Source organism: Macaca nemestrina, chromosome 8, assembly GCF_043159975.1.
Source record: "Macaca nemestrina isolate mMacNem1 chromosome 8, mMacNem.hap1, whole genome shotgun sequence".
Lineage (NCBI taxonomy): Eukaryota > Metazoa > Chordata > Mammalia > Primates > Cercopithecidae > Macaca > Macaca nemestrina.
In genome coordinates, this window is record NC_092132.1 from 143,295,153 (window position 1) to 143,583,510 (window position 288,358).

Genomic DNA, 288,358 nt, shown 5'->3' on the forward strand with positions numbered 1-288,358 from the left:
GCTAAATCCAAAGGGAAATTACCAGATTATTGTAGAGAATGTTAAGGTGGCTGAGCATGGTGGCTCACACCTGTAATCCCAGCATTTGAGGAGGCCGAGGTGGGAGCATTGCTTGAGCCCAGGCATCCAAAACTAACCTGGGTGACATAGAGAGACCTCATCTCTACAAAAATTTTAAAAATTAGTCAGGTATAGTGAAGCCCATGTATGGTCTTAGCTATTCAGGTGGCTGAGGTGGGAGGATTGCTTGAGCCCAGGAGGTCGAGGCTGCAGTGAGCACCACTGCACTCCAACCCAGGAGACAGAATGAGACTCTGTCTCAAAACAAAAAACAAACAAAAAGGCTGAGCACAGTGGCTCACGCCTGTAACTCTAGCACTTTGGGAGGCTGAGGCGGGTGGATCGCCTGAGGTAAAGAGTTCGAGACCAGCCTGGCCAACATGGTGAAACGTCATCTCTACTAAAAATACAAAAATTAGCTGGGCATGGTGGCGGGCACCTGTAATCCCACCTATTTGGGAGGCTGAGACAGGAGAATCGCTTGAATCCAGGAGGAGGAGGTTGCAGTGAGCGGAGATCACACCATTGCACACCAACCTGGGCAACAGAGCAAAAACTCCATCTCAAACAAATAAACAAAAATAACAACAAAAAATATATATCCATATATATTGGTTAAGCTATATATACACACACATATATATAGCTTAATAAAACAATTACATGGTTGAAATACAATCATCAGAAAAGATACCTGAATTCAATTAGAACAGTATGTGTCATATCTTTGATGCTCAATGGAATATTAGTAACAAATGAATAAATAAATAGCCACATAGAAAATACAACATAACTTTATACGAATAATAGTATATTGCCATAACTAGATATGTAAAGTCTCCTTGACCCACACATAAACAGTAAGAGGAAAAACCACAAATCAAATCAAAGTTTTTAAAAATGTTTTTTCCTTTCTAATTTTTTTTAGTTAGCTTTGAGTTCAGCTATCAAAACCGAACTTTTTTTTAACTCATTTTCTCTCCTGACAAAACAAAAGCATAAGTAGAAAAATAAAATAAAATTGGGAATATCCTCTACCTACTAGTCTATGTCCTCTTAACGGACCCAAAAAGTGGAACACACATTTGGTTATGGCACCCTGTTGACCTGTTGAAGTGGGGAGTTTGATTTTGTTAATATGACCTTGGGTGAATCCAGGAGTGCTAGAGTTCTTGAACCGGAAGATGTTTAAAAATAAGAAATAGCAACAAATCTTCAAGTTACTTATGCTTGTTAGGTTGAATTGCGGTGTTGCTCTGGGCTGTCTGAGTAGGTGGCTACTTTAGACAGCCTCTACCAAGTGGGTGGACATCCTCGGGAAACTCAATATTATCCTAAATCTCAGGATTGGAGAATATCTTGTATGCCAATGAATAGCCTGCAGGTACTTATAAATAAGTTGTTCAGTGATCTAGGTGCTTGCTTAACTATTATATCAAAGCATAATCTAAACAGGTAACACAGCATTTGGCCAAGTCATTCATAGTGTTTAGTAATTTACCTATAGAGGACTTGGCCCTGGGAAATGGTTGACTCGAACCTATGTGATTTTAGGAATTTAGGACTCTAAGAAGACCATGTGATGATGTATTGGTTTGGCATACGCCATGCCTGTTCTCCTCTGTCACCTCATAACTTCCATTGGCTCAAATCTTGCAGCACATGTGGGTTTAGGGATTTTACAGATACAAGATGGACCATCTTAGTATTTTTGCCCACTTTTGTTCTCTTATGTTACACCTTTCAGGTTGGAAATAGAACAAATGGGATTATTTGCTGGTAACAGTGTTAGATGACTCGGGGAAGAATAGATTACCCCTAGCTCCTATCAATGCACATTTATATACAATTTAAATAAGTGACTTAGTAACGTTCCCTATGCAGCAGATGAAGCCCGTCATTCTTATGCTTATTGTGCAGTCCCTGGAGAGCTTCCATTTCCTAGAGCTGATTAACTGGTTACGGGGCTTTTCCCCACTCTTCTCTCTAGTTTTTTGTTGTTGTTGTTGTTTGTTTGTCTTTAGTAAATGCTCAAAAGCCTAGTGAGACAGACTAACAAGAACCAAATAGAGTTTCTCAGTAGGAGTTTTCTATTAATATACAAAGGGGTTTATCACTAAGCCATGGTTTTGCTCATATCCAAAACATAGAGCCAGCAAAGTCCCCTCTGAAAGAGTCTGCCAGTGGACTCAACCCAAGCACCAGCGAGTGTGCTTGTTATTTACAGAGCATTGATGAAGAAAAGATTCTTTTCCTGCTGATACTATAGTGATGTCCAAACTGAGTAATCAAGGTGCCTTTTAAAAGAAAAAAAAATCATCCTCCTAGTAGTTTAAAGATCCAATGTAAAAACACTAATATTTTATCCCATAAGAAAATTTTTTATTTAAAAGCATTGGTTTGTAAGAAGGAATGTCTTTTTGTTTTTGTTTTTTAACCAGGCCTTCCATATGAACTTGATGAACACTGGTTATGCTTTGAACCTCTTCTATGGTCATCATTACCCTAATGGAATTTAGGAACTTATATTATTTCCTATTCCCATTTCCTAAAGAATTGCAAAAGTTCTTGTTAAGACAGACAGCTGAGGGAAGTGCCTAGGCTTTCCAAAAAAGCCAGCCTTTATGCTACCAGTACATGGGAAAATGTAAAGGAACCCTCCCCAAAAGAGTTTATTCTAGGAAAACAAAGTGAGCAACTCTGAGTGGAACTTTGGTTACAGAAAAGACAAGCTGCTTCCTGGGATGGGGGATTTTACCAAGAAGAAAGAATGAGAGAATACAAATAATGGTTGACCTAAGAATTTGCAATTGAAGTTGAGACAAACCAAGCCACCTTCCCAACTCTCCCACTGCTCAGGAGTGACACCAACATCTTATTAATCTAGTGAAGCTCTAGGAATCGTGAAACTGAGTTGTATTTTGGAGAAAAGGAATCAAAAGTCTCTCTCTCTCTCATTGAAGATATCAAAAAGATCATTTAAAATACATATTATATTTGACTTTATGTTGATCCATTTTCATGCTGCTGATAAAGACATACTTGGGCCTGGGCAATTTACAAAGGAAAGAGGTTTAATGGAGAACTCCAGTTCCAGGTGACTGGGGATGCCTCACCATCATGGTGGAAGGCATGGAGGAGCAAGTCACATTTTACACGCATGGCAGCATGCAAAGAGAGCTTGTGCAGGCAAACTCCTGATTTTAAAGCCATTAGTTCTCGTGAGACTTACTCAGTATCACAAGAACAGCTTGGGAAAAACCCGCCCCGTGATTCAATTACTTCCCGTCAGGTTCCTCCCACAACGCGTGGAAATTATGGGAGTTACAAGGTGAGATTTGGGTGGGGACACAGAACCAAACCATGTCATTCTGCCCCGGCCCCTCCCAAAACTCATGTCTTCACATTTCAAAACCAATCATGCCTTCCCAACAGTCCCACGAAGTCTTAACTCATTTCAGTATTAACTCAAAAGTACAGTCCAAAGTCTTATCCAGATAAGGCAAGTCCCTTCTGCCTATGAGCCTGTAAAATCAAAAGCAAGCTAGTTACTTCCTAGACATAATGGAGGTACAGGAATTGGGTAAATACAACCATTCCAAATGGGAGAAATTGGCCAAAACAAAGTGGCTACAGGCCCCATGAAAGTCCAAAATCCAGTGGGGCAGTCAAATCTTAAAGCTCCAAAATGATCTCCTTTGACTCCATGTCTCACATCCAGCTCATGCTGATGCAAGAGGTGGGTTCCCATGGTCTTGGGCAGCTCTGCCTCTGTGGCTTAGAAGAGTACAGCCTCCCTCCCAGCTGATTCACAGACTGGCATTGAGTGTTTGCAGATTTTTGAGGTACATGGCACAAGCTATCGGTGGATCTACCATCCCGGGGTCTGGAAGAGGGTGGCCCTCTTCTCACAGCTCCACTAGGCAGTGCCCCAGTAGGGACTCTGTGTGGGGGCTCTGACCCCACATCTCCCTTCTGCACTGCCCTAGCAGAGGTTCTCCATGAGAGCCCCACCACCTGGGCATCCAGGCATTTTTGTACATCCTCTGAAATCTAGGAGGAGGTTCCCAAACCTCAGTTCTTGACTTCTGTGCGCTGGCAGGCTCAACACCACGTGGAAGCTGCCAAGGCTTGAGGCTTGCACCCTCTGAAGCCACAGCCTGAGCTCCACATTGCCCCCTTTCAGCCACGGTTGAAGTGGCTGGGACGCAAGGCACTAAGTCCCTAGGCTGCACACAGCATAGGGACCCTGGGCCTGGCACATGAAACCACTTTTTCTGCTAGGCCTCTGGGGCTGTGATGGAATGGGCTGCCGTGAAAACCTCTGACATGCTCTGGGTATATTTTCCCCATTGTCTTGGACATTAACATTCGGCTCCTCATTACTTATGCAAATTTCTGCAGCTGCCTTGAGTTTCTCCTCAGACAATAAGATTTTCTTTTCTTATTGCAGCATTGCAGCATTGTCAGGCTGTGAATTTTCCCAACTTTTATGCTGTTTCCCTTTTAAATCTAAATGCCTTTAACAACACCCAAATCTCCTCTTGAATGCTTTGCTGCTTAGAAATTTCTTCCCCCAGATACTCTAAATCATCACTCTCAAGTTCAAAGTTCCACAATCTCTAGGGCAGAGACAAAATGCCGTCAAGTCTCTTTGCTAAAACATAACAAAAGTCACCTTTGGTCCAGTTCCCAACAAGTTCCTCACCTCCATCTGAGGCCACCTCAGCCTGGATCTTATTGTTCATATCACTATCAGTATTTTTGTCAAAACCATTCAACAAGTCTCTAGGAAGTTCTAAACTTTCCCACATTTTCCTGTCTTCTTCTGAGCCCTCTAAACTGTCCCATCCTCTGCCTGTTACCCACGTCTAAAGTCATTTTCACATTTTCGAGTATCTTTTCAGCAACACCCCACTCTACTGGTAGTAGTTTACTGTATTCGTCTGTTTTCACACTGCTGATAAAGACATACCCGAGAATGGGCAATTTACAAAGGGAAGAGGTTTAATGGATAACTCACAGTTCTACATGACTGGGGATGCCTCACAATCATGGTGAAAGGCAAGGAGGAGCAAGTCACATCTTACATGGATGGCCAGAGAGCTTGTGCAGGTAAACTCCTATTTTATCAGATCTCGTGAGACTTATTCACTATCATGAGAACAGCATGGGAAAGATCCCACCCCCAAGATTCAATTACCTTCCACTGGGTTCTTCCCACAATGCATGGGGATTGTGGGAGCTACAAGATGAGATTTGGGAGGGGATACAGGACCAAACCATATCAGATTTTATTTTCAAACGCATTTTCTTAAAAACAAATACAAGATGCTTTTCAAAGAAATTATTTACACATATTCCAATTGGCATATATATTTTGTTACCATAAAAAGGTAATATACACATATGGTTGTAAACGAAGAAGAAACAGATAGTAGGCTACATGTAAAAATGATAAAGGGCTGCAGCTAATTGAGCTAATGGAGTTCCTTTCCTCATGGGGGCCCAGTGTACAATAGCTGCAGACAGCAGCTTCCTTGGTAGTATATGCAGCCTGTTTCTTGTATGGGCTGCTCTAAGGGACCTTGGAGACAGGCCTTTCAGATGGATGTTCATGTCTCTGACCTTGCACTACTCTCAGTGCAGGCTCCAAATAGGTATTCGAGGTGCCTTTGGAAAGCCCGAGGGTGCCGTGGCCAGGGTTCACATTGGCCAAGTCATCATGCCCATCCGCACCAACCTGCAGAACAAGGAGCATGTGACTTCAAGTTCCCCGGCCACCAGAATATCCACTTCTCAAAGAAGTTGGACTTTACCAAGTTCAATGTGGATGAATTTGAAGACATGATGGGTGAGAAGCAGCTTATCCCAGATAGCTGTGGGATCAAGTACACCCCCAATCCTGATCCTCTGGACAAATGGTGGGCCCTGCACTCATGACGGCTTCTACTGTGCTGCCCTCTCCTAATGCCCACCAATAAATCCTACTTCCTGTCCACCTTAAAAACAAATGATAAAGGGTAGTCACCTCTTGGGAATGAGAATAGGGCTGGTGTGGAAGTGAGTTTTTACTTCTCACTTGACATATTCCAAGTTTGAAAAACTGTTCCAAAGTGGGTATCATTTTTATAATAATTAAATTTCAAAAAATATTTCACTGTGTGCCTAATCTGTGCAAGGGCAGAATGCAGAGGAGGGAGGCATTAGAGCCACATGCAAGGAACACCAGAGTCCCAGTGTGTTGGACTGCAGAAAGCCATTACTTATCATATTTGGCTAATAAATACAGTATGAAGATTACTTGTGATTTGTAATCTCTTAATTACAGATACACACAAAAGACCAGTCATGAATCACCCCAAATTGGAAGCAAGCAAGGTGTCCTTCAGTGTGTGAATGGATAAGCAACTATGGTGCATTTAGATAAGAGAATATTACTCAGTGCTAAAAAGAAATGAGCTATCAGCCATGAAAAGATGTGGAGGGTATTACAGCCATATTACTCAATGAAAGAAGCCAGTCAGCAATGGCTGCAGATATACAATTCCAACTATATGACATTCTGGAAAAGGCAAAACCACGGAGACAGGAAAAAGATCAGCGGTTGCCAGAGGCTGGGGAAGGGGTGAAAGAGTAGGATGAATCGGTGGAGAACAGGGGGATTTTAGCCCAATGGAGCTAGTTCTGTATGAAACTGTAATGATGGATATAGGACTTTATGCATTTATCAAAATCCATAGAACTGTACAATACAAAGAGTGAATTTTAATGTATACGACGGATTCAATTAATAATAATGTATCCATATTGGTTTGTCAATTGTAACAAATGTACTACATTAACAAAATGGTAACAGCCTAACTGTTGGGCAGAGAGAGGATGCATGGGAGCTCTCTGGACTTTCTGCTCAGTTTTTCTGCAAACCTAAAGCTGCCCCCAAAACCTAAAACCCAAATTAAGAACAAAGTTAACGCTGTTTAAACATCATAATAATAAAAGGCTACTAATAACATACTAATGTAGAAAACTAGTATTTCAAAACCAAGTCAGGACTATGATGCTCTCATCCATGTTTCTTTGTTTGTTGTTTTCAAGGTTAGGCGATGCTTTCCTTCGCTGTCCAGTTTGCAGAGCCGTCTTGGAGCTGGTGCGGGTCCTCCCTCTGTCGTCCTGGCTCTTGGGAAGGAACCAGGCGGGCTGCGGACCTGGCGCGCCCTCGTGCGCCCTCAAGTCCTTGGAAAGCGCAGACCTCGTGCGCTCTCCAGCGCCCTGCCAGGGTGCAAGGGCAGGACAGGTACATCCCGCGTGCTGCGGTGGCGATCAGCGCGGACACGGAGCCCGGCTCCACCCGTCCGCCCAGCCCCGGGGTTCTGCCAGAGCGCCGGGCGCAGAGCAAGCGGGTCCGAGCTCCAGCACCTTCGGCAGCTCCCGGCCCCGGGGTACGAACGGCGGCCGTGGCTCACCGGGTGCAGGAGCAGTCGGCCAGGACACTAGAAGAGAAGCCTAGAGCAGGGCGAGTTTGTTTCCCCACCTCCTCTGGCCGGCTCAGGCTCTTAAACCCGCCGTGCAACAGACGCAGGTACCCGCTCAGGACGCTCAGTCAGTGGTGCAGGAAGCCCGGGTCGCGGTGCACCGTGTTTAAAAATAAACACCCACTTCCCTCGGGGCCATTGGTATTTATTCTATTTAGATTACACAGATTGTTTCCATTCCTTGGCGTCTGAAGTATTAAGGCTGAAGTCTGCTTTCCCAGCTATTTGCATGTATTTGTTTAGGGACGGAGTCGCTCTGCAACACGGGCTGCTCCTATGGCAACTGCTGCAAAACAAGATCAGACTTCACCAGGGTCGGGGGAGGAAACCTCCCAAGAAAGCCAGGCACTGGAGTCACGGGTGTGGATGTCCTTTTAGGGCCTAGGAAAGGAGGGTCTGATGAGAAGGCATTGAAGAAAAGCCAGTATGATGACGATGCTTTCATGGTGAAGTTTTGTGCATTTTCTACTAAATATTTTTTAAAGTATGCCCTTCTTTTTGAGTTAGAAGGAAATATTGGCATTCAGAGTTAATGCTTCTTAAAAACAGTTATATGGAAGGGAAAGTATTCCACCTTAGCTCATTTGCATACAGTTGCATTATCCTTGATCTTTGTTTATATATATACGTGTCCAATGAATATACTGTAGGATGTGTATGTAATTATTGTATCATATGTATAGCATAGAATATAATTATATAACTTTTCTTTTGAAACTTTGTGCTTCAGAGAAGACACTTTTTGGGAAACTCCTGCACACTTTATACACTGAAGTTCTTTTTTTTGAGACAGAGTCTCACTCTGTTGCCCAGTTTTAAGTTTCTCTTTTGAGAGGCAGTAAGTGATGATTAGGGAGAATGAATGGACCACAGAGACCGAAATGAACTTGTAAGTGATTCTCTTTGGAATCTGAATGGGCCTGAGAGTCAGACCTTATCTTGGGAAAAAGTCTGTCAGGTGTGGTCACATTCGTCAGGCTCTTTTTCTGAGATAATGAGATTCCAGGGAGGGCATAGAAAGCATTTAGCTTTCCTTTGGTAAGCTTCCTTGGTCAGATAAGGACATTCGAGAAACAGTCCCTGCCCTTGGGGTTTGGGGAGGCACAAGACGAGGTTAGAGGGACCTTCATTCTGAGGCTTATTTCTGAGGCCGCTCAGCTTTCAAAAGCCCTCAGGATGCTCAGGTACCATATTTTGAGGCATGATTTTTCTATACCCCCAACATCATCAAACCACCTCATTTAAGCTTCATGTGATAGCCCATGGTTCCTTTCTAGGTTTTCTTTTCTTTTGTTTTGTTTTGAGACTGAGTCTGGCTATGTCCCCAAGGCCGGAGTGCAGTGGTGCAATCTCAGCTCACTGCAACCTCCACCTCCTGGGTTTAAGAGATTCTCCTGCCTCAGCCTCCCCCGTAACTGGAATTACAGGCACATGCCGTGACGTCCAGCTCATTTTTGTATTTTTAGTAGAGACAGGGTTTTGCCATGTTGGCCAGGCTGGTCTCAAGATATCCACTCACTTCAGCCTCCCAAAATGTTGGGATTACAGGTGTGAGTCACCTCGCTTGGCCTATCTTAAGTTCTTATATTAAATATAGAGTTGATGTTTAGGATTCCTCTGGATCCAGCCTAAAAAGCAAGTCTTTATTTCCTTCTAAAGAAAAGGCTTATAACCCTATCAGACCCAATGCTCACCATTTTTCTCTTTTTTTGGAGACAGGGTCTTGCTATGTTGCCCAGGCTAGACTGCAGTGACTATTCAATACTGGTACCATCAGACCGCACTGCTTGAACTCCTGAACTCAAGGGATCCTCCTGCTTCCCCTATAGCAACAGGCATGCACCAATCATCTTTTCTTTCTTTTCTTTTTTTTTTTTTTTGAGGAGGAGTCTCACACTGTCACCTGTCACACTGCACCTAGAGTGCAATGGCACTATCTTGGCTCACTACAACCTCTGCCTCTCAGGTTCAAGCGATTCTCCTGCCTCAGCCTCCCAAGTAGCTGGGATTACAGGCACCTGCCACCATGCCCGGCTAATTTTTTGTACTTTTAGTAGGGACCAGGTTTCACTATGTTGGCCAGGCTGATCTCGAACTCCTGACCTTGTGATCCACCAACCTTGGCCTCCTAAAGTGCTGTGATTACAGGCGTGAGCCACGGAGCCTGGCCCATGATCACTTTTTATAAACAAAATTTTCAGTACTACCTACTATGCTTAATTTTTTAAAAATAGTCTTTATTTTTAAGAGCAGTTTTAAGTTCACAGCAAAATTGAGTAGAAGGTAGGGACAGAGATTTCCCATACACATAGCTTCCCCTACACATATCTTCCCCTATTTATCAACATCTCCCACCAGAGTGGTACATTGTTGCAATTGATGATGCTACATTGACACATCATTATCACCCGAAATCTGTGATTTACTTATGGTTCACTCTTGTACATATGATGGGTATGACCAATGTCTACTGACATGTATCCACCACTATAGTATCATACTGAGTAGTTTCACTGACCTAAAAACCCTCTGAGATCCATCTCTTCATTCCTCCCTCCCCACCAACCCCTGGCAAACACTGTTCTTTTCACTGTCTCCATAGTTTTACCTTTTCCAGACTGTCATATAGTTGGAATCATACAGTATGGAGCCTTTGCAGATTGGCCTCTTTCACTTAATAATATACATTGTAGGTTTCCTTTCTGCCTTTTCATGGCTTGAGAGCTCATATCTTTTGAGCACTAAAAATTTTCCATTGTCTGGATGTACCATAGTTTTTTCACACATTCACTTACTGAAGGACATCTTGGTCATGTCCACGTTTGGGCAATTATGAATAAAGCTTCTATAAGCATTCACGTGCAGGTTTTTGTGTGGACATAAGTTTTCAACTCATCTGGGTAAATACAAGAGCTATGATTGCTGGATCATATGACAAGAGTATGATTAGGTTTACATTAATAAGAAGCCTCCAAACTGTCTTCCAAATTGTCTGTATCATTTTGCATTTCCACCAACACTGTGGAAGAATTCCAGTTGCTCCACATCCTCACCAGCATTTGGTGTTGTGGTGTTCAAGATTTTGGCTATTCTAATACGTGTGTTGTAATGTCTCATTGCTGTTTTCATTTGCATTTCCCTGATGATATATGATGTGGAGCATCTTTTCATGTATTTGCCATATAACAAATATCCTTAACACTTCTTTAACAATCCTGAAATGCAATTCTTAGCTAATATCATTTACCTACAATATAATTGTTAAAATAGTCAATACAATGCTCTAAGAAATAAAGGACTAAAAGGAAAGTGATTAATAATGACATAATACAGGGACCTCACAAGAGAAGACATGATGAAGTAGACAGATGATTGCCCTTAAATGTAATAGGATCACCATGGAAGTGCCTCGTATTGGCAAGTAAAATATCCCAAATCAGCAATGAGATTCTCTGAAATGGCAAACAGCTTTTAGTAAAGCAAGCAAAACAAAGTATAATCTTCCCTCTTTTCACATTGTAGTTGCATTTGTGGAAATTTACTGTATATTAAAATTACACAAAACACATTTCGTGTTTATATATAAAATGGAGTTGAACTCTAGATGCAGATAATTATACATAGGGTGCTTAGTTTGTTTTTCTTACACAAACATCTGTTGGGATATTCAGAATTTGACAGAACTGTCTCATGCCAACAGTGCCACTCCAATATTGTGAAAAAAAATCCTACTTTAAAAACCACTGTTCTAAAAGATGGAACTTGGTTAAGTGTGGTGGCTCATGCTTGTAATCTCAACACTTTGGGATGCTGAGATGGGAGGATTGCTTGATTGAGCCCAGGAGTTCAAGAGCAGCCTGAGCAACATAGCAAGACCCAGTCTCCACCAAAATTTTTGTAAATTGGCTGGGCATAGGGCATGCGCCTGTACTCCCAGGAGGCTGAGGTGTTACTTACTGGTAGAGGGTCTTGACTGCAAGTTGTCTGGGTTAAAGGCATTTTTGAATGAAGAAGTGGACAAAATGCACAGCAAAGCAAGGACAGAATGAAACAAAGAAAGCTGAGATTTATTGAAAGTAAAGGTACACTTCACAGTGGGAAGCAGTTGGAGCAGCAGCTCAAGAGCCCAGATGCAGACTCTTCTTGGGTTCAAATACCCCCTATAGGTTTCCCATTGGCCACTAGGTGTTCACCTCATGTAAATAGAGTAGTGGCTCACAATCAGTGTGATTGGTTATGGACAGCAACCAATCAGAGGCTGAAGTTACAAAGGTCACACTGGTATGCACACATCGGATTGGTCTCAGACAGCAACCAATCAGACTCTAAAGTGAAATTACAAAGTTGCACTTCTATGCAAACCAAGACTTGGCTGACAATCAGCCTCATTGGTTGCAGATAGCAACCAATCAGAGGCTGAAGTTACAAAGTTACACTCCTATACAAAGGTCTGATTGGTTGCAATCAGAGGTACTTTCAATTTCCCATCTGCCTGAGCAGAAAAGATAGGGGTTTGCAAAGGGAGTAGCCGCTGAGCCTTGTCACTCAGGTGTGGATAGTTAGGGTTCTCCTTTCCAGGACCTATTCTCCTACCTCAGGAAGACTGATTGAGCTAAAGAGCGAGGCTGCTTTGAGCCATGATCACGCCACTGCACTCAAGCCTGGGTGACAGAGCAAGACCCTGTCTAGGAAAAAAAGAAAGAAAGAAAGAAAAGAAAAAGAAATAGAAAAAGATGTAACTCTTTCTCCAACAGGAACATTATGAATTTTATTCACTGACTTGAGATTTGAGTCCAAGAAGGAAGGTGAAGTTGCTGAAAAAACAGACTCACTTAAAAGTCAAAAGCTGAGCCAGGCACGGTGGCTCACACCCGTAATCCCAGCATGTTGGGAGGCCAAAGTAGGTGGATCACGTGAGGTCAGGAGTTCAAGACCAGCCTGGCCAACATGGTGAAACCTCATCTCTACTAAAAATACAAAAATTAGCCAGTCATGGTGGCAGGTGCCTATAATCCCAACTACTCAGAAGGCTGAGAATCGCTTGAACCCGAGAGGTGGAGGTTGCGGTGAGCTGAGATCACACCATTTCACTCCAGCCTGGGTGACAAGAATGAAACTCTGTCTAAAAAAAGAAAAAAGAAAAGTCTAAAGCTGGTGAACTAATCCCAATGAGAAGCTTGGCACTGAAATGATGAGTTTATTCACAGAGAAAAAGAGCAAAGTCTCCAAAAGCTTTTCTAGGCATTTTGTAACTGAGCTGGTCCCAAGCACAGGTGCAGGAGTTCCTAGCTCAGCCACGGGGAATAACACTGCAGGGAATGCATGGCCAGGGATGAGCTGAATGAAATGGGGGGGAATGGGATCCAGTATCCCGTCTCTTCATCTCCAAACAGCTGCCTGCCTGTAGAAACCATTTCAAGCTAGCTTGAGCACAGCGTCCCCTCTGCAGGGCTGCATGCCATTTGCTCGTCCAGCAATCCCGTAACTCATAGGCAGATGCTGTGTGCCGTATACCAAATAGCAAAGTGGAGCTGTGCAGGGTAGGAAAACTGGATCGAGAGGAAAGAGATGAGGCAATCATTCTTGGCTGCACAACAGAATCTCTTGGGAAGACTTGCTGGGCCCATTCCTATGGTATTCTTTTTTTCTTGATAAATGTTAGCAATTTTATTAGTCTTATGTCCTTGCTTTTGTGTACTCTCTGTCCCCAGGGAGATTATTTTTGAGAATTACCCCTAAATTTTCATTGTTTTTTCCCTTCAAATTCAGTGCTTATGAGACACATTATGAAATGGAGAAGCGACTCCACATTTGTTTAATACATTACTTCCTCCACTTAACCTCTTGCTTATTGGAGCTAAAAGCAGACTCTGTAGTCCTTATCTCCTAGTCGCTCTAATCCGCACTCTCCTAACCGGGAATTTACCATCATAGTTTCAATGCAATGGCAGTTTCATTTTCTTTTTCCATCCTAATCCGGTGGTTAGCTTAACTTGCTCTGCAGTGAAATATACCCATGGTATTCTGACTTAATTGACTGAGTGCATGACCCAGGCATCAATAATTTTTAAAAGCTGATAAGGTGATTCTAATGTGCAGTTGGGATGCAGAATACCAATCTGGCAGCTGGAAACAAAAAAGAGTGAACATTTTCCCATTTGGTGCTTCCACAAAGTAATTAAATACATATAAATGCTGGGAAAAAAGAAGGCTAAGTCCCAAGCTATAAACTAGTTATATGATGTTGAGCTGGTTATCTAAGACTCAGTGTCGTCTTTAAAAGGAGGGAAATTATAGCACCAGCCATATACAGGTGTGAAGATTAAATGAGTTAATATGTGTAAATCACTTAGCATGCTGCTTGGCAGTGCCCAATAGACAGACCCAAGGCACAGTGGTTCATGCATGTAGTCCCAGCACTTTGGGAGGCTGAGGCAGTAGGTTCGTTTGAGCCCAGGAGGTTGAGGCTGCAGTGAGCCATGATCGTGCCACTGCATTCCAGCCTGGGAGACAGAGACTGAATCTCAAAAAAAAAAAAAAGGGGGGGTGGGTGCTGGGCACAGTGGTTCATGCCTGTAATCCCAGCATTTTGGGAGGCCGAGGTGTGCGGATCACTGAGGTCAAGAGTTCAAGACCAGCCCAACCAACATGGCAAAACCTCGTCTCTACTAAAAATACAAAAATTAGGCCAGGCGCTGTGGCTCATGCCTGTAATCCCAGCACTTTGGGAGGCCAAGGCGGGTGGATCACAAGGTCAGGAGATCAAGATCATCCTTGCCAACATGGTGAAACCCGTCTCTACTAAAAATACAAAAATTAGCCGTGCGTGGCTGTGCGCACCTGTAGTCCCAGCTACTCAGGACGCTGAGGCAGAAGAATTGCTTGAACCTGGGAGGCAGAGGCTGCAGTGAGCTGAGATCGTGCCACTGCACTCCAGCCTGGGTGACAGAGTGAGACTCTGTCTAAAAAAAAAAAAAAAAATAGCTGGGCTTGGTGGTGCACACCTGTAATCCCAGCTACAAGGGAGGCTGAGGCAGGAGAATTACTTGAACTCAGGAGGTAGAGGTTGCAGTGAGCCAAGATTACACCACTGCATTCCAGTCTAGGAGAGAGAGCAAGACTCCTTCTCAAAAACAAACAAACAAGAAAAGAAGTACCCCAAAATGACTGCTGTTTCATCATTATCCTCATTGTCATTTTGGAGAATAAAAACATTAGAGGTTTATATACAACATATTTGCCACCATAAATAAGTGCAGATTCTGAAATTCAAAGCAAAAAATTTTTAAAAATCATTTTATATTTGCTAAGAGCTTTTCCTTTGAACAGAGACTGGGGGAGGCAGTTTCATAGATTTCAATGTTCATAACTGGATCCGTCCCCAGTCTTTTTTTGGCATTCTCAGCCTTGAACCGCGTCCTGTTAATCTTCCTCCACAAAAGCCCGTACTAGCTTATCCCATGTCTGTAATTTGTGTTGATTTATGCTCTATAAATACTAATTCCAGACTTGTGTAGCCAGCACTTTCTGGCCCCAAGTGCTCCACAAAATGGACTCAGATTGTCTTCTTGTATAATGCACAGTCTACCGGGTTGGTGAAAGGTGATAAAATGATCTGCAGAGCTCAGATGGAAAGAACCGCCTGGGAGAGCCAGGCTCCTAATCACTTAAATCCTTTCCAAACATGGGGAGGGGGTGGTGCAAGGGAGAATGACAGCAGACAAAGCTGGTTGTCATTGTTATGATTAGGCTTTTGCTCTAAGCCTCCAGAGAGTTGTGAGCTGGGGTAAATGATGTGAAGGATTCATTTGGCCTGGATAGAGACAGGCTCAAGGGGCTGCACCAGTAAAAGTGGGATGAACAGCATCTTAGACTCCCTTTCCTCTAAGCCCACTGCAAGCCACAGCCTCCCAAGCAGCCCAATGTGATAAGACAAATCCAAGGAAAAAAGAAGGAATACGCTTCCTCCTGAGAGCTAGATCGTCATGTCTCTAATCCCCCCAAACTGTTTTCCATCGGGAATCTTATTTGTAAGCAACAGAATCCAACTCCAATAACTTTGGAAGGAAGAAATTTAGAAGAAGGCTATTCAGGAGCTCTGGCTCGTGCTGAGCAGATGGGAGAAGCAGGCTCAGAGTCAAAGTTTTAGTGGGAGGCAGGAGCACAGGTCAATCAGTGAGGACACCAGTGCAGTGGGCATCGGACATGACCACAGTGCTCACCCATGGCTGATGCTGGCACGAGATAGTGCTTGCTGCTGCGGGCATCGCTACCTCTGCACTTGGGAACTTGCCAGTGCCCCCCCATCTGCCACCACCCACCTATCCGTGGTTTCTCCACCACCCTGCTGCCTGGGGTGCAGCAACCCCCAAACAGATGCAGCTTTGGGCCAGCCTTATGGAAAAGAAAGCAAATTCCCCGAATGTCTGAACCACAAACAGAGACTTCACCCCCGTGGCAGCGGAAATAAATGCCCTGGCCTCTGACCCCTACAGATCCATGTTCCTGCCCTTAAACCGTGCAGTGAGAGGAGGGCTGGGCTGCCGAACAGGTGGAGAGAAGAATGTGGTGTGTCCCCTAGGGGTTGGTGCTGGGGCTCATATTGTCTCCAGGGTTTCGTGCCTTTCTGTGTGGTTGAGGGCAACATTTCTCAGAAGTATGTGGATACCTGGGATTTTAAGAGGGTATCATGGCAACTGTTTCCCTCTCTAGTTTTAGAGGTGATGGTGACAAATATCTCTTATCTGAGAGCCTTTGAGTACGTACCAACTAATCATGTGGGGCAATTGGTGGGGATCAGGTTCAAAGACGGACACAGTCACTCTATTGAGTTAGCACCAGCTGAGCACAACAGGCCACCATGTTGTCTCTGATGACCATGCAGCATGGCAAGCTGCTTGTTGTCATCCCACATCCATTTTCCCCTTCTTCCTTGGCAAATGGCAAGCCAGCTAAAAATTGTATTTCCCAGTCTCCTCCTCCTCCTCCTCCTCCTTCTCCTCTTCCTTCCTCCCTCCTTCCGCTCCACTCTACCTCGCCTCCCCCTTTGCCTCCCCCTCCCCCCTCCTCTTTCCTCTCATTCTCTTTCTCCCCCTCCTTTTCCTTCTCCTCCTTCTTCTGACAGAGTCTCACTTTGTTACCCAGGCTGGAGTGCAGTGGTGCGATCATGGCTCACTGCAGCCTCAACCTCCTGGGCTTAAATGATCCCTCCACGTCAGCCTCCCAAGCAGCTGAGACTATAGGCACACACCACCACGCCTAGCTAATTGTTAGATTTTTTCGTAGATATATGGTTTTTGCTATGTTGCCCAATGTGGTCTTGAACTCCTGTTCTCAAGTGATCCTCCTACCTCAGGCGTCCAAAGTGCTGTGATTACAGGTATGAGCCATCGTACCCTGCCTACCCTCAGCCTTTTTTACAGCTAGGTGTGGCCATGCAGCTAAGTTTGCATCAGTGAATTGTGAGAGGAAATGATGCATGACATTTTGATTTCCACCGGGCGCAGTGGCTCACGCCTGTAATCCCAACACTTGGGGAGGCTAAATCTGGCGGGTGGATCACTTGAGCTCAGGACTTCAAGACCAGTCTGTCCAACATGGTGAAAACCTGTCTCTACCAAAAATACAATTTTGCCTGCAATTCCAGCTACTAGGGAGGCTGAGGCAGGAGATTCACTTGAACCTGGGAGGTGGAGGTTGCAGTGAGCCGAGATCGCTCCACTGCACTCCAGTCTGGGCAACAGACTGAGACAGAGGGAGACTCCACCCTAAAAAAAAAAAAAAAAAAAAAAAAAAAAAAAAAAAAAAATTTCTTTTTTGGTCTTACTCCCTTAAAACACTCCCCCAAATTTGACCTTTACTTCCCCCCAAATTGTTACAGATTTTCATTTGTTCCCTTTCTTAAATCAGAAAATGGCTATATGTGCTGCTTGGCTTTGATCATGTAGATTAATTCATAGCCCTAGGTCAATTTTTTTTTTCCTCCAGATGGAGTCTTGCTCTGTCACCCAGGCTAGAATGCAGTGGTTCAATCTCAGCTCACTGCAACCTCCACCTCCTGTGTTCAAGAGATTCTCCTGCCTCAGCTTCCCAAGTAGCTGGGATTATAGGCACGCGCTACCACGGCCGGCTAATTTTTGTATTTTTAGTAGAGACGGGGTTTCGCTACGTTGGCCAGGCTGGTCTCCAACTCCTGACCTCAAGTGATCTGCCTGCCTCAGCCTTCCAAAGGGCTGGGATTAAATGCATGAGCCACCATGCCCAGCCCAGGAGCTCTTAATCAGGGTTTTATGAATACTTAAGGAATTTGGGGATATAAGCCACGTGAGTTCATGAACTTAAATTGGGGAAAAAATGTCTTCATTTCAACTTAACTTTAACTGAAATTGAGTGTATTTTTCAATTATGAATACAGGAAAGTAACCACAGTATTAAGAGTACAGGTAACTTTGTGACCAACAGAAATATATTTTTATTTCACATTTCAGTTGAAGATATCTCAAAATATTATTTGTGCTCTTCACTAGTTTGAAATTGTGACACTAGACAATTTGACCCTACTAGATCTTTCTATTTAATGTATTAATAAAGAAGCAAATGTATTGGTAATTCACACATTTGCTTTATATGCATTGTGATGAATATATTTCAATATAATTGGTATCTTTTATAATCCTATGCATTTTATTTTACATCTTTGAAATAATTATTCTGAGGCTAGGCATGATGGCTCTCGCCTGTAATCCAACCACTATGGGAGGCTGAGATGGGAGGATCACTTGAGGCCAGGAGTTTGAGACCAGCCTGGTCAACATAGCAAGATCTCATCTCTATTAAATAATAATAATAATGATAAAAAGAAAAAAATTATTCTGAGATAGAGTCCATAAGCTTCACCAGACTGTCAAAGGGGACCTTGTCACAAAAAACTTAAGAAGCAACATGGTTTCTTTATTCTAGTCGTTCTGTCTTAGGGGATAGCAGAGCAACTGGCTCTCAGAATACATGTGGAACAGATCTCACCCTCAATGAAACCACTCACCTAGAGACTTTAAATAAGAGAGAAATCAACTTTATGATCTTTAAGCCATGCATTTTTCCGGTCTTTTGTTACAGCAGCTTAAAAAATACTCTAACCATACATATAGTTTTAAGTTATTTTATTCTCTTTTTCTTTTTTTTTCTTTTTTTTGAGACAGAGTCTCGCTCTGTCGCCCAGGCTGGAGTGCAGTGGCACGATCTTGGCTCACTGCAAGCTCCGCCTCCCAGGTTCACGCCATTCTCCTGCCTCAGCCTCCTGAGCAGCTGGGACTACACGCGCCCGCCACTGCTCCCGGCTAATTTTTTGTATTTTTAGTAGAGACGGGGTTTCACTGTGTTAGCCAGGATGGTCTCGATCTCCTAACCTCGCGACCGCCTGTCTCGGCCTCCCAAAGTGCTGGGATTACAGGCTTGAGCCACCGCGCCCAGCTATTCTCTTTTTCTTGTTTTAAAATTTATATCAACATCATTCATTAAAGGTAACAAGTATAAAGATGTCAAAATCCAACAACTTGTTGAGGATTATTAAAATGATAATAATTATGCAAATTTATTTCAAGGAGATATTTGCAGTTTGTATGTTGTATTCATCTCAGCAAAAGTATTATGTAGCACAACAAAATACTTCTTGTACTTTAAAAGGTATTGAGAGAAAATATGGTGCCTATTAAATCTAATTTGATTTCTTCTTTATCAAAAGTAAACATTAACACCTGAAATATGTTGTTTGCACAGAAATACCTATATTTGGAAGCTTGAAATATTTCCTCTGAATTGATAACTTAGAAACCAAACATGGAAATTATAGTAAGTCAATTTCATGTTTAATGTGCTAAATGCAATCTGTTTATACAGTAGTATGCAATTTTAAATTTTAAACCAGATTTTAATATATGTTTGATCCTAAGGCTAAATATTATATATACTCTTCTTGAATTAATTTGTTTATAAATCATGCTTTTGTGACTTAATTAATTAATTATTCTGGATGGAGTCTCACTCTGTTAGCTGGAGTGCAGTGGTGCCATCTCGGCTCACTGTAACTTCCACTTCCCGGGTTCAAGTGATCATGCCTCGGCCTCCTGAGTAGCTGGGATTACAGGCGTGTGCCACCATGCCTGGCTAATTTTTGTATTTTTAGTAGAGATAGGGTTTTGCCATGTTGGCCAGGCTGGTATTGAACTCCTGACCTCAAATGATCCACCTGCCTCAGCCTCCCAAAGTGCTGGGATTACAGGTGTGAGCCACGGTGCCCAGCCTGATTTAAATGAATAGTATGTATCAGTTGTTACACGGGAAAAAAATCTAAATGTTTCTATGTATTTTAAATATTCCTACAGATTATATAAAAATGAACTCATATGCTAATTGAAAATACACTTTATACTTGAAATTACTTTATATTGTATGCCTTGCAAAGTTGATAGAATTATTTTTGAAGTTATCTTTTTGCTTCCCTCAGCTATGCTATAAAGGGGCTTTGAGGATCAAATACAGAGCTCGAGAGTAGTGAAAGTACCACCAAGTTGAGAAGGGGAAGACCTTGTATGCAGGATAGGATTAACTTTGCCCACACAGGGGCCTGGCCTTTGCCCTCAGCTCCTGGGAGATAATCTCTAAACCGCTGAAATATCCTGCCTGATAAGAATGTTCACCTGAGGACTTTGGAACAAGCCCATAACCTATGCTAACAATGCAATCGATAACGCAGGCTTTGGGCCACACGGCTCCAGCTCAGCCTCTAGAGGGGCTGCAAACTAACCGTGTCGATGTGACAGAACCCCAGTAAAAACTGTGGACACCGAGGCTCAGGTGAGCGTCCCTGGGTGGTAATTCATGTATATCCTAACACATCACTGCTGAGTTAGTTCTCCACTGGGAAAGAACAACTGGAAGCTTTGCACTTGGAGCTTTCCTGGACTCTTCCCCACATGTCTCTTCCCTCAGTTTATTTATTTATTTAGAGACAGAGTTTCACTCTTGTTGCCCAGGCTGGAGTGCAGTGGCACAATCTTGGCTCACTGTAACCTCTGCCTCCCAGGTTCAAGCAATTCTCCTGCCTCAGCCTCCCAAGTAGCTAGAATTACAAGCAAGTGCCACCACCAGCACATCTGGCTAATTTTTTTGTATGTTGGTAGAGATGAAGTGTCACCATGTTGGCCAGGCTGGTCTCGAACTCCTGACCTCAGGTGATCTGCCCACCTTGGCCTCCCAAAGTGCTGGGATTACAGGCGTGAGCCACCATGCCCGGCCCCCTCAGCTGATTTAAATTTGCATTCTTTCACTGTGATAAGCCACAACTGTGAGTATAACAACTTTCAGTGAGTTCTGTGAGTCCTTCTAACAAATTATCAAATCTGTGGGTGGTCTTGAGGATCCCTGACCCTGCAGTTAGTATCTGAAGTGAAAGTGGTCTTGGGGCCTCCTGAACTTCACACCTGGCTTCTAGTCCTGACTGCCCCTAACTCTAGTTATCAACAAATCTCCATTTGCCTCCAAGCCACAATGTCTGCTGGTTCTCTACCAAACTCCCAACTTTCTCTGCTTTCCTTTGTGTCATTGCCTATGTTCCCTAACTCCAGGGAAAGATGAGCAGGTGGGAGACAGGGAGAAGCCATCCTACTTCTGGCTCCAGTGGCAGCAGTACCAGTGACTGTATACAACAGGGGGCCCGAGAAACATCTGAGGCTCCAGTGGAGACACAGGGTTGGCTTCTGTTCCCCAGCAGTGGGGACATCTCCAGACATTCAGCAGCTCCAGCTCGGGGACTGCTGCAGCTTCTGACCTCTGGGTAATACCCCTCTTCTCTCTCTTGCTCTTCTAGCATACCCTACACCTTTGTCAACATCCCCTGAATTAATTCTCTTTCTGCTTTCAGTTTTCCTGAAAGGACAAGAAGGGAATACAGATTTCCCATCTGTATAAGGGGAATAATAATTATTATCTCTGTTCTCTTTATCATTCAGAACTGTTGTGAGCATCCACTATTAATGGTTGCTTTAAGGTTAATAAAGAATCACCTAATTTCACACTATTAGGATCATGCAAATAGAGGCATTCTCATCACAAAACAAGTATCGAGTAGGGAGGGAATTTCTCTGGAACGTGGAACAAAGACAGAAAATATATTTTAAAATGTTCTTACTGTATTATGATGCATTTAAGCCTTGTAGTCAAATCCCAGCTTTACAATTTATTGTCTGTGTGGCCGTAGGCAAGTTGCTTAAGTTCTCTGTGTTTTATTTCCTCATCTGTAAAATGAAAGTAACCATGGACCTACCTCACTGGACTTCTGTGGGGATTAAATACAATAATTCATACATGACTGAAAGGTTGTATAAGCTATATTCATGGACCATGATAAGAAACCACCACTATTTTCGCCTGTAATCCCAGCACTTTGGGAGGCCGAGACGGGCGGATCACAAGGTCAGGAGATCAAGACCACGGTGAAACCCCGTCTCTACTAAAAATACAAAAAACTAGCCGGGTGAGGTGGCGGCGCCTGTAGTCCCAGCTACTCGGGAGGCTGAGGCAGGAGAACGGCGGGAACCCGGGAGGCGGAGCTTGCAGTGAGCTGAGATGGAGCCACTGCACTCCAGCCTGGGCGACAGAGCAAGACTCCGTCTCAAAAAAAAAGAAAAAGAAAAAGAAAAAAAAAAAAAGAAACCACCACTATTTTGTTTCTCATTGTTTATTTAAAATTTTTTCAGCAGGAGAAAGTCTTTTCCTGCTCCTAAATGTAAAATCAGGTGGTTCTCTAATGCTTCTGACCATCCTTAGGTAATAAAAGTTTCTACAACCACATTAAGTTGCAAAACACACTCTCATTTCTAGATTTAGAATATCACATCCCACGTAATAATAAAAGCTTCCAGTTTTATGGAAAGTTCCCCCTAGCTGGGGTCTTTTGCTAAGGAGCCAGGTTTAGGAGGTATGATTCTCTTCTAGTCACCTTACCCCTGCAATCCCAATTTGATAACCACAGTTTCTCATCAATTGAAGTGGGTTAGGTTGGGTTAGGATAGAAAAGGTTAGGGTGTGGCCAGAAACCTTCTCCTTAAGTCACACTCTTGTAGGCTATGTTCTCACTTTCTGGGTTTGGCAAATGTTTGAAGGTGACTTTTTCATCCTGGTGCTTCAGATTCCACCGTGACCTTCTACTATGCTTCCCATGTTGAGGGCAATGTATTTGCTCCTGGTTGCTTTCCTCTTGCTGTGTGTGTGTATGTCTGTGTGTGTCTGTGTGTGTCTGTGTGTGTGTAGCTATCCGCTATGCATAGAATCTCTGTTGAAGACCCCTGTTCTTCCAGGCGTCTCTTGACCAGAGTTTAGACAGGCTTCAAGCCATCCTCCTCTCCCTCATGGTCCACATGTGAATTTTTTGTCATGACATACTTTGGGAGTGCAAGCTGACCTCAGTGCTGAAGCAACTCTCCTTCAACCTGTTAATGTCTTTTCTAGACTGCCCTTCTCTCTTGCCCTCTAGATTCTCTGGATGCAAGTCAGACTGCAGTCTACTGTGCTTCCACCTTGCAGGGGACACAAACCAAGCTCTAGTTGGTCCTAGTGAGGTCTCTCTTGACCCGACATGAAGAGGAGGCGTCCCTACCGGTTCCCTTTGGTGCACGTGACAAAGGACCCATACAGCACCTCTTTCCAGACACAGTTCCTTCCATTTTTTTCCCTCAATTTCGACTTTTTAATATATAGCCATGTATCACTTAATGATGGGGATACTTCTGAGAAATGTGTTGTTATGTGATCTCATCATTGTGCGAACATCATAGAGTGCACGCACACAAACATAGATGGTCTAGCCTACGACACACCTAGGCCACGTGGGACAGCCTATTGCTCCCAGGCTACGAACCTGCACAGCATGCTATTGCACTGAAAACTGTAAGCGATTGCCATAGTCTTAGTATTTGTATATCTAAGTATATCTGAACATTAAAAAAGGTATAGTACAACTATGATATTATAATATTTTGGGACCATCAACGTATGCGCAGTATATCATTGACTGAAATGTCATTATTCACTGCAGGACTGTATTTCTTTTTTGTTTTTGTTTGTTTGAGACGGAGTCTCGCTCTGTTGCCCAGGCTGGGGTGCAATGGCATGATCTTGGCTCACTGCAGTCTCTGCTGCCCAGGTGCAAGCTGTTCTCCTGCCTCATCCTCCTGAGTAGCTGGGACTACAGGCATGCACCACCAAGCCTGGCTAATTTTTGTATTTTTAGTAGAGATAGGGTTTCACCATGTTGGCCAGGCTAGTCTTGAACTCCTAACCTCAGGTGATCCACCTCCCTCAGCCTCCCAAAGTGCTGGAATTACAGACATGAGCCACTGTGTCCAGGCCAGGACTGTATTTGACTTAGTGGAAGTAGTCCAAAATTACGTAACTAGTTTTTGACTAAATCCTACTTTATAAGCCCTCTGGGGTGGTCTGTGTGAAAACTCACTTTGGTATTTAGTATTTATTATCTATTATCCTCATACCTCAGCCAAACTGGGAAAGAAGGAGCCTCATTTTTACATCTTTTATATGTGAAGAGCACTTAGAACAGTGCTCAATAAATATTAGCCATTGTTAACTATTGTGAACAGAAAACAGAACATGTGGGTAGTTTGAAATAAGCAAGTGGAACCAAAACAAAAGGATCACCCATTATCCTTCTTTCACAAAGAGCTTTAATGAATTTGATATTGTGGGATATCTTTTCTAGCTTATTTTCAGAGTAGAAGAGATTTTCATCTATTTGGAATGGATTAGCTGCCATTCAGCTTAAGCAGAGCAGTAGACTTGTGACCTCTTATTTTCAGGTTCATGATGCTTTGCAACTCTGCCACAGAAAGCAAAGATATGGGTGGCAAGGCTGGGCACAATAGCTCATGCTTGTAATCCCAGCACTTTGTGAGGTCGAGGCAAGTGGATCGCTTAAGGCCAGGAGTTTGAGACCAGCCTGAGCAACGTAGAGAGACCCCCCCATCTCTACAAAACAAACAAAAACAAAACAAAACAAAAACCAGCCAGGTGTGGTGGCTCCTCCCAGCTACTCCAGAGCCTGAGGTGGGAGGATCGCTTGAGCCCAGGAAATAGAGGCTGCAGTGAGCTGTGATTGTGCCACTGCACTCCAGCCTGGGTGACAGAGTGAGATACTGTCTCAAAAATAAAAAAGATATGGATGGCAGCAATTTTGCCCCACGTGGGGCTGCAGTGAGTGTATAGGGCCATGGTGTTTCTTGGGAAGGAGAATGCGGAAATGTTAATATTCAACCCATTTGGAAATACAGCAACTAACATTTCCTTCCACAGGTGTAGTAGGGAAACTGAGTGGTGCTGTCCACATGCTTGGAACCATTCCTCCAAGCCTGACTTTTTACAGCAAAAGGCTTATTTCATTTTACTTTACTTTTTGAGACAGTTTCACTCTGTCGCCCAGGCTGGAATGCAGTGGTGCAATCTCAGCTAACTGCAACCTCTGCCTCCCAGGCTCAATTGATCCTTCTGCCTCAGCCTCCCGAGTAGCTGGGACTACAGGCATGCACCACCATGCCTGGCTAACTTTTGTATTTTCAGTAGGGATGTGGTTTTGTCATATTGGCCAGACTAGTTTCGAACTCCTAACCTCAAGTGATCCACCCATCTCGGTCTCCCAAAGTGCTGGGATTACAAGTGTGAGCCATACTGCCCGGCCGGCTTATTGCTTTTTAAACCTGAAATATTTTCATGGACTGGGAGAGACATAATTTTTGTTGTTGTTATATAAATTCAGTCTCTTTCTTTGCACTTTCTTTTCTATCGAAAGTTGAAAAGTTTGATGGATTTGGAATAGGGAATGTAGTTCTGATTGGACTGGTCAATTCCCAGCTCTTAAAAGCCTGGACTGATACTCACGGATTTCTTGCAGCCTCACTTTCTTATTCCATAAAGTGGGATCCACAGTACCTAACTGCCCTGACAACTCACAGAACTGTTTTTGTTTTGTATTTTGTTTTTAGAGACAGGGTCTTGCTTTGTCACGCATGCTGGAGTGCAGTGTTGTGATCATAGCTCACTGCAGCCTTGACCTCCTGGACTAAAGGGATCCTTCCACCTCAGCCTCCTGGTTAGCTGGGACTACAGGTTCTGCCACCACACCCAGCTAATTGTTTAATTTTTTGTAGAGATGGGGTCTTCCTATGCTGCCCTTGCTGGTCTCAAACTCCTGGCCTCAAGCAATCCTTGCACCTTGGCCCCCAAAGTGCTAGGATTACAAGCATGCCCCACCGTTCACACCCTCACAGAACTGTTTTAAGGATCTGATCAGCAAACGGGTGTTAAAATTGCAATAATATTATTTCTTTATCATGAAAGCACTTAATAAGTATATCATATAACCAGTTTTCCTATTGAGCTTGTGTTTGGATCTGCTAAAAATACATTTTACACTGAGCAGGCTGACAGAGAAAGCAAAACCCCAGAGAGCTTGGTGTTTTCTGACTAATAAAATAATCGACATAATCATATAATGATCAATTGCTGAACACAAGCCTGGCGAGTTCTTTTATGTCAGTAAACAAATTCCAATTTTTTTCAATCGACATATTTTGTAGAATGAAAAATTAATTCAATGTTTTATAACAGTGTGATCACACATTTGTAACTGAAAGTCACATTTCTAGGAGGTTGAATGAGAGCTAAGTTTTTATTTTTATTTATTTATTTTTTGAGACAGCGTCTCACTCTGTCCCCTAGGCTGGAGTGCAGTGGCACAATATCAGCTCACTGCGATCTCTGCATCATGGGCTCAAGTGATTCTCATGCCTCAGCCTCCCAAGTAGCTGGGATTACTGTAGTATGCCACCACACCCGGCTAAATTTAGTAATTTTTTAGTAGAGATGGGGTTTCATCATATTGGCCAGGCTGGTCTCGAACTCCTGGCCTCAAGTGATCCACCTGCCTTGGCCTCCCAAAGTGCTGGGATTACAGGCATTACATCCACCATTCCCAGCCGAGAGCTAAGTTTTTAATAGCTGAGCATCCTCTGAATTATTTTGAGAGGTTATTTCCTCTCAATAAACACAACAAGTCATAGATCCTGCAGAGATTTAAACTGAAATAAGATGGCTGTGCAAGGAGACAACAGGACCACGGAGACTGAGATAAAATGATAGGAATATTGAAATATGCAAGTAAATAACTACACTGAGATTAATTAAAGGTAGATATTTTACTGTGGAGGAAGAGATTACAAATATAAAAGGCTGAGGAAAACCCTGATGTGTGGGATTGAAACTGATGATATCAGCATGAACTTATATTTACATAGAAAAAGATACACAAAGATGGAAATATTTATATAGAGTATGTGTATGTGTGTGTCTTCCATCTCTGTTCATGAGGGGTCTCAGAAGCAATGACCCTACTGTAGCAACAAGTGTATTCTTCACTAGGCCAGGCGCGGTGGCTCATGCCTGTAATCCCAGCATTTTGGGAGGCCGAGGCAGGTGGATCATTTGAGGTCAGGAGTTTGAGACCAGCCTGGCCAACCCAACATGGCGAAACCCCGTCTCTATTAAAAATTTTTTAAAAAATTAGCCAGGAGTGGTGGCACACCCCTGTAATCCCAGCTACTGGGGAGACACAGGCAGGAGAATAGCTTGAACCCAAGAGACGGAGGTTGTAGTGAACCAAGATTGTGCCACTGCACTCCAACCTGGGTGACAGAGTGAGACTCCACCTCAAAAAAAAAAAAAAATTATTCTTCACTAAAAGACCCAGGACTCCTTAGAGAACTGGCAAATTCCTGGGCCAGGACAAGGGAAAGACAGAATGAGCTTGAAACAGTTTGTTGCACAAGAATGTAAGAAAATACTAAAAAAAAAAAAAAAAAAAAAAAAAGGGAACATGTCAAAAGGACATAGGAAGCAGCTTGAAAAAACTCCCTTGGCCAAATCTAGGTTAATCTAAGTGTCATCTCCTCCGCCCCCCACCCCCCAAAAATGATAGAAATGGATTACATTTCCTCAAATAAAATAGGAAGCCATGAGTCCATACTGACATACATACATAGGAAAGCAAATTTCATAGGCATTTGCTTACATAGGAATTACATAGGAAAGCATCTCTTTGTAGTAGAATGTCAACTACAGAAAGAATTATGGAAATAGAAAAATCATCATTTAAGGCTGGGCGCGGTGGCTCACATCTCTAATCCCAGCATTTTGGTAGGCTGAGGCAGGTGGATCACCTGAAGTCAGGAGTTTGAGACCAGCCTGGTCAACATGGTGAAACCCCGTCTCTACTAAAAATACAAAAACTAACTGGGCTTGGTGGCAGATGCCTGTAATCCCAGCTACTCTGGAGTCTGAGACAGGAGAATCACTTGGACCTGGGAGGTGGAGGTTGCAGTGAGCCGAGATTGTGCCATTGCACTCCAGCCTAGACGACAAAGTGAGACTCTGTCTCAAAAACAAACAAACAAACAAAAGTTAAAGTCATTGTTTAATGACTACCACAATGACGGTTGATTCAGACAGGAATGGGTAATGAATGGTCCAGCCTGTGTGCTGGTATTTGATAAGGTACAGATACTCCTCGACTTACTATGGGGTTATGACCTCACAAATCCATCGTAAGTTGAAAATATCATCGTGTTTTAGATACACAGTGCTTCTTCTGATTACAGAATTTAAATATTCTTGAAATTTTCCTTTTCTTAATATCAGTGGTTTTGTCATAAGTCTGAAACTTAGCAGTTTAATCTTGTCCTATTTCCATTAAAATATGGTTAGTCTTAATACCTACTCAGAATCCCTGCAATGTAAGGTACAAATGAAGATTCTGAGGCTACCCAGATCTATAAAGTCAAACCCTGAAATAAGGACCCCAGGAATCTACATTATTATGGAGTTCCTCAGGATTCTTACACACACTAAAAGTTAAGGGCTATTGTCGTATGGTTTCTATAATATTGAGCTTTGTGATTTTGTGAAGAAATGCCTTCAATAAAACCCTACAAAATTCCATCATGAAATCTTCATTTCAAATGTAATAATTTTCAGTTGCTTAGAGTACTTATTCAAGCATTTTTTTAATGGGCCCTTGCATAGCTAAGAATTTTTGTTTACATCACAAATGACAGATACCTTGGTTGACAATCAAATTCTTAGAGTGTAAACTTTTCCCCTCAAAATGTTGTAAATGTTGATCATTGACTTCTGGAATTTAGTATTTCAGATAAATTTGAGGACTACCTAATTTTTGTTTCAAGAGTTCTAGTTTTTGCTGGGTGTGATGACTATGTCTGTAATCCCAGGATTTTGAAAGGCTGAGGCAGGCGGATCACTTGAGGCCAGGGGTTTGAGACCAGCCTGGGTAACATGATGAACCCCCATCTCTAAAAAAATCACAAAAATTAGCCGGGCTTGTGGCACACACCTGCAGTACTGACTACTCCAGAGGCTGAGGCGGGAGGATCGCTTGGGCCTGGGAGGTTAAGGCTGCCGCGAGTTGTGACTGCGCCACTGCACTCTAGCCTGGGTGACAGAGTGGGACCTTATCTCAAAAAAAAAAAAAAAAGAAAAGAAAAGAGAAAAGAAAAAAAGAAAAGAGAGTTCTAGTATTTTTACGCCTGGATAATTCTATAATCTTTTATCATTTTAATTCAAAACTTTGCCATGATGTGCCATTAATCTTGCTTGCTCTCGCACTACGAATGTTTTTTGGGTACAGGCTATTGCCTTCCATTGCATCTTTGATTATTTGCCCCACGAGTACCCTGCCAGGTACCTTCAAGCCTCCTCCCCTTTCTGCAAATTTCCTGAAGTATACCCCTGCCTCCTCTGCCTGGAAACTTCCTCCTCATTATTTTGTCACGGTTTAATAAAGCATACAAGTTTATATTATTGAGAGCAAAGTAGAGGCTTATAATTTTTTGCAAATAATGTTTTTCTCTTCTGTGGTTTCATTAGTGGTAAAATATACATACAAAAAAACTTTTAAGAATATATAAGTAACATATAAGCAAAGTGAGGGGTTATAATTTTTGGCAAATAATGTTTTTCTCTTCTGTGCTTTTATAAATGGTAAAATGTATTATATACACAAAATAACTTTTAACAACATATAAGCAACACACTACTATTAATAAAACACTTTGCACCTGTCATCCCCGCTGAGAAATAGAACTTAGTGCATTAGGAGCCCCCACTGTGTCTCTTTTTTATTGCCTTTTCAAAATCTATTTTTCATGTAGGGATATGCGCCTAGCTATCATATTGTTTAGTTTTGAAAATTAAGATGCAAACACAAACTTAGCTGTATGAGGAGGGCCAGAATCGTCCCTATTTGATGAAGTCTCCCAGGTAATCTGAACGGTCTCTAAGTCATAGCCTGGCTTCATCTTGCTTGATTGCTGATGGGAAACCTTTGGAAATTGGTGGGCAAAGCTGTATGTGTGTCCTAGGAAATGTAGGCGTGTAAGGGCATCAGACAGAACTATGGCGTGGATTACAAAACATCAAGAAGAAATACAGGCCCGGTGCGGTGGCTCACACCTGTAATCCCAGCACTTTGTGAGGCCGAGGTGGGTGGATCACGAGGTCAGGAGATCGAGACCAGCCTGGCCAACATGGTGAAACCCCATCTCTACTAAAAATACAAAAATTAGCTGGGCATGGTGGCAGGCGGCTGTTAATTCCAGCTACTCAGGAGGCTGAGGCAGGAGAATCGCTTGAACCCAGGAGGTGGAGGTTGCAGTGAGCCAAGATCACGTCACTGCATTCCAGCCTGGGCGACAGAGTGAGACTCTGTCTCAAAAAAAAAAAAAAAAAAAGAAAAAAAGAAATATGGTTACACACAGTGAGTTACAGTGTGTTTTCTCTTTCTTAGCTTACCATGTTTTATCTCCAGCTGTTGCTTAGTTCAAAGCACAATACTTCTGTGGGGTGAATGAGTGTCTTCAACTACTATAGCAGCAGGTCTTGGAAGGGAAAGTGGAACTTCATCAAGTTTTCATCAAGACAAAGTAAGCAGCTGGGTGCGGTGGCTTGCGCCTGTAATCCCAAAACTTTCAGAGGCCAAGGTAGGCAGATCACTGGAGGCCAGGAGTTCGAGACCAGCCTGACCAACAGGATGAAACCCCATCTCTACGGAAAATACAAAAAGTAGCCAGGTATGGGTATGCACACCTGTAATCCCAGCTACACAGGAGGCTGAGGCACAAGGATCACTTGAACCTGGGAAGTGGAGGTTGCAGTGAGCCGAGATTGTGCCACTGCACTCCAGCCTGAGTGACAGGAAGACTCTGTCTCCAAAAAAAAAAAGACAAAGTCATCACATATCATCATCTGACCAGATTCATTGAACTTTCTGTTCATCTGTTAAATAAAGTAGGCATCTTGGTGGTAACAGCATTCAACGTGCCTGTCTCTTGAATTGCCCTGCTCCTATCCTGACCAGTGTCCCCTGGAGCACAGCTGTCATGCCACGATCTTTCTCCATCATCTTGGGGATTCTCTCTGCCTCTGTCCGGTGTTACATCTCCTGTTTTATTGTGGACGTATAAGAGTTGCCCATATTTATGGGGTATATGTGATATTTTGCTACAAGGATACAATGTGTAATGATGCAATCAGGATAATTGGGATACCCGTCATCTGAAGGATCTGGCATTTCTTTGCGTTAGGAACATTTCAATTTCACTGTTAGATATTTTGAAGTATACAGTAAATTGTTAACAACCTTTGAAGATTTTGTAGTATAAGTGTGGTTGATTCTCAGCTTTCCCACTGGCAGCTTGGGATTTTGTTTTCTCATATTGTTACGAGAAACAAGTTTGTTAAATCGCTTCGCACTGACCCATTGGTTTTGCAGCTTCCAAAATGTCATGGCTGTTGTCTCCTTTCCTATTCTTCTAGCCCTTGTGGGTGTAGGTCTTAAAACAAAACAATTCCTATTTTTATGGGGTTCAAGAGAGAGAAATATTACATGCACATGTTCAATCCACCACGTTAACTTGGAAGTCCAAAAATGCCTACATCTGTAAGGTCCAGTTCCTCTGGGAAGCATTCTTTTGGCTCGTCTGCCTTTAGCAGAATTAATCCTGTCCTTCAAAAGATTTTTAGTGTGGTGCATAACACGTTGGATTCTAATCCATTTGTTTACATATGTCTCTTTCCCCGGAGAAAATATGAATCCTCAAATGTCAGGATCAGGTTTCATTCTAATTTTATGAATAGCACCCATCACAATACCCACATGTATTCGCTAAATGTTTGCTTTCTACAGGAATGTGTAATTAGGTTCTGAAAAGGATAGTGCTGAACCTTTTCAAAAATTGGACACTTATTCAAGTACATGTTATATTGACTAGGAATTTTTAATTCCTCCTTATCGGTTGTCAAACTAAACCAAAACTGATAGCCGGTGAGCTCTTTCAGCAGCACAGAAGCCTGTTTCTGACACTCCAGATAGAGCAATGTTTGGTTTGAGTACCCTCTGGTGGCATTTCAAGAAACTAAGTTCTTTTACAGCCTGATTTCTGGTTCTGTTGCTGTTAAAAGCTTGACGGAAGACATCACTCATTTTCTTAAATTTCTTGATTGAACATGCATGACTTTTGCAATCAGAAAAATTGTATAATTTTTTCCAAAATAACATAACTTTATGAGTTTCTGAGACAAAAGAAGATGTTAGGAAGCTGAACAAACATACAAATAGAAATTGCACATATTTTAAAATTAATCTATTTCTAATGTTTGCTTGCTGTTTTTTTTGAGATGGAGTCTCGCTCTGTTGCTCAGGTCGCCCAGGTCGCCCAGGCCATCCAGGCTGGAGTGCGGTGGCACAATCTCAGCTTGCTGCAACCTCCGTCTCCTGGGTTTCGGCGATTCTCCTGCCTCAGCCTCCCATATACAGGCGCATCTCATCACACCTGGCCAATGTTTGTGTTTTTAGTAGAGACAGAGTTTCACTACGTTGGCCAGGCTTGTCTCGAATTCCGGGCCTCAGGTGATCCACCCACCTCAGCTTCCCAAAGTGCTGGGATTACAAGCATGAGCCACCATGCCGGCCTGCTTTACCTTTCTTATTTCTCAGTCTGAGTCAATTGAATTATGATAAGCCTCAAATTGATCATTTATAATTCAAATGGTAAAAATAAATCTGGAATTCTTCATACTAGAAAGTCCATTTTCTTTTTTATGCCAAAAAAATTGAGTTTCTTCCACTCAATTTCAAAACAAATCTGAAATTTTTAACATATAGGCTTAAGCATGTTTATTTAAACAAAGACACATAAAAATGTGCAAAATGAACTTTGACATATTTTTAAGTTTTTATTTTTGTTTTTTATTTCTTTTTTCTGTTTTTTTTCTTTTCTTTTCTTTTCTTTTTGGTTGTCTTTTTTTTTTTTTTTTTTGAGACAGAGTCTCACTCTGTCGCCCAGGCTGGAGTGCAGTGGCGTAATCTCGGCTCACTGCAATCTCTGCCTCCTGGGTTTAAGCGATTCTCCTGCCTCGGTCTCTTGAGTAGCTGGGATTACAGGCACATGCCACCAAGCTCAGCTAAGTTTTGTATTTTTAGTAGAGACGGAGTTTCACCATGTTGGCCAGACTGGTCTTGAACTCCTGACCTCAGGTGATCCGCCCACCTTGGCCTCCCAAAGTGCTAGGATTACAAGCGTGAGCCACCATGCCAGGCCTTGGTGGACGATATTCTTAATGAAAGGGTCTGGATGTGGGTAAGCCTTCCCATCAGTGGGTTGTGCTTGTCAGCAAGGCTACACCTTCTGGTGCTGGGATTAGAGCAGAGGATCTTGTTTGTTTTTGTGATCAAGATTAGATAGAACATGATTTGTACCAGGTCACACAAATGTTTCTAAACAATTGTGTAACGCTTAGAATGAAACTTGGGGGTTGCCTGCATTAGAGAAAGGGCAAGTGTGTTTTATGTGTAGGAACAAGGGTGTGTGTGGATATGTGGGGTCACCAGAATTGCGGCAGAGAGTGTTAGTTGTCCTAATATTTGATCTTCCCTTCTTCAATAGTGATAGACTTTCAATTGTTCATAGGTAATTGTCCACAGAACCAAGAAAATATTTTCACCAGGCTCTTTTGCAACTAACGTGTGGTCCTTTGACTAAGTTCCAAAGGACAAAATATAAGCATAATTAATATGCATGACTTCAGGATGTGACCTTATAGAGAAATACATAGTCTCCCTTTTACTGTTTCTGCCTTTCCATTGACTGAACGGTGTGTGGAATGGGGAGGTGTCTGGAACACGGCAGTGAGGGCAGCATACGAGGAACGATAAAACGGCAAGACAGAAAAGCCCTAGGTCCTTGATATCTTTATATTAACCTCAGAGAGAAATATGTTAACTTCTACCTCACTTAAGTCACATATATTTAAGGCCTATTTTATTCCCAATCAAATTTTAATTGTATTTTTTCCGCTTTATTTTTTGTAGACATGGGGTCTCACTGTGATGTCCGGGCTGGTCTCAAACTCTTGGCTTCAAGTTATTCTCTCGCCTCAGCCTCGCAGTGTTGGGATTACAGGTGTGAACCACTGCCACTGGCCTTTTTTGTCTTATTTTCAAATCTTTATCCTAAAAAAAAGAAAACATGCCAAGAAATGAGACAGATTCTACAAAGGGTGAGACGTAACAAAATCTGGGAGTTTGAGGGGAAAATCCTGGAGGAAGGGAAATAGAACCTCTGACCTAAACAATGAATGAAATTAGCTAAGAAAAGTTCTGAAATGGGAACCGGCATGGTGTGTGGAGGTACTAAAAGAAGAATGGAAAGAGAAAAAAGGTAGTTTGTGCTAAATCAGGAGAGAGAAATATAACCCAGATCATCCTGAAGGCATTAAGGAAGGTAAAGAGGAAAAAAAGTCAAAAGTGATGCCCGTATTTTTGACCCAATCAACTGCATGGGTTGTGGAGTTATTTACTGAGAAAAGAAACACCACTCTGGACACGGTGGTTCCCGCCTGTAATCCCAATACTTTGGGAGGTTAAAGTGGGAGGACTGCTTGAATCCAGGAGTTGGAGACCAGCCTGGACAATATGGCAAAACCTCGTCTCTACTAAAAAATACAAAAATTAGCTGGGTGTGGTGGTGAGTGCTTGTAGTCTCAGCTACTCGGGAGGCTGAGGTAGGAGGATCACCTGAGCGATAATTGTGCTACTGCACTCCAGCCTGGGCGACAGAGGGACATCCTGCCTCAAACAAACAAACAAAAAAAGAAAAGAAAAGAAAAGAAAAAAGAAAAACAGAAACACCAGAGAAGTGGCAGGTTTGGGGAGGAAGATGATGACTTCACTTTGGATATGTCAAGTTTGTGGTGTTTGTGAATAGGCAAGTAGTTATGTGGCTCTGGTACTCTGAATTAAGATCATGGGTAGAAACATAGATTTTGGAGTCATTGGCTACTGGATGGTAAATAAAGCTAGATGAATGGATAGAATACTTAGAGCAAGAATCTATACTTTGAAAAGAATATAAAAGTTACCAACAGGGCCTAAGATCCAAGTCCTGAAAGAATTCCGGAATTAAATGATTGGATATAAGAGGGGGAACTGATCAGGGAGATTGAGAAGAAATGACCAGAGAAAAAGGAAGGAAGCAGGCGAGTTTGCTGTCATGGAGACCAAAGGAAATGAGTGTTGCAGTAAATAAAGAATAGTCAGCTGGGCGCAGTGGCTCACGCCTGTAATCCCAGCACTTTGGGAGGCCGAGGCGGGCGGATCACGAGGTCAGGAGATCCAGACCATCCTGGCTAGCACAGTGAAACCCCGTCTCTACTAAAAAACACAAAAAATGATCCAGGTGTGGTGGTAGGCATTTGTAGTCCCAGCTACTTGGGAGGCTGAGGCAGGAGAATGGTGTGAACCTGGGAGGCAGAGGTTGCAGTGAGCCAAGATCTCGCCACTGCACTCCAGCCTGGGCGACAGAGCAAGACTCTGTCTCAAAAAAAAACAGAATAGTCAGCAACGCTGGATGCTGTTAAAAGGTAAGTCAGATGAGATTTGATAAGAGGCTATTGGGTTTAACCACATGGGGATAACTAGTGACCTCAGTGGAGAAGTAGACGTCAGTGGAAATTAGGGTAGGTTGAATAGTGGGTAGATATGTGAAAAAAGAGACAATTCTTTCAAGAAGTTTAGCACCAAAGAGGGCGGGAGAAAAGATAGTGCAGCAGCCATAGGAATTCTGAGGTTGAAGGAGGTGTTTTGTTTAGCTGGAGGGCTTTTTAAGTTGGAAAATTTTGAGTCAAGCTCATTTAAATGCCAAAGGGAAAGGTCTACGGAGGAGGAAAACATTGAAGAGACAGAACAGAGTGTGGATAATACAAAATTCAAGATTCCTTGGAAGGTAGGAAAGGAGGGGAATTGAGGGAGAATGTGGTGGTGTCAACCCAGAAAATGAAGGTGGGAGGTAGGAATGGATGAAAGGGGAGGGGCTAGGACTCAGGTGAGGCAAGGGAGGTACTCACTTCAGGCACAAAATTTAAGGAGGCATCCCCCAAAAATCAGTAACTAAGATAAACACTTTACTGTAATTTTTTTTTTTTTTTTTTGAGATAGCGTCTTGCTCTGTTGCCCAGGCTGGAGTGCGGTGGTGTGATCTCAGCTCACTGCAACCTCTGCCTCCCAGGTTCAAGCGATTCTTGTGCCTCAGTCTCCCAAGTAGCTGGGATTACAGGCATGCGCCACCACGTCAGTTAATTTTTGTATTTTTAGTAGAGACAGAGTTACGCCATCTTGGCCAGGCTGGTCCTGAACCCCTGGCTTCTAGTGATCCTCCCGCCTCAGCCTTCCAAAGTGCTAGGACTACAGGCATCAATCTCTTAATACATCAAAATTAATGTTAAAACTGTATGATGAACAAAATATCAGCATATTAAAGACACGATCAGATGTAAGCTGGTAGATTTGCCAGTAAAAAGCTAAAACTGTTTTCTTTGTGAAGCAGGAGGCAAGGCTGTCTAGTGAGAGTACGTGGGAAAGGAGATGGGAGGTTAGAGGTGAGAGCAGAAAAGGTTTGCTGCAGAAGTTGTGGACAGAGGGAAGACAAGACAAGTAGAGAAATCTGACGGCTGCCAAGGAGGACTAGCACCCACGTGGAGCAGGTGGCCCTTAATTCTTCACATCACTGATCTGGCCATTGCATGATCTCTAAGGCCTCTCTCAGAACTCAGAGAAAGTATGAAGAAGGAAAATAGATTTATGATCATGGCGGGTTTAAACAGGGAAAAAAGTTGAGGATATTGGCAAGGGATTTATGATAGTGGACCACAGAAGCTATGATAAGTTATGATAACGGGCCGTTGAACCTAAGCCAGCAAGGGAATAAGCCAAACATGAGAAATAAACTAAATCAAATGTGAAATGATAGCTCTGAAATATAACGTAAATGCCAAATGTTATGGGGTGAGTTGTGTCCCCCTAAATTTATGTGTTGAAGACCTAACCCCCAGTACCTCAGAATGTAACCATATTTGGAGTAAGAAATAAAAATAAAATCCTAAATCCCCTAAGGCCAGGTGTGGCGGCTCACACCTGTAATCTTAGCACTTTGGGAGGCCAAGGCAGGCACATCACTTGAGGTCAGGAGTTTGAGACTAGCCTGGGCAACATGGCGAAACCCTTGTCTACTAAAAATACAAAACAATGAGTTGGGCATGGGGGCACACACCTGTAATCTCAGCTACTCGGGAGGTAGAGGCAGGAGAATTGCTTGAACCCTGGAGGTGGAGGTTGCAGTGAGCCAAGATTGTGCCACTGCACTCCAGTCTGGGTGACAAAGTGAGACTCTATCTCAAAAAAAAAAATCCTAAATCCCCCAAACTACTGTACTGAACGGACCCCTTTCCAGTCAAGAAGACCCCAGAGAAACCTTAAAACAGAGTTCCAGGACATCTCCGGACAGGAGGTCAGACATGTCTCAGTCTGCCCCTTCCTTATTAAACTTTAACCAGAATCTTTCCTAAGAAGTAAGCAGGAACCAGCTGTGGAAGACAAGAGCAGATGACTTACTCTGTTACTGCTGTTAGCCAATTGTCTGAGGCCATGATGAGACTTCCCTTTCCTCTTTACAGTTTTTACATGACAGCTCACCAGTTTCACAATGCATACCTTCCTTATCAGAGACTGTTGATGATGGAGATGCTCTGGCCAGTCTACGGAGGATGCACGGAGGATTTTCGTGTCCTCTGTTACACTTTCTGATGTCAGAAGGCTGAAAACTCCACACTCAGATTATGCTAATGCTGCCATTTGTGTACATATGACCCATGAAGAGGTATGAAGCTCAAGTGCACACGCATGTTTCTCCTTTAATAAACATTAATGATTCCTCCTATAGCTTATTAAATATGTATATTTGGCCACTACGCTCAGCATACATTCCTGTCTTATGCTTCCTTCCCTCAAAGTACCTATTTCTGGCTTCTGGCTGGAGGTTACACTTCCCAGCCTATCAGAATGGCAGCCTGCAAGGATGCACAACCCTAACCCTTTATGAGGGATAAAGCTCTCTTTTCTATACTTATGAACCTTGTCATTCTTCAGTTGGCAGGAGATTAGGTCTTTAAAGAGATGATTAAACTAAAATGAGATGGCCTGGCACAGTGGTTCACGCCTGTAATCCCAGCACTTTGGGATGCCGAGGCTGGTGGATCACCTGAGGTCAGGAGTTCAAGACCAGCTTAGCCAATATGGTGAAACCCCATCTCTACTAAAAATACAAAAAATTATGCTTTTTATTATACAAAACAAGGAGAATCCTCACCTAGATCTATTACAATGAAATTTAAGAACATCAATGACAAAAAGAAAATTTGCAGACTCCAGAGAGAAAGAACAGATTATCCATAAAAGAGTAAGAATCATATCGACATCACACTTTTCAAATAAACATAGGATACAGGAAGAAAATAACGTTTTTAAATGATTGAGGGAAAAGACTTTGTAACTTGCAGAAACCATTAAACTAAATAGAAAAGCTTTATACACATTTCCCATGAAATCAGCACAGCACCATTACTATTAATATATTACAAAGTCTCAGCCAGGCGCGGTGGCTCACGCCTATAATCCCAGCACTTTGGGAGGCCGAGGCAGGCAGATCACAAGGTCAGGAGATTGAGACCATCCTAGCTAACACAGTGAAACCCTGTCTCTACTAAAAACACAAAAAAATTAGCCAAGCTTAGTGGTGAGTGGGCACCTGTAGTCCCAGTTACTTGGGAGGCTGAGGCAGGAGAATGGCGTGAACCCAAGAGGCGGTGGAGCTTGCAGTGAGCAGAGATTGCGCCACTGCACTCCAGCCTGGGCGACAGAACTAGACTCCGTCTCAAAAAATAATAATAATATAATATATATATATATTTTACAAAGTCTCCTGGCCAATGTAATAAGAAAAGAAAAAGATATAAGGGGTATAAGGAAGGGCAGGGCTAAAACTGATTATTTGCAGAATTTGATAATTTTAGAAAAAAAGCAACAGAATAATAAAACTATTAAAAATTACAAGAAAGTTTAGAAATTATCCAGAATGTTCTGGGGATTAATAAACAAAGAATGTTTAGAAATTGAAAACCATCAGGAGTTGGAGACCAGCCTGGCCACCATGGTGAAACCCTGTCTCTACTAAAAATACAAAAATTAGCTGGGCATGGTGGTGCACACCTGTAATCCCAGTGACTTGGGAGACTGAGGTGGGAGAATAGTTTGAACCTGGGGGGCGGAGGTTGCAGTGAGCCAAGATTGTGCACTGCACTCCAGCCTGGGCGACAGAGCAAAACTCCATCTCAAAAAAAAAGAAAAGAAAAAAGAAAAAGAAAGAAATTAAAACCAATTTTTTGTCTTTAAAATTTTAATTTCTTTTACATCAAAGGCAAGCTTACATAGAGTGAAACGCATAGATCTTACATGCATAATTCAATGTGTTTTGGATAAATACATACATTACATAACCACTATCCCAATTAAGACGTAGAATATTTCCAGGACCTGGAAACTTCCATTGTGTACCTTTCAAGTTAATCCTCAAGCCCTAACCCCAAGCTGAAGCAGTCACTATTGTGAATTTCTATTATCATAGATTAGTTCCTGGCCTATTCTTGAACTTCATATAAGTGGAATTACAGTATGTCTTCTTTTGCATCTGGCTTTCACTCAAGATTTTTTCCAAATTCATCCATACTATTGCACGTATCAATAGTTTATTATTAGCTGGGCACGGTGGCTCACACCTGTAATCCTAGTACTTTGGGAGGCTTGGCCAGGCGGATCACTTGAGCTCAGGAGTGCAAGACCACCCTGGGCAACATGGTGAAACTCCATCTCTACAAAAAATACAAAAATTAGCTGGACCTGGTGGCATATACCTGTAGTCCCAGCTACTCGAGTGGCTGAGGTGGGAGGATCACCTGAGTCCCAGAGGTCAAAGCAGTCATGATCCTGCCACTGCACTCCAGCCTGCATGACAGAGTGAGGTTCTGTTTCCAAAAAAAAAAAAAAAAAAAAAAATGCTTATTATTGTATATCAAGGAGTATTATGCCATTACAGGGATACATCACATTCTAGTTATCCATTCACCTGTTGATGGCGATTTGAGTTAATTTCATTTTTCAGCTATTATGAATAATGCTGCTGGAAATATCCATGTCCAAGCCTCCACCTGGACATTCACTTTCACTCTTCCTGAGTGAATACCTAGGAATGGAATCGCAGGGTGATAGGGACGATGTATTATGTTTATTTAATTTATTTATTCATTTTTGAGATGGAGTCTCTCTCTGTCACCCAGGCTGGAGTGCACTGGTGCTATCTAGGATCACTGCAACCACTGCCTCCCACGTTCAAGCGATTCTCTCCTGCCTTAGCCTCTTGAGTAGCTGGGACTACAGGTGTGCGCCACTACGCCTGGCTAATTTTTGTATTTTTAGTAGAGACAGGGTTTCATCATGTTGGCCAGGCTGGTCTCAAACTCCTAACCTCAGGTGATCCACCCTCCTCGGCCTTCCAAGGCGCTGGGATTACAGGTGTGAACCGCCGTGCCTGGCTCTTTTTTTGTTTGTTTGTTTCTAATCTGGTTGTCTTTTATTCTTTGTTTATTTAACTTAAAAATCAGTAATATTTTATGTAATGGTATAAAATAATTTACCATTCATAATGGCAAAAAACCCATAATGTATCTAGGAATTCCTGGTTACGAATGTACAAAATATCTATGGAGAAAATTGTGAAATGTTAAAGATCATCATAAAAGACAATCTGAATTAGCAGTTCTATATTACAAGAGGATAATTTGTCATTTATCTTCAAATTAATCAAGTGAATTCAATCTTAATGTTTTTTTTTTTTTTTTGGATTGGATTTTTTGAAGAGCAACAAATTTGTCCTAAAGTATACATGAAAGATTAAATATCCAGAAATAGCTAAGTCAGTATCGAAAAAGAGGAGTAAGAGGAGGAACATGTTTTAAAGATATGAAGACATATTGCAGAGCTGAGTAATAGAAAGCAGTGTGGGAAGGGTATAAGAACAAATACCAGAGACCAGAGCAGGATGCTCAAATACAGACCTAAACATATTGAATTATCTAACACGTGGCATCAGGCAGCAATGGGAGACAGCTTAGAAACAAAAGGCATTTTTGCTGGGATTACAGGTGTGAGCCACCACGCCTGGCCTTACAGTAAATTATTGATAAACAACCCAGGAACTGCCTCTTCTTTCCTTTAAAAATTCACTTGCAGCTACTACTAATCTGAGTATACCCAGGGCAACTTGAATCTACAATTGCAATCCTCAAGTTTGGCCCAAATAAACTCTCTACTTATATTAATTTTGCCTCAGCTTCTTCCTTTTAGGTTGATTATTTCATGCATGTTTCACCTTGTTCAATCTTTAATTGCTCAAACCAGAGTCTAAAGACAAAATAAGTTACTGCACGGTAGTAATTTTCACGTAGCTATTTTCATCTGGCTTGGATTTTTTTTTTTTTTTTGACTATTTTTTGACTGACTTTGACTATTTTCACCTAGCCAGGATTTTTCAGAAGGGACATTCTTTAATTGTGTCTTACAATCCAATTTCCTCAGAGAAACTTCTTGGAGTTTCCCCAGCACAGTTGCTCATCATAGGCTTCATGGACAAAAGCCTCACTATTTATTAGATTCTCTTCTTCTTGGTCTTTTTCTTCATGACAGTTCAAATTTCTTGATGCTGCTGCACTAGTTCTAGAAATCAAAGAAACAAAGTCAAAAGAATTGTTTCTTGAGATAGAAGCTGAGATGGAGGTATGTACGGTTAGAAAGGACTACTTATCCCCATCAAAGATTATTGTTATTGGCATTATACCCTATCTCAATTGCCTATTTAACAAAGCAAATAATCTAGAATGGGCAAGATTTGAGACAATTATGATTTGTTACTAAGTGTTCACTTAACTTCCAAATTGGCGTATCTTCTGAGTAGATGGATTCAGGGCGACTTTAATCTATGCTCCCGGGTTGCAATCCTCAAGCCTGGACCAAATAAACACTGCTTATATTAATTTTGCCTCAGCTTCTACCTTTTAGGTCAATAGTATCAAGCCTCTTTAAGTGGCCTATAGGTAACTGAAGCTATGTTCAGTTTTTTTTTTTCTCTGTGTGCGCCATTTTGTATCGTTTCTGTTGCTATGTCTTTAAATTCATTAATCTTTTTTCTGCATTGCCTAATGTGCTACCAATCCCATCCAAATAAATTTTTATTTCAAATATTTTTCACCTCCATCTAGAAATTTGATTTCTTTTCAAAAATCTTTCCAGTTTCTCTCCTATTATGTCTTCCTTTAAATCTTTGAGCATATTCATAACAGTTGTTTAAAAACCTTGTCTGTTAATTTCATCATTTTTATTATTCTGGAGTTTCTATTAACTTCACATTTTCTTACCACTTGGTCAGTCTCTCTCTCTCTTCCTCTCTCTCTCTCTTTTGAGACAGAGTCTCACCCTGTCACCCAGGCTGGGTTGCGGTGGTGCAATCATAGGTCACTGCAGCCTTGAACTCCTGGGCTCAAGCAATCCTCCCACCTCAGCCTCCCCAAGTGCTGCGTGTCTCTTAATTTTTGACTGGATGTCTCACATTTTGAACTTAATGTTGTCGAATCCTGGATTTTAGTCTTTCAGAGAGTATTAGACTTCGTTCTTACAGGCAATTAGGTTACTTACAGAGCAGTTTGATCCTTTCAGGGCTTGTTCTAAGGCTTTTGAAGAGTCTACAGTAGCTTATACTCTGGGTCCTGCAGTCTAGGGCTATTGTATCTCACTAAGGCATGACGCTTTTGTAACTGCCCAAGAGTTTCATCTTGCTCACTGCCTAGACAGAGTCGACTTATTAAGACAGGCAAATTGCAATAGACAAAGTAATTCATGCAGAGCTGGCAGCACAGGAGACCCGAGTTTTATTATGTAAATCAGTCTCCTTGAACATTTGGGGATCAGAGTTTTTAAGGATAATTTGGTGGGTGAGAAGCCAGTGAGTCAGGAGTGCTGATTGGTTGGGTAGGAGATGAAATCACAGGGAGTCGATGATGTCCTCTTGCACTGAGTCAGTTCCTGGGTGGGGGACACAAAATCAGATGAGCCACTCTATCAATCTGGGTGGTGCCAGCTGATCCATCAAGTGCAGGGCCTGCAAAATATCTCAAGCAATGATCTTAGGTTTTACAATAGTGATATTATCGCCAGGAGCAATTTGGAGAGGGTTAGAATCTTGTACTTTCAGCTGCATGGCTCCTAAATCATAATTTCTAATCTTTTGGCTAATTTGTTAGTCCTACAAAAGCAGTCTAGTCTCAAGAACAGGGTTTATTTTGAGAAACGGCTATCACCTTTGTTTTAAACTATAAGCTATACACTAAGTTCCTCCCAATGTTAGTTTGGCCTACGCCCAGGAATGAATAAGGATAGCTTGGAGGTTAAAAGCAAGATGGAGTTGGTTAGGTCCGATCTCCTTCACTGTCTCAATGATAATTTTGCAACGGCAGTTTCTCTTCTGAGGTTTCTAGTGCATGTTCCATGGTATCCAATAATCTCTTCACTCTGGTTGCTGGGAGCTCAAATGATTCCCAGTTCTGTGTGAGCTCTCATCATTGTTTGGTGTACTGCTCCCCAATAATTGTTCTTTCCTGGCCTTGTGGAGTTTCACGTTTTTTACTCAGTTAAAGATTCAAAGGTACTCCTAAGCAGATTTCTGAAGCTCTTTTTCCATGTAATTCCCTCCTCTCCAGAATTCTGTTCCACAAATTCCAACAAACTTGGCCTACCCCAATTTCCTCAACTCCAATCCCTGTCTTCTCAACCTGGGAGATCCCAGGTTTCCATTTGATTTCCCTTCTCTGCACCACAGACTGGAAATGGCCTCTGGGCAAAAGGGCAGAGTGATATAGGGCTCCTTTTGTTTCTCTTCTCTCACGTAAAACAATCCACAGCTGCCTGTTGTCCAATGTCTGAGGAGTTGTTTCCTACATCTTGTTCCGTTTTCTAATTGTTTACAGTGGGACACTAAGTCCAGACCCATTTTCTTTTCTTGTCCAGAAGTGTAAGTTTTAGGAAACTCCTTACGGAAAATGCGAATTGCTTTATTATTTTTTATGGTTGAAAACATCTTTCTCTATGACACCTCCCCACTTACCCTGCTTTTTTCTTCTCAGTAAAAGCTGACGCGATCATCCGTTCCGGTGCTACCCTCTAGTGTCCGGACTAGATCCTTGCGCAACTTCAACCCGCGCTAGTTCCGCCCACGACCGGCCACGCCCCGTCCTCTCACCGGCGCGCCTCCCTCTTGTTCTTCCTCCCTCCCCCGTGGACTGCGGCGCTGGCGTTCCGTGCACGCCGGCTCACTGCGCCTGCGCGGCGTTTGGACGCCACACGCTCCCGGAAGTAGGAGGTGGCCGCTGGAGTTTGTGTGGCCGCCGCCGCGGGAACGCGAGCCCGGTAATTTTTCAACGGAGAAAGGCGAGGCTTTCGGGCTCGGCCGAGTGAGAGTGAGTAAGTGTCCGGCTCCAGCAGCTCTCCTCTGGCGTGACAGCCGGCATGGAGGAACCACAGAGTAAAGAGCCTGCCAGCGAGGCCGTGACTCCCGTGCTGCTGGAGTCGCCGCGGCCGGAGGGCCGGGAGGAGCAGCAGCGTCCCAGTCCAGAGGTGAGGAGTCTGCCCGCGCCCGGTTGTCGGCGCCCGCTGCCCGGTGCCCCAAGCGCCCTCGGCACCCCTTTCTTCTCAGGTGTCCCGCAGAAGGTGCAGCTGCGCGCCCTTGGACCCCAGCCTCTTCCCCCGCGCCAAGCTCCCTAGCCTTATCCTGGGATGGTTGTCTTGGAGCCCCATCAGGGCCGAATCACTCTGTGGGAGGGAGGAAATCGTCAAGACCAGTTCTGTCAATAGTGGGTGAATAGGTTCTAAGTGGGAGTTCTGCTATAAACTTAGTTCTATGTTGACGGTTGCTGTTGTCACTCCATCTAGCCGTTATGGGTAATTTGCAAGGCTTTCTCTTTTAAAAATCTCACCATATACCCTAGGTATGTCACTTCATACCTTTAAAAAAAATTTAAAAACACCCACCAGCATCCCTCTCTCTTACCTGTTAAGTGGAGCTTCGTCTTAACTGCTTTTGCTCATTTACTGGTGTCTCATATAAACATAGTATAGTGTACGATTGAATTAATAATTTTGACATCTCATTGGTCGAACCTAGTTATAGTGGCAAAGTTGTAGAACAGTCTTGAAACTTATTTAACGAATGTAATTGTTGACTAGCGCTGCGGATTGTGATTGAACACTAAAATTGATCTTTTCCTAATAATAAACATGTTGAGCACTTCGTGAAGTGGGTATTTGCAAGAGGCCTCCTAACTCTTGCTCCTTACGTCCACAATCAATTTCCATCTGGCAGCTAGAACGAGCTTTGTAATAACATGAATTTGGCTTATTCTCCTCCTTAGTAACTTCGATTTGCTGCTCTGCGGGGTCTGGTGCCTGCCTCTGTTGCTAATTGGATCTCACACAGTTTTTCCCTTTTGTTGCCAGTGCCCCTCGCTTCCTTGTGTTCTTTTACGTTGGAAGGAAGGTCTTTCTTGTTAAGGGTGTCTCTATGTTCCTGGTGCGCTGCATGCACTTCCTTTGGATCTTTACAATTATCTTTCTCCTTCTAAAGTTGTTACTTTCAAAGAGTACTTGCTCATTCCCTCTCATAAAGAACCACTCTTCCACCTGCCTCCCTCTTCAACCTGACATACATTGTGTCAGTCTCATCGTGTAAGTGGTTTTTAAAATAAATTTCGAAGTTTATTTTTAGTAAAAAGAAGTGTGTTTGAATCTACTTCTTTATATTTGAAAGTCTTGACACTTTTACAGCTACTTAAGGCCTGGATTTCTGTTCCAAATTGGCTTTAGTGACGGTAGTAATTGTTAAAAACTTACCGTTACATGCTCTTAATAATGATACTTTTTTTTTTTTTTTTTTTTACAAAAAGGAGCCGGGCGTAGTTGCGCTCGCTCAGGGTCCCAGCCACTAGGGAGGCTGAGTGGGGAGGATCACCTGAGCCCATGGGTGGAGGCTGCAGTGAGCTGTGATCGTGCCACTGCACTCCAACCTGGGTGACAGAGTGAGACCCTGTCTCAAAAAATAATGATGACAGTTTTTTTTTTTTTTTCCTTTTTTTGGAGACAGAGTTTCATTCTTGTTGCCCAGGCTATAGTGCAATGGCATGATTTCAGCTCACTGCAACCTCTGCCTCCGGGATTCAAGTGATTCTCCTGCCTCAGCCTCCCTAGTAGCTGGGATTACAGGAACCCACCACCACACCCGGCTAGTTTTTGTATTTTTAGTAGAGATGGGGTTTCACCATGTTGGCCAGGCAGGTCTCCAGCTCCTGACCTCAGGTGATCTGCCCACCTGGGCCTCCCTGAGTGCTGGGGTTACAGGCATGAACCACTGCGCCTGGCCATGTTACAGTTTTTTTCAATCTCAAGCAAAGTTTTTTGTTGAATTCACGTGGTAAATTTCCATTATCTCTAATGCCAGTTGTCTTTGAAAACTAACAGAAGCTATTGCATATTTATATTTTTAATAAACTCGGAGAGTTCTGATGAAATTTGAACCTACTTATTAAAGTATATATAAAGTATATGAAACATCAAGAAGATTTCTAAGTTTTTTTTTTTCAGTGTGCAGATGCAGAGGTTTTCCTTTTTTTTTAGTAGGTAGTACCTCGATTTTTGGCAACAAAATAATAGAAGCATTTCCAAAACCTCTGTTTTCAAAATGTTCTCTATAAAGTTTCTTTTGACAAGCAGTTACTTTCTAGCTTACTGTTAAAATGTATTTTCTTTTATCTTGCAACAACAGACTGTGTTCGTTTAAAAAAATGTTAAAAATCAAGCTCCCGTACCCTTCCCAGTAAGAAGAGGACAGCAATTTTAGAATACCTGTCTTTTTGTTATAGAAAATATGTAACTCATCTTTCAGTTCAACAACAGTTAAAGTGCTTTGTTGCAAGATAGTAAACCTGTGTTTGGTATGGAAGATTTTCATGGCCACATCCCAGAATGTAAAAGATTCTCTTATTTGAGATAATATAAACCATACACCCACTTAATTGAACACGTGAATATTGCAAAATGTTACAGTTCTGTGATGCTGAATGTTTCTCTCCATATTGTGGTATCTATCACTTTTCTCATTATATGGTCAGTATTCTATGTGACGTGATAGATGGATGTAGATACTGGCGTGGATGCTGTTGCAAATGTAAGTATTTTGTAAACTAATTTTGTGTTTCTGCAGATTGACAATACAAGTAGGGTTTTTAATATTTTCTTTGTGCTCCTTGGTGGATTGACTTGAGCATCCTTCTTTATGAATCATTAGTGTAGATCTGAAATTTGGGAGGAGACACTGATTTCTGAGGATTGGACCTTGGCTGTCTCTAGAACTTCAGTGAAGGAAGAGAACTAGAGCTGGACCTAGGAAAGGAAGCAAATTTTTCTTTATAGAAGTCATAATTTATGGCATCTATAGAAGAGGCCTACGTGTTACTTGTGAATAATTTTTGTAGCTACAGTTTTGGATGAGAATTAACAAGTGAATGAGAAAGAGGATTTGTCCAAAGAGAAAATCTACTTAAATTAACTGAGACATCTGTTTTGGTAGACAAACTGTTTCTTAACGTTGACCTAAATTTTAACCTGCCTAAAGATGAAGTTTAAAATTCAATGTAGATTTAAAGTCAAAAGATAATTTTTTATTAAATTCTGATCAAGCAGAGAGATATCTATTGTAAATTTAATATATTGTTGAAAGTGAATTATTGGTCAACTAGCAATACTTTTTTTTCTTAACATTGTTAACAACGAACCTCAATGTGGCTATTCTTTAATTTATGGACAGTTCACACATTGGAACTGCTGACTTCTTCCTCAAAGGAGATGGGTGAGTCACTCTTGAGTACTCTGGCACGTTTTTTTTTTTTTTTTTTTTTTTTTTTTTTTTTTTTTTTTGAGACAGAGTCTCGCTCTGTCGCCCAGGCTGGAGTACAGTGGCCGGATCTCAGCTCACTGCAAGCTCCGCCTCCCGGGTTCACGCCTTTCTCCTGCCTCAGCCTCCCGAGTAGCTGGGACTACAGGCGCCCGCCACCGTGCCCGGCTAGTTTTTTGTATTTTTTTTTAGTAGAGACGGGGTTTCACCATGTTAGCTGGGATGGTCTCGATCTCCTGACCTCGTGATCCGCCCATCTCGGCCTCCCAAAGTGCTGGGATTACAGGCTTGAGCCACCGCACCCGGCCTCTGGCACCTTACCTAGCATTACATTTCCAGGAAATGTGTGTTGCATTAAATTGAGAGCTTAGATTAAGAAATAGTTCCTGAACCATCAGGATCAGTTCTAAGTCAGGGACTGTGGCCTCTTTGTGATTATCCTTTCTTGATCTGTAATTAAAGTTTATAGGAGGACAATGTGGTAAATTATAACTGAGGTAGCAAGCTTTCATAGGGATTAACAGTAAGTACTAAGTATTTTTGAAAATTCTGGAACATAGCTAATATTTGTGATAGTGCATGTGGAAAATAATTAACTTATAAATGAATCTTTGGAACTTAACATGTTAGTAATTTGAGACTGCCTGTGGAGAAAGTAGAATTGAGTCATGGTTTTTTCTTAACAGATTTTTATTTATGAAAAGATTTATAATTCTGTGCTGCTTCTGTTTAACTGACATAAGTATAACTTTTGGAAAATGTAAGTTTTGAAATGAAATACATTTTCTTTGCTTTGAGTACTAGGAAGCTGTGATTAGATTTGCAGTCCATTTTGTTTTTATGTTGGGCAATATTTGTTAACTTTGTGAAATGAAGTCAGGTTAAACAATTATCAGAAGTTATTGTACATGTGTAATGTAAAAGTTCATTTAAAAATGGGTTCATTTGTAAATACTAGCATATTGTTTGTGAAGGGCTTGTTGTATAGTCTGTGATATTAATAGTTACCATTTATTAATTGCTACTGTGAGTCTAGGAGCCTGATACATATAATCTCATTTAATCTTTGTAATAATTCTGCCCAAACACTATTTACCATTACCAAATTGCCATTTTATAGATAAGGAAATTGAAGATCAGAGGCTAATACGTGACTATCCAAAGTCATGCTGCTATTTCTGGTAAATAGTCAGCTGGGGCTCTCTTATTGAGGTGGTGTTGACTCCCAACATCAGTCCTCTTTTTACTTAGCTTTGTTTCCTTTGAGGAACCTCATGACTCATAATAGAGTGGGGTAAATTGTATTGGAGACACATCTTCCTTCTTCTTATCCTTTCCTCCCTTTAGGAGCTGCAGTGAACACTTTTCATTGAACATATAGCATGAAGAGGCTTCAGAAGTTTGAATCTTTAAATCTGTGATGTTTGTACTAATTATAAACTACATCTCTTTTTTTTTTTTTTTTTCCCCGTAGGAAACTCAACAGTATAGATTTGATGGCCAGGAGACAAAAGGATCCAAGTTCATTACCTCCAGTGTGAGTGACTTCAGTGACCCAGTTTACAAAGAGATTGCTATTACGAATGGCTGTATTAATAGAATGAGTAAGGAAGAACTCAGAGCTAAGCTTTCAGAATTCAAGCTTGAAACCAGGTAATTAAAAATAACATAAAATTATAAAAGTAGTACATACTCATTTTAGAAAGTCTTGAAAACATTGAAATATTAAAAATCGTCTATAATCCTACCATAATGACATGACCCTATTAACAATTCAAAAACACCATAATTAACATTTTTTATGTGCAACTCTGATTATTTTTGTCCATCTTCTAGATGATAGGACTGCTGAATCAAAGTCTATGAATGTTTTAATGACCTTCCGGCAATGTATAGGAGTATCTGTCTCATTATAACAAGTGTGTTTTTTATTTTTTTAGTTGCTCATTTAAATGATGGATAGTTATATTAGTGAGATTGAGTATTTTTCTTTTTTATTTTCTTTTTGCCATTTGTATTTTTTATAAAAAGAGTTTGTTTGAAACCAGGTACGATAAACGAAAAACATCATTCACTTACCAGGAATATTTTTTGTTTTGATTTAGTTTCTAAAAAATAATGTACAGTGATGGTATGCATTATGTTTAACTGTATATTGAGTGAGAAAACAAGGCAACTTAGTCAACTGTGTGTGTATTTTAATGAGATATACACATACCTAAGTTTTTAGTAATTTTTTATGAAACAAATCACTTTACGTTGACTTGGGCCATGGGGCAGGAATGGCTTTTGGAGTCCAGAAAAATACATAGATTTTTGATAAACAGTAGAACTGCCAGGCATCAAGAAAAAAAGTTGCCTGTATGAAATAGGTGAAAACTCTTACTTTTTCAAGGCATCTCTGAATCTTAATTCTCTTAAAAGTAGTAGTCTTCCTCTTTAGAGTTTCATCACTCTTCAGAAGAGCACAAATATATTTCTAGATTGTCTACATCATAATGTATGAAGAAATTTTTGATTCCTAATTCCCTAATTCTTTCTGTTATGAAGGTACAGCTTGTAGCCTACAGAAGATTTTCCGAGCAAAATTTTTGTCCTTCCCAGGTGTGAAGATCAGTTGCTTACTCCTGGCTTGCATGGGAGCTAGAGATGTAGATGTATGTTTATACATTTATTCAACAAGCCTGTATTGAATTCTAACTACTGCACTAGGCATTGAAGTTATAAATACAGATATGTTCCCCACTTTGACAATCTCAGTCTTTTGGGAAAACACACAAATCATCACAATACAGAGTGGCCAATGCTGTATTGGAGGTCTGGCCAGGTACAGCATGAGGATCCAGAGGAGAATATTTCTCAGGGATTCAGAAAGATGACATTTGAATTGTGCCAAACAGAAAAGGGAGGGAGGGTATTTCAGACAAAAAAATAACATAGAAGCTTTTCTAATTCCAGTTTGTATGGTTTCTGCAACATGATCTTGCCTTTTCTTCAGCTGTTGTGCAACCAAAGTTATAGGACATAAAAGTGTACCACACATACTGAGAACATGACTTTTAAAGTTTTCTTATTTTTTTGAGACAGAGTCTCGCTCTGTCGCCCAGGCTGGAGTGCAGTGGTGTGATCTCAGCTCACTGCAACCTCCGACTCCGGGGTTCAAGCGATTCTCGTGCCTCAGCCTCCCGAGTAACTGGGATTACAGGCATGCACCACCATGCCTGGCTAATTTTTGTATTTTTATTGGAGATAGGGTTTCTCCATGTTGCCCAACCTGGTCTCGAACTCCAGCTCAAGTGATCCACCCATCTCCCAAAGTGCTGAGATGATAGACGTGAGCCATCCAGCTGGTGGAAGCCATGACTTATAGTATGTTTTGTCTGCAGTACACAGTATACCTCAGGAACATTTGAGAGTGGTACTGAAATGATAGGTTGTAGCCAAGTTGTGAAGGAACTCTATGTTGAAGTCTGCATTTTACCTTGTAAGCAGAAGGGAGCCACTGAAGATACTTAAGCAGAAAATTGGCATTAGTGCTGAGTTCTCAAGTAAGGTAAAGAATGAATTGAAGGGTTGTGGTAATGGAGGCATTTGCTGTACTCCACAAAGCTAATGAGAGCCATGGCAGAAAGAATTAAAAGAGAATCATGTTCTGAATATTTTTCTCAGTTGGAATTGGCAAATATGGTGAATATTTGGAAGAGCAAAGGAGATGTTAAAGATAGCAGGTTTCTATCCAGAGCAACTAGTTGTATGTATGTCCTTCCATTAGCTTTGCAGACAACTCTGGTATATGTAGTCTCTCCCCCATCACACCTCCCACCCCCCAACAAAAATAAAAAAAAGAAACTAATCCAAAGCTGTCACATGACACAGAGGTCACTCACAGTGCCTTAATATGAAAGGTTAAGGATTTTCTCCCTAGGTCTTGATAATTTGGAAAATCTCAAGCAAAGAAACAATATTAAGACATTTTGTCTTAAAATAGCTAACTGGTCGATTATTACTATTTTCGTGGGTAGGATTTTTTTTCACTGCTTAATTGTAGTTTAGAAAGGAAAATAGGCCGGGCGCGGTGACTCAAGCCTGTAATCCCAGCACTTTGGGAGGCTGAGGCGGGCGGATCACGAGGTCAGGAGATCGAGACCATCCTGGCTAACAACAGTGAAACCCCGTCTCTACTAAAAAAATTACAAAAAACTAGCCAGGCAAGGTGGCGGGCGCCTGTAGTCCCAGCTACTCGGGAGGTTGAGGCAGGAGAATGGCGTAAACCCGGGAGGCAGAGCTTGCAGTGAGCTGAGATCCGGCCACTGCACTCCAGCCTGGGCGACAGAGCTAGACTCTGTCTCAAAAAAAAAAAAAAAAGGAAAATAAAAGTTTAAAACGTTTTTTTAAATAGTCAATCAGTTAACATGATACTTTACTTGGCATTACAAGTTAATTTAGATCCTCTTATTTTTACTTCTACTTCATATTTGCAGGCCAATATAGGATTCATTTGCGTAACACTGAAGGAAGCCTGAATGCTGGTTGCAACTTTATTTTTTGGAAAAATACGTATTGTTTAAAGAATGAAGTCACCTGATCACTGTTACCGTTAGGATGACCTTTCTCTCCTCCCCACTACTCCCATTTGTGGAATGTATATTTTAAAGCTACCTGTGATATTGAAATCCCCTAAATCATATTCTACCCATGATAAATTAAGAAACTTATTTCTAGTTAAGAACCTACTAGTATGATAATGTTCCTCTGGACACAGTTCACTTAGAGTGTATTCTAATTTAGTTTTCCTTGTTAAGTAACCAATAGACATTCACCTTTATATGCTAGGCTCATAATGCTTTCATATTCATATGAATCTTTTGAGTTGACTAACCTACAAAAGCCAAAAGAAAGGAAAGAGATAATACTATATCTTCAACTTAACCCAAATTTTTATATTCTTAAGTTTATATTTTGGCCAGTGGAATAATTTTATATTAATTTCAATGTTTGTATCATATATGTTATCTTAGTATATAAGGCAATATGACTGTGTTGGTGGTATATGCTGACAATGTATATGGTTTGAAATACCAGTATATGTTGGAGAAAATACTGTTATATACTACTAAAATAAAAAACTACTTGTGAAGGAAAATGTTAATGTTGTAATGAACATTATTTTAATTGTTTCTTTGCTAACTTAGCTTTGAGTCTTGCTTTTCTTACATTTATTTTAGCTAGCATTTGCTAAATTATGCTGTAATTGTCAGTGTTCAACCCAGTGCCGGCAGGTAAGAATTTTGATTCTTGACTGTAGAATTTACCTAAGTGTAACTACTCTTCTTCTTCTGCTTAGAGGAGTAAAGGATGTTCTAAAGAAGAGACTGAAAAACTATTATAAGAAGCAGAAGCTGATGTTGAAAGAGAGCAATTGTGCTGACAGTTACTATGACTACATTTGTATTATTGACTTTGAAGCCACTTGTGAAGAAGGAAACCCACCTGAGTTTGTACATGAAATAATTGAATTTCCGGTTGTTTTACTGAATACGCATACTTTAGAAATAGTAAGTGAATTTTTATATTTTAATTGTATTTCTAGCAGCAACTATTCTGGTGTTTACTGGTTATGTGGAGGACCTCACTTGCTGTTTAGCTAGAACTAGACTTCTAAAGTAAGTTTTTTCTTTGCTGTGAACTTTATATCAGCTTGATTAATAGAAAAGCTTTATAATAAAGCAATTTTAGATACTACTGCTTTCTTTTTGCAGTAGCGAAAGTTAAAATTTTTTTTCCATTTGCTTAGAACATCTGGGCGTGGACATCAGAATCTCCTGGTAAGTAAAAAAATAAAATACTAATGATACAGATGCCTGGCCCTAGTCCTGGAGATTCTAATTTAGTTCTGTGATAGGGCCCCTGAAATCAGCATTTTTTTAAAGCTTTTCAGTTGGTTTTAATATGCAGTCAGGCTTGATAACCACTGCTGTGGCCTAGTGTGAACTCTGATCTCTAAGAATGATAATTTACAAAAATGTCTTTTGAACCTGTCTCTCTAGTGGAAAGTTTAAGGGTGAAATGACTCATATAGCCCTGGTTTCTAAGCCAAATGGTATGTGTGCTTTAGATACTTGTCAGTGCATTATTAGTTCAGAAAGTCATAGTAGGAATTCCCTAAAAGAATACTGCTTGCCTTATAAAATCTGGGCAAGAATATCCTAACGTCTCATCTTTCCAAAAGTCACTTCTATGATATCCTCAGTTGCTACCAACCCACTTGGGAGTAAGTATAAAAAGGCTTTGTGAATTAAAATGCATAGGTTATTCTTAGTGCTATTAAAAATCTCTTTTATAGTCTTAATTAGTCTTTCTGTAATTTTCTCATGCAAAGCAGATTGAAGGTCAGTAAATTAGAAGGAAAAATGGCAGCTGTGAAGGCAAATAATCTTGCATAAGTCACTAGATTTTACTTCTCTCTTATTCGAGGATGTTACTGTAGCAGGTCTCCCGCATTTGGACGTTATGATTTACAGCTTTCGTCTGTATTGGTCCCACTACAAACAAATATGTTATTTTTTTCACACCATAAAAAACCTTCTCTTCATCCCACTGCGCTGCCAGCTACCCCATTTCTTTGTTCCTCTTTTCGGGAAAATTCTTCACATAAGTTATATGTACTTATATATGTATCTCTTTTCTTCCATTCTCTCAAATTCATACCATTGTGGGTTTACATTCAATAAAGTTTAAACTATGTATTCAATCCCATCATTCCACTGATACCACTCATCAACATCATCTTTGACCTTTACCCTAAATCTTGGCAAAATTGAACATTCTCACTTTTTTTTTTCTATTTTGAGATAGAGTCTTGAACCCAGGCTTGAGTGCAGTGGTGTGAACCCAGCTCACTGTAACCTCCGCCTCCTGAGTTCTAGCAGCTCTCGTGCCTCAGCCTCCTGAGTAGCTGGGAATACAGGTGCGTGTCACCACACCCAGCTAACTTTTTGTATTTTAGTAGAGACAAGGTTTCACCATGTTGCCCAGGCTGGTTTCGAACTCCTGAGCTCAGACAATCCACCTGCCTCAGCTTCCCCAAGTGGTAGGATTACAGGTGTGAGCCATTCTCACTTTAAAAAAAAATAAATAACACTGCATTGCTGGTTTGAATACTTTTTCCTTGGAGCATTTTCTTCAGGTATAACTTGTTCTGCTTGATTTTTCTCTAGCGCTACTGGATTCCCTATTTGCAGTTTTCTTGGCTGGTTCCTCATTTCCTTCCCAGCTTCGCCGTATCAGATGTCCCAGGTCTCAATCCTAGCTCCTCTTCTTAGCTTACATCCTCTCGCTTGATGATCTTATCTAGTTCCATAGCTTTCAGAAGCTATCTCTATGCTGGTGACTTTCAAATACTTATTTCAAACTCGTACCTCTGTTCCAAATCCAGATTGCTTACTTGACATCTCTATTTAAATGTCTCAACCTGTTGAACTCCAGCCCATTCTCTTTAGCCTCCTGTAGCTTGGGTGATGGCAGCTTTTTGTAATTAGAATCCTTCTAATTGCTCAGTTCAAAAACTTTGGAGTCATCTTTGACTCCTGTTTCTCTCACATCCAGGCCATCGATGATTCCTGTTTGGCTCTGCCTTCAAAATATATCCAGAACCCAGTCACTTAACTGAATTGCTGTTACTTCATTCTGAGCCCCTATCATTTATGTGACTTACTGCATTTGCCATCTAACTGGTCTTTGTGTTTCTGTCCGTGTCATCCTACAGCCAGTTCTCAACAAAGCTGCCAGAGTAATCCAATATAAGTCAGATCATTTCACCCCTCTGCTCAAAACCCTACACTGGCTCCTCATTTAACTCAGAGTACAACCCATATTCCTTACATGCCCTGGCCTGTTGTTTCCTCTGATTGTTTCCTGTCTTACTACTCTCTTCCTTAACTCACTCCTCTCCAGGCATACTGACCTGCTTGCTCATTCTCAAAAATGCCAGGCTTGCTTTATCCCATTACTTGCCAGGACTTTAGCTCCAATTTTCTTACCCAGAAGTCTTGCTGGCCGATGTTTTTCTCCTTCTCTCCCTCCCTCTCATTTTTCCTTCCGGTCCTTCCTTAAATCTTACCTCTAAATAAAGCCTATTTGTTTATCCTGTTAAAGAGTGTGGCCTATACCCATGTTTCTGACCCCACCTTACTGCTCTGCTTTTCCTTTGCTTGCTCAAGTGAGTCTCCTGCTTCATCTTCCTGAGTAGCTGGGATTACAGGCATCTAGGTTCCTTTAGTTTTAACCCTTATGACCTTTTAACTTACATAATTTATTTAAGTGATGATTAAAGATTTGGCCAATGAATGCATAGTTCTCTCTAGCATTTTTCTGTTAAAAGTTTTTAATAGTGAATAATAACATTTTAGTAATATCTGTTATTTAGTACTACCGAGTTGTAATTATAAGGGAAGTTGCAATGTATTTTTGAAAGAATGTCATTTAAAATGATAAAATAGTGATTTTAAAAGGATATAGACCTAATTTATCTGTGATATTCAGTTAAGTGGAATTTTGCAATATGTCTGGTAAGTAAAGAGTGTCTAACTTTTGAAGTTCAATTATTCTTTTTTTTTTTTTTTTTTTTTTTTTTTTGAGATGGAGTCTTGCTCTGTCACCCAGGCTGGAGAGCAGTGACTCAATCTTGGCTCACTGCAACCTCTACCTCCTGGGTTCGAGCGATTAGCCCACCTCAGCCTCAGTAGTTGGGACCATACGTGCGTGCCACCTCGCCCAGCTAATTTTTGTATTTTTAGTAGAGATAGATTTCACCACTTTGGCCAGGCTGGTCTTGAACTCCTGACCTCAAGTGATCCAACCCCCCCCCCCCTTTGGCCTCACAAAGTGCTGGGATTACAGGTATTAGTCACCACATCTGGCCTCAGGTGTTCTTTTTTGTTCTTTACTGTTGCTCATTTACAATTCTTTACAACCATTTATAGCTTAATAGATAAGTATGTAGAAAGGATTTATTCTTAGGAAATACAATCTTTACTTTTCTTAATTTTTAAATCTTCTGCCGTAAAGAATATTTTTTGTCATTTTCTCTGCTACCTAGGATTAACAGTTGCTGCCTTTAAATCTTTAGCGTTTAAAATTGTGCTTAATTTCTCAAAAGTGACTCAGTGTGTTCTGGTTAGGGAGGCATTACTGGGCAAGAGGAAAAAGCACTTAGAGATTGGAGCCTGATAACAATACTGGCCTCACTTAGTTTATGGAGTTGTGAGCATAAAATAAGACCATCGTGTCAGGAGGTGGAGACCATCCTGGCTAACACAGTGAAACCCAGTCTCTACTGAAAATACAAAAAATTAGCCGGGCATGGTGGCAGGCACCTGTAGTCCCAGCTGCTTGGGAGGTTGAGGCAGGAGAATGACGTGAACCCAGGAGGCGGAGCTTGCAGTGAGCCGAGATCGTGCCAGTCAGTGCACTCCAGCCTGGGCAACAGAGCGAGACTCCATCTCAAAAAAAAGAAAAAGACCATCGTGAAAGCTTCTTGAAAAGGTTCAACATTGCTACAGGTACACTGTGTTAGCAACTCTTAAACTACGTATATATTGTTAACAGTTAAATTTTGACTATTTAGAATTTAGTTCCATTGGATTTTTATATGAAAAGACTATTCAGGAGTAAATGAGAGCAATAATTTAAAGCTAATTTATTATAACTGAAGGCTGGCATTAATTATGAACCAAATGATTTTTTAATTTAAAAATTAAGAGTGCTTTTGGTGTGGGGAATTATCTTTAAAAACTAGAAAGGTTTATGCTATGAGATCCTATAAAATTACAACCTGCTGTAATGAATTCTTCATGTATCATGTATTGTGTATCTTAAGTCATATAAATTACTTTAACTTGCTATCCTTCCCTTGCAGGAAGACACATTTCAGCAGTATGTAAGACCAGAGATTAACACGCAGCTGTCTGATTTCTGCATCAGTCTTACTGGAATTACTCAGGTTATAATTCTAAGTTCTTCTTTCTAGAGTTTGAAAGAGTTTTTGAAATTAGGGATTTACGCCGGGTGCGGTGGCTCAAGCCTGTAATCCCAGCACTTTGTGAGGCTGAGACGGGCGAATCACGAGGTCAGGAGATCGAGACCATCCTGGCTAACACGGTGAAACCCCGTCTCTACTAAAAAATACAAAAAACTAGTCGGGCGAGGTGGCGGGTGCCTGTAGTCCCAGCTACTCGGGAGGCTGAGGCAGGAGAATGGTGTAAACCCGGGAGGTGGAGCTTGCAGTGAGCTGAGATCTGGCCACTGCGCTCCAGCCTGGGTGACAGAGCGAGACTCCGTCTCAAAAAAAAAAAAAAAAATTAGGGATTTATTTTATACATAGTTTTAAAAAATCATTATTGTTGTAAACAATTTAATACCTTGCTTGGTAAAGATGTTTCGTGTTGTAATAATTAAAAAAAAAAAAAAACCAGCAAATTTTACACCTGGTAACATTTTCCTCAGCCTTTCCTCTTAAAGAGTTGTAGTGATGAATCTAAAGATTTCATTTGTAAAATGAAGCATCAGCAAATTGTTACCATACTGAACTTGGAGATAAATTTTATTTATTTATTTATTTATTTATTTATTTATTTTATTTTTATTTTTGAGACAGTCTCACTCTGTCACCCAGGCTCGAGTGCAGTGGCATGACCTCGGCTCACTGCCGCCTCTGCCTCCTGGGCTCAAGCAGTTCTCCTGCCTCAACCTCCTGAGTAACTGGGACTACAGGCGCGTTGCTACCACACCGGGCTAATTTTTGTATTTTTAGTAGAGACACGGTTTTGCCATATTGGCCAGGCTGGTCTCAAACACCTAACCTTAAGTGATCCTCCTGCCTCGGCCTCCCAAAGTGCTGGGATTACAGACGTGAGCCACCATGCCCAGCCAGAGATAAGTTTTAGAGTGTATCTGTTTACAACCTGACTTTATATGTTGCATTTATTTTTTATTTTTATTTTTTTGAGATGGAGTCTCACTCTGTTGCCTAGGCTGGAGTGCAGTGGCACGATCTTGGCTCACTGCAACCTCTGCCTCCCAGGTTCAAGCGATCACCTGCCTCAGTCTCCCAAGTAGCTGAGACTATAGGCATACACCTCCATGCCCGGCTAATTTTTTTTTTTTTTATTTTTAGTAGAGACTGGTTTCACTGCGTTGGCCAAGCTGGTCTTGAACTCCTGACCTCAAGCCTGCCTCGGCCCCCGCAAAGTGCTGGAATTACAGGCATGAGCCACCACACCCAGCTTGTTTCATGCATTTTTAGGTCTCTGATTTTTGGTTGTATTCTAATGTGGTAGGCACTTTTTTCATTTAGTTGGTTCGTTCATTCACTCCACATGTGTTTGAGTGCCTACTATAATATATGCCAGGATTCATATGTATCTTTATGTGTATATAGATGTATGTCTGTCCAGTGGTCACAGTAGGCCTGATAAGTCAAAGTTTTATTGGGGTGTTGTGGACATCTAGGAAAAGGGCTTCCATATATGACAGAGGGAATAGAAGACTGTCCTGGGGAAAGACATCCTCAAGTTGACGAACTTGGGCTGAGTCATGAAAGGTAGGTAGGCAGAGAAGAATGGCTGGGCATTTCAGGTGGGGACTGGCAGGACTACAGGTAGTTCAGGATGGTTCAGTTGTGTATGGGCTGGTAAGAAATGGTCCAGATAGGCAGAGGCAATCCAGATCCTGAAGGGTCTTGTGCATCTATTTATCCTGAAAGCCTTGGAGAGTGGTTGGAGGATTTAAATATGAGAGTGATAGGGTGGACCCAATTTACGTTTTAGGAAGATCAATCTGGCAGCAATATGTAGTATGCGTGGAAAATTGTGAGACCTGAGATGGGAAGACACTTAAGGAGCTGTGGCTTTCAACTTAGAAGAGATTTCTCTTTTCCCGCCTCTAGAAATCCAGTAAGCCACTATGTTGAGGCCTATAAAAAGAGAACCAACGACTGGGGATGATCTTAAATCTTAATTTTGGGAGGATTATACATTTCAGTTGAAAGTCGTCCCTGGTACTTGGTTATGAAATTTTTTAAATTTCTTAAAAATGAAACTTTAGGTGGAGCTAAGCCAAGGAAATCATGAATTTAAAGCATCAGCCTTTCTCATACTGTTTCTTTCCCTCCAACTTAGGTCTGGGTATTTTGTAGGACTACGTGAAGCTACAGCCCTGATTTTTGTATATTTTACTTTTATATCCTCAGGATCAGGTAGACAGAGCTGATACCTTCCCTCAGGTACTAAAAAAAGTAATTGACTGGATGAAATTGAAGGAATTAGGAACAAAGTATAAATATTCAATTTTAACAGATGGGTAAGTATTTAGGAAGATTATTTTTTGTATCTACTTTTTAAAGATTAAAGATACCCTAATTTATTTAACTTTTAGAATAACCACAAACTATTATTGAAGACCCTAGAGTCTCACCCCACAGGGGATAGTGTTTTTCCTTTCACCTAAGGATGAGAGAGAGGAGGAAAGCAGTGGTCACAGTTCAATCCAGGACTAGAACACTACAGAAAGATCAATATGTAAAGCTAAAAAGACTTTCCTACAACTCTGTTTTTATCATGACACTTCCTTGCTCAAAAAAGTCCAGACTCTTGAGCTTGGTGTTGAAGTCCCTTTCATCGCATCCCACCCTACCCGTTTAATCTAATTCACCTGCCATTAATCCTCTTCAGTCAGACTGGCCCAGGAATTCACATGGTTTATCCTTTCTCTGTGTACTTACGTATGCTTCCCTCTCTACTGGGAGAGTCTCTTCTCGACAACTTCTTTATCATTTTTCAAAGCCCATCTTGTGTTTTACCCTGACAACCCCATTGATCTTTTTTCCTTGAAACCTTATAACTTCTATGATATGTACCATTCATGTTGACATCTGACCATATATTCTGATACGTAATCTATGTACATACATCAGACTTACTTTTGCAAGGAAATTTAAAATTCTTTCAGAGAAGGACTTTTGCTGCCTGATAATCTTCCATAATGCTTACCTTAGTGGTGAGCTTAAAGTGTATGCCCAAAAAGCATTTTTTAAATGAAAAGCTAAATGGGAAGATTAGAAAAATTAAAACATAGATGACAGACATTGTGCCAGGGCAACTCCTGTACCTTAAGGCCATTAAGGTTGAAAAGAACGTCCTAAACAATTTGTTTCAAACTGTACAGATTATCCTCTATCCTTGAGATGTCACCAACATAGAGAGTTTAGAGATCCTCACATATGATAGGAGAAGAGCATTGAATTTAATCACATCATAACTGTTAAGTTTGGAAAAATATTTATGGACCCCTTTAGAAATCTATTACTGATTTTAAACATGAATGAGCAGTGCTCTGCTAAAGTATACAGGTGTTTCTGCCATAATATAGTATATGCAGTTCTGTTAAAGTGTCATTTTCTGGGACAGATCACTCAAAACCTATGCAATTTTGTAACTAGAGCACTAACAAAAACCAATCATTGGAGTCTCCATAAATAATTTGGACACAGCCCAGGCAAGCAACTAAGGGAAGGTAAGGTTGCGTCAAAGTATATTAAAATTGCACAGAAGCGCTAGTATCCTGGGGACATAAACTTGTTTTTAATTTTCTTATAATATAGTCGACATTATTATAAGAAAATGCAAAGGATTATGTCCTGTTCCCAGTATAGCAGTTGAATTGAGGGCTTTTTTTATTTCGTGCTGAAGTTTATAATTTCCACTGCTATTATTCTGACTCTCCTTGCTTAAGAACAACCACATGTGAACCAACACAATTTCCGTATTACACAATCAGTATTGTCCTTAACTACAATAAATTGGTTAGTGTTATAGAAACATGTTGTAGCAGAAAAAATTGTATTTTAACTGTTTGATACCAGCTACTTTTGTCTCTTCCATTTTTTTGTTTTTGGTATTGTTTCAAAGCACACTGTCAACTTACTTTGCTAAGTCTGGCATTAAAAGTAAGCTTAGCATAATACTCAGCAAGATAGAAGCCTGCCCAGAACCATAAAAACAATCAAGATGAGCCTAATAGGAATTAGTTTGTGAGCAGAATTTAATATATCCGACTTCTTTGTTTTTTAAAGCTTTATTTTGAATTAGTATTTTGTAGGAAGCAAGGTTAATTTTGTCAGGTTAATATTACGTGTGAATATGAGAAAGTTGACATCAGTAAAAGATTTAAAATACTCATTTGTAAGAATAGTATACCATTTATTTCATCAATTTTTTGTCTTTTTTTTGATTTATAGTTCTTGGGATATGAGTAAATTCTTGAACATTCAGTGCCAACTCAGCAGGCTCAAATACCCTCCTTTTGCTAAAAAGTGGATCAATATTCGGAAGTCATATGGAAACTTTTACAAGGTAAAATTTCTATATTTAATAATTATATGGTTCTTCATAAATTTGTTAAATTTTGCATGTACGTTAAGTTGTAATTTTCCAGGTGTTTTTCATGGAAAAAGGCTATATAATTAGTTCTTACTCTTCAGATTCCAAATTAGTTATGTTCAAATTAGATAAGCATTTTTCTCATTCAGCCTGTTAACTTTATTTAAATAGGTTAACTATATATACCTGACAAGTTTGAAACTGTAGGGGCAGTCAGTATGTGGATCGTTTGTGGAGCAAATGCTCCCCACTGGATTTTAATTTTACTTTACATTTATCAAAGTTAATATGTGTGTGTGGTGTAAATGTTTAAAATATTATTGCAAGACTTACAATGAATGTCAGTATTCGGCCATAGCCTTCACCAGAACTGGTTCCTGTTCTGAGGCAAACACTTTCAACTTCTGTAAAGCTCTTTTTTTTTTTTTTTTTTGTCCCCCAGATATTTACCTTTGTATTTCTAAGTTTCATGCTTATACTACTTCTTGACTTTTCCGTTTGTGACCTATTGAATTCCTGCAATGAAAGATGAAGATTGAGCTTGACTAAGCTACCACTCCTGCATGTCCTTCCCTTCCTGCATCTTCCTACTATAGCTCTATTACCTTTCAGTCAGAGCAGTCAGTGTTCACAACTTTCCTCTAGGTGTAATAATTTACTTCTGGCGTTGTTTACTTATCCTCTTACTCTCCATTCAAACTGTAGGTCACTGCTTGTGACTGAAAACACTCACGTAGTCTGTCAGATTTTCTTTTTTCCTCTTTTTTTCCTTTGCAGACTGTCTTCCTGGAGCCTTTAATCCTGTTCTAATCTGAACTATTAGTTCTTCAGGCTTCTTTTAAAATCATCTTAGGGGATTTCCTTTGATTCTCCTTCATTCTTTAGATCCTATGTTGTCATTTTTCTCCCTTACGGTTTCATTTTGGAGAAGGATGTTCTAAAGTAGTTTCATGAGAAAAGGTGCTTTTCCTTACAGACTCTTCTGTTTTAACAGTCTTTTAAAACTGAGAGGTATGCATGCAGAAAGTAGAGTTTTGCAGATTGTTATAAAGCAAATACCCTTGTAACTTCCACCCACTTAACTCCCTTCCTTCCTCATGGAGTTAACCCTAATTCATCCTTTCATGGTAATCATTTTCTTATCATTCCTTATAGCTTTAATATTTAAATGTATATCCTTATACTATATAGTTTTGTCTGGCTTTGAGCACGATATAATTAGTGTTATACTGGCTATATTATTTATTTATTTATTTTTCTCAATATTATGCTTGAAATCCATCCACATCATGTATGTCACTACAGTTCATTCACTTTATTGCTATTATTTCCATTGTGTGATTATACCAGATTTGTTTATCTGTTCTACTTTGGCCATTTGGGTGGTTTTTATTTGGGGCTTCTATGAAGATACTGTTATAAGCATTCTTCGGCACATCCCCTGGTGTCTTTGTGCACTGATTTTTCTGGGATATAAACCTAGGAGTCCTGTTGCTGGGTCATGGGATACGTACATCATTGACATTACTAGATAATGCAAAAATAGTTTTCCAATGGAGTTGTACCAGTTTGCACTCTTTTTTTTTTTTTTTTTTTTGAGACGGAGTCTCGCTGTGTCTCCCAGGCTGGAGTGCAGTGGCGTGATCTCGGCTCACTGCAAGCTCCGCCTCCCGGGTTCACGCCATTCTCCCGCCTCAGCCTCCCAAGTAGCTGAGACTACAGGCGCCCGCCACCACGCCCGGCTAGTTTTTTGTATTTTTAGTAGAGACGGGGTTTCACCATGTTAGCCAGGATAGTCTCGATCTCCTGACCTCGTGATCCACCCGCCTCGGCCTCCCAAAGTGCTGGGATTACAGGCTTGAGCCACCGCGCCCGGCCTACCAGTTTGTACTCTTATCAGCACTGTGAGTTTATAGTTGCTGTAAGTTTTTGCCAGCATTGATATTATCAGACATTTTAAATGTTTTTTAAATTTGGTGGGTGTGTGATACCATCTCATTGAGGTATTACCTATCTGGATTGCGTTTTTGTAAACCCCTTGTTTAAATTTCTGACCATTTAAAAAAAAATGGTAGTCTATTCTTTTGTCACTGGTGTTTTTTACTGGTTTATAGATTTTTACTTTGGATGCTAGTCCTTTAGTTATATTTGATAACTTTTTTATGTGCATCTTTTGTTTATTTGTCTTTGAGATGGAGTCTCATTTTGTTGCCCAGGTTAGAGTGGAGTAGCGCTATCTTGGCTCACTGCAACCTCTGTCTCCCAGGTTCAAGCAGTTCTCCTGTCTCAGCTTCCCGAGTAGCTGGGACTACAGGCGCCTGTCCCCACACCTGGCTAATTTTGTATTTTCAGTAGAGTCGGGGTTTCACCATGTTGGCCAGGCTGGTCTCGAGCTGCCTGCCTTGGCCTCCCAAAGTGCTGGGATTATAGGCGTGAGCCACCGCACCTGGCCTTTTGTGGATCTTTTTTTTTTTTTTTGAACTCATTTTGTGAATTTTTTAAAAAATTGTGTTCTGGAAAATTTCAGACATACAGAAATAGGTATAATGAGTCCTCATGACCCAGGTTCAACAATTACAAACTCATGGTCAGTCTTGTTTCATGTGTATCCCCACCCACTTTCCTCTTCCTTATTATTTTGAAGCAGAAGTCAGATATGATGTTGTCTGTAAAAATTTCATTACAAAGCTCCAAAAGCTAAGGGTCATTTTCTTAGAAACACAGCTACCATACCATTGTCACATCTTAAAAAATTAGCAGTAATTCCTTCATCAAATAGGCATAAATATTTTCTTTTACCTTTTGTGTGTTGAATCAGATCAGAATAAGCTTCACAGATTTGTAGTTGGTTAATATGTCTCTTAAGTTTTTTAGTCATTGATATGTGTGATATCTTAATATGTCTCTTTAGTTTTTTTAATCTCTTCTTTTTCTTCCCTAGCAATTTTATTTTATTCTTTAAAGAAACTGAGTCATTTATCGTGTTATGTTTCGCCTTATCTGGATTTTGTAATCGTATCCTGGAATGTGGTTTCAGAGATGTCGCTGTCTTCTGTATTTCATGTCAATTTATACTCCATTTGAGAAGCTCGATCCCCTTTAGGTTCTTTTTTTGCTACAAGTCCCAGATGGAATAATTTTTATTATTAAGAATTAATAAACCTTAAAATAATTTTCAGTCAGGTATGCATAAATCTACAGCTCACAGTATATTAGTGTAATCAGAAAGTTGTAGATATTATAAGGCAATAAAATGCTCCCTGCTTTTTTGAGTAAACAGTGGTTTCTCTTTGTGGACCTGTTTATTTTGGCCAGTTTGTTAGCCTACTCTTTTTTTGTGTGTGGTTTTCCCCTCTTCATAATAGGTAACTATAATGCAATTAGTTGTATAAGTAGAAACTTACGGTTCCTTTTTTTTTTTTTAATCTTATCTAAGACTTAAATAAAACTCTCCGTCACAAGTTTCTGTTGTCTATAATGCTAATAAGGTATATTATATGGTATGTCTCAAAACATTTTTGTTTTTTTAAAAATAAAAATGACCTTTTTTTAAAAATTTTTTTGAGACAGAGTCTTACTCTGTCACCCAGGCTGGAGTGCAGTGGTGCGATCTCAGCTCACTGCAACCTCCGCCTCCTGGGTTCAAGCAGTTCTCCTGCCTCAGCCTCCCGAGTAGCTGCGATTACAGGCGTGCACCACCACGCCTGGCTGATTTTTTTGTGTTTTTTAGTAGAGATGTAGTTTCATCCTATTGGCCAGGCTGGTGTTGAAGTCCCAACATTGTGATCCGCCCCCCTTGGCCACCCAAAGTGCTGGGATTACAGGCGTGAGCCATCGCACCCAGCCAAGAATGACATTTTATCCAACCTTTCTTGGGGGCAAAGGGTGGAAATGGGTAATTAAACTTGGAGCTTAATCTCTTTCATAAATTTAAAAGGTAGTAACTGTAATAATTTCACAATTATTTCTGTAAAATAATTGGCTTAGGCTAAAATGGGACTTGGTTTTTCTAAAAGTAGGCTGAAGTAATATGAATGAAAATATGGTCTAAGACACATTTTTATACAAGATTTTGGAGGGAAAACCCAAACTTTCTTTGTGCCTGGCATATCAGGTGCAAATGTGGGCTTAGCGTTTCCAAATTTTACAGCTGTTTCTTTCTTTCTTTATTTTTTTTGAGATGGAGTATCACTCTGTCATCCAGACTGGAGTGCAGTGGTGTGATCTCAGTTCACTGCAACCTCCGCCTCCTGGGTTCAAGCAATTCTCCTGCCTCAGCCTCTCAAGTAGCTGAGATTACAGGTGACTGCCACCATGTCTGGCTAATTTTTTTGTATTTTTAGTAGAGACTGGGTTTCACTATGTTGGCCGGGCTGGTTTTGAACTCCTGACTTCGCCCCCCTCGGCCTCCTGAAGTGCTAGGATTACAGGCATGAGCCACCACGCCCAGCCTTCTTTATGTCTTTATAGGCCTATGTATACGCATTAAAATGCTGTTGTTGAAGTAAAAGGAAAGGATGAAATATACCTCCTTCCTGTAAAATCTGTTTTTTTCCCTCCCTTTACAAATACTTAATTCTGGGTTGAATTTAAGATAAGCTCACATGAATTCATTTTCTTTGGAAATTAGACAATTTCTGCCTTTGCTCTTCATGCGTGTTAAACACAAAAAACCCTGCTTACACATGTAGAAAGTTGAAACTACAGTGAAATGTTACTGCTTTCAAATGAATGACAGGATACTATGTTTGCAGAAATCCACAACTTTTCTAGGGGCAGAGCATAAAGTCTCATCTCTGGTGTACAGTCAGATTGTACCTATAAAGCTCTTTTCTTAAAGTCGGATTCTCAGGCTGAACAGAGATTGAGAGAAAGGATCCCTTACCTCATCATACTCTGGTGTTGAAAGGGAGGAAAAATACTTAATTTTCTCCTACAGTTTTTCCAGATTGTACTCAGTTAGACTTGAGACTTTCAAATAGCTTTCCTCAGTTGATACCAAACCCAAGCAAAAGGTGGACATTTTAAGGTTTTCTGTTATAACATGATTATTTCCAAAGACATACTCCATTACCTTTGAAATGCAAGAATCTTGTCACTTGAAGTCAAACATTTTCTCCAGCTTCTGATAGGGACTTGTTCAGCTGGTTCATGTGATGAAAAATGTCTATAAGGAGGCTACGTTTTGCAGCCCTTCTTCAAACTGCTCAGCAAAATCTGGCCTTTTTGTTTTCCTATTGTTCACCTTTCAACTCAGACACCTGATGGAGAACTTTTCCTTGCTAAGCCAGAGGAAGTAAGAGGTTGATTTGTTCTTTGTCCAGATTTTCACATCATTTTTAAAAACATGATGAAGTGACTGGCCTTTGTTTAATAAAGTTAGTAACTCTTTTTCAGGCATTATCTAGGACTTTTCATTTTAATCTTTTTTTTTTTTGATGGTAAAATATACATAATACAGGTTGAAGTATTGTGTATAGTGAGTATCCCTAATTGGAAATTATTGGGACCAGAAGAAATGTTTCAGATTTGTTTTTTTTTTTAGATTATGGAATATTTGCATATACATAATGAGATATCTTGGAGATAGGACCCAAGTCTAAATATGAAATTCGTTTTTGTTTCGTATATACCTCATAGCCTGAAATTAAGTTTCATACAACTTTGTGGATGAAACACTGTATGTACATTGAACCATTAGAAAGCAAAATTGTCACTGTCTCAGCCACTGATACGGACAGTCTGGTTGTTTGGTATCATTCCTGATGCTGCCAATAAGCAATCGTTTTCTTAGTCACACACAAATTAATTGTGCATCATGTACCTGTGTTTTGACTGGGAACCATCACATGAGGTGTGGAATCTTGCACTTGTGATGTTACGTTGGCGCTGAAAAAGTTTCCAATTTTGGAGCATTTCAGATTTTGGGTTTTTGGGATTAGGGATGTTCACCCTGTATAACACTTGCTGTTCACTTAAAAATGCTCCCAATCATTGTTAAGTGCACAACAGTTCAGTGGCATTAAGTACATTCACATTGCACGACCGTCACCACATCGTTCTCCAGAACTCTCATATTCTGAAACTGAAACTCTGTGCCTATTGAACTTCCCCTTCCCGCCAACTCCTGGCAATCATCATTCTTTCTGTCTCTCTCAGTTTGGCTTATCTATATACCTCTTATAAGTAGAAGCATACAGTGTTTGATCTGTTGTGACTGGCATATTTCACTGAGCATAATGTCTTTAAAGTTCATGTTGTATCGTGTCAGAATTCTACCTTTCTGAGGCAGAATAAGAATTCATTGTATGTATTTATGGGCTGAGTATCCCTAATCCCAAAATTCAATATCTGAAATGCTCCAAAATCTGAAACTTTTTGAGCACTGACATTGTACTCAAAGGAAGTTCTCATTGTAGCATTTCAGGTTTTGGATTTTTGGATTTTCAGATGAGGGATGCAAAAGTGGTGCGATGTAAACATTTAATATTTCAAAATCCAAAACATTTCAAATCCAAAGCACTTCTGGTCCCAAGCATTTCAGATGAGGAATATGTAACCTGTACCACATTAAAAAAAAAAAAATCCATTGATCGTTTGATGGACATTTAAGTTACTTCCGTGTTTTGGCAATCATGACTAGTGCTGTTATGAACATGGGTGTACAAATATCATTCTTTTTCCTGTATAACCAGAAGCTGAATCATGTGCTCATCCTATGTTTAATTTTTTCGAGGAATCTCCACATTGTTTCCCACAGTGGCTGTACCATTTTACATTCCCACCAGCAATGCACAAAGTACTACATTCTCCATATCCCTGTCAATGCTTGTTATTTTCTGGTGTGTGTGTGTGTGTGTGTGTGTGTTTGTTTATGGCCATTCTAATAGGTGTGAAGTGGTATCTCATTTTGGTTTTGATTTGTATTTCCCTAATAGTGACGTTGAGCATCTTTTCATGTGATTATTAGCCATTGGCATATCATGTTTGGAGAAATGTCTATTCAGGTTCTTTCCTCATTTACTAAATGTGAGATATCATGATGTTTTGAGTTGTAGGAGTTCTTTATTTGGGATATTAATTCCTTATCAGATATATTCTTGCAAATGTATCTTCTGTTCCATGGGTTGCCATTTCACTCTACTGATAATGTCTTTAGTAATAAGGTTTTTAATGTTGATGAAGTCCACTTTATTTTTTCTTTTGTTGCCTGTGTTTTGGTGACATCCAGGAAATTATTATACAATCCATTGTCATAAAGCCTTTTCCATAGGTTTTCTTCTAAGAGTTTTATAATTGTATGTCTTACATTTAGGTCTTCCATCAATTTTAGTTAATTTTGGTATATGGTGTAAGATAAGGGTCCAACTTCATTCTTTTGCACATAGATATTCAGTTTTCCCAACACTATTTGTTGAAAAGGCCGTTGTTTTCCCCATTGATTCAGTGTATTTGTGAAGGTTTATTTCTAGACTCTATTCTGTTTTATTAGTTTATATGTCTATCTTAATGCTAACACCACTCTCTTTCAATTACTATACTCCTTCCTTCTGTTAATGGTTGTGTTAACATTGTTTTTTAAATGTTGAGCCATCCTCGCATTTCAGGATAAAATCCGACTTGGTCATGGCACATAATTATTTTAATATGTTGCTGCTTTAGGTTTGCTTATATTTTGTCAAGGATTATTGCGTCATGATATTCATAGGGGATACTGATCTGTAATTTTCTTTCCTCATGAGGTCTTTGTCAGGCTTTTGTATCAACGTGATGCTGACCTTAATGGAATGAGTTGGGATGTATTTCTTCTTCAATTTTTTTGTGGTAGTTTGAGGAGGCTTTGTTCTAATTCTTTAAATATTTGCTAGAATTCAGCAGTGAAGTAATCTGGTTCAGAGCTTTTCTTTGTTAGAGGTTTTCAGTTATTGATTCAGTCTCCTTCCTAGGTATAGGTCTATTCAGATTTTCTGTTTCTTTGTAATTCAATTATTGGTAAGTTGTGTATTTCCAGTAATTTGTCACTTCCATCTAAGTTATCCAGTATTTTGGAAAAGTTATTTTTAGAAGTGCATTTTCCAAGTGATAATTAGTGGAAGGTACAAGATATATTGCAGTATAACAGCTTAAGATAATTATGGATATTTTACATGATTTGCTTTGTGATTATCCCAGTAACCCTATGAGTAAATAGTAGAACCGTTAGTCCCATTTTATGGATGAAGAAGCTGAGATCCATGATGCATAGGCAAAATAGCTGTGCAAACTATGGAATGTAAAACCTAACAAATCTTGATAGAAATATGAAGAAAATATAACAATTTTTTTTTTTTTTTTTTTTTTTTTTTTTGAGATGGAACCTCACTCTGATGCCCAGGCTGGAGTGCAGTGGAGTGATTTCAGCTCACTGTAACCTCTGCCTCCCGGGTTCAAGGGATTCTTCTGCCTCAGCCTCTTGAGTAGCTGGGATTACAGGTGCACACCACCATACCCAGATAATTTTTATATTCTTAGTAGAGATGGGGTTTCACCGTGTTGACCAGGCTGGTCTCGAACTCCTGAACTCAGGTGATCCACCTTCCTTGGCCTCCCAAAGTGCTGGGAATACAGGCTTGAGCTACCACACCCAGCCAATAATTCTTAAAAGTGGAGGTGCATATTGGAATTTGGGGAGTGTGAGGTTTTTTTTTTTTTTTTTTTAGTTTATCAAGGAACAGGTTTTAAATAACTTGAAAAACATCACACGACATCATCTTTCATTCTTAATCTTCATTATCTTTAGCCATCCCAAAAGGCTAGTCTTTTTATCTAAGAAATCAGTCAAGTAAAACATGATAGAAAAATACCATGTAAAATAACTAATTTGGTTTAAAAAGGTAGATTCAACTTACATGTCCTGAACAATACATTCCCTTTAATAAATTATTTTTAAATTTTAAAACTGCAGAGGTTTCAGATGTCTGAGGATTTGGTCTGTATTTTCAGCTAAAACTCTAAGATCATATTTTAGAACTCTGAAAATTTGAGAATTTTTTTTTTTTCTTTTATTTTCCCCGATGGAGTCTCGCTCTGTTGTTCAGGCTGGAGTGCAATGGCTTGATCTGAGCTCACTGCAGCCTCCGCCTCCCAGGTTCAGGCAATTCTCCTGCCTCAGCCTCCAGAGTAGCTGGGATTACAGATGTGCACCACCTCGCCCAGCTAATTTTTTTGTATTTTTAGAAGAGATGGGGTTTCACCATGTTGGCCAGGCTGGTCTCAAACTCCTGACCTCAAGTGATCTGCCCGCCTTGGCCTCCCAAAGTGCTGAGATTACAGGCTTTGAGCCACATTGCCAGGCCTGAGTTTTTTATTTGCCTTATTTGACTGGGGGTATTGCCCTTTGCCTAGCTTTATTTAGCTATTTGTGCTAATTTTCAGTTCCTATTTTTCAGCTTAACTGTGGCTTATATTACAGTTTAGAACACCAAAGAATTATTTACTAAGCTGTTTATTTTTCAGGTTCCTAGAAGCCAAACCAAACTGACAATAATGCTTGAAAAATTAGGAATGGATTATGATGGGCGGCCTCACTGTGGTCTTGATGACTCTAAGAATATCGCCCGAATAGCAGTTCGAATGCTTCAGGATGGGTGTGAACTCCGAATCAACGAGAAAATACATGCAGGACAGCTAATGAGTGTGTCCTCTTCCTTACCAATAGAGGGCACTCCACCGCCACAAATGCCACATTTTAGAAAGTAACAGCAGTTTTGTGTGTGGATCATTCCAATTGAAGTTGCTATGAAGAGGTAGCAGATGAATCTCATTGAATTAGTCCTATAGTGCAAACTTTAAGCACCTTAAAACATTTAAGATCTTATTACAGGTGATAGAGATAGATAGATGTATGTGAACAGATTTTGCAGGAAGGCGTACTGAATTCTTTGTCACCAGCACTTTTGATATGAGCAGTATTCGTTACACAGTAACAGTTCCTGCTTAGAACTGACTTTTATAATTTAAGGTGTTCACTATATTTTCTTTGGTTTTAAAATGCAAAATCTCATTGGCTGTTCTCTTGAATGTCATATCATACTGGTGTTAAAATATGTAATGTATTTCTTTATTAACATCACTAGATGAAACCATATCTTAAAATGCAGAAGTGATTGGAAGGTAGGTCTTATCTAGCCTTTGGATTTCAAGAATAGCATAGTCCTTTTGATTTTTCAGAGTTTATATATGAAGTTCACCATGTATGTGATGAATTTCATAAGGTACTTGGTATACATATTTGCCTGTGTTTCTTTTCAACTCATAATTGGAAGAATTGTGATCGATTATAGGATCTGGTTAAAAATTCAGTTACTGAAGGAATTAATGAGAACTTGGAAGAAAATACTGAAAGGACTATCATAAGGGCTATAGCTCAAACTTCATAATACATAAATCACTGGCGTCTTTTTGGATTTGGTTGGTTGATTCTCCTTCCTTTTTTGACATATATATGCCTTAATTCTTCAATCTGAGGGACCATGCTTTGAAATAGACTGAAAATTAAGGGTCACCACCTAATTTTACTTTGTATTCAATATCATAAGTGAGGTTAATAAAGTCAATACTTTCTACCACATATTATGTTTTTGTTATTAAAAAACTTCATTGGCCACCAGTGAAGTTAGTCAATAAAATACTTGTTTTTCTGATTTTACATAGTAAGTGGCTGCTTTGAATTATTCTTAACTAAATCTAAAAACAAAAATGTGCATTTCGACTTGATAGGGTAGAACTCTTATCTAGAGGCTAAACCCATGTATTTTCAGAATTGAATTTTTCTTGATTTCAGGGGACAATTTTTCTTGATTTCATTGACATTGCTTGCTTCCTGCCTTTTACCTTTTAATAAAAATTGTGATGCTACTTTATTCTGAAGATTTATATTTTATAATCAAATGAATTTCCTCAAAGGTTTCCAAACCTGATATATAGGGTGAAAAGCAGGAAAGCAGACGTTTTGCTTGGTGTGGGAATTACCTACATAGGGCGGTAGATTTCTTTTTCTTTTTCTTTTTTTTTTTTTTTTTTTTTTTTTTTTTTTTTTTTTTTTGAGACAGAGTCTCGCTTTGTCGCCCAGGCTGGAGTGCAGTGGCCGGATCTCAGCTCACTGCAACCTCCGCCTCCCGGGTTCAAGCAATTCTCCTGCCTCAGCCTCCTGAGTAGCTGGGATTAACAGGCTCCCGCCACCACGCCCAGCTAATTTTTGTATTTTTAGTAGAGATGGGGTTTCACCATGTTAGTCAGGCTGGTCTCGAACCCCTGACCTCGTGATCCACCCACCTTGGCCTCCCAAAGTGCTGGGATTACAGGCGTGAGCCACCGCGCCTGACCCAGGGTGGTAGATTTCTTAAGCCAATAAATTTCTGCTTTTGAGCAGTAGTCATATAATCAGTATCATAAAGAATAATGTGTAAATAACAGAAGGCATGAGTGTGTGGTGTTCCTAGATAAACTGTTACAGATTATAGTAAAATAAGGAAATCTAAGTGCTTTAAGTTTATACAGTTAACTCTTAGGATAAGACAGATATATGCTGAGATGTTTGTGAATCCCAGATAGCACTGTATGATAAACTGTAAAGTATTAATGAATGTTGTAAAGAATTTCCTACAAATCCTTACTGTGCCAGGGCAAAGGAGTAGAAAATAGCAAATCACAGATGGCAGGAGATCTAGACACTCGTTAGGTCATTTTTTCCATATAGCCATCCTACTGTGGAATTCAAATCCATGCTCTAGCAGAACTCTAATTGCCTCTCAGCACTTCCAGAGTCGCACATGAAAAGCTGAAACTGCAATTGGAAAATCTGATGATGACAAGGAAATACTACGTTTCTGGTTTTGTTTTAGCTCTATCTGCTAATTTCTTTGCCTATTTTCCGTTTTGCCAAGTACCAACAAGCTTATGTTATATTTCTTTTTAAGACCTTCAACATTATAAGCTCTCAGTACCCTATTTTTTGTTGTTGTTCGAGATAGTTTTTGCTCGTCTGCCAGGCTGGAGTGCAGTGGTGTGATCTTGGCTCACTGCAACCGCCGCCTCCTGGGCTCAGGTGAGATCCTCTTGCCTCAGCCTCCTGAGTAGCGGGGATTACAGGCGCGTGCTACCACACCTGCTTAATTTTTGTTTTTTTAGTAGAGATGGGGGTTTCACCACGTTGGTCAGGCTGGTCTCGAACTCCTGACCTCAAGTGATTTGCCCACTTTGTCCTCCTGCGGATGTGAGCCTCTGCGCTCAGCCATAGATTTTACTGTCTTAACCCATTTTAATTCCTCTGTTGAGTCTCTCTCTTCCCCTCCAATTTGATTTGGGATTTTGCTGATGAGATTATACTAAACATTGAGAGTACTGCTTTTTACTCTTTTATTGTGTTGTCTTTCAAAGACAAATAGTACAATTTTGTACAAGGAAACACGTAAGAGATGGATGTCTTTCTGGTATGCCCACGAAAACAATATTAGTATATTATTGTTACTTATTAATAGTATTTACAATTTATTAATTATTAGCTATGTTAATTTTTATTCTATGCTTCATTTGCTCTGACATTGACATAGTGGATTTCTGCTGATTTTTTTCGAATCCACGATCTTTATAACCAACTGAAAAATATAATAGAGCATTATATTTCGTCTTTATTTGTGTTCTTTTGGATCAAGTATTTAACATTTGCTCTGAAAAAAAATGTTTTTGTGACGTGTCTTTGTTGCCTTGAGACAGAGCTGTTTATCCTGCCTCCTAGGGAGAAGTTTCTGCCTGGATTGAAACAAAAAAACACAGGAGTCACAAGCATGTTACCTATTAAAAGAGAGAGGGTATCTCTGAAGACTAATTAAAATGGTAATTTTTTAAAAGATGGGACCAGTTGACTTTTAGTATATCACCCCAAGTATTATCCCCAAAATGATAATACAAAACAATAATTTGGAGACCAGGAGAAAAACTGGTAGTAGGATTATGGGGGAGGGGAAGAAGCACAGGTGGTCAAGATAATAATGCGTGTTTGGCCTCAGCTGTAGGTAGAGGTGCCAGAGAAACTACCTGCCTCACAGATGAGTGCACACAGGTGCATTGTAAAAGTCTGGGAAGGATGTATTGTACTCTGAAGGAAGACTTTCCATTTCTAAGCTACCATGGAGAAGTATAAGCTCCTTGAGACCAGAGACTGTGACTTCTGCATCTTTGATTCCAGCGACATGTGATAAAATGTTTTGCACATAGTTGAATCCAGCGTTGATAAATAAAGGACAGCCTTACATCTTTTTTCTGTTATACTTAGCAATTTCCTCTTTCTTCTGCACCACCAACCTGTATTTCAAGCCTCCCTGCCCCACAGAGCTTCCAAAGCCAATAAATTTGTTAATCTAGAGCAGGGGTCAGCAAACTGCCACCCCTGGGCCAAATCTGGCCTGCTGCCTGTTTTTGTATGGCCTACAAACTATGGTTTTTATATTTGTTAATGGCTCAAAATAATATTTTGTATAATATGAAAATTACACGAAATTTTAGTTTCTCTGAATAAAGTTTTGGAAAGAACTACCATTCTCATTTGTTTTCATGTCATCTCTGACCACTTTTGTGCTACAATGGCAGAGTTGAATAGCTGCATCAGTGGTACCATCTGGCCAGCAAGGCCAAAAATACCGTCTGGCCCTTTACAGAGAAAGTTTGCCTACCCTTACCTCTCTTATCGAATGCAATGTGTAAGTTGCATCAACAAACAAGAAATGGGACTGATAACATGAGAGTCTAGAGCTGAATGTTAAGGTGCAATAATGATACTTGCACCAAACATTTATTGACACTGTTAAGTACTTTACCCCATTGTTTAATAAGAATCTGGTGAGGGAGAGAGGCCTTCTCTCCAGTGTACAGATGGGAAAATTAGGTCCAGAGTGGTTAACTTGCCAAAGTTTAAGTTGTGGGAGCTGTAGACTCTGGCAGTCTGACTTGAGCCACTGCTCTTTACCCCTGTGCTATGTATGCTGCCTCCCCTCGTAGACTTTGGCTTAAGCTGATATTCCAGGAACAGATAGGTTGTCCTAGGTAGAATAAACATCTTTCTGCTACAGTTTAAACTAGACATTTTCAATGCGGTTTTACTAAATGCTGCAAATCAGGAGATAATTTGATGTTCATTCTTTGAAGCAATATAAAGTATTTTTAACTTCTAATGTAACCAGCTCTGAGGTTTTTTGGAGATGGGGATAAGTGGAGAAGGAGAAAGATTTTTGCTTTAAAATTTCCCCAGTGTTCTTGAGATGAGAAACGTTAGTGTCTTGAGTTTATAATGACACAGGCTAAAGGGCTTAAGCTTGAAGGATGGATTAAGAGGTGGAAGTAATTGTTTTTCTGGATTCCTTACCAAGACTTGGGTAAGGGGCTGATGCCTGAGGCTTTAAACCAGATCTGCTTTTCTACTTGCAAATGAATGTTCTCAAGTTAAGTTTCATTAGATTTGTTTTAGGATGAATACTGCTCAATCATTGTGGAGCCACAAGGCATGCTTCTTTTTATTGCACTTCTCTTTATTGTACTTTACAGATACTATTTTCTTTTCTTTCTTTCTTTTTTTAACATACTGAAGGTTTGTGTGAATCCTGTGTGGAGAAAGTCTGTTGGTGTCATTTTCCCAACAGCATTGCTCACTTCATGTGTCTTACATTCTGGTAATTCTCCCTATATTTCAAACTTTTTGATTATTATTATCTCTCTTAGGGTGACTTGTAATTAGTGACCTTTGATGTTACTATCATGGTTGTTTTGGGGCACCACAAACCACACCCATATAAGACAACAAACTTAATTGATAAATGTCTGTGTTTTCCCCATGGCTCCCTCTCCAGACCTACCTATTCCCTGAGACATAATATTGAAATTAGGCCAGTTAATAAGCCTACAGTGGCCTGTAAGTGTTCAAGTGAAAGGAAGAGTCACATGTCTTCCACTTTAAATCAAAAACTAGAAATGATTAAGCTTAGAGAGGAAGGCATGTCAAAAGCTAAGACGGGCTGAAAGCTATGCCTCTTGATCCAAATTGGCCAAGTTGTAAATCCAAAGGAAAAGTTATTGAAGGAAATTAAAAGTGCTGCTCCAGTGAGCACACAAGTGATAAGAAAGCAAAACAGCCTTACTGCTGATATGGAGAAAGAGTTTTAGTGGTTTGGATAAAACATCAAACCGCAACATTTCCTTAAGCCAAAGCCTAATCTAGAGCAAGAGTGTAACTCATATTCTGTGAGGGTTGAAGGAGGTGAGGAAGCTGCAGAAGAAAAATTGGAAGCCAGCAGAGATTGGCTCATGAAATTTAAGGAAAGAAGCTGTCTCCATAAAATAAAAGTGCAAGGTAAAGCAGCAAGTGCTGATGTAGAAGTTATAGCAAGTTATCTGGAAGATCTGGCTAAGATAATTGATGAAGGTGGCCACACCAGACAACAGGTTTTCAATGTAGATGAAATAGCCTATTAGAAGAAGATAACATCTAGGACTTTGATAGCTGGAAAGAAGTCAGTGCTTGGCTTCAAAGCTTCAGAGGACAGGCTGATTCTTGTTAGGAGCTAATGTAGCTGGGGACTTTAAGTTGAAGCCAGTGTTCATTAACCATTCTGAAAATCCTAGGGCCCTTATGCTAAATCTACTCTGCCTGTGCTCTATAAAGGGAACGGCAAAGCCTGAGTGACAGCACATCTGTTTACAACATTGTTTACTTAATATTTGAAGCCTGCTGTTGAGACTTAGTGCTCAGGAAAAAAAAAATTTTCAAAAGATGACTGATCATTGACAATGCAGCTGGTCATCCAAGAGCTCTGATGGAGTTGTATAAGGAGATTAATGTTGGTTTTAATGCCTACAAACAATATCCCACTCCGCAACCCATGGATCAAGTAGTAGTTCTGGCTTTCAAGTCTTATTATTTAATAAATACGTTTCATAAGGCTGTGGTTAGCATAGGTAGTGATTCTTCTGATGGATCTAGGCAAAGTCAGTTGAAAACCTTCTGGAAAGGATTCACCATTCTGAATGCCGTTACAAGCATTTGTGATTTGTGAGAGGAGGTAAAGATAGCAACCTTAACAGGAATTTGCAAGAAGCTGATTTTAGTCCTCGTGGATGTCTTTTAGGGGCCCAAGACTTCAGTGGAAGAAGTCACTGCTGATGTGGTGGAAATACCAAGAGAACTAGAAGTGAAGATGTGACTGAATTGCTGCCACCTCATGATAAAACTTGAGGAATTACTTCTTAGAGATAGGCAAAGAAAGTGATTTATTGACATGGAATCTATTCCTGTTGAAGATGCTGTGAACATTCTTGAAATGACAGCAAAGGATTTAGAAGATTACATAAGCTTAATTGATAAACCAGTGGCAGTGTTTGAGAGGATTGACTCTAATTTTGAAAGAAGTTCTGCTGTGGATAGAATGCTATCAAATAGCATGATAAAGAGAAATCTTTTGTGAAAGCACAAAGATCAGTTGATGGAGCAAACTTCATCGTCTCATTTTGAGAAACTGCTACAGCCACTCCCATCTTCATCACCTACCACCCTGATCACTTAGTAGCCCTCAACATTGAGGCAAGATCCTACACCAGCAAAAAGATTATGACTTTCTGAACACTCATGATTGTTAGCTTTTTCTAGAAATTTAATCTTGCAGGTGTATATTTATTTTTTAGACATAATGCTTTTGCATACTTCATAGACTATTGTTTAAATGTAACTTTTACATGTATTGGGGAGCCAAAACATTTGTGTGAGTTGCTTTATTGTGATACTCCCTTTATTGCAGTGGTCTGGAACTGAACCTGCAGTATCTCTGAGGTATGCCTGTATATAGTATGATCAAGAACAAGTTTAGAATACAAGTCCTTTTTTTTCTATTTAATTGAGTAAAAGAACAGAAGAGGAGAAAGCTTATGATTTTCTGCTTGCTAGTTTAGTGTGGCACACCATCACTGGTAATGGCAGATTGATGGAAGGGAGAGGTTGAGCCTTCCCTTTCAAGTGTCCGTTCTTGCTTGCCATCTCTGCACCTTTGAACATAGACCTGTTTTCCCTTTGGATTTATTTTTGTCTGTGGGACCATGATTATCACAGTCACATAGGATTGAAACCATGAAACTCATGGTCCCTCCTTCCCCCTTTTAGCACAATGTCCTTTATTTTCCAGTCACTTTATCCTCACCCCTGTTTTCATCATTGCTACACAGACTATTGCTAAAATTTAACTGACTTCTCTCTTGCTGTCTCTTCCTATACACCACTGTCATTAAAAAACCTTCCTAAAATGTTGCTTTGCACACTGATCTCAGAAACCTTCCCACTTCTGATGGGATGAAACTCAGCTCTCTGTTGGCATATAAGACCCTTCACAGTCCGATTTCCATCTACCAACTTTTATAGTAGCCATCTGCTCTGGGGTAATAGTTATTCGCCTCACCATCATAATTGAATTGCATGTGCACCATCCTACTTCTGTCCCCAGGAAGTTAGCCCATCAGTCTTATCCTCTTGATTCTGTTTTGTTAAAGACCTGCTCTGATTTCAGCCTTCTCCTTCCCAGACGACCCGGACCTTTTTCAACAACTCCCTCTATTCGTTCACTGCACTTTTGTTGTATTCATTGGGCCCTTCATTTGTGCTGCAGAGATTCATTTGTACTGTGTTGTTGGGGTTTTTTCTGTTTCCCCAACAGGAGTGTAAATTATTCAGGCACATTTTCTTTCTTGTATCTCAAGAACCTAAGACACAGTGGGTGCTTAGTTAAAAATAATTAGTGATGGTAAAATATATCCTCCAAGGTTAGTACCTATTCCTGAAATTGCAAAAGGTAGCATAAGTCTTGACTGCTGTGATGAATGAGTTGCTGCTTTGGCAGAGTTACCGATATGAGCTATCCCCTTTTCTGTTACTGTGCACCATAAATAAATTTTTACAGGCTCTATCTCCAGTAGAAATGTGTAATCCCTGTCTATGCTTGACTTTCCCTCTAGGTGCCAGGAAAAGCAAACAAATGTTAAGCTGTCCTTCCTGGTAGTTCAGTCTGTACATTGCTGATTTAAAAAAAAAAAAAAAAAAAAAAGTCTGCTCCAAGTATCTTTGGCCTTGAAAAAGGTTATTGCTTGCTTTTGTTCTGTGTTGAGCACTGATTTTTCAAACTTTTTTGCACAAGTACTCCCTAATACTTAAAAAATATTGTTTTAAAAGGAAACTATCTATTTGCACATTTAAAGGTGTTCCTAAGTTAAATATTGGCAAAAGATACAATACCAGCATAGTATAAATATTGACATTTTAAAACAAAACAGGCTTCATTATATAATCAGTGGAGTCTACATACCATAGAAATTTAGTACCATTATCTACATAGAAAATACATAAAGGTTTTTAAAATTCCTCTTTCTCCTGGAACTTGTATTTTTGTTGCAGTTCTCCCACAAGATTTTATTCTAATGTACTACAGTAATCCCCTCTTATCCGTGGTTCCGCTTTCCATGGTTTCAGTTATCCAAGGTGCAGTAACAAGATATTTTGAGAGAGAGCACATTCACATGATTTTATTGCAGTGTATTGTTATAATTGTTCTATTTTACTAGTTATTGATATTAATCTCTTTTCCTAATTTACCTACATTAAACCTGATCATAGATAAGTATAGGAAAAAACATCAGGTTTGGTGTTATCCAAGGTTTCCGGCATCCTGGGGTTCTTGGGAAGTATTCCCTGTGGATAAGGGAGTACTGTACAGCAAAACTCCACCACAATATCTAGGTAGGACCCCAAAAACTTGAGTTGTGAAAATGTGGGATCATATTATTGCAAGAATAATGAAAAAATATATTTTAGTTTGTACTGTCGCACAAAGATGCAGAAATAAAGTTTTGGTGAAGCTTACTGTTTCACCATCATTAACTGACCAGTCACTAAACTTAGAAAGTCCCCATTGATGACAAGGCAGTCACTTTCTAGCCACCACCACCACCTGCCATCTCAGAGAAGCTTACAGCTTTCAGCTCCTGTGTTTGAGCAGAGGCTCTGGGCTGGAGTACAGGGACCAATTCCACTACATCCGGTTTTCATCTTGTAGCTTGTTGTCATCAGGTTTTACTCTATATTTTTATGCCTGAAAGTCATTGATCATACTGTCATACATCTTTGCAACAAATATATATACATTTAAAATTATATGTGACTGAGCGCAGTGGCATATGCCTGTAATCCTAGCACTTTGGGAGGCTGAGGTGGGTGGATTGCTTGAGCTCAGAAGTTCGAGACCAGCTTGGGCAATATGGCAAAACCCTCTTTCTACAAAAAATTCAAAAACTTAAGCCAGGCATGGCGGCACAAGCCTGTAGTCCCAGCTACTTGGTGGGCCAAGGTGGGAGGATTGCTTGAGCCCAGGAGGTGGAGGCTACGTTGCATGGAGATCTATTTATTTATTGTGACTGTAAGGATGTGTTAAATTCTATATTTACTCAGTCATTTGCCTAATGGATCAAGATATAAATATATTAAAAATTTTGGAAATTCTTTAATGACATGTTTTTACAATTAGTTTATATAGCTGAATTAAAATGACATTGCTAGAATGAAAGAGGGTCCAGCATCAATTCTATAGCTTTACCTAAAAGCCTTTTACTCAGTTCTTTAATTTCTGTGACAAAAAATCACGTTGTCATCTATCATCTGTGATGATAAATCATTCTGCAGCTGACAGCATGACTAGTTTCTTGTTTATTTTTGTTGAAAACAGAATTTTGAAAGTTGCCTAACTTTTAGAGGTGTTTACTTAGAATTTACTCATTCTCATATTTAGGGATGTAAAGCCAAAGGGCTTTACCAAGACTATCAAATGATTATTAATTATATCTGTTACTCTTTAACCTGGAAAACCTTTATTTATTTCAGTATATTCTTAACGGGTTGGGAAAATCCAACCTGTGCATTACTCTTGGTACAGTTAGTGCTTTAAATATATTTTTATTATGTGTTTCATCAAAACCTTGGAACTACAGATTTAGTCATTCAATTCGTGGTACATGTCCATCATATAATGAAATCAAGCAAAATATTCATTTCATGAATCAAATCAAACTACTGACTTTGTCAGAAAAAAAGTCTGACTTGAAAATTCATGTTAGTGAATTTTGAACTTAGACAAATCATTAGAAACCATCACAGAACACCTTTTGTAAATGCTTAGTGAAGGTGTCAAGACTTAAAATTTCCCTTATTTAACTTATAACAAGTCACAGTCATCTGTGGCAAAAACAAGTTATTTAGGAAGCAAGTTAGGTTGATAAAAGGCAAGATACTCTTTCAATAAAGGTGTGTACATATATTGAACTAAGATGTTTGGCTTTTGTTAGGAATCAAAAAATAACATTAACTTTTACTAGGATTATGCTTTTCCTATAGAATGCTATCCTGCTAAAAACTGGCAGCTATCTAGAACCTAATTTATTTTCTGTTAAGAGGTAAATATTTCCCATTTCATAAGATGAAGTAAATTGATATTTGACTGTATTTGGAGTAAATATTTCACAATATGATTGTGGTCAGTTTTTTTATTTTTTGTGATCAGTTTTGTCTATGGGTTTTATTCAGTGCATCATGAAAATTCTGATAGTCCTGAAAATTATTCCAAGTACAACTGAAATACTCAGCATCACTAAACTCTTTTTGTTTTGACTGTCCAAGGGTATTTTTCCTTCCAGTCAATGATTGTTCTGTGGATGAGTTTTTAAATAGTTGAAAAAGTGACTTAGAAGAAAAGCTGTCTGTAGCATTCAGTATTTCTTGCTGATACTTGCCGCTGTTTGCTGGTGGGACCTCCACCAAGAGTGATTTATTTCTTGGCAGGAGTCTTGGAGAGGGAAGTGGCCAGTTTGTTCAATAAAAATCATTACTGTCACTTTACCACATATTCACATTTTGAATATCCTAACAAGTCTCCGAACATCCCCATTTCTAAATCCCCCTTTACAGAAGTTTAGAACAGGGAAAGTCACAAAGCCCTTAAAGCCTTAAGCTGACTTGAGGAACCTTTCCGGGTAGGAGGCTTCTGTTCTGTTCTCTGTGTTCGCTACCGCCTTGGGGCAGCAGTGCCAAGTGGGCTGGGAAGGTGAGTGGTGTCTTTGTTTTGTAGAACGGAAGAAAGCGTGGATGCCACGGGTTTGCTTTTGTTAGAGGGCTGTATGAAAGCTCAGAATTACCTTAAATTCCGCATTAATTAGGTCATCCTGTAAAATTCCCCTTGCTGAGGCACCCTTTAGAAAGTTTCGAGGTGGCCCTAGGGTGAGACATATCCCACATGAAGACCTCTGGTTCGAAGTGTTGAAAATTTCTGTTATTTTTGTATGTTCGTAAAATGTTTTCATCAGTAATAGAGTGTGTGTGTGTGTGTGTGAGTTCACATTTGATACGGTTCTTGTTTAGAGCTTCCTTAGCTCTGAGAAAACAAGCTGAGTCTTTTGTAGAAAGAGTGGAGCACAAACCTGCCCCTGCCTCATTCATGTTGAAAAGCCTCTCCGTCAGCCCGCCAGCACCGAGCGTTTTGAGTGCCCTTTGATAATGTCAGGAACACCTGGGTTAGCATTATTCCCTCCTCAGTCTAGTGCTTACTCAGTCCTGGGCCCTGCTGAAACTGCATGCATACAAGGTATAGTGTAATGAGACGGTTCTCAGTGCAGACAGCTGAGCCCCCAGTCACTTGCCCCGCTGAGTGTTTCAGCGATTACTCTGCACTTCTGCTAGCCTGCCTCTTCATGCATGAAGAGTACAGTGGGGGAACAATGAGCGTGACTTCTGTTCACTCTGTGTGTCTGGTGAGAAAAATGTGGGAATTCCAAGCAACAACGTATTAGTGATGATTCTGGAAATTCAGGAGAAACAGGTAAAATATAAAGAAACCTGAAGTTGTAAAAATTGTGTTAAATCCTACGTTCCTTACTACAGACGACTTCCTTGTATTCTCCCACTTCATGATTTGATAGGAGAGTGGGAGGGGGAGCTTTTAAAAATTAGGTGTGTTGCAGCATACACATTCTTTTCATCAGCCCATGGAACATTCTCCAGGGTTGACCATAGGTTAGGACACAAAACAAGTCTCAAGAACTTTCTAAAACTCGGAATAATATAAAGCATCATATCTGACCACAAGGGAATTAAACAACATCAATAACAAGGAGCATTCGAAACTAAAGAAACACATGCAAATTAAACAACATGCTCCTGAATGGTCAATGGGTGAAAGAAGAAATTAAGAATGAGATTTAAAACTTCCTTGAAACAAATGAAGTAGAAACACAATGTACCAAAACCTATGAGACATAGCAAAAACAGTACTGAGGGCAAGTTTATAGCAATACATGGCTACATTAAAAAACTAGAGAGATTTCCTTCTCTCTCTCTCTCTCTCTCTCTCGCTCTTTCTCTTTTCTGTCTTCTCTCTTCTCTTCTCTTTCAAGTTTCACTGTTGTCGCCCAGGCTGGAGTACAGTGGTGTGATCTCAGCTCACTGCGACCTCCGCCTGCCGAGTTCAGGAGATTCTCTTGCCTCAGCCTCTCGAGTTGCTGGGACTACAGGCATGCACTACCACGCCCAGCTAATTTTGTATTTTTAGTAGAGACATGGTTTCACCATGTTGACCAGGCTAGTCTTGAACTCCTGACCTTGGGTGATCCTCCTGCCTTGGCTTCCCAAAGTGCTAGAATTACAGGCATGAGCCACTGTGCCTGGCCAAGAGATTTTTAAAGGAACAACCTAACAGTGTACCTCAAGCAACTGGAAAAGCAAGAACAAACCAAACCCGCCGGGGGAAAGCAATGAGATATAGTAGAATAAGATAAGCATTAGGAATTTCTCAAGGCCAAGAGAAATCCCTGTAAAGAGAAGAGAAGGAACTTGGGGGCTGCAGAGCCAGAATGCCTCACCCAGCATATGTTTCATACGCTGTGTCGTTGGTCCTAACTCTGTGATAATTTCTCCCTGTGGCACACAAGATTTCAACTATCCCTTCTCTGCAAAAGGTTCCTAAAATCTATTGCCCTGACCTCTCTTTTGAGTTCCAATTTCCTGGTTATTTCATAGGTGTCACCAGTGTTTTAAATTTTATACATTAAGAAACAAACAGGTGTTTATTTCCTCACCTACTAACCCCTCTCCTGCCTCCAGCAAACACACAGCCTACTCTTGTGTCACTCAAGTCAGGGAACACCTTCCCATTACACTCGAATCTGCCAGTTCCCTATTCTTTGGGGGTGCTTATGAGGAGGTAGCATCCTTTGTCACACTGCAGGCCTTCTGGAGCTTTATGCCCGTGGAGGAAGCCTGGATGCGATGGCTGTTTGTATCTAGAATGAAAGTTAGCTGACAAAGCTGGAGGGAAGTCTTACGCTTTGAGGAGGTAATACAGGTTGAGAATCCCTAGTCCAAGAATCAGAAACGATCCAAAATCTGAAGCTTTTTGAGTGTTGTCATGATTTCAGATTAGTGATGCTCAACGAATAAATATCAATACAATGCAAATATTCCAAGATCTGAGGAAATTCAAAATCTGAAACATTTCTGGTCCCTAGCATTTCAGAGAAGGGATGCTCAACCTGTACCTGCACTTGCTTGAGTCAGTTACCCTGCATGCTCCCGTGCGCAGCGCCGTATGTTCCCCGGGGCACGCTCTGCAGCCTGCAAGGCTCTGGAGAAGAAAGGTGTGGCGGCGCTTCCTGGCTGTGGGCGCTTCATCTCTGCCATTGGAATAGCTTGTGTTTGATTCTATTCTTATGTCTAAGTACATCTCTTTGGGTTTCTAGCCTTGGAACCATGCTTGACTGTGGAATGGGGTACATAATTCTGATTTGTTTTTAAAGTGTTATTTCTACTTCTTCATGTATAATTGATGCAAACCATTTCTGACATTCTTTAGAACACGTGTGTCTTCTTGAAACTCCCACCTTTAAGACGAGCGACGAGTGTGTTTTTGTGTGGCTCAGATATGTAGGTGATATATCGGGGAGAAACCTGTGTATGCAGCACCCTCCCCCAAACACCCAATTTCAAGCCCAGCTTTTGTGATTCAATTATGAATAATTAGCCTCCTGAGTAGCTGGGACTACAGGCCACAATTGTATTGTTTATATTCAACAAAGAAATATTTACTGAATATTCTAATTGAGAAAATAAGGCATAAGCAGGGAAAGATAGTTCACAATGTAAAGTAAGTTTCAAAAGAGGCCTGTAGCATGATGTTTAAGGCTATAAGAGATTGGAATTGGATCTGGGTTTAGATCTTAGTTCTGAGACTTGCTGGTGGTGGGACCTCAGCAAGTTACTTAACCTTTATGAGCTCCCAATTTTCCTTACAAAACTCTTTATAGGGTTGTTGTAGGAGTTAAATGGGATATCATCTGAATCATGCCTAGTGAATTATAACTGAATCATAGAGTAAGATAAAACATCTTCAAATAAAACATCTTCAAAATTCATCATGGTGCGAAAGGATGTCCTTATTAGCATGGCATGCTGGATGCAGGGCAACAAGTCTAGAGCTCCTTCAATTTTCTCTGATTAGGGGATAAGTGATCCCAGATCCTGGAATGGTGTTGAGATTGTTGAAAGAAGCAAGGTGACTTTGGTGTGGGAATAAGGAGGATGTGAGGAACAGAGGGGAAGCCAGGGGCCAGGCCAGCAGGCACATCACTGTGTCAGTTCAGTAGGAGAGTTCACGCTGGCCCCCCTACAAGTAGATCTAGTTACCAAATTGCCAACTACCCATCATCAACTGAAGATGATGGAGAAATAATTACAATCCATGATGTGGCCAAAGTACACAGAGGACAGTATAGGAGCAGAAGCAAAGCTTAACGGACTAGAGGGTCAAAGAGGGCTCCTTCAGGTGGAAACATAAGCTAAGCCTTAAAGAACAAATCAATGATATTAGAAAGAGAAGCAATCTTTTACCAAGCAGCAGACTCAGCATGTTGAAGAAATAAAAACACAGGAACATTGAACACCACTGGACTCTCCAAGGCGGTATTTTCCCAGTGGGGTTCTTCTTTTCCTCAGTGTGAAAATAGAGATTCCAAACCTGTCCTTGACTCTAACCCTGACCTGCCACACCTGCATCATCTTCTTGGCTAACACTGAGCCAGATTTCACGTGGCGAGAACTGTTCTGAAATCTTGTCTTAGAGTCCTGACCACGAAGCTCTTAAGAGTAGTAACATTACATTCAGCCCTGAGCTGGCTTCTCAGATTTCCACTAGACTGGTTCTGCAGCCAGTGCTGTAGGGACTTCCCCATCCCACTCACATATACTTGCACTGAAACGAATTGCTCACTCCAGCCGTATAGGTCTAGCCTCCACAAATAGATAGCTTAACAGGCAGGCTCTCATTAAACTTTAGTAGAAACATTCATGGATACCAAAAACTGTGTTTCAGTGGCTCTCAAATCTAATGTATTGACCCTGGGCATGGTGGCTCATGCCTGTAATCTCGGCTACTGGGGAGGTCAAGGCAGGAGAATCAGTTGAGCCCAGGAATTTGAGATCAGCCTGGGTAACATATCAAGACCCCTATTTGTATTAAAATATAAATAAATGTAATTTATCATCAGAATCTATAGAGTTTTTTGTTTTTTTTTTTTTTTTTTTTTTTGAGATGGAGTCTCACTCTGTCACCCAGTGCAGTGGTGCAATCTCGGCTCACTGTGGCCTCCACGTCCTGGGTTTAAGTGATTCTCCTGCCTCAGCCTCCTGAGTAGCTCGGATTACAGGCATGCATCACCACACCCGGCTAATATTTTTGTATTTTTAGTAGAGATGGGGTTTCACCATGTTGGCCAGGCTGGTCTCGAATTCCTGACCTCAAGTGATCCGCCCACCTCAGCCCTGCAAAGTGTTAAGATTACAGGCGTGAGCCACTGCGTGTGGCCATATTTATAGATGGATTTTTAATACAGAGTCCCAGACTCCACTCAGAGATTCTAGGGGGTGGAGCTGGGCCTGTGTTAAAAAAAAATAATAATTAAAAAAATTAAATTAAAAAAACAAATTCCCAGAGGTAACTGTGATCCTCAGACAGATCTGGAAACCTTGACTGAGAGGACCCCCACTGGGCCATCAGCCATCACCATGGGCCTTGCCGATGGAATCTGACCAATGAGGTTCTTTTTCCTGAGAATCAGTTCTGAAAGATGCTAATTCTTCTGAGCACATCTCTTGAGTGGCAGTGATGAGTGCGCCCCCCCAGTGACAGTGACATTTCTCCTTGCAGCCTGGCAGTGAGAGCCAATCAGCAGAGAGAGACCTGAGCAGCACGTATGCGAGGCTGCCTAGAGGAGATAAGGCAGAGTGGCCCGAGGCCTCTCCAGTTCCTGAGGCCACGCTGCACACGGCCACCCTCCTCTCCTTGCTTCCATGAGACGCTCCTTTATTTCTATGACAAATTCCCCTCTCCAGCTAAGGCCAGCACAAGTTGGTTTCTGTTACTTGCAATTAAAGAGCCCAGTGACTACGACTGTCACTCAAATAGCATCCCTAAAGAACAATGAAGGGACACACTTTAAACATGCTAGTTTTGAAATATCAACTTTCTCCCCAAACAACTCTGGAAATGAGCTCTTGCTCAGGGAGGAAAGAACAAAAACACTTTGACTGTTGAGTTGTTTATGCAGCTATTAGCTTGGTCCAAAGAATATCCCCTTGTGAAAAAAGAAATTCAAGATGCTGTATTGATGGGAAGAAATGAAGCCGTGGAAGCTCCACTCTCACAAGCAGGGCCCACATCGGCCTCCCCCCGGGAAGAGGAAATACAGTCAGTTCTGTGGCACAGGTGAGCTCCAGGCAGAGCCAATCTCACGCTGATTGCAGCCTGCACCTTCTGCCTCACCCTCGTAATCAGCCAGAGGCTGGCAGAGGTCTGTGAACTGGGCTGAGAGTTTTGACCTGTTAGGTTTTAGCATATGGCAGAAACAATCAACACTGCCCAAGAAACGAATAAAGCACAGCTGTTCCCAAAAGGGAAAACGGGCAAGCTGCTGTTTCCCAGACGGAGCACTCCTTGCCACACCAGCATGCCCCGAGGGTCTTCCTGCACAGGGCACTTAGGTATTCACCTGCTTAGGAAACACATTCCGGCCTCTAGCCACCATCCCACACCTAAAAACCAAACAGAGTCATTCATCCAGCTGGGGATGGGGAGTTTATAGCAGTGCCTTTCGGGTGGGTGGTGAGCTCAGCTAGTGGTGGCTTACTCCACTCATCAGCCTGCGGCCAGAAAGCCACGTAGGCCAAGTAGCCCTGCTCTGCTCACTCCTGTGGCCACAGAGTGGTCCCTGGGCCTAGCCAGTCAGCTGGCTGGCAGATGCTTGCCACCAGGAGATGGGAAATGGGCTGCAGAAGTTCGGAAGCAGCAAATGTCACCTGACCCGCCTGGGCAACATAGCAAGACCTCGTCTCTATAAAAAATGTTTTAAAAATTAGTCAGGCTAATTTTTACATGCCTGTACTACAGGTACACATCTGTAGTCCTAGCTACTCAGGAGGCTGAGGTGGGAGGATGGTTTGAGCCCAGGAGTTTGAGGCTGCAGTGAGCTGTGATTGCACCGCTGCTCTCCAGCCTGGGCAACAGAGGGAGACCCTGTCTCTTAAAAAGAAAGAAAGGTAGAGTGGGGCTTGCGTCTGTCCCTACCCTCCGCTTCAAACAGAGCAATTCCACCTTTACCTGTTTATTAATTGGACTTCCTATCATTTTGTTTGAAGACGGGAATTCATAACTGCTAATACTAATTGCGCACGCTGTGTGTTGGGGTGCACGAGTGCACATACACCCACCAGGCACCATGCCAGATGTTCCAGATGCCTTGGCTTGATCTCTTCAAACAAGTCCAAGAGGGAGATTCTGTTACGATGTCCACAGCACAGCTGAGGAAACGGAAGTCAACTATCTTGTCCAAGGCCACAAAGCCAGTAAGTGGGAAAGCCAGGAATTGAACCTAGGTCCCTCAGACTCTACAGCCTTTCCTGCCATTGTCCTCTGGAAAGGGCCACAACACCTGAGTGAAGAAAAGCAAAGCCCAGTCTTTCTCTAAAGCAACTGTTCTCCACCTTGTCTGCATACTGGAGTCACCGAGGAAGCTGCGACCAGCGCAGACGCTGGGCTGTCACCTCTGGAGGCACTGGTTTGCTTCATCGATCTGAGAGCAGCTTGGGCATAGGGATTTGTGTTTTTAAAGATTGAAAATCACTGCATTAGAGAAGCAGTGATGGGAGTTCAATAATTAGAATTACATGTCAGCACTGATGTGAGGGTTCAAGATAGGAATTTCCCTCCTGGCACATTACTCAACTGATTGTTTAAAAAGTGTCCTTAAGAAGAAGAAAGACAGCCAGACTCCTCCTGCAGCTCTGGTGGAAAACGGAGAAGACTTTTCCTTTCCTCCATCTCCCCCAGGGCCTGGTGGAGTGAGGCGTTGTCCAGCTGTAAACTGTGTGCACCAGGCGGTCACTGGTCGCTTTTCTGGTGGGGCCAGCAGATAACAGTTGATGTGTGAAGGAGGCAGGGAAGGACACGGGAAAAAGGTCCACTGGAAATCAAAGCCCACTGTCATAATTCTGTCCTTTTTTTGAGACAGAATCTTGCTCTGTTGTCCAGGTTGGAGTGCAGTGGTGCAATGAGAGTTCTGTGCAGCCTCAACCTCCTTAGCTCAGGTGATCTTCCCGCCTCAGCCTCCCGAGTAGCTGGGACCACAGGTACATGCCCCTGGCTAATTACTATTATTTTTATTATTATTATTAGTGGAGATGGGGTCTTGCTATGTTGCCCAGGCTGGTCTTGAACTCCTGGGCTCAAAAAGCCTCTCACCTCGGCCTCCCAAAGTGCTGGGATTACAGGCGTGAGCCATCACATTCGGCCATCATTCTGTTCTTTATGCACCCAGTCCAGGACCAAGATAGGTGGAGGTGAGTGAGATGTAAACTCAGCCATCAACATAAATAGTGTTTGAATGCCATCTTTACAAAGGGCAGCAAGGCACAGTGGCTCACGCCTGTAATCCCAGCACTTTGGAAGGCTGAAGTGGGCGAATCACCTGAGGTCAGGAGTTTGACACCAGCCTGGCCAACATGTTGAAACCCTGTCGCTACTAAAAATGCCGGGTGTGGTGGCAGGAGCCTGTAATCCTAGCTACTCAGGAGACTGAGGTAAAAGAATCGCTTGAACTGAGGAGGCAGAGGTTGCAGTGAGCCGGGATCGCACCACTGTACTCCAGCCTGGGCGAGAGAGCGAGACTCAGTCTCCAAAAAAAAAGGGCAAAATTAATGCAAAAACATTCATGGTGAAAAAAATGTCAATGTCAAGTGTTGAAATATGGATAGCATCCGACAGGGCTGAGGTTGGGGTGAGGGGAGCGAGGTGAGTCCTGCAAGTAGACCTTTGGATCCTGTCTTTATTTGAATTTTGTGGATTTTTTGGCATTAATTTTGACTTTTAAAAAATATTGCATGAAAGTATTATTTTTCTTTTTTTTTTTTTTTTTTGTTGAGACAGAGTCTCGCTTTGTCGCCCAGGCTGGGGTGCAGTGGCGAGATCTCAGCTCACTGCAAGCTCCGCCTCCCGGGTTTACGCCATTCTCCTGCCTCAGCCTCCCGAGTAGCTGGGACTACAGGCGCCCGCCACCTCGCCCGGCTAGTTTTTTTTTGTATTTTTTAGTAGAGACGGGGTTTCACCATGTTAGCCAGGATGGTCTCGATCTCCTGACCTCGTGATCCGCCCGTCTCGGCCTCCCAAAGTGCTGGGATTACAGGCTTGAGCCACCGGGCCCGGCCGAAAGTATTATTTTTCTTAAATTGTGTGCCCAACTGTAAAGGATTTAAACAACGTTTGACTTGGTGATCCTTCTGCATTGAGGCAGGGGATGTCTCAGAGGCACACCCTTTGAAAAGTATCAGAATACTAGGCCTCCTCCTGTAGCCCCCACAACCCCACCTCCCCTCAAAAGAAAAGAATACTAGGCCTCCCCAAGGCCGGATGGGGTTTCTGTATCAAAGAGAAGACGTCAATGGAGAGATAACCTGGTCATTCAGACGCCTCAGGTGAGGAGAGAGGGACAGTGGACAGCCATGCCCAGAGAAGGCAAATTGAGTGCATGACCATCAGCCCATGCCAAGGGCAGCCTGCAGAGTTCCTGTCTCTGTTGATTCACTTGGCTGGGATAAGTTCTAGACCTGAACACACACCTCCCCATCATACAGGATTACTCACTGTTACCCTGGTAAATGAACCTGTTTAACCTTCGGCTCCCTCGTCTGTAAGATAGAGCTAATACTATACCCCTCACAGTGATGTTTTAAGGATAAACGAGGTAGAATGTATGTAAAGCACTTTACAGAGTGCCTGGTATATTCTAAGTGCTAAAAAAAAAAAAAAAGAAAAGACAGTTATTTTCACCTTACCATTAGATTTTCTAGGTCAAGGCTGGGTGCAGTGGCTCACGCCTGTAATTCTATCTCTTTGGGAGGTGGAGGTGGGCGGTTCACCTGAGGTCAGGAGTTCGAGACCACCCTGGCCAACATGGTGAAACCCCGTCTCTACTAAAAATACAAAATTAGCCGGGCGTGATGGTGCATGCCTGTAATCCCAGCTACTTGGGAGGCTGAGGCAGGAGAATCACTTGAACCTAGGAGGTCAAGGTTGCAGTGAGCTGAGATCGCGCCGTTACGCTCCAGCCCGGGCAACAAGAGTGAAACTCCGTCTCAAAAAAACAAAAAGCAAAAAACAAAGATTTTCTAGGTCTGTTCTAGGTCTGTTCTTGTCTGAGTCCTCACATTTCACTGCTCCCTGGTAAGTCACCAGAGGTTAGGCCAAGCCAGTGAGCTTTGATGCTTATTAATATAAAATCTGGGAAATTGTCACTAAAATGAGCCAGAGTTACGGAAGGAATGGAGAAGCCTGGATTCTGGTCTCAGCTTCAGGACTTGTTAGCTGTTGGAACTTAGGTCTATCCCATCGCAACTCTGGGCCTCTTCCTTCTTTATGCCATAAGAGTAACAGTATCATTCCCATTGCTCTTCTGTTGTGGGGATCAAAGAGATAAGAAGGGTGCAAAAGTGACTCAGGGCAGCACCTTCGGATGGAAATGAGCTTTGTTAGGGCATTGTTCTTTCAGTGGGCTCATTTGTTTGCCTGGGCTGGTTCATCTGGTTTTGAGACTGAACTTGAATGATCTTTGGAGGTGGATTCTTTATTCTGGAGTTTAAAATGATAGCAGAAAGAATTAGCTGAAAGTAACAAAACTTGGACTATGGAATGAACTGGAGTTATTGGCTAAATTACTATTTAAAGTGGGTATGATAGATATTAGTTCTGGTATTAATTATATTACTTTCCCATAGGGAATCAGAGGCATTTAAATATATTTTATACACACACACACACACACACACACACACACACACACACACACATATGAAAAGGAGTTTATTTCTTACAGAATGGTGGCTGAGAAGCCCACAGTTGAGGGACTGCGTCTGATGAGGGCCTTGTTGCTGGTGGGGACTCTGTGGAGTCCTGAGGTGGCTCAGGGCATCACATGGTGAGGGGGCTAAGATTGTTAACATGCTCAAATTGGAGGTGTTTTTAAGAAGCATAACTAAGGGCTGGGCATGGTGGCTCATGCCTGTAATCTCAGCACTTTGGAAGGCTGAGGCGAGCAGATTGCTTGAGGTCAGGAGTTCAAGACTAGCCCAGCCAACATGGTGAAACTTACATCTCTACTAAAAACACAAAAATTAGCTGAACGTGGTAGCGTGCGCCTGTAGTTCCAGCTACTTGGGAGGCTGAGGTGGAAGGATCACTTGAACCCAGGAGGCAGAGGTTGCAGTGAGCCGAGACTGCACCACTGCACTCCAGTCTGGGTGACAGAGTTGAGACCCTGTCTCAAAGAAAAAAAAAAAAAAGAAGCACAACTAAGGGAAGTGCCTTCCTCTTGGTCCTGCCTAGAACCACTTCCTTTGTTCTTCTGAGTTTGTACATTTAGATCTTTGTAAGTGTCCTATTAGTTATACATTTTCCTTAAGTATGAGTTTGAATGATCACTTTATTTTCTCAAGTGAATGCACTCACTTATGAGAATTTTCGGTCATTTTGACCATAATTGCTTAAAATTCAGACTGTAGCTGCAGAGTCATTTTCTAGCCATCCTTAGAGAGTGAGTATGGTGTAAGGATTGAGACCCCAGGCTCAGATGCCATGCCGCTAAATAAGTGACCTTGCTCTGTTAAACAGGGGCATGCCAGCCCAGATCTCATAGGGTCATAGTGAGAAATGAAAGAATTAATGTTTATAAAGTGCTTAAAATAGTGTTTAGTGAATAATAACCACTCAATAAATGTTAGCCATTATTGTATTGACCTATTTGTGTTAGCGCTTGTTACACTGGTCTGCACGAGGCTAAAACTTGGGGCATGTTCTCCATGGGATGTTCTCTGTGAGTTTCAGCTACTGCTCCTAGTACCCTTGCTGACAGCGTTTTTGTCTCTCTCTGTGTTCTAGTTCTCTGCTTTCTTCCATTCTTCCGTGTCCATGTATAGGATTAGATAGACTACCCGCCCCCCCCCAATAAATCCTCTTTAAGCAAAATTGAGTCAGGTGTCTCTTGCTACCAAAAGAACTGGACAAACTCCACTAGTGTGAGAACAGTCACCTTCTATTCTTGTGCTAATTGGTTGAACTCTCCTAGAGCACTGAGTCTTCTGGGATTCTGGCAATGTACTGACACTGACACCAGCAGCATTCTGGGTAAGCAGCATATACCACTATTATCAGTGAACGAATCAAGGAACATGCTAAGTGCACATATATGAAGGGGCATCTTTTGCACACAGAACTGGGGCACAGTTGTCAAGGAGGTTAAATATGTTAGCTTCGGGTTACATTTAAGGAAACTGCAATAAAGAGATTTACCCAGAAAACACATTTCAGAACTACGGTGTAATAAAACATAGGTTTGGTCTTTATCCCTGACTCCTGGCACTGAGCATCAAAGACCCTTGGAAATTTCCGAGTGGTTGGAATGTCTTTTGTTATTCATTAATCCTTTCTGATCATAACTAAGTTTATGCTATTGAGGCGAGTCAGGGTGGGTCCTTAAACAGTTTCAAGAGAGAGGCTGGCCACACTACAAAGACCAAGCTTATGATTAGAGGGTGGGAACTTTGGGCTCCACCCCTCAACCGCTGGAGAGAAGAGGAGAACTGGAGATTGAGTTCAATCACTAGTGGCTAATGATTTATTTATTTATTTATTTATTTTTGTTTTTGTTTCTGTTTGAGACAGAGTCTTGCTCTGTTCCCCAGGCTGAAGTGCAATGGCACAATCTCAGCACACTGCAACCTCTGCCTCCTGGGTTCAAATAGTTCCCCTGCCTCAGCCTCCCGAGTAGCTGGGATCACAGGCGCGCACCACCACACCTGACTAATTTTTGTATTTTTAGTGGAGTTGGGGTTTCGCCATGATGGCCACGCTGGTCTCGAACTCCTGACCTCAAGTGATCTGCCTGCCTTGGCTTCCCAAAGTACCGGGATTATAGGCAAGAGCCACCGCGCCCAGCCAATGGCTAATGATTTAACTGATCATGCCTAAGTCATAACGCCTCAATAAAAACTCTTGAGCAACAAGCTTCCAGGAGCTTCTGGGTTGGTGAGCTCATGATGTCCTGTGAGGATGGCATGCCCAGAGAGGGAACGGAAGCTCCACACCCCAGCCACTAGCCCCATACCTCATCCTATGCGTCTCTTCCATTTGGCTGTTCTTGAGTCGTATCCTTTATAGGAAACTACGTGAATCATCAATACAGTGCTTTGTTGAGTTCTATGAGTCACTCTAGTCTATTAATGAACCTGAAGCAGTCATGGAAACTCCTAAATTTATAGTCAGCCAGGTAGAAGTGCAGGTAGCCTGGGGACCCCACTGGCCCTGGACGTTTTATGGAACTGAGCCCTTAATTTGTGGGACATGACGGTAACTCCAGATAGTACCGGAACTGAACTGTAGGACACCCAGTGAATGTTAGAGAATTGACGTTGAAACCATAACAACTTTGGAGGAACTGATTGTAAGAATTCTCTTCTGAAAAGTAGTCAAGTCCTCTATTGCCTCCAGAGAACCACGTTGAAATCATTGATAACAGAGTATAGTATTCTATTTCTCTGCTTTCTTCCTTTCTTTCGTGGTATTCAACAGATTGTTTGGAAGTGAAAGGAAGTATATCTGTGATAGGTGGCTAAACCACACCCTGCGGCACGCAGAGTTCTAAGGCCTGATAGGCTACGGGGTGTGATAACCAACTCCCATTTCCACATTCACATATGAAGTTGATCAGATTTGTGATTTATTCTGCTGAAATTCCCCACAGCTGGTCCAACTCTCTTACCTTGTAAAAGTAACATCATGGGATTGAGTACATCAAAGGTGATATAAACTGTAGTGGGAATGGTGTTTTAGAGCACATTTTAAATAACCTATTTTTGGACTTATCTGTATGGCGGGCTCCCATTAGAAAACAGTTGTGAGGGCTAAATGATCCGCATCAAAACACATCAGTTATGTACCCATTTAATCCTATTCTGTTGCACTTTTTTTGTGGGATTCAGCTTTCCTTTTCTACAAATACATTTCTTCTCTTTTTTATACTTCTATTCTTACATTTTTGTTTCTATTCATTACATAACTGAAGTGAGGATTGTAGAGTCAGAAAGGGAGTGATCCCTTTCCTCCCCATCGTAAGGCTTATGGCTGACACCCCTACAACAAAAGACAGGTTACCAAGGAAACAGCACAACAAATGTATTTGATCATCGTTTTATGTGGCACAAGAGGCTTCAGGATAAAGACCCAAAGACCCAGAGTAACCTATCCATGTTTACATTTAGGGTCAAGGAAGCAGGGACAGCCATGTAGAAATGTGATTGGGCCAGGCACCATGGCCCACGCCTGTCATCCAGCACTTTGGGAGGCCAAGGGAGGCGGATCACTTGAGGCCAGGAGTTTGAGACCAGGCTGGCCAACATGGCAAATCCCCATTTCTACAAAAAATACAAAAATTAGCCAGGCGCGGTGGCAGCGGGCAACTGTAATCCCAGCTACTCAGGAGGCTGAAGCAGGAGAATCGCTTGAACCCGGGATGTCGAGGCTGCAGTGAGCGGAGATCGCGCCATTGCACTCCAGCCTGGGTGACAAAGCAAGACTCTGTGTCAAAAATAAAAAATAAATAAATTAAATAAACACATAATAAATAGAAATGTGATTGGACAAAAAAGGTATAAACTGTTAAAAGAAAAACTTCAGGTGAATTAAATTTCACAGAGTTTAATTGAGGAAACAACAATTCACGAATCAGCAGCCGCCTGAGCCAGAGGAGGCTCAGAGACTCCGGCACAGCCCCGTGGTGGAAGATTTGTGGACAGAAAAAAGAAAGTGACATACAGAAAATGGAAGTGAGGCACAGAGACACAGGAAGATCGGTTATAGCTTAGTGTTTGCCTTATTTGAATGCAATTTAAACAGTTGGCCACATTTGATTGGCCAAAACTCAGTGATTGGCACAAGAGTAAACTACAGTCTGTTTACAACTCCATTCAGGTATAGTTCATGAGGTACTTTAGGTCAAACTTAAAATATGTAAGGAGAGGCCGGACGCAGTGGCTCAAGCCTGTAATCCCAGCGCTTTGGGAGGCCGAGACGGGCGGATCACGAGGTCAGGAGATCGAGACCATCCTGGCTAACATGGTGAAATCCTGTCTCTATTTAAAAAATACAAAAAACCAGCTGGGCGAGGTGGCGGGCGCCTGTAGTCCCAGCTACTCGGAAGGCTGAGGCAGGAGAATGGCGTAAACCTGGGAGGTGGAGCTTGCAGTGAGCTGAGATCCGGCCACTGCACTCCAGCCTGGGCGACAGAGCGAGACTCCGTCTCAAAAAAAAAAAAAAAAAAAAATGTAAGGAGAGAGCTTTAGGAGACTTGATTTAACAGAGCTGATGGTAATCAACTGAATGGGGAAACCTAGCCAGGCTTGCCTGCTCAGATTCTTGTTGGCCTCTGGGTTGTAGCATTTCTTCTTCCTTGGTGTAGGGCAGGACCCCCTCTGGAATGAGGGGCTTTATTTATGAGCAGCTGATACATTGAAATGTGGGGGAAGGTAAGAGTAATGTTTTTTTTTGTTGCCCAGGCTGCAGTGCAGTGGTGCAATCTTGGCTCACTGCAACCTCTGCCTCCCTGGTTCAAGCCATTCTGGTGCCTCAACCTCCCAAGTAGCTGGGATTACAGGTGCCCACCACCATGCCTGGCTAATTTTTTGTATTTTTAGTACAGATGGGGTTTTGCCATGTTGGCCAGGCCGGCCAAGAGAGGAATATTTTTAAGGCTTTGAGGGAAAGGGGTTCTGGTTTCTATGGCCCGCCTTGGGGAAGAGGATTACCAGTTTCTATGGCTTGCCTCAGGGAAGAATGAGGGACAAGAGACAGAAAGGCAGGGGAAGGTCAGAGAGAAACTTCACTCCTAAGGCCTTCACTTTGGGGCATCACTTTCTGAGCTCCAACATTGTTACTCTGGATCCTAATTCATACACATTCCTCAGAAGCTCTGAGATCTCACAGGGTGCCTATGTGCTATGGGTTCCTGGAGCTTAGAGGAGGCATCGTGAAGAAGAGTTGGGAAATGGAAAGGTTTTTGGGCCTTGGACCTGTGATCCCCAGCTCCGCTGGAAGCGGAAGACACTGTCTCCGGGGATTTGGGATCAGATGGATGGGGCACTCCCTGAAGTCAGAGAATGCAGGAGCACCAGCTCTGTCCTGCTCCTACCTCTGTTGCTATTTGACCTTTTTCCCCTAATCTGTTGGGGTAAGGGGTTATATAGCATCACATTAGGACTTTCCTACATTGTTAAACTATTAATGAGTCACTAAAAACAGGATCGAGGTAATGAGCCATATATAGTTCGCTTAACCATGTTCTATGGCCAGTCATATAGGTTGCTTTCAAGTTTGGCTTTTATAAAGGCATCTGTAAATAAAATATTTGTCCATAAAGATGTTTCCAAATTTAGGGTAAATTCCCACAAATTAATTCCTGAACATCTTAAGGCTTTTGGTCCATTTTTCAAATAACTTCGCAAAGGGCTCTGTTTTCTAAAAGGCAAGGTCTAAAGGTGCATTTTTTTCGTTCCTTTGCCAGCATTATTATAGTTTTTAGAAAACTTTTACCAACGTAGTAGCTGAAAAATGATTGTATTGATTTCATAAATACTTCCCTGATTACTTTTGATGTAATCAAACACTTTTTATTACCCGTCAATTTTGATTATCCCATCAATTACATGGGAACACTTTCCCCATGTAATTGTCTGTTGGTTTTTTGAGACAAAGTGTTGCTCTGCACCCAGACTGGAGTGCAGTGGTGAGATCTCGGCTCACTGTAACCTCTGTCTTCCGAGTTCAAGTGATTCTTCTGCCTCAGCCTCCCGAGTAGCTGGAACTACAGGGGACACCACCATACCTGGCTAATTTTTGTGTTTTTTATAGAGATGGGGTTTTGCCATGTTGGCCAGGCTGGTCTCAAAATCCTGACCTCAAGTGATCTGCCTGCCTCGGACTCCCAAAGTGCTAGGATTACAAGCCTGAGCCACCACACAGGCCTGTTTTTTTGTTTTTTGTTTTGTTTGAGACAGGGTCTCGCTCTGTCGCCCAGGCTGGAGTATGGTGGCGCAATCAGCTCACTGTAGCCTTGACCTCTTGGGTTCAAGTGATCCTCCTGCCTCAGCCTCCCAAAGTGCTGGGATTACTGACGTGAGCCACTGTGCCTGGCTCCTGTGTACGTGTTAGCCACTTATTTTTTTCAGGTGCTTTGCCCAGCTCTGGGCTGTGCTGCCTCATACAACTTGTAATTGCAGAATGAAACCCACCAGGGATTGGCAACAACTCCAATCGCCACCTAGAAGACCCAGCACGTAGCTCACAGACTCCATCACTTTTGAGGTCCAAGTTTAGAAATCACAGTTGTTAACTAGTTTGTGGTTTGCAAAACAAGGGTTAGGAATCTAATCATTTGCTGATTCATCAGATATTTTTTATGGGCTCTCTATGAGCCAGACACTGTTTTAGGCACAGTGAAAAAGACAAAAATTTTTCTTTTTATGGACTGTACATTCTGCTGAGGACAGGAAGAAAGTAAACATCATTAAGTCTGTTGTCAAATAAATTAAAAGATGTTCATTGCTTTAGGAAAATGAGCATCAAGGTTTGGGAGTGGTTTGGAGAAAACTGGAGGTTGAAACCTGCTGCAGATGTAAAGTGCGGTCAGGACAGAGCCCAGCAAGGAGGTGAGAGAGCCATGGGAGCTGCCTGGGGACACTGCATCTGGCAGAGGCACCAACCATGGGGAAGAACAGTAGGAAACCGGGATGGCCAAAACGGGGCAAGCAATCGGAGGAATAGGAGTTGATGCCAGAGAAGTCCAAGGGGTGGATCTCATAGGGCCTTGGGGGCCGTTGCAAGCATTTGGGCTTTCCTAAGGGTGAAATGGGAGGACCACAAGGTTTTCAGCCACAAGAGTGTTGAGATCTGTCTGGCGTTTGAAAACAGTAGCTCTGGCTGGCTGCTGCATTCAAAACAGACTGCAGGGGGTCAAAGGCAGGAGCTGGAGGAGAGGGCGGAGCAGACAGACTGCTGCAAATTACCCAGAGCCCTCATGTGGCCCTGGAGCTGGTGAGTGAAAAGATCCAGGAATCCGGCAGAGCTGATGGGATTTCCTGATGGAGTGAATGTGCCCCGAGAGAAAGGGTGGAGCCACGGACAGTTTCTATTTAAGACCTCATAGGTTGCTCTGTGCCCCATCGTCCCTTAACTAATGTCTGAGCATTTCCTGAGTTGAACCAGAGACACATTTACTCATGGGGCTTGCTTCAGGTATGAAGGGCATGATAACTAATCCCTGCCTTGAGAACTCAGAAGGGGCAATTGTTTTATCCATGTTAATGAGATGTTGAATAAAAATGATAATGACATTGTGGCGTTTGGTCCATTCTTTGATGATCTTCATATATTACTGTTTAACATTTTTTTCTCTACACGTTTAGAGAAACTTCTCTAGTAGCGAACTATAGAAATGATCCCTGAAAGTATTGTCTTCTGTTTAACTTTATTTAATTGAATTAGGATAGTTATTTCCTATCTTGGCAACCACATGTGGATCTTACACAAGATTTATGCATGATGTCTTTTTTGCTGTTGTTAGAACAACTCAGAATAATAAAATTCCAGTTCATCGTTGGACAACATTGTTTCCCACATCCGTGAAATAGACCAAAAAATAAAATAAATAGCAACTTCATAGACAAATAAATAAATAAATAAATATATAAATACATCTTTTATCTTTAGCCGTTTTAACCGTCTCATACAAACCAACCATCTGTAGTACAGCTAAATGCATGTACAAAAAACGTTAGTGGAATGCTCAGAATAAGATTGTTTAATTGTTTTTGCTTCTTTCTATGAGTTTTCTTTTGTCCTTTGAGGTGATAACGAACTTGGTCACAGCACAAGTGAAGTCAGAAGTCGGACAGAAGATGCTCAGGAGGCTGGTTTGATCACCTGAGATCATTAAAAATGGCGGACTCCTGACAATATGTGCAAAAATATAAAAGGAAACTCAAAAATACTAACAAATCTCCCTTTTAAAATTACTTAAAAAAAAAAAAAAAAAAGACAGGGCCTTGGAAGTTTTGATTCTTTTTTCCTCTCCTGTTGCAAACTCATGTTGTGGTTTTGGGCGGGTGGTGGAGAGTGTGTCACCAGCAGGTGGCGCTATCTGCAGTGGCTGGGCCTCTCTCTCCAAGGTGACCATGTCTAGTTTCTGAGACAGGAAGTGGAGGGTGAATAGGTCACGGCTGCTTTTTTTTTCTTTGACTTTTCTGCTGTCTGGTTATCCTCCTCATCTTCTGCTTCGTGATATCAACACCACCATCTTCTTTATCTTGCCACCAGGGGCCTTAGCTTCTTCATTCATCTCCACCCTCTTCCTCACCTCCACCTTCTTCCTCCTGCCCTTCCTCCCCACCTTCTTCCTCTTCTTTGTCCTCTTCATCGTCAGCCTCATCTCCCCATTTTCTTCACTGGGGTTCCCACTAGCAGGGGCATTTCTTCCCCTTTCTCCACCTGCACAACTTGCTGCTTCTCCTTTAAGTGGTTGGTGGTCATCTCAGAGTTAGTGTCCACAGGTGGACGTCTGTGACACAGCAGGCTCCCCGATGATCCCATGCGTTGGATAACAAGAAAACAAGAGTTTGAGGACTCTGCCAATAAAATGGGCACAATGCAAAGATGGCTTTTCAGAGCAACCGGTGAGCACCTGATGACTTTTGAAGTCGCCAACACTGGCAGTGATTCGATTTCGTGTTCACCTGGCCTTTGTTGGGTTGTTGGGCACGGTGAAGGAGGGTGACAGATTACTGGCAGAAAGGAATCAGATGCATGACTTTGTGAAGATGTAGGATATTTTCAAGGAGTGTTCAGTTATGAGTGCCGGTCATTGTTTTTAAAGGAAGGGATTTAACATTTTAAGTATTCTAGTTTCTTACCTGAAATTTAAAAGAAAGGAAGAAATAAGAGGTCTGGCAGACCCCACTGCAGAGAATAAAATGTGACAAGCGGGTGAGTTGAGAAGGAAACGGTTGACTGGTTTATCTCTGTGGTGGCTTCTATTTTGGGAAAGTTGGTGATCACATTGCCTCACTGTTCTGATGTTCTCAGTGGCCTCAGCTGAGCTGCAGTGGAGTGAGGGGGTGAAGGAAGCATGAACGGTGACAGTCATTCCAGCTGCCTTGCAACGTGGCAGATGGGAATAAATGCCCATGAACTGGGAGAAGATTTGATGGCTGCCCATTGCTGCATAAACCTGGCCAAGCCATTTTACGCTTCTAAGCCTCAGTAAAAGGGAAATCATTCTCATTGCCCTACCTGTTTCTAAAAATTGCATGAGTCTCCAAAATTGCAAGTGTTATGACATAAAATTGTTTTGTGAACACTAAAGACCTATACAAATATAAGCCCCCATTGTTGATTTAGCTACAGGGTACGTCATTCATACACATGAAGTATGTTATACTCAAAAGACTGTATACACATTTCTGTATCAGCCTGAAATCTGTATTAAGTTTTCTAGATATCAAGAGTCCATTATTTTATGACTGGAATTTTCCTGCTCTGTGCATTTGTTTATTATAAAGGTCATGGTGGGATTTCATTTTTAACCTGTGTGCACACGCATGTGTGTGTGTGTGTGTGCAATGTCAATAGTAGGAGGGAAAAAAGAAAGGTGACCTAGCCTGGACAACATGGTGAAACCCCATCTTTACAAAAGATGCAAAAATTAGTTGGGCATGATGGCATGCACCTATTGTCCTAGCTACTGAGGAGACTTAGGTGAGAGGATCCCTTGAGCCCAGGACCTCAAGGCTGCAGTGAACCAAGATCGCACCACTGTAATCCAGCCTGAGCAACAGAGTGAGAGCCTGTCTCAAAAAAAGAAAACAAAGGTGACAAGACCTTCCATAACATGGATAAGGCCTTAAAGATGTTCCAGTCCCATTTCCTCAAGTTTTAAAGAAGCTGCGTTCCACGGTATTCACTGAATGATTTCAAGATTACACAGCTAGTCTGAGCAGAACCGGGACAGGTCTCCAAGTCAAAAAACTCCTGCCCCAGCAGGTTTTTCTACCTCATTTTGCTTCTTTCGCTTATTCTACAGTTTTCCCATACATATGAGCACAGAGAGTTATGCTGCAAATACACACACACACACACACACACACACATATACATATATACACACAAATTTTTTTTTTGTTTTTTGAGACAGAGTCTCACTCTGTTGCCCAGGCTGGAGTGCAGTGGCGCTATCTCTGCTCACTGAAAGCTCTGCCTCCCGGGTTAACGCCATTCTCTTGCCTCAGCCTCCCAAATAGCTGGGACTACAGGCTCCCACCACCATGCCCGGCTAATTTTTTGTATTTTTGAGTAGAGACAGGGTTTCACGTGTTAGCCAGGATGGTCTTGATCTCCTGACCTCATGATCCGCCCACCTCAGCCTCCCAAAGTGCTGGGATTACAGGTGTGAGCCACCGTACCTGGCCACACACAAATATTATATAACATTCTTGCCTCAACAGTCTCCTTTCCCCAAGCAAGAAGTTTCCACTAAACCTTGAACAATTTCACTCAAAGCTTTATGGCTAAAAAAGTGGAGGAAGCAGAGAACATATAGTTTCAGAGCAACATCTAATCTAGAATTGCTTTTCTCCTTGCCCTTAACTTCTTTTTAAATTCAAATTTTCTCAGATTTATCTAAAATAGTATTATATACAGTTGACCTGAGACTGTCTCAGATTTAAGGAAACGTTTCTGGAAACCTCGCCCAACAGCTTCCCTCGCACCTCATGTGGCTGTCCTGCCCTTGGGGAAAGTAGGTTAGGTTTCAGGGTTTGCTTTTAGTAAAGGCTCTCTTTCTTTCTCTCTTCTTTTCGGAGACAGGATCCCATTCTGTTACCCAGGCTGCAGTGCAGTGGCACGATCATAGCTCACTGCAGGCTGGAACCTCTGGGCTCAAGTGATCCTCCTGCCTCGGCCTCCCCTAGTAGCTGGAACTACAGGTGTGTGCCACAATGCCTGGCTAGTGGCTCTCTTATGAATGCTGAGTGGAGGCTGGATTGGTGGGAGCGCTGGCCATTCGCCAGAGGGGTCTTTATTGAGCACCAAGCAAAGCAACCTTCTCCCTCACCTTTAGGGTCCTCGTATCCATGCTTGCTTCTCTTCCTAGAATGCATTGTCTGAATTTATCTTCTTTCTTTATCTGTGTACGTATGTATTGTCTTACTCTCTCTTCATTAGAATGTAAGCTTCCTGAGAGCAGAGAGCTGGCTTTTGTTGTTCACCTGCGTACCTTGAGTGACCGGACAGTGGTTGGCACACTTTTTAAAATTTTTTAATTTTATTATTAGTTTTTGAGACAGAGTCTCTCTCTGCCACGCAGCCTGGAGTAGTGGTGCAATCATGGCTCACTGCAGCCTTGACTTCCCTGGCTCAAGCAATCCTCTCGCCTCAGCCCTCCCTGGTAGCTGGGACTACAGGTGTGCACCACAACGCTCGGCTAATCTTTTTGTTTTTTATAGAGATGAGGGTCTCGCTGTGTTGCCCAGGCTGGTCTCAAACTCCTGGGCTCGAGCCGTCCTCCCACCTCAGCCTCCCAAAGTGCTAGGATTACAGGCGTGAGCCACCACACCAGCCACTTTTAATATTTATTAAAAGGACAAAAGGATTGTGGGGTTAACGGGTTGAACATCTGGATCCATATTCTCAAATCACCTTCCCAAAATGTCAGAATTCACTCTCCCATTAGGAATCTCTAGGAGGATCTTTTCCCCTGAATCCTCTCTGAAGCCGAGTATGATAGTTTTTAAAATCCTTATTAGTATGATAGGAAAAATTTTTAAAAGCACTCATATTTTAATTTACATTTCTTTGTTGCGATGTATTTTAGAAAGATTGTTATTCCGACAGATTTTTAAAAGGTGTGGTAACATTCCGTTATGTCAATACCTCCTTGGTAATCTTCCCTGGCAATGCTGGATGGATTAAAGGGGACTGTGTCACCCTCTCTTAGTTATGGGCATCAAACACGTATGAAAGTATTTTGAGAAGTATAAACAAGTTAGGCAATCAGAATGGTTTCTTTTGCTCAAGACGAGAGTACAGAAGACGATGATTTCACTCAAATAGCACTTTTAAATTACTCTAATGCTTGCCACCTAAGTGACAAGATCATTCATATCTCAGCATCATGCAATATACATATGTAACAGACCGGCACATGTACCCGCTGAATCTGGAATAAAAGTTGAAATTATTAAATAAATAGGTAAATAAAAAAAGTAAAGTACTACTTTACAAATGTGGGAGCAGGAAGAATCATAGAGAAGGAAATGATTACACTATTGAACATGTTATTTCCTCTTTGAGTGTTTTAACTATTGTAAGTCCACAGAGGAATTTGCAGGTTTTAGAAAGTAGCTCCAATCATTCTGAACATTGATTAGTTTTGCTTAATTTCAGGAAGACTATTATGGCCGGGTGGAAGTGGCTCATACCTGTAATCCCAGCACTTTGGGAGGCTGAAGTGGGTGGATCACCTGAGGTCAGGAGTTGGAGACTAGCCTGGCCAACATGGTGAAACCCTGCCTCTACTAAAAATACAAAACTTAGCTGGGTGTGGTGGTGGACACCTGTAATCCCAGCTACTCAGGAGGCTGAGGCAGGAGAATCACTTGAACCTGGGAGGCAGAGGTTGCAGTGAGCTGAGATTGCACCACTGCACTCCAACCTGGGTGACAGAGTGAGACTCTGTCTCAAAGAAAAAAAACAAAAACACCAAACCAAAAGTAAAAAGACTATTAAAGAAAAACAACAATAAAAAAGAAATAACATGTATGTATAAAAATGAAGTACTCTGAAGAAGCAGGGTGTGGTGGCTCAAACCTATAATCGTAGCCCTGTGGGAGGCTGAGGCCAGAGGATGGCTTGAGCCCAGGAGTTCAAGGCTGCAGTGAGCTATGATCCCACCACTGAGCTCCAGCCTGGGCAACAGAACAAGAGCTTGTCTCAAGAAAAACAAAAAGGACTCTAAAGATACCTAGTTATATTTGGGACACATTGGCAGGTTCAGAACTACTAGTATGGAACAGAAAGGAAGAAATTGATTGACTCATTTCCCAGCTACTTATTCATCCACAGAACATTCTTAATGAACACACACAGGACTCATTGCTCATAAGGATCAATTAGCCCACTTCAGCAGTGGAGTCCATCCTTGCAAATGCACACAGAAAGAGAACATTTGGCATCTGAAAGAATCTGGTTCAAGTCGCATGTCTATAGATCAAAGTAAAAATTTTTAAATAATTTTTACTAAAGTTCCATGAACCATGTTTGTAACTTGGGGATGAATTCATCTGAAATCTCCTTTCTCCTCACCATTTTTGCAGCCCGTGTGTGCAGGGCCGGGCAGGGAATTGTGGTGGAGGCCCCGGGGTGGCAGGGTTGGGAGCTGGGACAGAGACGTCCAAGGGCACCCATGGCTGCTGTCACTCTGTACCTCTACAGAGACTGCAGAGTGAACGGGCTCTAGCTTCTCTCCACCCAGTTCTTCTGGGTGTTTTGGTCTGTTGATTTTCCAGTTTCCCAAAGCAACACATCTTTCTTGGCCTGTTTGGAAAGAGAACTGTTGCTAAGGTTATTGAGCTCGCGAGGGAACGTTCTTGTGTTTACAGCTGTCTAATGCAGGGCAGTGTTCTAAGCAGACGATGGCATTGTTAGAGACATCTACGAGGTCAGTTTTTCCTAACCACTGTAATAAATCTAATGATAACCAGCTAACTCGACAAAGCCATTTCTCCAAGCGGCTTCAGTGTTTGATAACTCCTTTTCCTTTTCTGGAATTTCTATTCTAGTTATTCCATTTGGAAGTAGAATGCACACCCATCACAAAATGCCTAACCTTTACGCTCCCTCAGTGGAATTCAATATAATTAAAAGCAGCACGTATTTAAAGTTCTAGTAATGCCAGCTCTATGTGAGAAATTTGGGGAACATCCAAGAAATATAAGTCTTATAAATGATGTCCTAATTACAAAAAGAAATAAAATCACCTTTTCCAGTTTTCAGTTTCCAGTTCATTCATCTGAGGAATGTTTTCTCCAGATAGGACAGGATAATTGACTCCTTTAACACGGTACCCCATTTTGCAGGGAAACAGGAAAAGTCCTCCTGCGGCTCACTCTATGGCCAATGCCTTCCTTGAAATAGTTCAAACTGTAACACCTTCATCACACGCTTAGTTTTTGAGCTCCAACAGGGCAAAGTGATTCAACTTTGGAAATAGAATGACAGAGAAAGACTGGGTGCAGTGGCTCATGCCTCTAATCCCAGCATTTTGGGAGACCAAGGTGGGAGGATTGCTTGAATCCAGGAGTTCAAGACCAGCTTGAGTGACACAGTGAGGCCTCGTCTCTGCAAAAGACAAACAAAATTAGCAAGCGTGGTGGTGCGTGCCTGTAGTCCCGTCTACTTGGGAGGCTGAGGTGGGAGGATCATTTGAACCTGGGAGGTTGAGGGTGCAGTGAGCGAAGATTGCACCACTGCATTCCAGCCTGGGTGACAGAGCAAGACCCTGTCACACACATACACACACGCAAAATGACAGAGAGGCAGAATTCTCCCAAGTGGAAATGAAATACCGGAATACCATGATTTAGTTTTCCTGTAGTTCTTTCCCTAGCATTTGATAATAGCTTTCCTTTTGAGGGAGTCAGTGATCTTTGACTTTACTTCATAGCCCTCTGAGGTTGGTGTGTTGAGTCTTGTTTTCATACCACATTGACTCTCCTTTCTAGTGGCTTGAAGGTTTTTATTATTATTTTATAAAGCTTTATTGATATATAATTCACATACCATACAATTCACTCATTTGAAGTGTGCATTCCAATATTTTAAAGCCTATTCACAGCATATATGCCACCATTACCACAACCAATTTTAGGATAATTTTTTCTTTCTGCTTTTTGCTGTGGGATTTTTGCAGTGAAAACCTGCTAGACAAATTCCAAATAACACTCGATTTCAGAATATTTAATCACCTCAAGAAGAAACCTGAAGGATCCTTCCATTGCCACCTCTATCTCTGTCCCCTCCAGCCCTCAGCAACAACTAATCTACGTTCCTATTTTTTTTTTTTTAAGTCTTTGAAGCCTTCATAAATCAGCCCTTTGATGTAAATTTCCATCTCACTCTGCCACTATTTTTGATCAATTCTTCACCAGAGCTTCATCTTGACGGGTGCTCTGCCCTTCAGCCGATGCCACTGCACTAAGGAACAGAGTGACCCTCCGCCCCGCTCCCGACAGAAGCAGCCTCAGAGAGAGAAGTGGAGGGTTAGAGTCAGCGTCAGCACTGAGTGTGCTCGGGTGAACTGCAGGTCTTGACTTAGCCTCGAGGACCTCCTCGGCCTCGCACCCCTTCATTCAGTTCCACCTACAGGCGTGCATCTTTCGGCCTCCTCTGAAGTACAAAACCATTGTGTGGTCTAGCTGCTCATTGTATTTTCGCTCTGTGGTTTTCTTTAATTTACATCCCTCTTCTACTCTGCTGGCCTTCGGGAGTTTTTTATGTTTATTCACCACACTCATCAAGGAACAAATGCATAATCCTTCATCTGGCTTCTGCTGTCAGTCAGTTTGAATCTTGGTTGCCTTCTCAGCCATAAACTTTATCACCCGGCCTCATGCCTTCAGCTTGGTCCTTGATTTTGGAAGCGCAGTGAATCAACATTATTTATCTTTGCAGAATGCTGTATCTTAACCACCCCATAGTAGCATTAATCTGTCAAATCGTCCCAAAGATGTAAGGCACTATTTGTTATTGAAGTGGAGACTTCTTTATTGAAGGGTATTGTCCACTCTTAGTAAAGTATCTCAACTTATGATCCCAAATACTTCCAAGAAGGGGAAGCGTGAGAGAAGGCAGAGTTTGGGGTGTCTGTAGGGAGGTTACTCATGGACAGGTTAGCAAATAAAGCATTGTAAAGGAGATCAGTGAAGTAAGATTTTCCTAAAATAACAAGTAGAATTTTGGTGATTTTTCTTTTGGTTTTCCAGTTCAATTTTTAACCATTCCATATTCAAATATTGTTTTGAAGAGGCATTAACTCAGGCTTTAAAAAATGTTGCTGAATCAGTGTGCAGGAGGGAGAAAAATAATTTTAAAATGTCGCTGAAAAATTATAGTCTTCTGGTATGAAATAATTATATTCTCCTGGTATGAAATAATTATTTTCTTCTGATATTAGAAAGCCTCTTATTTCTTAAATAGGCTTAAACATATTTCAATTAATCTTTCTCTATGCAATCAGGACTCTAAAGACTGACATGAAACTACATAGAATCCAGTATGCCTTTTGTTTAGAGTCTTTTACTTATTCACAACTAACTTCATAAAAAAAGTCAAATCCTATAAAACACCTTATAAAACACCATTACTGAGTAAACATTGTACTTTATAAAAATTGTATTTATTATTTTTAAAATTTATTTTTTAATTTTTATGCTCTACAGAGGTCTTGCTATGTTGCCCAAGCTGGTCTTGAACTCCCAGGCTCAAGCAATCTTCCTGCCTTGGCCTCCCAAAGTGCTGGGATTACAGGTGTATAAACCACTGCGCCCAGCCATATTTTTTTGTGTGTGTTATTTTTTCGTTTTTGTTTTTTTGAGACACGGTCTTGCTCTGTTGCCCATCCTGGAGTACAGTGGTGCAGTCTCAGCCTACTGCAACCTCTGCCTCCCAGGTTCAAGTGATTCTCCTGCCTCAGACTCCCAAGTAGCCTGGATTACGGGCACTCGCCACCATGCCTGGCTAATTTTTTTTTTTTTCCAGTGGAGATGGAGTTTCATCAAGTTGGCCAGGCTGGACTTTAACTCCTGACCTCAAGTGATCTGCCCTCCTCGGCCTCCCAAAGTGCTGGGATTATAGGCATGAGCCACCGCACCTGATCCATATTTTTAAATTTAAATTTAAGTTTTTATTTTTGAGGCAAGGTCTTGCTCTGTCACCCAGGCTGGAGTGCAGTGGCAAGAACATGGTTCATGGCAGCCTTGACCTCCTGGGCTCAAGCAATTCTCTGGCCTCAGCCTCCTGAGTAGCTGAGACTACAGGTACATACTATTATGCCCAGCTAATTTTTTGATTTTTTGTAGAGCTGAGATCTCACTTTGTTGCCCAGGCTGGTCTCAAACTCCTGGACTGAAGTGATCCTCCCACCTTGGGCTTCCAAAGTTGCTGGGATTACAGGTGTGAGCCACCACGCCTGGCCAGTATTTTATGTTTATTGTGCCTGCATGTATATGGGAACTCCCTGTCATATTTCCTTTTTAAAAATTTCCAAATTCCTAAAACCTTAATTAATAGAGCACATCGTCCTCTTAGGTTGTCAGTCCTTCTAAGGGAAAAGCAGCATCTCCTGGTGTGGTCTGGTGTGGTTTTAATCTTCAGTGTCACAAGAGCAAGCCTGCCCCCACCAGCACCACAGTGAGGTGACACAGAAGAGCACTGGGCACCACGTGTTTACTTGCATTCCTCTGGTCCCGTGGAAGCCCATTATTCCTTTCCTGACTCCTATCTGAGCCAAAGGCCCTATATGGCCAAGATTCCCTGTTCAGTGATGAAATGCCAGCACATGACATTCTTTCTAATGAGTCACAGTCAATAAAAAATGTTTTCTAAATGAATCTGAGTATGTCTCCACACCAAGCAACACGGAAGAAAAATCTTATCAAACCAAAACATCTTGTTTTATCAGCTGAGCCCAGACAGACCTTTTCACTTTTGCAAAGTGAAATTGTTTCCACACAAACCAAAAACCCAGTCTGTCCTTAGTTTTCCTTGGATACATGTGTTATATGCTCTGAGGAAATGAGGCAGACACATTTTGGGAAATATTTTCAGGGTTTGGAGACTGATGAGAGATTACTGAGGAGTTTGTGTACAATAATAATAACACAGCTAAAGACATTCACTTTTAAGAGCTTCCATGTAAACATTAGGTTAATATCGCATGCTAAACATGGCGTTCTTTTTTTTTTTTTTTTTGCAATGCTTTGTTTTCATTATGAACATGGTCTTTACATGGAATAGCACTGACCCTATTATTAGAGGTGGAAATTTATTAGCCATGCATTTTGTTGTTGTTGTTGCTTCCAAAGAGACTTACAGTAGGCTTAGGAAAGCCACAAAGAATCCCCACGGTGTGCACACATCAACCACAGACAGGTTAACCTTTCAGGCTCAGGGAGAAATGAAAATGAACTGAAGAAATAAAACGTAATGATCACCCAGGGGTTAACTAGTATAGTGAAGGAGAAAAATAATCTTTTTTTTTTTTTTTTTTTTTGAGACGGAGTCTTGCTGTGTCGCCCAGGCTGGAGTGCAGTGGCAATCTTGGCTCACTGCAAGCTCCGCCTCCTGGGTTCACGCCTTTCTCCTGCCTCAGCCTCCTGAGTAGCTGGGACTACAGGCGCCCGCCCCCGCGCCCAGCTAATTTTTTGTATTTTTAGTAGAGACGGAGTTTCACCGTGTTAGCCAGGATGGTCTCGATCTCCTGACCTTGTGATCTGCCTGCCTCGGCCTCCCAAAGTGCTGGGATTACAGGCGTGAGCCACTGCACCCGGCCTGAGAAAAATAATCTTTAAAAATTTTTATTTATTATTATTTTTTATAGAGACAAGGTCTTGCCATATGACCAGGCTGGATTTGAACTCTTGGGCTCAAGCCATCCTCCTGCCTCAACCTCTCAAAGTGTTGGGATTACAGCAGTAAGCCACTGCACTTGGCTTTTTTTTTTTTTTTTTTTTTTTTTGAGACAGGGTCTCACTCTGTCACGAGGCTGGAGTGCAGTGGCACAATCATGGCTCACTGCAGCCTCAATCTCCTGGATTCAAGTGATCCTCCTGCCTCAGCCTCCCACGTAGCTGGGACTATGGGTGTATTCCTCCATGCCCAGCTAATTTTTGCTGTTGTTGTTTTGTAGAGACGAGGGCTCACTTATTGCCCAGGCTGGTCTCAAACTCCTGGGCTCAAGTGATCCTCCTACCTTGGCCTCCCAAAGTGTTGGGATTACAGGTGTGAGCCACTGTGCCCAGCCAGAAAAAAGAAAATCTGAAGGAAAAAATACAAGCAAGCCATGCATACACAGTTTTGTCCCCTAAAACTACGGTACAGAAGAGAGGGTATAAGTTACGGGACTGGCATCCATAAAATTCCCTAAGGGAAAGATACACAACATCTAGGGTTCGTCTGTAAGTCAAAGCAAAGCCAAGTCAGAATGAGATGAAGGATTTAAATATGACCAAGGCACCAATGTGTAAATGATAGCATAGACAAGTGAGAATTCATTTGGGCCTTGAACTTGACTTTCTCTCAAGTACTCCCAATTTTACCCAGTAAGGAAAAGAGGTGGGTGGGGGATTAAGTTCTTATTTGCCCATCAAGAGTTTGTTTGCTTAAATTATCCAATGCCTTTGATAATACCATGTGCTTCTCTTTCTATGGGAAAAACTACATAATATCCAGAGAAGGCTAACTGGAATGGTGGAAAAGCCACTTCAGTGAGAAATGGCTGAAAAACCAGGCATATTTAACAAGAAGAGAAATCTGAATGAGGACAAGAGGGCTGCCAAGAATCTTTAGGAGGAAGCAGGGATGTGTGTTCTCCTGTAGTGCTGCAGAAGGCAGGGCTAGGACCGCAGGAGAGCTGCCCCACCTTTGAAGGAGCTCTCTGGGGCAGAGTTGATGATTTAGAAGATATGGATTTATTGTAAGGCCACGCCAGTGGAAGGTGGGGAGATCGGAATATAGCCAAAGGGGAGGTAGAGAGAGCTGTTAAAGAATGTGGACTTCATAGCTTTCAGTGCCTCTGTGCTCTTCCCCTTCCAATCTACCTCATACGCATACCAGTGTTACTTATCTGCTGGTCAAAACGTTGATTAGCTACCCATTACCTACTGAAGTATGCTGAAACTCCTTTTCCTGGTATTCAAAGCTTTCTGTGGTTTTACGCTTCTTTTTCAGCCATATCATCAGATTAATAATTTTCCCATGTTCTCCAGTTCTTAAATGTGGCGTGCATTTCCCTGCCACATTCCTTCCCTGCTTAATTCCCTGACTGTTGAAAACCTTTAGGGCCCAGGAAAAATTCCACCTGTTTCATGAAACCTATGTAGAGGCAAAGGGAACTTTCCTTTTACCTTCTGAAGGTTCAATAATTTGAGTCTCTGGAAGAAACCAACAATAGACAGATTAATAGGAGAAAAGGCATACAAATTTATTATGTGTGCATGTGCACAGGAGCCACACAAACTGTGACTCAGAGGAGGACCAGTTGACTGAAGCTTTTATACTCCACAGAAAAAAATAGGGGCTGGGGGCTCCTGGAGGGTGGTGGTGATGAGATGTGGGAGGGAGAGGGGCAGAAATAAACTGTGAACAAAGGCTGCTTTATCTGCTTATAATGCAGAAAAAGTGTCTCAGGCAGCAGCCCTCAGAGGAATACATTGGTAGCCTATGGTAAAAGTCTCTCTGAGCAAGAGGTCAGACCTTTAGTCTCCTTTCCTGAGTTAATCTTCCCTGCCTGATGATTGCATTCCTCTGGAGGAACTTCCCTTAGTCAGATAAAGAGGACTACAGAAAGCTCTTCTCTGCATTTGCTACTCCCCAGGTACTCTCAGTTTGAAGTCCAAAGTAGGATATTTGAGGAATTGTTTTCTGAGCCCCAACACCAACCCCATCCAACCTTTCTTTATGCCAGGGGAATGCACTGCTTTCTTCCTGTGTTCCCATAATACTCTCATGGTCTTTCTGACACTGATCCAGCCTATCTTTTTTTCTTTTTTCTTTTTCTTTTGAGACAGTCTCGCTTTGTCAGCCAGGCTGGAATGCAGTGGCGTGATCTCGGCTCACTGCAACAACCTCCACCTCCTGGGTTCAAGTGATTCTCCTGCCTCCGCCTCTTGAGTAGCTGGGACTACATGCATGCGCCACCACACCTGGCTAATTTTTGTATTTTTAGTAGAGACAGGGTTTCACCATGTTGGTCAGGCTGGTCCCGAACTCCTGACCTCAAGCAATCCACCCACATCGGCCTTTTAAAATGCTGGGAATACAAGTGTGAGCCACCACACCTGCCCTACCACCCTATCTTTTATCTAATTCGGTATCTGTATAGCATTTTTTTTTTTTTAGTTCATACAGTATTTTTACAAACAAAAGTATTACCTACCTGGGAGAGCAGTATTCCCATTTCACAGATAACTCAGGCTTTGAGAGTTTAAGCAACTTGACCATAACCATAGAGCTAATACTTGCTAAGGCTGGAATTCAAACTCAGGTTTTTTAACCCAAAGTGCAGACTCCGCTTCCCCTCACACTGTTGTGAGGATGTTTTTTAAGTCTAATAAATATGACAGAGATTTTCAAATTCTGAAGTGCTACCCAGATCAAAAGAGGGTTTTGTCCATTAGACTGCAGCCTTGTAGAAGCCAGAGACCAAGTCATTTTCATCTGTGCATATAAATGCATATTCTCAGGTCCACCCAGACCTGCTGAATCAGTGACTCCAGGGTGGGGTCCAGCAGACTTTGTTAGAACAAAGCCTTCCAGGTGTCTGCTGCATGCTCAAAGTCTGAGAAGCAAGACTCTAAGAGAAGATTATGTTTTTTCTTTTTTTTTTTTTTTTGTGGGGCCCTTGTCCTACAGAGACTACAGGGGCATTATGGGATCATTAACAAGGATGCAAACCTCAATTCTCAGAGGAGAGAATTGCTACTAGTGCTGAGTAAGCAAAGATTTTATCAGGATAAAAAAATTTAAAGACTAACCTGGCAAGATTATGAGCTCTAAGGGGTGTTGGCTTACCTGGAAGGCAGGTGTCAAGTAAAGCTTTGAGTAGAGAAGGCAAGAAGACAGGACGTTGAAAGGAAAATTCTTTATGGGTGTCAGAAAAACTCATTGGGAGGGGAAAAAAGATTTATTATGGAATTTTAATATGAGAAAGAAATGACGCTTTTGTAAAAAAGGCTATTTACTGAACATTGCTGACAGCAGGCCTTTCATGAAAGGGTGGAACAATGGGGAGGAGTAGCAAACGTTGAGAGCAGATGATGAAGCACTGAAGGCAAGGGTAGCCACTGATCTCCAGAAAAGAGCTTTGAGTTCCTGTGACCATTTGATTCTGGAAAACACTAACATGAGTTCAGCTATAGACTGTTTTCATTATCTCTAAACAAATGCATTGTTCTAAAGAAGGAAACAAATATGTGTGAAGGGTTCCTGGTTTCTTGAAGCTATTTTGAATAATGCAAAAGTGTTGGTTGTGACTCTCATTGAAAATGTGTCCAGAATAGGCTAGCAAAAAAAGAGGTTGCTAAAGTTCAAATGACTGTGTCGATCTAAAAGAAAGAAGCTGAGGCCTAAAATATAATTGGAATAGTTTAGCCAAAGTGAGGACAGCTGCTGGGAAGACTCAGACCCAACTAGCCTTGGATATGAATTCCATTCGATCTTTGCTACAAGCAGGTTTGTTTGTTTTTTGAGACAGGGTCTCACTGTCATCCAGGCTGGAGTGCAGTGGATCCTGGCTAACTGCAGCCTTGACCTCTCCAGGCTCAGATGATCCTCCCACCTCAGCCTCCAGAGTAGCTAAGACTACAGGCACACACCACCAGGCCTGTATAATTTTTGTATTTTTTGTAGACGCAAGGTTTCACCATGTTGCCCAGGCTGGTCTCAAACTCCTAGGCTCAAGCAATCCTCCAGCCTTGGCCTCCCAGAGTGCTGTGATTACAGGTGTGAGCCACTGTGCCCAGCCCACAAGCAGATTTTTAAAGACAAAAAAAAAGTTGTCGGGATGGGGAGTAGGCTGATACAAAGTTGTTTGTCAGGAACTGGCTTACAGGAATAACATTGATTAGTGATTGGCTATACATTGTTAGGCTATAGGGTGTGGTTATAGTGTTCAATGTGGCATTATTAGGTTACCTTACAGCTACTTGTGGCAATAGAAAGCAGTTTTAAGAATAGGACGTGATTGCTGTCTCATTTTAATGTCTCCCTGGGCCTGATAATTTAAAAGGACTTGCATTCCTCAGATCAAAGTCCGTTTACTTTCTCAACTGTATAACCCAAGTAGCCTGAATAGATGTGCCCTGTGAGTGTCTAGGAGCCTCTGGTGTCCATGTTCATGTGATGTCCTGACAGGATGACTTGTGATGAGTCTGGCCTCTGAGTGACAGTGACATTTCTCCTTGCAGCCTGGCAGTAAGAGCCAGTTAGCAGAGAGAGACACGAACAGCACATATGCAAGGCTGCCGAGGAGAGATGAGGCAGAGAGGCCCCGACGCCTCTCCAGTTCCTGAGGCCACACTGCATACCTTTGTGAAGTGTAGCACCCCTGCCCTGATCTTCCAGCAGGTTTTCACCAGGTTCATGTTCACCTGTTCCACCTTGCTGTTGCCTTATTCCCCGCTGTCTCTTGTTTTCTAGATGTGTCTTTGGGTTCTAGCAGCTCAGAGCTCTGAGTGTGGAATCATCATCAGTGTAGACCTTGGCCACTTCTTCATTTCCCCCTCCCCCAAAGCACCACTCACTTGGCTTCTGCAGGAACAAGCATTTAGTGCAGATATCAGCTAAATGGGGGGCAGGGGGCACCAGTGCAGACAGCACAGCCCAGAATTGGCTACTACTTAAGATTTAATGCTATACTGAAATGTTCACTGATAAAATGTGCTACCTGGATTTATTAGTCCAGTCTCACACTGCTATCAAGATACTATTTGAGACTGGGTAATTTATAAACAAAAGAGGTTTAATTGACTTATAGTTCCTCATGGCTGGGGAGGCCTCAGGAAACTTAACAATCATGGTGGAAGGTGAAGGGGAAGCAAGGCACATCTTACATGGCAGCAGGCGAGAGAGAAAGCAGGGGAAGCTGTCATTTATAAAGACCATCAGATCTCATGAGAACTCACTCACTATCATGAGAACAGCCTGAAGGAAACCACCCTGTGATCCAATCACCTCCCACCAGGACCCTCCATTGACACATGGCGATTACAATTTGAGATGAGATTTGGGTGGGGACACAGAGCCAAACAATATCATTGGAGTTTCTTTCAAGATAATCCATGGGAGAAAGGTGAGTGAGTGGGGCATTTTAGATGAAATCAGATTGGCTGTGCGTTAATAATTGTTGAAGCTGCCAAGGGTGCATTGAGGTTCTTTATACTAGTCTGGTTACTTTTGTATGTACTTGAAATTTCCCACAATAAATTATTATTTTTTAAAGTGGATGCTGGAATCCCTCAGGCATTGCCAGCTCAGCCATTTTCTTTCCGGCCATCCTTCTCCTGATATGTTCCCTGGGATCTGTCTTCCCCTCTGCTACCCATTTCTTCACTCTCTTTCTTTCAGGGCTCTCAAAATTCCTGTCTTGTCTTCCCTACCTAAGGGGAATACTTAAAACAACTCCCCTTTCTTTCTTCCTTCCTTCCTTCCTTCCTCCCTCCCTCTCTCTCTCTCTCTCTCCTCCTCCCCCTCCTTCTCCTCCCCCCTCCTTCTCCTCCTCCTCCTCCTCCTCCTCCTTCTTTTGTTTTAAGGAGCAGGGAGTTTAATAGGCAAGAAAGAAGGGGGAAGAAAGACAGAAGAAGCTCCCCTGTACAGAGACAAAGGGAGGGGTGCTCCAAAGCCAAGAGAGGGAACCCCCACAACTTCCATTTCTTATGGAGAACAAGCAATTTAATTATTCTATGTCTAGACTTGTCATTAGCCTGCACTGGAAGACCAAATATACCCATTAATATTGTTTTTCTGAACAAAAGTTGTTCTCTCTGTATGAAGAATTCTGCCTTCATCTCAGTCATCCTGCAGCCACCTTTTAAAGTCACTGTATCCCCCCACCCCATTAGAACGCTAATATTTGTTTAACCTCTGAGTAGAATGGAAAGCATGAATGGTAGATATTTCTTATGACTCCAAGAAGTGGAATTTAGTCTTTCTCTAGAACCTTCCATCAGGAGAGGTCCACTATGAGCCTGGTTTAGAGGGGAAGGAGAATGGAGACCCCCACAATGTCCTCAGACTCTTGTTTTCTTTGTCTTCCTCTTACTCCTTTTACCAGAACTTCTGGCAAGTAACATGTTGACTCATGGTGTTTTATCACTTCCTTCCTCTGGCTCACTTCCAGTAGAGATGCTAATGAGTTGCCAAGTCACCAGTAGGCAGGAAAAGACGGAAGGGCTTCTCTGCCATGGAACCTTGATCATCTGGTGTTAATAATCTGTAAACGACATTGACAAAATGAGAGTTAAGCTGAATGAGAAGGTATCTCCTGCTTTCTGGCATGAAATCTTTCTTTCTTTGTTTCCTTTGAAGTCCATATCTGTGTAAAAGATGCAACAGCAGGAATGATCTGTACTTCTTGGGGGTCTTAATCTCTGCTGTGTTGAAAGGATATTGAAATAAATGGATGGGCACCTACATCTGGGATCCTCATCTTAGAGACTAGGTACCTCCTTGGGAACTCTTAGGCAAATGGCTTCTCTCCTTCCCCATTTCCCTTCAGGGGCCAGAAGGTCAGACAGAAAGTCCACCTTGAACTTATCTAAGTTCTGGGAGAAAGCCTTTCTAGAAACATAGGGAAAGTGAATGATGAGATACCCAGAGAGTCATAATTATAAGAGTCCAGTCTGGTTAGTTTGGGGTGAACTAAGGCATGAAATGCATTGGAGAAAAGTGGGGAGGATGGAATATCCTAAATTTTGTAAGTCCTAAAAGTAGGGTTGCTAGATAAAATATGGAATACCCACTTTAGTGTGAACTTCAGGTAAACATCAAGTAAATTTCCTCAATATTGCATGGGACACAAGTATACTGAAAAAATGTATTTGCTGTTTATCTGAAATTTAATTTTAACTGAGACCCTGCATTTTTTATTTGCTGGTAACCCTAGAAAAGCCCAGCCAATCGGAGCTTTTATCACTCCATTGAATGTAACAAGTGGTCACTGCGCATTTGTCGGGGGGAAGCAAAGTCAATGACTGTGGTAATAATCCCTTGACCTACTTTCAGTGAAAAACATTACTTCTTTTATTCCTTTGGGAATGTTGCTAAAACAATGGCTGCGCTCTGATGGTAACTCCCATCCGAAGATCTTTTATTACGTGGTATATGCTCCCTAGAGAAAGCATACCATAATAAGAGAAAGCGTACCCTCTAGGGGTCAGAAATTGATGTTTATCTCCATTCTTTTTCTTTCTGTTTTTGATGCCTTATGAATTTTTATTTCTTTATTAAGGAAAAATTTAAACATATACCAAAGAAGAGAGAACAGTGCAATGAACCTCCATGTACTCAGTATCCAGCCTCAGCAGTCATCAACTCATAATCAATACTGCCTCATCATGCTCACTTTGGGAGCACATATACTAAAATTGAAATGATACAGAGTTTTGCATGGCCCATGTGAAAAAAAAAAGGGGGGTGGGAAGAATACTGCTTCATGCTTGGCACAATGGTTCATGCCTGTAATCCTAGTACTTGGGGAGGCTGAGGCAGGAAGATCACTTGAATCCAGGAGTTCAAGACCAGCCAGGGCAACATAGCAAGACCCTGTCTGTACAATTGTGTTTTTTTGTTTTGTTTTGTTTTTTTTAATTTAGCCTGGTGTGGTGGTGCACACCTGTAGTCCCAGCTACTTGGGAGGCTGAGGCAGGAGGATCACTTGAGCCTAGGAGTTTGAGGTTGCAGCAGTGAGCTTTCATGGATGGCATCACTGCTCTCCAGCCTGGGCAACAGTGAGACCCTGTCTCAAAGAATACTACCTCATCTATTCCACCACATTTTTGTCCATTCCAACCCCATTATTTTGAAATAAATTCCAGAGAGCTGGAGCATTATTGCTTTGTAACTTTCTACTTCTCACTGTACCTTTCCTTTCCCAGTAGTGGAATTGTATGGACAGTGGCTGCCCCAAATCTGAACATTCCTTGCCCCACATTTTTATCATTGTGTAGTTGCCTGCCTGCCCGATATCAAATCCCCAAATATGCATTTTCCAACCTCCCTTAACTCCACAGCTCAGACACTCAACTTCAGTTTTGAAAATCAGACCCTCTTGGCGCAAGATTTTGACTAGAACTTGGGCTTGGAGGAAGCGGGAGGAGTTGGGTGCACGCCATCAGGTCAGCTGTGCAGTGACATTGTGGGGGCTGCTCCTGGAGGATGACCCAGGAAAATATTCCTCCGGCTTTTTCCAAGGAGTTTGTGAGTACCCTAACTACATTAATAAAGCCCTTCCTTTACACACTAGCTAGAGGGATTCCACTGACTTTTACTAGATAGCTGGACTGATACAAAAGCTGATCTTTCTAACCTTTTAAGAAGCCTAAGAGGAGAGATGTACACAAGCGCTTCAGTCACTCAGGAGAAAAATGTTGTGATTTGTATGAATATGATAATTTGTTAAGTACAGGTTTATGGGACCACCCTATAGCAGTCGTTCCCAAAACGTAATCCTCCGTGCATCCCCCAGCAGCCCACCAACCAACAGCATCAACATCACCTAGAAACTTCTATAAATTCAGATTCTTGGACCTATTCCCAAGACCTCGTGAATCAGAAACTTGGGGGGCGGGGCCTAGTAATCTGTGTTTTAACGAACTGTAGGTGATTTACGTCAGCAAATTCCAGCCTGAGGGCTACATTCTGTGCCCACTGCTTTTTTTGTTTTGTTTGTTTGTTTGTTTTGTTGTTGTTTTGAGACAGTGTCTCTCTCTGTCACCCAGGCCAGACTGCAATGACATGATCTCGACTCACTGCAAACTCTGCCTCCTGGGTTCAAGCGATTCTCCTGCCTCAACCTCCCGAGTAGCTGGGATTACAGGCTTGTACTTCCATGCCTGGCTAATTTTTGTATTTTCAGTAGAGACAGGATTTCACCATGTTGGCCAGGCTGGTCTTGAACCCCTGACCTCAAGTGATCACCCGCCTCAGCCTCCCAAAGTGCTGGAATTATAGGCCTGAGCCACCGCGCCCGGCCCTATCACTTGTTTTTATAAATAAAGTTTTATTGGCACACAGCTGCGCTCATTCATTTATGTATTGCCTCTCTCTGCATGTGTACTAAGCTAGTAGAGCGTCATGGTTATGATAGAGACCATAATGATCCACAAAGCCTACAATATGTACTCTCTAGCCCTTAACAGAGAAAGTTTGGGGCCCCTGATTTAGATTCACTCTAAATGATGAGACAGTAAACATTAGAGGAGGAGTCAATAAGAACTAAACAGGAATATGTGACACTAATTTATAACAAAGTGTGGCTGTTGGGATTGGTGTCCATAAAATGGCGGTCTTTCCTTAGCTGAGGTCTGTGAGAGACAGAACAGCAGGTTGTTTCTAACTTGTTAACAGCAATCTTCATGCTGAGGACAAATTTAACAAACTCTTATTTGATCAAGATGCTTTTCTTAAAGTGTGTGCAAGAGCACGCATGTATTGGTTTGTGTGTATCTAGAAGATAATCTCTTGAGCAACCAGGAGGAATCACAGAAAAGAGAATGTTATCCTCCTATTAGGAAATAACTCTAGTCCTCTTTCAAGTCCTAATTTGTTTGTCTAGACTGCGGCATTTACCATGAGTGCTAAAAAAATGGTGATAGTGGGCCAGGTGTGGTGGCTCACACCTGTAGTCCCACAACTTTGGGAGGCCAAGGTGGACATACTGCTTGAGCCCAGGAGTTCAGGACCAACCTGGACAAGATGGTGAGACCACCAACGCTACAAAAATACCAAAAGTTAGCTGGGCATGGTGGCCTGCACGTTTGGTCCCAGCTACTCGGGAGACTGAGGTGGAAGGATAACTTAAGCCCAGAAGTTTGAGACCAGCCTGGGTAATATGACAAAACCCCGTCTCTACAAAAAATACAAAAACTAGGTGGGTGCGGTGGTGTGTGCCTGCAGTCCCAAGCTACTCTGGAGGCTGAGGTGGGAGGATCTCTTGAGCCAGGGAGGTCGAGGCTGCAGCAAGCTGAGATCACACCACTGCACTCCAGCCTGGGTCACAGTGATACCCTGTCTCAAGACCAGCCAACCAACCAACCAATTCATTCTGTTTGACCCACAATTTCACTCCTAAGAATGCACTGTAACAAAATAAGTAAGGATGTGTTCAATGATATAGCAACAAGCCTGTTGGTTGCAGCACTGTTTATAACAGTAAAAAATGAAAAGCAGCCTAAATGTCCTACCTAATCAGTGTGGTTAACTGTGATATACATATGTTATGGAAATATTATGTGGCCATTAACATGATGTTGTAAAAATTTACATACTGGCATGGATAAATACTCATACTGTTGAGTGAGCAACAGTGTCAAAACATTATTTTGTCTATTTTCCTGCAATGGGCCTACTATTATGTATACCCATTTATATGCCTACATTATAAGCTAGAAGAGTACACAGGAAAATTCTCAAAATTTTAACTGGTTTGAACCTAGTTAGTGCTGGGCGGTAGGATTATGAGTAACTTTGACATCCTTCTCACCCTCTCATCTTTTTTTTTTTTTTTTAAGTTTTTTGAATTTTACTTTAAGTTCTGGGATACACGTGCAGAATGTACAGGTTTGTTACATAGATATACATGTGCCATGGTGGTTTGCTGCACCCACCAACCCATCTTCTAGGTTTTAAGCCCCACATGCACTAGGTATTTGTCCTAATGCTCTGCCTCCCCTTGTCCCCCACCATCATCTTATTTTTATTTATTTTTAAATTATATTTATATTTATTTATTTATGAGATGAAGTTTCGCTCCTGTTGCCCAGTCTGGAGTACGATGGAGCGATCTTGGCTCACTGCAATCTCTGCCTCCCGAGTTAAAGCCATTCTCCTGCCTCAGCCTCCCTAGTAGCTGGGGATTACAGGTGCATGCCACCATACCTGGCTAATTTTTTTTTTTTTTTTTTTTTTGTATTTCTAGTAGAGACAGGGTTTCAACATGTTGGCCAGGCTGGTCTTGAACTCCTGACCTTAGGCCCACCTCGGCCTCCTAAAGTGCTGGGATTACAGGCTTGAGCCACTGCACCCTGCCCTTATTTTTATTTTTAATTTTTCTCCAGTGATCATGTATTACTTGTGTAATTATATGTATTTTAATGCACCTGCATATACAGACATCTTAGTTTGGAGATGTAACAACATATTTAAATAGATAAATTTGGATCCCCTACCTTCTGCTCAAGTTGACATAAATGTCCTCCCCATGCAGCTGGGTGGGAGCACCAGGCCCCACAAGGGTTGCAGGTTCCCTACTTTTGCAGAGAGGGAAAGGGGCAGATTCTGGTAGGGACAACACATTAAGGACCCCTTGCTTCTTCCTCATTTCCTGGGTAGGATGGTCAATCACCCCAGTATGCCTGGAACTGAAGGATTTCCCAGGATACAAGACTTTCAGTACAAATAGGGAACATCCCAGGCAAAATGGGTCCAGTTAATTATCCCATTCCTGGCAGATTTTTTAAAAATGGTATATACGCCTACAGGTACACAGAGCTACGTTTGTGACTCATGCTGCGGTGTGTGGTTTCATGAGAAGTTACTTATGAAATCATTGCTGATTTCTGATCCTCATGGCCAGGAAAGGTAATAAACTCAACAGGGTTGAGGTCAGTTCAAAAAAGAGGCCTTCTGACCCCAAAGAAAGCAGAACTCATTTCAGACGTTCTGCATTTCTCTGCATTTAACACCAGTGCATGCATTTGTTCTGTGTCTGAGCCTCTATAAATAAAAGAAAAAAAAATTAACGTGTTTTCTGAATAATTCAGGTCAAATTAGTCATTCAGTGACTCAATTTCCTACTTTCTTTACAATTAAACATTAAACTAATATCACTGAAATTGCATTTACTATATTCCATTAGCCCAAGTTGTGCCCATTCTGCTAAAGCTCTCGACATTCCTATTATCATTAAAGAGAAAGAGGAAAGGACCAGGAGTGGGGACTAGCAAACCACAGCTTGTATGGGAAGGAAATTTGACATGTGATGCAAGCGGAAATTTGTGTAAACTGCTGGGAGATTAACAGTGAGTGTCTCTCTGTGTGTTGCCCATCCACCCATTTATAAGTGGTGGGAGAGATGGCGCAGAGGGGGAGCAATGCCCATTCGACAAGTGCAAGTTGTGGGCTCAGCTGGCTGCTGGGCAGTCATCCTTTGTTTGAAAGCAGCACACCTCCTTTTCACCAGCAGAGTCAGGAGCTGTTCTCCTGGGTAATTTCAGAGAATTCACCTCATTGCTCACATGCACGTCATTCCCTTTGGATCACAGCATGCTGGAGGGTTTAACCAGGGAAGCGACAATGAGTGTCCCTGCAGAACAGGCCAAGCACATTCCCTGATCAGGTCATGCGGGTGAGTTAATACGTTCACTACGTGCTCCTCCTACCCTGGAGAGCAGCATGACCTTAGTTCCTAAGCCGCAGGGTTAGCACGTACAGTCTTATGTAGTGAGCCAGACTTAGGACAGAACTGTAGCTCAACCACTTCCTCACTGTGTGATGTTTGGCAAGTTATTCGCCATCACTAAGGCTCGGTTTCCTCAAGTAGATTAGGGAAATAACACGGTTCCCACCTCACTCTCATCTTTCCCCTTCTTCACTGAGTTTCTCTCACCTGTGCTTCTTTGTTGCCTGTAAAACATATAGGCCAAGGAGAAAGTTGATTCTGGCATATTCCAGACCATTCTCACCTTTAATTTAGTTTATTTAATTTTTAAAATATTTATAAATAGAGATGGGGGTCTTGCTATGTTGCCCAGGCTAGTCTTGAACTACTGGCTTTGAGTGGGCTTCCTGCCTTTTCATCCCCAAGTGCTGGAATTATAGATGTGAGATACCACACCCAGCCTGGATCTCTTTCCACTGGGGAACTTAAGATTCTTCTTCCTTTTCTGAGAATGACTTGGACACGAGGGTGGTTCACTGTGGTCCCTAGATGATGCAAACTTCAGAGGGAAGAAAATGCCCTGTGAGGAGGAAGGAGAGGGGAGCCCCCCTGGCTCTGAGTGGAGACTCCTGGCTCTGCCTTCAGAACTCCACTCCTGGTCACCATCAAATTCCTGCCCGGAGTCCACAGATTCCAGTCCTTTGTTGTTCTCCCTGCCTCTTCTTCACCAGCTGCACCAAATGACGAGGTTTGGGTAGCGGGAGCGATGCTTTGGGTTTTTGTTGTTTTACACCATTAAGAAAAATAGAAGGATTAGGTGGGAGAGTCCGCTTCGCTTTTCAGTGAAGAAATGAAAGGTGTGGCAAGATGGGTTCAGGTGCATTTTGCTGGTGGGAATGGAAATAAGATTGGGAGGAGGAGGATGTGAATGTGAACAATGAGACAGATTCCCTGAAATTACCCAAGAGAACGGCTCCTGACTCGACCGTTGGCAAAGAGGGTGTGCTACTTGCAAAGCAAGGATGACGGCCGAGATGAGATCACATTTGCATTTTTTTGGATTGTCATCAGTCTCACTGTGCCATGTTTCCAATCTGCACATGTGCGGATGTGCAACCGGGAGACACAGACAGGCACCAAGAGCCAATATTGAAAATCCCACCTTCTCCTTGTAAGCAAACCTAATCCAAGGACCTAGGACACTTGCTTGACCCAATTATCCAGAAACTCCACTGCTTCGTCCTGATGTGCTGTGAGAGAGGAAAGGAAGAGGGGCCTACAGAGAAGGTGTATGGTGAGCTCAGGTGCATTTTGCTGGTGGGGGGACACATTGGTGCCAACTTGTTCTGTTTGTCCAGTGATATAAAAGCCTTTCAAAGTTCTCATTGGTTGACCCAATCATTCTAGTTCTAGGAATCCAGCCAAAGGAAATAATCAGCAATGCAGATGAAGATCTATGTTAAGGGTACTTACTCTAGCTTATTTAATATGGTAAAATATTGGAAAAAAATCGACATGACCAAGGGTGGAAAATGAAGTAGAATATGGTGGAATTCCAGTCAATGAAGATGATGTTTTAGGAGTATTCATTTTTAAATGGAAAAAGTAACACATGCACATGGTTAAAAGTTTAAATAGGGGCCGGGCGCGGTGGCTCAAGCCTGTAATCCCAGCACTTTGGGAGGCCGAGACGGGCGGATCACGAGGTCAGGAGATCGAGACCATCCTGGCTAACACGGTGAAACCCCGTCTCTACTAAAAATACAAAAAACTAGCCGGGCGAGGTGGCGGGCGCCTGTAGTCCCAGCTACTCCGGAGGCTGAGGCAGGAGAATGGCGTAAACCCGGGAGGCGGAGCTTGCAGTGAGCTGAGATCTGGCCACTGCACTCCAGCCCGGGCTACAGAGCAAGACTCCGTCTCAAAAAAAAAAAAAAAAAAAAAAAAAAAAAAGTTTAAATAGGACAAAAGCGAAGAAATGAGAAAGGAATCTCTCTCTGGGGTCCTCCTCTATAGATAAAACTACGTACTCAGTTATAGACTGTGCTTTAGAAAAGAAATAGGTGAAACAAGAAAGTGGTTTCAAAGTAATGATAAGTGGAGGAAAGACACAAGATCAAAAAACAACCACCACAAAATAAAACAATGAACTTCCTAGTATAATTGCAATTTGAGAGGCTTGAGAAGAGAGTAAGACAGAAAAGAAATATTCCAAGCTGTTTTTGAGTGATGAAATTTGGGATAGTATTTATTTTCTGTATTTTATAAACTTTTTATAGTGTGTAATATTATTTCTAATAGCATTTAAGGAGCTAAAAAATTACATTTAAGTTCAGAATTCAGCAAGGAACAGCAATGATCTTCTGTAAATCATTTTTTCCAAAAATCAAGGTTCTTTATATTTACACATATGTGTTCCTCTATTTCCTTTATGCATAAGTTTAAAATAATGCTGCAAGTTAATTATTCGAGAACACCCAGACAATGCATTTTATCTCCCTGTTGGCCGGCCCTTCTTCAGCATCTAACTTAATCAACACAGGCAAGAAAGTTAGAAAACACCACCACAAGAAAGAATTCTTGGCCGGGCACGGTGACTCACACCTGTAATCCCAGCACTTTGGGAGGCCGAGGCAGGTGGATCACTTGAGGTCAGGAGTTCAAGACCAGCCTGGACAACATGGTGAGACCTTGTCTCTACTAAAGATACAAAAATTAGCTGGGTATGGTGGCAGGCAGCTGTAATCCCAGTTACTTGGGAGGCTGAGGCAGGAGAATTGCTTGAACCCAGCATGTGGAGGAGGTTGCATCACTGCACTCTAGCCTGGACGACAGAGCGAGACTCTGTCTCAAAAAAAAAAGAGTTCTTCCTATTGTTTGGTGGTCTTGTGCTCAAATAAAAATGTTTTGCTTATTTTGCATTTCAATGTCAAACACAGAAGTCTGAACTTTGCCTTTCTATAAATGAATCCATCAGGGAAGATAAATTTGACAGTGGTTCTTAGGTCAAGGTCTAATGTTATGAGAGTTTTCCAAAAGAATCCCAAGGGAAAGCATGTGTCTGGTTAGCATATGACAGCACTTAAGAACAAATTATTCCCAGTTTCCAAAAATGTGAAATGTATATTTGGGAGTCAGGTTAAGTTTCTGGATTTACAGTAGTATTTCAGAATCCATCCACATATTTTAAAGAGACAGACATTCCTAAATGCCCTCTAAAAAGACCCAGTAACAAAATTGTGAATTTTGGGGTGTTGGAAAGAGCTTTCTGCACTCACACTGAAGTGTGTGTATGTGTTTTTGTTGTTGTTTTGAGACAGGGTCTCACTCTGTCACTCAGGCTGGAGTGCAGTGGTGCAATCTCAGCACACTGCAACCTCCACCTCCTGGGTTCAAGTGATCCTCCTACCTCAGCCTCCCAAGTAGCTAGGACTACAGGCACATGCCACCACACCTGGCTAATTTTTGTTGTTTTTGTAGAGACAGGATTTTGCCATGTTTCCCAGGCTGGTCTCAAACTCCTGGGCTCAAACAATCTGCCCGGCTTGGCTTCCTGAAGTGCTGAGATTACAGGCCTGAACCACTGTGCCGCGGCTGTGTATGTGTTTCAGTGATGGGATCCCCACAGTGTGAAGGATCTTAAGTCTGAAGAGCCTTATTTGGAGAGGATTTGGAGGGGTGTTGGCTTCTCGTTCTGTTCAGAATCTTCCCGTCTACACCACTGCACACATGGCCTGTGGTCAGGCTCACCTCTGAGTCCAGGCTGGAATGAGCAAATATCTTGTTTATAGCCACAGACTGGTTCATTGGTTAAGTAGGTGAAGATGTCATGAACTAAGATTTGCTCTTGTCATGGGTAAACAGATAGGGGACATCACTGAAGATTACGGAAATCAAATGAAGAATTTTTTTCCTTCGGTCTTTCTCACACATATCAACCTCTTAGGATGCATGATGACTGTGAGCTGACAGCGCTGAGAGCAGGAAGGAACCAGGGCTGCAAGCAGTGGTTTACCACTTGGACAAGATTCAGATTTCTTCATACCCTGAGTTCTTGAGAACTGGTGATTTATATTTTTAGAGATGTATTTTGTCTTAGTTTCCTAGGACTGCCATAACTAAGTAACAGACCGAGTGGCTTCTTAAGTCCCAGAATTGTATTCGCTTACAGTTCTGGAGACTGGAAGTCTGAGACCAAGGTTTTGGCAGCATTGGTTCCTTCTGAGGGCTGGGAGGGAGAATCTGTTCAGGCCTGTCTCTGAGTTCTTGAAAACTGGTGATTTATATTTTTAGAGATGTGTTTTGTCTTAGTTTCCTAGGACTGCCATAACTAAGTAACAGACAGAGTGGCTTCTTAAGTCCCAGAATTGTATTCCCTTACAGTTCTGGAGACTGAAAGTCTGAGACCGAGGTTTTGGCAGGGTTGGTTCCTTCTGAGGGCTGGGAGGGAGAATCTGTTCAGGCCTGTCTCCTGGCTTCTGGTGGTTTGCTGGGAGTCTTTGGCATTCCTTGGCTTGTGGGCGCATCACTCTAATGGTTGCCTTATGTTCACGTGCTACTTTCCCCATGTGAGTGTGTCTGTCTCCAAATATCCCCTTTTTATAAGGACATCAGTCATATTAGATCAAGTCCCACCCTATTACTTCATTTTAGCTTAATCACCTTTTGAAAAACCAGGTCTCCAAATACAGCAGGGGTGTCCAGTCTTTTGGCTTCTCTGGGCCACATTGGAAGAAGAAGAATTATCTCGGGTCACACATAAAATACACTAACATTAATGAAAGCTGATGAGCTTAGAAAATCTCTTAATGTTTTAGGAAAGTTTGTGAACCTGTGTTGGGCCACATTCAAAGCCGTCCTGGGCTGCATGTGGCCCAAGGGCCTCGGGTTGGACAAGCTTGAAGTACAGTCACTTTCTGAAGTACTGGGGGTTGAAACTTTAATATGTGAATTTTGCGGGGGATGCAGTTCAACCCGTAACAAGTATACACACAGGTATATGCGTACACCTGGATAATATTTTTGGAAGGGAAGACCTAGTCTCAAAAAAAAAAGAAGAAGAAGAAGAAAGTAAGAAAGTTTGTAAAACAGCTTAAGGCTATTTATTTATTTATTTATGAGATGGAGTCTTACTCTGTCACGCAGGCTGGAGTGCGGTGGCTCAATCTCAGCTCACTGCAACCTCCGCCTCCTGGTTCTAGCAATTCTCCTGCCTCAGCCTCCCGAGTAGCTGGGATTACAGGCACACGCCACCAATCCCAGCTAATTTTTTTTTTTTTTTTGTATTTTTAGTAGAGACAGGGTTTCATCACATTGTCCAGGCTGGTCTCGAACTCCTGACCTCAGACAATCCACCCGCCTCGGCCTCCCAAAGTGCTGGGATTACAGGCGTGAGCCATCATGCCTGGCCAAGACTTTAAAATAATTATTTTGTCAATGGAAGAGCTAGGTATGACTTTTACGGGAAGATGTCCGTGTGCTTAAAGTGTCATTTATCATTCAAAAGCAGATAAAGGAAACTTCTTTTTTATTTTTGTTTTTTATTGTGGTATCCCATACACCAATCAGCTAGCTTCAACAATTACTAATAATTGTTATAAACTAATTGTTTAATAATAACAAGGATAGTAGCGATTATTAGCAATTTAAAAGCTTTGCTGGAGAATACTATCAAATACAAATAGCAGACAAAGCATTGAGGACAATTGAAAAATTAGCTACAGTGTTTCTCAACAAGCTCCAATTTCTAAAATAATAGCATATTACAATATGAGCATGAGAATCGTCGTGGACTCTCAGGACAAATCCAAGCAACCAGCAGAGTCTCCTCAAGGGGCAGAGGATTGTGCCCTCATTCTCAGTGCAGACTTGGGCAGCATTCCAGAAGCCTCTCCAAGAGTTAAGCATTGATATTTGCCTCGCAATCCCTCTCTCTGCAATTGCTGCAAGGGCTGAGTCTCAGACTTTTCAATCCACGTACCTCTTTGATGAGGCGAAAATCCTCCCCACCATCTGCCCCACCTGTTTGCTCTGCGCACAGGGAGAGAGCTTGGCTCTGTTCCCTCTCCTTCTCTGCGTCCTGTGTGTTGATGGATGATGAGTTTCTAGCAACCCAACTGCTCAGAACAAAGACACGTCTCCTTTCTCTCTTCTCTGTGTGCTAGTTGAGGAACATAAATGTGTTTCTCATTATTTGGTCTGTTTTACAATGTGAGTTCCTGCTGGAGTTCACTGCTTTGGGGATTACAAGGTATTTCATCTCCTATAGGACAGGCCCTTCCCTAACACTTAACAATGGCAGTCTGTCTGAAGACAGGAAACCCTGAAGTGTTTTGCTAAATTTAAAGGCTCAGACAAATATTAAGGTTGGAGAGATTTTTCTTTTTAAAAAAAAAAAAATCCTAATCCTTTTATATAGCTAGTGTGTATATGTGTTATGGGGATTGGAAGAGTCCTAAAATGGGTGATAGGAAGGATCCTAAGATAATTAATTCTCAGCTTAAAAACCATAATGCACAATGGAAAGAGAATGGGCTTTAGAACCAGAAGGTGGGATGTGAATCCTGCGGTTTTCCTACTGGCGGTTGTAACAGCTTTACTTCCATCAGCTGCAAGATGAGGATTGTATAACCTGCTTTCTTAGGACTGGTGTGAAGACTAAATGAGATGCTGCATGAGAGCATCTGGCACACTGTAGGGCTTCATGATTGCTACCTCTTTGAAAACACTTTTAAATTTTAGATTCAGGGAGTACATGTGCAGGTTTGTTATGTGGGTGTGTTGGGTGACACTGGGGTTCTACTGAATAGATTGGGTTTCTGTTAAACCCATCACCCAAATTGTAAACATGGTACCCAATAGGTATTTTTTCAATCCTTCCCCTTCTGCCTCCCTCTCCCCACTTGGAGTCCCTAGAGGGCTACCTCTTATTAAAACCTAACTCTGTAATGGTGAGGAGTTCAGCACTGCAAATTCAAATACAGGGGCGGTGGCCACGAGATGCCCAAATCCATGGGACAGTTCTTTGTTGTTGTTGTTTGTTTGTTTGTTTGTTTTTGAGATGGGGTCTCACTCTGAAACCCAGGCTGGAGTGCAGTAGCCTGATAATGGCTTAGTGCAGCCTCAACCTCCTGGGCTCAAGCCTCCTGGGTTCAGGTGATTCTCCCACCTCAGCCTCCTGAATAGCTGTGACTACAGGCACATGCCATAATGCCCAGCTAATTTTTGTATTTTTTGTAGAAATGGGGTTTCACCATGTTGCCCAGGCTGGCCTTGAACTCCTGGGCTCAAACCATCTGCTTGCCCTGGCATCCCAAAGTGCTAGGATACTGTGCTCGTCTGGGACAGATGTTTATATAATAGAAGTTTGCTCTGTGTTTAAGGATCATCTATAGAGGTGGCGGGGGCAAGGCACTTGGCCTTACTAGCCTCATTAAAGAAACGTTTCGGGAGCCCCCGCCACCTAGCTGCAGGGCACTGGGTCATCTGGAATATAGAAATCATAATAATCCCCCTTGCATCATAGGCTGACCTGAGGATCAAATGAGATAATGTCTGTGAAAGTACTTGGTAAACGTGAAGCACTGTCTAAATGTATTGCTCAGGGCCTGAGGTAGAGAGGACGTTTACTTTGGGCCATTCATGAGGTTCAAGTACAAACTCTCCATTGCGTGGCATTCAGCGCAGAGCAAACACACTCTATTTGGCTTTAGCATTGCATGAAAAGTCAACAGTGCCTTTTCAGTTGCTTTGCTTCCTCTCTTCTCCTTTCAAAACAAAGCCAGGCCCTCTAAGAGTTTCCTGCTGAGTTTATAAAGAGGTGCCGGCAAGTCCAGCCCCGGCTCCCAGGATATTTGAGGCTGGGGAAGAGTATGGCATCAAAACAAGGGGTGTCTGAGGACACCTACCCTTGGTTCTTCAACGGATTGGCCTTCTCTCAAGCCTGAAACCAGGGCTAAGTACCCCAGAAGCAATGCTTTCTTTCCCGTGGAGGTAGTCACAGGAGAGGGACCATGAAAGAACTTGGACAAGGTCACTGCTAGATTGTGGAAGGTGTCACTGTGAGGATGATCAGAAGGGAGGAGTGGTGACTTGGGGCTGACCTCGGAAGCGTGGTCCGGCTGTGGATTGTACATTTCAGGCATGCTTTGAGAAGAGTCCTAAGTGATCCGAAGTCCCGTTCCATGAAATGAAATGTCCATCTCTTCACTTCTATTGCCATCTTCTTCTTCTTCTTTTTTTTTTTTTTTTTGAGACAGAATCTCACTCTGTCACCCAGGCTGGAATTGCATGATCATGGCTCACTGCAGCCTCAAACTTTTGGACTTAAGCAATCCTCCCACCTCAGCCTCCCAAAATGTGGGATTACAGGCATGAGTCACTGTGCTCGGCCTCTGTTCCCATTTTCTGTCTGACTTTCTCCTGACATTCTTCTTTTCTTCAGTCTCACGCGCCCATCCTGCAGATCCTAAATATTGCCTTTATGATGGGAGTCAGGGCTCTTCACTCTCTAGATGAAGCAACTTTCCTACCCAGGTCCCAAACGGACGCACTCCCTGTCTGCCTTTACTCTTTTAGCTCTCCTGCTTCCTCTGGAAGTCCCCCTTTCTTCTATCTTCCCATTGACACCCTCTCCATCCTTCAGGACCCTTTGTGTGTGCCTCCCCATGAAGCCTTTTGTGACTATTCGATACCCAGCCCTTTCTCCCCGCTCTCATATGCTACCTATTTTTTATGTTTTTTATATTGCTCTTTGGCCCTTCATGATTTTCTGTTTCGTATTCACTCATTAACAGTTGAGTGTCTTTGTGCTAGGCATTGCATTTGGTACTGGGGACCCAGTGGTAAACCAAACAAACAAGGCCTCTCTTCAGAAATAATTTATCATTTAGGGCCAAGAGTAGTGGCTCATGACTATAATCCCAACACTTCAGGAGGCTGAGGTAGGTGGATCACCTGAGGATCACAGGTTGAATTCGAGACCAGCCTGGTCAACATGGTAAAAACTGGTCTCTACTAAAAATACAAAAATTAGCCAGACACGGTGGCATGCGCCTATATTCCCAGCTACTCAGGAGGCTGAGGCTGGAGAGTCACTTGAACCAGGGAGGCAGAAGTTGTAGTGAGCCGAGATTGTGCCACTGCACTCCAGCCTAGGTGACAGAGTGAGACTCTGTCAAAAAAAAAAAAAAAAAAAAAAAGTAATTTATCATTTAGTAGGCAGTTAAGAGACTTTTAAAAGAAAGAAAGGAAGAAAGAAGAAAAGACATAAATAAGCACTATATACTACATCATAAAGAATGTGGATTTTATTCTGAAGGCAATAAAAGCCATTGCAGAAGTTTAATTTTTTTTTTTAATTTAAAAATTGCTTAACAACCCAAATGCCTATCAATCAAAGAGTGGATAAATAAATTGTGGTATATATATACCATGGAATACTACTCAGCCATAAAAAGAAATGCAATAATGACATTTGCAGCAACCTGGGTAGAATTGGAGACCATTATTCTAAATGAAGTAACTCAGGAATGGAAAACCAAACATCGTATGTTCTCACTCCTAAGTGGGAGCTAAACTATGAGGATGCAAAGACATGAGAATGATACAATGGTCTGGGCACTGTGGCTCACGCCTGTAATTCCAGCACTTTGGGAGGCCGAGGTGGGTGGATCACTTGTGGTCAGGAATATGAGACCAGCCTGGCAAAAATGGTGAAACCCTGTCTCTACTAAAAATACAAAAAATTGGCCAGGCGCAGTGGCTCACGCCTGTAATCCCAGCACTTTGGGAGGCCGAGGCAGGTGGATCACCTGAGGTCAGGAGTTTGAGACCAGCCTGGCCCAAGATGGTGAAACCCCATCTCAACTAAAAATACAAAAAATTAGCTGGGTGTGGTGGCTTGAGCTGTAATCTCTACTGCTTGAGAGGCTGAGACAGGAGAATTGCCTGAACCCAGGAGGTAGAGGTTGCAGTGAGCCAAGATGGTGCCTTTGCTCTCCATCCTAGACAACAAAAGCGAAACTCCATCTCAAAAAAAAAGAAAAAAGAAAAGAAAAAAAAAATTAGCTGGGCATGTTGGTGCATGCCTGTAATCTCAGCTACTTGGGAGGCCAAAGCAAGAATCGCTTGAACCCAGGAGGCAGAGATTGCAGTGAGCCGAGATCACTCCACTGCACTCCGGCCTGGGTGACAGAATGAGTGAGTCTCCATCTCAACAACAATAACAAAAAGAATGATACAGTGGGCTTTGGGGACTCCAGGGAATGGTTGGGAGGGAGGTGAGGGATAAAAGACTACACATCGGGTACAGTGTACACTGCTTGGGTGATGGGTGCACCAAAATCGCGGAAGTCACCATGAAAGACCTTATTCATGTAACCAAACACCACCTGTTCCCCAAAAACCTATTGAAATTTTAAAAATTTAATAAAGAAATAGAAAAAAGTGTTTAACAGCTTTATTGAGGTATAATTGACGGACAGTAAATTGCACATATTTGAAATATACAATTTGGTAAGTTTTTTTTTTTTTTTAATTGTTTGAGACAGGCTCTCATTCTGTCACTCAGACTGGAGTGCAGTGGTGCGATCTCGGCTCACTGCAACCTCCGCCTCCCCGGCTCAAGTGATTCTGCTGCCTCAGCTTCCTGAGTAGCTGGGATTATAGGTGCCCTCCACCACACCCGGCTAATTTTTGTATTTTTAGTAGAGACAGGGTTTCACCATTTTGGCCAGGCTGGTCTCGAACTCCTGACCTCAAATGATCCACCCGCCTCGGCCTCCCAAAGTGCTAGGATTACAGACGTGAGCCACCACATCTGGCCACAATTTGGTAAGTTTTAACATCTGTATATACCCATAAAACCATCACCACAATATGGTGAACATATCCATCCACCAACAAAGAGTTCTTGTGCTCCCTTCTTCCTTCTTCCCAAGCAAGAATTGAACTCCAATGCTACTGATTAGTTCAACTTTTTCAGAATTTTGTATAAATCATCATACAGGGCTAGGCACAGTAGCTCATGCCTATAATCCCAGCACTTAGGGAGTCAGGAGGTTTGCTTGAGCCCGGGAGTTCAAGACCAGCCTGGGCAACATAATGAGACCTTGTCTTTACAAAAAATAAAAAAATTAGCCAGGTGTGGTGGTACATGCCTGTGATGCCAACTACTCAGGAAACTGAGGTGGGAGAATCAGCTGAGCCTGGGAGGTCAAGGTGGCAGTGAGCTGTGATGGTATCACTGCAATCCAGCCTGGGCAACAGAGCAGGACACTCTCTCAAAAAAAAAAAAAAAAAAAAAAAAAAACAAATAAATAAATAATCATATACTATATACTCTTTTTCACGTGGCTTTCATGCTCTTTACTATTGAAGAACATTCCATTGTATGATACACCAGTTTATTTATCCATTCACCTATCAATGGACCTTTGGGGTTGTTTCTACTTTTTGGTTATGATGAATAATGCTGCAATCTTTGCTAACAATATTGGTGTGGATATATGCTTTCATTTCTTTGGGGTAGACAACTGTGAGTGGAATTGCTCAGTCATGTGGTGAACAACCAGTTCTGTTGAACCTCAGGGCCACCGTTCTGTTCATGTCAGCTCATTGCAGAACCACATCAATGAAGACCAAGATAGTAAAGAAGAAAAATTGTAGCTAACATTTACTGCACATTTACTACAAGTCAAGCATTGCGCTATGAACTTTAAGTGCGTTATTCATTAACCCCTTCAATAATTCCTCTGAAATAGGTACCGTGAATATCCTCATTTAAAATGAGGAAGCTAAGGCTTTTCAAAGTTAAGTAACTTGCCTAAGGTCTCTTAACAACTAGCGAAAAGGATAGAACTCAAACCTGTCTTTCTGACCTTACAGCTTGTGTTTCTATCCATGGTATAAATGAATGAGTCAATGTATGCTAAAGTCAAGACACTTATCTTTTGTTTTGCTTTCTTTCAGCATGGACAGAAGCACATTAACCTAGTCACAGGTGCCAGGGAGGGGCATTCTGATTAGCTGAGATGTTGGTTTCATTTTGCTTTACTCTTAGTCTAAGAATCTAAGGAAAATATAATGTGCAAGGTACATTTGGCTATCATTTTATAGATTTTGTTAAAACTCCATAGGAATCCTTTATAAAGTTGTCTGATCTAAAATATATGACTATATTTAAAATGTATTTGTTTGCTTGGTTTAGATAGTAGTTTTTTTTTACAGGACCTCATCCATCAAAACACAATAAATGGGAATTGACTATAGAATCCTGAGAATTTGTAATATTTGGAAGCAGAATGACATAGCAGAGAGAACATGAGTTTGCAGGTAAAAGAGACTTGGACTGAATATTCGGTCTGATGTTTCACAATGGAAAAACTATTGAAACCTCATTTTCTCTGAGGTAGAATGAAGATAGTAATGCCTATTTAAAGGGTGGTTCTAAGGATTAAAGAAGATGACAGACCTGTTACCCAGTGAAACATTAGATTCTTGGTGAGGGTCAGGTCCTAGTTCATTTTTCTAGTCCCCCACCCCTACCCCCCACCCCCTCCCCCTTTTTTTTTAAGGGATCATACCTTTTTATCCTGGCTTAAAATCTAAATCCCTTCCTGCTAGGAGTTGGTGATCCTTCCCAAACTGTGTGCAAAATTTGGTATGTTTGTACATGTTCATTTGTGAGAAAATATCCCTGTGTATTAGTACCTTTTCAAACTGTTGTAAAGAACTACCTGATACTGGGTAGCTAATGAAGAAAAGAGGTTTAATCGACTCACAGTTCCACATGGCTGGGGTGGCCTCAGGAAACTTACAATTTTGGCAGAAGGAGAAGGGGAAGCGAGGCACGTGGCAAGATGCAGGGGAAGTGCCACACTTGTAAACCATCAGATCTCGTGAGAACTCACTTACTATCACGAGAACAGCATGGGGGAAACCACCTCCATGATCCAATCACCTCCCACGAGGCCCCTCCCCATGGGGATTACAATTCGAGATGAGATTTGGGTGGGGACACAGAGCCAAATCATATCACCCTGGCTTTCATCAGATTTCAAAGAAATCCTTAGAACCACTGGGAGATTGTTCTTCATTCATTCAACAGTATTTACTGAATATCCACTATGGGTCAAGCATTTGGCTCAGATAAACTGTGTCCCTGACTTTCAGGAAGATACAGCCTAGAGTGGTGAATAAAAGTATGACCTGTTTTGTGAATCTGTGTATTATTAGGTTGGTGCAAAAATAATTGCAGCTTTTGCCATTGAAAGTAATTACTTTTGCACCAACTTCATGCTTACATGTATGGAGATGACACATCAGAGAGAAAGGAGAGTACATGAAACAAAAAGCAGAAGAGTCCAGGCCGTAGAATGGACATGAAAAAGAGACCCTGTGAGCAAGGAACAGGCATCAAGAAAATAAACCTTCCTGACTTTGACTTACAGCCAACTGCTGTATTAAGGTGTAGGACTGTGTAGGTTCTGCCCCACAGAAGCGCCGGACAAGGGGTAAGTGGAGAGGGTTGGGGTGGGGAGGTGATGAGATGCAGCTTGAGCTCCCCTTTCCAAGCTGGGGGCCCTCAGGACTCTGCCTACCTGGAGAGAGCAACTTTTTCTACTATGCTCCAAGGTGCCATAAGAGGCTGCCAGCCCAGCGTATTGCTGCTACATAGAGAGTCAGATTTTCCTTTAGGAGCTGAGCTGTTAAACTTGAAAGTAGATCAGCTCTAGTCCTGAAAAGGAAAACAAAAGTGGGTTCTTTGGCTCTTTGCTCAATTGATCCCTTAAAGGACGTGATCAAGATAACTCACAGTTGGGTCACTATGTCAACAGTGTTTGGAGAACAAAGGAGGTGTCTTTCAGCCTCGCGCCTTTCCAGGCAGCTAGTAAGGTGAGTTGGAAAAATCCTAAAGCAGGAGAGGAATTTGGGTTTCTTGTGGCTCAGTCCCCTCATTTTATAGATGAAGAAACCGGGACCCGGGGCATCATTTCACAGCCTTTTCTTAAGCACGCAGCTGGAGAGTGGATGGTAAAGGCAAGAGGCCCTGAAGGATTCATTGTGCTCACTATGAGCACTTGACAATGGGAAGGGGCCCCTCTGTGGTGACACTGGTGACACCGCCTCTCCTGGCCCTGTCCACAGTGACTGGCTCCACCCACCTGGCATATCTCGGGGCCAGCGCCTGTGCCTATTTATTCTTTCGAGTCTTGCACTTTGCTCTTTTATTTTTACTGGCCCTGCACTTGTGTTTGCTCTTGGTGCTCTCTTCATACATATTGCAGGAGGCCCCATGTTTAACTTGAGCTCAGGACTAAATATAACCACTGCTATCGCCAGAGGCATCCATGCATGTCAGCCCTTTTTCAGTGTTTGCTGCACCCTGGGTCGCAGGCACAGGGCAGGCCCCAGCACTCCTTTCATAGGAATTCACTTTTAAATGGAAACCATCACCAAAAGCAGGAGTGACCCGGGCCAGGAAGAAATCAGTTCTTATCACAAGCTGCACTCATGCTTTGTCCCTGGTGTGCAAAAGCCTGGTCTCCACATCTCCAAACCTCTCTTCTCCGTTTAATGGGATGACTCCATCCCCATCCTGGGGGCTGTTTGAAAGGAACTGCAAAGTATCTGCAGCTTTGACACGTGCTTTTGTCCTCTGGGGCCTTTCAAAGCCTTTAGGCCATGCCACAGACCTGCAGACCATGGTTCTTGGACATTGTTCCCACACTGCACATTGCACCAGGACAAGCTTCCACCTCACCTCCTCCAGGAAGCTCTCCCCCACACTCCTGTCAACGCTGCCCTTGCCTGTCTCTAGTAATCGTGGTGATTAAAAGTTGCCTGCGTGGTTCATAAATTATGGTGTGGTTTTCATCTTGTCAAAATGAGAGCAAAAGTCCTTCATTACCTGAACTAGTGTCTTCTACTCACCAATCCCTGATCCCTTTTCTCAGTGCTAAGAAAACAGGTGCTTGCCAATATCTCACTCTCTTGAGAACATGGAATAAGATTCAAGCTTGCATTTCCTGCTTCTCTAAATACGGTAGGATCTGCTGTGACCTCCGCTGCAGGCTGGGGAATGCCAGGCCAGAAGAGGGGCTTGGAGGGGCAGCTAGAGCTCCTAGAGAGAAAAGAGGGCACCTGCCCAGCCAGCTGAATCAACCCAGGATAATGAGACAGCAGAATTCGAAACCACATTGTTCTTGCAGCTTCCACTGCGTCTGAAATCAGATCTTTTACAATTTCTTCAAGATCTACAAGTTCAGAGACTCACTCCTTTGACATCATTTTCTGAATCAATCCCTTTTTCTCTCCATCCCTTCCTTCTAGCAATTGTGATCACCTGCTGTGGACAAAGTTGAAGGTTAACAAGAAGTCTAAGATGTACTCCTTGTACTTCTAGAGCGTGCTACCTAGGACAAAAGACTTCTTTAAAGTTATGTTAGGCCGGGCGCGGTGGCTCAAGCCTGTAATCCCAGCACTTTGGGAGGCCGAGACAGGCGGATCACGAGGTCAGGAGATCGAGACCATCCTGGCTAATACGGTGAAACCCCGTCTCTACTAAAAATACAAAAAACTAGCCGGGCGAGGTGGCGGGCGCCTGTGGTCCCAGCTACTCGGGAGGCTGAGGCAGGAGAATGGTGGGAACCCGGGAGGCAGAGCTTGCAGTGAGCTGAGATCCGGCCACTGCACTCCAGCCCAGGCGACAGAGCCAGACTCCGTCTCGAAAAAAAAAAAAAAAAAAGTTATGTTGAAAGGAAGAAGAAAGGACCCTTGGATAAGTCGACTGGGCTGCTGTTGGAAGCCATCAGCAGCAGGGGTTGTTTCGGGCACAAATTCAGGGAGAGTGGGTGATGATAGAGTAAGGAGATGTACGGAGGAAAGAGGAAGGGTTTATTTATGTGTTCATTTGTGAGCTTGTTTCAACCCTGGGGAAAGAAGCAAGTGGTGAAGGTGGAGATTGAAACTACCAGAAAAGGCAGAAAGGAAGAGTACCCAAGACTCCATTGGAGAAAGAGACAATGCAGCGTGGCAGGGACATGGGGCCACGCCTTGGATGCTTCTCCATGAGGACAGGTCGTGATTGTTCCATCAGCCTCCAGATAGACAGCTAGCAGTTTTCTATATGGCTGCCTGGCCGCTCAGCCTGTTCTTCAAAAGGTCTTCTTAGGTCGCATGTTGGCTGTAGGTGAGGACTGGGAATACTTCTTGTTCTTTGCCTTTGATCCTGTGTGTACAGGGTCAACCTCATGCCATCGGGACTTTGACTGAGGACACAGTGTCTGCCGCCATTCACGGAAAGAACTATTCTGGTCAGGGTACATCTGAAACTGGCTGCAGTTTGCTTGTGGGGGTGGGTGGGGTAGAGGCATCAGAATTTGAGAGTCTCTCTGGCTTCAACATGTCTACTCCGGACAGTTAACCTGAAGGGGCCCCAGGAGGGTATCTTCCTGGTGCCATTGAGAACACAGAGCATGAGCAGCCCCCATCTTCAAGGAAGTGGAGCTGGCTGTGAGCTCAAGGTAGGGCCTTCTGATTTTCAGTGATTTGTTGTTAGAACTGGAATTTCAGGGTTTTTGCGGCCTGGGGTCTATCCAGGCAGGGGTTAGAAAACTGGAATGACTAGATCATTAAGTGGTGTTGAGTGTGGCCATGCCAGAGTGTGAAAGCTTTAGCAGGAACACAGAGCAGGATCTTATCTCCACGGCCTCAGTTAGACACATGATATTGCATTAGACATAAGCTCAAAGCTCACATCTCCCTTGGAAATACATAGTAATATCTATAAACAATGAGTTGAGATTAATAAAATATTCTCGGCTTGTGTTTTAAATCAGATTGGAAGTCCAGTTCATTTCGATAACTAATATATGCTTTTAGCTATTCCACAATCCATGCAAAATAAGATAATGTGTTGTGTGTATAGCCCAGGACCTGGTGGACACTTAGAAATGCTGGTTACTTTCCTTAGTCTCGTCCCACCTGTTCCTCATAGAAGGAAGTCTGCACCCCATACGTTTGAAGCCCTGTACAATTTTTTCCCTTTCTTGTGTTCAATCATATGTAAGCACTAATTATGTGCCAGGCCAGGGAACACAATAGACAAAGTCCTTGCCCTCATAGAATTTATTTATTTATTTCTTAGAGACAGGGTCTTGCTCTGTTGCCCAGGCTAGAGTGTAGTGGTACAATCATTGCTTATTCCAGCCTCCAACTCCTGGGCTCAGGCAATCCTCCAACCTCTGCCTCCCAAGTAGCTGGGGTTACAGGCATTCACCATCATGTCCAACTTGTCATATAATTTAGATTATGGTAGGAGAGAAAGTCAAGAAACAAAACACAGTGTTCCATGCCAGGTAATGAAAAGTTCTAAGAAAAAAGTGCAGCAGGGTCAGAGGATTAAGCATCCACCTTAACATCTTTATTTCACACTTAGTCACCAAAGGAGCCCTCTGCTAGAGCCAGGCTCACATCCGGCCTCAGATAGTACAGAGTCTCTTGAAGGTCAAAGTGTATGCAATTCAACTATTTATTTCACCAGAAAAGCCCTCCAAGTCCCCTAACTCAGGGATCCCCCAGCCCCAGGCCATGGACTGGTACTGGTTCATGGCCTATTAGGAAGTGGGTCACAGGGCAGGAGGTGAGCAGCAGGCAGAAGCTTCATCTGTATTGATACCCGCTTCCCATCACTCGCATTATTGCCTGAGCTCTGCCTCCTGTCAGATCAGCAGCAGCATTCGATTCTTATAGGAGCCTGAGCCTTATTGTGAACTGTACATGTGAGGGATCTAGGCTACACACTGCTTATGAAAATCTAATGCCTGATGATCTGAGGTGGAGCAATTTCATCCCCAAACCATCCCCTGCCCCTAAGTCTGTGGAAAAGTGAAACAAATCCCCGAGACCACTGCCCCAACCCTTATTTTGCACATTTATTGTTGTGTTGCTTTTGATTAAGATTCCAGTGCTTCTTGTATCTTATTCTTTCCAGTTGGGTTCAATTTTCTTCTTTAGAAAATATACTCTTTTTCACAGAGGGGCTGTGAATAGTATATTATCTTAGTCTTAATTTGTATATATACACATATATAGAGAGAGAGATGGAGCCTTGCTCTGTTGCCCAGGCTGGAGTGCAGTAGCACAATCTTGGCTCACTGCAACCTGCGCCTCCTGGGTTCAAGCGATTCTCATGCCTCAGCCTCCCGAGTAGCTGGGATTACAGGCACCCACCACCATGCCCAGCTAATTTTTGTATTTTTAGTAGAGACGGGTTTCACCATTTTGGCCAGGCTGGTCTCGAACTCCTGACCTCAAGTGATCCACCCACCTTGCCTCCCAAAATGCTGGGATTACAGGTGTGAGCCACCACACCCAGCCTTAATCTGAATATATTTTTGTTTCATCTCTACACTTATTTAATAGTTTAGCCCTCTATAGTTTCTAGATTAAAGTTACTTTCCACTAGCAGTTGGAAATATTATTCCACCATCATCTGGTATCCGTTGCTGCCATTGAGAAACCTTTTGTCAGGCAAATTGTTATGCTTTGGGTAATCTGTCTTTTTCTCTCATTGCTTCCTTCTCTCTTCCCTTCTGTTTTTTTTCCTCTCTCTCTCTCCCTTTTTCCCTTGTCTGTTTTTAAGGTTTTTAAAATTGCGTGTGCGTGTGTGTGTGTGTGTGTGTGTGTGTGTGTGTGTGTGTGTGTTCAGTAGCTTCACTATAAGGCTTCTTGGTATAGATTTGGTTTCCTCTGTCCTGCCTGGGACTAACATCTTCAAGTATGAATTCTTATTCATTTTCTCAAAGCTCAAATCCAGTGAATGTTGACTCTTCATCTTCCGTTTCTCTTAACATGCTGTAATATTTTCTATCTCTTTATCTCTCTGGCTGCAGAGGGTAATTAATCTGTGCATATATTTTACAATCACAGATGACAATGATCTATTTTGCAATTCCCATATTTGCTACTCAGTTTTGCTGATCTGCAGTTATGCTGTGCCCTGCATTTTAATCTCAGTGATGAGATTTATTCATTAATATTCTTTTTTTAAATTTTTTTTTCTACTTTCCCAGTGCCTTGTTCTCTTCTTGGGGTTTTGTCTTTTTTAGATATGTATTTAATCATTTCAAGCGTTTTTCTTTCATATTCTCTTTCTAATTGCCATTCTGTTCTATCAAGTCTAATTCTCCTGTTTATTTTGTCTGCTCATTCTTGGTGAATGAATGGTGAATTGTTGCCTTATGTATTTTGTAATTTTCAATTTGTGCTCTAATATACATTGTGTGTGTGTAAAAATTTCTTGTGGCATGGGTGGTGAGTATGTCCTTCTAATGTTATTATCTCTATTTCTGCCGGGGACTCTATGGGTATCACTTAACTAAGACCTGTTTTTTTTTGTTTGTTTGTTTTTTTGAGACAGGGTTTTGCTCCGTCACCCAGAATGGAGTGCAGTGGTGCAATCTTGGCTCACTGCAACCTCCACCTGCCAGGTTCAAGCTGGAATCAGGGTTTCACCATGTTGGCCAGTCTAGTCTCGAACTCCTGGGACCTCAAGTGATCAACCCACTTTGGCCTCTCAAAAAGTGCTGGGATTACAGGCATGAGCCACCACGCCCGGCCCCAAGACCTGTTTCGTTTGTTTGTTTGTTTGTTTTCTTATGTTAGTTCCTGAACTTACAGGTTCCTAGGCCAAATAAATAAATTTGAATCCTTCATCCATGCAAGGTATAGGCCTAGAGTTCCCATTTTTCAAGAGAGACCTTATTTCTCCACCCAGAAACAGAAAAAACTTTCTTGTAATACCTTGGTACTGATGGGTAGATTTTTCTAGTTGATCTTATAACCAAGGAGGCAGCTCTAGCAGGGTTCCAGCTTAATGCAGGAATTTCAGTTGCCAGCTCCATGGTTTTATCAGGCTCAAAGCCCTGCGCAGGTTAACATGTAGACTCAATGTTGGCTTTAAGACCCGATGCTACATAGATCCCTAGTGTGGTCCCTGAACCAGCAGCCACAGAAGCAGCATGTTGTGGGCTGTCAGAAATACAGACTCTTAGTCCCCACTGCAGAATCAGAATTTTTATCTTAGCAAGATTCACAGATGATTCCTGTGAACGTTACAGTTTGAGAAGCTCCACCCCAGGCCACATGTTTTATAATGCTCATTCTTCCATCCTCTCCCCTACAGAAGTTATCATGTCACTCATGTTTTTTCTGGGCTCTTTGTTTTAAACTTCTCTCTGCATTTTTGGAAACAGAGATGTAATTTTTTCTTTCTTGAGAGCTCATCTGTGCATTTAAAAACATTTTTGTTGAAACCTTCTTAGTTGGTTATATTGCCAGGCCTGGAAATCCAATCCTACTCATTCTTCAAAGTTAAACTTCAAGCTTTCAGCAGTTTCCTATGCCAGCCCCTACCTTTGTGCTTTGTAGATACAGACACTCAATAAACTATTTGTAGCTTTTGCATTCAAATGATGGATTAGAAAAATGTTCTTTATAGTGAAGTGGTATCGTTTTTGCTTAGTTCTGCCCCTTCTATGGTATTCTCTTTTTTAACAAAATATCCTCTGTGTCCCACTATATACTTTTTACAAAGCTAGCTCTGTCTCAAGCCAAGGCCTCCTCTCTGGCGCCGTGGAATTTCTGTAGTGAGAGAGGAAAAATCTGTTGTGCTCTCACAGTCATAGACACGGAACAACACAGCAGGGCCACTGGGCACTGTGGAATTTCTGTAGTGAGAGAGGAGAAACCTGTTGTGCTCTCATAGTCATAGACACGGAACAACACAGCAGGGCCACTGGGCACCGTGGAATTTCTGTAGTGAGAGAGGAAAAACCTGTTGTGCTCTCACAGTCATAGACACGGAACAACACAGCAGGGCCAGGTTATCAGTGGCCTCTTCTTCCAGAGTTCCTGTGGGACACTTGGTTATCTCAGCCTGTTCCCAGTTAGCCTACACGTGGCGGTCTGCCTAGTAAAAGCTGCAGAGAAAGCAGCTCTGTCCAGATTCATTTGATTAACTATACAGGCACATTAACTGTACACTTGCTCATTGCATTGCAGTATCCTGAACCTCAGGGGCACTTGAAGGGGAAGAGGAAGTAGCTCCTGCCTTTAGGGTGCTTATAATCATATGGTAGTGAGACACCCACATCCAAAAGGATGAGAAGAAAAATCCCAAGACGTTAGAGACACAAGTGCCTCATAGGGAGGTAGAAACTGTGTACAAAGTACTGAGAGAACATCAAGTAAAGAGAAGCAACTCCATTGGGTGGGACAGAGCAACATCATCCCTTGTTTCCTTAAATTGCCAGTAAATATTTATCCCCTGCTTGCTACTGCTTGGGGCCAAACCATTCTCCTTTGTTTTAGAGAGAAGGAAAGAACCCGTCTGCTCTCCCCTGCCTGGGAAATTCATCACACCAACAGCAGAGATCTTGGCTTTTTACACTATTTTGGGGGCTCTACTTGGCATAAAATAATACATTCCCTGCATGGGGCTAGGAGGGATTGCTGCTTTTCTCCCACCTCCTGTACGGTACATCTGGCCAACAGTCCCGATCATTGTTTGCAAAGCTTCTATTCGAACATGTATATTGTTTTATGAATGGCAAAAGAGGAAGCCAACAATAATCTTAGGTCTTCATCTGCTTCTTTCATCTGAAGGGCGGGATGATTCTCTGAAGCTGCCCTCCAGCCAGTGTCCCATGCTCTCTGTTTCCTGGGAAGCCAAGATCATCAAGATTATTGTCTTCTTTTGCTAACGGCACACCCACCCCTGGAGTCCCCAACCGCATTCCTTTCTAAATCCTACCATTCTTAAATGCTCTCTTTCCCTGGTGACTTTGTATCTGAATGGATTATTTGAAACTTCAGTGGTGCCTTATAGTGTTAGGAATTGTTTTCATGTCTTTCTGACTTATCTCCCCAAATATATTTTAAGATATTCGAAGGCAGAAGATTCATAGCATGTGGCACAATGGCAGGCAAGTTCTCAAAGATCTCAAGAAAGTCTGTTGAGCCCACATTCATAGCACTGTTGGTTATCATATATAAGGTAACTCATCTGCTCTGATGAAGCCCTTCCATATGATGCCCAGGTTGTTGTAGAAGTCATTTTACTAAAGAATGTCTAAGGACATAGGAATGTCTTGTTCGTAAAGGTCAGAGGAATAAGCCAGACTTTCCACTGTTGGGGGAGGTGAAATGCCACACAAGTGCTTACCTGAACCCAGTACCTCCATTCTCCCTCCACTGACAGTTTACTTCCTATCATCTTCTCTGCCATATAGAATCATCGAATGTCCCATACAACTTTCTGATGTTATGTACAGACATACCTTGGAGATATTGCAGGTTCAGTTCCAGACCACTGCAATAAAGCAAGTATAGGCTGGGCACGGTGGCTCACACCTGTAATCCCAGCACTCTGGGAGGCTGAGGTGGGCAGATCATTTAAGGTCGGGAGTTCGAGGCCAACCTGGCCAAAATGGTGAAACCCTATCTCTACTAAAAATACAAAAATCAGCCGGGCACAGTGGTGGGCGCCTATAATCCCAGTTACTTGGGATGCTAAGGCAGGAGAATCCCTTGAACCTGGGAAGCAGAGGTCGCAATGAGCCAAGATGATGCCACTGCACTCCAGTCTGAGTGACAGAGTGAGACTCCATCTAAAAATAAAAAATAAAAATAAATAAATAAAGCAAGTATTGCAATAAAGCAAATCGCCTGAATATTTTGGTTTCCTAGTACACATAAAAGTTATCTTTGGGAGGCCAAGGCGGGCAGATCACAAGGTCAGGAGATCGAGACCATCCTGGCTAACAAGGTGAAACCCCGTTTCTACTAAAAATACAAAAAATTAGCCAGGCATGGTGGCAGGACCTGTAGTCCCAGCTACTTGGGAGGCTGAGGCAGGAGAATGCCGTGAACCCAGGAGGCGGAACTTGCAGTGAGCTGAGATTGCGCCACTGCACTCTAGCCTGTAAGACAGAGTGAGGCTTTGTCTCAAAAAAAAAAAAAAGTTATCTTTATACTAAAGTCTATTAAGTGTTCAATAGCACTCGTCTAAAAAAAGATGTACTTATCATCTTAATTTAAAAATACTTCAGGCTGGGTGTGGTGGCTCATGCCTGTAATCCCAGCACTTCCGGAGGCCAAGGCGGGTGGGTCGCTTGAGGTCAGGAGTTCGAGACCAGCCTGACCAACATGGTGAAACCCCGTGTCTACTAAAAATATAAAAATTAGTAGGGTGTGGTGGCGGGTGCCTGTAATCCCAGCTCCTCAGGAGCCTCAGGCGAGAGAATTGCTTGAACCTGTGAGGCAGAAGTTGCAGTAAGCTGAGATTACGCCACTGCACTCTAGCCTGGGTGACAGAGTGAGACTCCGTCTCAAAAAATAAATAAATAAAAATAAAAATACTTTATTGCTAAAAAATTGCTAACAATTATCCAAGCCTTTAGCAAGTCATAATCTTTTTGCTGGTGAAGAGTCTTGCCTCAATGTTGATGGCTGCTAACTTAGCAAGGTGGTGGTTGCTAAAGATTAGAGTGGCTGTGGCTATTTATGAAAATAAGACAATAGTGATATTTGCTGCGTTGATTGACTCTTGCTTTCACAAAAGATTTCTCTGTAGCTTGTGATGCTGTTTAATAGCATTTTACCCATGGTAGAACCTCTTTCGAAATTAGGGTCAATCCTCTCAAATCCTGCCGCTGCTGTGTCAACTAGGCTTAGGTAATATTCTAAATCCTTCATTGTTGTTTCAGGAATGTTCACGGCATCTTCAACAGGAGTAGATTCCATTTCAATAAACCACTTTCATTGCTCATCCATAAAAAGCAACTCCTCATTTGTTGAAGTTTTATCATGAGATTGCAGCACTTCAGTTATATCTTCAGGCTCCACTTCCAATTCGAGTTCTCTTGCTATTCCCACCACCTCTGCATTGACTTCCTCCACCAAAGTCCTGACCCTCTCAAAGTCATTCATGATGGCTGGAATCAACTTCTTCCAAATCCCCATTAATGTGGCTATTTTGGATGCATGCCTGTAGGCCCAGCTACTTGGGGAACTGAGATGGGATTATTTGAGGCCAGGAGTCAGGAGTTCGAGGCTGTAGTGAGCTATGATTGTGTCACTTCACTGCAGCCTGGTGACAGAGTGATACCCTGTCTCCAAAAATATTTATTAAAAAAACAAAAAATTAAAAATGTTTTTTGGCCTCCTCCCATGACACACAAGACCACATAATGGCATCTTAAATGGCAAATCTTTTCCAGAAGGTTCTTAATTTACTTAGCCCAGCTCCATCACAGGAATCAGTATGTACAGCAGCTACAGCCTTACAAAATGTATCTCTTAAATAAGACTTGAAATCTGAAATTACTCCTTGATTCATGGGCTGCAGCATGGATACTGTGTTAGCAGGCATGAAACGGCGTTAATCTCCCGTGCATCTCCGTCACTGCTCCCGGGTCACTAGGTGTATTGTCAATGAGCAGTCCGATTTTGGAAGAAAACTTTTTTTTTGGAGCAATGGTTCTCAATAATGGGCTTGAAATATTCAGTAAACCATGCTGTAAACAGATGTGCTATCTTCTGGGTTTCTTTTTCTCTTTATAGAGCACAGGCAGAGTAGGTTTAGCGTAGTTCTTAAGGACCCTAGCATTTTAAGAATGGTCAATGAGCATTGGCTTCAACTAAAATTTACCCGCTGGATTAGCCCCTCATAAAAGAGTCAGCCCCTCCTATGAAGCCAGGTATTGATGTCTCCTCTCTAGCTATGGAAGTTCTAGATGGCATCTTCTTCCAGTGAAAAGCTATGTCTTCTACATCAAAAACCAGTTGTCGACTGTAGCAACCTTCATCAATTATGTTAGCTAGATCTTCTGGATAACTCTCTATAACTTCTATATCGACACTTGCTGCTTCCTCTTACACTTCTGTATTATGGAGATGGCTTATTTTCTTAAACTTCATTAACTACCCCCGGTAGCTTCCAACTTTTCTTCTGTAGCTCCCTCACCTTTCTCAGCCTTCACAGAATTGAGGAGAGTTAGGGTCTTGCTGTGGGTTAGGTTTTGGCTTAAGAGAATGTTGTAGTTGGTTTCATCTTCTAACCAGACCACTAAAAATTTCTCCATATCAGCAATAAGGCTCTTTCACTTTCTTATCATTCATGCGTTCCCTGGAGTAGCACTTTCAATTTTCTTCAGGAACCTTGCCTTTGCATTCACAACTTGGCTAACTGGAGCAAGAGGCCTAGCTTTAGGCCTATGTCAGCTTTCAACATGGCTTCCTCACTAAGCTTAATCATTCCTATCTTTTGATTTAAAGTGAGAGATGTGTGACTCTTCCTTTCACATGAACACTTAGAAACCATTGTAATATTATTAATTGGCCTAATTTCAATATGGTTATTGAAGTTGTTAACAATAACAATTTTGTTAATTGGCCTAATTTCAATATCGTTATGTCTCAGGGAATAGGGAGGACTGAGGAGAGGGAGGGAGACTGGGGGATGGCTGGTCAGTGGAACAATCAGAACATACACAACATTTATCAATTAAGTAACCGTCAAATTACTAACAACCAAAGGCAAAAAGAAAATCTTGAAAGTAGCTAAAGAAAACATAGTTTACAATAGAGAGCAACAATGTCAATTATCACTGATTTCTGTGCAGAAACAGACAGAAGACGACAGTGGAGTAACATCTTTAAAGTATAAAAGAAAAATACTCTCAACCCAGAATATCTATATCCAGTAAAAACATTCTTCAAGAATGAAAGTGAAATGAAGACATTTTTCAGATACACAAAATCTAAGATAATTAATTACTGGCAGAACTAAACTCTGAGAAATACTACGATATAAGTTCTTTAGAATAACGGAAAAGTTATCACATAACATCTTAACCCATTGAGGCTGATACAGCAAAATAACATAAACTGGGTAGCTTGTAAACAGAAATTTATTTCTTAAAATTCTAGGGACTGGGAAGCTAAAAGTGTCAGCAGATTTGGTGTGTGGCGAGGGCCCACTTTCTGCTTGACAGATGATGTCTTCTTGTTATATCTTCACATGGTGAAAGAGGCAACTGAGCTTCCTCGGGCCTCTTTTATAAAGGCACTAATCCTATTTATGAGGGTCACATCCTCATGGCCTAATCACCTCCCAAAGGTCCCACTTCCTAATTCCATCACCTTAGGGTTTTTTCAACATATGAATCTTAGGGAGACACAAACATTCAGACCATAGTACATAGCAACTTGGAATTTCAAGGCAGAATGAAGAGCATAAGAAATGTTAAGTATTTGGGTGAACATGAAAGACTGTTCCCCTTTAATTTCTTTGAAATACACATAACTATTTAAAGCAAAAATTAAGACATTGTTTCTAATATATATAGATGTATATGGATATTGGTAAAATGTATCTAGATACATGAAAACTATATCAAAAAGAATAAAGGGACCTGTACAAGTGCAAGATTTATATATTTCATGTAAAGTGGTGCAAAAGTAGCCCTAAGTAAATAAGAAAGTTAAGGGTGTATATATTAATCCCTAGAATAATCACTAAAATCTAATGCAAATAGTCATAAATAAGCCAATGGATGCATTAAAATAAAATTCTAAAATCTACAATTAACTCAAAAAAATGTAAGAAAAGAGGAACAGAGGAATAAAACACAGATAAGACCAACAGAAAACAAATAGAAAATAGTAGGCTTAAATCCAACCATAACAATAATTATATTAAATATTTATAGACTATGCATTCCAATTAAAAGGCAGAGATGGTCTTAATGGATAAAAAAGGTAGACCTAAATGAACACTGCCTATAAGAGTTACACTGTAAATATAAAAACATTAGATTGAAAGTAAAGGTAAAGTAAAAGGATAGAATAGAAAAAGAAAGATATACCATACAAACAATAAACATGAGAAGACTGGGTGGCAATAATATCAGATGCAGTTGACTTTGAAACTAAAATTATTACCAGAGATAAGGAGGGACATTTCATAATGATAAAAGTATCAACTTATCAGGAAGACATAACAGTTATGTATGTGTATGGACCAAATAACAGAGCTTCCCAATATAAGCGTACCTTGTTTTATTGCGCTTTTTGGATACTGAATTTTTTACAAAATGAAAGTTTGTGGCAACCCTGCATCAAACAAGACTATCATCACCATTTCTCCAAATGCACATGCTCACTTTGTGTCTCTGTGTCACATTTTGGTAATGCTTGCAATGTTTCAAACTTTCTCACTCTTTTTAGTGTAATACCATAAACCTTGAATAATATCATGAGATCCATATTGAGTGCTCCTAGTGACACTGGAAGTGCTCCCAAGAAACAGAGAAAAGTCACGACATGACAAGAAAAGGTTGACTTGCTTGATATGTACCATAGATTGAGCTCTGCAGCTGTGGTTGCCACCATTTCAGACAGATTATTCATCTTGTGAACAGGCAATGGAAACTTACGGTATCAGTACATACAGTAGAGTGTTGTAAATGTATTTTCTTCTCCTGATGATTTTCTTAATAACATTTTCTTTTCTCTAGCTTACTTTATTATAAGAATATAGTATATAATACATATACAAATATATGCTAATTGACTGTTTATATTATTGGCAAGGTTTCCAGTCAAAAGTCAGCTATTAGTAGTTCAGTTTTTGAGAAGTCAAAAGTTATATGCAGATTTTTGACTGCATGGCAGGGGTCAGCATCCCTAACTTTCACATTATTCAAGGGTCAACTGTAATAATAGTTGCTTATATATTCTTTGCAAGGCCCAGTGCTAAATGTTCCATATACATTATCTCATTTGGCCTTCTCCCAAACCTTTACATTAGGGGCAAGTATGGTTCTCATTTTGCAAATCAATGAGTGAGACCTAAAGGGATCGAGTGAGTTGTCTCTCAGTCACACAGCTGAGTGTGTTTGGAAGCAGGACTGAAATCTACTTCTGCCTGACTCGAAGGCCCCTTTTCTTATAAGAATGGGGTAGATACAGGTTTTATTCCTTCTTCCCCATAGACAAAAAGTAGCATGGTTCATGGTCATGTAAATACACACCCTGAATATTTACCCTTCTGATTCCCTTGCGTTGGGGGAATATCCACATCCAAGAGACCCCTGCAGTGCGCGGGGCTCCAGAGGGAGGGAGTCCTGTGGATGTGGAAGATCTGCTTTTATCTGAGAGTCATGAGATCTGACTGTGGGTCCCTGTTGTTGCTAACCCCCTGTGTGATCTTGGGCAATTCACTGTCCCTGTCTTTACCTCTACTTGCTCCTCAGTAAGTGAGAATGAACTGAGATCTCTTCCTGAAATTACTTAGCCTAATTCTATGGTTAGTTCCTGGTGGCCAGGAACCAGAAATAAATCTCTCAGCAAAATTTTGCTTGTGGACCATGAATCTTAGAGTATCCATGGTATCACTGATATCTTTAATTCCCAGATATTTTCCAGTAATGAAACTCCAATAAAGCCAGGATCTCTGGTTCTTAATGTGGTGTTCTCCAGATCTCTGACTCCATCTAACCCCACTTCCCCCAGATCTATCATGTTTCAGTCCGTGCTGCTGGCCTGCCATTCCTTAGGAGTGCCTTAATCCTGGCCGGGTCACATTTTTTTCTTTTTTTTTCTCTCAATCATAAGGATTTCTTGATTCCTACAAAGGGAGAAAATTCAAGGGTATGATAGTCATCCATCTTGGGAGCCTGTGCTCTGGAGTTGGGCGGCTTATCTTTCCCACCTACCAAAATTATCTCCCTGCCTCATCTGTCCAAGGTGGGCGGAAAAGGTTGTTTCCATTTACGACTCCCTTGCAGAACTCAGTTTCCATGACGCCGCTTCCGTACCACGCCTAGCCCTATATTAACAGCACAGTGGATTGGACACAGGGCCTCTTCTCCCAAGAATTCATCAATCCATAAGTTTTCATTAAGTAAATTAAACTAAGGCTCTTGCTAGTGCCTTCCTGGCACAAGAAACTTGTCAGTTTCTGGAATCTCTAAGGGTTCACACCTCCCCTCCCTCATCTCCACCTTGTCTTATTATTATTATTATTATTATTACTGAGATAGAGTCTCACTCTGTTACCCAGGCTAGAATGCAGTGGCACGATCTCGGCTCACTGCAACCTCTGCCTCCCGGGTTCGAGTGATTCTCCTGCCTCAGTCACCCGAGTAGCTGGGATTACAGGTGCCCACCACTGTGCCTGGCTAATTTTTGTATTTTTAGTAGAGACGGGGTTTCACCATCTTGGCCAGGCTGGTCTCGTACTCCTGACCTTAAGTGACCCACCCGCCTCGGCCTCCCAAAGTGCTGGGATTACAGGTGTGAGCCACCACACCCGGCCTGTATTATTTTTATTTAAATAATTGTGCTGGAAAAATCATCCTGCTTGGGGAAAAAAAAGTAACGTAGGAAGAGGCATGGGGCAGACTCAGGGTGTTACAGCAGTCCTTTTGAGAATGACAGCTTGGGGCACAGCCAATGGAAGAATTCACCTTCCTCATCTTCTCAGAAATGGCTTCAGGATGAGGTTATGGGCATAAAATATGCTTTCCTTTAGGCTTGCTGCGTAACTTTGGGGAAGGAATTTAACCTTGCAGTGGTCCAAGTGCAAATGTCCAAGGTGTTACTTCCCATAATTTTGTGACAATAAGAATTCTTGAAATACTAGGAGACCCTTGCAAAAATAAAGTGACCTTGCAAAAGTGACATTTTTGGCCACTGCTGAATCTATAACCGGACTTAAAATGGAGCTTTCTGGTTTGTCATAAATTTATGCCCTTAATTTACTCCGAGACCGACCTCTCCAGCTGGTTCTGGGGATGTCTCAATCACATGTCAGCATCTTACACTCCATGGGCCAGTGATGACGAAGGCTGGATTTTCGCACATGGGAAGGCCAGATGGCACCACTTTTGCTTATGACTTCCATTTGCCATCTCCCTCTTTCCACTTCTCCTGCTGCTTGTGAGAATAGATCCACATTTGCTAACCTAGACCTCATGGGAGTTAGAGTCACCAAATAAAGAGAAGAAGGCCCTTAGCTTGGCAAAACTTCAAAAGTTTCCACTTTCTAATCTAAAGGGGCAAAACTACAGCCATACCTTGGAATGAAGACTGAAGTTTCCCCAGAACTTCTAAAGTCTCACCCATGGCTAATCAAATGTCAAATTCTCACAGCAAGAATTTTCCAGAAGGGGAACAGGTAATTGGATGTCATTTAACTTCCCTGGGCTTTAATTCTCTCAGCCGTAAAATGAGGCAGTAGGAGTCACTGGTGCTCCACAGTTCTTTCCTGAGTCAACTATGTAAGAGTCTATCTTTTTATTCTTTTTTGTTCTTTTTTATTTTTTAATTTTTGAGACAGGGTCTCACTCTGTCGCCCAGGCTGGAGTGCAGTGGCATGATGTCGGCTCACTGCAGCCTTGACCTCCCAGGCTCAAGTGATCCTCCCACCTCAGCCTCCCGAGTAGTTGGGAGGGACCACAGGCATGCACCAACATGCCCAGGTAATTTTTTTTATTTTTTTGTAGAGACAGAGTTTCACCATGTTGCCCAGGCTGGTCTCAAACTCCTGGGCTCCAACAATCTGCCTGCCTTGGCCTCCTAAAGGAGGGATTTAGGAGTGAGCTGAGATTACAGGCGTGAGCCACTGCACCCCGTTGTCTTTTTATTCTATTGCATTCAAGTATTATTGCCAAAGGTTGATGTTACCTAAAATTAGCCATTTTATTAGTCTTCTCTTACCCCTTCCCACACTATAAAATACAATGATTAGTAAAAGCTCATGACTTCTATCTTGCTCTAGCTCAGCAAACAACAGGAGGCTCTCATCCTCCTATGGATATATTTCAGGTCTTCACTGATTTTTCTTAGGTGTCTATAGTATCTTGGGAGGGTTTCTATTCCCAACTAACCCTATATCCTCTCTAAAGACCTACCCAAATATTCTAGCTTTAACTTCTCTGCAAAGTTCTATTCTTGTATTTCCAGTTACCCATAGAGAATTTTCACTTGGAAAGAACATCTCATCATAAGATAGTTAACAGATATTTTTGAGTGGCTATGATATATCCATTGTTATGAGTAATCTAGAAGAAACATTAGACACTGCCTCTGTTCTTTTTTTTTCTTTTATCCTTTTTTTTTTTGTGAGACAGAGTTTCAGTCTTGCTGCCCAGGCTGGAGTGCAGTGGCGCAATCTCAGCTCACTGCAACCTCTGCTTCCCGGGTTCAAGCGATTCTCCTGCCTCAGCCTCCCGAGTAGCTGGGATTACAGGCGCCCGCCACCACGCCCAGCTAATTTTTTGTATTTTTAGTGGGGTTTCACCGTGTTAGCCAGGATGGTCTCGATCTCCTGACCTCAGGTAATTGACCCGCCTTGGCCTCTCAAAGTGCTGGGATTACAGGCATGAGCCACCACACCCGGCCACCTCTGTTCTTCAGAAACTTAAATTACAACAAGGGAGAAAAAAACAAATATATTCATCCAGCAAACACTTGTTGAGGATCTATTTATGTGAGATACTTTAAAGTCTGATAGGAAATGTCACCATGTATCTCAATTTGCCAGGAACTGTCTTATTTATACCTGTCACATTGGTGTATTATAAATAGCAATCCTTCTGACCTTCAAAAGTGCCCTAGTTTGTATGGCAGATTAGAAGATTGCTTTGATGCTGGGAAGTGATAGGGCCTTGATAACATCATCAGCTAGAGTCGGGTCAATGGAGAAGATTACCACAGCAACTAAGGACCATTATGTTAACAGCAACAGATATTGTCACACCCTGGATGTTTTTGTAATTTGAATGAGGCAATCTCATTCATTATCTGAGATATTTCTAGAAGCTATATTCATGTTGTTGGTTAATCTAATGCAAATTGTTATTCTGATCAGCATCTATGCCTCTGGGATAGGCTTAGCCTATGCTGAGACAGGTCAGATCTCACGTCTATAGGAAATGGACCAAGGAGAAGCCTTAAAGAGTGGGCAGGCCTGGTGTGGTGGCTCACGCCTGTAATCCCAGCAGTTTGGGAGGCCAAGGCGGGCAGATCACTAGAGGTCAGGAGTTTGAGACCAGCCTGACCAACATGGTGAACTCCTTCTCTACTAAAAACAATACAAAAAAATTAGCCGGGTGTGGTGGTACATGCCGGTAGTCCCAGCTACTCGGGAGGCTGAGGCAGGAGAATTGCTTGAACTTGGGAGACAAGTGAGCCGAGATCATGCTACTGCACTCCAGCCTGGGAGACAGAGCGAGACTCCACATGAAGAGAAGGGACCTGAAGTCTCATCAGCTCAGTTCCATAATCATGCCTGGGTGGCTACTCCATGCCAGGCACTGCCTCTAGTCAACAGGGCAGAAGGAATTTTATGAGCAGAGCAGGGAGGTGGGAAACAGCATGTGGTGTGTGGGGCCCGTGGAGTAACTTGGCACTGGTGGGCGTCTACAGTGTGTGGCAGTGGCCAGCAGGGGATGTGCTATGGGAATAGGCAGAAGCCACATGATGGAGAACCTACATCAAGAAACATCATGCTTTTTTAAAGTTTGAAAATGAAAAAGGTACCTCCGATGTGGCTCTATCCCAAGGGCTCTGCCTGCCTTGGCAGCTGCCACACCTGCAGCAAGACGATCCATTTTTCAGCGCTTCTGGGGAGTCCCTGACAACCTCTCTGCCCCTCCAGGGCTCTGTCCAGCTGTATGTTACTCCTATTTGCAGATTTAGTGCTGATGAGACAGTTTCTGGAGACCCAGGACAAACAATGCTAGCTGGAACAGCCGACCCTGGGCAGTCAGCCCCTTGTTTGGCAGCACTTCCAGGTACTATAGAAGAACTGGTGCAGCAAGGACGATCGATTCGTGTGGGTCAAAGTAGGGATGTTGATGTTCTTCGAGAATGTGCAGCAGTTGCTGATAATGTTGGCTGACACTGAAGATCCTGCCAATTTCTTTAATCTTCCTTCCTGCTGGTAGACTCGGATGGTCCCAAAGGCCATATATACCAGCCTGGAGTGCTACCCCGAAGCCACTGGATCTTGAACTCCCTGCCACTCTGAACTGCCACGCACAGAGCAGGTGATCTTATTCACGCTGGCGACATAAGTTCTTGGCAACAGGAGCAGAGCAGTATGGTTTGGTGCATAACACAGGAAGTTAAAAAAATAAAAATAAAAAAAGGAAAGGGGAAAAAATGCTCATGTCAGTGTGGAATGGGCAAATAGAACCCACCAGAAAGGTAAAATGTGAAACTAGCAGGAAGAACTGTCTCCAATTGCATGAGAAGAACATGCCAACAATGATTATTTTCAAAGATAATTGTTAAGAAACACATGGCCAAGAACTTTAAAAAAAATCAAGTACAAGCCAGGCATCGTGGCATGTGCCTGTGGTCCCAGCTACTTGGGAGACTGAGGCAGGGGGATGGCTTAAGCCCAGAGTTTAACACTGTGGTGTGTGATGATCATGCCTGTGAATAGTCACTATACTCCAGCCTAGGTGACATAGCAAGACCCCAGCTCTAAAAAAAAAAAAAAAAAAAATTATGTGCTGACATTTGTTTTCCAGTTTGCTGGGCACCAGCACTTGAAGAAATATCTCTTTTAGGACAAAGAGATATTTTCCTGAAGTTGTGTGAAACAGCTTTTCCTCTGTACTAACTCATTTAAACATTAATGAGTCTTAATTACTTTTTCTTTTCTATTGCAAGAGTCTCACTGGTGTTCATTTGGTGAAGAATCAGCGATGAACTAAGGGAGTGTGGGAGGCATCCTCCTCCTCTGAGGACTGTAAAGATGCCGATAGATAGAAATAATCTTGAACAAAAAGGTCCACGAGGTTATTGGGCTGATTTGTGGCCCATTCTGGGTCATGTGCATGCCAAGTCCAACTTTTTCATCCAAAATGCCTTCATGAGTATGTTCTGAACTGGGATCCTGAGAGTCATACGATTATGACTATTTTTTAACTGTGACTCTCACCGGAGAGAATGCTCCAATTTAACATGCCCCTTTATGAAGTTCAACTCATGATTAATTGTTGTTTACACCAGCGCTACTCAAAGTGTGGGTCTCTGATGCTTGAGGAGCTTGGTGCAAGCTGTAAATCAACATACTGCTTTCTTCATGGAGAAACTCAAGCACTAAAATCCTGTCCGCCAAACTACAGTGTGCTTGGTGAGGCGGTTGACACACATTATGGTGCAAGCTTCTCCTCTTGATGTGGCAGGGTAACCGTGTGCAGACCAACATCTGTCTACAGACTGCACTTTAAGGCACTCTGAAATATACTTGACATATACTTACATCATCTTTATAATCTATAAGACGTAATCTATAATTATTAATTTGTCTCAATTTTAAAAAGATTATTTTGAAACAATTTCAAATGTATAAAGAAGTTGCAAGACTACTACAAAAAACTCCTGTATGCCTTTCTTTCTTTTCCTTTTTTTAATTTATAATTTTTTTTTTTCTTTTGTAGAGATGGGGTCTTGCTATGTTGACCAGGCTGGTCTCGAACTCCTGGCCTCAAGCGATCCTCCCATCTCAGCCTCCCAAAGTGCTGGGATTACAGGCATGAGCCACCATACCCAGCCCCCGTATGCCTTTCATTCAAACTCCTTTCAAGTTTTACCCATGATGTGCTTGCTACCAGTGGGTCCAATCATGATCCCATGATCTGGCCTCTTTCTATCTGGATGTTTCTTGGAGTTCCATGCCCTTGACCTTTATGAAGGTTACATTTTATAGAATGATCCTTAAGTTGGATTGTTCTGTGTTTCTTCATGATTAGACCAGGTCATGCATTTTGGACAAGAATGTCACAGAAGTGATGCAGTGGTCTCACTGCCCACTATCAAATAGCCCCTGATGTCATTTTGCCCCATTGGTGATGGTAACTTTGATTGCTTGATTAAGATGGTGTCTGCCCCATTTCTCCACTGTAAAGTTACTTTTTCTTTTGTAGTTAATATTATATAAATATTCCATTACTCATTCCATTTTTACTTCCTTGTTTTAGAACTCATTGATGTTTCTTGCTGGAATTAGTTATTACTGTAATGTTTGCCAAATTGTAATTTTCTAATTGTATTATTCCCCTTACATTAATAAATTGGCATTCTATTGTAAGGAAGAACTTTTGCATCTCCCATTTTTATAAACAAATGTGTTATCATCCATTCTATTCTTCTATTATTCAGTGGGTTACAAACCTCACTCATTAATTACTTTGATGTTCATGTAGACCCAGATTTTGACAGTTGGTTTCCTGTAAAGCTGGATTCTGCATCCTTTTGCCATGTGCCTCTCCTTCTTTGAGAACTTCTTCACAAAAAGCCCTTCCAGGATATCTGGTACTTTTTCTGTTCCGGGTCTGCATCAGCCAGTTCTTTGAGGAGCCTTAGTTCCTTTTCATGGATATTTAGAAGCCAAGATCTAGGTGCAAAGTAGGCCCTTTGCTACTGGAGTGTTGCTTCTCCAGGCCCTCTCAGTGGACAGAATTAGGAAATAGATGTATTTGTATCTGTCCATATATGCAAACACACAAAGGTGTGTATACACACACATACGCCTTTACATCTATAATTCTATCTTGACATCTTAGGGTTGCATCATCCTTAGTGTATTTATTTGCTGGCCCCTGTAGGTAGCCATCCTCTCGACTACATGAGGGGCCTCTCACCCTGCTCTGACTCTGTCCTCATAATTGTTACCATTGTCAGGTGCCACCAGCTGCTTCTGCCACCTTGCTCCAATACTACTCTTGCCCAGGCCACCGTCACCTGCCTTTCTTGTGCCTGCTCAGTGACTCTTGGGCTGAATTAGGAAAGAGAGGAAGGAAGCCAAATTTTTGTTTCTTAATTAGAAAAAGAAGTAAGCAAAGGCTAAATGGAGATTACCTGCCAAGGTTACTCCTTTGTTTCCTCTTAGGAGACAGATAAGACAGCCTGTCAGGATGACATCAACATTGAAATGAAAGGGTCTTCAGCATCTCTAAGTCTGCTTCAGGATCGTAATCATGGCCAGAAGGGTGGGAGGGGTGGTGCTTGTGCATCCTGCAGGGCACGTCAGCCTTGGTTTTTGCAGCGGGAATAAGGCTATCAGTTATGGCTTTAATGTCACCAAATCAGCAGAATGCGTGTCGACTGGTCTAGACATGCATCATGCCTGATGAAAGAAGATGAGAAAATAGAACGTTGGTTTTTCTGACAAGGGGCATTTGGAAACGTGGGGGTGTTATGCGTTGTCACAATGCCTGGGGCCCACTGACATTTGGTGAGCAAGAGCCAGGGATATAAATGTTCTGTAGTGCACAAGGCAGTCCTGCATGACAATGTCTTGTCCCATTCAAATGCCAGTAGAGCCCCCTCTAAGAGATACAAACAGGTGCTCACCCACAGGAGTACAGTTTGCAATGCTTTAATGCCATTACTGCTATCATGTTGATGAGGGGACATGGTCTCCAGGCTCCACCAGATGGGAGCAAAATAACCATAACTGCCAGAAATAGGAGTGTTTGTAGTAACTGCTTCCACATATTCTAGATACCCACCCACTGTGTGCAGTTATGAGTGAAATTGTGGCACCTTTGTGAAACCCACAGCCCTGATCTTGGTCCTAGTGGGCAGCATGACATTGGAATAAAATTCAAGACATCACGTGATCCTGTGTTGTGCCCTCTGTTGAAATTAGCAACTGGAAAATAAATGTGTTTCTACGGTCAAGGAGAACTGGTTACCTATTATGAGCTCACACATCCCGTCACTTGGTCAAGGAGTACTTGCTTGCACTTCCAAATTGATTGTAAGCTCCTCGAGAGCAAGAGGCAGTATGGCAGGCTTGTGTAATCACCCATAGTGTCTTGCAATTAGTAGGTGGTTACAAGCCCGTGACTCAAGGTTTGATTTTTCCCAGCTGGACCATTCACCATAACACTGGGTAAGGGCTCACATCTATTTTCTACAGTGTTCCATCACCTCACTAATTCGTATTTTAGATAGGGCTGAAATCTGTAAATTTCTGAACTGGTTAAGCAAGGGAGAGGAAGCAAAGCCCTTTTCTCTTTCACCTACTTTCTCTCCCTCCCTGCCTCTGATTTATAGGCTGTCAGAAGTGGATGCAGGAATGACTTCCGGATAGGTGGGCAAATGACCCTACTGCTGAATTGTGCTACTTTAAGCTCAGAGCTGAAGAGCAGGACATCCAGGCTTGGGAGGACAGCTAGGGTCATAGGTGTAGGTTGGCTTCTGCCATGAACTCTCTGTTCAACGTTCAGCAAGTCTTCTAACCTCTCTGGGCCGCATTGTCTGCATCTGTAAAATCGGGAGGTTGGACCTCACGATCTCTTCACATCTGTGGTTCTACAGTTTTCTGTCTTGGACCTCATGAAATGCTATGAATCACGGCCACATCCTGAATAGGCAAAGTGACAGGGAAATGTCACAAGGATGGCAAAGTGACAGGGAAAACAGAGTGAAAAGTGTGTCCTATGATAACACTGGAAAGACCGTTCTCTGGCCACAGTTCAAACCTCTCTCAGTGAGGTTTGTCTTTTGTCTTTTTCTTTTTCTTGTAATTACAGGAAGAACAGCAAACAGCACTTACAGCTGCTGCTTTCCCAGCTAGGAGGATAAGCCAGGCTCAGGCTCTGGGGGTGGAGAGATGGTCTGTTGACCTCAGCTTTACTTCCAGACCACAGGAGTCCCACATTTGTCCAAGACCTCTTTCTTTTGTCCCATGGAAGGAGGGCTGCAATGACTGGACAGTTCCACTCTCAGCAACCACTTCTGATCTTTGAAATTCTGATCTCCTTTTAACAAAGTACGGTGAGAAGTAATTTAGACTAAATGACTTGACACCTGTATTTCCTGTTACTTTACTTTTCTTTCCATAATTATTTTAATTCCTGAAAAGTGGAAAAGTACTTTCTCCATCATGTCTCATTTTTCCCTTTTACCTTAAAAACATAACTCTGCATTTATTATAAACTATCTTAAATCTACTTTGGAAGTGATTTGAAAATAAACTGTAAAATAACAGCGTTGTAGGTATCTAATAAGCTTTGTGTTGTAGTCAAGAGGAAAAAGCAGTAGACACATTTAGTGGTAAGTATATGAAGTAGAAGGGACATGAGAGAATATTTAAATCATTGCTTTTCAAATTGCAGGTTGTAGCCCATTACTGGGTCCTGAAATCAATTTAATGAGTTGCAACCAGAATTTTTTAAAAATAACATAGAATAGAGTAGAAAATACCAGAGTACATCACACATAAAAAAAGTTTGTTAATGAAATGTTTGCTTAGGCAAGTTCTGACTTGCATAAAATATCAAAGCTATTAGAAACTATAAAAAACAGAACAAGAACTTTGCACAGTAGATGAGAGCATTTTATTTTACTAAGAATTAGTTTATATGATTAGCTATTGTGATATCCCATTTAATTTAGAAATAGTCTTTGCAAAATCCACTGAGAAAACCACTTGATTAAATATTTATTGAGTGCTCAAATGTATGAGGAAGTGTGCAAAAAAATTTAATGAAAATACTACTTATTAGGTCCTGTAACTAATAGAGATATTCAACTATAATTTAAAAGCTCCCAAGAAGGAAATTTCTAGGCCCAGAAGGTTTCAGTGGTGAATTCCATTGAACATTTAAAGAAAATTTAATAATTTTACACTATTTCTTCCTGAAAACAAAAGGGGAGGGAATGCTTACCACTTCATCTTATGAGGCTAGTATTACACTGATACAAAAAAAAAAAAAGATCAATATGGCTTATCAACTTAGACACAAAAATCCCTGCAAAATATTAGAAAATCAAATCTAGAAATATATTAAAAGAATTATATACCATGACAAAATTTATTTCAAGTATGCAAAGTTATTAGGTCAATATTAAAAAATCAATCCATATAATCTACTGCAAAGAAAGAAAAAAATCACACAGTCATATCAATTGACACAGAAAAAGCATTTGACAAAATCCAACAGCCACTCATGATAAAAACTCTCAGCAAACTAGTAATAAAGGAAATCTTCTTTAGCTTGATAAAGAGTAGCTATTAAAAGCCTACAGGTAACATCATGCTTCATGTTGAAAGACTGCTTCCTGTCTGAGATTAGAAACAAGGCAAGGATGTCTACTCTCACCACCCTTACTCAACGTGGTGCTAGAAATTCTAGCTATTGCAAGAGTGCAAGAGAAGTAAATGAATAGTGTAGAGACTGGAAAGGAAGAAATTAAACTGCCCCTATTTTCAGATGAAATGATTATCTACATAGACAATCTCAAGTGATCTATAAAAACTCCTAGAATTAATAAGTGAATCCAGCAACCCTGCAGGATATAAGATTGGCACACAAAATTAATTGCATTTCTATTTGTAAAAATGAACATCCAGAAACCAAAATTAGAACACAATACAAGTCACTCCAAATAAAATGAAATACTTGGCCGGGCGCCTGAAGGATTTCTGTGCTGAAAATAACAAAATGCTTATTAAAGAAATTAAAGAAGATCTAGATAAATGGAGAGGCATACTATGTTCATGGATTAAAAGATTTAACATTTTAAGTCAGTTCTTCCCAAATTGATCAACAGATGTAATGCAATTTTGATCAAAATCTCAGCAAGAGTTTTTGTAGACAGAGACAAGATTACTCTAGAGTTTATATGAGAATTTTAAAAATTTTTTAGAATTTAAAAACGTCTTGGGGCTGGGTGTGGTGACTCATGCCTGTAATGCCAGCACTTTGGGAGGGCAAGGCAGGCAGATCACGAGGTCAGGAGATTGAGACCATCCTGGCTAACATGGTGAAACTCTGTCTCTACTAAAAATACAAAAAATTAGCTGCGTGTGGTGGCAGGCGCCTGTAGTCCCAGCTACTTGGGAGGCTGAGGCAGGAGAATGGCATGAACCCAGGAGGCGGAGCTTGCAGTGAGCCGAGATTGCGCCACTGCACTCCAGCCTGGGTGACAGGGCAAGACTCTGTCTCAAAAAAAAAAAAAAAAAAAAAAAAAAAAAAAAAAAAGAAACTTGTTAAAAAAGAATGAAGTGTGAGGAATTACTCTACCTCATATTAGGTTTTACTATATAGCCACAGTACTCAAGATAGTATGGTATTGTTCAGGCACAGGCATATACATAATTGAAACAGAATAGAGAAACCATAAATTAACCTATATGAATATGAAAGAACCCATAAATCAACCTATGTAAATATCTCCAACTGCTTATTGACAAAGACGCAAAAGAAAGCCTTTTCAACAAATGGTACTGAAGTAAGTGGACATGTATAGGCAAAAAAAAAACCACAACCCAAACCTCTCGCCTTATCAAATTTAACTCAGAATACAACACATTTGTAAATTTAAAATGTAAAACTATAAGACTTTTGGAGAACAACAAAGGAAAAAACATTTGAGATGTAGGCCTAGGCAAAGAGTTCTTATACTTGACATCAGAAGCGTGATCCCATAAAGGAAAAAATTGATAAAAAGTAAACTTTCCTATGAGAAAGTCCATGTGAGGAGAATAAAAAGGCAGACTGAGAGAAATATTTTCAAATAATACATATGACAAAAGACTAGTACCTGGAATATATAAAGATCTGTCAAAACTCAATAGTGAAAAAAAAAAAAATTCCCCAGTCTACTTGGAAAATGGGCCAAAGACATACATATATTTCACTAAATAAGATATATATATGGCAAACAAGCACACAAAAAAGTTCAGTATAATTAACCACTGAGGTAATGTAAATTAAAACCACAATGAGATGTTACTACACGCCTTTCAGAATTGCTAAAATAAAAAGTAGTGACAACAGTGGTCAGGTGTGGTGGTGCTTACCTATAAGATTGTATGAGCTCAGGAGTTCAAGTTCAGCCTGGACAACATAGTGAGACTCTGTCTCTAAGTAAATAAAAACAGTGACAACACAAAAAGCTGATGAGGATGCAGAGAAACTGGATACATTACTGGTGGCATTGTAAAATGTTATAGCCGCTCCAGAAAACAGTTTGGTAGTTTCTTATCAAACTAAACATGGGACTGCCATATGACCCAAAAATGTCACTCTTGGGCATCCATCCCAGAGAAATGAGAATGTGTATTTGCACAAACACCTGTACATGAATGTTCATAATAGCTTTATTCATAATAAACCCAAACTAGACACAACTCAAACGCTCATCATTATATTATTAATCTGTACTATGGAATAGTCCTCAGCAATGAAAAGGAACAAATTGTTGATACATGGACCAACTTGGATGAATCTCCAGAGAAATAAGCTGCGGGGAAAGTCAATCCTCAAAGTTTACCTGTAGGATTCCACTTGCATAACATTCTTGAACTGACAAAATTAAAGAAATGGAGAACAGATTCATGGTTGCCAGGGGTCAAGGACCATGGTGGGAGTGGGGTGGGGGAGGAGAAAAGCCAGGCAGAGGGGAGGAGCTGTGGTTATAAAGGACATGAAAGATCCTTGTGGTTCTATGTCCTGACTAGGGCCGGGAGCAGTGGCTCACGCCTGTAATCCTAGCACTTTGGGAGGCCGGGGCAGGAGGGTCGCTTGAGTCCAGGAGTTTGAGACCAGCCTGGGTAATGTGGCAAAATCCCATTTATGTTAAAAAATAATAATAATACAAAACATTAGCCAGGCATGGTGGCACACACTTGTGGCCCCAGCTTCTTGGCAGGCTGAGGTGGGAGGATTGCTTGGGCCCGGGAGGTTAAGGCTGCAGTGAGCCATGATTGCATCACTACACTCCAGCCTGGGTGACAGCAAGACCCTCTCTCTCTCAAAAAAAAAAGGTAAAAATTATATCTGACTGGATTAACATCATTATCATAGTTGTGATACTGTATTCTAGTTTTGCCAAATGTTACCATTGGGGGAAACTGAGTCAATGTTACATGGAACCTCTCTGTCTTGTTTCTTACAACTGCATGTGAATCTACCATTATTTCAAAACAACAGTTTAAATTTTAAAAAGGAAACATGAGGACTCTCTGGTCTTAGATGCAAGCAAATGGAATAAAAAATGTATGATTTGGGCAAAGACTAAAATAACTATTGGAGGATTCTAAATGGCTTGGTGACAATGACATGCCTTCTCTTTCTACATTGCCATAGAGTACTTAGTCCCAGTCATACCCTTGCCCATGAAGGCATTCAAAAATTTTGTTGTATGTGTTATTATTAGTGTGGAATAGACGTTGCCCTGTCCAGCGGTTTAATGTATGAATATAAATATAAATCGCATACGTATAATAGGCAGCTCAAGTGTGGTTCTGTGTGAACAAGCCAATATTTTTTGCGTGTGTGCAAGGACATGATAATTATCCTTGAGAACAGAAGGAAAACATAACCAGAGTCCACATTTACTTTGGGGTCCACAGCTGTATTTCCTTCCCGTGGAGGTTTTTCTTGTTCGCTTGCTTTTGCCTTTTTCTATAGAATATCCTTCAACCACATTCATCAGCCTAGGAGGCAGGAGAGTGGAATTCCTGTGTTGGAAGGAAAGGGTTTGCACCCATATTTCTGGGGCCCTGGGGCTCTCAGGAGATGCTTCAGGGAGGGGGAATGGGTGCCGTTTCTATCTTGGGCAGCTTGTTTTCTACCTACTTGTCCATGGCTTCACACTGGATTTGGTTTTAGAACAGATTCTATGGCTTCATAAAATGTTAGAAAACCACCAGCGGCTCCTGTGTGAGTTCAGCTGCACAGCACTGAGGTTGCAGCTGGAGACCTGGGCCTCTGCATTCCCTGTCTGGGGAGGGAGTGCAGAGGCTGAGATGAGGTGTGAGCGGTGTCCTGGAGGGCTGGAATGAGTGCCCCCTGTCACTGTCTCTCTGGCTCCTGCCACTGACAGCAGAATGTCGTTGATTCAGTGTTGCTTGCCCAGGGAGGACAGGGTGTGTCCTGCCTTACAGAAGCCCTGGGGCAAAGCCATGATATTTCAAAGCAGGAAAATCAACCAGGGTGAGAGGGACTTTTTTTCTGGAGAAAATACTGTTTGAAAAATGTTTGTTTTCAAAGTCTGTGTGTGTGATATAGTGTGTGACTAATAGAAGCGATGAGAGCCCAAGGTGGTCAGGTGATTGATCAATCGATGAGAAAAGCCCCTGGAAAATTTGTGTGAACAAATACTTAGTTGCATGAGCAAATGTGCAAAGCAGTGTTCAAAAAGATCTTATGAAAATATCTGGGAGATGGAAGGTGGCAGTTGCAACGAGCCAAGATTGTGCCACTGCACTCCAGCCTGGGTGACATAGCAAGACTCTATATGAAAAAAAAAATTGGAGAAATCTTTCAGTAATAGGTTCAATAAATTGACTAAGGATGAAGAATAATATAATAATTTGTAATAAAATGGCGTGATAATAATAAAATCAGTGAAATTTCACCTGCCTTATTCCACGTTCAGATGAGACCAAGATGTTGACCAGAAGGCAATCCACGTGGTGACTCTGGAAGGAAGCCTGGCTGAAGCAGTGACTGGTTTTTCTTCCTCATCAGCTCTAGCAGTGTACCTGGTGATGTGTGGTGTTTGGATGGATGCTGGAAAACTAACCCTCCTTTGGTGGTGAAGAGCTCCCCTTTGATATGTCGGGGCTTCCTGAAACCTTTCCAAGACCCCTCAGCACTGATGTTAGGATCCTCAGCATAACAGACCCAGCTTCAGCATGGGAGTAATGGTAAATACCAGCCAGAGGAGGCAACAGAGATGAAAGGGAAGAGCATGTGTGCCTGCCCCTCATGGTGCCACCAGGAAAGCATGGGGGACTTCAGGGCCAGGGCCCAGGAAGAGCACTTCGGAGATGAATTTCTACCTCTTTGGTCTCCTGCAGTGCTTAATGAAGGCCTCTTGAACTTGCTGGGCTAGAGAAAGATGAGCTGAGGTCCTGGAGTTAGTTAAATTCCTAGGAGCACTTTGATGTTACTTTCTGGGGACTTGGGTTTTGGAATACTGCAAGATCCAGTCTCAATGTCTCTGTCCACAACGAGCAGCTTCCTCAGGAGCTTGGCCAGTCTCGATTTGTTGAGCATGGGGGAGAAGTGGGAGAAAAGCACTGGGAGGAAATAAGCCCAAAGCGTGAATCACCCCTTTCCTCCTAAAGAAGCTACTGTCAAGAGTGAATTGGCTGAAATTTCCAGAGGGCTTTTGGCCACCAGCACTACAATTAGGAAAGAAAAGCCAACCAATACAAACAAATCTAAACCACAGACTAAATCACCACTCCATGATAACCCATCCAGAAAAAGCACAATCCAGCCAGAACCGACTCCCAGCACAGGACCAGCCTGGGCTTTCCGAGCTCTCTAGAGGTCTGAGAAGATCCCGAAGGACCAGGAAAGGTGAACTCGGACAGCATTCATGCCGTCGGTTTTGCCCAAGGTGTTCCTAGTATACCCTGGTTAGCTTCCGGCTAACTCAAAGGATCCTTATTCATTCTCGAAAGCGTCCCAGATTAGATCATAAATTATATGGTCATCTTAAAAAGAAAAGAAAGCAAGCCACTGAAAATAACCTACGGACTCAAGACTTCAGCAAGTCAGCTCTCAATTCTCTTCCTATGTGACTCTTGCCTGGGGTTGGCGAACCACGGCCTGAGGGACAAAGTCTGCCCAGGCCCTGCTTTAGTATGACCCACGAGCTAAGAATGGTGTTTACATTTTCAAAGGGCATTTAAATAAAAATAAATATGTGACAGAGACCACATGTGGCCCACAACACCTAAAATTTTCACTACCGGCCGGGCGCGGTGGCTCAAGCCTGTAATCCCAGCACTTTGGGAGGCCGAGACAGGTGGATCACGAGGTCAGGAGATTGAGACCATCCTGGCTAACACGGTGAAACCCTGTCTCTACTAAAAAGACAAAAAACTAGCCGGGCAAGGTGGCGGGCGCCTGTAGTCCCAGCTACTTGGGAGGCTGAGGCAGGAGAATGGTGTGAACCCGGGAGGCGGAGCTTGCAGTGAGCTGAGATCCGGCCACTGCACTCCAGCCTGGGCGACAGAGCGAGACTCCGTCTCAAAAAAAAAAAAAAAAAAAAAAAAATTCACTACCTGGTGCTTTACAGGAAAAGGTTGCTGACCCCCTACCTGGCCACTTGATCCTGCAGCTTTGGGTAGAAGGCTGGGATCTTGGATCATTATCGATGTCTTTGGCCCCAAAGAATGTTGACGATTCTGCATCCTCATCCTACCTTTGCCAAATCCAAGGCCCAACGCCAGGCCGCCCAGTGCTGGAGAGGCAAAGCAGTGTTTGTGGAATGAACAACATCAATGCAAGCATGTCACGTACCAGAGAATCCCATGCAGAAAGCAAAAGGCATCTGTTGAGATTCCCTCTCTTCTCCTCCAAGGGAAGGTGATAAGAAGGAATGAGGTTTAGTTAAAGCCTTTCCCTGCCGCAGAGGGTTTCTATTCTGGTGGAAGGGAATGCTGCCGCCAAGAATTCTGCCTCTCTCCTGGAATGCCCTGGTAGCTACGGTTCCTTGGTGGTTTCCTTCCACCAATTCAGCCTGAGGTTTAATCAGGCCCTCAGAGACCCACATCATTTCATTCTAACTTTCATACTTCTACGCGGTCTGTGGTCCTGGTACATACTGAGGAAGCCTTTGGGAGGGATGTGACTTTCCCTGTATAAAAATGATTTTGTTCACTCCTTTCCTGGGAACTGTATTTCTCCAGCATGAGGGACAACTTTTGAGAATCACCATCGTGGTCTCTCAGTTCTGTGAGATTGTTTCTGGTTCACAGGGACAGTTCTTGGAAAAAAAGACCTGTGTCATTCTCCTGGCTCAGTCATTGATGGGCTCTGGACTCGAAGAAGCTCACTCAGGGCCTTCGTCTCTCCCTCCCTCTCTCTCTCTTTTTTTTTTGGGGGGGGGCGGGGAGAGTCTCATGCTGTTGCCCAGGCTAGAGAGCAGTGGTACAATCACAGCTCACTGAAGCCTCGAACTCCTAATTCAAGTCATCGTCCTGCCTCAGCCCCCTGAATAGCTGGTATATAGACACGGAACCACACCCAGCTATTAATTTTTTTTTTTTTTTTTTAGAGATGGGGTCTCACTATGTTGCCCAGGCTGGTCTCGAACTCCTAGCCTCAAGCGATCCTCCCAAGGTGCTGGGATTGCAGATGTCAGCCCAGCTCACTGTACCCAGCCACCTTCCTCTCTTTACCCATAAAAAGAGAGCTCTGTGACATTTCTTCCAGCCCAGTCACTGAGGATGTGATGAAGTCTGAGCGAGTGTCTGGAATGTGATTCATTCGCATGATTCCTGGAGAGGACACGAATAGTGTACAAGGTGCTTCTTATGAGAGTCTATATTTAGAAACCTCTTAAAAATGAACATGTTGGCTGACTCTCAAAAGCATTCAGGGCACTGCTAGGGCCCCTGGTTACCTTATTCCTACTAAACATGCTCAGGGCCTCTTCAGTGGAGCCACTGACAGGAGATGGGAGGCCAAAGAGGTCGGTGGCAGAGCTTGGATTGGAAGCCAGACTTCCTGAATTCCAATACCTTCCAGTGGCTCTCCATGCCCACCAGAGGTGTTACTCAGAACATGTGAATGTCCTTTGTGGGAGCTGGGGGAAAAGCACCTGGCATTGCTTCATATATGGAAGCCGAGCAGTAAATGTTCAATTGAATTACTCAGAGGTGGACATTTGCCATTCTAGGGACATTGCTCTAGAAAAGTGTTTTTTTCTTATGTTGTTTTTATTCCAGACATCCCTGAGGTGTTGGTCTCACAACTTACGATTAATGATTATTAAAACCGCACGTGAAGGCAAATTGTGGGCAGAGTGTAAAGATCTGGAGAAAGTTATGTATGGAGCTCACTTTTCGCATCTGCACACTAGCTGCTAAACTTTAATACACTCTACCTTTCCACTAGAGCCACTGCCCACTTCCCCCGGGTGGCAGAGGACTTGTTGACATGGAACTTCAAGATGCAATTTCCCAGCCTGCATCTTGTCTTGAACTTTGGGAAAAAAGCAGCTCTGGAAATCTCACTTCTCACTTTGGGTGAATATCCACTACCTGTCAGGGGCTGTTTTGTTTTGCTGGTTACAATTTGTTTGCTCAAGCAGTTAAAAGCTGTAATAGCCACTTACAGTTTTCCTGCTTTTGTTTGAATACGTCTGTCTGCACTGGACTTCAAGTGCAAATGACAGGGTAAGAATGCCTGTGACCTAGGGTGATTAAAAATGGGTGCAGAATAACAGTAGCTCCTGTATCTCTTCCCTAAAACTTACCTTCTCAGCTAAGATGTGACAACTTAAAAAAAGCAATTATCTCCTCTCTGCCTTGCACCTTTAACTCAGGCATTGACTGTGAGCTTTTTCTTTGGAAACCTAAGATCGATATGTGTAAACATATCAATTTGAAATATTACTCCACTTACTCTGGCTCTAAGAATAGAAGGACAGTTTCAGTTTTGTTTTGTCTTCCTTTATTACATTTTTGCTCTTGAGATACAAACAAACCTCTCATACCACACAAAAAACATCCATTTGTGGGATTTTTAAAGTGCATTTCCCCTTGAACTTTGTGTACAAAAATATTTATCTTTTAAAACATGCAGAAATTTCTTGACAAGGCACTTTTAGGTATAAAATGAAGATGAGTCCTTGGTTCTACATTCGCATTGAAGTACAAGTGAAACATCCTCACAGCTGCGCTCTCAAAGCCCTCAGAGGTCCAGCAGTCTAAAAACTCGTCAACAAGACTGAAAACATTCACAGTTTTACAACGTGGGTTGCAGAGCTTTACAGCCATGACCAGGAAAAACTGCCCGTAACAACAGCTGTCCTTCCCAGTTCCAGATGTGTTGTCTCACTGTAGGAATTAAGATAAGCTGCCAAATTGTCTTCGTGTGACCCTGCAAGATCCCATTATCCATGTAACTTCTTGTCTCCAATTTCAGTGAACATGTCAGGAGAGATGTGATCGGGACTCTCCCAGGACTACATTCAGGTGAGAAATTTTAGAAGAGGAAACAAATAAAAGGCAACCAAGGTTTTCATCCCCTATCCATTGAGAGGGAAGATCCAGAAAATGGGCAGTTCCAAAAAAAATGAACACTTTCTTGATTGATAAGCATATGTGGCCCATTTAATGTCTATGTGACTACAACTAATGCCTTTTTTCAAAAAGAAAACGGTTTGAAAAGATCAAAACCACAAAGCAATCTCCTAACAGTTCCAAATTGACATCTTCTAAAAATGTATCATATTTTACCACCATTAAAATGAAATCTTAGAGGTAAATTAAATTCTACCATTGCCTCTGAAATTGTTTTAATTTCTGGAGAACTGCACGCCTCCATTATTTCTCACCAGCTCCAGTAGAACAATCATTTTTTAAATAAAGAAACCCACTCAAATGCTTCATGTCTTCCAAGAGATACTGAAAGCTTATTTATTAATTATCTGTATATAATCCAGCTTATTTATTGTACCCAGCTGGCAAATGCTCCGCAGGGCACTTGAGGGAATAAATATACAACAAAAATGAAGTTGCTTCCCTGTTCCCGGACAGCTGCACCTGTGCCAGATGGCTGGTCTTTCTGGGGCAACCTGGGTAAGATTCTGGGACTCAAGGGTCACTTGTTACCATAACCAAGAGCTGTCTGAAGGCAAATCTACAAGTTAGGCTGCAGTGAAGTCTCCAGCTAAGGAACCTGTCACCCTCTGAAGTGTGTAGGCTTATCTACTGATGAAGAGCTATCAAACAAGGAGAGAAGCCATCAGTGCAGCTCCTGAGGCCATCTGAGAATTTCACGGGACAGAACTGGGCCAAAAGGAAAAAGACTGTTTGTGGCAGGAGGGTAGCAGGGGAGCGAGTGGTAAACAGAAGCCAGCTAGAAGGCAGTATTTTTCAGACCCCCATACATCACTGAATGACAGCCCTGATGAGGAAAGTCAGGCAAGTAGAGTCTTTTATTGGAGAAGAAGGGTCTCTGCAAGCGGGTGAGGACTTGCCTTCTGAACGGTGCGGTGGGGTGAGCATCCCAGGTGTGCTGGCTGGGGTCTTGCAACCAGTGCCCCCAGCAAAAAAAGCCAGGGTGAGCTAGGAGAAAGACGGGTAGTGGGAAGGGTTTACGGCTGCTTTAGAAGAGATAGTTATCACTGAATTATCATATTTCAAATTTTGACATGGGAATGTCTTAAGATCATTATTAGATCAAATTCAACTGACTTTATTAAACAGAGTCACTGCAGGCCTTTTTCTTATGAACACAGAATGATCCTTAGTTGGGTAACATGTCAATGCCAGTGCACTCTGTGCCTTTCCTGCATTGTGGGGAGGGCACTTCTTAATGCAAAGTAAAATTCAGGACCTACATGACATCAGTTTTGTTCCATTTGAGTTCAATTTATGCTATTAATAGCTCTGATCACCAAATTTACAACATTTAAAGTACTGTCTGTTACCCGATGTCTGGTATGTTTACATACAACATGGTTCTGCCCAGTAACAGCGTAAGGTAAAAATGTGATTTCCCCTAAAATTATATTATCATGTGATCCTAGAGTGTTACCCACCTGGGAGAGGTACAAAAAACAAAGCATTAGAATTCAGGCTAAGAACAGCCAGTTTTAGGAATAAGAATTACATTGAATAGCATTTAAGAGCATTTAAAACGTCAAGGCATCTTAAACTTCAAAAATGAAAACAAAAACAAAACAAAACACCACCACCACCAACAAAAACAACCTAACCCAACCACAAAACTCTAGGAGCCAAGGCACTCAATATCTGCCTGTTGGTTATGTACAAAGCCATCGATGGGAGGTCTTTTCAAATTAATCTGGAAAACCCAAGCACAAGACTCTTAGCTTGAAAAGCCTAACAGCTGTGCCTCCAAATCCAGGCAACTGTGCTTCCACTCCTCTTCTTGCTTGCCTTAGGAAAACTTCACTTTAGTAAGATCAGGCAAAACAGCAAATAAAAGAGTCATTTAACCAAACTCCAAAAACAAACAAAAATAGAAAGAAAAAAAAAAAAACCCAATTTCCTACAAATATACATGTAAAAATATATTTTTAAAGCACCCCTAAGTAAATACCAATCTTACCCAAGAAAAATCACAGGTTTGGGGTCTATCTGATAATGATTGTCCCAGAGGTCTCTCTTTTTTTTTGAGACACAGTTTCACTATGTTGCTCAGGCTGGAATGCAGTGACATGATGATCTTGGCTCACTGCAACCTCCACCTCCCGGGTTCAAGTGATTCTCCTGCCTCAGCCTCCCGAGTAGCTGGATTACAGGCGCCTGCCATCACACTCAGCTAAATTTTGTATTTTTAGTACAGATGGGGTTGTACCACGTTGGCCAGGCTGGTCTTGAACGCCTGACATCAGGTGATCTGCCCGCCGCGGCCTCCCAAAGTGCGGAGATTACAGGCATGAGCTACCACACTCGGCCCTGGAGGTCTCTTTCACAACAGCACTAACCAACAGACTTTAGTCCAATATGGTTAAGAACAACGAATCTCTGAAATGTCAGAGTTGGCAAACATTTAAAATAACCTGTAAGAACTTGGGTGAGGTTTTTCTCCCCTATCCCTTTCCATACACACCATAAATAAGAACACCCAAATCCGTGTCCCTGGGTGCTGGTAAAGTGTTCTAGATATTGTAAATCACAGTCAAGATAAAACCATTTTCTGCAGGTTTTGAGGAAACATTGGATCTGCAAATCAAATGTCCTAAACACAGCAGAAAAGACGACACTTCAGGAAGGGAGATCCAAAATTCTTTCATAAAGAATGAAACCAGCCAAGTAAGTTAAAACAAATCTTGTCATTGAGCTTTCCAAGGAAAAATCAGATTTTCCCGGTGATTCAGGGTAAATGTGGGGACTTAGAAAGCTCCCCCTAGAAGGCAAGAGGAGAAGCGGAAAATGTCCCCACTCATGACTGTCCTGCCTCGTCAGAACCCTGCAATCTGTGCCACCGCACAGGAACCAGTGGGTTTTGATGACTGGTGTGTTGCTCTCCGCTGGAATAGATCTGTGGGGTCAAGAAGAGCGGGGAGGAAATGCCTATCTCAATCACCAACCATTTTGCCTTTATTATCTTTTCCTGAACGTCAGATCGATTGTGGAAAAACATAAAATGCAAAAGATGAACTTTCAGAAAACAAGAGCCAATCCCATTTCTCTTCTGCAGCTGCATTGGAAACGTGCGTCAGGTCAGTGTGTCACAGCACAGAGATAACACGTGGACGGGGAAGCACAGCAGCTTGCAGGAAAGGCCTGGCTGGCAGAGAGCACCCAAAGATGAACACGACAAACAGTGAGGGTCCAACGCGAGGTGGCTGGGGCTGAGCGGCTTTTTCTGCTCTCCTCTGAGTGGAGAGCAGAGATCCTTCCAGCTTCATCAGCCCCTACAGCTTCATCAGCACTGGCACAGGCTTGGTTCCCATCCATACCCTTTCCAGCACAGACCTGCACAGACTCTCGTGGCTGCCACAGTGCCCAAGCGCGCCAGCCACCACCGCTTCTTTGAGGGAGACACCAATTGTGTAATCTGAACCTGGCTGGATTTGCTGGTTTAAGAAAGAAGTGAAGAGGATCCTTTTATTTTCCCAAACTGGGCCTCATGGAAGTTCCACTTTGCTCCTCCCTGGCCTTCCATCTCCACTGCACAGTGAGCAGAGCTAGGCTTGTCTGCGGCAGCTCTGCCACGCCCTGTCACCCGCAGTCACTAGTAGTAGGGCCCTAGCTTTTCGTATCCCAAGTAACTTGGCCACTCTGGAAACAGACCATAGGAACACCGAGGGCTTCCAAATTGGTCAAAGGATATTCCCAAATCCGGTCCATTGTGGGGCTTGGTCGTTCCCTGGGTAGATTTTAACTCAGCCCGGATGATCCTATAGTTCTTGCCTCTGTTGCTGTCCCAGTGCGTCTGTCCATTGCACTCGTAGTACACAGCAAACTCCATTCTTTCATAAGACTGAATCTTCTCGGGCAAGCTGATATCGAAGGAGAACGTGTCCCTGTCTGAACCAGCGTAAGTGTCCTTCACGTACTGACAAGGAAAGTCTGTGTAGCTCTTCCAGGTGTCAAACGTCATCCTTATTTTCACGGTCTTCTCAAATGCAAGGTTCTGAACCTTCACAGTGCCTGCAATGGCCCTGTCCTTGAGCACACAGTTCTCAAGGCAGACGTGGTCAGCCTGAAGTCGATTTCTAAAGTCTAAGTAATCTGCAGAGGGCTGGGAAAAATCCAGAACAAAGCTCTCGCTCTCTGCTGTCGTCAAGCTCACAATGCTGTCTAGGAGCTCGGTGATGTTGAATGTGATATCTAGCGGGTCATCGAATTCTGAGAACACTTTGACCATTGTCAAGGCCAGCCCTTGGTTGTCTGCGAAGGACACCCGCTTTTTCACCTTCTTCTCCTGGACAGCTGGGGCCACCATTCCACTGGCTTCCTTCTTGCTGCTCAGCTGAATACAAGGCCTCAGTGGTTTGCTGGGCTTTGGTGAGATCTTAAAGGCAAACCTCTCTCGGCGCAAGGAAGGAGCCATGCAGTCGTACCTGTACTCGATGTCCACGGCCATCATGGGGCTAGATGAATAGGCTAGAACCCTGGAAAGGGAGAAGAAAGAAAACAGCAGAGCGATCAGATCAGACAGGTGTGTAAAGGCATCATTCCAGCAGGGACTGGCAAACAATATTTCCTTTTATCTCTGCCCACATGGCTACAGGTCAGGATTAACTCTAGTGTGCTCCAGCACAACACGGGTTTGAGGGAAGATTATGCTGTGGCGGGGACGAGTTGGGGGGTGCGGTTCAAGGTTAAAATAAACAAAAGAGTAAGAAACCCACCAGTTTTAAAACTAAATGCACAGGTTTTTGGGTCAGCATTTCTTGGGGCCTTCTGTTGGCTAATGTGCCACAGAGGATAATTAAAAGGGCATATACTGTTTTAAGATTTCCCAAACCTATATGACTAAGAAGGTGTCTTCCACAGATAGACACTATTTATTTACGTATTTTTAGAGACAGGGTCTCGCTCTGTTGCCCAGGCTGGAGCACAGTGGCGTGATCACAGCTCACTGCAGCCTCGACCTCCCAGGCTCAAATGATCCTCCCACCTCAGCCTCCCAAGTAAGTGGGACCACAGGCGCAAGTCACCACGCTTGGCTAATTTTAAAAAATTTTTGTAGAGACAGGTCTTACTATGTTGCCCAGGTTGGTCTTGCACTCCTGGCTCAATCCGTCCTCCTGCCTTGGCCTCCCAAAGTGCTGGGATGACAGGTGTGAGCCTCTCTGCCCACACTTTATTAATTGAGAAGTAAAAATTGTATATTCTTATGGTGTACAACATGTTTCCATATATGTATACATTGTGGAATGGCTAAATCGAGCTATTTAACATGCATTATATCACACTTTTTTTGCAGTGAGAACACTTACAATCCACTCTCAGCAATTTTCAAGTACATAACATATCATTACTAAGTATAGGCACCATATTGTACATTAGAGCTCTCCCTGTCTACCTGAAATTTTGTATCCTTTGGCCAAAGGATACCTCTCCAGTCCCTCCACCCCCAGCTTCTGGTAGCCACCATTGTACTCTCTGGTTCTATGAGTTTGACTTTTTCAGATTCGACGTATAAGCGAGATCATGCTGTATTTGTCGTTCTGTGTCTGACTTATTCGCTTAACATCCTCCAGTTTCATCTATGTTAGCACAAATGACAGGATTTCCTTCTTTTTTCAGGTGGAATAGTATTCCACTGTGTTTATATGCCATGTTTTCTTTATTCACTCATCTAATGATGGGCACTTAGGTTGATTCCATATCTTGGCTTGGTGAATAATGCTACAATGAACATAAGAGTGCAGAGAACTCTCTGATATACTGACTTCAATTCCTTTGGATATATGTCTGGTAGTAGGATTGCCGGGTCATATAGTAGTTCTAGTTATGGTTTTTTGAGGAGCCTCCCTACTATTTTCCATAATGGCTGTACTAATTTACATTCCCACCAACAGGAGACAAGGGCTCCCTTTTCTCCACGTCTTTGCCAATACTTATTTTCTTTGGTCTTTTTGAAAATAGCCATCCTAACGGGTGTGACATGACATCTCATTGTGGCTTTATATTTGCTATAATCTGATAAAAAGAAATGGACTCATCCCACAAATATAGATTGGGTGTTTCCTATATGCCAGGCATTGAGCAAGACACTGGGATTCAATAGTGAAGACAGACACAAACCTGCTTTCATTAAGCTTATGGTAGGTTTTTAAATGTCAGGATACCGTTCTGGGCGGCGGCTCACGCCTGTAATCCCGGCATGTTGGGAGGCCGGGCAGGTGGATCATCTGAGGTCAGGAGTTCGAGACCAGCCTGACCAATATGGTGAAACCCTGTCTCTACTAAAATTACAAAAATTAACCGGGCATGGTGGCATGCACCTGTAGTCCCAGCTGCTCTGGAGGCTGAGACAGCAGAATTGCTTGAACCCAGGAGGCGGAGGTTGCAGTGTGCAGAGATCACACACTCTAGCCTGGGCGACAGGGCAAGACTCCATCTCAAAAACTAAAAATAAATAAAATAAAAACAATCAGCAATTTAGTATTTTTAAGCCTTTAACATAGGTGAATATTTGTTTTTTCCACAAGTAAAAAATTGGCTCTATAAGAATAAAAAGCAAATACAATCATGCTAAACGAGGATAAATCTGAATTAACAAAAACTATATTTTCTATAAGTAAAAATGATAAGTAAAACAAAAAAGATTAAAGACAAACTGTGAAAATATTTTACAATAAGCATAGCAGCAGAGCTAATACCTTAATATGTAAAGTGTTCTTACAAAGCAATGAAGTCAAATATTCCACATAGAAAAATAAGCAAAGAACGTGAATAGAAAATTCAGGAAAAAAAATTTTTAAGTGGCCTATAAATATGCAAAATGTTCAACCTTATTATTAATTTAAGAAGTATAGATGAGAAACAATGTCTGTTTTTTATTTATTGAATTAGGAAAAAAATTTAAAAGATAATGCAAGCTTTTTCTTTTTTTTCTTTTGAGATTGGGTCTTACTCTGTCACCTAGGCTGGAGTGAAGTGGTATGAACATGGCTTATGGCAGCCTCCACCTGCTGGGCTCAAGCAGTCCTTCCACCTCAGCCTCCCGAGTAGCCAGGACCACAGGCACGAGCCACCATGTCCAGCTAATTTTCAAAAAACATTTTTTTGTAGAGACAAGGTCTCACTATGTTGCCCAGGCCAGTCTTGAATTCCTGGACTCAAGCAGTGCTCCCACCTCCGCCTCCCAAAATGCTGGGATTTACAGGTATGAGCCACTGTGCCTAACCGATGCAAATATTTTCATTAGTCTAAATTGGCATGACCTTTCTAATTTTTTTTTATCATTTTTTATTCTAATATCACACAGAGACATTTATCCTAAGAATTAAAAACACATAGAGGTGAAGGTACTACAATGTTCAATGCCACATTATAGGCGGAAAAAAGATGACAAAATAACCTAGATGACCATTAACAGGTACCTGGTTAAATCAAATGTACCACATCCATGTGATGTACTTTTATTTTTATTGTTATTATTTTTTCCTTTTTTGAGACAGAGTTTCACTCCTGTCGCCCAGGCTGGAGTGTAACAGCACGATCTCGGTTCACTGCAACCTCTACCTCCCGGGTTCAAGTGATTTTCCTGCCTTAGTCTTTCGAGTAGCTGGGATTACAGGAGTCTGCCACCACGCCCAGCTAATTTTTGTACTTTGTTAGTAGAGACAGGGTTTCACCATGTTGGCCAAGCTGGTCTCAAACTCCTGACCTCAGGTGATCCACCGCCTCAGCCTCCCAAAGTGCTGGGATTGCAGGCAGGAGCCACCAAGCCCAGCCCATGTGATATAATTTTATAATCATCATTAAAGCCATTATTTAAAAAAAGATTTAAATGAAATGAAAAAATTATACTTATGTCTATATATAGAGAGAGAGAGAGACAGAAGATAAAATTGTACATAGAAACTAGACTTGTGGTGAAAAAATGCATTTGACCCTTCAACGACATGAGTTTGAACTTTGCAGGTCCACTTATGCTCAGATTTTCTTTTCTTTTTTTTTTTTTTTTTTTTTTGAGACGGAGTCTCGCGGGATCTCGGCTCACTGCAAGCTCCGCCTCCCGGGTTCCAGCCATTCTCCTGCCTCAGCCTCCTGAGTAGCTGGGAGTACAGGCGTCCGCCACATCGCCCGGCTAGTTTTTTATATTTTTTAGAAGAGACGGGGTTTCACCATGTTAGCCAGGATGGTCTCGATCTCCTGACCTCGTGATCCGCCCATCTCGGCCTCCCAAAGTGCTGGGATTACAGGCTTGAGCCACCGCACCCGGCCTATGCTCAGATTTTCTTCTGCCTCTGCCGCCCCTGAGAGAGCAAAGACCAACCCCCTCTCCTCCTCTTCCTCCTCCTCAGCCTACTCAATGTGAAGAGGATGAGAATGAAGACCTTGATGATGACCCACGTCCACTTCATGAATAGTAAATATACTTTCTCTTTTCTTTGATTTTCTTAACATTTTCTTTCTTTTAGCTTACTTTACTATAAGAATACAATATACGTTACATATAAAATACAAAATACGTATTAATCGATTCTTGATGTTATTGGTAAGACTCTGCTCAACAGTAAGCTATTAGAAGTGAAGGTTTTGGGGAGTCAGAAGTTATATATGGATTTTTGACTGTGTGGGGGCTAGGCTCCCCTAGACCCCATGTTGTTCAAGGGTCAACTGTATTATGTAAATGCAGAGAAAAAAGACTAGAGATATATTTAAAATCAGAATACCTAGGTGACAAGATTTCAGGAATTTCTAGTTTCCTGGTTTATATTATCTTATATTTTCTAAAATAATATTGTGTCTATCAGAACAAAATGAACCTAAAAAATCCTCAAACATTTTAAGATATGCCAAAAGCCTATCCTAACACTATTGCCTCACTAAATTTGAGCACTTTTTTTTTGTGAGACAGGATCTTGCTGTGTTGCCCAGGCTGGAGTGCAGTGGTGCAATCATAGCTCACTGGAAACTCAAACTCCTGGGCCCAAGTGATCCTCCCACCTCAGCCTCCAAAGTAGCTGGAACTAAAGGTGTGCACCTCCATGCCCAGCTAATTTTTCAATTTTTATAGAGGCAGGGTTTCACCATGTTGCCCAGGTTGGTCTCAAACTCCTGAGCTCAAGCAATCCTCCTGCTTCAGCCTCCCAAAGTCTGAGCACTTTTTATCATTCTGATTACCATGGCAAATTTATATTTTGATTTGACAGTTTCAATGGACTAAATTAAGGAAATGAGTGACAAAAATAGGATTAAAATCTCAAGTCTGAGAATCACAGAATACAGGATCTGGATGAGTCCCCAAACCTATCTCCTCTCAATCTATCCCCCTCCTTATGGCACAGGTGTAGGTGTGTGATGACGTGTTGGGGAGCTCACTCTCGAGCAGCCATGGCCACCCCAAGGAGTGACAGGCAACATGCCAAGTGTCTTCTGTAAAGAGCTGGGACCACTGGTTCAGTTCCATAAATATTCTCTCATTTTCACCCTTTGACTGTGATTAACCAAACATGTAAAGAAAAAGGGTGAAAGGACAAACACGTATCAGATTTGACCCCATTTTTCCAAAAATACAGCACTTCCCTGGGATGCAAGAAGCACTTACAGATGGTCAGTCAGAGAAATACACATATTCAGAACCAAATAAAACAATAACTTACGGCCAGAATGCAGGTGCTTAAACATTCATTTTAAAGGATATCTGTCTCACTGTTTCCCCTCTAATAAAATCAATCTAGTGAAAATGTTAAGGGCAAATTTGCTTTCAATTATCTGTTCTTATACCCACGTAACTGTTCTGAAAAGGAAAGTTCTGACTGAACTAGGCAAGGTAGGTTTGCAGAGGTTCAATGGATTGACTAACAGGTTCAATGTGAAAAAAAAAATCCTATAATTAACAAAATATCTAAATTTTAGTTATTCTTGTCCTTTGCAAACTGTGTTGGAATTATACCCTCAGCTCTAACTTTAACACATGTAGTGTTTTTGTTTTGTTTTGTCTCATTTTTATTATTTATTTATTTATTTCTTTTTGAGATGAAGTCTTGTTCTGTTGCCCAGACTGGGGTGCCGTGGCACGATCTCAGCTCACTGCAACCTCTGCCTTCCGGGTTCAAGTGATTCTCCTGCCTCAGCCTCCCAAGTAGCTGGGATTACAGGCACGTCCCACCACCCCTAGCTAATTTTTGTATTTTTAGTAGAGACGGGGTTTCACCATGTCAGGCTGGTCTTGAACTCCTGACCTCATGATCTGCTCACCTCGGCCTCCCACAGTGCTGGGATTATAGGCATGAGCCACCGCACCCAGCCTCGTTTTTAAGTAAGTATAAAGACCAAACAAATGGCTATATCTGGCATCCCAGTGACCCCCACTCTACCCATCCTGAAAAATCTGGGTGTGAAACTGAGGGAGGAGGGATTCCTCTTCACAGCTTCCTCCTCACCTGAGTCAGCACAGGTCAGCTGCAGGTTCTCTTTGCACCTCCAACAAGCCTGCAAACCAACCTCCTACGTGCTTTCCTGCATGTTAGAAAAAGGCTTGGAAACTCTCAAGATATTGTGGAAACAGAATTCCAAAGCAAAAGGATCAAAGAATATACACACTTACAGCCCACTAGAGCCAACGTCCCAAGTTCTAATCCCGCAGGCTGAAGAGACTTAGCTGAAGACCTTGGTAGAGTTTCACTGTTTCAACCCAGTGGCATAAATTTGCCTCTGAGATCCCTTTTATCACCAAACTGTAAGAACAAGCAGAAGTCCGGCTTGGAAAGGCCAGGCTCCAGTCAGAGCCAGAGCTAATTAAACAATGCTGCCGGCACTTGCAGGAGTCAAATTGCTATGGCAAGATTCTTCCATGAAAGGCAAAAGTAAGGTTATGATGGCCCAAGATTACCTGCAGGACTACTACCCCAGGAACATTGCACAAGCAACCCCAGTCTAGAATCCCTTCACTCTGTTTGTGTGTCACCATAACTGCAGGTGAGGACATTAACCTGTGTGATCTCAATCTGCGGTATGACTCGACTGTCAGTCACCTGGCCTGTCCCACAGATAGCTTCCAGCTTTTATTTACCTGGTCATTCTCCAAGAATCAGCACACCAAAATGCTGGTTTGGTGTGGGCTTTCCTGACCTGCTCAGGAACTCCCCAGCAGACTGTGACAGGGATGGCTGCCGCCATTCAGAAGTACTCCTAGCAACTGAGATGTGCAAGGTAATATTAAGTTCCTGAAAAGGAGGCACCTGGACAGGTGCTTCTTTTACAAATGACATGAAAATGATCGGTTCCAACACAGGATGCACCAGGCTGCAGCCCAGCCTCCTCTCCTGAGAGACTCTTTGGCTACTCCAGCTCTGTCCTTTTCCCAGGCCAGGGAATATGAGTCACCAACGTTGGCCAGGGGAAAACAAAAGAACCAGAAGTTATGGACATACATTTGAACCATGAGAGCAGGATTCAGGATCTGATACCAGTTGCGGGATAGGAACAAGAGTGTATGAGTGCTGCTCCCAGGTAGGTATGAATTCTCAAACACTTGCTTCCATAGAGATGCCTCAGAGCTCAGGGATCAGTTTCCCTGGTGAGGGACTGGGCCACGCTTGAGGGTAGATTTCAGTGTTCATGGCTAAGACAGGGCAAACCCTAACAGATCATGGAGATAGTTTTGCATAAATGCTTTCTCTGTTCCACTCATGACAACACACCTTCTCAAGACAGCTGGCCAAGGTGAGACAGCCATGGTGATAACTACAGACCCGCACAGAAAATAACCCCATGACCTTCACGGTTTCAGGCAGCTGGGCTACTGACTTTCTGGCTGTACCTTTCATAGGGAGGAAACCTTTTTTGTATCAGGGCCATGACATTATCCCCTCCATTCTCTCATTCTCTCTCTCTCTCTCTCTCTCTCTCTCTCTCTCTCTCTCTTCTGATAAGAAAAGACAAAAAAAGGCCAGGCGCGGTGGCTCACACCTGTAATCCCAGCACTTTGGGAGGCTGAGGCAGGCGGATTACCAGGTCAGGAGATCCAGACCATCCTGGCTAACACGGTGAAAGCTCATCTCTACTAAAACACACACACACACACAAAATTAGCCGGGCGTGGTGGCGGGAGCCTGTAGTCCCAGCTACTCGGGAGGCTGAGGCAGGAGAATGGCAGGAGAATGGGGTAAACCCAGGAGGCGGAGCTTGCAGTGAGCTGAGATCGCGCCACTGCACTCCAGCCTGAGCGACAGAGCAAGACTCCGTCCCCCCCCCCAAAAAAATAAATAAACAAAAACAAATAAAGAAACAAAAAATCAGATGCACAAGCAACCCACCAGGAATACTGAAAGCTGCCAAACTGCATTCAGTAAACATTCACAACCAGGTTATAATTTTCATTTTTAAAGACATGGCCATCTACCTCCCTCCAACAATTAATTCTGTGTTCCCTTCCAAAAAGTTTCACTGATCCAGCATGAGGAGAGTGCACGTCTTTTCCCCTTGTATTTAGACCATGGGGCCCTATTGACAGCCTTAAAGGCTGCTTGTACCCCTTGATCCTGTCCCCATCATCCAAAGAATCTTGATATGTGAATGAGGTTGCATATTCTAGGAAAGAGGCAAGTTCAAATGACACAGCCCCTGCTGTCTGAAAACGTAGGAGGGAAAACAGGGCACTAGGCTAAGAATGCCCGCACCTTGCTTTGTTGCTGGAGCAAGTCACTGAGCGGCTCTGGGCTTGAGGTCCCCCTCCAAGGTCCCTGCTGGCCCTGACATTGTATGTTGCGACCCACGCCTGGTGCCGCGTCTCTTCCCACTAACTTTTTTCCCTAAATACCTCAACTGTAGTTTTGTGGTAAGTCCTCCAGCTGTCTTCACTTTAGTTTTGGCTCCTGGACAACTCTGCCCACGGAACCATTTCCTCCTTTCCTCCTCTTCCTCCCAGCCCAAAGCCCTAATTGTCTCTTCTGCTGCACCCTGGGTCTCCCAGGCAGGCCCCGCCACTCAGACCACAGGTTCCAACACCTTCCAAGTCTCCAAGTTCCCAAGTCCAGTCTTTCCTCTGTTTTCTCCTCTTTTTCAGAAAACAATGCTCTGACAGGCCCCCAAATCTTCCAGTACGTCATTACCGGCCCCCACTCCCTCTTTTGCAGCTACTGTGCCTTCCACACCCCTTTTTTTGGATTCCAAAAGGGGGCAGGAACAGGCCAGTGCTCTCCAGGCTGGAGGATCCTACCAGTTATTCTCCGAGCCTGTCCCCTCCGTCCAGCTCGGCCAGGGCTGCACTCCGCCCCCAACCTCCCTACAAGCTTCCTTGGCCTCGCGCGGCACCCACCTTTTGGGCCGCAGAGAAGCCCCCTCCCCAGCTCGCTCGCCGCATCGGAGAGCCCGCAGGGTTGTGGCAAGGGCGACTACGTGAGCGTCGGTGTGTCCGGGAGGCAGGGCCTGGGCTGGGTTCCCGGAGATGTCGGCGGGGGGAGGAAGACGACGAGGAGGAGGAGCCCGTTATCGCACCCGGGCGGGGCCGGCAGCGGGGCAACCCCGGCCCGAGCAAGCAGCGCGACACCAGCACCCCCGCGCGGCCGCCTGGCCTCCGCCAGCCCGGGACGGGGATCGTCCTAGGCCCTGTCGCCCTCGGTGGCCTGAGAGCCTACCAACTGTATTTCCTCGCGTTTTATAGGGAAACTAAGGCCCGAAGAGAGACGAAGCAGCTTGTCCTTAATCTCCAAACCCCACTACCCAACTTTGGAGACGTCTCCAGACCTGTCGGGACCCGGGGCTGGGAACTTGTGCTAGGTTCGAAGCCAGAACAACAGGTGGCAAAGGGATCAGCCGCCGCAGCCGCAGCTCCCGGGTCACGGTCGCAGCCGGGCCCAGCAGCGCGGTGGAGCACGTGGGCCCGGGAGGCGCTTCCCAGCTGCGGTCCCTGGATCGCCTATCCACGATGAAGCAACAGCTCCCTGGGGCCAGCTCCCTAGAGTGTTCCAGCCCCAGTGTGCCAGTGCAAGTCGCACGGTGAACATGTAGGTGACAGGAACCCAAACGGGTCCCCGCTGCACGCCCTCGCCTTGTTGTCCCCGGCCCTTCCCTCGGACTCGAGGCTTGGGGAGGTACGTACCGGGTTCAGCTCATAGGTCCCGAGGGCAGACGCGCCAGCCCGCGGCAGCATCCGCACTGGGGGAACAGGGACAGCGGCCGCGACGGCACGAGCTGGGCGCCGGGCTCGGGTTCGCGCCCCCCGCCGGCGGCCAGGTCCGTCAGTGCGCAAGAGCTGCGCGCTCACCTCCTCCCTCCAGCAGTCACCCGGGACTCGAGCTCCCCGCGGCCGCGCTGCCCCCTTTAACTTTCCGGCCACCTCTCGGGACCCCGGGTTCCATCCCAGGCCCCCTTCCACGTGAACGCCCCCCGCAGCCAATGGGCACGCCCGGGACCCCAGCCGCTGACCAATGGACGCGCAGCCACGGTGCCGGGGCGCACCACTTCGCCACGTGATCGGCAGCGCGCCCGGAGTGATCCGGTTGCGGGCCAGGGTCTGGGAAGGGGGTGGTGGGTCGCCGTTTCATCAGAAGCCCCAGAACGGGCGCCAGGGGGCAGGGGCAACTTCCTACAGGAGAGCGTCCCGTTAGAATGACAGGGCTTTTGCAAAAGTCTGACACCCGTGGCACAGAGCGCCCCAGATATGGAGGGTTTCACAGGTAGGTATACTTTAGAAGAAATTTCCTGACTTGAATCTGTTATAATCACTACCTAAATCTGCAGGGCCTCCGTGATACATATTATGCTCCTTGAGATCTATAGAAAATGATTTTAGAAAAAGAAAAAAAAAATGATGACCTTAAAGAGTTTGAATCACAGGCTCTTCCATTCTTCAGTTGACATGTAACTTGATCTGAACTAACCACGTTAGGCATAAGGCTACCAGTTTTCTAATTTTAATGACCAGTAAAGTTTTAGAAAAAAAATTAGAAATTGATATAGGATTGCCAACTTTTTAAACTGCCAAGAAAGACATGAAAATAAACAAACCCTACCGTCTTCTATTACTATTCTTTTCTTTTTATTTTTAAAAGTACTCTTTAATAGCAATAACAACGAAATGCAGGAAGGATGTAAAGGCCAGTCTTTCCCATTGGATATATTTAGCTTTCTGAAAACTCATTATGTTGAATATGGAATTTGGGAATTTCTGCTCTAAGGGATATAGGCTCAGCTTCCAATTTTACTAGGAATGCAAGCGTAAAACAGTAATGGGTGACAAAAATCCAAAACAAGACTTTAGCTCTGTAGAGAGCTTCCCCAGAGGGAGTTGTGGTGTCTGAAGGGTGATCATTAATCTTCTTCCTTCTTTTCGATGGGCAGATCTGATAAGGGACCACCTGTGAAATCAGCTATTGGTAGGTGGTTGGCAAATAGCGCTTCTGTGCAATATTCCCTCTGCCAACTTTAAACCCTCTCTTGTTAGGTGATGAGTAGGTTGAAGATTGTTAAGCCAAGTACTAGCTAAGTTTCTCAGGTGTAGTGAGCATGCCGGAGGAGTAGGCAAAGATGAAGAGCCAACAGGTATTGCAAAACCTATGCAGGCAAAGGGTAATCTGAACCACACCGGGAAAGAGTTGGGACGAGTACAGCTTTGTAGCATTAGGGTTCGGAAGGATTTTTCTTACATAGATCTAGGAAACCGTGGTCAATAATTTCCCCTGTGGTTTAGATGACTATTTCAGACCAGGAGAGAGGGGTTAAACTTAGTTGTGGCACACCACAGACTTAGTAGGCAGGAGGGTGGCATCTTTGCCATCAGCATAGAGCTGAGATGCAAGCTCAGAGGACGGCTTCAGCAGGAGACCCAGCAGTCCAGAGCTCCGGAACCTGAGAGCTGGACCCACCCTCAGACACGATCTTGCCTCACCCTCTCATTTTATGGCAACAAAGAGGGAAAGTGAAAATGGAAAATTTCAATGCTTAGTGCATCAGTCACACCAAGTTCTTTCTATTATATCTGGCATTGGGTTTCAGCTTTAATTTTATTTAATAACCCTCCTCCCCCAACCAAAAAAAAAAAAAACAAAAACGAAACCAGAAAACAGCAGTGGCTAAGCATAGCAAATTATTATTCTTCCATAAACTGTTCTTTTTCATGGCTATTAGTGGTAGCACTGTCCATCTTTTTCCTTGCATTTGGGCTCATGTATGGCTACTTCAGTCGTCTCGTTCCTTAAGCCTGGATGCTGAACATGGAAAAATAGGTGAAATATAATTTTACCCCTGAGAAGCCCACAGGCTAAAAAATATTGATTTGGGATAAATGTATGGTAAGGTAAGTCTCTGTGTTTAGGAGAGTTAAGAGGAAGATCCTGTGTGTTTAGAAAAAGAGTGGGTGGGGAATGGGGATGACCAGAGGATGATCCTATAGATATGACCACTGGGATCCTGGAGGAGGAGTTAGAGTTAAAGGGTCACGTCAGGGAACATGGCAGGAATTGGCAGAGACACAGAGTTCGGTAAGTACCCAAATAATTTCTACTCTGCTGATTAAAAGTTAGGTTCTCTTTCTGGCTTAAATATTAAACAATGTTCCTTTATACATGTGTTCACATCAGCTTTCTGCTCATCCAGAAAGTTTGAAAAAGGATTGCATTTGTTTTACCTCCTTCTCAACTTAATGCATTTCAAAAACAGCTCAAACCTAGTCCTGTTCTCATCGGAGATTTTGGAAGAGAAATCTTTTTTTTTTTTTTTTTTTTTTTTTTGTGGAGTTCTAACATGCTTCTCGTTGAATGAAAATGATTACAAAATTAATCTAAATAAAAATAACCAGCCTTGGGAGTCAGAACTAAAGAAGAGAACATTCTTTTGCTTGATCAGAATAGCAAGTGGGAAAGACTGCTTCCAAACTGCCCAAGTCAATTTATATTTAGCCGAGTGGAGTTGTTTGCACCTGTCAGAGCTGCAGACGTGTTGTGGCGCATTATGTTACCTGGGGCCCCCTGCCCCTCTCTCAGATTTGACTGACGTTGACTTGCAAGGTCATGTTTTATGGGGACAGGCAGAGGAATACTTACAAAGGAACTCTATGAGCCTCTGTCTGCAGATAATGTGTCCTTAGCATGTGAGAAGATCTTGAGTATTTTACACACGAAAGCTCCTAGAGCCCATTAGGGCATTTTTTCTTACTGTTGAGGGCTTCGGAGTTCCTGAGTGAGGTTGATAAATGGATCACTTGTTTGAAAGCTGTGTGACTACAGAACTGCTTTTATTCTACAACTTCATACTTTGTGCAGTGCTTTGTGTGAGTGTGATATATTTTCTTTAATTTGTGCTGTTTATTCTTTTTTATGATTACAGTTGACTCTTGAAAAATGTGGGGGCTAGGGTCACCAACCTTCTGTGCAGTTGAAAATAGACATATTATAAGTTTGACTTGCCAAAAGCTTCACTACAATAGCCTGCTGTCAACCTGAAGCCTTACCAAAAACATCAATAGTCGATTAAACATATTTTGTATGTTATATGTATTCTATGCTATAGTTTTACAATAAAGTAAGCTGGAGAAAAGAAAATCTTAAGGAAATCACAAGGAAGAGAAAATATGTTGGCTAGGTATGGTGGCTCATGCCTGTAATCCCAGCACTTTGGGAGGCCCAGGTGGGCAGATTGAGCCCAGGAGTTCAAGACCAGCCTCGACAACATGGTGAAACCCTGTATCTACATAAAAATACAAAAATTAGGCCGGGCGCGGTGGCTCACGTCTGTAATCCCAGCACTTTGGGAGGCCGAGATGAGCAGATCATGAGGGCAGGAGATTGAGACCATCCTGGCTAACACAGTGAAACCCCGTCTCTACTAAAAATACAAAAAAATTAGCCAGGCGTGGTGGCGGGCGCCTATAGTCCAAGCTACTCGGAGGGCTGAGGCAGGAGAATGACATGAACCCAGGAGGTGGAGCTTGCAGTGAGCCGAGATCACGCTACTGCACTCCAGCCTGGGCAACTGAGCGAAACTCCATCTCCAAAAAAAAAAAAAATTAGCCAGGCATGGTGGCGTGCACCTGTAATCCCAGCTACTCAGGAGACTGAGGTAGGTGGATCATGTGAGCCTGGAGAGGTCAAGGCTGCAGTGAGCCGTAATGGCACCACTGCACTCCAGCTTTGGCGACAGAGCAAGACCCTGTCTCAAAAAAGAAAGAAAAGAAAAAATATATTTAGTTCATTAAGTGGAGTTGGATCATCATAAAGGTCTTCATCCTGGTTGTCTTCACGTTGAGTAGGCCGAGACGGAGAAGGAAGTGAAGGGCTTGGTCTTGCCATCTCACAAGTGGCAGAGGCAGAAGAAAATCCAAATGTAAGTGGACCAATGCAGTTCAAACCCAAGTTGTTCAAAGACATTGTATTAGCATTAGACATTGTGGAAAATACAGAAAAATGTAAAGCTGAAAATAGAATTAGTGCTACCCAATGATAACCACCAATATCATTCACTATATTTTCTTTCAGTAGTCTGTGCATAAACATTATATTATCTGAATCATAGTGTGTATATATAGTTTAATATCTTGATTTTTATTCATGACTGTTTCTCATTTTGAGTATATTAGTATTAGAGTCTTCCTGACATATGCCTTTTAGTGGCTGCATATTATATTTAAACATGTAACTTTATGTACATATAATGCAAGGCATAGCAAAATTGCGTGCAGAATTTCATGACAAGTGGCATGCATTTTTGTGAGGAAAAAATGTCAATATTCTTTCACATAGAGAGATCATAATTAATTTAACTATTTTCTTATTGTGGGACACTTAGATTTTTCTTCCCAACGTTTCTTTATTGTAAATATGTTAGGTTGGTGCAAAAGTAATTGCTGTTTTTGCCATTAAAGGCAACAGCAAAAACCAAAATTACTTTTGCACCAACCTAATACTTCAATAAGCATCTTCATATTTAAATTTTGTCCACATTCCTGACTATTTCCTACAGAGTATAGATATTCTTCAGGCTGGATGCATATTGCCAGATTTGAATACCAACCTTTTAGAGAGTTTAGTATTGACCTTTCGTTCTTGCCACTGGGGAAAATTAAGTTAAATAATCTCAATAAGGTCTTGGTTTGTGGACTTGGGGAAAATTATATCTCATCTTGCAAAATAGCCATATGAGAAGTGTTACGAATGAATCATTTACTGTATGCCTGGGTAAAAATAGCTGCACACCTTATCTAGTGCTTCAGCTTTGAATCTCAAAGTACACAGCCAATTTGTATTATGAATAAGGACTTCGTAACCCATATCGTTGACTTAAATGGTATTAAGTGGTGGCTGGTCAGGGAGAAGGTGGAGAGGCTAGAAACCAAGGATTACCACCTTGCCAAAGGTTAAATACCATTAGGTAGAACCAGTATATATTTATATTCTTTGCTTATTCATCCTCTGTTCATGACTAGTGTGGTCATTAATTATATTTAAACATGTAACTTTATGTACATATAATGCAAGGCATAGCAAAATTGCATGCAGAATTTCATGACAAGTGGCATGCATTTTTGTGAGGAAAAAAATATGTCAAGCTACTTTTAGGACTGTAACTGACCACTTGGCTATTGCATGCCTTGTGCCTTAGGTCTGGGATGTTTCTTTTGCATGCCTCTGGAATCAAGTGACTCTGATACTGCAAGCACTTCAGAGTATGTATAAGCAATTTTAGCTGGTTCCATCCTGATATTTACAAAACTGCCTGGATCATACTAACAACCATGCAATGATATATATTTATATTAAGAAAGCAACGATTCAACTTGAAAGATGAAGGAAAACAAACTATTTATGTACAATGAGTCCTAAGTGTACACCACTATGTTTTCCATCAGCCTTTGATTTTCTGTCACTCCTCTTTTTCTTTGAAATTTAGAGTCAGAAGTGAACTGACTTCATGGTTTTCCTCATGATTATTTGATATCCTCTAGGGAATCACAACTTAAAGACTGCATTCTTCCTTCTCAAAATTCATGTTAAAGATTTCTCGATGCAGAGCCACAGGCTATTTTGGAGTTTGAAATGGAGCAGTTAAAACTAGGAGGTCACACACGTTGAGATTATTCCTTCACTGCATCTCGCCAGCTTGTGTGCCTGAGGAGACACGCATCTCAGAGGGCAGAGGGGCAGCCATTGTCCAATGAGGTTATTTGACCTACTATATAATAGAATGCACAGGACAATAGTGCATTTGTTATAAAGGCTACTCGAGTTTGTTATACAATTATTCTTCACCAAAAACAACAACCTAATAACTCACTGTTGGTATGAGTCTTATTTGGTAGATAGCCAGGACTATAAAATATACAAAGCCAAACTTTGCCATTATTTCCGTCTAAACCTTAGAGATTGCTACAACCATATATTCAGCCTTAACAAAGATCTTTGGCGCCATTCCCATTTTCTTTCTGTTAATTCTTTGGTCATTTTCAAATGCAGAGTCCTCCCAAGTGGAGGGCCGTTTGTCTCTTACTTGTGGCCCTTTGCTCCAAAAAGAGAACTGACTTATCCTTTCTTCTCTGAGTTTAACCCTCATTCTTTTTTCTTCCCTCCTCCTTTTTAAAAGTATTCCTCCTTAGTTTATAAAATCTAGAAATTTCTGTCTTATAATTTTGTTTAAGATTAGTAAATAAGCAATTCTCTTTGTCATTCTCCCCTCTTATAAATCAGCATTGTTTATCAGTTTTTAGGAACAATCCCAAGACATGGTTTATGAAAAAAGGAACCAACTGCAAAATAAGTGAGGAAGTTTCTGATTTAACTTCCTGCTGAAATTCCTAGGAAGAAAGACAAAAAGCTGAAGACTCACATAACCCTCATGCCCCAGAGACAGTGCAGTGCAGGGTAAGAGCTCGGTCACCTGGTGGTCTTGGATGAGTATGCTGACTCTGCCACAGTGAGCTGTGGACCTGGGGGAAATAACCTGCCAACTTTGTGCCTCTGTTTCCAGATCTACAAAATGGGAATACTAATGCCTGCTTGGTAGGGTTATTCTGAGGATTTCCTGGAACAATATTTATGTATAATCAGGATGACTTGCTCCACAAAACCCAAATGCAAAGAAGTCACATTTCTTGATTATTCTAAATACAGTGAAATCTGGATCTGAACCCTCCACCTACTAAGGCCAGCAAGAAGCTTAATGTCAGTTGGCTTATGTAGCTCATGCAACTGGGAACGGGCCCTTTGTTCCTCGACTCTGTGGTCACAGCCCTTAGCACTGCTCCTTCTGCAGCCCAGCCTCTGTGCAGGTCAGGTCCTCACCACCCACTGGAGCTACTTCTCAAGGCCAGCTTTGGTGATGCCCACTTAGCAGGCCTGACATGAAGCTCATGCACCCCCCAGAGAGACGCCTCTTCCAGAATGTTGCACTCAGATGGGGTGTCCTACCACCTGCAGAAACTTAAGTCCCACCGCTCACAGACTGTGGAGATTCACCCCCTTTCTGGGGTGGATCTTTCTGTAAATCCACAGAAGTACCAGGCTGGAACTCCTCTGACTCTTGGACAGTTCTGGCCCCTTCTTGGGGAGGGCCCAGAATTCCCAAACAAATGCTTTATGGAAGCAGTTTCTCCAGAGGCTCCCGAAACATGAAGGAGCTGTTAGCACCACTTTAGGGCTAAAAGAGCCAAGACCTTGGAAAACGAAGACCTCCCTTTCCCTCCAGTGTAAGATGTTGGGGTATGTGAGAATGAAACACGAATTTCCCTGCTGACACATTTGCAAACTATCAAGTGTATGGTGACTGTTCCAAGGGCATCACCAGTTTGCCAAATTCCCCCTGTGAAACAGTTTTACTACAGGAAACAAAATAAATTTTTAAAAACTTCTTGGATTGCAGGAAGACATGGTCTATGAATTACAGAAAACCACACACAGAGGTAAGATGAAAAGTTAGGAAGACAAGATACAAAGAGAGATGCTATAAGAATGAGTGGCAAAAAAACAAAAATAACAAAAATGCAATCAAAGAATTAAAATCCCTCCTGGAGGTGGAAAGAAGCAAAATTAACAGTGTAGAAAATGGAAACGTTGATTTGGAGGTGAGCCTTGAGAGGTCTTTTAGGATATACAGGAAAAGAGCATAGAGTTAGACATGATAAGCAAAAATAAATAGTTACTAAGAAAAGTGATAGATTCTGATAAATATAAAGAATGGGAATTCAGTTTAAGACTAACAGTATTACTAACCAAGAAACCAGAACAACAGAAATAAGTGATAATGACTTTATTGAAGAAAACATTTTCAAGCTGGAAAAAGACTGGGCTCACAAATTCCAGGTGAAATCAATTTTAAAACACCCATACCTAGACACATATTGACAACATTTTTTAGTTACAAAGAGAAAGAAGAAGTGCTGCAAGTATCCACACAGGAAATACTACCCCCAACCCCAAACAAGTTGTTGATGGAAGAAGAAATACCAGACTGACTTCTGACCTCTTTGTACTACTACAGTCAGAAAACAATGGAGAAGCATCTAAAAGCATTTTATATTCAGCCAAGTCGACTTTCATGTGTAAATGACCTTGCTTCCGAATACCCCCTAGTTTTATTACCATAATACAGCAATGAGACTGATTAGTACTCAAAAGAGTAGTTATTGTATCTTATCCACCATGGTAATTTAGTTTCTTGATGAGATTCTAAAGTTGTATGTGAATGCCAGGTTTATGCCTCCCCATCTCTGTGTGTGTGTTTTAACTTTAGTTTTAACAATCCTCTAATCTGGCAGTGGTGGTGTTATTTGCTGCTGAGGCAAGAGGTCTCTCTCCCAATGACTTCTGTAACCTCATCTCTCCCACTCCAAGGGTGGTCCTATTGTTTGCCTTGCCACTGGGAATTTCTACTTTGTGGGCGTAGTGTTTGCTCAGGTGGAAGAGCTCCACATAGCGAGTCTTTGTCCCTTAATTTTACTCCAAATGCCAACACTTTGATTTATGAATTATATTGAAAAACTGGCGATTATTAGAGTTAAAGGCCTCTTACATCTTCTAGGCTAGCATCCTTGGTTTACAGGTGAAAAAACAGTCCCAGCAAAGAGCCATCACTTGTTTAGAGTCACAGATTCAGATACCATTCATGTTAGGACCAGCTAGGCTCCTGGTTTTTCTGCATCCCCCACCAGGCTGACACTGATGGACAAGATCTATTGGGAGGCCCAAGTGATCCCATCTTCACCATGATGAAGAAGTTCGTGAGTGGCAGGACTCAAAGCCTGTGGAATGGCCAAAGGCAAGCTAATGCCCCATAATCAAAAAGTCAATGAATTTCCAACAATAAGCAGAGGCACACCTTCAACCTAGCACCTCGGAGCCATTGAAAACTCAAGGTATTCATTATAGAAAAGTCCAAGGATACAGAAGACATGCTCTAGCCAGTTTTTCAAAGCTCTTAGAAGTTTTGACTTTGGGCAGGGGCACAGTAACTCACCCCTGTAATCCCACCTACTCAGGAGGTTGAGGAGTTCAAGACCAGCCTGGGAAGTAGAGTGAGACCCTGTCTCAAAACAAACAAAAAGAAAGAAAGAAAAGTTTGACTTTTAAGGGCTCTAGTAACAAAAACTTCCTTTCTAAGCAAGCAAACTTGGCTCATGGCACCTGACATCCTTTCATCAAACGCTGGTCCAAATTCAAGGGGCAAGACCATCTCCTGCGTTTGTAGATTTCATAGCTTCTCTTCTTAGGTGAGTCATAACTCTTTAGGTTGCAAAAGAGAGGAGCCCTGCTCCAACTAGCCTAATCAAACAAACCAGAAGAAGAAATGAATTGCTTCATAACCAAATACCAGGAAGGCAGGGGCAGAATTGGGCCTAGGATTAACTTCTCCACATCACATGGAACATGGCTGCTCACGTCTCTGGGCCAACGTCAACCCCACTTAAAGAGCAGAGAGGAAAGAGGGCACCTTCCACCTGTTGTCAGTGTATAGAATTCCCAGGCGGGGACACTGATGGCTGTGTAACTGTGGACAGAGGGATGGACCCAGCCTGGTTCCATGCTCACCACTCTGTTGAGGAACATTTTCTGTCAGTAAATTAAGGAGAATGGGCAGGAAATGGGCACAGGACGGATCTGAATAATAGCCACTACATTATCCGCAGCAAGTGTTGGTTAGTACAGAGTTTATTATCCACCTGTCGTTAGTGCCAAATACCTGTGTTTCCAAGAAAGGAGAAAATAAATTAATAATTCCCCTACATTACCTTCACCTTGGCCATGACCAAGCCCACTTCTGGAAGGTACAGGGCACTCTCCAGCCTGCCTCCTGCTCAGGAAAGACTGCCAGAGAGCACGAGGGCTTAGGAACCTGCATGCGTAAGGAGGTGTCCACTGTGCTTTGTGGAGACTTTTTCCTCTCTTGGAGCCCTTTTGTATTAGTCCATTTTCATTCTGCTGAGAAAAACCTACCCGAGACTGGGTAATTTATAAAGAAAAAGAGGTTTAATGGACTCACAGCACAGTTTTACATGGCGTGGGAGGCCTCACAATCATGGCGAAAGGCGAAAGGCACGTCTTACATGTCAGCAGACAAGAGAGAATGAGAGCCAAGCAAAAGGAGAAACCTCTCATAAAACCGTCGGACCTCCTGAGACTTATTCATTACCACGAGAACGGTATGGGGGAAACTGCCCCCATGACTCAATTCTCTCCCACTGGGTCCCTCCCACAACACATGGGAATTAGGGGAGCTACAATTCAAGATGAGATTTAGGTGGGGATACAGCCAAACCATGTCACTTTTCCAGGGGTCTTGGTGGTCTCTTTCCCTTCCCCTAGATAAGATAGCAGTAAGGAGGGCAGGATGGTGTGTTCAGGGCTTAGAAAACAAGTTCGCTTGGTACCAGGTGAGAAACAAACTCACTGTCGGGTCATTACTGGTGAGAAGACACTCAAGTTCAAGTCTCCGAGATGATGCCTCGTGCTGTATTGGGCAGGCGGTGGGAATATAAGTCAGTCTTGGAAGGTGTGGCTGTGAGCAGTGTCAGCAACCCAGGTGAGACCTTGTCTCTGCCATCGACAAACTGGCTGGTGCATTTTGAGCAAAGCAGGAGCTATTGACCTCCATGAGTGAAAGCCCACTGGTCAGCTCATTACTATTTGTTTGTGTGCCACAGCCTCAATCTAAACAGTAAGGACTGTTACTTTTTGAGCATTCTTGCTGCACAAACACTTTACATACTTGATACAAATATCCTGAAAGGTAAGTATTTTTGTTTAACCCCCTTTCATAGGTAAGAAAAGTGAAACTCAGAGAAGTGAAGTAACTCACCTGAGATCACACAGCAGTGAGTAGCAGAATCTTGATTCAAAGTAAGATCTGACCCCAAAGTTTAGGCTGTTTCCACCACACTAGGCTGCAGCTCTCAGCGAGCAGATGAAAGAGGGTGATGGTCTCACTTTGGGGACATCTTGTCTTTCTTTCCCAGTCTGCTAGATTGAATTCTAGGGCCTTCACTGGGCCTCAACAGAATACATTTGGGATTTTGAAAACATAGCCCTTAATTCAATTTGACTGCTAGGACAACCCCCTCATTCACAGGCAAGAGGTAAAGAGAGGATGATTCGGTTACTGGTGGTGGTTACAGCTCTGAAGGAGGAGAGGTTTACAGCCTCCCTGAATGGCTGTTGCAGGGCAGGCAGGAAGGAAGTCTGGGGAGATAGAGAAGAAAACCATGAGAGGGGACACTTGGGGAGGCAGGTTTCTGAGGTTTGTGCGGGGTGCAAGGAAAAGGCCACACAATGGATGAACAGATGCCAAATATCTCTGTTTCCAGGAGGAAGCCACACATGGAAAAAAAATTCTACCCTAAACAGTTCTCAAGTACACCCACGTCCTGAAATAGCATGGAAAATAAATTAACAAATAGCCTGCTATAAACACAGTGGAGGTGGGAGATTCTATAGTAAACCAGAAAGGAATTCATTTTATTCAAAACTGCTTTGAGAAGGTTGTCTAGGGTGGGTGAATACTTTGAGGCCAGGGCAGCTAGACATCACGGGCATCTCTGGCTTTGTCACACCTGGGGGCCCAGAGCTCAATGTGGAAAGAGTGTGTCACATTTGGGTCCATGGTTTGTGGGAGTTAGGAGAGGAGTGGAGGCTCTTGAGTGGCTGAACCCTGTCTTCTTATCTGCAGCCTCTCTTCATGGCCCTCAGCCAGGACTTGCACTTTTCACATGGCGTGTGAAGCAAGTGACTCTTGCAAGGAGAGAGTGTGATCAGGAGCTGGGGACAGTTTGCCAGCTGGTCATCTTGGATGGGAATCCTATGTCCCACTGACCTTTGTGCCTTGAGAACTCCCTGGATCTCAAAATAGAGTATTCCCTCCTGGGGCGGTGGGTGGGTGGGTGGGGGGTCATACCAGCCTCAACGACATCTTGCCAAAACAAAAATTAACTTTAATTTGAATTTACACTAATTTAAAACAGGAATATGTGCCATCTGGCATTTTTATAAATAAGATGATATGTTGCAGAAACAAGTAATGAGAATTTCAAGGCTTCCCAGATCACTGGAAGGTCGTGAGTTTAGGATTCTTTTTTTGTTGATTTTTTTAGTTTTGAGACAGAATCTCACGCTGTCGCACAGGCTGGAGCGCAGTGGTGCAATCTCGGCTCACTGCAACCTTTGCCTCCTGGATTCAAGCAATTCTCCTGCCTCAGCCTCCCGAGTTGCTGGGATTACAGGCGCCTGCCACCACGCCCAGCTAATTTTTGTATTTTTAGTATAGACGGGGTTTCACCATGTTGGCCAGGCTGGTCTTGAACCCCTGACCTCAGATAATCTGCCCGCCTCGGCCTCCCAAAGTGCTAGGATTACAGGCATGAGCCACTGTGCCTGGCCGAGTTTAGGGTTCTGTAGGGATTGTGGAAAACCTCCAATGGGACAAATGTTCCTCGTGCTTTTGTGGCCACTTCCAGCTACAGAACAATGAGGCAGAAGACTGTACACTTGTGCCACTCACTGGCAGGGACGCCCACCTCTCCTTCTCCCAGGGGAGGCAGGACGTGGGCTGTGACCACCTTACAGTGCACAGGTGCCTCAAGATTTCCTAACTCTCTCTGTTTGGCAAATATTTAAAGACCTTTATAAATGTATTTAATACCTATTTGTTTAAACAACACTTTTGATTAAGAGATGACCAAAATTGGATACAGGAAAACCCAGGAAAATTATTTTATCTCTAGAGAGACATTGGAGAAAAGGTGTGATCGTGTAAAGAAACAGGGAAAAACAACAAATAAGCCAAGTAAGCTATTGGTCACCAAAGTGCTTGGGTAGAACACTAGTCCTGAGAGAAGGTCATCACAGAAAGGATTCTGGGGTCAAAACCAGGCTCAGTCTATCGTTGATGGGCATTTGGGATGATTCCATGTCCTTGCTATTGTGAATAGTGCTGCAATGAATGTATGCGTGCATGTATCTTCATAATAGAATGATTTATGTTCCTTTGGGTATATACCCAGTAATGGGATTGCTGGGTCAAATCGTATTTCTGGTTCTAGATCTTTGGTACATATACACCATGGAATACTATGCAGCCATAAAAAGGAATGAGATCATGTCCTTTGCAGGGACATTGATGAAGCTGGAAGCCATTATCCTCAGTAGACTAACACAGGAACAGAAAACCAAAAACCACTTATAAGTGGGAGCTGAACAACGAGAACACATGGATACAGGGAGGGGAACAGCGCACTGGAGCCTGTCGGGGGATGTGGTGGTAGGAAGGAGAATATTAGGGAAAATAGCTAATACATGCCAGGCTTAATACCTAGGTGATGGGTGGATAGGTGCACCTAACAACCATGGCGCATGTTTACTCATGTGACAAACCTGCACATGTACCCCAGAACTAAAAATTAAAATTAATTTATTTTCAAATAGGCTCAGAGGAATCCTGTATCGTGGGACTCTGGCTAGCTTTATTTAACCTGGAACTTCACAAACTGACCCAGGATCTCATGGTTCTTGCAACTCTGCATTTTACTGTATGGAAAGGTGGGAAAGAAATCAGAATGAACATAGGTGAGTGTCTTATTTCCATTTAGGCTGCTCTAACAAAATACTGTACACAGAGTGGCTTGTAAATAACATACACATGTATTGCTCACAGTTCTGGAGGCTGGAAAGTCCAAGATCAAGGCGCAGGCAGCTTTGGCGTCTGGGGAAGTTTTGCTTCCTTGTAGAGAGTGCCATCTTGCTGTATCCTCATGTGGCTGAAGGGGCAAAGGAGCTCTCTCTGGCCTCTTTTATTAGGACACTAATCTCATTCATGAGGGTTCTGCTCTCCCATAACCTAATCACCACCTCTTGGCTCTAATACCATCACCTTGGGGGCTAGGACTTCCACGTATGAATTTTGGGGGCACGCAAACATTCAGACCATAGCAGTGAGCATGAGCGAAATTTTAGGAAGGAAATTCTAACAGAATTGGGAAATGCATTATGCATGATTCAATTTTGTGCAATCTTAGGCCTCGAGAGAACAAGGAGGGAAACTAACAGATTTTGTGCTGAGCAATTTTTTTCTATAGCAGGACAGGCAGAACGATGTCTTCTTCCACCCAAGCACTGAACCAAACCACAGGAGAAGAAACAGAACCAAATGAGAGAGATTCAACCGACCAGTCTAAGGCTTACCAGAAACGAACAAAGACATACCAAAATAGTCCATCCATGCACAAACACAGACACACAGGGACAAGGCACAAGTGTGTCTCTTATACCAGCACAGGTGCTAGCAAGAAACCCATTCACATGAACACTTTATGCAGATTTTAAAGGGAAAACTCTTCTTTTAAAAATAGAGGATTTTTATCTTTGTAGTATCCATATTTATTCATTCATTCATTTGATGCAATTTATGTGCCCAGATGCCTGGTCAGGGCTGAGGATGTGGAGTGGACAAGCCAGGATTGCTGCAGTGATGTGCTCACCGTTGGACAGAGGAATGACTGTCAACAAATCACTACAGGCCCATACGTTAAGTTCTTTAATAGTACGATGACTGGAACTACTGGACGGAACCCAAAAGGCAGTCACCCAAACGTATCATGTCCATTTTGATCCCTACAGCAATTAAGCCTTGCTTTCACGGCCGCTGAAGCAGACCAACAGATGGTGGTTTAATTGTTTATAAAACCAAACATTAACTACTGGGCTTGGCAACATATCTCTTCTCCTGAAGCCTCTCAAAGCAGATATGAGACAACACTCTGGAAGATGCTAAGAAACACCAAAAGATCAAAGGTCAAATCTTGGAATTCAGATCTGTCATTGACCTGCCTTATAACTTCTGTCAAACTGCAATATGGTGAGATTGTTCACATGTTTCACAGCAGTGTTGCATGGAATGACTAATGGCCTTCAGTTGGTTCCTGTGTAGATGGTAACACGGAAAGCTGTTCACAAAACCCCTTTCTAGCAAAGATGCGTTTCTGCCAAGTCACATATGTTGGCCAGAGGTGTGTTGAGGGAAATTGGCCCTCTTCAGAAAAATATAGTCTCCTTGTTCCTGGCCACATTTTAATGTTGCCCTGCCTTTTAGCTTATGAAGCTTCAGGCTCTCTATACAAATGCTGTCCGTTTTAATAGAGTGCTAATCGCAGTAATGGGCAGGGCACTTATGTCTGTAATCATCACATCAACGCCACTTGGCTTAATCCTTGAAAATGGACAACAAGCTATTACTAAACCATAAAAACCGCAAATTGTGTATGCTGACCTAGAGACACCTCCAATCAATGAGAAGCAGCCTCAGAGCCACCAAAGGCTCTTCAACGTCCAGCTGTCACAACATTCCCCAAGAACTTCAAAGATTTTAAAGGCCACCATTTCCATGCACATGTCTCTGGGTATTGCTGCTGTTTACACTTCGCAGAAGCTGGACACTCAGCCTGTTTGGGGGGGACCCAGGCTAAAGGTTCTGCCCTAGGTGTGGTAAGTATCTATTGATGCGCAGTGCGAACACAGCCTTTGTAGCTTCCCCACCCTCTGCGTGGGGAACGGATGGCTCCTATTGCAATCTTCCTTCCCCAGCGACCTCTTCCTTATCCTCCTGGGTTCAGCTTCAATGTCATATGCCCAGACTTTCAGGCTCCAGGACTTATACCAGCACCCACTCTCCTTCTTGGTTCCCAGGCCTTTGGCCTTAGACTGGGAGTTATGGGATTGGCTCTCCCAGTAAAGGGTAAGATAGATATATTCTTTTATATATAATATATAACACAATGGCTCTCTGTCTGCATGGGTTCTACATCTTCTGATTCAACCAACCATGGGTCAAAAATATTCAAAAAAATAGAAAAATAATAATGCAACAATACAAATAATGCAAATTAAAAAGACGGTATAACCATTTACATGGCATTTACATTATATTAGGTATCATAAGTAATCTAGAGATGATTTAAAATATAGAAGAGAATGTGTATAGTTTGTATACAAATACTATATCATTTTATTTAATGCACTTGAGCATCTGAGGATCTTGGTATCTGCAGGGATCCTGGAACCAATCCCCCGTGAGTACCTAGGGATGGCACGACTATGTATAATATATCTTTGTAAAGGGGCTAGCCGGATAGTGGGAGCCCTCGTTTCCTTACCAAGGAATCTGAAGTTGATCTGATCAGTGGAAAGTCTCTGGAAGAGTATTGCATGATTAGAATTTTATTTGTTTTACACACACCACACACACACACACACACACAAGATAGACCAATCTGTGTGGAAGGAAGTAGGTTAGAAGAACACAGGATTAGAAAGCTTGCCTTGATAACAGGTCACAAATGCTGCCAAGTGTGTAGTCAAAAACATTTGGACTTATTTTCTAGACCAAGTGTCCAGATCTTAAACATTTTCGGAGGTTGGTGAAGTAGCAAATGTGTGAAGCCTCTGAGTGTGGTTGCTCTGTGTAAATTTAGAATGTCAAAACGCTGCAGTTTCCAACCAACCAGTCCCATCAGTGGCTGACAACTGCTCTGTGAGTTTCCTACATCCTTGCTGTAGGAAATGGGGAGCCATAGATGATTCTTGGGGAGGAGGACTTATAGCAGATGCTGTTGGTGTTCTCTGCCCAGATCCCATTGGTCCACTCTTAGAGTTGCCTGCAGACAAGTCCCCTTGAGCTGGTATCTTCCAGCATCTCTGCCTGAGAGCATTCTCTGGGCTGGCCATCTAGAGACAGGCTAGAAGTGCCAGGACATTACAGCGTTGGGAGCATCCCTCAGCCAGTGAGGGACAGAAGCTGCTGGATAAACACCCAAGCCTTCTGGTTCCTTGATAGGTCATTGCTGAGGTTTACGCGGTTTTTCGAGGGTGCCTGGAAGAATTGAGCCTCAGTTGCTCACATTTTTGTCGTAAATGCAACTTTATTAGCTGTCTTAGGTGGGGTCACCTGAAAAATAGACCCTGCCATACGCAGTTGACTGCAAGAAGTTTATTAGGGAATTCCTTTGAGAGCAACACCTATGAAGAGGAAAGAAAGTAGGACTGGATAGAAGGAGTCGTTGAACCGTGGTGCCATTAAAGCTTCAGAGGATCCCACGGGAAGCTCTGGCGCTGGGATAGCCCTTCAGAGCCGACCGATTGAGACCAAGGTGGGGTCAGGGCTTTATATCCTCCATTGATTAGTCAGTAGATGTGGCTGCCCCAGGTTGGGACCTGGGTTAAGGCTGTTCTCTGCTGCTGAGAGCAGTTCCTGGCTCGAGACTCAGCTAAAAGCCATCAACCAGCAACACTCCCAATGGCTGGGAGAGGGAGGACCTCAGTCCTGAGGGGGAATCTCGGCAGCACACCATACCATCGGCCTCCCTCCCTTCCCTGTCTTCCTTCTTTAACCCCTCCCTATCCTAGGGGTCATCTTCCAAATGAACTACCTACACCCACATTCTTGTTTCAGGGTCACTTTTGGGGGAACCCAAACAAAGGCAGGTATGGCATGATCTGTACTTCTGTCTATCCACGTAGCAAAGCTGCACATGGATTCCCTGAGGTGGAAAAAAGGAGCCAACTAGAAAATAAATTAGGATAACAACAAAAAACAAAAAAAGAGGCTAGACACCAATATGGTAGCAGTATATGCAGTAGATCAGAGGGTGGACAGACTGTCCAAAAAGATGATGCCGGTTGTTCAGGGGCATGGGATTAAATTAAAAGGATGCCCAAGGGAAAACAAGAAATGAGACAGGTGAAATTGCAATGAATGGAAGTAATGTATGCAAAAACGGGGAATGGTATGCAGCTGACAGAGGTTAATATGGCTTTAGGAATTTTGCCCTCGAAGTCATGGTGTGCTGTCCAAGTAGAGCTTCCCTCAGCCAGGTAGCTATTATACCAATTTACAAGTTAGGTATATGGAAGTGGTAGGTTGATATGATGGAAGAGATTATAAAAAATTGTTAGCGTAATCCCAGCACTTTGGGAGGCCAAGGCGAGTGGATCACCTGAGGTCAGGAGTTTGAGACCAGCCTAGATAACACAGCAAAACCCTGTCTCTACTAAAAATACAAGAATTAGCTGGGTGTGGTGGTACGTGCTTGTAATCTCAGCTACTCGGGAGGCTGAGGCAGGAGAATCACTTGAACCTGGGAGGCGGAGGTTTCAGTGAGCCGAGATCGTGCCATTGCACTCCAGCCTGGGCAACAAGAGTGAAACTCCATGTCAGACCAAAAAAAAAAAAAGAGAGAGAGAAATTGTTATGGGAGAGAGGACAGAAATGGAGACACCAACTAACAACCTCCAAGCATCTACAATGTACCAGATATTGTGCTAGGCTGAGGACAGGTCTTTAGAAAAGATCAACATTTACAGGATTTTTTTTTTTTTTTAAAGGAGGCAGACAGTTGGGAAGAGCAATCAGCAATGGCAAATCCCAAATCCACCAGCTACAACCTTTCTATGGTCTGCCCACTGCAGACATCACTGATTGATCAGTTTTCTCCACAGAGCTTGGACTTGCCTCAAAATCCTTCCCCACATCGTGCTCTAGGAAGCAATTCTAAATCATTAGATTTAGTCCTTGAGAGAAAAACTCTGCTATTCTATATTATGGAAGCCAAGAGAAGAAAGGCTTGCACAGAGGAGAGAGCACGTGGGAGCCATTTTCAATATAAGAGAGACAGAAGCCTCTCTCTCCCGATTTTTAAATTTTTTTAAACAAAGCCTGTGAAAAGCCCACTGGGGGCCAGATGTGGTGGCTCACACCTGTAATCCCAGCACTTTGGGAGGCCAAGGTGGGTGGATCACTTGAAGTCAGGAGTTCAAGACCAGCCTGGCCAACATGGTGAAACTCATTCTCTAATAAAAATACAACAATCAGCTGGCTGTGGTGGCACACCTATAATCTCAGCTACTCGGAAGGCGGAGGCAGGAGAATCGCTTGAACCCGGAAGGCAGAGGTTACAGTGAGTTGAGATCGTGCCACTGCACTGCAGCCTGGGTGACAGAGCGAGACTCTGTCTCAAACAACAACAACAAAAAAAACAACCAAACAAACAAAAAAGCCCACTGGGCTAAATCAACGGGGGGTCTTGTGGACCAGGGAAAGTTCTGAGGAGAAGGAGTAGCAGCAGTCAAAGTGCAGGGTTACAAGCAGAGGCTGACATCCAGATACGTGCTGAAGGGAGCACTGAGCCAGTATTTTTTTTTTTTTTTTTAATGAGGTCTCACTCTTGTTGTCCAGGCTGGAGTGCAGTGGCACAATCCCAACCTCTGCCTCCCAGGTTCAAGCAATTCTCCTGCCTCAGCCTCCCAGGTAGCTAGGATTACAGGCATGCACCACCATGTCCGGCGAATTTTTAGTAGACACAGGGTTTCGCCACGTTGGCCAGGCTGGTCTCGAACTCCTGACCTCAGGTGATCCACCTGTCTGGGCCTCCCAAAGTGTTAGGATTACAGGCATGAGCTACCACACCTGGCCAAGCCTGGAAGTTTTAAGTTGTAATTGGTGAGTTCCTTGTAGTACACTGTGGTGCTATAATCCGTATCCCGAGAAATAAAAACAATTAGATTTTGGGAGGCAGTTCACAATTACATTCTCTCTGTGGATAAAATTTTATTTAATTTTCCAAACCTGTTTTAAGGATACAATGACCACTGAGTTTCTAAGATATATTAGATTGGCCCAGATGCAGCAGAAATTTTGTTTGCATATTCCACAGGTGCATTTGGTAGACATTGGAAAAGCTTGACCAAAAAAAAAAAAAAAATCCCTAACTGCAAGCATTTGTCAACCTAGAACAAGGTCTTCTGCTTTCCATATTCATGACGTTTGACATCAGACACATCAGATAAAACCAGAGATGGCTGGGCGGGCGGAAGGAAATGAGCCCAGCAGGGGTTCAGCCCCGGGAATCGTCCCAGCTCTGGCTCTAACTTGGGTTTGACCTTGGCAAGTTGCTTAACTTCTGTGGTCCTTTGTTTCCTCATCTGGAAAATGAGAGTCGCAGCCCCGGGCCCTCTGGTTGAGAGAAAGTCTGTGATTCATCTATAGCCAATCCATCTTTACCCCCAAATTCATCAGGCTGAGTCCTCATCAATAATTTATATCCACCTGGAGGTCAGCTCTGCATAGAATCAAATTTCTCTTCTTGTTCTGCTTCCAGTGGAATTAAAGTCCCTTGGTCCCTGCCTTCTAATGACACCATCCAAAGTCTGTAAGTTTTAGAGGGCACAGTTGATGACATCTAAGGTGCTTTCAAAGCCCAGCATTTCTAGGAAGGGGAGCATCAATATTAATTAAGTTCTGGCAGCTCTCAGGATTCCTTAGTATTCTAAAAAATGTGCAAGTTCCCTGGTCCTGTGTGCCCCTGAGGAATTTGGATATACCTGCAGATCTGGTTACTGTATCAATTGGGCCACATCCAAAGGCCACAACACTCTGCTTCCTGCATTTTAAGTGTGTTCTTACTGAAAATTCTGATGACTACCTAAAGAATTAAGCAAACTCCTGGCCAAAACCATTTAAAGTCAATGGGTTAACTTGAAAAACTTAACAGTTATGACTGCCCCTAAATGATAAACCAGAGATCAGTGCTGGGTCATACATTTCTTCAAATGTTGTGCCTTAAATAGCTGCAGAAGGACAGACAGTAAGGCAAGGGAGAAACATCTAGACTCCATCCAGAGACGAGCTTCCTATGGAGCTGATTCCTCAGCCCAGGGATGGGTAAGCCCTTGGCTCTTGGGATCCCAGACTTGTCATCGGCTCCTCTGCTCTTCCTACTCTTATTTCCACGGTCTGCTTGCTCTGTTCTTTTCTCAAAGGGTGGTAGCCCTCCAAATTCACTCATCACCCTCTTCTGGCATCACTTTATTTACTATTCCAATGCTCTTCCCTTTTCTGGACTTAAAAATGCCTCTGTTGCTGATGAGAAGCATACGTCCCTCCCAGAAACTCATACACCGGTGGAAGAAGCAGGAGTCCACGTGCACCCCACCCAGCACATGCTCCTGCAGTCTGAAGCCACGTGAATAACACCACTGACCACTCTGTTGCCTGAGCTACGAACCCAGATCCACCTCACGTTTCTTCCCTCTCACCCCTAGCAGGTGACCACCTCCTTTTCAAGCCACCTCCCTTCTCCCCGCTGCCACTTTCTCTCCATCTCAACTGCTGCTGCCTTAATTTGGTACTTTTATCCTCTCTCACCTGGACTATTTCCACAGCATTGCCTATATTTCTGCCACCCCCCACTCCGACCTCGCCCTTTCCTCTGCAGTCAGGATGAGCTTTCTCAAATGAAAATCACATTTTGGCAGGGCGTGGTGGCTCACGTCTGTAATCCCAGCGTCTTGGGAGGCTGAGATGAGAGGATTGCTTGAGCCCAGGAGTTCGAGACCAGCCTGGGCAACAAAGTGAGACCCCACCGTCTCGACTAAAAAATTAAAAAAAAAAAAATTATCCAGATATGCTGGTGGATACTTATGGTCCTAACTATTCTGGAGGCTGAGGTGAGAGGATCATTTGAGCCCAGGAATTTGAGGCTGCAGTGGGCTATGATCATGTCATTGCACTCCAGCCTGGGTGACAGAGCAAGACTCTATCTCTCCAAAAAAAAAAAAGAAAGAAAGAAAATAATATATCGTGGTGCTTCCCTTTGCTGGTGTCTCTTCTTAACTAACTCTGCAGATGAAGTCCGTTATTTCCAGCCCCAGGAATCCTTGCATCTTCTGGTGGCTGTTGCACACCTCATATGTAGCCTTGTAGGCTGCTATGTCTACCCAAAGAGCCTCTTCTTTTGTTTTTCTGGTGGGCTCTTGTTCATCCCTCAAGACCCAATTCAAGTTGTACCTGCTCTGTGAAGACAACTTTCACCCCAGCCCATCATCCCCTTCTCCACAAGCCACAAAGTGTGTGCCTTGTTCTCACCTTCGGCACTTACTGGGGTTTCTCATGCAGCTGCAGTCAGACAGCAACTGGGACTGGAATCACCTGAAGACTCGCTCTCTCATGTCTGACATGTCTGTCTCTATGTCTCTGCATGTCAGAATAGTATGGCTTCTTATGTGGCAGCTTAGCGCTCCAGAGGCACATGGAGAAAGAGAGAGGGAGAGAGGGCACGAGGGAGAACCGTCAGCCTTTTCTGACCCACCCTCAGAAGTCGCAAAGGCCTGCCCAGATAAAGTAGACTCCAACTCCTTTTTCTTTTTTCTTTTTCTTTTTTTGAGACGGAGTCTCGCTCTGTCGCCCAGGCTGGAGTGCAGTGGTGAGATCTTGGCTCACTGCAAGCTCCACCTCCCGGGTTCACACCATTCTCCTGCCTCAACCTCCCGAGTAGCTGGAACTACAGGCACCAGCCACCACGCCCGGCTAATTTTTGTATTTTTAATAGATACGTGGTTTCACCGTGTTAGCCAGAATGGTCTCGATCTCCTGACCTCATGAACCACCCGCCTAGGCCTCCCAAAGTGCTGGGATTACAGGCATGAGCCACTGTGCCCAGCCTTTTTTTTTTTTTTTTAAAGACACGATCTCACTCCGTTTCCTAGGCTGGAGTGCAGTGGTCTGATCATGGCTCGCTGCAGACTTGACCTCCCAGGCCCAAGCAATCCTGCTACCTCAGCTTCCTGAGTAGCTGGGACTATAGGTGTGCACCACCATGCTCGACTAATTTTTAAATATTTTGTCGAGATGGGGTTTTCCTAAGTTGCCTAGGCTGGTCTCAAACTCCTGGCCTGAAGCAGTCCTCCCATCTTGGCCTCCCAAAGTGCTGAGATTACAGGCTTGAGCCTGAACCTGGCCAAGACTCCACATCTTGATCAGAGAACTGCAGGATTTTGGAATAGCATAAGGGTTTTATGAGCATTTTAGAAAATACAGTCAGCTTTGTCCTACTGTGAGTTTTTGGTTATCAGCACTTCATTTAATGAGCATCCTACCAAATAGTGCCTTTCCATATCTATGGCAGATGGCCGCTGTTGCTGAAAAAGGCCATTAAACATCACCTTGAGGCACCTGAGCAGTTGCTGAACCACCAGAGAGAGCCTGAGATTTTCCAGTCACCCATGGCAGTTGCTCATTACTTGGAACAGAAGGAACCAGCTCCCCAGGGCTTCCATTGGGCTCCCAGTCAACGCTGCCATAACCTGGCTGGCTTTGCTTGGGCAACCTGTTGGCCACAAGTGCCTCAGATCAAAACCAGGGGCTGACCTAAATCATGCCTGTTTGGCATTCTGTGGTTTGATCAGAATAAACAAGATTCGGCCAAGTCCCCACATTTACCGTAGAGATGTTTTCAACTGCACAGCTCTTCACCTGGACTGTGGATTTTTGGTGTGTGGCTTGCCAGGAACTACAGGGGCCATGCGCCAACCATAAGCACCAGGCCTAAGGCAGAAGCAGAGAGAAACCAACTCAAGGCAGAGGAGCACTGGGAGGGAGAAAGGTGTGGGGAGAGGACTAACAGAACAAGAGTAGGCAAACAGATTAAAAAGAGCTTGAGGGCCGGGTGCAGTGGCTCACACCTATAATCCCATCGCTTTGGGAGGCTGAGGCCAGCGGATTGCCTGAGATCAGGAGTTCGAGTCCACCCTGGGCAACATGGCAAAACCCCGTCTCTACCAAAAATACAAAAATTAGCCGGCCGCGGCAACAGATGCCTGTAATCCCAGCTACTTGGGAGGCTGAGGCAGGAGAATCGCTTGAACCCGGGAGGTGAGGTGGAGGTTGCAGTGAGCCAAGATCGTGCCACTGTACTCCAGCCTGGGCTACAGAGGGACACCCCACCTCAAAAAAAAAAAAAAAAAGCAGTGGGTGTTGGCATGGCGCTCCATGTCACCAGGGCAGTGATCTCCCATTGATCTTAGCAAGATAAGGAAAATTTAATAAGCCTCGTGCCAGCTTGTCTCCACCCCCCACCCCAAGACAGGTGTTTCCCTCTCTTCGCAGGATCCAGTATTTAACATAACTACGCAAGTCTGACCAGGCCAAAGTATCCCGTGGAGAGGACCCTCAGGTGGTCGGAATTAAATCAGAATTTTAATATCACTGACTTGGCTTAAGTTGATTACTGGCCAATCTGGTCGAAAGGAGAGGCATGTTTTTTCTGTTGTGCAAGTGATTAATAATAATTTTTTTAAAGCCGAAGAATTAAACATCAACTTAGTGTAAGAACCAGGGTCATTCCAAGTATCCTAGCAATTTTAGAAAACCCTGAATTTTGTTTGTTATTGTCACTTAAAGCGGCATCATGGTATAGTCTGCAGGTTTTTACCTTTTTACTGGACCCCTTGGCCACAAAAATAATTCAACTGAGGAAAGGTTAATTAAAATCGTGTGAGGAGAACTGCAGCTGTCTTCTATCAGGCTGGTCTTGCAACTTCAGTGGATTCCACTAAGTGCTGTTAAGAAGGCCAATAATCCATTTACATATGGATTATTCATTTCCAACAGTATGTATTGGTTGCTTTCCAGTAGGCCAAGTGCCGGGGACAAAACCACTAATAAAATGCACCCCTTCAAGTATGTGACGTCCCTTTTATGTTACAAAGTCATATATGTATATTGAAGAACATTTAGAAAATTAAAAACACACCTTCTAATACCACTATTGTTAGTATTTTAATGCATTTTCTTCTTGGGTACATAAAATATTTAGTTGTAATAATACTGAATATAAAAAGTTTTAGCCCAGCCTGGGCAACATCGCAAGATCCTGTCTACACACATACACACACACACACACACACACACACAAATTTAGCCAGGCATGGTGGCATATACTTGTAGCAACAGAGCAAGACCCCATCTCTAAAAAACAAAAAACAACTTTTACCATTTACCCCACTTTTTTTTTTTCCATAAGACCCTCTTCTTTTTTTTTTTTTTTTTTTTTTTTTTTTTTTTTTTGAGACAGAGTCTTGCTCTGTAGCCCGGGCTGGAGTGCAGTGGCCGGATCTCAGCTCACTGCAAGCTCCGCCTCCCGGGTTTACGCCATTCTCCTGCCTCAGCCTCCGGAGTAGCTGGGACTACAGGCGCCCGCCACCTCGCCCGGCTAGTTTTTTGTATTTTTAGTAGAGACGGGGTTTCACGGTGTTAGCCAGGATGGTCTCGATCTCCTGACCTCGTGATCCGCCCGTCTCGGCCTCCCAAAGTGCTGGGATTACAGGCTTGAGCCACCGCGCCCGGCCAAGACCCTCTTCTTAATGCTACAACTAGAATGCTAAAAGGCAGAGCTAAGACTTTCTCAGAATATTCCAAAGCCAGGAGCATGTTAATAAATCAGTGCTCCTGAGCCCAGGAGTTCAAGGCTGCAGTGAGCTGAGATTGCACCACTGCACTCCAGCCTGGGTGACAGAGCAAGACTCTAATTCTAGAGGAAAAAAAAAAAAATCAGTCAATGAAAATAAAGGCTTAGTGTTTTGAGAAATCCCATACAGGGTTTTGTTTGTTATTCTAAGATATTCACCAGCCCTTCCCTCATTCCCCACCACACAGACCCACCGCAGTATTGCCCACATGGGGAAGAGCGAATGATACGCCAACAACGGCGCCACCCACGAGGCCCAGTTTCTAAGGAGTTGACTGTCCACCTGAGCGTCCCGCTTTGCTTAAGGACGCAGGTGGCTTCAGTGGGTTATAATGAAAGAGTGCTGGGCTCCTGGAGGCACTGCCTTCCTTTCCTTGTTTTTCTTTTTTAGGCTTCTTCAGTGCTGCTTAGGGAGAGATTGTTATTTGAGGCTCCAGTCCTGCTTCATGTTATCTTGAGGATGGCCTGAATCAGTGTTGCCCCCGACACCAAAGAAACCTTTTTTTGCTTTCTTCAGATATCAATCGTCAATAGATAAAATCATACAAATCCAATGATAACCTCTTGCTGTGTTGGGGTTTGTACAGGAACAGCTCCAAACCCTTAAAACAATGCCAAAACCTTCCTGCAGAAACCAGACCCCTCGAGGGGACAGACCCCAACGCCTCCGCCAGTCTGCCCTTTATAGCTGTCATTTGATTTGCCTGGTCACCAGCGGTAGATCCAGGGCTGTGGGGCTTGGAGTTTATGAAGTTTGGGAGCCTTACGTGCAGGAAAGCAAATACATTGGTCATACAGAATTTTGTAAAGGGAGGCTCCCAGATAAGTGAGAAGCCCCTTCACCTTATTTTTTAATTGATTTTTTGAGACAGAGTCTCTCTCTGTCGCCCAGGCTGGAGTACAGTGGTGCAATCTCGGTTCACTGAAACCTCTGCCTCCCAGGTTCAAGTGATTCTCCTGCTTCAGCCTCTCGAGTACCTGGGATTACAGGTGCCCGCCACCATGCCACCAAAAATACAAAAAAAAAAAACCCTAATTTTTGTATTTTTAGTAGAGTTGGAGTTTTGCCATGTTGGCCAGGCTGGTCTCGAACTCCTGACCTCAGGTGATCCTCCCACCTCGGCCTCCCAAAGTGTTGGGATTACAGGTGTGAGCCACCATGCCCAGCCTCTCTTGACTTCATTAGGTTTACAGTGAACCCAACTCTGCCTATCCTGACACATCCCTTTCCTGGGGGAAGTGGCCTCCCCATCTATAATTTATCCCAAGATAAAGGATGTCAGGATGGTCTGGGGGAATAACTCTGCTCATGGCCTATAGTGCTAAACACTCTTTTTCAGATAAGCTGATATTTTCAAAATGAACATAAGCAAAAATGACTGGAAAAGAGAGAACACAGAGATTATATAAAAATTGCTAGGATTCTATGGTAAAATGTCTGAGTCTACCTGTCTAAGTAGAAGCACAGAAGCATTTTAAGTACTAGCCCTGGGATCTCTTGAGCTACAAAAGCCATATTATGGCCCTGAAGAGCTTACCTGGCTTTTCCTAAATCTTGTCCCTCTGCGCTTCCTGATCACATGATAGACATCCTCTAATTCTGCGTTCTGAGGGAGAGGTAGGCCAAATATTTAATACCCTCCTGGCACCACTACAAAGGTCCTTTCCCTGTTAAATCTGCCGATTCCGTTGAGTTTCCAGTGGAGGTCCCTCTCATATTAATTGGGTTAGTATAAGTGCTGGCCTTGGAGATTGCTATAAGGCTTCAATCCAGGTTCGTTCATAAGCTCTGAGTTTCCTTTCCCACATAGAGAGAACTGTGCTTTTAAAGGTCCACCCATGAAGGGCAAAGAGCCCCAGGAGGTTGAAACCATATATCAGCACATGTAACAAGTGTCCAAACACAGGTAGTAGAGAAGTGACCTTTCAGAGAGGCTCTGTGCTCGCTAACACAACCTAGGGTCTGTTCTAATGAGGTCACTTCTGTAGGGCTCACCCAGCTATATAACATTTTAGATTTCCTGAAACTGCCAGACTTCCTCCAAGTCTAACGCAACCCATTGATGGTATCGTTTATTCAGCCCTTAATATGTGCAAGGCAGTGGGCTAGGGGATGTGTGAGGTATACAAGATCATTGTACTAAGACTGCAATTATTACGTACCTATTAAGTGCCAGGCCCTATGCTATGGTTCCATGAGTTCATTTTATGCTCAGTGCAGTCTTTCAGATAGGAATGGTTAACCCCATTGTATAAAAGGTGAAACAGAATCAAAGACATTAGGTAGTTTTCCAAGGTCATATACTAATGGCTACTGGAAGTAGAATTCAAACCCTCACCCCCTGCTTTAAGCTGCCATTTTTTTCTTTTTAAACCACCATAGTTTCCTTGCACATCCTTAAGGAGATCACAATCTTGGAGAAATAATCAGTTGCTTTCTTATGGCTTTAACATCCCAATGTTTTCTTAACTGAAGAGAATGTAGCTCAACTTAAGTAACAAGATGGTATGATTTCCCTGACTGAAAAGCAGGTAGAACCATAGATTTTAAAAAATATATATAATTTATTTTATTATAGGAATAATTCCTGCCCATTGAAGAAAATTTTTAAAATGCAGACATGTATCAATAGCAAAATCATTAATTAGCCACAACTGCACCATCCAGAGATGATTGTTAACGTTTTAGTCTACACCTTCTCATGTTATTTACAACTGATAATTAGTTCATAAAGTTGGGATGACACTGTATTATTGCCTTTATAATCTACTTTTCTAACTTAACATTCTATGACGAATATTTCCCTGATATATTTAAAGAATAGTTTAAATATTTAAATATTCTTTTTTTTTTTTTTTTTTTTTTGAGATGGAGTCTTGCTCTGTCACCCAGGCTGGAGCGCAGTAGCGCGATCTCGGCTCACTGCAACCTCCACCTCCTGGGTTCAAGCAATTCTCTGCCTCAGCCTCCTGAGTAGCTGGGATTACAGGTGCCCACCACCATGCCTGGCTATTAAATATCCTTTAAAACACAATTTTGATGACTTCCTAGTATTTCGTCACATGAATAGACCATCATTTATTGATCTGTTTCTTAACTTCTTCTACAGACAGAGCCAACAGAGGGCTGCATATTTTGCACTCTGCACAAAGTTCTGGCCTAAGTTGAAGGCTCCTTCATCTGTGGGCTGACACTCGGCTGGCACTCTGGCCCCTAGGGCGAGCATTTCCACAGGCTGTGGCAGGCCAAAGGAACATCTTTTTCTAGTGGACACAAAAGCTCCTAGAGAGGCCAGCAGCAGCCTTGATGATAGACAATACTCTGCAGAGTGGAACACAGAAAGCTCTTGAGTATCATCTACTGTTGGTAATTTCTACCAGCAGAAGCCACTATCACCTGTATTGATTTCTGTGTCTCTTTTTTCGAATTAAAAAACTTGAATGTTTATATTACTGTAATTAATGTTTGTTTGTTTGTTTTTTTAAAGAGACAGGGTCTTGCTATGTTGCCCAGGCTGGCATAGTTGCTATTCACTTGTATGATCATAGCACACTACAGCTTGAACTCCTAGACTCAAGGAATCCTCCTGCTTCAGCCTACCAAGTAGCTGGGACTACAGGCTCACACCACCATGCCCAGTTTATTTTCTTTTGGTAATTACGTTTTTTTTACTATGAATTTTATTGCACCATTTTCAATAACACTGCAGTTACTTGGAATCATGGTTCTGCAGGTAATAAGAGATTTTTCCATTTCCTTATTTTAAATGCAGTTAAAAATGTACAAGCATTGAAGATTCTTTTTAACAGTGGCAAATATTACAGATCGAACGTATACTAAGAGTCTAAACAACGATGCCAGATCCCTAGGCTTATATAATTCCAAAGAATTAATGCAACTTTTGTACATTTGAGAGGTGTGATTGCAGTGTTGAACAGGTGCTGAACTCTTCGTGTCAGCAGGGACAGAAGGTCATCAGTTTTCTAGTGTCCTGCTCCATTATAGATGATAATGCAGAATTCATTTTAGTGGGGAAAACCAGCGGTGGTTATGATCATTCTTTTTAGATGAAGAATTAAAATGACATTCATTTTGGGAATGTTTCTCTACTGCCTTCGCCACAGGAAACTTGTTGGACTATAAATTGCCTAATACATTTTGCATGTCCTTGAGTTTTGGCTAATGTACCAATGTCTTTATTAGAACAATCATTTACATGATATAAATCTGCTCTGAGCACAGCTTTGAGACCAGGCGCCCTGGTTTCTAGTTACTGCTGCTGTCCTGGCCGGCGTCCGGGAACCCTCACAGGGGCTGCATCTGACAATTTTAATTCTCTGCTCTGGAGCCAAGAGGCTGCAAATGTGCTGCACACCAGTGCTTCTAGCTTGCCTAGGGTCAGACTTTCATTTCCAACAGGAAAAGCCAGGGAAGTTGAGATGAGTCATAACTTAAAAAGAAAGGTTAAAAGTACAGACACTTGCCAGTAGAATGCAGGAATGATAGCAGCTTAATCTTATTCTTCTACCAAAGAATGTGAGTATAAGACATTCCTAAAAGTTAAAGAAACATGTGGCAGTGGCAATAGTCTTTGAATCAGAATGGAATCATGTCACTCCTTGAAGAATTTCACTTTAATTTATACTATAGTAAGTATTGACCTTCATTTAGGAAATTGATGTACGACAAGCATTCTAAATATTGTTACATTGTTTTACAGTTAGGTGAATGTGTGTGTGTGTGTGTGTTTGTGTGTGTGATGGGTCCAGCCTCACTATGTCTGGTCAAGAGTAGATATAGTGCTTTCTGGTTTTCTTTTGTGTGTGTGTGTCTTTGTCGGGTTTGCATGTCTAGGTAGGAAATGGAGCTGCACCTTGGGTCTATTTCTTGAAATAAGGGACACACAAGAAAAGGGAAGCAGCAGCATAAAATTTAGCGTCACTTACGGGCTAGGTGACTTCGGTGTCACTTCTGCTCTTGGAGCCTCAGTTTCTGCATCTGTAAAATGGGAAAGCAGGGTTTTCAGAAGATTAAAATGTGAATATGCTAGAGCAGTGTTTGCTCGTCTCTATTAATAGAAGAAGAGGTGCATCCCCCACTACTGCCCCATGACGAGACTGGGGCTCATTTGTCTCCCCGACACCCCTGCTCTCCCTGTTGCTATGCACTGTACATGCTGAAACCCAGGACACCTGGGCTCTGTCACTTAGTCATTGCCTGTTAAGACTATGAGAAATTCATAGAAACCCCAAAATCTACTTGGAGCTCAGGTTCCTCCTTAACAAAATGATAAAGAGGGACTAGAGACTGTTCAGCATCCTTTTGGTGACAAACATCTATGAGTCCAGAAATAAGTGCCAGGAGGTGACAAATGGGATTCTCTTTCCTCACTGTAGGGAATCCAGAGAGGTAATGACTTCGCACTTAGCACCTGGGTCAATTCTGCTTGCTTTCCCCCAGCCAGTTTCCTTCTCTCTTTGGTTCTGACCTTTTGATTCGGAGCTGTCAGGAAATTGATCAATGATACCCTTAGTATGGCTCATTTCATCAATATAAGGTGCTAAAGAGCCACTTTTTCTTTTCCTGTAAACAAGCACTTGCTTATGAGCCCAGAGGGAATTGGTAGACAGCACTGTGTTCTTTCTCAGCCACACACACACACAGTGATGATGCACTTTGAAATCCAAGAAAGAAAATGAATTTTAGTTATTTCCAACCTGCCACTCAGATCCTTCCCATGGCCCAGAGTGACTCTGTGGGGGCACTGTACCTGTGGACTCCAAATATCTGAGATAGGTATCAGTCAATTTAGAAAGCTTATTTTGGCCAAGGTTAAGGATGTACCTGTGACACAGCCTCGGAGGTTCTGATGACATGTGCCCAAGATGGTTGGGGCACTGTTTGCTTTTATACATTGTAGGGAGTCATGAAACATCAATCAATATGTGTAAGATGTACATTGGTTCAATCCAGTGAGGTGGGACAGCTTGATAAGAGACAAGAGATTACATTCTTTTGAGTTCTTGTCTGTCCTTTGTCCTTTGTGGGCAAACTGTGAGGAAGGCATGTAGCTTTTTATCATTCTAGCAGTCTTATTTGGGAGTAAAATAGGAGGCAGGTTTGCCTGACATAGTTCCCAACATCACTTTTCCCTTTGCTTAGTGATTTTGGGGTCTCAAGATTTATTTTCATTTTACACACCTTCCTCTTCGTTTCCTAAATAGCATTAAAATCCAATTTTAAACTTTCTGCCTGGCCAGGCACAGTGGCTCACACCTGTAATCCCAGCACTTTGGGAGGCTGAAGTGGGCAGATCACCTGAGGTCAGGAGTTTGAGACCAGCCTGACCAAGATGATGAAACCCCATCTCTACTAAAAATACAAAAAATTAGCTGGGCATTGGTGGCTTTCACTCGCGTCCGTGTGAAGAGACCACCAAACAGGCTTTGTGTGAGCAACAATGCTGTGTATTTCACCTGGGTGCAGGTGGGCTGAGTCCAAAAAGAGAGTCAGTGAAGGGAGATAGGGGTGGGGCTGTTTTATAGGATTTGGGTAGGTAAAGGAAAATTACAGTCAGAGGGGGTTGTTCTCTGGCTGGCAGGAGTGGGGGGTCACAAGGTGTTCAGTGGGGGAGCCTTTGAGCCAGGATGAGCCAGGAGAAGGAATTTCACAAGGTAATGTCATCAGTTAAGGCAGGAACAAGCCATTTTCACTTCTTTTGTTATTCTTCAGTTACTTCAGGCCATCTGGATGTATCCGTGCAGGTCACAGGGGATATGATGGCTTAGCTTGGGCTCAGAGACCTGACATCACTGTCTTCTTATATTAATAAGAAAAATAAAACAAAATAGTAGTAAAGTATTGAGGCAGCAAAAATTTTTGGGGGGTGGTATGAATAGATAATAGGCGATGTTTCTCAGGGCTGCTTCGAGCGAGATTAGGGGCGGCGTGGGAACCTAGAGTGGGAGAGATTAAGCTGAAGGAATATTTGTGGTAAGGGGTGATATTGTGGGGTTGTTAGAAGAAACATTTGTCGTATAGAATTATTTGTGATGGTCTAGATACCGTTTTGTATGAACTGAAAAACTAAACGGAATAAAGAGGAGAAAAACAGGTGTTAAAGGACTAAGAATTGGGAGGACCCAGGACATCCAATTAGAGAGTGCCTGAGGAGGTTCAGCATAGCCCTGCCAGCAAAGATTATTTATTTACTTTAAGAGTTAAGAGTGGTGGTTTGGGGATAGCACCAACAGGTATCAGCTGTGATGGCTTGGCGAAACAGTGTAAACAAGAAGACAATGAGTTCAGCTTGCTGAGAAGTAGTGGAGGGGGCAGAGCGGTAGCCTCAATGATTGATAGGTGTGGAAGATACTATAGCATAGCCTGCCTTTGCTGGTGAGTGGCAATTAGCCCTGCCATCAATAAACCAGGTGTGTTCAGGGTGAGGAACAGGAAAGAAGGAAATATGGGGAAATGGGGTGAACGTCACGTGGATCAGAGAGATAGAGTCATGGGGGTCAGGTGTGGTATCAGGAATAATGTGGGGGGCCGGATTGAAGTCCAGACCAGGAACAATGGTAATTGTGGAAGACTCAACAAAGAATATAGCTGAAGGAGCCGGGGAGCAGAAAGTATATGCGTCAGGTGGGAGGAAGAAAATAGATTTTGGAAGTTATGAGAACTGTAGAGAGTTGAGCATAGTTTGTGATTTTTAGGGCCTCTAGAGTCATTAAAGCAGAGGCAGCCGCTGCACGCAGACGTGAGGGCTAGGCTAAAACAGTAAGGTCAAGTTGTTTGGACAGAGAGGCTACAGGGCGCAGTCCCGGCTCTTGTGTAAGAATTCTGACCGCACTAACCATGCCTAGGAAGGAAAGGAGTTGTTGTTTTGTAGAAGGGATTGGGGTTTGGGAGATTAGCCGGATACGATTAGAAGGGAGAGCACGTGTGTTTTTATGAGAATTATGCCGAGGTAGGTAACAGATGAGGAAGAAATTTGGGCTTAACTGAAGTAATGGGGGCTGTCTGTGAAGCCTTGCGGCAGTACAGCCCAGGTAATTTGCTGAGCGTGATGGGTGTCAGGGTCAGTCCAAGTGAAAGCGAAGAGAGGCTGGGATGAAGGGTGCAAAGGAATAGTAAAGAAAGCATGTTTGAGATCCAGAACAGAATAATGGGTTGTGGAGGGAGGTATTGAGGATAGGAGAGTATATGGGTGTGGCACCACGGGGTGGATAGGCAAGACAATTTGGTTGATAAGGTGCAGATCCTGAACTAACCTGTAAGACTTGTCCGGTTTTGGGACAGGTGAAATGGAGGAATAGTAAGGAGAATTTATAGGTTTTAGAAGCCCATGCTGTAGCCGGCAAGTGGCAACAGGCTTTAATCATTTTAAAGCATGCTGCAGGATGGATATTGGCGTTGAGTGGGGTAAGGGTGATGGTTTTAATGAGATGGTAAAGGATGCATGATCAGTCGCCAAGGAGGGAGTAGAGGTATCCCATACCTGTGGGTTAAGGTGGGGGGATACAAGGGGAGGATGCGAAGGAGGCTTTGAACTGGGGGAAAAGGTGGTAATGAGGTGTGGCTGTAGCCTAGGAATAGTCAGGGAAGCAGATAATTTAGTTAAAATGTCTCAGTCTAATAAGGGAGCTGGGCAGGTGGGGATAACTAAAAAGGAGTGCATAAAAGAATCTTGTCCAAGCTGGCACCAGAGTTGGGGAGTTTTACAAGGTTTAGCAGCCTGGCCGTCAATACCCACAACAGTTATGGAGGCAAGGGAAACAAGCCCTTGAAAACAAGGTAATGTGGAGTGGGTAGCCTCCGTATTAAGAATGGGACGGACTTACCCTCCACTGTGAGGGTTACCCGAAGCTTGGCGTCCGTGATGGTCCAGGAGGCTTCCAAGGCGATTGGGCAGCGTCAGTCTTCAGCTGCTAAGTTGAGAAGATCTGGAAAAGAGTCAGTCAGAGAGCCTTGGGCCAGAGTTCCAAGGGCTCTGGCAGTGGCTGCCAGGTGAGTTGGACAGTCTGATATCCAGTGGGGTCCCGTACAGATGGGACACGGCTTAGGAGGAATCCCGGGCTGCGGGCATTCGTTGGCCCAGTGGCCAGACTTCTGGCACTTGTAGCAAGCTCCTGGGGGAGGAGGTTCTGGAGGAACATCTGGCAGCTGCAGTTCAGGCATTTGGAGTTCTTGTGTGCTGGAGATGTGGCTGGGGTTTGTCTCACGGTGGAGGCAAGGAATTGCAACTCAAATACATTGCTGCTTGGCTGCCTCTACTCTATTATTGCACACCTTGAAGGCAAGGTTAATTAAGCCCTGTTGTGGGGTTTGAGGGCCGGAATTTAATTTTTGGAGTTTTATTTAATGTCGGGAGCAGATTGGGTAATAAAATACATATTGAGAATAAGACGGCCTTTTGACCTTTTAGGGTCTAGGACTGAAAAGCATCTCAGGGTTGCTGCCAAATGGGCCATGAACTGGGTTGGGTTTATATAAATATATGTGTGTGTGTGTGTGTGTGCACGTGCGCGCGCATATATATACACATATATATATATATATATATATATTTTTTTTTTTTTTTGAGACGGAGTCTTGCTCTGTTGCCCAGGCTGGAGTGCAGTGGCACGATCTCGGCTCACTGCAAGCTCTGCTTCCTGGGTTCACGCCATTCTCCCACCTCAGCCTCTGGAGTAGCTGGGACTACAGGCGCCCACCACCATGCCCGGTTCATTTCTTTTTGTATTTTTAGTAGAGATGGGGTTTCATCGTGTTAGCCAGGATGGTCTCGATCTCCTCCTGACCTCGTGATCCGCCTGCCTTGGCCTCCCAAAGTGCTGGGATTACAGGCTTGAGCCACCGCGTCCGGCCTGGGTTTTTATGTTTGATGAAAAAGAGCCTAAACGCTGATTTGGGAGAGGTTGGATAAAGAAAAAGGAGCATTAACTTTGACTGTGCCTTTAGCTCCAGCCACCTTTTTAAAAGGAAATTGCTGGGCAGGTGGGGGAGGGCTAGTCGCGGAATGAAACTGTAAGCCAGACCGGGTGTGAGGAGGGGAGGTGATAAAAGGATTATAGGGTGTGAGAGCGGGGGCTGAGGAAGAATTGGGGCCTGGCTTGGAGCAGCCTGGGGAGGAGGGAAGAGGTAAGATGGGTCCATAGAAAAGGAAGATTCAAAAGACTCAGCGACACTTGGATTTGGGACTGAGGGGACTGTCGGGAGGGAAAGGAAGATTTGGGACGAGTTGCATTGGGAACAGAGACTAGGGAGGGACCGATGTGTAAAAGAATGCCTGGACATCAGGCACCTCAGACAGTTTGCCCATTTTACAAGAAGAATTATTTAGGTCTCGTAGGATGGAGAAATCCCAAGTGCCATCTTCTGGCCATTTAGAGCCATTATGGAGTTTGTACTGGGGTTAAGCGGCATTGCAGAAGAAAATAAGGTGTTTAGGTTTTAGGTCAGGGGTGAGTTGAAGAGGTTTTAAGTTCTTGAGAACACAGGCTAAGGGAGAAGGAGGAGGAATGGAGGGTGGAAGGTTGCCTATGGTGAAGGAGGCAAGTCCAGAGAAAAGAGGGGGTAGAGACACGGAGAGAAGGGGTGGGGATGCTTGCCCCCCAGGAAAGTGGAGAGAAGAGAGGGTAGAGACATGGAGAGAAGGGGTTGGGGGAGCAGCAAAAGCAGGCGTCCCCGCAATTGACTTGCCACCAAGGGAATGTGGGTGAATGACCAAGGCAGGCGTCCCTGCGTGATCAGACACCTCTGAAACGTGGGTGAAGAATCAGGCAGGCGTCTCCTCATGATTAAACACCTAGGGAAGACTGTCTTCTCAAGTCCGTGTCCAGCGCCGGAGTTTTGGGTCCACAGATAAAATGCGTCTCCTTTGTCTCTTCCAGAAAAGGAAAGGAACTGAAATTAAGAGAAGGGAGAGATTGAAGGGTGGCGCCAAGATTGAAAGGAGAAAAAGGTTGAGGGATAGTGAGAGAGGTTGGAGAAGAGAACAAAAAGAAGCCACTTACCCGATTTAAAACTGGTGAGATGTTCCTTGGGCTAGTTGGTCTGAGGACCCGAGGTCGTAGATGGATCTTTCTCATGGAGCAAAGAGCAGGAGGACAGGGGATTGATCTCCCAAGGGAGGTCCCCCGATCTGAGTCACGGCACCAAATTTCACTCGCATCCGTGTGAAGAGACCACCAAACAGACTTTGTGTGAGCAACAAGGCTGTTTATTTCACCTGTGCAGGTGGGCTGAGTCCGGTGCACCCACCTGGGTGCACCCACCTGGGTGCAGGTGGGCTGAGTCCGAAAAGAGTCAGTGAAGGCAGATGGGGTGGGGCGTTTTATAGGATTTGGGTAGGTAAAGGAAAATTACAGTCAAAGAGGGTTGTTCTCTGGCCGGCAGGGGTGGGGGTCGCAAGGTGCTCAGTGGGGGAGCCTTTGAGCCAGGATGAGCCAGGAGAAGGAATTTCACAAGGTAATGTCATCAGTGAAGGCAAGGACAGGCCATTTCCACTTCTTTTGTGGTGGAATGTCATCAGTTAAGGCAGGAACAAGCCATTTTCACCTCTTTTTTTTTTTTTTTTTGAGACGGAGTGTCGCTCTGTCACCCAGGCTGGAGTGCGGTGGCGCGATCTCAGCTCACTGCAAGCTCCACCTCCCAGGTTCACGCCATTCTTCTGCCTCAGTCTCCCAAGTAGCTGGGACTACAGGCGCCTGCCGCCACGCCCGGCTAATTTTTTTGCATTTTTAGTAGAGACGGGGTTTCACTGTGTTAGCCAGGATGGTCTCAATCTCCTGACCTCGTGATCCACCCGCCTCGGCCTCCCAAAGTGCTGGGATTACAGGCGTGAGCCACCGTGCCCGACCGCCATTTTCACTTCTTTTGTGATTCTTCAGTTACATCAGGCTATCTGGATGTATACCTGGAGGTCACAGGGACTATGATGGCTTAGCTTGGGCTCAGAGGCCTGACAGTGGCAGGAGCCTGTAATCCCAGCTACTGGGGAGGCTGAAGCAGGAGAAGCGCTTGAACCCAGGGGACAGAGGTTGCAGTGAGCCGAGATCGCACCATTGCACTCTAGCCTGGGCAACAAGAGTAAAACTCTGTCTCAAAACAAACAAACAAAAACACAACACAAAACAAAACACACAAACAAAACTTTCTGCCTCTAGTGCTGTCCAATGGGTCTCTGAAGGCTTTTGATGGTGTGACTTCTTTCAAAGGCTTTTTCCTGGATGCCTGTGGTAGCTCGATTGTTCTTGCCTAGTCTTTTTAGGGATAGAAGGTGGTATTCTAAGCATGGTTCTATTGTTTTAAGTGTTAAGGGGATGTGTGTATGTATGTGTGTGGGTATGTTTCTAATCACAGAAAGTGAAGATTAAATATCTCATCCAGATCTTATACTAATGTGCAGATCATTGACTCATGATTTCAGGAGTGGCAGAAAATCCTTTGTCTATTTTGTCTGTCCCTCTGTGCGTGGACAATGTTGTCATCTGATAGGACATTACAGTAGTGTTCGTCTGTAAATAGCTTTTGCTTTAATTCTGTGCCCTCCACTTGGGGATGCAGGACAGCAGAGTCAGGTCACTGGAGAGCCATCTAGCCCAAGGCTCTGCTGTCAGGCAGCCTTCCAGCCATGTCAGACCAATGACAGTCTCTCATCTCCACTGCCTACATGAGCCAAGGTGCCACCATCTTGTCTCATCACCTGCTGCAATGTGGAATGGAAATTTGTGTTTTTGAAGGAAAGGCTTGGAAGAAACTGTTATTTTCCCTAACACCAAAAGGTTCATCTGAATATCCCTAAGGACTTAGACAAATGTGTGAATGAATATCAATGTAAATACTTTTTTTTTTCCAAGTTTAAAAAGGGAGTAGGGAGCTGAGAAATAAAAGAAGAGAGGATTTTTCTATGCAACAACCATTTTTAAAAGCCAAAAGTTCCCTCAAAAATATAATAAAGGGCTGGGCGTGGAGGCTTCCACCTATAATTCCAGCACTTTAGGAGGTCGAGGTTGTCATGTGTGTCCGTGTGAAGAGACCACCAAACAGGCTTTGTGTGAGCAATAAAGCTTTTTAATCACCTGGGTGCAGGCGGGCTGAGTCCTAAAAGAGTCAGCCAAGGGAGATAAGGGTGGGGCCGTTTTATAGGATTTGGGTAGGTAAAGGAAAATTACAGTCAAAGGGGGGTTCTCTGGCGGGCAGGAGTGGGGGTCACAAGGTGCTCAGTGGGGGAGCTTTTTGAGCCAGGATGAGCCAGGAAAAGGAATTTCACAAGGTAATGTCATCGCTTAAGGCAAGGACCGGCCATTTTCACTTCTTCTGTGGTGGAATGTCATCAGTTAAGGCAGGGGCAGGGCATTTGCACTTCTTTTGTGATTCTTCAGTTACTTCAGGCCATCTGGGCGTATAGGTGCAAGTCACAGGGTGTGCGATGGCTTGGCTTGGGCTCAGAGGCCTGACAGAGGTGGGAGGATCACTTGAGGCCAGGAGTTTAAGACCAGCCTTAGTAACACAGTAAAACCCCATCGGTACAAACATTTTAAAAATCAGCTGGGCATGGTGGTGCATACCTACAGTCTCAGGTATTCAGGTGGCTGAGGCAGGAGGATCACTTGAGCCCAGAAGTTGGAGGCTGCAGTGGGCTCTAATCACACCACCGCACTTCAGCCTGGGTGACAGCATGAGACCCTATCTCAAAAATAAAACAAAAAAAAAAAGAAAAGAAAAATAATGTAAAAAGGTAAGACTCGACTGCCTAACTTCAAATTCAAGATTTGAGCAGGAAAATCAATGGTCAATTTTCCTAGGCAACTATAAGTTACCTTCCTTAATAAAACTCCTTAACCTAAGATGTCCCCCCCCCGATTCCTGACCATAGCATTTACAATAAGACCTCTTATTGCAATTATGAACATAGGATACTGGAAAATATCTTCTATATGGCAAGCCCAACTGTAACGCTGCACTCAGGAATTCTCTTATTAAAATATGCACGCACTCATACTTGAGATTTATTGGTCTTTTGTCTTATTGAGTTAAGTTCTTAAGCTGATTTTTGATATTACTCTTGTGGCATTTTAAAGCTTTTGTGCTTAAACTGCACATTCTTCTGCAAGCATAGATATTTGAGATGAAGTAGACAGCACTTCATAGAATTCAAAGAGATGGGGAGGCTGAATGATGAATGAATGTATTTACTGTGTAAATGAGGAATAAAACTGGGCCAAGGTTTTTCTCCTGAAGCCAGATTTTAAAAATGGTTTAATAATATATTTTAACATGTTCCCCTTTGGGGAACCATGTAGATCTAGTAGACTGTACTTTTCCTCTTATTTTTCTTGACTTCAAATCAGAGTGATGGTTTGGTGGGTTATACGCCCCAGCGACTTTCCTCTGTGCCACATTTTCCTATCTGTTGGCATCTGAGGACATTTCAATGGCTTCCTTGAAGCTCTTGCTGTCTCTCCTCTATGTTCAATTTTCTGCCTTTAGCACACTATTCAAGAATGGCTTTGCAATCTTAGTGTTTGTTATTTGCTCTCATCCCTTGACCAGGCTGTAATGTTTCCGGAGGTAATCTGATGAATTGGTTTGAATAGCTCAATTTGGAGAATAGCTAATAGGCAGGGAAAGTGAGGAGCATGAATAATGGAGGTAGCTGGGCCTCTCATTGAATCAATACATACAGTGGGGGAGGAGACAGGCATCAGGAACACTGGCCCACTAGGAATAAGATTGCTGGGTATTAAGTTTTGGCATTGTTAGAATTGTGACATGAATGAGGAATGAGAATCTCTTTGGTCTTCTCTGGCTATCTTGGGGTGGGGACTATCGTTTACTGTTTCACTGTTACTACCCTATGAAAAAGCAAGGGTCGGCCGGGCGCGGTGGCTCAAGCCTGTAATCCCAGCACTTTGGGAGGCCGAGACGGGCGGATCACGACGTCAGGAGATCGAGACCATCCTGGCTAACACGGTGAAACCCCGTCTCTACTAAAAAATACAAAAATCTAGCCGGGCGAGGTGGCGGGCGCCTGTAGTCCCAGCTGCTCGGGAGGCTGAGGCAGGAGAATGGCGTAAACCCGGGAGGCGGAGCTTGCAGTGAGCTGAGATCCGGCCACTGCAGTCCAGCCTGGGCAACAGAGCAAGACTCCGTCTCAAAAAAAAAAAAAATTAAAAGTGTTAACTGAATGCAGATCCCAGGGAGGAGCAGGTTCTTAGGCATGTGTGTTAAGAGGCAAAATGGCAAAGTATGATGTTCAGGGGGTACACTTTACAGGAAAAAGGAAAAAGTCTCAGCTGCGCATGCGCATAACTCCCTAACGCACAGCGCGTGCTCAATTCCAAAGGTGAAGGAAAGCACTGCGCATGCGGGAAGCCCACCCTAAGGGAAGAATCACACGGAAGAATCACAGGAAAGAGGTAAGCCTATAAAGTTTTAGGATCAAGGTTAAAGGCCCTTTTTTGCTCTCCTCTCTCTTGGACCTTCAGGTGCCGGCTTGGGTATCTTCCAAGCGAATTTTCCTTTATTTCCTGTTCTAAAGCCTTTATAAATAAACTTCTACTCCTGCCCTGGAAATTGCCTTGGTCTCTTTTTCTTCTTTATGCCCCTCAGTCAAATTCTTTCTTCTGAGGAGGCAGGGACCGAAGCTATTTCTGACCAGTACAGATATACGCCGCAGGTAACTCGAATCTCCTCCACCGCTAATAGTTTCTTAATCTGTAAAATGGGATAATACTGGTATGTATTGCATTAACCTATTCATTGTGTGGATTCAATGAGATGATGTATGTAAAGCCCTTAGCATAGTGCCTGGAATATAGGAAGTCCTTAGTAAATGTTAATTGCTGCGTTTTCATTACTACTACATCTTTCACATCCCAGGCATCCTGTGCGTCACGGAGTGCTCGCCACCACCCCCAAGGGACACTTTCCCCAATCGCTGTGGCCCTCTCTGGGGAACTGAAGGCCTCCGTAACTGCCATGGGATTGATTTGTGGGCAGTTGCTTGCACAGGTTCAGCTTCTGTCCTGATTACTACAAGCTTTGGATTGAGTTCTCCCCAGTACTTCTCCTGTAGTATTATACTTAGACATTTCCTATGTGGGATCGAGATAAAATATTCCATTCCTATGGACAATATGGTTTTCTATCTCTATTATTCAGACACAATGACCAAATAATAATTTGGATGGATGGCAAGCCTTGGATCAATAACATGCTGCCTGCTGTTAAAAAGCTAGTTTGGTCATCACATTTCTTCTTGGCACTAAGGATAATGTTGTACCCTGATCCTCCATCCTTTCCTCTTTCCTCCCTCCCATCCTCCATCCTTTCCTCATGTATAATCTTAATGTTACTCTTAGGAGGTGTGAAAGGCTGACTTAACCTTGAAATGTGTTCTTTGAATTCCTTAGTTCTAGAGCAGTCATTTCTAAGATCATCCTATCAGAGAAATGCAATACTCTAAAAATCTACTTTTATTTGGTATAGACCACTTCGTATGTATTTGCTGAAAACTTGCCACAGTTTTTAATAGACCATATACATTTTAAGGAACCACAGACATGCTTTAAGTTTGGGCATTTTGAGAATCGAATAGTGTTTAAAAACATAAGGGCCCTCAAAAATGTAATTCTCTTCTTACTTCCCAGCCTTCCCTCCCTGCCTTACTCAAATTCTGACCTTGAATAGTTCTCACTTTACTGTTGAACCATGATTCAGCAGCAGCAGCAGCAGCAGCAGCAGCAGCAGCTCTTGTAGAATGTTGCAATCGCAAAAGGGATTTACAATTGTTTGTGATTTTCACCGTTGACTCGAATAGCGTTAATTCAGAATGATGCACTGTGCTTCAATATTGCAGATCTGAAAGAGGTGGGAATTGAGACAGACTGATTTATCCGGGGCCCCATGTTCCATCTAGAATTTAGACAAAGGAGTTTTTTAAAAATGTAGTTTTAATACAGTCCGCACTTTCTCTTCCACCCACATCTCTGGCTTCTAAATGACTTTGGTTAAGCATAATCGATTAATCCTTCAATGAGAAAGGAAAGCCATGGAAAATCTAGCAACAGGAATTGTGTGTGAGTCAATGCTTGGACTATTAGAAGCGGAAGATATATGCAGAAATAGAAAACTCACCTTGTGGCAAATTAAGAGCACTAATTGAGCTGTGCAAGGAAGTGTTTCTTTTGTATTCTTTTTGATGGATGCCAGCAGTATTAGAATAAATAATATTGAGCAAGGAATCATTGGTGCTGATGTTGGCACTAAAACCCTCACTTGTAACTGTGCGTAGAATAATTAGAAGACTCTGAATGCCTGTTCTCTTAGACTGGTACTAGTGGGAGCCAGGCAGGGGAAACAGGGCTGGAGGCTTCATCTAGCACAAAACATCTGGGTCCCCCACCTCAGAACCAAAGCTAACTTCCTCTTGTGACCTGGTTTCTCTCTCCATCTCCATGCTCAGTCCCCACTGTATCCCCTGGACCCTGGGGATCTTCCTTTTTTTTAATCAGCCTAATTGCTTGCAATAGGGGCTGCACCCTGCACCAGAGGCCCCAGATAACACAGGCAGGTCTCTAAGACATCCTACTTAGCTTTTGTTTTCAGTTTCCATCTTGATTTTTAAGATTGCTGATATTATCACTGTCAAAAAAACAAATAAAAACATATTATAAACTGATTCCAAAGTCATATTATGTTTTGAAAGGAACATGGAGGTTGGAAGGGGCCCCATGGCATGGCCGTGTGTAAGCCCTTCCACCTCCTCTGTGTTCTTAGTTCATGCCTTATGCTCTTAGTTCCTTTCTACCACATCCCATAGTGCCCTGTCCCTGGTTCTGTTCCAGTGCCCCAGCAGTGTCCCCTAGCAATGTGCCTCATTTATGGCTAAATGTGCCTCTGTGCTTGGAACAAACCTTTAAGTTCACCTTTCAGAACCTGACAGATTGGAGCTACTATCCTCAAGTACTTGCTTTGTATCGTTGTCAGCATTACTGGGCAGCTCTTTAGAAAGGTGGACGTGTTCTTGGATACAGATTTCTTACCCTCCAGCAGACTGTTGTTTTAAAACATTGCATCTGCAATCCAATCTGGAGATTTTGATTCAGTGGGTCTGGGATGCGGCCCAGGAGTTTGTAGTTTTAACAAGTATCTCGGGTGATCATTATCAGGAAAGTTTGGAAAACTCTGCCTTATTGTACACTCAACTTTCCTGTTCTCTTTCCTGCCTCCTTCCCATTGACCTGCTAAGTATTTGCTGGCTGTGCAAACAACCTTTGTAATGACTCTAGGCTTCCATTTGACAGAGTTTGAATATAATATGGCAATTTTGAACCCTCCTAATCTTTTTAAGATAGAGTTTTACTAGATCAGTCATTCTATATTGACACTTTTAATTCATTGCTTGTTCCTGCATGAACTTCTCATTGTGGAACAATTAAGATACCTACTTTTTAAAAGAAATCTGGAATTTAGTTTGAATTTCTCATTGTGAAGCAACTACGATATCTACTTTTTAAAAAACCGGAATTTAGTTTGTTAGAAAAATCTGATTCTTAGAGTAGCAATTAAAGTTGTTGATTTTTTAATTTGTTCCTTTTAATTAAAAAGTTTTAGGGAAGGGAGAAATGAAGAGTTCTTTCATGGGTAAGAATTTCAATTTTACAAGATGAGAATTCTACAGATTGGTTGTACAACATCGTGAATACATTTAACGCTGCCAAATTGTACACTTAAAAATGCCTAACATGGTACATTTTATGTTATGCATATTTTATCACAATTTTTTAAAAACTTGGGGAGAAGAGGCCGGGCGCAGTGGCTCAAGCCTGTAGTCCCAGCACTTTGGGAGGCCGAGATGGGCGGATCATGAGGTCAGGAGATCGAGACCATCCTGGCTAACACGGTGAAACCCCGTCTCTACTAAAAAAAAAAAATACAAAAAACTAGCAGGGCGAGGTGGCGGGCGCCTGTAGTCCCAGCTACTCGGGAGGCTGAGGCAGGAGAATGGCATAAACCCAGGAGGCGGAGCTTGCAGTGAGCTGAGATCCGGCCACTGCACTCCAGCCTGGGTGACAGAGTGAGATTCTGTCTCAAAAAAAAACAAAACAAAAACAAAAACAAAAAAACTTGGGAAGAAGTGTCCACAGGTTTATTGTCTAGATAACTTTCAGAAAATGAATATGATTACCTACCATGGAACCAGGCACTATGCTAACACCTTTTTGACTTTTTCAATGGAGTAGGTTATTTAGTTCTTAACAACAGTGCTGTCTGTATTTCACAGATCGGGAAGGAGAAGGTCACTTGACTCACAGGCCAACCGATATGGACTGAATTGTGTCTTCCCCTCATTAATAGGTTGAAACCCTATCCTCCAATGTGATGGTTTGCAGAAGGGGCTTTTGGGAAGTAATGAAGTTTAGATGAGGCATGAGGGCTGGATGGATATGATCGGATCAGTGCCCAAAGAAGAAACACCAGAGAGCTAGCTTCCTCTTTCTCTTTCCACCTTTACACACTGAGAAAAGGCCAAGTGAGCACACACCAAGAAGGCAGCCATCTGCAAACTCCAGGAGAGAGTCCTCACTAGATACCCTGCTGGCACCTTGATCTTGGACTTCTAGCTTCCAGAACTGTGAGAAATAAATTCCTGTTGTTCAAGCTAGTATTAATATCTGGTGTTTTGTTACGGCAGCCCAAGTGACTAAGACACCAACTTAACTTACTTGGCCAGGGTCAATCAGTGTTAGGGCCCAGGATTCTGACCCAGTTCTGCCTAACTCCACAATTCATGCTTTTTCTGGATATAAACATCTGCCTTGCCAGGTTTCCCTGACTTTTAAAGCCTTGGAGCAGTGTGTGTCATGTGCTGCACACCCAGGCTGGAACAGCCTGTCCCCAGGTAGGTCTCTGCATAGTGTGTGACTCCATGGGGACCTCTGTGCAGCCCCAATCTTGTGAGCTGATAAGATTTATATTGGTAAGCTTGGCAGATGTAATGCCTACCTCTAACAACTCTTCAGGAATGCAGGACCGTCTAGAGGGATTTATTTGCAGAGACAGAAGCCTTGGTGTGGGATGTATTAGTGTACAGTTTGTACAGTTTGCCAAACCCCTCAGCCAATGCAGTTTCTATTACTGGTGCCCCCCACACTTGCTGGGATTCACTGTTGTGCGCTGATAGCTCCAGCTGTTGAGCATCCCTGATGAAGCCTTAGCCGGCAATGGCTGAAGGCGGTATCTCCGAGATGTCCGGTCAGGACCCTCGTCTCTGTTGCCATGGCTGTATCTCACTGCTGAGCCTCTCCTCTGTTCCCTGCAGGGTAGAGTCTGGATGCTTTCGTCGACATATTGGAGTTTTTCTACTAAGTGCAGAAGCGTCTCTAGATCTGAGCACAGTCACATCAAGCTTGGATTTTAATGTCCTGGTTTCATTAACTTCTATTTCAGTGACTCCAGGGGCTGCTCTCCCTCACTGGGTTCTTTTCAGATGTGTGCAATGGCTAGAACTTCTTTCTGTTCTTGCTGCAGTATGCCAGCCACATTTCCTTTTACACAGGCATCTCCTTTTGTCTCCTTTCTCTGGGTACTGCAGCAGCAAAAGGGGTAATCTGTGGTCTTGCCTCCCTAAACCCTCCTGCAGAAAACAACTTTCAGGCTGGGGGCTTCCTGAAGAATAGGTTGCACTGGACAGAAGGACTTCACGTGTCTGTGTTGCATCCTAAAACATGACCTTTCGTTCCTCTCTACTTAGGATCTATATGCTGTGCCACGATTTTTCTACCATGGTTTTATCTTGTAGAAATCACTTTACCTCTCTGGGTTCCAAGTCCTCATTTATTAAATGAAGTTCCCATTCTAAGATTGTGCCAATTTTCCTATTTCCAAATTCATCAGCACCGAGAGTGCCTGCCCTTACTGTGGAGGTCTGGCAATAACAGAGAACAGGTTCTCCCTGCAATATTGACACAGGCCTGCCCTTGGCCTCTCCCGTGGGGGCCTGGAACACTGGCACCCCCAGCTTCTCCTCGGGGCCAAAGATGACTTGAGCCTTCCCAGTGGAGTTAGAAGCTGGAGCTTCCTTTCGGGAAGTGACTCAGAGTGACAGACTCAAAGATCAGGAGGGTCTTGTAGTTTCATCACATTGACAAGAATTATAGGAGCTCTAATTATACAAGCTGCCCCAATGTCCTGATTTCAGTCCTCATTAAGTCCTGACTTCTAAAATGAGGTTACAATTATATCATAAGGGCCGGGTGCAGTGGCTCACACCTGTAATCCCAGCACTTTGGGAGGCTGAGGCGGGTGGATCACTTGATGTCACGAGTTCAAGACCAGCCCGGCCAACAGGGTGAAACCTCGTCTCTACCAAAAATATAAAACTTAGCCAGGCATGGTGGCACATGACTGTAATCCCAGCTACTGGGAGGCTGAGGCAGGAGAATTGCTTGAACCTGGGAGGCAGAGTTTGCAGTGGGCTGAGATCATGCCATTGCCCTTCAGCCTGGGCGAAGAAGTGAGACTTCATCTTAAAAAAAAAAAAAAAAGAAACTAAATATATATATAAACTAAATATATGTATATTAGGCTTGGCGTGGTGGTTCACACCTATAATCCCAGCACTTTGGAGGCCAGGGTAGGAGGATCCCTTCAGGCCAAGAGTTTGAGACTGGCCTGGGCAACACAGTGAGACCCCATCTCTAAAAACAAAAATTAGCTAGGCATGCATGGTGGTGCATGCCTGAAGTCCCAGCTACTTGGAAGGCTGAGGTGGGAGGATTGCTTGAGCTTAGGAGTTTGAGGTTATAGTGAGCTATGATCACACCACTGCATCCAGCCTAGGTGACAGAGTGAGACCCTGTCTCTAAAAGGAAACAATAATAAATAAATCAATTGTATCATAAAAAACTAAATTTGCCCTCACATAACTCTCTCTTCTGCTGACAGTCAATACTTTCTTCAACAACTTTTTCTTCAGTTCCAGCTGGATTTTGAGGAGCAAATTTTTTTCCCCATAGAGTTTTAAGAAATGCTTCCTCAGCAAATTGAGAATAAGAAAGTAAAGCAAATGTTTTCTCTAAGTGACTCCTTCCCAAATTCTAGTTTAAGAGCCTTTGTAAATCAGATGGAAGCTTTAGAAAAATGGGAACAGATAAAAGCCTGCAGGATGACTCCAAAGTAGCCAAAGCCAACAGTCCTAAACACGTACATTGATGATGGGTGTGCCTATGTTATAGGCCCCATGGATCCCTGGGAGACTCAGGAAGGAGTCAGTTCTCAGTTATAGAATGTTAGAGACCAGTCAGGCTTTATTTTATTATTATTATTTATTATAATTATAATAATTATTATTATTATTGAGACAGGGTCTCATTCTATCACCCAGGTTGGAGTGCGGTGGTGCGATCTCGACTCACTGCAACCTTCACCTTCCAGGCTCAAGCTATCCTCCCTCCTCTGCCTCCCAAGTAGCTAGGACCACAGGTATACACCACCACACCTGGCTAATTTTTTGTATTTTTGGTAGAGACAGGGTTTCCCCATGTTGCCCAGGCTGGTCTTGAACTCCTGAGCTCAAGTGATCCACCTGCCTTGGCCTCCCAAAGTGCTGGGATTACAGGCTTGAGTCACCATGCCAGGCCCCAGCCTTTATGTAATGGGACTGCCTGTAATGGAAGAGCATGAAATTTTAAAAAATCTAATTTCATTTTCCATTAATGTATGTATGTATTTATTCCTTATTGATTCTGTGTTGGATTATTATGAATTTCATTCATTCATTCATGTACTTGTTATTTATTTAAAACAAATTTATCTTTGCCTGTCTACCAAGTGTTAGGCCCTGGGCCAAGTTTTATCTTTAGAACTTTGAAGATGGCAGGCTGGCTCTCTGATCACATAGAACTTGCATTTGAAGAGTAATAAACTGACTGATAAATAAACTGAATAATGATAGTTTATGGTAAATGCCATGAAGCAAAAGAATAACATGATATTGGGAGGCTGACATAGGTATATTACCTGAGGTCAGGAGTTTGAGATCAGCCTGCCCAACATGGTGAAACCCCATCTCCACTAAAAGTACAAAAATTAGCCGGGCGTGGTGGCACGTGCCTGTAGTTCCAGCTACTCGGGAGGCTGAGGCCCGAGAATTGCTTGAACCCAGGAGGCAGAGGTTGCAGTGAGCTGATTGCACCATTGCACTCCAGCCTGCATAAGAGCAAAACAACATCTCAAGAAATAAAAATAAAAAAATAAACAAATAGTCATATTACATTAATGGTAAAGCTAGGAATTGCTGAAATAATAATATGCCTAACCCTTTATTTTTTCTGTTCTCTACTTTCTTTCTCCTTGTACCTCTAGATCAATCCTTTCCTAACTCAAGTTCAAATACCTAATTACCAGAAAGCCACCACACAAATGTCTGAGAGCTGCTTTTGTCATGGAAAATACATAGGCTTCCTTACTAACCTGGTTTAGTGAGTGTATTCCTTGCATTTTGGGATTCTTCAAAGTAGGTCATCATTTTTTGGAAAAACCACAAAATCCTCATTTTTATTTAAACTTTTGAGATATGTATAAATTATGGTTTGAGACAATTAAAAAGGAGTTTCCATTTGACATAGCTCCATTCAAATTTAAAATGTTAATTCTCTGAAATAATATGTATTGCCAGAGGAGATGAAAACTAAAATGGACCAACATCTAAGCTGTGGTCTATCTGGGAACTTCCTGATCTCACCGTGGCAAAAGACTATCTTGTTCTACTGTCCCCAGCCCTCCTGTTCTTTGCTCTGGCCTGGCTTTCCAGAACTCCTAGTTCTGATTAGGCCTTTTCTACTGATTGGTGGACACTGAGCAGTTTACCTTCTGTCTCTTCTTATCTCTAATTTGCTTTATTTTTATGACTGTTGCCTGGTTTAGATGAGTCCAACCTTTAAAAATGCTATTTATATGCATTTCTGATATTTTTCTGTGTCTTAGAATATAAGTGAAAATTGCTTGTAACGTTAGCGCTCTCTTTCGTTTTTGTTTTTACTGCAAAATCATTTAAACAGAACGAGATTTGTATGAATTAAATTCAACAATAAAGTTCCCCACCAAAAGGCCAGGCCAAAACAATACATTCTAACCAGTGTTTAAAACAACCAGTGTGGTGTTGAGGAAACTGAGTGGCTCTTTTCAAGCAGAAAAAAGACAGGAGATGTTCTCTATATTAATGGGCAGTTCTACTTTAGTTCTGTCGGGAGTCATGCTGATGGCATATGAGGCTATGCTGTACTGGGTTGTAACATCTGCTACTGGCTTACATAATTGTTAATCTTTCATTTCATATTCAGACTTACCAGTGTTCATTAAAGACCCTCCATTTGTGCAAGTGCTTCTGGGAAAGAGTGCCCTATCTCGGTGTCTTAGATTTAACGACAACAACAAAAAGGTTCCATTTTAAACACATTTTTCATCAGGCAGCAGGCGGTCTCTGGCTGTGGGAGGTGGGAACTAGTCATATGTGCATATGACCAAACAGCTTTTCTACTGGGGAAGTTTAGCGTTGGTAAGAGAAGGGGTTCCAAATTGACATTTAAATCCACCCATTTCCATTTTGCTTCCTTACCTACAAGAAAATGTAGAAGTTGGAGCAAATGGCATTTCCATGAGTACTTCTCATGCATCTTTGCATATTTCACCTGGGAGGAAGCACAAAGGCTGAGCCTGGGAGGCTGGATCTGCGAGGGCGCATCACCTAGCCTACTTGAGAGTCCAGGCACTTGCACAGTGTCTAAAGGTCTAAACAGACAGATGGGATGTCCTGCCCCAGCACAAATCTAATGATTTTCTCTCTCTGTAGCTGAAAACGAATATGGCAGGGATGACTTCCACCAGCTCCACTTTGCAGCTCTGAGGTATATTAAAAATGTAGGAAATGTACAGTGTCACCCGTCACTGCTTATTTCACAGTTAAAAAACATGAATATTCTTAATATGACCTGTATAGGAACTGCCATATTTTATCATACCCCTAGTCTCTCAATGATTTGGAAAGGAATGAGTGTATGCTGAATTTTTTCCATGTAGGCAAGGATATTAGAATAGGTCTATCAGATTCAATGCAAATTGAGCCCACAGCCAAAACAACCCATAGGAAGAAAAAAAAATCAAATATCAGGTCTAATTGAAGGCTATTTTCATTTAGATAGAGTGGTGTGACCAAGTCTTCTGTCTCCAAGGAAAGGGACTATGAAGAATAAACTTCTGAAACCTCTAACTCGCAGCAGAAATGCAGCCTTGCAGGAAAATGCCAACAGTGTAGCAAGATACCTGGGGAGGGTGCCCATCCGCTCTTGGCTCCTGGGCTCCTTTGTTTCGCATGCACTCATCCTGGCTTTGAAGGCCACATGCAGATGAGCAGCTGCCCAGGAATCTGAATCAGCTTTATCCTTTACCAACAGCCAGATTTTTAGTCTCCTCTCAAACACCTCTGAGTGTGCCTGTCAGACTATAGACTTTAGGTCGCCAGCATTTTTCCAACTGGAGGTGACTGTCTGGGAGCCACATCCTGTGCCCCACCCCCTGCCGCTCTCAGAAGTTTCCACTAATGGGCTGAATCTAAGACCACAGGCGTGTCTGTCGTCAACCTGTATTTTGGGCTGAGTATAGTGGCTCATGCCTGTAATACCAGCCCTTTGGGAGGCTAAGGTGGGTGGATCACCTGAGATCAGGAGTTTGAGACCAGCCTGGGCAACATGGCAAAACCCCATCTCTACTAAAAATGCAAAAATTATCCAGGCATGGTGGTGGGCACCTGTAGTCCCGGCTAGTCAGGAGGCTGAGGCAGGAGAATCACTTGAACCTGGGAGCCGGAGATTGCAGTGAGCCGAGATTGCGCCACTGCACTCCAGCCTGGGTGACAGAGCAAGACTCCATCTCAAAAAACAAAACAAAAACAAAATAAAACCTGTATTTTGAAGAGACTGGATCTTTTCTGGGTTGGCTTGCAGCCTAAAGCTGATTGTGGCCAGCAAGGCAGAATAAAAGACAGCAAGGAGAAAAGCCGAGAATTTTGTTTGTCCTTTTTTCATATGCTTCTAGCTTTCCTTTCCAGGTTCCACCAACACCAATACTTTTTTTTTTTTTTTTTTTTTGAGATAAAGTCTCACTCTAACTGTTGCCCAGGCTGGAGCGCAACAGCACGATCTCGGCTCACTGCAACCTCTGCCTCCCAGGTTCAAGCGATTCTCCTGCCTCAGCCTCCTGAGTAGTTGGGATTACAGGTGCCCGCCACCATGCCCGGCTAATTTTTGTACATTTAGTAGAGACAGGGTTTCACCATGTTGACCAGGCTGGTCTTGAACTTCTGACCTCAGGTGATCCACCTGCCTTGGCCTCCCAAAGTGCTGGGATTACAGGCTTGAGCCACCGTGCCCGGCCCACCAATGCTTCTGAGTGCCTTTAATTGCCCTACGACTATGACTGTGTCCATGGAGTGTCACCTAGTCTGAACACTCAGCTTCTGGGTGACTAAAAACACGGTTAGAAGTGTGCTGTAAAATACAGGACTATCACATTCAAATGAAATTACCAAGTTCAAAACCAGATGGACATATTGTTTATCCACAAAAGAGTAGTGCTTGGATTTTTTTTTTTTAACTTTTCATTATGAAATCATAATGATTTCATACTTTAAAAAATACAAAAACATGACTGTATATCCTGTATTCAGACTTCCCAAATTTAAACATCTTAACATCTTACACAATCACAATGATGTGAGTAAAATGAGTTCAGAGATCAACATCAGGAAATCAATGTTGATATGACGCTATCATCTAATCTTTAGATATTCCAGTTTTGTCAGTTGTCCCATTCATGTTTTTGTTCTGTTCCAGTCCGGTCAAAGATCTCACGTTGCATGTAATTGTCCTGTTCTTTTCCTTTCCTTTCATCTGCAGTGGTTCTTTGCTCTTTCTTTGTCTTTCGTTACCTTGACACTGTTGAAGAGTACAGGCCTGCTATTGTGTAGAATATGCCTCACTTTGGATTTGTCTGATGGATCCTCCTGATTAGATGTAGGTTGTGCATTTTTAATGCATATATCAGGACATTGATCCGTTCTGATGAGATTTACTTTGATTACTTGATTACTATAGTTATTTTTTCCCCCTTTGCAAATAGTGCATATCTGATGAGGAAACACTTTGAAAATAAATATCCTGGTCCTCATCAGACATTCACCCAACACTTTTAGCATCCTTTGAGGATTCTTACCTGAAACAATTATGACTGTGGTGCTTTCCAAGTGGAGATTTTCTAATTCCATCACTCCACTGAAATTGTACAGAAAGGATGAGTCTCCCTTTCTCCCCTATTTATTTACTTTAAAATTATTTATTTATGTCAGTATGGGCTCATGGATTCTTATTTTATTCTATGATATATAACCTATTACTGTCACTCTTTAGTTTCTGGCTCAAATTATCCCAGATTTGGCCATTGGGAGCTCCTTCAGAGGGGTTTGTGTGTCCTGGGACATGGCACATTCCTTGGACAGTTTCCTACTTTGCAGCATTATCAACATATTCCAGGTTCATCTTGCTCTCTCCTTGCTCCAGCTCTTCACTCAGACTTTTTCTTCAAGGAGCCCTGTGTCTTTCCTTGGAGAATGATCTTTAGAATCTAAGATCAGGGGGCTGGTTGTTTTCATTGCTGGTGCAGAGCCATTTCTTCTAGATCCTCTTAGTGGGCAGAGCAAAGAAATACATGTGTAATACACACACAAGGAGACGGAGCAGGGACACCCTCTTACAGGCCTGCTGCCCTCCCCATCCCCAAACATGGAAACAAAGGAAAATCTTGAGTTCTTTCAAGGAAAATAAATACCAGACACCTAGCTAGCCCTGAGAACCAAATAAGCAACCTGGTAAGAAAGTAATTGTAGCTTAAAAACAATAGTCAAGGAAGTTAGAGCCACAAGATGTTTGGTTCCCTGTAGAAACTAAAGATAACATCTTAACACATGTCCTTGAGTTGTTTTGCAGAAACCTAGAGCCCCACCAAATGAATCCGCGGGCACGTGGACCTCAGATGGGGGAAACTGAGGACTGAATTCTGACCACCCTCCTTTGTTCTAAATTTCTTCTTGAAGGACCTGGAAGAAGTCATGCCATAGGCCAGACCTTAACATTCTTTTCTGCTTACCCCAAGATTTCAGACAAAGCTCCACTTTCCTAACCAGTCACAAATCAGAGAATTTTTTTTTTTTTTTTTTTTGAGACGGAGTCTCGCTCTGTCGCCCAGGCTGGAGTGCAGTGGCCGGATCTCAGCTCACTGCAAGCTCCGCCTCCCGGGTTTACGCCATTCTCCTGCCTCAGCCTCCGGAGTAGCTGGGGCTACAGGCGCCCGCCACCTCACCCGGCTAGTTTTTTGTATTTTTTAGTAGAGACGGGGTTTCACCGGATTAGCCAAGATGGTCTCGATCTCCTGACCTCGTGATCCGCCCGTCTCGGCCTCCCAAAGTGCTGGGATTACAGGCTTGAGCCACCGCGCCCGGCCACAAATCAGAGAATTTTTGAATCCACCTATGACCTGTAAGCTCCTGCTTCAAGATACTCCACCTTTTTTTAGGTCAAACCAATGTATAACCTCCAAGTGTCGATTTACACTTTTGCCTGTAACTTCTGCTTTCCTGAGATTTACACCTGCCTTTAAAAACCCTTGCTTGTAATCCATCAGGGAGGCTGTGTATTTATGAATCAGGAGCTGCCCAGTTCTCCTTGCTTGGTGCCCTGCAAATAAACACCCTCTTTCTCCCCCTGCAAAACCTCAGTGTGGATGTTTGGCTTTACTTCACCCCTAGGCAAGCAGACCCAGGTTTGACTCAGTAACAACATCTGTTTCTATTTTTCTCTGTATAAATATTAAAAACCATAAGTACATGCTATCTCCAATTCCAGTATAAACCCATAGGGCTCATTCTGGCCTTCCCGTTTTCTTGTGTGTAACTCGTTTCTCTGACAATGAGAATCTGAGTACTTAGATATTTACTTACCTACTCAATCCTAGACTATAAAGAAAATAATTCAACATAGTACCCTCTTAAGTTCCTGGACTTAGTTACACAGAATGAGGAATTACATACGAATTCTAAAATGTCATTTTAAAAATCTTTACTTTTCCTTCTTGTGTTATCACCCTTAGTAGCTCTCTACAGTAATATAAATTTCTACCCACCTATTCTTACAAAGACATTTCAAGGCTGTCTTATTTCTATCCAGGATTCCACATTTATTAGAGGCTCTTTATAGGGGAAGAGCTGGGATTAGAATCAAAATAGAACATCTTTTCTTTCTCTGCTTTTACTTAGAATATCCAAAACAGACCCAAAGAGACTGTTACTTAATCCAACTATTTTCTTTCAATATAGTCGTCTTATGTTTTAAATCTAGTTTGACCTTGATATTAACAGAATAAGACACCAACAGAGCTCCTGACATGCAAAGCATAGATGTCTGTCCAATTTCTGAAGAAGTTAAGACACGAAAAAGGCAAAGGTTTTCTGGAGATTTGTTGAGATGACTCTGGTCAAGACCGCTATCCCCATGTTAAAGAAAAGACAGAACTGGATGAATGCAGCTTTCTTAGTATTTCTCTGTACCTTAATACCCTCACACTGTTGGTTTGGGCCCTTCAAGACACGTTATTGGACAACATCACTGCCATACTGAGTACCATCAGAGCAGCTAAGATACACTGAAATGTTGCCAGTGTAGGTTTTGCTATGCAGAAAGGAACTTACAGACCTCTACTTTGTGCGTCTGCCTCATTTAAGCACAGGCTCCCAATAATAGGTCTAAGTTGAGACAGTTAACATCCAGCGGGTTGCCACAAGAATTTCACTAAGACCCTATGTTTATTCAGTGCAGAATTGCTCATCTTCTGCAGGACTAGTTCTACATAAAATATGTATGAGTGAGAAAAATGGTTTCTAGAATATATGAGCCTGCCACCTCATAGGCCCAAGATATTTGTACTATATTTCCAACAGTACCTACAAGTAAAAGCCATCATCAGTGTGAATGGGTTGAAACTGCTGCCAAAACAAGACTCTTGTGTTGTTTCAAAGATTCTCATATAGTTTTAAAAAACAATTTAGCTGAATATCTAAGGTTGCATTTTAAAAGTAAAAAGTCAAAGTAAGGTTTAAAAAAAGGGATGGGGAAAGATATGCCAAGAAAGTATTATTTAGAAAACACAGGAGGATGGCAAGATTATTACATAAAATAAAATAAACAGAAGGGTCTAAATGAGACAAAATGATATTAAAAATAATAAAAGGTAGAATGATATAAAACCTATAGTAGTCATAAACTTTATGCACTAAGTAACATAGCAAAAATGTATATAAGGCAATAAAACTGTTAGAAAACTTATGAGAATTTAACAAATCTTAATATCAGTCAATTTTAATATTTTTATTTCAGTATTAAACAGATTAAGTTGTTTAAAAATAAGACCAAAACTGTTTTGAATATTCAAAAATATTTTAATATTGGATATTTGAATATTTTGATATATAATAATGTATTTGAATAAACAATACATTCAAATATGTATTGAATATGTAAATATATAAACTTAATTGTAGACAAATACAATTTTGTTCTTTACAGAGTTTTTCAAATCACCAATGAGCAAAAGCTGATCATGTACTAAACTACAAAGAAAATCTCAATACAATGTAAAAATTTAAATGATTATTGGACATGTTATTTGATTGCAATACACTAAACTGGAAATTACCTATTAAAAGATGAGAAAAGGGGTCTAACTTCTTAAAAATTACAATAAAAACTATTTATCATGCCTTTTGAATAAATGAAGAAAACAAATCTAAAATTCGGACTACTTAAAGATAAGATGAATGGAAGGAGCACACATCAGAATCTAAAGGATACAGCAAAAACCATCCTGACAGAAAAAGCCATAGTTTTCAGTTATTTTGTGATAAAACAAGAAAGATAGAAGATTAGTTAAAATCACATTCAAGAAGTTTTAACAACAATAAAAGACCAAAACAAAGTTGGAAATATAAATTAATGACGAATTAGAAAAATAACAAAATTTAAAATTTGATAGAATCATAAGAATGGTTTTAGAAAATATCACAAGAGAGACAAACTGCTGATAAACCTGGCCAAGAAAACACTTTAAAAGATACCTGGGCTGGATGCAGTGGCTCATGCCTGTAATCCCAGCACTTTGGGAGGCCGAGGTGGGTGGATCACATGCGTTCAGGAGTTTGAGGCCAGCCTGATCAACACAGTGAAACCCTGTCTCTACTAAAAATACAAAATTAGCTGGGCATGGTGGTGCATGCCTATAATCCCAGCTACTTGGGAGGCTGAGGCAGGATAATCACTTGAACCCAGGAGGCGGAAGTTGCACTTCAGCCTGGGCAACAAGAGTGAAACTCTGTCTCGGGAAAAAAAAAAAATGCCTGCAGATAATATTAAAAATGAGAAAGGATAGACTGACAATTTTGTCAAAGATTTACTTCCAGATAGTGTTACAGGAGGATACTCACAAACCTTAAAGGATCTAGTAATTCTCGTGTTTTTTTTTGATGTTGTTGTTTGTTTGTTTTGAGATGGAGTGTTGCTCTTGTTGCCCAAAATGGAGTGCAATGGCGTGATCTTGGTTCGCCGTAACCTCTGTCTCCTGGGTTCAAGCAATTCTCCTGCCTCAGCCTCCCGAATAGCTGGGATTACAGGCATGTGCCACCATGCCTGGCTAATTTTTTGCATTTTTAGTAGAGATGGGGTTTCTCCATGTTGGTCAGGCTGGTCCTGAACTCCCAACCTCAGGTTATCCGCCCACCTCAGCCTCCCAAAGTGCTGGGACTACAGGTGTGAGCCACCACGCCCGGCCAATTCCCATGTTATTAAATTATGTCAGTATAAGAAAAGATGGACACTTGCCAATTCAATTTTTTAGGTTATCATAATCCAGATTTCAAACCCAATAAAAACAGCAAAAACTGTAGACCCAATACATTATCAGTATAGATGTAAAGGTCCTAAAGAAAATATTAGCAATTTAATCCATCTGTTCATTAAAAGAAAAACGTTATGATCAAGCACCTTTTCTTCTGAGAATTTAAGAATAGTTCAAAATGAAGAACTGTGTTGATTATGTCATTTTTATAGATGCCTGCAGGAGCCAGCCTCTAAGATGGTCCCCAGTGATTCTGCCTCCTGGTATTCACAACCTTGTGGAGTCTCCTACTCTTGAATAATGTTCTATTCACCAATATAATTCAGCAACATTGAGGGGATAATATTTCCATGTTTAAATGACAAAAGATTTTGACTTCCATCTTCTCAGCAGACTCTCTTCTTTTGCTGGCTGTGATGAAGCAAGTTGCTGCATCATCAAGAAGGTCTAGTAAGCAAGGACCTAAAGGTAGCCTCTGATCAAGAGCCAGTTAGGAACCGAGACCATCAGTTCAACAGCCCAAAAGGAACTGAATCTTCCAACAACCACATGAGGGAGCTTAGAAGCAGATCCTTCCCCAGTTGAACATTCCCATGAGACCCCATCCTGGCCAACACCTTGATTGCAGCCTCGTAAGAGATCCCAAAGCAGAGAGCCCATCGAAGCTATGATCAGGCTCCTGACCCACATAAACTGTGAGATAATAAATGTGTGTGAAGTTGCTATGTTGGCAGCAATTTGTTATGTTGTAATAGACAACTCATTCGGATGCCTAACAAGCTTTTGAGAAAACTGACTAGCCATTTATATAAGAAACCTCTAATTCTGTGGGCCTCATCTTTCCATAAAGGGATTTCTAACAGTAATGTTTCTGTCCTCTCTCTGGATCTTCCTCCCAGGGAGTATCTGGCGAGTATTGGAGAATACACTGAAGTTCCTTGGCTCTGCCCCTTGTGAGCTTCCCATTTTAGATGTGCTGCATAGACAGAGTCTTTTCTGGAATGCTTTCCTCCGTGTGATATTAATTTTACCAGGGCAGCCATGCCTGTGTGGAGGAGGCTTACCATTTTGCACTTTCATCTAGGTGAGTTTATTTCTAGGATGAAAATTTAGAAAGCCACCGGAGTCCACACATCTGTGCCACATTCTTCAATTAGTCTCGCCAATTAAGCTGGTGTTTTGATCTGTGTCTGTCTGGTTCTTGTGTTCAGAATTGGTTCTAAACTGAAGGTGGGAAAAAGTTATTCATTAGTGCCCTGAAACTCTACCTAATGTTAGTTAAATTCTTAGGAGTCAAAGGAAGCTCCCTTAATATGGCAAAAAGGATATAAAGAAATCAATAGCAACTATCATATTTAATGATTAATTAATAAAGGAATTTCTATAAAAGTCAGAAACAAGGTAAGAATGCCCCATTCCTATTAGCATCCAAACTTGCTAATAAGGGAGAAAATGGAATTAATATACACATAGGTGGGAAAGGAAGAGATAAGCATGATCATTTTGATGATATATTCTCATACATGGAAAATCTAAAAATATCAGCTGAAAAATATTGAAACAAATAAGTATGGTCAGTAAAATATAGAGAAAAAAATATGTACAAAAGCCAGTTGCTATTCTTTATGCAGCAATTCTTTGTTGGAAAATATAATGGAGGAAAAGGTCCATTCACAAGAGCAGCAAAATGATAAAATACTCAGAACATATCTAAAAAGAAATGTGAAACATCTTTCTGAAGAAATACATAAAACTTCTCTGAAGGAAATAACAAGAAGAAAGAAAGATCTAAAGAAATGGAGAGACAACCAGCAGGGTTCAGTGACTTAAGCTATTCTGTTAGAACAATGTGTACTGTACTTCTCGTGAGTTAAACAGAAAAGCAAAAAACAGTCCTACAGGGTTCTTTAGGAGATGATCAGAAAATATCATTTACATAGTATCCAAGCTCCATATTAAACAGGTTTTTGAATTATTCAGTACCATCCAACAACTTTTATAGTTCTGTGATTTGGACCAGGCACACGGCAAACCCGGCTGCTTGACAATGTTGTCAGTCTTCAACAATCCTTCCTCAACCCTAAGTGGTAGAACAGGCTCATCATCACGGAGACCCTAGCACACAGCAAAAATGATGTACTCTGTGCATTTTCTTCTGTTGGAAAATGGCTGCGTAGAACTACATGTGCAGAAAACAGAGGGCTAGCTAAGTTCAGCAAGCGGCATTTCACACAGAGCTGAAGAGTGGCTTCCTCATGGAGTCAGAAAGCTGATGAAGCATCTCTCCTCTGGGCTGCATGCTTATGTGAACCCACAGCAGCTTTGAACAGCACCGAATGGCTCTGTAGAGTCTGTTGCTGTTACGATGTGAGACTCCAGAACGATGCAAACAACATATTATTCCTCATTTTGTGGTTCTTTGGGCACCAGGACCACAATCTCTACTTAACAAATTATCTTTTTTGGGGGGTTGGGCAGACTCTTGTTCTGTCACTCAGGCTGGAGTAAAATGGTGGGATCATAGTTCATTGCAGCCTCCAACTCCTGGGCTAAAACAATCCTCCCATCTTAGCCTCCCAAGTAGCTGGAACTATAGGTATGCACCACCTTACCTGGCTAATTTTAAAATTTCTTATAGATGGAGTCTCGCTATGTTGCCCAGGCTGGTCTCAAACTGCTGGGCCCAAGCCTTCTGGGCTCAAGTGATCTTCCTGCCTTGGCCTCTCAAAGCCCTGGGATTATAGGTGTGAGCCACTGCTGTTATTGTCATTAAGCGAGGACAAAGGTCATATGGGTAACAGTTTATTGCACACACAGTACTCTGTGTCTCTCAATCAGTCATGGAGTAAATCATAGTGGCTTTCTTGTGTGTGTCAGATTGGTCTGAAACAGGCAGGCCTCCATGGGCCTGTAGGCATCCCCCTGTGGCAGTCCTAGTCTTCTGGCCTGTGAGACAGCCAATTCCAGAAACAGGAAAGATGGGGTTCATCATTATATGCTTTTTAAATCTCTCGTATATTCCCTTTATTTTTCTATTACCCCATTCCAACTTCCCCTCCTTTCTAATCTTCTCTTGCTGAACATTTTTGTAGGAATTGGGGTAAAATTGTCTTGAGAAAAGGCAGCTATGGACTATACTGTAAGTTTCCCAAAGGTGGGACTGTGTTTTATTTACTTTTGAATCCTCAAAACCTGTTACACGATACATGCACTCTACACTGTTGAATAAGGTAACATAATTTTGAACTTGAAGCAAATAAGGAATTTCTTTGAGAGTACTGACAAGTATACATAAATCATGTATACTTCTGGTGTGTGCTGGCCTCAATTTTAAGCAAAGTTGTGAGCTTTGAGTCAGACACAAACAAAATTAGGAAATAAATGGTAGAATTAGCTATATACAGAGGAAAGTTTTAGAATCTCTTTTCCTATAACAAGTCAAAGGCAATGTGTCTTTTGGAGTATTTCTGTTTTTGTTATTGGTCTTGAGGTAGGACAGAGACCAGCTCATCCTGTAAGGTTCTTCTAGATTTCTGTTGCTAACACATTTTGTAAGAAAGAATGCATGAGACAAGATCCATTTCAAGTGGTTACTCAGTCTTTGCAGCATCTTTTTCTGTCTGAGAGCATGGCCTACATTCATGAGCCTGGTTCTGCTTCTGGGAAAGGCCTTGACTGCAGAAAGCAGAGATGGAAGGTTCTATTACTTACATCAAATCCATTTTTTTTTTTTTTGGCTGGTGACCCCACCTTCCTGTGTGCCCATGTCTGATGACTGGCATTTGCCATTTTTTTCTTTCTCTAAATCATTATATTTCAAAACCTGGGGTTCTGCAGATTCTTTAGAAATAGGAGCCTGTATTTCTGTCATCAGCCCACAGGTGTATTGAACTCCATCCTCACCTTGATTTAAGGGTTGGTCTATGCTGCATCCTGTGTTGCTTATCTAATGTCAGCTGCCTGCTTGGAACCACAGAATTGCTACTTTTGAATACCCCATGACTGGGGAGGGGGTACCCATGCCTCCATGTCAATCACAGACAACCCCAGCACCGACATGCTCCTTGCCTGGGTTGGGCCTTGGCCTGGTGTTTCGCCTTCTCTCTACCACACATGCCTGTTTCCCCACACTTGTAGCTATTCCCCTCCATTTCTCAGGGTCAAGTGCAGGCTGATTATGGCCCATTCCAAACTACTCCTATGACCATGGTTCATTGGACTATACTTAACCATGCCTTGAGATGCAGCTGCAGCCAACAAATTAAGGAAACATAACATCAGCAAATTTTTAAAAATCTCAATTGAGAAAACGCAGTCTACAAAAAAAAAAAGATGATGTGTCCTCTTTGGCATTCACCGTGAGCTCTTACCATCTGCCACCATCTTTCACACCATTTAAATCTTCTCCATTTTTTGATCAAAATATATTCCTCTTTCATTGTAGGTCTTCCAAAGAACAGCTCAGCCCATAAAAGTATAAGCAATTTATTTTTTTATTATTTTTATTTTTAATTTTTAAATTTTTTCTAGATGTAGTCTTGCTTTGTCGCCCAGGCTGGAGGGCAGTGGTACAATCTTGGGTCACTGCAACCTCCGCTTCCCAGGATCAAGCGGCTCTCCTGCCTGAGCCTCCCAAGTAGCTGGGATTACAGGTGCCCACCACCATGCCCGGCTAATTTTTGTATTTTTAGTAGAGACAGGGTTTTGCCATGTTGGCCAGGCTGATTATGAACTCCTGACCTCAGGTGATCTGCCCGCCTTGGCCTCCCAAAGTGCTGAGATTACAGGCGTGAGCCACAGTGCCCAGCCTATAAGCAGTTTAAAATGTGTAAAAGATGCCAAATTTTGGTGAGGCAGAGGGAGATGAATGGCTCAGGCTGGCCTCTATGGTGGCGAAATCTCAAAGTAAGATTAATTGTTCCTAAGCTGGATGAAGAGGGCTCTGTTTGCCTGTGCATCTGTAATTGTTCATGCCCCTTCAGCATTAGCAAACAACAAACTCTAGTTATTGTAGTCAGAAAGGGAACTTACTGGCAGAATATGGAGTAGCTCAGACAATTAACTGGGAGGACAGAGAAGCAGACAAATACCAAGAAAAGCTGGCTGTCCGGCACAGGGCAGGGCATTTCACAGTGGATACAGGCTGTGTATCCTCGGTGGCTGCCACCACTACTGCTGCATGGGTGCCACTGGACCCTCAATGCTGCCGGTGGTGCCACTAGGATGGGTTCTAAATTGTCTCTGCTCCTAGGACTCCCTGCTCCAGACTCAAAGTTCTAGGCAAGAGTGATTCCTGGCCATATTCTGGTGGCAACCCCATATCCTATAAGCTTCCTATGAAGGCTCACACAAAGGTGGAACTTGAGAAGGGAGTTCAGATGCTGAGCAAAAGTATGACGAGTGCTTGTTTCTCTTTTAACAGCTTGCCCAAGAATACACTTTATTGATTACCCTCCATGAGTGGGGGATAGCGGGATAGACTTACTCTCCCAAGGCAGGGAGCCAAGCTCCTGGGCTTGATCCCTGAGAGACTAATGAGGCAGATTCTTACACTCCTTCTTGGAAGGGAACAGAGGAAGTAAAAACTCACTATGAAAAAAAGGTTGAGGTCTCGTAGGTTGTAAACTCAACTGTATTAGTTTGTCCTCATGCTGAAAATAAAGTAAAGACATACTTGAGACTGGGTAATTTATAAAGAAAATTTATAAAGAGGTTTAATGGACTTACAGTTCCACGTGGCTGGGGAGGCCTCACAATCACGGTGGAAGGTGGAGGAGGGACAAAGTCCGTCTTAGACGGCGGCAGGCAAGAGAGCTTGTGTAGGGAAACTCCCATTTATAAAAACCATCAGATCCTATGAGACATATTCACCACCATGAGAACAGTATGGAGGAAATTGCCCCCCATGATTCAGTTATCTCCATCTGGCCCCACCCTTGACACGTAGGGATTATTACAATTCAAGGTGAGATTTGGGTGGGAACACAGAGCCAAACCATATCACCAACTCTGCCATTTAATTCCTTAGACCAGTCTTTTAATATCTCTGGGCCTCCATGTTCTCACCTGTGAAATGAGAATTAAATGAGGCAATACATTTACCGTTCCTAATAGGGAGCCCAGCACACACTAAGTGTTCCATCAGTGCACCATTATTATTATTGTTGTGATTCTGATTGCCTGAGCCCATTTCTCTGGGCCATGGTCCTGTCAGCCTCTCCCTCTCCTCACAATGGTCTGTCTGCCTTGAGCTTCCAGGTGGAGGGTCAAGCTCAGGGCCTGATTTGTCCTCCCTGGAGGAGCTTCAGAATGTTGACTCCTTTGTGGAGAAAAGGGACGATGTGAAGGGACAGAGTGTCATTCAGTGAACAAGTTTAAATAGAATCTTTCCATGAGAACTTTGGGATAATTTGGGGCTTGTGGTCAGAAAATGGTCAGTTATCAAATGGAGGAGTCAAGGCATTTTCTCTCTTCTCCCTCTTTTGAAACTCATCCAAAACACCAAAAAATAGACACAAAAACTCTATCTTAAATTTAAAAAAGAGAAAAAGGAGAAAACTCACACAATCTCAAGCCCGCCTAGACTAAGTGGAAGTCATATGCTTGTGCAATTAGTAACATTACTAATTATTAATACAATGATATCCATATAATAAAATATTAATCTTATGTTAATACCAATATTAATATTTTTCAAAACCAAGTTATTGAGGTCTGATCAACATACAAAAGTATATATGTAATGTATGTAAAGTTCCAGAATTTTTTTTTTTAAAGAAAGTGCCAGATACAAGACAAAGTTATAGCTGCGAAAAACAGCCAATTCCACTAATTCCAGATTCTTCCTAAATCAGCTGACCCAAGGAGCGTCTCATTGTATCAAAAAAATTGTCTTTTGACATACGTAAGACTCAAGGTGGGAAATTGTTCATAAAATGTACTGGAATCATCCTTCTCCAGATTATCCAAACTGCACCTTCTTTATTTCAGATTTTCAAGGACTTGTTAGGTTCCATGAACTTTTTTAACCCACACAAGGAAGCTGCTTCTCTCTTTATCAGGATCAGAAAGGTAATAGAATAGAGTTGGAGGATCATTGCAGATACAATTAGTTAAGATGAGGTCATGCCAGAGTAGGGTGGACCCCTAGTATATTGTGTCCATATGAGTAGGGGAAATTTGGACACACCCACAGACAGGAAGAAAAACACTGTCTGAAGATTGGAGGTATGCTGCTAGAAGCCAAGAAACTAGTAGAAACAAGTAGAGAGGCCCAGAACAGGTCCTTCCCTACCACCTTCAGAGGGAGCATGGCTCTGCCAACACCTTGATCTAGGACTTCTAGCCTTTAGAACTCCGAGACAATACATTTCTGTTGTGTATGTCACCTGGTGTGTGGTACCTCATTATGGCAGCCCTAGCAAACCAATACAAAGGGCTTGGCACAGGGAATGATGAACAATCGTTTCAGTGAAAATCTAAGGAATTGTCTTGTCCCTTACTAAGCTGTGAGATCTCAATGAATGAATTTTGCTCACAGTATGAGATGGAAGAAATGTGTCACTTATTTCTTTAGGTCAAATTTATTCTGCTCCCTGTGCAACTGGTTTGACAGGAAGTTTAATGTTATGATGTTTCCGCCTCTGCCCCCGCATCCCTGGGTTTGGGGAAGGTCCCTGGAGCCTCACACCATCTAAAACCTTTGGAGAGGGATTCTTCAGAGAGGCACATGGAAAACCAAGCCCGCACCCAGCTGAGTTTCTCATTTAGGCTGGCATCCTTGGCCTCTCCAAGAGCACCTCAGAAGCATGCTTCTGTGAGGTGTGGCCATCCCTTGTGGTAGAGCAAGGTTTAGCTGATTCTTGCAACTCTTGGGACATCCCCCACTGAAAAATCCTGTTCGTCTTTTAAGCGTGAGGACGAAAATCTTTCTCCTCTGTTCCTACAGCATTTCCCCTTCTTTTCTCTCCAGGGTACTCACCTCTCTTTTCATCCTCTCCAGAGACATCTCTAACTTAGGCTTTGCAAAATCAAAACCAGAAAACCCTGCCCTTTATCTTGGCAACACAAACCCTTCTGAGGCTAAGAATGCAATAGCTGGATACCATCTTCCCTGGGGAAGGCAAAATTCAGTGTGAATGAAACACAAATTAACATCGGTGGTATACGGTGTTACTGTTCCCGATTATTCACTCCCTCTTTCTTCAAGGATTAGACACCCCCGCTCCCACATTGCTACGTGACTTGCTGCGCTCTCCTGTGGGAGAAATATCTACTCCCTGCCCCAAATGACGTTGGACTCAGCCCTGCGACTTGCTTTGTTGATGGGATATGAGCAGATACAATGTGATGTCCTGTTTGAGCAGAAGCTTTAAAAGCCACCATGTTTCTGCCAGTTCCTCTGACTCTTTTTCCTCTGCCGTGAGAATAGTATGACCAAATAGAGCCTGCTCCTTCAGCCTGGATTCAGAAGGAAGAGGACTTATGGAACAGACCCACAGCCAACTTGCTGTTGGGTAGATCTGCCCTCTGGAGCCAGTCCACAGCAGACGTGTAACACACATGAGAAACAAATCTTTGTTATTGTAAGCTACTGAGAGCTAGGGTCTAGTGTTGTTTGTAATCACAGTATAATCTAGTAAACGCTTACTAGTAAAATGTCTAAATAATTATCTTTCCACTTAGAAAGGTCGTTTCCCTTCTCTGAAGCTCATTTTTATTGCATGTGAAGCTGACTTATTGGGCCGCGTGATACCTTAAATCCTTTCCAGTTTGAATTTTCTAGGATTCTAAATCCATGTGCTCAGCTTCCTGCCTTATCCTGGATCCACAGTGTTCACCTGTGAAGCCATCTGCAAATCGCCTGCCCTTTCCTCCCGCTTACAATCTTGTATTCTAACCCAAGTATCTATGACAAAACAGGGAGCCAATCATAGAGCAGAAAGAACAGTGGCTTAGGACACCTGCAGACTGAGTTCTAATTCTAGAAGCCAATTACTACCTGTTTGACCATTGGCAATTTTACCTTATCTCCCTGAGCTGCTGTTTTCTTATTTGTTAAACAGGGATGCTAGGATTGTAAGGATGAGATAAGCTAATTCAAGTTTCGAATGCAGGACTTGTCACATACTATGTATTTAACAAAAGTTAATTGCCTTCTTCCTTCCAAATGTAGTTTTTAAATTTATTTTTTTTGAAACTTTTATTTTAGGCTCAGGGGTACATATGCAGGTTTGTTATGTAGGTAAACTAATGTCATGGGGGTTTATTGTACAGATTATTTCATCACCCAGGTACTAAGCCTAGCACCCAATAGCTATTTTTTCTGACTGACTCCCTCCTCCCACCCTCCACCCTCAAGTAGGCCCCAGTGTGTGTTGTTCCTCTCTTTGTGTCCATGTGTTCTCATCATTTAATTCCTGCTTATGAGTGAGAACATGCAGTCTTTGGTTTTCTGTTCCTGCATTAGTTGCTAAGCATAATGGCATCCGGCTCCATCCATGTTCCCACAAAGGACACAATCTTGTTCTTTCTTATGGCTGCATAGTATTCCATGCTGTATATGTACCACATTTTCTTCATCCGGTCTATCATTGATGGGCAGTTAGATTGATTCCATGTCTTTGTTATTGTGAGTTGTGTTGCAGTGAACATCTGCATGTCTGTATGTTTATGGTAGAAAGTTTTATAATCCTTTGGGTACATACCAGTAATGGGACTGCTAGGTCAAATGGTAGTTCTGTTTTTTGTTCTTTGAGGAATCGCCATATTGCTTTCCACAACGGGTGAACTAATTTACACTCCCACCAACAGTGTATAAGCATTTTCTTTTCCCTGCAACTCACCAGCATCTGCCATATTTTGATTTTTTCATAATAGCCATGCTGACTAGTATGAGATTTTTTTCATGTGCTTGTTGTCCACATGTATGTCTTCTGAAAAGTGTCTCTTTATGTCCTTCTAAATATCTTTAAGAGTTTCTGTATCCAAGAGGATTTGCAACTTAATGGGAATCAGTATCTTAAGATAAAAGGAAAAAATTAAAACTTCCTTTCTGGTATCAGTGGTAGTTGAGGAGGAGAATGTCAGGAATTCCTGAGTCCTGTACATTAAAACCATGGAGAGTTGCCTCTCTGTCTTGTTTGGAGGGCTGTTTGGTCTTGGTAGCGGTGCTTGGGAGCAGGGATTAGGCTTCTGAGAAAACTTCAACTTACTGACTTTTCTAATTATCCCCTAGATTCAGACTTTCATTTCTAACAAAAGGCTACTATCCTGGTTGCCACACTGCTTTGCTCCACCCAGCTTACCTCTCACTTTGCTACAAATAGATGGAGTGTTTTCTTTGTCCATCAAAGCCACGTCCAGATTCTGGGGCTTCCCTATCTTTTTCATAGCTCAAGCAACATCAGTACATCAATTGTTGCTCTCTAGGCCATAGAGACATGTAACTGGAATCTTGAAATGCAACTTCTAGGTTCTGAAAAGGATCCTCTAATGACAATGCCAGCTCTAATGGCTAAAGCCGAAGTGACTGACACCTGAATATTTGGGCCAGAAAAGGAAAGAAGTGATGAAGGATGTTCTGTTTTACTTCACCAGTTTCAACTTTGTTGCAGAGGCAGTGAAGGACTCTCTGAAGATAGAGCATTTGAAGCAAGCCCTAATGACATGAAGAAGCATCCGTGTGAATGTCTAGGGGGAGGCTAATCCAGACAGAAGGAAATAACAAAGTCCCTGAGCTGGGCACAGTTTGGTGTGTTTGAGGGATGGAAAGTGGACCAGAGAGGCTCTAGGGTAGAGAATAAGCAGTGCATGCTAGCAGGTTTGGGTGGAGAGGCGAGAGCAGTGGTGAGATCATCGGAGTGCCATGGGAAAACGGGAAGCCACTGAAAGTCATTTAGCAGCAAGTCAAGGGGTCTCAGAGTAATCTCTGAGAAATCCAGCTGCTGTCATAAATGAGAATAAATAGGGGCTAGGGGAGCAGGAGCTCAAGTGAATCTTGTTCCAGACAAGAGATGATGGCAGACTGGACCAGGATTTTAACAGTGGAAGTGGTGAGCAGTGACCTGATTCAGAGTGTATTTCAGAGGGAACCAAAGAATGGGCTGATAGGTTGGGTAAAAGATATACAAGAAAGGATCGATGACTGACTTCTAGATTTTTAAATTTAGGCAGCTGGCAGATAGAAATGCCATTTACTGAAATGGAGAAGAGTGAGGCAGGAAAAAATTTGGCATGGGGACATCAAAAGTTTTGGTTGGGACACATTATACTTGAGCTATATATGAGTCTAGACTAGAGGTAGTCAAACTTTTTCTTTCGGGGTCATAGAGTCCCTGTTATACACTGTTCTTTGATATTTTCCCTATCTTTTAAAAGTATAAAGACCTTTCTTAGCTCTTGGGCCATACCGAAATGGATGCCAGGCCACAATTGGGCTGTAGTTTGTCAAACACTAATTTGGAGCTCAGTGGAGAAAGAAGGAATTGAAACATGCATTTAGGCATAGAGATTGAGCTAAAATCCCAGGACTAGTCATGAGCTCATGCAGGGAGAGAGATGAACTAGAGAAGAAGGTATGATCACCTTGAAAACTCAGACAGAGGAAGAGTGAGTTCAGTAAAGAACACCGAAGTTAGAGAAAACTGGGGAGGGGGTGTGCATTATTCAGATTTTATTATGCATGGCAACAAACAGTCCCTGTAGCCCAGTGCCTTCTGAGAAAAAAGGTCTATTTCTCACTCAAGTTACATGGTGGCTGCAGTCCAACTGTCAGTCTATTCCACATCTTCCAGGTCCAGACTGAAAGAGACATGCCCATCAGAACAGCCTGCAGGAGAGGCAAAAGAGAGATGGTAGAACCAGGCAAAGACCCTAAAATATTCTCCTGGGATGCAGCATCTGTCACTTGCATTCACTTTCCATGATCAATCTTGTGGGTGAGGGGGTGAGTAATTCTCTCACAGGGATACACCGTGAATCTTTGGAAACAAGAATACAACTATCACAAAAAGTGTGGTGTTCAGGAAGTCTAGAGCACATAATCATTCAAGAAATGGGATGTGGTCAGCTATATCAAATGCCACTTGGAAGTTGAGTAAGATGAGGTCAGAGCAGTGACAACTGGGTCTGGAAATATAGAGGTCTTTTGTTTCATCAATAAGTCATTCTTCTAGGCTAGCCATATTGATGTGTGCTTTCTGTGCTGGATGCCAATAGTAGCAGTACTGTTGTCAGCCTTCCTCTGTAAGAACAATTTCACCACTTCTGTACTCTAAAAATGGAGCCGATTCAGGATTGGTGATTGTGAGCCCAATAATCCAATGTATTTAGCAACAAATTTAGAAGGAAACCTGATTTTTTATTTTCTCAGTTGTAATTATGTGCATTCTTGGAGAGGAATCTGTGGCTACACAAACAGCAATTTTTATTTATTATATAAATTACAATATACAAATATTATAGCTTCTGACCCAATTAATTTAAAGGGTTTTCCGAAGAGGCATTGAACAGTAAGTTTGCACTTTGAGGAAGATTCTCTACGTACCTTTTTTTTTCCTATTAGTCAGATTTTCTGGGCCAAGCCTCACGCTTCCCCAGACCTACCTCTTTCTTTGAGAGGAATGTGTGCACAAGTTTGCAGAGTCGGGTGTGGGGACCGTGCTGGTGAAGCAGTAGCAATGGTGTTGAGCTGAAATGCGGATTCCCTGGGTATTTTTCTCCTCTGCCTGGGGACAACTGCAGAAGTCATTTTGATATTTGACAAGATACCTGAAAAACCTGAAATTTCTCCATGTGATCTGTATTTATTTGGACATTTTTGAAAGAATTGTTCTTTTAAAATACAAATCCTAAATCTTTGATTTTTCTTTTTTAGTTTAGAATATTGAAGTTGGTAAGTTGGTTTATAAAATTTTTTTTGTGTGTTTTGAGACAGGGTCTCACTCTGTTGCCCAGGCTGAGTGTAGTGGTACAATCTTGGCTCACTGTAGCCTCAACTTCCCAGGCTCAAGCAACTCTCCCGCCTCTGTCTACCAAGTAGCTGGGACTACAGGCATGCACAGCCATGCCCGGCTAATTTTTGTACTTTTTGTAGAGACGAGTTTTTCACATGTTGCCCAAGCTGGTCTCGAACTCCTGGGCTCAAGCAATCCGCCTGCCTTGGCCTCCCAAAGTGCTAAGATTACAGGCATGAGCCACCATACCCAGCTGGTAAAATCTCAAAGGTATTTGGATTCAACTTTTTTTTTTTTTTTAAATGAGAATCTCTACAACCCTGATAAGCTCTGCCTCCCTCTGCATGTACCTGGAGAGCGGGGCGCTCACTGTCTCACTACCCAAGGGACAAAACCAACCTTCAACTGATGGGGCGCTCTAATTTTGAGGGAGGCCTTTTCTCATGTTTAGTTAAAACTTGCCTTCTTGTAACTTCCACTAGTAATCCACGCTGTGGATAATACAGATATGGCATAATAAGAAACACATCCAGTGTTTGTCCCTGGTTCCTAGCACAGCACTTCTAAAAACAAAACAAAACAAAAACCCTTGGAACTTCTTCCTGAGTGATAGGAGTGTCTTTTGTTATTTTTAATGAGAGCCCCTTTCTATCACACCTGAGTTCAGGCTAATGAGATGAACCTCCAGAGTGGGACTCCCAGATAGCTTCAGGATGGGGGCTGGTCAAACATGACGCCATTATTTGAGGGTTAGAAATTTCAGCTCTTGTCCCCGACCTATGGGGAGGAAAGAGGCAGTGGACATTGAATTCAATCATCAATGGGCAATGAGTTAATCCATCAAGTCTATGTAATGAAACCTTCGTAAAATCTAAACGGGAGCTTCTGTGTTGGTGAACACATCCACATGCCAGGAGGGAGGCACACCTCAACTCCAAAGAGGCAGAGGCTCTTGTGCTCAGGGCATTTTTGGACCTCATCTTATGTACCTCTTCATCTGGCTATTCATTCCCATCCTTTATAATAAACTATAGTTCCAAGTATGGCATTTTCCTGAGTTCTGAGTTGTTCTAGCAACTTAAGGAAATGTGGCCTGGGGCGGGGGGCAGGTGGTGGGTGGCATGCTGCAAACCCTGGAATTTGTAGCAAAGTCAGACAGAAAATCAGGTGACCTGGGGACCCAGTACTTATAACTTATGTCCTTTTTTTTTTTTTTTTTTTTGAGATGGAGCCTTGCTCTGTCGCCCAGGCTGGAGTGCAGTGGCTGGATCTCAGCTCACTACAAGCTCCGCCTCCCGGGTTCACACAATTCTCCTGCCTCAGCCTCCCGAGTAGCTGGGACTACAGGCACCCGCCACAACACCCGGCTGATTTTTTTGTATTTTTAGTAGAGATGGGGTTTCACTGTGTTAGCCAGGATGGTCTCGATCTCCTGACCTCGTGATCCGCCCGTCTCGGCCTCCCAAAGTGCTGGGATTACAGGCTTGAGCCACAGCGCCCGGCTAACTTATGTCTTAAGAGAGAGCAGTCTGTGGGACTGAGCCCCTTTAACTTGTGGGATCTGAGGCTAACTCCAGGTAGTGTCAGAATTAAATTGAATTGTCGGATACCCAGTTGATGTCCAGAGAATCAGACATGAGGATAAATCTGCTCCACCATTTACATGAGAATCTTCTGAATATTCTTAGTCTTCTCTTTTAGGTTGGACCTCTGTAGTTCTTCAAACTCACATGGGAGGCAATTGACCATACGCTCATCACTGCCATGAGCATATCGGGAGGTACCACACTGAACCAAGAATTCTGGTAAATGACATTTTCTCCCTCTCCTTACACATCCAGCAATATTGAACATCTTATAGTTTGGATCCCTGGATACCTTCATGGCAGACGCCCTCCTTACTCCAGCTCTGGATCTCAACAGTCCCTTCATCCCTCTCAGCCTTCTCCCTCACTCATCAGAAGCTCACGTTTGCCAAAGTCCATCTTGAAATGTTATGTTTAAAATTCAGCTCACTTCTCTAGATATAGCCTGATGAGGACACTTCGGGTACCCTAGGCAGTTAATAATTAATAGTCATTAGTTAATAATTTTATGTTCCTTCTAATGGATATGCTCTCAATATTTGTCTAACTGTGACTTGGGGTCAAGCAAGGAAGACTGGCTCACAGCAGCTCTGGTCCTCTTCTCTACTGCTCTTATCAGTTCAGCTCTGGCCCAGTCCTGCACACCCTATTAGCAAACATTAGTCCTACTACAGATAACTGCACCCACCTCCTTGTAAGCCATTTAATGACACTCAATTATAACTCAAACATATCCTCAGAGAGCTCAGCCTTCACTGCAACGAGCATATCAGAAAGTATCACATTCAATCAAGAATTCAAGAAAATGACATTTGTTTCCTCTCTTTACACATCCAATGATATGGAGTATCTTATAGTTTGGATTTCTGGACACTTGCATGGCAGAGACACCCTAAATCCAGCTCTGGCTCTGACCAATTATTTCCCTGTGTTCTGGGTTGCTATATCAATTGTATCTGTTTAAAACAATCCTATCACAGTGCGGCTCTTACAAGAGTGTGCTTAACTTAAAAACAGATTTTTACCCCCCACATGAACTCCCAAGCCAGTCTTCCTCATTCTGTACTTACGTGATTGACTTTTGTGAGCCTAAATACAGAATTTTTCATTTAGCCTAGTTGCCCTTGACTCTGTAAGAGTCAACAGACCATTTTAATTCATTAAAAACATTTCAAATTTTTATTCAAATATGTAAGTATAGGACAGTCTATGCACTATTGCATTATGTGACTGACAAAGACTTGGAGGTGGGACTTTATTTTTCATTTTTGTTTTTGTGTTTGTTTTTTTGAGACAGAGCCTCACTCTGTTGCCCAGGCTGAAGTGCAATGGTGCAATTTCGGCTTACTGCAACCTCCACCTCCCAGCTTCAAGCAATTCTCTTGCCTCGGTCTCCTGAGTAGCTGGGACTACAGGCACCCACCACCATGCCTGGCTAATTTTTCATATTTTTAGTAGAGATGGGGTTTCACCATGTTGACCAGACTGGTCTCTAACTCATGACTTCAAATGAACCACCCACCTCGGCCTCCCAAAGCCCTGAGATTGCAGGCATGAGCCACCACACCCAGCCAGGAGGTGGGAATTTAATCACTATCCCACATTAGGGAAATGTCTGTGCAATCTAAACAGTAGTCACTAGCCACTTGAAGATTGTGATCACCTTAAATGTAGCTAGTTCAAATTGAGCTGTGCTGTAAATATACAGTACACATTGGATTTTAAAGATTGAGTGCAAAGAAAAAAGAATGTAAAATATCATATTAGTAACTTTTGAAAAATACCGATGATGTATTGAAATGATAATCTGTTGGGTATATTGAGTTAAATAAAATATATTATTAAAAATAATTTTACTTTTTCTTTTTACTTATTAAAATGTAACTAGTAGAAAATTTAAAATCATACCTGGAGCTCACATTTCTGGTTCACATAATGTTTCTATTGGACAGAATTTCTCTAGAAGTTGAAGTGAGCCCTACCTTCCCTCTATTGTAATTGGATAATTAGAGCAAGCTTGCATTGGGCCAGAGACTGGAAATTTTGACACAGGCCCAGGGTATTGGTATGTGGATGAAGGTGGGAGGGGAAGGTAGTCTTGGGCAGCCAGAGAGCAGCATGATGCCAAGTGTGTAGGAGGCTTGAAAAAAGGGCAGAAGACAGGAGAAAATGTCTAGCAAGGCAGAGAGAGAACACTGAAATTGAACAGTTTTCTATAATTCCCATGTAATATGTTATCCTGCTGATGCCTGGGTGGAATGTGAGTTTTTCCATAAGACTCACACCACAGCTTACTCCCAAATCTTCTCCATTAGGAAAAGCTAGCCTGGTACCTCATTAACTAAGCCTGCCCATCCTTCACCAGCAGAGGGAGAAAAGAGGGGATGGAGATGTATGCCCTGTCCTCTTTTCGGTTCTTCTCCACTGAGACCATACTCTTCTTTCAGCATCAATAAAATACTTACCAGAAAGTCCTTTGCTGTGGTACTGCCAATTCCCCAATCTCTGGTCCTCAAATATCATTTATTATGCAAACGTAAAAGTAACATTGTTTTCAAGATTCTTTTTCTGCCTTAACAGTATCTTTGGTTTTGATTTTGGAGGAGAGACCTTTTCACTGGGAGGCAGCTAGAGTCAGCCCCAGGCAGAGTCAACATTCAGCATTTGTGTGATGAGTGCACGTCTGAGCATGCCGTCTCTCTTACAAACAAAGACAGCAAAAAACGTAGCTAACTACTGGGAATGGTGGCTTACATCTGCAATCCTAGCACTTTGGGAGGCCGAGGGAGGAGGATCACTTAAGGCCAGGAGTATGAGACTAGCCTGGGCAGCATAGCAAGACCCTATCTCTTCAAAAAATATAAATAAAAGCGGTTTTACACTGGGAGCCTGAGAATAAAGGTGGCTCTCAGACATTCTTTGTTTATTAGTTGGGTGTGGTGGCACATGGCTGTAGTCCTAGCTACTTGGGATGCTGAGGCGTGGGGATGGCTTGATCCCAGAAGGTCGAGGCTACAGTGAGCTACAGTTGCACCACTGCACCCCAGCCTGGATGACAGAGCAAGATTCTATTTCTAAAACAAAATGGAGTAAAACAAAACACAAAGCTAGCCACCAGTATCCGTAACTCTGTATTGCATTTTTTTTTTTTTTTACTACACACCAAGAAGAAGATATGTATTGCATTTTCAATCTATGAAAGCAACCACGTAGGCATTCACACCCAATGGCATGTTAATTCCCATGCAAACCGGAGGTGTGAGTCCCTTTCAAGATGGCAGCCATGAGCACGGCAGAGGTGTTACACTGGCAGCCTAAGGGTAAAGGCGGCTCTCAGACATAGTTTGTCTGGCTCTTGCAATGTTTTAAGAAATTAAGCCAACCTTGGAAAATCAGAACATCTCACATAAACCTTCAGAGTTTGAGCTTCCCTTGAAGTCTCGCAAGATAACCCTGGGTCTATGTTCCCTAAGGAAACAGGCTGATGTGGAGTAACAATAGCCCTATTATCCTGGACCTACCATCTTTGCTGCCAGATCCCTTGGCATGTGCACAGATGCCGCTAAATTCACATATTGAAGTTGTCTAGCCAGTTCATGAGTCATCTGTTTCCACTACCCCTTGATCTTCCTGATTAGAAAGCCAGGATAGAATATACCCTCAAAAATACGGCACAACACAGGTTTTTTCATGATGGTTTTATTGCCAGGGAGGTAAAACAGCCAGGTGAAGGTGAAGATTCTAGAAGGGAATATTCATTAGGGTCCTGGATGCTGCATCCAGCTGGATATGTTCCCAAGAGGAGGACAAAGCATGGAGTTGGGTAAGGAGAAATCTCACTCATATTTCAAGTTCAATGTCATTCCCTTCTGCTGCCTACCCAGTAGAGCTATGAACAAGGAAAGCTAGTTAGTGACTCGCCCAAAGCCGTGCAATTATCTCAGCTTACTTACAATAGTAGACTTAACCATTTACAAGGATGTATTTTCCCAACTACTACTAACAACAACAACAACAACAAAAAAGCCGGTAGTGGCAGCCTCAGGTCTGTGTAAGAGCAAATGGGTTGCACAAAGGCTCGCTGGCCTACCAGGTAGATGAAGGGGCCTGTGGGTCTCAGAGTGATAAAGGGAAATCAGATCATGTGTTTATACATTCCCAGGCCCAAAGAGCAGCTTAGTATTGCGCCATGCATATTGCAGCCTGGGGCAGGAGAGGGAGAAAAGTCTTCCTCGCTTAAGAAGTCATCTCCTATGGCATCCCATATTCTTGGCTTTTATTTTAAAGTAACTAAAATTTTAAAAAATAGTAGAAAAGGGACAGTAACCCAAACGTGACAGCAAATTCTTTTTAAAAAGCAAATTGGATAAAAAGATATTGCTTAAGAATAGACCTAATGGCCAGGCACGGTGGCTCACCCCTGTAATCCCAGCACTTTGGGAGGCCAAGGCAGGTGGATCGTTTGAGTCCAGGAGTTCGAGATCAGCCTGGTCAATATGGTGAAACTCCACCTCTAGAAAAGATACAAAAATTATCCGTGCATAGGTGGTGCGTGTCTGTGGTCCCAATTACTCAGGAGGCTGAGGTGGGAGGATCACCTGAACCCGGGTGGTCAAGGTTGCAGTGAGCCAAGATCATGCCACTGCACTCCAGCCTAGGTGACAGACTGAGACGCTGTCTCAAAAAAAAAAAAAAAAAAAAAAAAAAAAGGAAAGAAAGAAAAAGAAAAGACCTAAGTTTCCTTCACATTCCTGTGGTAGAATCTAGATAGCTTTTATAAACTTGAGTCCACTCTGGTTGCTGTTTTTGGCCTAGTTTCCTTTTGGACCAAGAAAAGAGTTTTGAAAGTCTCTCAGCCCATGGTGTGTTTTCTCTCCTGAGCAATTTCTAATTCAGGAGGCCAATTTTAGCCACACTGGGCAGTTTCGTGAAGGAGGGTCAGGTCTCACATGTTCTGTAATGACCAGTTTTTATTGAGGGCCAAATTGAACCCTTTTAAATTACCATGCCCCTAGCCAAGATCTGGTTTCCCACTGACAGTAATCATAGTGTGAGCTGGTCATGAAGTCATATGTTTGTTTGCCTTTTTGTTTAGAGTAGGAATGGGACTGAAAGAAAGACCTGTTCAAAGCTGAGAGATTGACTCAAATTTGACTTACATTTTATTACAAATGTGTTCAGTGCTTTTCTCCTGAATTTGAAATCTGATAAGTACAAATCAGTGAAAAACAAACAAATGAAAATGGCAGTGCCTGACTCTTTAAGAGAACTATCCTAGTCCTTTCATTCTCGAAGTTTCTCTTCCCTGTTTTCCTTGTCCTGAGTCCAGTCCACAGGGATGGCTCCGAATTCACATCTTTCACTGCAGCCTTTGGTTCTGAAAGGATGGATTTTTTTTTTTCTTTTGGGGCACTACACGGGCATTGGTATACCATAACTCCATGATAATCTTTGCATTGCTCTGTAAGTTTCATGGTGTTATCTTTGAACTTGTGTATTCACAAAGACTCTCTCTTTGACCACACCCTAACCAGGCTCCTCTGAGCCCTCTTCTCTACTAGGCCTCAACTTTGGCCTATAGACTTGAACAAGCACTAACTTAATGTTTGACAGTTCAAAGCCTTATCCCTAGGATGACCCCAGTTCCCTTAATGTGACTACCTGAGAAAATTCAAGGCTGTCAAAAGAATTTACTGTTGGTTGCAACCATCACCTGAAAGTAGGGCCCCTGTCTCCCAGGCTCTGTGGGAGGACGAAAGCCTAACTTCAGTCAGAGTCAGTGAGCAAACCCTGCTGGGTGCACATAAACCAATCCCCTCTCCCACCTTTTGTAATTTTTCACTGCCTTGACTCTATTGAGAAACCCCCTGTCTCCCTCCCCAGTCCTTCATTCTCTTTTTAAAATGCCTGATCAACTCTGTACAAATAAAAATTGAGGTCACTTCATGCTGCACTCTTTCCCCTATTGCAATAGTATACGACTGCTAAAAGCTGTCCTTGCCACTTTCAGTAGTGTCCAGCTTTACCTCTGACAGTATATATTGTCTGCCCAACTAAATTGCAAGCTCACTGAGTATATCATGCACCTTTTTGTGTTGGCCACGGCTCTCTGCACAGTGCTTTGCACATGTAAGGTTCTCAGAAACAATCTCCTCTGCTAGAGGCATGGCACAGCGATTGATTTGGGGCATAGAATCTGTACAAATGGTGATTATCTTTGTTCTTGTTGTAGGATAAGTCAAGGAACTGGGAGATTTATTCAAACTAATTCACACTCATGACAGGTCTAAATCCACAAGCCGGGTATATCACATCCTCCATGAGCTTGTATTTTGCGTTTTCTGGTCCTATGCTCCCTTAACTGTGCACCCCATACACACACGCATTCAACACATACATGCACATACACACATGTGAACAAGTATGTGCACACATACACAGGCACATACACATGCATACACACACATGCACACACACATATGTGTACGTGTGGACACATATACATGCATGCACTCACCTACACATGTGTATGTGCATGTGCACACATGTGCACACATATACACACATACACGTGTACACAGAGATACACACATGCTAACACACATGCACACATACACACATGCACATGATACATATATGCACACATGAACATATGCACATACACACAGAGATACACACACATACGTACACAGATATTGTGATTTCCCCTTCTGTTTTGTTTCTATATTTGCTCTCATTCTCATCTCTGGAAATATTCAATATTATAAAAGCTAAACTGAGCATGAAAGTTCAAACGCACTGAGGCAATATTGCCCAGGAACGACAATTTTAGGGAGTGGATCATTAAGGTGAAAAAAAATTATTCTTCAGTATTTTAACTAAACAGATGTCTACAATTCAAGAGCACCGAGACTTCACTACTTTACCTTTTCAGTTAATATAAATTTTGCAAGCATTTGAGGAGCCAAGAAAGGAGAGATCTTTTGGGAAGGGAAGGTCTATTACGCCATGCTCTTAGAGCATCCTAGGCTGTCTGGTGCATTCTGAACAATGGAGGCAATTGAAGAATTCAGATGAGTAGGTGATTCTTTACGTCTTTACAAGGCATCTCCTGGAAACCCGCAGCACTGGAGTTTCAGTGGGTCCTAAGACTTCCTTCCTCTGGCACAATCTTCGCATCATGATGGGCCCTGGTTCAAGATCTTTACACATGCCCAGGCAACTTTTGAATCTATTCTCAGTGTCTTTAAAAAAAATTTTTTATTTAAAAAGGAATTTTCACCTTCCCACCACCACCTGTATCAGGGTTCTCTAGAGGGACAGAATAGGATAGATGTATATATATGACGGGGAGTTTATTAAGGAGCGTTGACTCACACGTTCACAAGGTGAAGTCCCACAACAGGCCATCTGCAAGCTGAGGAGCCAGGAAGCCAGTCTGAGTCCTAAAACCTCAAAAGTAGAGAAGCCGATAGTGCAGCCTTCAGTCTGTGGCCAAAGGCCTGAGAGCCCCTAGCAAACCACTGGTGTAAATCCAAGAGTCCAAAAGCTGAAGAACTTGGAGTCTGATGTTCGAGGGCAGGAAGCATCCAGCACGGGAGAAAGATGAAGGCTGGAAGACTCAGCAAGTCGGCTCCTTCCATGTTCTTCTGCCTGCTTTATTCCAGCTGTGCTGGCAGCTGATTGGATGGTGCCCACCCAGACTGAGGGTGGGTCTGCCTCTCCCAGTCCACTGACAGATGTTAATCTCCTTTGGCAACACCCTCACAGACACACCCAGAAACAATACTTTGCGTCCTTCAATCCAGTCAAGTTGGCACTCAATCTTAACTATCACTCCACCACATCCACACACAAAATCCACTATCACTTCAAAATGCCTTTTATGGACTGAATTTTGCCCCCCCTCCAAATTCATACACTGGCATCCTAACTCTCAGTACTTCAGAATGTGACTGTTTGCTGATAGGGCCTTTATAAAGGTAATTAATGTAAAGTGAGGTCATATGTGTGGATCAAATCCAAACATGACTGGTATCCTCGAGAAGAGGAGATTGGGACACAGACACACACAGAAGAAAGAATCTGTGAAGATGCAAGAAGATGTGGCCATCTACATGCCGAGGAGAGAGGCTTCAGAGAAAACAACCCTGCAAGCACCTTGGCCTTGGACTTCCAGCCTTCAGAAAGGAGAAAATCAGTTTCTGTTGTTCAAGCCACGTAGACTGTGGTACTTTGGTATAACTGCCCCAGCAAACTGATACGGCTCCTCATCATTTTCTCAACACCTCTGAGAAAAATAGAAAATTTCCAGGTAAAACCTACTCCATGAATGGATATATCCAAAGCCATGAGGCTAAATAGGGATTGTAAATGATCAGGTTTTAAAATATCTTACACAACACTTTTTTTTTCCCATTCTATGTTTGTAAAAATCATTTGAAATAATAAACTAATAAACTTTATTCCTGTAGACCTGCAGTTCTCAATCCCACCTTCATAATGCAATCAACTAGGGAGACTGGAGAAAGATGGATACTGATGTCTGGGCTCCATCTTCAGAGTTTCTGAATGATTGGCCTCTGTTGGGCGCCACTACCCGAACCCAGGTGATTCTCATATGCAGCTATGGGTGAGAAAAATGGCTCTAAACAATCAGTTGATTAGAAAAACCCTGAGAATTTAAAGTTTGCAAAGAGCATCATTCTGTTTTATCTTTTAAAAGACTTGGATTTCATAAATCATGGTGTATTGCCCTACTGATATGAAATATATTTCTTACTCCAGTGATCTCTCCACCCTGTTCAGTCCCCCCATTGTTAGGGAGTGGGTATTGCATTATGTAGTGAGAACAGATACTGTTTAGCAATTTCATCACCGCTGATCGATGCAAGTTACAAAATCTCAGGGAGAGTTTTAGGGGGCATTTAAATCTCCTTGAGTTTCAGGGAAGCATCTATGCTGAGAAGAAATTGCATTCGGTTAGGGGTGTTCTGTATCCCACGTTACCCTAATTAGCAACTTAGCAACACAAGCCCTGTAGAGAACTGGCCTCATTTGGTGGGGCAGCATTGAGAGCCAGTTCTCTGGAATTTGGCAGCAAGTGAAAGCGCTATGACTGCCAATTAGTTGGAGTTGCCTTCAACCCCTTGCTACTTAGTAGTGGCTTTTTAATTTGTGTTGGGTTTTCATATAAAGATTGATCTGACTCTGTGGATTTCTAATGTCCTTTTATTTGGTAAGTCAGTCCCAGCCTGGCAGTGTCACATAACACAAAATGTTAATTAAAAAAAAAAAAAGTCTTGGCTGAAACTGACTTTCAAAACTCAGCTCTCTAGTTCCAGATGAGAAAGAAAAAAAACAAAAACAAAAGCCAAAACAGAAGAGGATGGTGGAGTAAGATGCAACACCCTCCCTCCAGGATGCGAAACATCGGAGGAGAGGAGAGGCGTGGCCAGAGGAAGAAGAGAATGGAAGGGCAAAAATCTTTAAAGCTATCTTTTTTTCTACAATAGCTTTGGGGTTACTTTCTTGGGTCTTTTAGAAAAGCCACGTAAGCAAGAGAATAGTCTGGCTGGTGAAAAAGAAAAGAGATGTTACAACAGTACATTCAAGCTCCATTTTACCTTCCAGGTTGGACGAAATTGCTTAACAGCCTCTTGAATATTCTGATTGGCTATGCGTATGACCTTCCCAGCCAATCAGGTGGAGCCTCTCTGGGGCCACCTCAGATGACTTGGAAACAGATCCTCTTGATTGGCAAGGTTCCCACCGCCACTATTCCAAGTCACGAGGCATCCTGACTGTAATAATATCTGGCAGGAGCTAATAAGGAAAGTTCCTGCTAACAACCTCATTGATAACTTGAATCGAGTGGGACCGTTCTTCCAGCTGTTAGGGCCAAGGTTGTTTCGGCTGTGGCAAACTGGACAGCTTGGGGTTGATGATTTAAGAGGAGTTGTACCACCTGCCAACGTGACCAAGTCACACAGAAGTCAAAGACCCACAGCCTAATCCTCTAAGGGCTGAGTAGTATTTTGTTTAATATGGCTTATGTGCTTAGAACTTGAAAAGTCCTGCTCCCAGTGGTTCTATAGTGTCTAGTAATGCCAAACTTACTATGTATGTTATATATGTAATACACGTGTGAGATTATTTATATGTGTATTATATCACACAAATATATTATATCGTATATGTGTATATACTCTCCCAGCCACCTGAAAGATAGTATTACAGTATTGTGGAAAAATCAACAATAGTGTCTTTTAATGACAGCCTCACTATATATATTTTATATATATATTATATATATGCTCAAGATTATATATGTGTATTAGATCACAGTAATATATACATATATATGTATTTGAAAAATCAACCATAGTGTTTGTTAACGCCAGCCTTATTACTTGTGTGTCTGTGTGTGTGTGTGTGTGTGTATATATATATATATATATATACCAACTTGAAAAGGCTTGTTCGCAATGGGTTCAACAATAGTGTCTAGTAAATACCAGGTCAACTGGGATTCTGGGGAGAGGTGGTTAAAGGTGTCATGGTTAGATTTCCTGGCTAACTCTTAATTCACTAGAAAATGCCTGTTAATGTCATCCTTCTTATTTATGTATTTACTTAATATTTTTTATATATGTACAACTCTGTATATCTGTATCTATCTGTCTATCTATCTATCTATCATCTACCTATCTACCTACCTACTACCTCTACCTTCTAAAGCATAGCTCAGTGAATGAAACTGAACCTTTGTTTGCTTAGCCAAGACCTTATAGCTTTTTAGGTCAACTCTACTCATCAGCTCTTAGGACCGGAATAAAGACTGTCAAAAGTGGAAGGATAGAACCTAGAAGTTACTTTTTGTCCTAAAATACTGATGAAACTTTCTTTTCTAGTTATTTTTCTCTTCCTTCCAAAATGAGAATGCCACAAAACAAACAAAATATAAAGCTCAACCACAACCACAGGCAGTCGAGCAGCACGGCTGGGTGAGCTGCAGTAACTGGAGGATTTGCTGCATTTGTTTCTCTCCATGGCTTTTGTCGTTTAGCTGCTGGATTGTCTTCTCATTTCTCATTTCTGCATACTCCAAAGTGTGGACTCACACGTGCTTATCTTAAAACAGCATCAAATTCTTGAAGAATCAGTTTTGCCACCAGCCTATGACTTTTTTCCCCCTAAAAAAGTTGGGGAAAGAGGAAGTAGGAGTCCTTGTATCTCTTTTCATCTCTTGAACACTCAACCCATTGATGACCTTACCCACTCTCATGGTTTTAAATACCATCTCCATGAACACTGATGCAAGATGGCAGCCACTGCAGGCTCAGGAATAAAAGTGCCTTGAAATCTCTGACTGCTGCAAGAACTCAAAGAAGACCAGAAAGGAAGAAGTGATGGCACAGTTAGCTTGGGGTCTAGAAGATAATGAAGATATAATACAAGATGGACGAGGATAATCACTGGACCTCCAAGTACAATTTATAAAAACCGAATATACAACCTTAAAATGGAATGTGAACCTAAATCCCCAGAAACACCCCCAGTTTGTAAGATTTGTAACAAAATCAGTATGAATGTAATAGTGCTAATAGAATAGTGGGCCCAAGAGCCATGTATCAGTGCTAGCAAAATGGCAGAATTCATATTGCATTAGAATTGTTCTGTAAGAGCTTTGGTGCCTAACGATATCTAAAGAAAATATGAAACTCTCCCAGCCACCTGAAGGACAATATTACAGAAATTAAAAAGAAAAAAATATAGGTCTTCCCCTTCCCCCATTCGATTTCATCAGTCTTTATTCTCCACAGTAGTAAGTTTTCTAGCTATGTCTTATAGACCTCAAACTATAGAGAAGAAAGCTCTCATTCAAAGGCAATTTATCTTAAGACACTGTAAATGATACTCATTTTCATCTATTTGAAATATATAAATTATACTATAACAAAAATTAAAATACATATATACATGCATACATATATACCATTACAAAATTACTTCAGACCAATTACATTTATTTAATTTATTTTTTATTTTTTTAAGAGATGGGGTCTTGCTCTGTTGCCCAGGCTAGAATGTAGTGGTATGATCATAGTTCAATGCATCCTCTACTTCCTGGGCTCAAACAATCCTCCTGCTGTGGCCTCCCAAAGTGCTGGTATTATAGGCATAAGCCACTATGTCTGGTCTCAAATTAAATTTAATTTGAGAGTTTACTTGAGCAGAGAACAATTCATGAACTGGCAGCACTCAAAACCAAAAGAGCTTCAGAGAGTGCTACCCAGCCGTGTTAGCAGTGAGGTTTATAGGCTGAATACAGAAGCAAGGAGAGAAATTACTTGATTGACTATTGCTGTCTAGCTATATAGTCAATATAGCTGTACTTGAGTATTGTATAATGAGTCATTTGCCTTATTTGGATATGGTCCTATGGGAGGTCCCTAACTATATCTCCAATAACCTGGTTGGCTGTTTGTGATTGGCTGAGGCTTTCATTGTTAAATTTTAATTGTGCGAGTCATGTGCCAGGTACATTAATATAAACCTCATTCGTTTATTAAAAATATCTGGATTTGAGCTGTATTTCTGGCCACTGGAACAACATTATTGATCTAGATGGCTAAAGTTTTCAATGAATATTTGTGAAAAAAAGACTTGAGAGTTCTCATATGCCTTTTGGAAAGTCTTTTGGAAAGGCAGTCTTTGATTCATTTAGTTTTTTAGAAGCCTCAGCATGTCAATTAAAAATACATCCCATTGTTTTTGAGGCATTTTGGAATCTGTTTTTTTCTTCTAGTGTGCCTTGTCAGTTTAAACTTCCCTGTTTTTAATACTGTAATTATGTTGTCTTTAGTAAGGTTAATCTATTTTTCCAAAACTACACAGGTTTTTGAACCATAAGTTTTGTATATAAATGTAGCTAGTGTCTCACAAAATGAAGTCCCAGACTCCTGGAATCTTAAAAGAACCCGTCTTCAGAAGCCACCTACCCAAGGCTCCTAACTGGATTCAATAAAGTTAATTATCAGATCCAGTCTGATTCTGAATCCTTGGCTAATTATTCAAATAGAGTTATAGAGAGAGCTAAAAATGTAACCTTGCAGAGTTGGAAGCTGAGAAGGAACTCACCCATGACCTTCAGTTGTAGTGAAAGAGCAATGGACACAGTGAGCCTGGTGTGCACCTTTTCTTCATCACTCAGGGCTCCTGAGAGTTGCCCAAGGGTTCCTTCAGATCTCACTTATGACACCAAATTGTTAAAGAAAAACTGTAGACAAATTTAACAGATTTTATTTGAGCAAACGATTCATAAATTGGGCAGTGATCAGAACTTAAAGAGATTCAGGGAGCTTCACTCTAGCAGCATGAGCAGCAAGCTTTTATAGACTGAACACGGAGGCAAAATTACCTGATTGGCTATAGGTAAGTGTTTGCCTTATTTGAGTATGGTCTGATGTGAGGTCCCTAGTTACACAACCAACTGGCTAGTTGGCTGCTTGCAATTGGCTGAGGCTCATTTTGTTTTAAAGTCAATTCCAAGAAATGTTTTCAAGTTCTAGTTTGCTTATAGAAGAGCTCTGGTTACCAAGACAACCTCCAGCTAATGGCTTCCTTCTTATTTGTTTTAACAATACATACACAACTAAATAAAACAGTTATGACAAGTGCCAAATGAGTAATTTAGATAATTATATGAGCAGACTTAAGGGGGGGAAGACCAGGAAGGACCAATGTAGTCACAAATGGCACTGTAAGATACGGCTTGATCTCAACCTTAAAAGAAGAGGAAGGTTTTAGATAAGTACAGAAAAAGTGGAAGAGCATATTAGGTGAGAGCTTTGCCTCCTTTACTAACTTTGCAGATGAGACTCCCAGCTCTGCAGATGCAGAAGCCACAGGGCATGCTCTGACTCATGCCTCAGCCTCTGCCTTTGGCTGATAGCCTTCAGCTACCCTCAAGAAAAATGTTTCTCCATCTTCCAAGTGTCCTGGTCACCTCCAGACTATGGATTGCTTCGGTTGCCATGTTACGACCACAAGGAATACTGACGTTTTCCTAGTGCTGGCCTCTTGGCATGAGTGTATATTAGGAAATGGGGAGTCTTAATTTACACAACGAGTACGCACAGCACAAAGCTATTAATCCAGAGGCTTTCCTCTCTATAATGAGGTAACGATAGCTTATTTATTTATTTATTTATTTTGAGACAGGTCTCGCTCTGTCATCCAGCCTGGAGTGCAGAGGTACAATCACAGGTCATTGCAACCTCCGCCTCCTGGGCTCAGGCTATCTTCCCACCTCAGCCTCCCAAGTAACTGGACTACAGGTACATGCCACCACACTTAGCTAATTTTTGTATTTTCATAGAGATGGGGTTTCACCATGTTTCCCAGGCTGGCCTTGAACTCCTGAGCTCAGTGATCCACCTGCCTCGGCCTCCCAAAGTGCTGGGATTACAGGCATGAGCCACCGCACCAGCATGATAGCTTATTTAAAGGCATTTCTGAATAGTGAGTACTTCAATTATATATTAAAAATTACAGACTGATGAAAGTTCATTGTTTTTAAACACCAAAGCTCAAAAACCTACTGGGTGCATCACTTGTAAGACCATGTTATGATACAGATGTATCCTCAGGGTGACTGAGGCTAGTCAGACAGTGAGTTGTTCACTCAATGCTCTGTGAGCCTTATAGATTTTTTAGTTGTATCTGTTTTAATATCTTTTTTTCTTTCCTTCTTTTCTTTTCTTCTTTCTTTCTTTCTTTTTTTTTTTGGTCTGCAACATCACTTTCAGCCAATGGAGTTTCATTTTTTATCTCAGCTTCTGTTTCCGACTCTCTTGTGGATTGGGAATCCAGATGAAGTTGTTATTCTAATTGTTATTTTTAAAAAACAAAGGCTTAAATATACGGTCTTATGAACTCTCCTCTGGGTAAAATATATGGCCGTGAGTGCCCAGAATGTGAATCATCTTTGTTTTCCACTCTCCTCCTGTACGCTACCCACTTGGAGACCCTTTTTGTTACTTCCTGATATTTACCTGTATTCAAGATGAGTCAGGTTGCCAGGCTGCTAATTTCTGGACATGTGAGTTATTTCTGTGGTTTTGCTCCAATATACCACCAAAGATAAGATAGATCCCTTTCTCTGCCAGTGCCATCTTCAGTAGCAGGTGTCAACTGATAGATTTGAATAGACAATTTATATGTCTATTATTTGAAACCTGGAGCATTTCCTGTAGTTAGCTCTCTCCTCTACAATTTTCTGCAAAAATTACAAGAAGAATGGACCCATCTCAAAAGGTAACCAGAAGGTACCTTGAAGCTGTTATTTGCTTGGCGAGAGATGGGGCTGTGGTCAGGCGATGGAAGTAGTGGATAGCTGAATAGATGGGTAGCTGGATGCTCAGGGCTTTCTGCAGCAGCACTGGGAGAAACTCTAGCATCGAGGAGGGAGTGGAGCCCAAGAGGGACAATGGAAAGCCCTCCATCAAAGGTAGATGAGACCTCCATGATAACAGGACATTAGTATAGAGACTGGTTTGGTGAAAGAAGTTGCCACTGCTGAGGTGCCAATTAAAAGAGGCTGTTGTGTCCTGGAGAAAGGAAGAGCAAGGGTATGCTTGTGCCCAGTGTTGGTTTTCTGTGGCACCCCAGCACAGAGAATAGTGGAGCTTAATGCCAGATTTCCCTCCTGCTGAATTCAACCAGTTTTGAAAATGAACAGGGGAGACAAAGAAGTGCAGACCTGCTTCACAGAGATTCATGCTAGCCGTCTTCACCACCATCACTATGGAGCATTACCTGGCAGTGATTTTTGGCCTTGCACACAGAAGGGGGAGGCATGGTTCCTGCCTGCATAGGGCTCACGTAAGGGGACAGTCACACTGCCATGGATTCTCTGCCAATAGAACAATCATAAGGTCGTTGACAAAAAGTCCATTATTCATATGCTTTGTGATTTAATTGTTAAAGACCAACACCTAAATTATCAGTTAGCATCACAACAAACTATTGTAATGAGGAGACCCCAAAAATGCAATGACTCAGGTAAGATAGAAGTTGATTCCTTTCTTACCTAACAGTCCTGGGGGGTGCGCCTGATCAGCAGGAGGCTTTGTCCATGCAGTGACTCAGGGACCCAGGCTGCTTCCAGCTTGTTTATTCTCTATTCTCTAAATCATTTTTCTTGTCTGTCTAGGTGCCATGCCCAGATAGCCAGCCAGCAGGAAAAAAAAAGGGAAGAATATGAGTGGCATGCTTGCAAAGCATTACAGACTTGTCTACAAATAGCACACTTCTCATCCATTGGCCAGAATGTGGTCACGTGACCACTGTTCACTCCATGGGGTCCTGGACATGTGGTGCGTGCCTGGGCCGCACATCAGCCACACTTCTCTCACTGCGGAAGGGCGGTGGAGTAGGTTTTGGTGAACCGGCATCACATGGGGCTTCACCTTACATTTTGATCCGGGGTTTTCTTCAGTTTTCTAGTTTTTTTTGTTTGTTTTTTTTTAAATCTAACAGTAAGTTTGTAGAATTCAATAATTTCCAATCCCTTTTTAGTAGTTGCACTGACTTTGTTTCGTCTTCTGAAACCTCTTTTATTTGCTTCTTTAAGCCCCTCCCTCTGCCTCTAGTTTTTAAAAGAAAAAACATACTTTCTTCCTTTAGTTGGAATGAATGAGGATTCTTGGAAGAATTTTCCACCATTTCTTAAGAATGGTTGGTGTTGCCAATTCAGGTTTGAAGACTTGGATAAGAAAAGAGTAACCTATGGAAAGGTCAGGCATTTTAGAGGCTGGAGAGGAGGGAGATTGAGAGGGGAAGCGGGGAGGACAGTGAAAATATACAAACTCCTCACAAAACGGGAGCCCTACAGGAATATGAGTTTTTAAATTCTTCATTGTTTCTTTTTGTCACATTGTAGCTGACTCTTCTTTTGCCCCAAAGACAGGGCACTGGCTGGTTACTTACAAAAAGTGGTTCCCAACATGAATCCAGCAGAAGGGCTGTGGGAAAAACTGCTTTAGTTTAGGTTTAGACCCACCAGGTTCCACTAAACATCCAGTAACATCATGACAGATGTTTAACAAGGATAAGATGACCTTGGGAGACTCCTTCCCTACAACCCAATCTCCCCCAGCTTTGGAATTTCAATCAGAAAAAAAAAAATAGACTTAAAAAGACAGTCAAACAAAAATGTTTAAATTCTGAGGTGACAGAGGCTTTCTTACTCTTTTCCTTTTTTCTGAGCTCTGACCTTATGGGATAAAAGATATCACAATTGGAAACAGTAAGTCCTGCATCCCAAAAGATTCTCTTTCTTCTCTGGGGGCTCTTAGAAACCTTTGGGCTATCTGAATCTTAAAATTTCTTTCTCTCTCTCTCTGAGGCAGGGTCTTGCTCTGCCACCAGGCGAATTCCAAGGGATCCTCCCACCTAAGCCTCCTGAGTAGCTGGGACGACAGGTGCTTACCACCATGCCAGGCTTTCTTTAAAAAAAAAAAAAAAAAAAGGCCAGGCGCGGTGGCTCAAGCCTGTAATCCCAGCACTTTGGGAGGCCGAGACAGGCGCATCACGAGGTCAGGAGATCGAGACCATCCTGGCTAACATGGTGAAACCCCGTCTCTACTAAAAAATATAAAAAACTAGCCAGGCGAGGTGGCGGGCGCCTGTAGTCCCAGCTACTCGGGAGGCTGAGGGAGGAGAATGGCATAAACCTGGGAGGCGGAGCCTGCAGTGAGCTGAGATCCGGCCACTGCACTCTAGCCCGGGCAACAGAGTGAGACTCCGTCTCAAAAAAAAAAAAAAAAAAAAAAAATGTTTCATAGAGACAGTCTTATTATGTTGTCCAGACTGGTCTCGAACTCCTGGGTCAAGCAATCCACCTGACTTGGCCTCCCAAATTGCTGGGATTACAGACATGAGGCATTGCACCTGGCCAACTGAATCTTACAATTAACCCCTGTTAATTATACAACTAATTAATTGTATAATGGTACAATTAAGAAATGTAGTTCTTTAGTTTAGGGATAGACCCACCAGCTTCCACTAAACATCCATTGTACAATTGTACAATTAAGAAATGGTGGAAGGTTAATGGGTTAATTGTACCATTAACAAGGGTTAATTATAAGATTCAAAATATAATCAACCAGGGAGTTTTTCAATGGAAATATACAGTTTCATGGGAATTGATTTTCACTCATTTTCCTTTTTAATACGATACAGTTGAATAGTGCCATTCACACCTCTCATAACATGCACTGTCTTGAATAGATCCAAATAGCCATTTGCCACTTAGCAAATGTTTTCCCTGATCTTGTGCTTTGCTTTTGTTACATTTAAAGTACACTCCACACTTGCTGCGAAAAGTGTGACTGTGATTCAAACTCAGCCCTCTTGGCTCGTTCACGAGGGAAGCTTTGCCATAAAAGATGAATTGCAAAGTAATAGCTGAGGGGAGCCAAAACAGTCAATGCAATTACCCTTTGGTACATTTTTGGGCTAATGATATTTAAATCAATATGACTGAAAAAGAAAAATAAATGTCAAACCAAATACCAAAGAATGAATAGCCTACTGCAAGATTACTAGACTCATAAGCAGTTCCTTGTTCTCTAAGATTGCTCTGAGAACCATGTCAATACACCAGTCTCGTAGTAATTAAAAAATCTAAAAAGCCAATACTTATTTTGTCAAGGGCACTAATGCAAATTCAACTTGGTCTATGAACAAATTAACACAAAGTTCTGATTGTGAGCAAACTGGGGCAGTTAGCAATTATTCTTAGTATTTCTATAGCGAATTTTCTTCTGAAAAACTCAAAGTGCTAGAGAATCATAAAACTTAGAAGGAATCTGAGAAACTATCAATTCCTTTGTTTTACAAATTTGGAAGCTGTGGCCCACAAAAGTGACTTATTCATGGTCACACTGCTAGCCTGTGCCTCTTGAGTAGCCCAGTGATCTTTAATAGTGTATCTTGATGTTCTCATCTAGGCATCACCCCAATTCTCTCCTCCCCATTCTATTGTAAAGCAGCTCCTCCTCAAAAATGACTGTGAAGTTTGGAGAGGAAAAAAGTCTTACATTTTCTATATTATAGTGTAAGTAAATGTTGACTAGAAATTCCTTGTCTCTCTCTCTTTTTTTTTTTTTTTTTTTGAGACCGGTTCTCACTCTGTCACCCGGGCTGGAGTGTGGTGGCTCAATCATGGCTGCCTGCAACCCTCAACATCCTGGGCTCAGGCCATCCCTCTGCTTCAGCCTCCAGAGTAGCTGGGACTACAGGCACATGCCACCATGCCCAGCTAAATTTTTGTATTTTTTTTGTAGAGATGGAGTTTCCTGAGGTTGCCCAGTCTGGTCTTGAACTTCGGAGCTCAAGTGATCCTCCCACCTTGGCCTCCCAAAGTGCTAGAATTACAGGTAGGAGCCACTGCGTCCAGCCTCCTCTTGGCTTATTCATATAACCAGACAGGGCATATGATCAGGACTTTCAGTGAGGCCAGATTGGAGGGGGGCCTCAGTAGCAGCTTGATAAGGTCCCAAAAGATACTAAATGAAAAAAGGACAATCTAACATTAGTGGCCTCAGAATGCAGGGACACCTATAGCCTACACAAGAATAAAACAAACCAAGGAAAAACACAACTGGAATTCCTTTAAATAAGAAAGCCAGACCCATATCAGAAGGCAGACAATAGAGATGAAAGAAACTGAATTCCAAAGACAGACAAATGGGGAAACACACAAATAAAATGGGGAGGGGGTGACCTCAAAGACAACTAACTAGGGTCACAAGGCTGGGGGTTGCAGCTAGACAGAGGATTACAAGCAGGTTGGATAAATGGGGTGGGCCAGGTGCTCTATCTTCTAACCGAAGGGCAAGGTAGGGCCTAGTGGAAAAATATTGGTCACAAAGTCAAGTCCCAACTGTAACCATGATTTGCCTCATTCATTCATTCACTCACTCACTCATCTAATATTTATGAACACCCACTGTGCACCACGCACTGTACTGGAAGATAAGCCATGGAATGAGATAGATGTAGCTCCTGGCTGGGCGCGGGGGCTCAGGCCTGTAATCCCAGCACTTTGGGAAGCTGAGGTGGGCGGATCACTAAGGTCAGGAGTTCTCGACCAGCCTGGCCAACATGGTGAAATCCTGTCTCCACTAAAAATACAAAAATTAGCCAGGCATGGTGACGCATGCCTGTAATCCTAGTTACTGAGGAGGCTGAGGCAGGACAATCACTTGAACGTGGGAGGCGGGGGTTGCAGTCAGCTGAGATCGTGCCATTGCACTCTGCACTCCAGCCTGGGTGACAGTGACATTCTGTCTGAAAAAGAAAAAGAAAAAGAAAGAAAGATGTAGCTCCTGTCTTCACAGGCCTCACAGTCTATCAGGGAGACACACAAGTCATCATACACATCTTTCTTTATCTTTGCAGCCAAAGTTAAGAAGGGGAAGCATAGCTGGGCGCAGTGGCTCACGCCTGTAATCCCAGCACTTTGGGAGGCTGAGGTGGGCAGGTCATCTGAGGTCCGGAGTTCATGACTAGCCTGACCAACATGGACAAACCCCATCTCTACTAAAAATACAAAAATAGCCAGGCGTGGTGGCGCATGCCTGTAATCCCAGGTACTCCGGAGGCTAAGGCAGGAGAATGGCTTGAACTTGGGAGGCGGATGTTGCTGTGAGCCAAGATCGCACCATTGCACTCCAGCCTGGGCAACAAGAGTGAAACTTCGTTTCAAAAAAAAAAAAAAAAAAAGAAGGGAAAGCATACAATGAGAATTCAAAAAAGAATTCTAACTAGCATCTAACTTAGGTTGGAGACAAAGGAGGAACTATGATATTGGTTTTTAAAATAGAAACAAATGTCAAACGGAAGGTGATTAACCTGCATTTAACATCCATAGATATACAAACTGTTATTAACTAGCAGCAGACAAAAATGTGCCCCCGAACTGGTCATCTCTCTAGAAATCCAGTGATGGAGGCGAGAGAAAGGGATTCCACTGGGGAAGCCAGGAACACAGCAGAACCAGAGAGCCCATGCTGCTGGACAATGAGCAAAGACAAGGTTCTGTCTCGCTTTCACTTACTCTGGAGCTGAGACCACGTCCTAGAAGAAAATAGGTCGCTCAACACTAGAAAGTGCAGCATGAAGCAGTGTCTGTCTGACCTCAGCACCCTGTTCTGATTCCTGACCTGCGTTTGGTTCCTATGTTACTGAGGGCCACTGTGCACCCTACTTTCTTAATACTCAGCTCCAGAGACCTGGTCTCTCTGTACCTCTCCCAGCCTTCCAGGTATTTCTCCCCTATGTGCTGGGATCTTTGCTGGTGAATATCTGGACTGAACAAAGTCTGGGATCTTACTCATAACAAACACACAGACTGATGCTTTCGTTTTTGATTTACCTTAGGACTTGTGCGCCCATGGTCAAATCTTACAGCTCAGCAGAATTCCCAACGATGCTTGCACTTTGTTGGGTGGAGGCAAGAACAGCGGGCTCTACACTAAACTGGATTCCTTAGAATCTATGACTCAGGGCTGGGCGCGGTGGCTCAGGCCTGTAATCCCAGCGCTTTGGGGGGCCGAGGCAGGCAGATCACGTGAGGTCAGGAGTTTGAGACCAGCCTGGCCAACATGGTGAAACCCCATCTCTACTAAAAAAAAAAAAAAAAAAAAAAAAAAGTTGGGCGTGGTGGCATGCACCTGTAATCCCAACTACTCAGGAGGCTGAGGCAAGAGAATCACTTGAACCTGGGAGACGGAGGTTGCAGTGAGCTGAGATCGTGCCACTGCACTCCAGGATGGGTGACAGAGTGAGAATCTGTCTCAATAAATAAATAAATAAATAAAATAAATAAATAAATAAATAAATAAAAGAATCTATGACTCTGTGTGCCTTGGGCCACTATCACCAAACCCTGATCATAGAATAAGGTCTTGATGTGGTCTCAGCTACTAGCTAATGTTGCAACATCAGAATTTGATGTATGTGGAGCCAACTCTATGGTGCCAAAACCTCCCAAAATATTCCGACTCTGAGATACTCATGCATGAAAGGGAAGGTTGGAGGCGGGTATCGAAAAACAACTGAGGAATTTCATTTGACAATAAACACTAAAAAGTATCTATGTCGCATGGTTGCCCAATGCCTTGAGCCACCCTAAGAGAAATAGAGAATGGAGAGGTTATAACCCCACGCTGTCTGATGTGATAGTGATCCCTGTACTATCAGATCAGATCTGGAGTACTGCATTCTGAGCACAGCATTTTAAAAAGGATTTAGACAAACTAAAAAGAGTAACCAGATGAGTGATAGGGCTGGAGATCACATGAGAGCTGATGCTGAAGGAAATAGGAAGATTGACAGCTGCTTCCCAGTGTGAAAAGGGCTACGGCTGAGCCATTAGACTTGCTCTAAATTGTCACAAGGGCCAACAATAAGAAAAAGGGAGATATATTTTTCTAAATTAGTATAAGTGAGCTTTTTCTAATAGTCTAATTCTAGTGGACTTGTGCAGAGACAACAGGCCACGGCAGGTGTTTGAGATGGGGGAGATGGTATTGAAATCAAGCCAGAGTTAGCAGCTATGAGTACAACTGGGGCTTGGGTGGTGATTCTGAAAAAGAAATAGACTAGTTCTCATTTTCCTCAAGCTAGATATTGACAAGGTTCCTGGGCCCCTTCCCACAAGTCCACCAAAAGAGGCATATACTCTTAGCTCCTACTCAGTTGAAGCCTTGGCTCAAAGGAGAAGTAACTGGTCATTTAGGGGGACCCTCTGACCCACCACTGGCAGAGTTAAGACTTACTTTGGCTTTGCAGATAACTGTGAATGTGCAAATTTTGTCCTGATGATACTGATAGCAATGATGCTACTATTTATGAAGGGTCTACTGTGCACCAGGTACCTTGCTAAATATAGTACGTAAATAGCTCATGAAATCCTTATACCTGTCCTATGGAATAGCTACTATAGTCTTCATTTTCCACTGGAAGCAGCAGGAATTTAGAGAACTTAAGTTTCCTGCAAGGCCACTGAGCTGCTGTATGGGGGTAGCCTGGTGGCTCTCAGCACATCTCCACTGCAGAGCCCATCCACCTCTCCTCGCTGAAGTGCTTCCTAGCCCAGCTCCACCCTATTCTTGGGCTCCCAACCCCCAAGAAGGCATTGTGGCATGGTAGAAAGAACCTGAGAATTAGAATCGGACAGGCCTGGGTTTAAATTCCAACTCACCATTTACAGCTGTGTAATCTTGGGCAAAATCACATGGTCTCTTTAGCCCTCCATTTCTTCATCTATAAAATACCTACTTCTTTTCTATGGCAGACTCACATATTTTTTCCACGGGGCAAGCTATGAAGTAACCAAGTAAGCAAAAAACAAAGTTAGGTAAGCGTGTCCTTAATAAACCCATTTGAGGCCGGGCGCGGTGGCTCCCACCTGTAATCCCAGCACTTTGGGAGGCCGAGGTGGGCAGATCACGAGGTCAGGAGATTGAGACCATCCTGGCTAACACGCTGAAACCCTGTCTCTACTAAAAAATACAAAAAATTAGCTGGGCGTGGTGGCAGGCACCTGTAGTCCCAGCTACTGGGGAGGCTGAGGCAGGAGAATAGTGTGAACTCGGGAGGCAGAGCTTGCAGTGAGCCAAGATCGCGCCACTGCACTCCAGCCTGGACAACAGAGTAAGAATCCGTCTCAATAAATAAATAAATAAATAAATAAATTTGAGGGGTGCACTTGGAGTCCCCATATATGTCAGGCAACTTTCTCCACTGGGGTGGCAGATGTGATCGAGGCAGGCAAAGTCCCTGCTCTTACAGGCCCTGGCATCTGATGCAGTGTGCCAGTCAGCACACATCAGTGAGTAGTGAGTGTTAAGCACTATTTAAAGACCTATGTGGAAATAGGAAATGACAAGGAAAGTCTTCTCCCAGGAGGTGACATTTCAGCTGAGATCTGGGTGACAAGAAGGAGCCTCGGGCAAAGATGGAAGGAAAGAGCATCCAGGCAGAGGGAAGAGCTAGGATAAGCTCCTACGGAGAGTATAAGCCAGGGCAAAGCAGTCCCAGGGAGACTGGCCCAGGATGGAGCCAAGCAGGCAGGGAATTATAGATGCTTCGGGGCTTGTTTTCCAAGTGTGTTGGGAGAGCTCTGAGCAAGGGCACTTCATGATCTGAATTCCCTTTTGAAGCTCTCTTATTCTGTTTTCATGTTCTGTGGGGCAGCATGGATTGCAGGCTGCTAGCAGGGGAAACAGGGAGGACAGCTAGGAAGTTTTACAGCAGTGCAGGCAGGAGATGCTGGAAGCTTGGATTTGAGGTTGGGAAGTTGCAGCAGATTCAGTTCATGCTTTATAGGGGGAGTTGACAGGGACAGCTGGTGGGTTGGACACAGGCTGTGGGGGAAAGAAGAATCAATAATAACTCAAGGATAACCATGATTTGCAAGTAGTTCAACATAGCTAGTTTTGTTTTGTTTTGTTTTCTCCAGTGCTGGTAATGTTTCTTTAGTTGAACAACAAATGAAATAGTGGTCTCCCATTTGAGGGCTGTGTTGCATAGGGAAAAATGTGTATCTCTAAACACTGGACTCATTCTCAGCCTGGAAAGATACTCATATGATGAGAGGAACATAGAACATAAGGCCAGTGAGTTCGTGCTTCCCTTGTTTCACTCACTGGGGGGCATACACTCATTTGGTGGGATAGTAGGGATAGTAGATAAATTTAAGACTATTCTCATCTTTTTCTTCCATATTGAATTCAGATCGGTGACTTCATGATAATAGGACCATACGTTATTTAGATTATGTTTGCATTAGAATTTCTAGTTTGCATTTTGTTAACTATCCGAAAAGATGTGCTGTCTGTTCATCTCATGTGCAGTGGGGATAACACCTTCATCCTAGTGTTTTTCTTAGGAGATGACATAAGGGTTCACACAGTGCTGGCCTCTTGGGAAAATCCAGCAAAATGTGGGTTCCTGCCGCCTCACCAAAGAACCTGCGAGTAGTTTCTAATCCTTTGTTCATTCAATGACTATTTATTGAGCAGTTATTATGTGCCAGATGCTATTCTGTGTTCTATACAGGTATCAGTGAATCACACAGACTTCCTGCTCTGTGGGCTTGACCCCTTTCTCCACCTTCACAGCCAGCATGACATCTTCATCTCTTTCTCTCTCTCTCTCTCTCTCTCTCCCCCCAACCCTTGTTCCTGTAGTCACTCTGATCTCCTATCCACCTCTTCCTTTCATTTAAAAATTTTTTGAATTCTTAAATTTTTCATTTTTTTTTTGAGATGGAGTCTCCCTCTGTCAACCAGGCAGGAGTGCAATGGTGCAATCTCAGCTCACTGCAACCTGCACCTCTGGGGTTCAAGTGATTCTCCTGCCTCAGCCTCCCAAGTAGCTGGGATTACAGGCATGCACCATGATGCCCAGTTAATTTTTATATTTTTAGTAGAGATGGGGTTTCACCATGTTGGCCAGGCTGGTCACTAACTCCTGACCTCAAGTGATCCATCCACCTTGGCCTCCCAAAGTGCTGGGATTACGGGTATGAGCCACCACGCCCAGCCTAAATTTTTAATTTTTTGAGACAGGGTCTTGCTCTGTTGCCTGGGTTGGGGTGCAGTGGTGCAGTCTCGGTTCACTGCAACCTTTGCCTCCAGTGTTCAAGAGATTCTCGTGCTTCAGCCTCTGGCGTAGCTGGGATTACAGGCATGCACCACCATGCCTGGCTATCATTTAAAATTTTTTAAAAACAGTTTATTGAAACAATAGATATACATGTTTTCAGGAGGCATTGGAGAATTTGCTACATTCATGTAATCGAAGGGTAATTGGGATATCCATCCCATTAAATAAGTGGCTTTTCTTTTTGCTAGGAAAGCAAATTATTCTCTCCTAGCCACTTTGAAATGAACAGTTGATTAATGTTAACCATAGTCACCCTATTGATCTATGAGCCACCAGGTCTTATTTCTTCTAAGTGTATATTTATAGCCGTTAATCAACTTCTCTCTCTCCCTTTCTTCCTGCTACCCTTCTCAGCCCCTGGTAACCACCAACTTACTATCGTCAAGAGATCCACCTTTTCAGCTCCCACATATAATTGAGAACGTGGGTTATTTGTCTTTCTGTGCCTGGCTTATTTCACTTAACATAATGACCTCCAGTTCCACCCATGTTGCTGTGAATGATAGACTTTCATTCTTTTCTATCTGCCCACCTCCTTCTTACAATCTCCTTTGTTGTAATACTGGGCCCACCTGGGTAATCTGGATTCACCATCTCATTTCAAGATCCTTAATTTAATCACCTTTGCCAAATCCCTTTTGCCATTTGAGGTAGCATGTTCACAGGTACAATGGATTAAGCTGTGGGCGTCTTTGGTGGGGCTGGGGTTGGGGGTGTTATTCTGTCTACCCCCAAGTGTTATCCATTCAAGGAAGATTTGTTAAGAGAAGACCTAGTCAGGATTCACATATGCATCTGTCCATGCTAAACCAGTATCTAAAACCAATGTGCTAGAGTTTCCTATAAGTGATCAAAGTGACAAACACAGTGTTTAGCACTCTGGGACCCATGCATGCATTACTAGTCCACGTTCCAGACCGTAGGTCCTGGTTTGAGGTTGGAAACCTTAGTCTCTCGATCCAAGTTGCATTTTCATGTCAAGCTTATCAGAAGGTCTAGGTGTAACTTGCAATCTCCGTAGACCCTGAGGTCCCCACGGGGACACACGAGGTTCAACCCAGGACCTGGCAGGCTGAAGGTGTTCTTGGGTGGCCAGCAGGGCTCTCTGCAGAGTTTTACGCAGGAAACCAGAAGTTAAATTTATGTCTTTGATCCTTTAGATCCTTAGAGCCTTGAAGACGACCTTGTGTAGACAAAGCTAAAAGCAGAATTGTGACCGAATCATAACCAGGAGCTGTGTGTGGCAGCTGAAATGCTGAATAGTCTTTTTGTTGTTGTTGTTGTTTTTAATTTTGAGATGGAGTCTCACTCTGTTGCCTAGGCTGGAGTGCAGTGGTGCGATCTCAGCTCAAGTAGCTGGGACTACAGGCTCCCGCCACCATGCCGGACTTTTATTTATTTATTTTTTTGTATTTTTAGTAGAGATGGGGTTTCACCATGTTAGCCAGGATGGTCTCGATCCCCTGACCTCGTGATCCGCCCACCTCAGCCTCCCAAAGTGCTGGGATTACAGGCGTGAGCCACCGCACCCGGCTGAAATGCTGAATAGTCTTAAATGTTGAATGTCTGAAGATGTTGAACCAAGATCGAGTTGCTTTTCAGCTCCTGGAAAGCCTGGATTTTCTCTGCATCTAGGCCAGCCTGTCAGCTCCACATTCCCAGGCCAAGGATTTGGAAAAATGGGGCCACATGCCACACTGGCATATTTTATGTGTGTGTATGTGAGTCGGCCTTATTTTAGGAATGAAAAAAGTACCCCTCTGTACACTTTAGATAAGGATGACCCACAGTTTGTTACTCGGGGCAAAGTCTCCCCTCTTTTTCTTATATAATCAAATCAAATAGTTTAATCCTGAAACTAGGCAAGAGGCAATTAGTTGAAAACTTCTTTGGCCAGCTCTCAACTTTGGGATGAACTTACAAAAAACAAACAACAACAACAAGAAAAAAACAAAAAACAATATTCTAGTCTTTTCTTTTATACAGAAGTCTCAAGTTGCCTACCTGAATTGCAGCTTTTCTAAGATTATAGCATATTGATTCTTTGAAAAGATCTACTTCTTGTCCCTTATCCCAATGTAATCATTCACAGATTTTTCAACATTTATTAACCGACTCCTGTATGTTTACAATTGAGGTTGCAGAGCACAGTTCCTGGCTTTACTGGGTTTATGAATTAGAAAAGGACACCAAAGCCATTTTGAGTTACAGAAGCATGGGCAATTGAAGTTGTACTCTTTGATGTTTCTGCCACAAAGGGAAAACCTTGTGAGAGAAGGCACTATCTGGGAGAGTAGACACTCCAACATTTGTTGGCTGAAAGAATAAGAGCATTGTCTGGGCCTCAGAAGG

At 42.6% G+C, this 288,358-nt stretch overlaps 2 protein-coding genes, 2 long non-coding RNA genes, 1 other non-coding gene and 1 pseudogene across 17 annotated transcripts; 2 read left to right on the top strand and 4 right to left on the bottom strand.

Annotated features, from left to right (window-relative positions):
- Positions 1-5,525: 5,525 nt before the first annotated feature.
- LOC112428274 (small nucleolar RNA SNORA70) lies at positions 5,526-5,660 on the top strand. Its single transcript, XR_003020279.1, has one exon. It is a non-coding gene; the product is annotated as a small nucleolar RNA SNORA70 (small nucleolar RNA).
- A 38,764-nt stretch (positions 5,661-44,424) lies between these two features.
- LOC105491146 (exoribonuclease 1) lies at positions 44,425-204,925 on the top strand. 12 transcript variants are annotated; one of them, XR_011607250.1, is made up of 9 exons: positions 44,425-44,835; positions 49,638-49,816; positions 53,508-53,718; positions 58,080-58,163; positions 60,411-60,520; positions 62,457-62,571; positions 182,302-182,366; positions 201,844-201,984; positions 202,833-204,925. XR_011607250.1 is itself a non-coding variant. In XM_071068644.1 (8 exons), coding segments are annotated over exons 1-8 (873 nt in total). In that variant the 5' UTR covers positions 44,425-44,727; the 3' UTR covers positions 183,290-190,000. The 12 variants fall into 12 exon arrangements, 11 of the variants coding, with proteins under 11 accessions (XP_070924745.1, XP_070924742.1, XP_011755606.1 ...); XM_071068644.1 differs by lacking the exons at positions 201,844-201,984; positions 202,833-204,925 and adding an exon at positions 183,289-190,000; XM_071068641.1 differs by lacking the exons at positions 182,302-182,366; positions 201,844-201,984; positions 202,833-204,925 and adding exons at positions 72,094-72,383; positions 75,352-78,746.
- Positions 101,721-101,804, bottom strand: LOC112428277 (small nucleolar RNA U3; annotated as a pseudogene).
- LOC105491145 (protein phosphatase 1 regulatory subunit 3B) lies at positions 174,233-187,348 on the bottom strand. Its single transcript, XM_011757302.3, has 2 exons — positions 187,263-187,348; positions 174,233-178,431 (listed from the first exon to the last, which is right to left on the bottom strand). Exon 2 carries the CDS (start codon positions 178,404-178,406, stop codon positions 177,549-177,551), a length of 858 nt encoding a protein of 285 aa, XP_011755604.1. The 5' UTR covers positions 178,407-178,431; positions 187,263-187,348; the 3' UTR covers positions 174,233-177,548.
- A 3,610-nt stretch (positions 204,926-208,535) lies between the features above and the next one.
- LOC112428256 (uncharacterized) lies at positions 208,536-219,685 on the bottom strand. Of its 2 annotated transcripts, none has more exons than XR_011607251.1 (5): positions 219,556-219,685; positions 218,658-218,709; positions 211,685-211,789; positions 210,332-210,482; positions 208,536-208,673 (listed from the first exon to the last, which is right to left on the bottom strand). It is a non-coding gene; the product is annotated as an uncharacterized lncRNA (long non-coding RNA). The 2 variants fall into 2 exon arrangements; XR_011607252.1 differs by having other exon boundaries at positions 208,560-208,673; positions 210,345-210,482.
- A 10,596-nt stretch (positions 219,686-230,281) lies between these two features.
- LOC139355931 (uncharacterized) lies at positions 230,282-254,588 on the bottom strand. The gene is made up of 4 exons (XR_011607249.1): positions 254,471-254,588; positions 251,443-251,569; positions 246,780-246,939; positions 230,282-230,580 (listed from the first exon to the last, which is right to left on the bottom strand). It is a non-coding gene; the product is annotated as an uncharacterized lncRNA (long non-coding RNA).
- Positions 254,589-288,358: the final 33,770 nt, after the last annotated feature.

Bases quoted from the DNA above. Each gene is read 5' to 3' on its own strand.
- LOC105491146 (XM_071068641.1), top strand. From the start codon at position 44,728: ATGGAGGAACCACAGAGTAAAGAGCCTGCCAGCGAGGCCGTGACTCCC. The intron at 53,719-58,079 runs GTAAGTGAATTT...CTTCCCTTGCAG, and splicing joins ATACGCATACTTTAGAAATA to GAAGACACATTTCAGCAGTA. The intron at 62,572-72,093 runs GTAAAATTTCTA...TTTATTTTTCAG, and splicing joins CATATGGAAACTTTTACAAG to GTTCCTAGAAGCCAAACCAA.
- LOC105491145 (XM_011757302.3), bottom strand. From the start codon at position 178,406: ATGATGGCCGTGGACATCGAGTACAGGTACGACTGCATGGCTCCTTCC.